The sequence below is a fragment of the Mustela lutreola genome, chromosome 1 (genome assembly GCF_030435805.1).
Source record: "Mustela lutreola isolate mMusLut2 chromosome 1, mMusLut2.pri, whole genome shotgun sequence".
In the NCBI taxonomy this organism is placed as follows: domain Eukaryota; kingdom Metazoa; phylum Chordata; class Mammalia; order Carnivora; family Mustelidae; genus Mustela; species Mustela lutreola.
In genome coordinates this window covers 251,487,726-251,776,083 of record NC_081290.1, presented here as the reverse complement: position 1 = coordinate 251,776,083, position 288,358 = coordinate 251,487,726, and the positions used below count along the sequence as shown (strand labels likewise).

Sequence of the window (288,358 nt, the reverse complement as noted above, 5' to 3'; positions counted from 1 at the left end):
TTTTGTGGTGTTGTTTTTATGGCTTTCAGAAATTATTTGTAGTTATTTCATATTAGTTATATCTTCCCCTGGATGCCTAATTCATCAGCATGTAGTAAAGAATTGGCCTTAGCAGAGAGAAATCAGTCTGGCCTTTGCCCTCAGCTTCTGGGAGACAACTGATATCAGACGTGATAGGAGTGTCTTTGTTTGGGTGGGGGCTGCTTACACTAGATCTTTAAGTGGAAGTGGCCATATCCCATCATCCTAGAATGGGTACTGGCCACGTAAGAAACACCAACCATGTGACTTAGGGTGGACGCCCTGGGTGAAGCAGTACCATTGGACCTGGATGTTGACATCAAGCATTTGGGCAATCAATCAATGATGTTTACACAGTAAGACCAAATAAAAACTGTGGACACTAATGCTCAGACGAGCTTCCCTGGGTAGCAATATTGCCCTTATACTATCACAGATCAATGACAGGAGGTCAACACAACAAAAAGCTTGTGTTTGTAAACTTCACAGACCCTACTCTCTGCATCTTCCCCTTTGGCTGATTTTGATACATATCCTTGCCCTGTAACACACCATGACTATAGAGATAACACCTTTCTTTCTTTATTTCTTTTTTAAAAATTGTATTCACTTATTTGAGAGAGAGAAAGAGAGAGCACAAGCAGGGGAAATGGCAGAGGGAGAGGGAGAAGAAAGCTCCCTACGGAGCAGGGAGCCTGATGCAGCGCTCAGTCCCAGGATCCTGGGATTATGACCTGAGCCAAGTGCAGACACTTAACTGACTGAGCCATCCAGGCATCCAGAGGATAACAGCTTTCACAGTGAGTTCTATAAGCCTATCTATTCAATTACTGAATGAATGGGTAGTCCTGGGAACACTCTGAATTTACAGTTGGTATCGAAAGTGAGGATAGTCTTGGGGACTAACAATAAGAAGTCATTTTGTGTATATATAATAATATTATCACTTAATCTTTCAGTTTTGAACATTTAGTTTGTTCCCAATTTTTTGCTATTAGAGATAATCCTGAAATGAATATTTCAATACTCATAATTTGGCTCTTCTTGGCTACAAATCTCTCTCTCTCTCTTATTTTTCATGAAACTAATTCTCACATGAAAATTTCTCTTATTGTAACACCAAATTTTCTCACCAGTTTTCAGGTTTTTTGTTTGTTTGGGGTTTTTTTGCTTTCATTGTCATGTGTCTTTATATATTTTTGGTCTGTACCAGTTGTTGTTTGTCATTTGTTAATAGCTTTATTGAAATATGTTATATGCCATAAATTTGGGGCACTTAAAATATACATGTCAATGGTTTTTAGTATATTTACAGAGTTCTGCTTTTATGTCAAAGGAGTTTCTAGTAATGTAAAATAAGGACAGAATTCCATCACTTAATTTTAATGATTATTGGATGCCAAAAGTGGTCAATTATAGCATTCACTCTACTCTGGCCATGCAACATTATAGAAAGTATGTCTTCTCTTCTTTCCATGGTTGCTCTGATTGTGTTAATGACTCTATCTTCTCTGTCTAGAATTTTTGGCTCCTCTTTTATAATTACATGATCTCATTCTTAGCTTTGTGTCTATCATTCTTACAAAGACCATCAGTAGCCTGGTAATGAGAAGTCTCCCTATGCAAAGGTTTCACTTGAACTCAAGAGAAAATGACCGGCTTATAAACAACTCTTGATCAACCTTTTCTTTGACATGTTTTTCTATGCCTTACAACAACTGCTTTTAGCTGTGTCCTACTCAGTAGTTCTTCACAGATACCTATGAGAACATCCTCTCAAGGAGCCATATATTTTAATTATTTAACTTGCATTTCCTTTTAGTTTGCTGTGGGTTTGTTGTCAGCTGGTGAAATTACAAGCACCAAACTTTGAAGTTCCTTTGCCTATAGTTACTTTGGTAGATTACTCCAAGACACAGAAGAGCTACAGCACTATTAGAAACTGGTGTGGCAGTGCAGCACATTTCCTAAACTAAAAGAAAAACAGCACCATGAATTTTTTGAAATACCCTCAAGTTTATATTTGACCTGTGCTTTCTAGAAGGTGATTCTTTTCTTTAAAAAAATATTTTTTTCCTCTGCAGTGGAAAAGAACCAGCAGTTTGTCGTAAATATATCACCAGCTATAATATAATTTATGGCTAAATTTACTTCTTCCTTTAATTTCCACTGGTTCTATTCTAACCTGAACATTATTTACAATCCCCTTAGTCACTGAATTAATTCTGTAAGCTCCTGAATTCAGTGTCTCCATTCAAAATCATGCATAATGTTGCCATACTAAGTTTTCTAAAATACAACTATTACCATGTTTTTCTTGGCTCAAAAATCTTTACTGGTTCCCCATTTTCTTTAGGATAAAAGTAAAGTAACTTAGGCATTATTTAATGGGAGAGTAATTTATAGAGACAAAAGTTTTGATCCCTATTCTGTTACTTTGCAATTTTGTGATTTGAAGGCTATTGCAAGTCATTTCCTTTGTTGACTAAGTTGACTATACCTTCAAAGTTACTGAGAAAATTAATTTAGTACATGCCCAGTTCTTGGAAAACAGTAAATGCAAAATAAATGCTTCCTGCATTTCTTTAGCCTTATTTTTTTTTTTTTTAGATTTTATTTATTTATTTATTTGAGAGAGAGAGAGCACAAGCAGTGGGAGTGGTAGGCAGAGAAAGAGGGAGAAGCAAGCTCCTTGTTATGCAGGGAACCTGATGTGGAGCTCGATCCCTGGACCCTGGGATCATGACCTGAGCCAAAGGCAGACGCTTAACTGACTGAGCCACCCAGGCATGCCAGCCTTAGCCTTATTTTTAATCCCTTCCTCTTTTTTTCCTAATATACATATTTTTAAATATATATATATTTTTTTTCCTGAACACCTACTGTTCACTATGTATACCATCAGTGTCTTTGAGGGATATGAAAAACAGACAATGTATTGTCCTCAAAGAGCTCAATGTAAAGAACATAAGGACAGGGCAATGGAAACTTACATAAGAAGATGTGGAAGGATTTATGAAATACATAGTTGCTTAAGTCGACAAGACTTGGTGATTGAATGGAGGTATAAGGATAGTTAAAGGAGAGGACAGAGTAATGGAAAATCCCAGGGTTTATAGATCAAATCAGTGGTTAGATGGCAAGTCTTCTCTTTTTTTCCCACAATCTCTCTCTTTTTCTGTTAGATGACCCCTTCCCTTGAATGGATTAGAAATTTCTTAAGCTCACAATATCATGGCATAGAACTGCTTAAATTTACCAAAGTGCTCTGTATATAAAATAGACACTCAATGAATGACTAATGGGGTAAATGTTTGTAGAGAAGAAAGCAATTTGGGTGTGAGTGAGGTCTGCCAGAGATCAGTGCCTCTCCTTGCTATTAGTTAATCAATCCAATCACATGAAGTGATACCAAGACTTAAGTACTCACTTCCATGGTGAATAGAGTTACTTTTAACAAACTTGGAAAGATTCACACATCATATGTTAATCATTTTAATTCTATCTCCTGGAGTTGTTAAAAAGCAAAAGTGGCTGACTTGGGTTTGTTTTTCTTTTTTTGCTTTTTTCTTAGTAGTGGCAAACTGAAAAAAAATGTATGCAGGTGAGAGGAAGAAGAAAATCCAAGAAACAGTTTATATAAAGGAAAATCACATTCCAAATTTACTAACATTTTACAATAGACTATAAATAAATGACTGTTTCACAAGGCCTTTTAATTCATATATATAAATGTATGCACACATTATATACATATATTAAATACATGCACATTATTTGAACTACCAATTAGTTTTTGTTTATTACTACTGTGTGGTATTTAAACCACTAATTAAGTTCTAAACTTATGTGATCTATTCGGGGTTTGAAGGAGTACTAGATCTCAAGTACTAGAATTATTTTATTTTCTGTAACATTTTACTGTGAGAGAAGCCAAAAGACTAGAAATATAGGTACATTAATTCTTTTTTGTTCAGCTATACATAATTTTTAAAACTTTAGTGTAGTTAACATACAGCTATATTAGTTTCAGGTATACAATATAGTGATTCAACAGTTCCATATATTACTCAGTTCTCATCAAAATAAGTGTTCTCAATCCCATTCACCTAGTTCACCCATCCCTCTACACACTTCCCCTGTGTTAATCATATTTGTTCTCTGTAGTTAAGAATCTGATTTTTGGTCTGTCTCTTTTCTTTTTTTTTTTCATTTGCTTTGTTTCTTAAATTTCATGGTTGAGTGAAATCATATGGTATTTGTCTTTCTCCAACTGGCTTTTTTTGTTGACATTATACTCTTTATTTTTTTTTTTTTTTTTTTTTTTTTTTTTTTTTTTTTTTTTTTTTTTTTTAAAGATTTTTTTATTTTTTATTTTATTTGACAGAGAGAGATCACAGGTAGGTAGAGAAGCTGGCAGAGAGAGAGAGAGGGAAGCAGGCTCCCTGCTGAGCAGAGAGCCCGATGTGGGACTCGATCCCAGGACCCTGAGATCATGACCTGAGCCGAAGGCAGCGGCTTAACCCACTGAGCCACCCAGGCGCCCCGACATTATACTCTTTAGACCCATCTATGTTGTTGCAGTTGACAACATTTCATTCTTTTTTATGGCTCAATGGGTATAGTAATTCTTTTGTTTGTTTGTTTGTTTGTTTGTTTGTTTTTGTTTTAGTGGGTTCCTTGCCCAGCATGGAGCTCAATACTCAGGACCCTGAGATCAAACTTGAGTTGAGAACAAGAGTTGGACCCTAAACTGACACCCAGGCACCACTGGGTATATCAATTCCTGGTAGGAATTTATAACAGCCATTTACAAAAATATGGAGCTGATGAAGAAATTGGGAATAGCCTTGATTTCCAGTCAGAGGCAAAATGTTGGATAGAGATGAACATGGCAGTGACTAGGAGTGGTATTCCAGGCATCATAATAAATCTTACCTTTTGAAGGAACAGAAATACACCCTAATTACTGCTTATAGCTCTTGACACTCTGTGATGCTATCCACTAGGTAGGAAACAAGAGTCATTCACCTTATATTAACTAGCAACTAGAAGCCAGGCACTGTGTTTGTAAATATGCAGCAAAGAATAAGGTATTATTTCTGTGTTGCAGAAGCTTGTACTTGTGCGGTGATAGATATGTAAACAAATGATTCTGAGATGCAGTCATGCTGATCCCAGGCCCACAGAAGACATCAGTCTTTCATGGGGCTCTTTTTTCTGCTGACTCAGGACCTGGTTTCTGATCTTTCTTAGCACTGTGGCCCAAGCTGCGCTTTTGCACCATTTCGAGCTGGCATGCAAAGTGAGGTTATAGGCAATGAATAAGAGTTTCTGATTGTATGAATGGAGAGAGTTGAGGAAGCAAAGATGCTCTGCCTGATCTTACTGAAGCAACCTATTTTAAACTAAGTGATTTTGACCCATGCTAGTTCAGTGAATTACAGGTAGAAGGCTGAGATACATATGGCAGCATAAATGCAAGCACCTTGAGGCCAGTCCTTAGGAAATGGAGTAAATCCTTTTGGAAATGCCAGTTTTCTGCTATGCAATTTGGAGCACAGGTGACTAAATGAGAAGCTACTTACTCTATTTTTAGGGGGGCATCTGTTATTTTACATTACCCATATCCTCATTTTTTTTTTCTTCGTCTTAGAAGCAATGCCAAGCTATTGGCAATGCTCTCCTCTCCAGTTAGCATCTCTGCATGTTTGGCCCAGAGATTCTGGATTTCCCTCACAGACTTTTTTTTTTTTTTTTTTAGATTTGTTTATTTATTTTAGAGAGAGTGTGTGTGTGAGAGCTGGGGGTAGGGGCAGAGAGGGAAAGAATCCTCAAGCAGACTCCACTGAGCACAGAGACTGATGCAGGGCTTGATCCCAGGACCCTGAGATCATGACCTGAGTTGAAATCAAGAGTCTGATGCTCAACTGACTGAGCCATCCAGGCAGCAACCCCCCAACTCCAACAACAAGAGCAACAAATGCTCTTAACAGTTAAGTATCCAGAATTCATTTTTGAAAATATATTAAAGAAAGGTAGATACCTTACTAAGTCAGGGCTGAGAGTGCCCACTGTCTCCGTTTCCTGTCTACTATGCAATGGCCCCTGGGGCTCAGGCCCCATGTGGCCCTCAAAGATGTCCCCAGAGAGGCAGAGTTCCTGCCTATGGGTAGGTTGTCCTCCTCACCCATATATTTTATTGTCATAAGAAATGGAGTTTTTGAGTCATAAGAGGTTTTTTTTTTTTTTTTTTTTTTTTTTTGCAGTGATCACCCCTTCCCTAAGCTGAGTGCCAGAAAAAGAAAAGAGTTTAGGAGAGTCTAGGAGCAAGAGGCAGAATTTATAGAGTAATGACTTGGGTATGAGGGAACAGAATAGAACAGTACTTGGCTCTTACTAGGTTTCCTATAATTTTATTGTGTGTGTGAATGAAAACATAGCTGCAGCCTGAACTCAAATTAAAAGTCTTGTCTTCCTGGTGGCTGGAAGCCAGATCACCTTTCCAGCACAGAAGATGCAAGACTGGAATGGAGAAACTATATTTTCATGTTAATCTTAATATAGGGAATTCTCTAAGTGATGTAACTGAAATTTTGTCTTAGTTTCTATTATTTTTTTTAATACAGTAATACAGGGATTTTTTTTGTATTTTTAACTTTTAAAAAAGTGGAAAAATCCTCTAATTTAGGTGTCTACCAATGTTGTTTATAGATGAATTTCACTGAAATCATCCAAAGAGATTTTTCATGATCCTAATATGGATCCCACTGTCTGTTATTCAGATTCACTACATTATAGAGTTATATGCATTTACTAAATATATTATGCGCTTGAAATCTCTTTGTAATATTATCAAAAGGATAAATACTTTTAAATGATTGAAAATTTTCAATCACTAGACCAAAATATTTGAATTGCCAAAATCAGTAACAGCTTATAAATTGAACCAAAATTTCTTATTTTTCTTCACATTTCTACTTGGCCTACAAAAATTGACACTTTTTCTTTTTTTTTTTCCTTTCTACCTCCCAAGCCCCCCGCCCTGCCTCTCAAATTCTTCCTATCAGAGAGATCATATGATAATTGTCTTTCTCTGATTGACTTATTTCACTCAGCATAATACCCTCTAGTTCCATCATGAAAAAATGAAATGGGATGGGTTCAGGAGGGAAACAAATGATAAGAGACTCCTAATCTCACAAAACAAACTGAGGGTTGCTGGGGGAAGGGGGTTAGGGAGAGGGTGGTTGGGTTATGGACATTGGGGAGGGTATGTGCTATGGTGAGTGCTGTGAAGTATGTAAGCCTAATGATTCACAGACCTGTGAATCATTTGCCCTGGGGCAAATACTACATTTCATTTTAATTAAAATAATTAATTTAAAAATTTGACATTTACAACTATTACAGAAAAAAATCCGATAGTTCTAGGAAATATTTGTGATTACTTTTGAAATGATTTGAGGAAATGGACACTTTTATGAATAAATATAAGCAATTTTATTTTCTGTTCATGAAAGAAGGAAAAATGAAGAATGTTTAAGGTTATGATGAGAATATAATTGGGACAAGTGATCTGTATTTTTTAAATGCTTACTAGTTGAATTCTAATGTGCTTCTTTTAGCTCAGACTTCCATACTACTCTTAAAGAGGTTCTTTGCCATATAGGCTTGAAATTTTTTTTTTTTTTTTAAGATTTATTTATCTTAGGGAGAGAGAGTGAGAGAGCATGTGGAGATGGGTAGAGGGAGAGAGAGAATCATCAAGCAGATGCCACGCACAGCACAGAAACTGATGCAGGCCTCCATCCCATGACCCTGAGATGAGTGAGAAGCTTAACCGGCTGAGCCACCCAGGCCCCCCATGTGCTTGATTCTTCAGGTGACTTACTACTCTGCAAAACAATATATGATTTTCATGGAAATAATTGTTTTACTAGTTCCAGATAATCAATGTGTATACATACTGCCAGAGAGCAAGAATATTTGTGACTTGAAATATTCCAAATATATTATAAAATGTTAAACATGTTTGAAACATCATCCTTAGCAGAATTAAAGAGAATAGAGTCAATCATGCAACAAGTGTTTCTGTCCATTTACTGAGCACCCCTATACTAAAAGTGAAAGGATCTTTACATTCATTTTTCATTGAATCTTGTGGCACCACTTAAATGAGAACAAACAGGCTATGCCTGCAGAGTTTGCTATTCAAGCCATGTCAACTGCATTTGGCAGAAACTCAAAGGAAGACAGAAGAATGAGAAAGTTTTAGAGTAAAACAAAGAAAAAGAAAAAAAAGGAAGGTTTCTGGTATGCTCTGATTGGAGGTCACTGGCATGGGGAAGCAGGAAGTGGGTTAATTAGAAGCAGTGATTTGTGTAAGGCATATATTTGGCTTTCTAAAGTTCCTGACTTGGAAACGGGCAAAAAAATAGGACAGCTGGCAATTATGGACCAAGTCCTGATCACCCTGGGCTGGTTGCTATAGACGTTGTTGGTCAGAGACCTGATATCATAGAAGATCTGGTCACTGTCCATTTGTATACACAGTCTCTCAATCTTTACCACTGCCAAGTACGCTTTATGGCACAGAAACAGAGGCAGAGAAAAACTAAATAACTTTCCCAGGATTACAAGTTCAGGTAAATTTGAGAAGCTGAGATTTGAAATAAGGTCCATCTGATTGAAAGTCCTTGCTTTTATCCACTACTTTACCTACTTCACACTAAAAAAGAGCTAATATTTTGAACATAATAATGCATTATATTTGTATCTGTCTGTGCCCAAGGTTTTTTGCTTTTGTTTTCATTTTTCAAAGGCCTGTATTCATTCCAATGTGTATTATGAGTTATGTAAGATCAAAAGGTCTCAAGTACAAAAAAATTCAAGATATGGAAAAATAATAAATCTCTTTAGAAGCTTATAAGGACTTTTAAAATATTTTAAGTATCTCTCAGAATTAAAGGTTTATTTTAAAAAATCTTAATTTTGTGTTATTTTGTCTGAGATTCAATTTGTCTAACTACAAAAAAAGTCTATAATGTTTTGAATAGGCAGACAGTTGTTTTCCCTTTGAAAGATTATACGGCACACCAGAGAGAAGGAGCCTACTGAAGAATTCTAGACAGCTGAGTAAGAAATTCTCAGTAATTGTAAATTACCTTACAAGCTCTTACTGATTTTGGCAACTCAAAAATATTAGTCTGGTGATTGAAAATTTTCAGTTGTTCAAAATATTTATCCTTTTGATAATACTACAAATAAAGATATATCAAGCAGATAATATATTTAAATACAGACTTTTTATCCTCTGCTTAAGCCATAGGTTCTATCATACGAGCTGGGTATGAGTTGAGAGTTAGAAGTAATGGGAATTTGGGAAGAAAGAAGGATGAGGATGAAATCGCAGGAGTATGTATTTTTTAAATGCACTCACAAAAAACAACCCCAAGTTCAAGAAAGTAATTTGCACTAGAATAAGGGAAGGACTAATGGTGAAGAGTCAAGAATGCACTGTTATTGTTTTGGTGTTGACATGAAGTTATCGTAGGTTGACATGAAGTTATCATAAGTTGAGCTTATGCAATTTTGTCTAATGCAGAGAGAAGCCGAGATATCCTTTGGACCCAAGAGCAAATCATTCTCTATGAAAATGTCATTACCAACAGAAAAGATTTTTAAAGGCGCCTATACAATACAATTCTCCCCCTAAAGTTTTATTTAAAAGTGTGCTATTTATTGTGAACTTAGCACAGAGAGGACACGATGAAATATGTAGTGGAAATAGATATTATCAGGGCACAGTTACACAGTTATGTCCTATATCAAGTACTATTGTTTGCAAATTATGGGCTTTGATACAAAGATGTATTTTGAGATAAAGTATTTTGAGAAAAATTAAAATTAATTAGGCTCAGTTGGGTTATGATCTTGATAGAAGAAAGCATGAGACTCTGAATTTCTCCTCTATTATTTACTAACTTGGGTAAAGCAGGAAGCATCTATGATCCTCAGAGTTCTGATAAAAGCATATCTGGAGATACACCACCCACTTTAGTGTCCTGCCTTGAAAGTACTCAGCCCTTTGCCTGACAAGATATGCCTAGCACAGTGTTCAGTATCAACAAAATATTATTTTTTCCATTCTTCATGGAAATTGGATATTGTGTTGGGCCTTCCAGAAGATATATACTTTTGAAAGGAGAAGTATTGAAGAAGAAAAACAACTGAGCCACTCTAGGCTTATAATCCAATCTGAGTTTAAATTAATAGACAATTTAGTTTCTATTTTTGCTGGCTGATATTTATTCATCTAAGAAAAAAACCTGCTCAAAGGCTGGCAAGGTTGGATGAATTATCTTCCCCTATAGATTTTGTCTTAGTCACCTTTCCCTGGACCAGGATCTCAATTTTGTGGGTAACATTAGTTTAAAGGTAAATTTCAAGAAAGTGTAATAGTACTAGAAGAACTAGAAGATCTTGTTCAATAGAAAAAAAGTTCTGAAAGTTAAAAATGCATGCTTTTAATTATTAAATACAAATTGTGGTAATTCTTTGTATTAGATGCTTAAATTTAACTTAATTTAACCCTTACTGTAGTTTAAATCCAAAACACATTTATCAAAAGCATGAAAATGCCCATTTCATTTTCCAAAATATTTACTTTGTATTTAAAAATTTAGAAGAAGAAAAATGAGTTACAGTACTCTATATTATTTCTGATAGTTTTGATATCCTTAAATTTCATGGAATTTACTGAAATGTGGATATCAACCATTCTGAAAGGTCCCCCAATAATGGGTCCATGATTAAAGGAGTGAGACTGATACAAAGCGAAGGTGAAGCAAAGCTTTATTTTGTGCCAAGCATCAAGAATCAAACCAACCGGGCACCTGGGTGGCTCAGTTGGTTAAGCAACTGCCTTCAGCTCAGGTCATGATCCTGGAGTCCCAGGATCAAGTCCCACATCAGGCGCTCTGCTCATCAGGGAGCCGGCTTCTCCCTCTGCCCCTCGCCCCTTTCATTCATGCTCGCTCTCCCTCTCTCAAATAAATAAAATCTTTTTTTTAAAAAAAAAAAAGAATCAAACCGGCCAGGGCCGCACCTCCTACACCTCTCTTACAGAGAGGGCGATCCCTCCCCGCTTTACAGACTAGCTTTTAAGGGCAAAGGCCATGTGGTTGGGCCTGGCCATGCACAGGTGGCCAATAAAATTGTAATACGCAGAGAAAGCTGCACAGTCATGCTAGGTCACATGTAAGTGACCAATTGAATTACAATTTACCCTAGTAGATATTTGAACCTGCCTATCACCCTGGTCAGAACTGGCGCCCAAAAGACGCCCAAAGGGCGGGGCCCATACTCCTTGGTAACTAGGAAGACAGTATGCACCCCCTTTCCCCCCCCCCCCCCACTGATTGGATATCTCCATCTGGCCTGACCCAGGTGTATTTGTATTTGTATTTGAGCTTTGTTACCTGGGACTGGTTTCTGGGACTTGTTTTTAAGTAAGTCCCCTGGGGGAAGGGGGGCAGGGACAGTTTAAGTGTTAAACAACAAAGTTATTTTTTAACCAGATGGAAGAATTCTGGCTAAATAGGTTCTTACACCTCAAAGGATAAAGTGAACACTAAACAGGGGAAGATGAGTGAAAACTATTTCAACATAATCTCTCTAAAGCAACTCATGCAATTAATAACATAAAACAAATTATGAAAGCAATTCTGTTAACCAGATATTAAAGACAATGAACTTTTATAACTTGGCCCTGCAAAGACTACTGGACATGTTGGAAAGAGTGCAGGTTTAGTAATATAGCACAAGAATTTATAAATCAGCCATATGAACACCATGATAATGTTAAAGATGATAAGAGTAATAGCTAACAAAAGCTTACAATGTACAAAGAGTTTAAATGCACCTAGCATTGTTCTAGGCATTTACATGTATTACTTCAAATTAAGTTATTTTGATTTCTATTTTGAGCTAGATAATTTTTTAAAAGATTTCATTTATTTATTTGACAGAGAGATCACAAGTAGGCAGAAAGGCAGGCAGAGAGAGGAGGAAGCAGGCTTCCCGCTGAGCAGAGAGCCTGTTGCAGAGCTCGATCCCAGGACCCAAGATCATGACTTGAGCTGAAGGCAGAGGCTTAACGCACTGAGCGACCCAGGCACCTCTTGAGCTAGATAATCTTTAACAATTTCCTGTTACTATTATAGGTTTGTACTGCTCCATGGGTGCAACTCTGGGTTTGTTTCCTCCATGCTTAACTCACTTTTTATGCTATCAGCATTCACATTCAGAGCTTTCTGAATATTGCACGAAACAGAAAGGCTGGAAGTGGGGTGAGGCAAGTGAAACACTCATCTCAGGCATAAATGTAAGGGAGCATAAAAAAACTCACTCGAGACAAATTGCATTTCAATGCACAATTTTTAAAAATAAAAATGAATGCGGGAGAGTTCGGAGCAAGATGGCTACAGCATGTCTGGGAGTCAAGGGCCTGGTTGCTCTAATAACGGGAGGAGCCTCTGGTCTAGGTCTGGCCACAGCAGAGTGACTGGTGGGGCAAGGGGCCACTGCTGTGCTTGTAGACCTGCCCAACTCAGATGGGGAGGTCCAAGCCAATAAGTTAGGGAAGAGCTGCGCCTTTGCCTGATGCGCCTTCTCTGATGTGACCTCAGAGAAGGACGTGCAAGCAGCCCTGACTCTAGCAAAAGAAAAATTTGGCCATGTGGATGTGGCAGTCAACTGTGCAGGCATTGCAGTGGCCATGAAGACATACAACTTAAAGAAGAATCAGGCCCATTCCTTGGAGGATTTCCAGCGAGTTCTTAATGTGAATCTCCTAGGCACTTTCAATGTGATCCGCCTGGTGGCCAGTGAGATGAGCCAGAACGAACCAGACCAGGGAGGCCAACGTGGGGTCATCATCAACACTGCCAGCGTGGCTGCCTTTGAGGGCCAGGTTGGACAAGCTGCATACTCTGCTTCCAAGGGGGGCATAGTGGGCATGACCCTGCCCATTGCTCGGGATCTGGCTCCCATGGGCATCTGAGTGATGACCATTGCTCCAGGCCTGTTTGGCACCCCGCTGCTCACCACCCTTCCAGAAAAAGTATGCAACTTCTTAGCCAGCCAGGTGCCCTTCCGCAGTCGACTGGGTGATCCTGCTGAGTATGCTCATCTGGTATAAGCTATCATTGAGAACCCATTCATCAATGGAGAGGTCATCCGGCTGGATGGGGCCATTCGCATGCAGCCTTGAAGGGAGAGGGCAGAGAAAACCCATGCTCTTCATTCCTTGCTTCCCTTGGAGTACTTTACAGCAACCTGGGAGGAAGTCCCACAGCCATCTTGTAACTGCCTAGCTATCACACCCCGTGCCTAATAAAGTCTCTATTTCTCACACACACACACACACACACACACACACACACACACAAAATGAATGCAAAGACTCCATAGATGAACAAAAATATAAAAATTTCAAATAGAGACAAGATCAGTAAGTGCTACATTACAGTTTGGAAGAAAAGAACAAATCAGAAATACTGATGTTCACCTTGGATGAATTGAGTAAAATATTATCTCAATTACTGAGTTTGGGGGCACCCCTTAAATCTTGTGTTTGAGGTAAGTGCCTCACTGGCCTCACCTAATGCCATCTCTGTTGGTCATTATTTTCATACATGGTTTTGTCACAGTTGGAGTGGCGTACATATTTCTCAAATGAAGCTTTTTGCCATAGAAGAGGAAAATGACTAATTTCCTACACAATACTATCTGGACAACCCTTACCCCAGAAATAAAACCGTGCAGTGTCTCTCCAATACACTGCTTCTCTAATTTAAGGTTGACCAGGAGAAAGAAAGTATAAAACAGAATTTTAACTCTTGACTCAATGCATATATATTAGTTATACCAGCATTACAGAAGATGATCAAGGGACTGCAACTTAGCGTACTGTTTCTAAATAGCAATTATTATTGCTCAATAAAATGTTATTGACTAAAATGCAAAGATAAAAAAAATTGCTAAAGAAATTTCCATTTAAATCTCTTTTACTTCTACCCAGTGATATACTCTCTAGTTTATTGGTGGCATGAACATTCTAAAAAAGACTTAAAAAAGGTATTTTTTTAACTTAGGGTTCAGAGTCTTGGTTTTATTTAAACTGAAGAAGAACAGAGACATTATAATTATTCTCAAAAGGCCAGTAATAGAGTCTAGGGATCATTTACTTTCAATCCCTAGTAGTTTTTGAATATAAAAGAAATCAGTAGGGAGTCATATATTCTTCCAGAAATATTTATTTAGGGAACAAAGGTGAATATCACATAGTTCCTACTCTTGAAGAGCTGAAACTTTGATATGCATATATGTCTTTTTTTTTTTTTTAGGAAAAATCAGAATATATTTCTATCTTTTACCTTGATGTGTTTGAAATTCATGTTACAAATAAATGTTTCAAAATACTCTCTTAGCACTGTGGTTTAATGGACACCTTGAATGTGGATTATTATTTGATGAAGACTAGCTGGAAAATTCTAATAGGCGTGAGATTAAAACTCCCATTGTTTCTTGGAATTCCACTGATGCTCTCCATGTTCCTACATTTTAATCTTTTTTTCTCTATTTCTTTGTTGCAGACTTTGCAGAAAATGTAGATCACCATGGCACATTTATAATGTGAACATAAAGAAGGAATTCACATTTTCTCGGTATCTACTAAGGGCCAGAAACTGTGGTAGGAAAAGACCACTTATTATGTATCTCATATAATTCTCACAGAAATCCCTAGAAATACATATGATTATTTCTGCTTGATATTAAAGGAAATTATGTTATAAAGCAGTGAAGGGATTTGTTCAAGATCACATAACTAATGGATTTCAAAGTTTCTATCTAGTCCAGTCCCAAAACTCATGCCTACCGTATTTTCATGCAGACACAGCCCAGGATATTCATGAGTGAACTGGGTCGCTCTAGGAAGTATCAGGGTGCACAGGGAAAGCCAAGTTGTCAAGGGGCAGGAAGTTACTCCCTGACTATCTAACACCAGCCACAGTGAAGAGGACAGTTGAGAAAGAAGAAAGAAAATAACAGTCAGAGAAACAACTTTACGTAAGTAAATTCATAAAATTTGTGTATATTCTCTATGTTTTTAAGGATTAGAGAGAAAAATAAAGGAAATGGGAAGATAAACAATGTTCAAGTCATGAATGGGAAGAAGAAGAGAACACAACGTTGACCCTTTGTTTGGTTGGAACATTAATGATAAGGAGACCTTGTCCCCAAAGACAAAAAAATACAAGTGGATGGTCATCTTTTAAGCAAGATACTAGCCTAAGGAAAAAGTCTTGCCAGTTTAATCTAGAAACCACTGAACCAATGTTGTTAAAAATTGTGTTTTATATTAATAAAATCCCAAATCTAGATCATGTCTCTCAAAAATGTTATGAAAGGGTGAAAAGATTTACCTAATTTACATTTAAAAAATTACATAAAGTTTACAAGATGTGAGGTAGATTTAACTTACCAGGGTTGATTCCCTGGATGCTGGCCTCTCAGAGGAGAAATTTCTCTTGCAGAGCTCTGGAGATAAGTGTTGAAAGCAATTGTGATGTTGGTCAACTCTAAGTCTTGAAAGTTGGCCTTTTTGCCCTCATTCCAAAAGAGCAGCTAGTGCTAAGAATAGCTATGAATGTGAGCTGGTTATGGACAGCTGGAGTCCAGGTTCTACCAGTAAAATTGCTACTTAATCCTTGCTCTAATTCCACAGGGAAGGGTCTAAACTTTGTCTTATCATGCAGTTTGAAAGCCACAGAGCTCAAAGGGTTAAGGTTTCTTATTACACCATAACATCTGGCCCTACTAGATATCTCTGTATGCCCTGAAAGGAAAGGGTGAGGTGCCCCCCAACAGACACATGCAACTGATGCCAGCATATGAGTTCTCCCTAGGAACATAGCTCCATCAGGCTGAATGTGTTTACCCCTTTGTCCTCATTTGCATTATATAAGTTTAACAATATCAAACAAAGATACAAATGTTCATACCATTCTTATTCTTAACCCTAGCTGGCAAGCAGTACGAGGATAAAGGTAATATTTATCCAAACAGCAAACACCACTATTTAAGTGACAGAACTTCAGAATCCTGAGCTGCGTATATTATTTTAAGTTTCCCAGGACTCCCAGGACAAAGTTGTACCACTGATTCCCCCCATTACTCAGTCAGGAGCTTTCCTGAATTCTGTCTCTCTCTGTCCCTCTTTCCCTATGTTTGATCTATCACTTCATTTATAGGCAATGTAGTTGCTATTATGTAATCTGGAACCCTCCATCTATTTAAGGCTTTTACTTCCTAGAAAGAATTGTTGCTAATCACAGCACTTTTTATAAAAATATTCTATAGCAAGTCATTAACGAAACAGTCTAAATTTCCCAGAGGAGCCCTTCTGTTTCTATAGAAGAAAATGTGCTCTTTTTTGTTATGGCTGTATTCTTTCTTGGGAAAATGATTTCTATACTGCTTTGCACATACTGCAGCTTTTTTTCTCACAGTACATTTGTAGAAGGTTATGAGGTCTTTCCCTTGACATTGAAGCACAGTAAAGGAAGCCTTACAACTCCCATATGAAAATTTAACATTGATCCCTGTCTGCACCTCCAATCCAATAAGTGTATGCCCACAGATGTGTAATTATTCACAACCCACTGTTGTTTCAGGTTCAACTACTGAAATGGGCAGGCCATACTTTGTGGCGTCATTTTCTCCAGATGCTATTTATGGTCTTTTTGAGGCATCAACTAATTGGATGCATGTATCCAGGGGAATTTATGAAAAATATGTTTATGAAGAAGCAATAAGCATTTGTTTTATCAATACATATTTGTTTGTGTAGGTTTGTATACTGGAGGCAATGACAGACTCTGCCTCTCTTCTCCCACTCCTCAACCCCACTGATCCATTTCTACTATTTCTTTTCCACTAGTAGTATGGAATTTAAAGATACGTTCTCATGTTTTGAGCCAGATCTGTTCTCCTTGGCTATAAGCAAGGAGATTCTGCTACTTTGTTCTGTGTTTACATATTTCTCCAGTCCAGAACAACAGCAGCAGCTGTAAAGGTAATGTCTCCTGACTCCTGTCCTTCCAAGGACATGACAGTAGCTGTGTGATAGCTTGGACATTCACTCACCACCCATCTGTGTCAGCTTTTTATAAATTTCATTTTCATACAGAACCTTTAGAAATTTTGATGAGTTTCTTATAGAGCTAAAATAAAGCACTTCTAGACAGACATAGCCACTGATGAAAAATGTTGGTTTCTTTTTAATCAGTCTTAGAGATTAATATAAAGTCCTGCTTTGTAAATCAATGAATCCCTACTTACACTAAACAAACTTGTTTGCTTTACGTATCAAAATAAAAAAGGGTAAGATAGAGGTTACACTTGCAATGTTACAATAAATAATTTTAAAAAAAATTTTTTTTTATTTATTTAACAGACAGAGATCACAAGTAGGCAGAGAGGCAGGCAGAGAGAGAGGGGGAAGCAGGCTCCCTGCTCAGCCGAGAGCCTGATGCGGGGCTCGATCCCAGGACCCTAGGACCATGACCTGAGCCAAAGGCAGAGGCTTAACCCACTGAGCCACCCAGGCGCCCCTACAATAAATAATTTAAAAGCTACACAATAAAGCATATTTATGATTGGTTTTAAATAAATAATGTGTTAAAAAGAGAACATCTCTCCATAAAACAAAGCACTGTGGAATGTCACTAGTAATGCTTCTTTTTCCTGGCATTTCAGGAAATTTTTCTCTAAGTAGTGGGTTATATGAGAGAGTTGAAGATCTCTGATTTACTGTTTTGGAATTGTTTTATATCCAGAAAAAAATCTCATTAAAATTTAGTTACTGTGAAACAATCTAACAATTTTTATTGTAAAACAAAATTTTTAGCTAGATTTGAGTTTCAAAAAACAAATAAATTGGGAACAGATTGGATAACACTTAAATCTAATCCAAAAACCTCTTTAAGTATAGAGTAATTACTTCTTTTTACTCTCTGTAATAGAAATACATAAAAGATCATGTAACTACAAAGAATATATGTAGCCTGAAGAACCCAAGATACAAATTTATTAAAATTTAAATGTTAATCAACAATGAACACAATCAACAATATAGAAAGAGCATCTATAACTCTAAAACAAAATGAATAGTATAAACAGTAAGAACTATGGCCTTAAAAAGGGATAAGTCCTCATGAGAAATATTCAACACCTGAATTCCTAGATTAAGAATATAGCTTACTAGATCAAATATCTTTCTTTTTCTTGGATTCTTTTTAAAAAGACATTTATTGATATTTAATTGGTATATTAAAAACTATACATATTTAATAAATACCATTTGATGAGCCTGGACATATGCAGGCACCCATGATACCATCACCACAATCAAGATAACAGACATATCCATCACCCTCAAAAGTCTCCTTATATCAATTTTTGTTTTTGTTTTTTTGTGATAAGAACACTAAACATTGATATTTACCCTCTTAACAAACTTATTTTTAAGTACATAATACAGTATTGTTGACTTAGGCTCCTTGTTGTACAGTAGATCTCCAAAATAAATTCATCTTTATACCAACTGAACAACTCCCATCTTTGCCCCCTTCCCCAACCTTTGGTAACTACCATCATATTCTCTGCTTCTTTGATTTTGAGTATTTTAGATAAATCACGTAAGTGGACTTCTATAATTTTCATATTGCTTATTTTGCTTAGCATAATGTCCTCCAGGTTCATCCATGTTGTTACAAATAACATAATTTCCTTCTTTTTAAAGGCAGAATAATATTCCACTCTTTGATACACCCCACATTTTCCTTATCTATTCATCAATGGATATATGGGTTGTTTACATAACCTGGCTATTAGGAATACTGCTGCAGTGAACATAAAAGCATAGATACTTTTTTAGGGATTGTGATTTCAATTCTTTTGAGCCTATACCCAGAAATGGGACTAATGGGTCAATGGTGGTTCTATTTTTAATTTCTTGACTGTTTCCTAAAGTGGTTATACCATTTTACATTCCCAATAGTATAGAAGTCATAGTTTCTCTACATCCTCATCAACACTGTTATCTTTTTGTCTTGTTTCTGTTTATTTGTTTTCTCTTGTATGAAGGGCAATGTTAAAAGAATTGAGAAGATAAGCCACAGATTAGGAGAAAATATTTGCAAAGACATATCTGATAAAGGACTATTATATAATATACACAAATAACTCTTAAATCTCAAAAATAAGAAACAAACTGATTAAGAGGAACCTGGGTGGCTCAGTTGGTTAAGCAACTGACTTTGGCTCAGGTCATGGTCCCAGAGTCCTGGGATCAAGTCCCACATTGGGCTCCCAGCTCCACGGGGAGTCTGCTTCACCCTCTGACCTCCCCTCTCATGCTCTCTCTCACTTTGTCTCTCTCTCTCAAAATAAATAAATAAAAATCTTAAAAAAAAAAAAAAGAAGCAAACTGATTAAAAAATGAAACAAAGATCTTAACAGACATCTCAGCATATAAAAAGATGATCCCCATTGTTTATCATCAGGGAACTGCAAAAAGCCAATATGGCACAACCATAAACCTGTTAGAGTGGTCAAAATCCAGAACACTGACAAACAACATCAAATGCTGACAAGGATGTGGAGCAACATGAACTTTCATACTTTGCTGATGGGAATGCAAAATGGTACAGCCAATTTGCAAAACAGTTTGGTAGTTTGTTATAAAACTAAACATTTCCTTACACATGATCCACCAAATGTGCTCCTTGATACCCAGAGGAACTGAAAACTAGGTCCACATAAAAACCAGTACCCAGATGTTTATAGCAGCCTTATTCAAAATTGCCAATTCTTGGAAGCAACAAAGATATCCATAGTTTAATTGATAAATACACTACAGTACATCTAGACAATGGAATATTATTCAGCACTAAAGAGAAATGAGCTATCAATCCATGAAAGGCATGGATAAAATGTAAATTCTTATTACTAAGTGACAGAAGTCAACCTGAAAAGTTTACAGACTCTATGATTCCAACTATATGATTCTGAAAAAGGTAAAACTATGGAGACAGTAAAAAATAAATAAATAAATAAATAAACCTGGTTTCTGGATTTGGATTGGGGAGGACAGAGATGAACATTCAGAGCACAAAAGACTTTTAGAGCAGTGAATTATCATATTAATGAATATAAATCACTGCATACTTGTTCAAACTCATAGAATATAGAATACAAAGAAACTCTAATATAAACTATGGGCTTTGGGTAATTATGGAGTGCCAGTGTAGGTTCATCAATTGAAACAAATGTACCACTCTGGAGAGGGATGTTGATAATGGGAAAAGCTATGCATACATGGGGATAGGGAGCATATAAGAAATTTCTGTATTTCAATTTTGCCTTGAACCCAAAAGTTCTCTAAAAATTAGTCTTTGTTTAAATGCTAGCTAAGCTTTTCTTCTGAGAAAGCAGTAGGGAAGTAAAAGAAAGGGAAGCACAAAATATATGTAGATTTTAGATACCAATGTATAACATATGAACATTAACATAATTAGATATCAGAATTGCTTCCTGCTTTTTTACTTCACATTTTAATTACTTCATTTCCATTCAGTTGTAGTTATTTTAACACATTCAAAATTAGCTTAGTTAATAAAGCTGTGACTAGTCTTAAATTTAGAGTGGGTAAAATATTTGAATATTTTTGCTATTGAATAAAGGAGTAACCTCAAATATAATAATTATTATATTTTGCTTTTAGAGTCCTTTTTTAGCAAATCTCAAATTTAGCATAATATTCCTGAAAAAAAATTACTGAAGTCTGTTTTATATTTCTACATCAGTATAATAAAGAAGCTCTAAAATATTAGTCCATTTTCAGGAGAAAAAAAAATTGATCTGATTGCACCCCATTCTACTTCTGATATCAATGGCATATATTATTCATAATATAGATAGCTTCCACTTTGAAGCAAAACACACATGCAGACCTCAGAGCATAGCCAGTAAAGCAGAGATGTGACTGAAACAAAAAGCCAAACAAAAATTGGTGTAAAAGTAATTGGCACTTTGGAGAAGAGGAAGGTTATCAGGAACCCTGGATGGAGAAAGAAAAGGAGACACAAAGATCCTGGCAACAGCTGAGGGTAAATGTGGATGCCCCGTGTCCAATTTCATATTCCCGACAGTGTTGCTGCCGGAAAGAGGAGAGCTACCTGAACCACAATTTTCTTTGCTTGAGCAAAACTTAACACTTCATTTTGTTAAACCAGTAAATACAGGGTGTACTTGTTAATGCAGCATAACTGCTCTACTTAAGGAATGCTGTACATGCCCTGGGGAATAGTGAGACTAAAGTGATATCTAGTGAAGACAAAGCAAGTAGAACAGCCAAAATACTTTTGAGATGACAAAACCATCCATAAACTTACCTCATTCGGTAGAATTTGTACCCTGGCATTCCAGTTGATGTCAATTCTTCCCAATACAAACTATAGATTCAAAAAAGTCTCAATCAAAACCCCAAAAAGCTATTTGTTATATATCAACAAACTTATTCTAAAACTTATCTGGGAATGTAAGACTCTAAAATACCCTAAAAATACTGCAGAAAACAACAAATTTGAAGGATTCATATTTTTAGAGCTACACAGAGTTTCAGTAATCAAGACAGAATGGTATCAACAAAAGAGTAGACACACAGAAAAATAGAACAGAATAAAGAGCCCAAGGATAGACCAAACAAATGTACTCAGCTGATTTTTGACAAAGGTACAAAGTCACTTTAATGGAGAAATGATCATCCTTTTTTTTTTTTAATGGTTCTGATACGATGGACATCCAAATGTAAAAATATGAACCTAGACACACAACTGACATCAATGACAAAAAATGAACTCAAAATGGATTCCAGGTTTAAATATAGGATATAAAACTCTAAAACTTCTAGAAGAATATATGGGATAAAATCTACATAAACTTAGATTTGGTAATGAGTTTTTGTATATAACACCAAAAGCATGATCCATGAAATAAAAAATCAGAATCTATTAAAATTTAAGGCATCTGCCTTATGAAAAAATAACTGTTAGAAGAATAAAAGGACCCCAAATGGATTGGGAGAAGCTATTTTCAAAATATACAGGTGATAAAAGACTTGAATCCATATTCACCACGACCAAGTGGGATTTATTCCAGGGCTGCAAGGTTGGTTCAACATCTTCAAATCAATCAATGTGATACAATACATTAGTAAAAGAAAGAAAAGGAACCATATGATATTCTCAATAGATGCTGAAAAGTACAGCATCCTTTCTTGATTGAAACTCTTCAAAGTATAGGGATAGAGGGTACATACATCAATATCATCAAAGCCATCTATGAAAAACCCACAGCAAATATCTTTCTCAATGGAAAAAAACTGAGAGCTTTTCTCATTAGGTCAGGAACACAGGAGGGATGTCCATTATCACCACTGCTATTGAACACAATACTAGAAGTTCTAGCCTCAACAATCAGACAACAAAAGGAAATTAAAGACATACAAATTGGCAAAGAAGAAGTCAAACTACCACTCTTTGCAGATGATATGATACTTTGTGTGGAAAACCCAAAAGACTCCACTCCAAATCTGCTAAAACTTGTACAGGAATTCAGTAAAGTGTCAGGATATAAAATCAATGCACAGAAATCAGTTGCATTTCTTTACACCAACAACAAGACAGAAGAAAGAGAAATTAAGGAGTGATCCCACTTACAACTGCACCCAAAACCATAAGATACCTAGGAATAAACCTAACCAAAGAGGCAAAGAATCTGTACTCAGAAAACTATACTGTACTCACAAAAAAAATTGAGGAAGACACAAAAAAATGTAAAAATGTTCCATGCTCATGGATTGAAAGAACAAATATTGTGAAAATGTATATGCTACCTAAAACAATCTACATGTTTAAAGCAATCTTTATCAAAATACCAATAGTTTTTTTTTTCAAAGAAATGGAATAAATAATCAAAAAAATTATATGGAACCAGAAAAGACCTCGAATAGCCAGAGGAATGTTGAAAAAGAAAGCCAAAGTTGGTGGCATCACAACCCCAGACTTCAAGCTCTATTACAAAGCTGTCATCATCAAGACAGTATGGTACTGGCACAAAAACAGACACATAGATTAATGAAACAGAATACAGAGTCCAGAAATTGACCCTCAACTCTACAGTCAACTAATCTTCGACAAAGCAGGAAAGAATGTCCAATGGAAAAAAGACAGTCTCTTCAACAAGTGGTGTTGGGAAAATTGGACAGCCAAATGCAGAAAAATGAAACTGGACCATTTCCTTACACCACACACAAAAATAGACTCAAAATTGATGAAAGACCTCAGTGCGATTCAGTAATCCATCAAAATCCTTGAGGAGAACACAGGCAGCAACCTCTTCGATCTTAGCTGCAGCAACTTCTTCTTAGAAGCATCACCAAAGGCAAGGAAACCAAGGGCAAAAATGAATTATTGGGACTTCATCAAGATCAAGGTCTTTTGCACAGCAAATGGAACAGTTAACAAAACCAAAAGACAGTCGAAACAATGGGAGAAGATATTTGCAAATGACATATCAGATAAAGGGCAAGAATCTAAAATCTAGAAAGAACTTATCAAACTCAACACCCAAAGAACAAATAATCCAATCAAGAAATGGACAGTGAACATAAACAGATATTTCTGCAAAGAAGACATCCAAATGGCCAATAGACAGATGAAGAAGTGCTCCACATCACTCGGCATCAGGGAAATACAAATCAAAACCACAATGAGATACCACCTCACACCAGTCAGAATGGCTAAAATTAACAAGTCAGGAAACGACAGATGCTAGTGAGTATTCGGAGAAAGGGGAACCCTCCTACACTGTTGGTGGGAATGCAAGCTGGTGCAGCCACTCTGGAAAACAGCATGGACATTCCTCAAAAAGTTGAAAATAGAGCTGCCCTATGACCAAGCAATCACACTACTGGGTATTTACCCTAAACATACAAATGTAGTGATCCGAAGGGGCATTTGCACAAGAATGTTTATAGCAACAATGTCCACAACAGCCAAACTATGAAAAGAACCTAGATGTCCATCAACAGATGAATGGATGAAGAAGATTTGGTGTATATATATACAATGGAATACTATGCAGCCATCCAAAGAAATGGATGTAACTAGAGGATATTATGCTGAGTGAAATAAGTGAACAAGTGAAATAAGTCATTCAGAGGAAGACAATTATCATATGATCTCCCTGATATGAAGAATTTTAGAGACAAAGTGGGGGATTTGGGGGATATGGAAGGAAAAAATGAAACAAGATGGGATCGGGAGGGAGACAAACCATCAGAGATTCTTAATCTCACAAAACAAACTGAGCGTTGCCAGGGGGAGGGGGGAGAGAGAGGGTGGTTGGGTTATGGACATTGGGGAGAGTATGTGCTATGGTGAGAGCCGTGAAGTATGTAAGTCTGACAATTCACCGACATGTACCTCTGGGGCTAATAATACATTATATGTTAATTTAAAATAAGAGAGGGGGGAAAAAAAGACTTGAATCCAAAACCAAAAAAAAAAAAAAAAGAGAGAGAGAGAGAGAGAGACCATTTAAAAACCAGTATTTGGAAAAAAAAACAACCAATATTTGAAATCAAACAACCCATTTTAAAATATAGGCAAAAGGTATGAAAAAAATCTCTCTCCAAAAGATACACATATAACAAATAAGCATATAAAAAGATAAAAAGATGTTCCACATCATTTGTCATTCAGGGAATCCAAGTTAAAACAATGAGACACCACAACAAAGCTATTAATGGCTAAATTCTCCAAAACTGACATTACCAACTGCTGGCAGGAATGCAGAGCAACAGGAACTCTCATTCATTCTGGTGGGAATGTGAACTGGTACAGCCACTTTGGAAGACAGTTTGGGAGTTTCTCACAATGCTAAACAGTCTCACAGTAAGACCCAGCAATTGTGCTCTTAAATATTTATCAGACTGATTAGAAAATTAATGTACACACAAAACCAGCACATGGATATTTACAGCAGCTTTATACATAATCACAAAAAACTGGAAACACCAAAGACAACCTTCAATATATGAACAGATAAAATATATTAAAATATATTAACATTCATAAATTAGAATATGTTCTATTTAATATTATTAAATTATAATTTAATAAATGAGATATTAAACCACGAAAAGACATGGAAGAATCTTCACTTATATTTTCAAATGAAAAGAGTTTGAAAATGCTGCATATCATAAGATTCCACTTATATGCATTTTTTATACAAAAAGAATAACCATAGAGATGATAAACAATTTAGTGACTATCAAGTAGACAGTCACTGGGTTGAATACAAAAAGAATAACCATAGAGATGATAAACAATTTAGTGACTATCAAGTAGACAGTCACTGAGTTGAATAGAGATATTTTAGGGTGGTGAAACCATTCTGTGTGACACTGTAATGATAACTATGACATTATACATTTATCAAAACCCATTCAACTTTACAGCTTAAAAGTGAATCTTCATGTACGCAAATCTAAAAAATCATCTGGGAAGGGTGCCTGGGTGGCTCAGTGAGTTAAAGCCTCTGCCTTTGTCTTGGGTCATGATCCCAGGCTCCTGGGATCCAGCCCCACTTTGGGCTCTCTGCTCAGCAGGGAGTCGGCTTCCTCCTCTCCCTCTCCCGGCCTGCCTCTCTGTCTACTTGTGATTTCCATCTGTCAAATAAATGAATAAAATATTTTTTTAAAAAATCATCTGGGAAATCCAGAGAGCCTTAGCTGAGATATATATTGTGAAAAAATACTGTAATTGTATTATAAACACTTGAAACAGCATTATTGAAGGGGGTGGGGAAAAGGTTCTTACCTAAGTAACTTTGGAAATACATAAAGTCTGTGAGAGTAAAAGAAAAAAAATGCACATAAGACACTATAATTGATGAGGTTGCTTCAAACTGAGGTGTGGATTAAACATTCTGAAATTACTACACACATAAATGAGAACTGAACATGTAACTTAGTGAATGCTCAGTGATGGAAACAAGTTTCTCATTGTGTTTCTCAAGTCAAGAGGAGCCTAGAAAGACATGAAGACTAAATATAATGTGAAATATAATGTCATATCCTAGATAGCATCCTGAGACATGAAATAGATATAGGTAAAATGTAAAGAAATGTAAATAATATATAGGTTTTAGTTAATAATTAAATATTAGGATCGGTCCATTAATTCCAGCAAATGTACCAGACTTATGGTACTTAGTATGTACCACATGCAAGGTGTTAATAATAGGAAAAACTGGGTGTGGTATATATGAGAACGCTCTGTACTATCTTTGTAATTCTTCTTTAAACACAGAACTTTTCTAAAATAAATTTTGTTTTTTAAAAATAAAGACTTTCAAAAAACAAAAATAAAAAAAATAAAAATGAAGTCTTTGAATCTATACTTCCAAAGTAATAACTTCATATTTCTTTTGTTTGAGTTTATTTTAAACCTATTTTGTTAGAGCTATCAATTCTAAGGAAAAAGGGTCTATCTTTATCAGTGTTTTTAATCCATCTGTTTAATTACAAGTTCAAGGTAAATGATATATTGATTTGGTATATTTTTATGTTGTGAAGTGATTACCACCATAGCATTAGTTAACTCCTCTCCCACCTCACATAATTACCATTTCTTTTTTGTAGTGAGAACATATGAGATCCACGCTTATAGCAACTTTCAAGTATGTAACACAATATTGTTAGCTCCAATACCATGCTATACATTAGATCCTCAGAACTTACTCATCTTATAACTAGAAGTCCTCTTTGACTAACATCTCCCCATTTCTCTCTACCACCCCCCAGCCTCTGGCAGCCACCATTCTACTCTATCAGAGTTTCTATTTAAAGCAGCTATGGGTGCTATTGGTGGATCTCTTAATCAGAACACCCACCATTTTTATCTTCAGATCTTAGTAATTACCATCTGGACTGTATATTGTTTTATATCAATCTAAAATATAACCAGAGCTTAACATTTTCTGAGAGCTTACAGTAATTGGCTATTCTTAGGTAACAGCTTTGCAAATATTATAATTGGTAAATTCATTAGTTCATTGACAGAAATGCCTTCTTTTTCTTTCTGAAAGATTATAAATGTTATAGCACTCCTCCATACGCAAACTGGTTCAAAAATACCAAATCAAAATCAAAACCGACTCCAGAAATATAACTATCTTCAACTCTGTTTTCAATCCAGGTGTCTTTAAAGCTCTATGTGTGTGTGTCTATCAATAATTAGTCAGCTTGGAAGAAGTAAACTGTTTCGTAAAATATTTTTTATAAACATATATTTTTTATATACATATATTTTTATCCCCAGGTCTGTGAATCACCAGGTTTACACACTTCACAGCACTCACCAAATCACATACCCTCCCCAATGTCCATAATCCCACCCCCTTCTCCCCAACCCCCTCCCCCCGGCAACCCTCAGTTTGTTTTGTGAGATTAAGAGTCACTTATGGTTTGTCTCCCTCCCAATCCCATCTTGTTTCATTTATTCTTCTACCCACTTAAGCCTCCATGTTGCATCACCACTTCCTCATATCAGGGAGATCATATGATAGTTGTCTTTCTCTGCTTGACTTATTTCGCTAAGCATGATACGCTCTAGTTCCATCCATGTTGTTGCAAATGGCAAGATTTCATTTCTTTTGATGGCTGCATAGTATTAGTTAAATAGAAGCTAATTGAACACTAACAAACATTAAAGTTCACTTTTTAAAAGTATTGATGTTAGGTGCAGTTCTTCCCTAAAGCTCACCATGTGCATTGATTTAACCAGGTTTCCTCTAAATTGCCAAGATGAAAAATTCCATAAGAATGATTAAAAATTATAATTTACATTAAAATTACTTCTTACATAAATGCTGTGAAATGATTGCCAAAGCCTGATTGTTTTCCGTGACTCTTTGGATAGGTTAGGAGAGTCAGAATGAATGGGTGAATTGATACTTTCCATTTCTGCCTCTGGTGTCTTACAACTGTTCTTTTCATTGACGAAAACACCATAGTAGGTAAAATGTGCAAATGAGCACGTGTTGTGATGAGCACTGAGTGTCATATGCAACTAATGAATTGTTGAACATGACATCATAATCTAATGATGGTCTATATGTTGGCTAACCGAACATAAAAAAAATGAAATGCAAAAAGAAAAAAAAAAGGAAAAGAAAAATAAAGAAACAAAACAAAACATGTGCAAATGAAATTATTCCTGGCTGGAACTGTACTCTCTTTTTAGTATGGAAAAAAAATTTAGTGTACTTAACTATAAGACAGTGAATATATGCCTAAGAGTCTTCAGCAGATCTATCACCTGTTTCAACAGATAACTTACAGCTGAAGGCCAATGCAAGAGACAAATTGGAAGCAATTTATCTACTTAATACATGAGAGAGCAAGATGAAGACTTCTAGTCTCTTACAGAAAATACGGTTCAGTGAAATTGAATGTATTTAGCCAACTTTTTCTTAAGTTGGAGAATTCATTGGTGCATACAGAATTGATCATTGTACATGTAAGCAGCTATTTTGTTCAGTGAACATCTGTTTGCAGATCCAAATGAGCTGGTTAATGGAAAGGGAGATAGCAGAGAAATGGTAACATCTGTCTCTTGAAGATTTGCCTTTGATGCTTACTACACAAAATGCAAACTTTGACTGCTACCCAAGCATAATTCCTGTGTACTAAAAGCATTCTCTGTTAAAAAAAAAAAAAAAAAACTGCAAAAGAATAATCAATCATATGCACTCATGAGCAGTTACTATATTCTGATCCCTCAAGAAGGTGTGTATGAATAACGCAAAAGTATGAGACACAATCCCTACTCTTGCCGGGTTTATAGTATTATTTAGAAAAATAAAACGAAATAGCTAAATTTTAAAAATGGACAGCTCAAAACATGGTTAAGGACAAAGGATATGGAACTTTAAATTAGGAGAGCGGGGTCTAAATGCCCAATATAATGTCAATGGCAAACTGAACATGGGCTCATGAACCTGAGTACACAGCTTCCTCTCTGATATAAAGAAGATCATATTATTACTACACACCTTATTGAATTCTATAATAAAATACCCATTGAGCATCAGAGTATTGGGCAGCAAGACAGTGAAATCGGTATCACCTACTCTTGTGACCTTCAGATACACAAATACCCTATTTATATCAATAGAGATCCTATTATATTCTTTAGGCAAGAAAGAAGTGTTGCTATTATGGAAACTGAGCACTCCAGGGAGAGTCACAGGTGGCTAAAGAGCCGCACCACCTTTAATGTCCAACAGGCACAGACCATTATCTGTCTTCTTCATTGAAAAATCCAAAAAGACTGACAACATTAGATGGTTGACAAATACTTCTTAAAGAATAAAAAGAAGTGTTTGTCACCAGAGGTTCAGTTACTTAGTTACTATCTAGTTACCATCTCAGGCAGATTTCGTAACAATGGATCATGGACCACAGCGCAACTCTATGTATTCAGAGTGTCATGTAACTGTAGTATTTTTTTTCTAAGTTTTGTGTAGTGATTTCCACATAAAGTAAAAACAAAAATCTTAGTCTGGGGATGCCTGGGTGGCTCAGTCAGTTAAGTGTCTGCCTTCAGCTCAGGTCATGATCCCAGGGTCCTCCTGGGTTCGAGCCCCCATATCGGGCTCCTTGCTCAGTGGAGAGTCTGCTTCTCCCTCTGTTCCTCCCCCTGCTTGTGCTCGCTCTCTCTTTGTCAAATAAATAACATTTTAAAAGAAAAAAAAAAAAAAAGCTTAGCCTGTTTAGGAAGACAGCAAGAAAAGTGGTAAGAGCTAGAGCTAGGGACAAGGGACACTGTCAAAATGTAGAGTGGCTGGAAAGAAGAGAAGAGGGAAGTATTTAAAACTGTTAAATGTTGAGTCCAGTGGTACAAACTGCAAGTCCTGCTTACTATTGAAGAGGAAGGAGCTCTAGGCAAGGAAAGTTGAAATTTTGAAATTGGCTCTAGGACAGAATATCAGTAGACTCTTAAAAAGGTGAGGAGAGTGGAGGAGGAAATGAACAAAAGCCTGGATGAAGACAAAGAGACAAGATTGGATAGCAGAAATGGATTCAGTTCCCATAGCTTCCTTCCTAGATTTGTGATGTTGTTTATTAGAGGTGCTTTTCAGATGCTGTGAGAGTCAAGCAGTCCTTTAGGAAGGGGATTCCTGCACAGAGACAGACTGGATGGAGCTTAAAACCAGCATTGCAGGAAGTAAGAGAATAATACGTGTTGCAGAGCAACTGGAAATAATACTGGTCAGGAACAAAAACATCAAAATTGTTTTGAAGGTGATACAGTTTGGAAGAGAAGCTAAGACAGAACTGGGAAGTGAAAGTAACCACCAGTTGGAGAAGCAGAATGATAAATATAAGTCCAAGGAAAGGTTAACTACAGTGGTTTACTAGAATATATTTGAGAAGAAGAGGCTAAAAGCCTAAATGTAGGAAGGGTGACCAATCCAAATAAAGGCAATTTTTCACAACGAGAGCAATGAGAGGGAAAAAAAGATAATTATGAGAAGATACACCTGAAAGGAAGTCTAAATATACTTAGTATTTATAAAATAACAGAAAGAAATTAAAGATGATGTCATGATACAGATCCTGAAAATATGTGTATATTTAATAAAGTTGTGGAAAAGGAATATTTTCATGTTTTTTTAAAGATTTTTACTAATTTATTTGAGAGAGAGAGAGAGAGAATGTGTGTAGGGGAGGGGCAGAGGGTGAGGGAAAGAGAGAATCTTAAGCAGACTCCCCCCTACGTGTGGAGCCCTACATGGGGCTCAGTCTCATGACCCTGAGATCATAACCTGAGCTGAAACCAAGAGTCAAATGCTTAACCAACTTAGCCACCTAGGTGCCCCTATTTTCATGTTTTTAGAGATATGTTCTATAATTTCCTATTCATTGGGCTGCAACAGACGTTTAATTTTTATATTGCAAATGTCATGTGGTTTCAAAATGTTTGCCTTTTATCAACTATTAAATACTCTTAGAAAAACTGCTGTTCTTGAACACAATCCCTTTTTTTTTAAAACTCTTCACTGAGAAGTGGGGCAGGGAGAAGAAAGAATTCTAAGAAATTATAATTATAATTAAAATATGGGATGGTTGGTTTCATTTGTGTACTTCCATTTCAAATATTCAAAGTTTATTAAAACTGATGGTTCATTTATTAATTTTGTTGACCAAGAAGAAGAGGCTGTAAAGCAATCCTAAGTGTTTATTTGGGATCTTAGAGCTCGCAATCAGGGAGACACAAAATGGACCGAAAGCGAAAGTGTGCTTTGAATTGTAAGCAGGGAATACAGGCTACCGAAGGCAAAACCTACAATATTACACAACTTGTGTTGAAGGAATTATGATTCCTTAGATAGACAGCTATGGCATCTAATACACAAATAGGTGTTTAGCTAATAGATGTTACATTATCCTACTTCAGTGTAAAGTGGAAAAATGTGTTCCGGAAGGGGCTGAGTTGCAACTGACAATTTGCGATTATCAAAAGTCAAAAGTCCATGGTGTTGCCAGGACGGAAACAGGAGAGAGTCCCCTTCTTCCTCAAGATCCTCCCAGCCTTATTTCATTTTATTTTTTGAATGACTCAGCTATGCTTACTTCACTTTATAATATTTCATAATTTCAAGATCCCAAGCATCTTTTTGACTAAGGTTGTCAGACTCAATAAAGAAAATAAAGGGTGCCCAGTTAAAGTAGAATTTCAGAAAAACAACAAATAATTTTTTACTGTAAGTCTGTCCCAAATGTTTCAAGTATTTGCCAACTCTAATCTGCCAACTCTGTTCTTGACATGTTATATTTTTTTCAGTTAAAGAAGAACAAAATAATTATTGAATATCTTCTTTGTTTTTGTCTATTCATAACCAGAGATTTGAATATACAAGACATTAGGTCTAGCTTTGATGTCCTGAGGTCATCAAGACAATGGATATTAGTAGAGTCATTCAAGCTCAAAAAAAAAAAAAAAAAAAAAAGATCTCTGGACTTGAATAAAGATTGTATAAAGACTGCATGACTAAAATACTCATATGTCTTTTAATTGTAGGAGGCAACATGCACACACTAACCCCATTATTTCCGATTTTATAAACTTCTGATAAGATTTGAACTTTAAATAGTTTGTATTAAAGGAAATAAATTACTGAGTCACCTAGACTTTTAGAAAGATTACAAAACAAATTTTAAATATTCCTCTGGCCAGGAAAAGTAAGTTTCCTTCAGTCCTAAACTGGGTGTTTTAAAAGTTTAAGACCTAAAGTGTTTGAAAATAAATGATGCTATAAATTAACTAAATGGTTAATATGACCAGAAGGTTTTGGTTAAACAAAACAAAGTACAAAAAAGAAAAGAATTTTTGTGTGTGTGTGTGTGTGTGAAAGAGAGAAACAGAGACAAAGAGAAAGAGATACGTAGAAAGAGAGAAAGAGAGGAGATAAGCCCTTGAATGCAGGTAAAGTAGGGGTAGGAAAATTGGATTAACAATTACCAAGCACTATATTATGTTTAGATGCTTTAATTTATTATATTATGTCCTCCTCTTTGAGGGTACATATTATTACAAATGAGAGCAGTGTTTTGCTTTGTCTTATTTTTTTATTTGGGCAATGCCAGATGTTATTGATTCCATTCTAGTCAGAAATGCTATGCAACACAAAACCAAAAATTTTGTTTTGTATTTTAAATTTTAAGATATCAAAAAGGTTAAAACTGAAAAGTTTATGTTAAAATGTCTTATGAATCTTTGAAAGATGAACTTTTCATATACCATAGGCTTTAGATTCAAGTCAACTCTTGATATGAAAAATAGATCCATTGTCCCAAATATATCTATCTTGACTTTATTGATCTTTGTAAATTTACATCTTTATTGTGCTCTGTATGTGATCTTTAGCTGATGGCATTTCAAAGAAATTGGAATTTAATTTGAAATATATAGACATTTGTGGTTTTGAGGACAGAAAGGGAATAATCTTCAGATCACAGTTGCCCCCAAGAGTATTAGGTTCAGAGGAGTTATAAAAAGTGAGTGTTTATTCTGGAAAACAGCATGGAAGTTCCTCAAAAAGTTGAAAATAGAGCTACCCTATGATACAGCAAGCACACTACCCTAAAGATACAAATGTGGTGTTCCAAAGGGGCACGTGCACCTGAATTTTATAGCAGCAATGCCCACAATAGCCAAACTATGAAAAGAACCTAGATGTCCATCAACAGATGAATTGATGAAGAAGATGTGGTATATATATACCATGGAATACTATGCAGCCATCCAAAGAAATTAAATCTTGCCATTTGCAATTACGAGGATGGAACTAGAGGGTATTATACTGAGTGAAATAAGTCAATCAGAGAAAGACAATTATCATACAATCTCCCTGATATGAAGAATTCGAGAGGCAACGTGGTGGGTTTGGGGGGTAGGGAAGGAAAAAATGAAACAATATGGGATGGGGAGGGAGACAAACCGTAAGAGACTATTAATCTCACAAAACAAACTGAGGGTTACCAGGGGGAGCGGGGAGGGAGAGGTTGGGTTATGGACATTGGGGAAGGTATGTGCTATGGTGAGTTCTGGGAAGTGTGTAAACCTGGCTATTCACAGACCTGTACCCTGGAGCTAATAATATATTATATGTTAATAAAAAGTTAAAAATTATAAAAAAGTGAGTACTTAAAGATACATATATGTATTATTTAAAGTAACCTTACTTATAGTTTATAAGGCTGAAGTCTTGACTCATTTAAACATGTCAGCATACATTTCAAATATGAATAATTCATTTCCACACTTGGTCTTTTCTCAAAAAATAGCTTTTTTAAAAGGTTTCATAACATTTCTTTCATCTAATAAATTATGGATGATATTTTGATTTAAACCTGTCAATAATAAAAGAACAGTATTTTCAAGGCTACAAATGACTTTATGAATTATCATATATATGCTTGATGTAAAGATATGGACAATGTTAGAAACTTGAGAAGGACAAATTTTCAGTTTTCATCATCTAAAATCAAGAATCACACCTGCCAATTCTGGGCATTAAGTACTTGTTAAATTATGTATTTTTTTAAAATTTTTTTATAAGAATATATAGTAGAATCAAGAAAATGTTAAGCTTTCAAGGTTCTTCTCTAAAACAACTTCCAGAAGAACAGAGAAGATATATATTCTCATGTACTCTTTTAATCCACTGACTCTTTTTCTCTAAGATAAAAGTAATGTCTTAGGATATTAGTTCTACTGGGTAAAGGGCTGTTTTGGAGACAATTAACATGGGTTCATGTATTTTATTAGCTCATTGCATTTTGCTATAAAGCCACATGCCCAATGTTTTCTCAGTATGTTGGACATAGAGCAAGTATCAATGGACTAAACAGATGGCTTTGTTCCCAATGACAAGAATAAAATGAGACTTTACAGCTATTAAGATTGTTGTTGACGAAAAATCCTATAAACCTTTAAAAGGAAATTCCATTTTTAAGCTTTTAAGCAAAACCAAACAAACTTGCCAACAATAGTATTGCTTGTCAGTGAAAAGACCATATATACAAATATAATACATAGTGAAAACTGACAATATTATAATTTTGATATCTTGATATGCTTCTGGAGCTATATTCTCATTAATTATAATGGATGTTATTTTTTAGAACAGTTTTAGGTTCAAAGAAAAAGGGAACATAAGATAGAGATTTCCCATATAACCCTTGCCCCACTCATGCCTAGCCTCCCCCAATATTAACACATCTCACAAGTGGTGCACTTGTTAAAACTGTAAACCTATAGTGACCCACCATTATCACTCGGTGATCAAGCCCCGCATCGGGCTCTCTGCTCGGCGGGGAGCCTGCCTCCTCCTCTCTCTCTCTCTCTGCCTGTTTCTTTGCCTACTTGTGATCTCTGTCTGTCAAATAAATAAATAAAATCTTAAATAAATAAATAAATAAATAAAATCCCCATCCCCTATTTCCCCAAATCCCTCACCCACCTGTCCTAACCATCAGTTTCTTCTCTATAGTTAAGAGTCAGTTTCTTGGGTTCTCTGTCTCTCTCTCTTTCCCTTCGCTTTATTTCTTAAATTCCACATATGAGTGAGGTCATATGATATTTGTCTTTCTCTGACTGACCTATTTTCGCTTCACATCCTGCTTACTAGCTCATCCACGTTGTTGTAAAGGGCATGATTTCATTATTTTTTATATGGCTGAATAATATTCCATTATACATATATCATCCCTTCTTTCTCCATTCCTCTGTCAATGGACAGTTGGTCTGCTTCCATAGTATGACTATGGCAAAGAGTGCTGAAAAAAAAAAATTTTGCACTAAACACAGGGGTGCATGTTCTCCTTTGAATTAGTGCAGTACCTAGTACTGCAATTGCTGGATCATAGCATAGTTCTATTTTTATTTTATTTAATTTTTAATATTTTGAGGAACCTCCATACCGTTTTCCTCAGTGCTGCTCCTGTTTATACTCCCGCCAATAGCAAAACAGTTCCATTTTCTCCACATCCTTGCCAAAATTGGTTGGTTTTTTTTTGTTGTTGTTTTTTTGTTGCATTTTTAAGAAATTATTTATTTGACAGAGAGATATTACAAGTAGGCAGAGAGGCAGGCTGAGAGAGGAGGGGCTGTTAGAGGGAAGTAGGCTCCCTGCTGAGCACAGAGCCAGATGAGGCCAGATGTGGGGCTCAATGCAAGGACTTGATCCCAGGACCCTGAGACCATGACCTGAGCCGAAGGCAGAGGCTTAACCCACTGAGCCACCCAGGTGCCCCCATTTGTCGTTTCTTGAGATTGCTTGTTCTCTTATCACCGTGTTTTAAGAGTTCTTTGTATACTTTGGATAGTAGTCCTTTATCACATGTATATTTTGCAAATACATTCTCCCAGTCTGTGACTTGTCTTTTCATTACCTTGACATTGCCTTCCAAGAGTGGAAGTTTTTAATTTTAACTAAATCTGGTTTATCAATTTGTGCTTTTATATATTAGTTTGTGTTGTATCTAAAATCTTATTGCCATGCCAATGATCAAGCTAAGATTTTTCTCCTATGTCATCTAGGAATTTTATAGTTTTGCCTTTTATATTTAGTTCTGTGACTCATTTTGAGTGATTATTTTTGAAATATGTAAAGTCTGTGTCTAGATTATTATTATTATTTTTTTTTGCATGTGGTTAACTAAGCGTTCCATTCTCTCTCCTTTTTCTTCTTATGTAACACTTTGGAACACATAGTATAACCAGATTCCAGACAAGATATGTTGTAGTTATTATCTCATTTAATCATGGCAATGACTCTTTGCATGATCATAGGCATATTTTTAGTTTTTAAAAATGAGGAAGTCATTTTACCTTTTCAACAATCATACAATGCTTATTAGTACTAGAAAGCAGACTAAACACTTTAGAAATATTAACTTTCTTTTTTTTTTTTTTATAAAGATTTTATTTATTTATTTGTCAGAGAGAGTGAACACAGGCAGACAGAGTGGCAGCAGAGGCAGAGAGAGAGGGAGAAGCAGGCTTCCTGCCAAGCTAGGAGCCCGATGTGGGACTCGATCCCAGGACACTGGGATCATGACCTGAGCCGAAGGCAGCCGCTTAACCAACTGAGCCACCCAGGCGTCCCAGAAATATTAACTTTCTTAACCTTCATATCAGCTCTCTGAGATAGGGACTTTGATTATCCTCAATTTTCAGATGAGGAAACTGAGAGGCAGAGAGGTTGATTATTTCACACAAGGTGATATGGCTAGTTACTGGTCAGAGAAGGAATTTATGGTTTTCTGATGCCAGACAAATACAGTGGTTCAGTGACTTGTCTAAGAATGTACAACTGAAAGTGGATGAACAAGATTTAAACCAAGCCTTAAGTGCGAGTATCACCATTAGACTCAAGTAAAAGAAGCTTCTATTCTGGGTCCCATACTTTAGAGGGCTTCCTCTCTGGTCCTCCTCTGACTAGGCTCCCATCGAAGCACCTTGATCCTACCCCATCTTTCAGAACCAAATTACTAGCAACTAGCACCCAGAATTTCCATTTCCAGTCCAAGCATGTCTACTCCTGCTTCGGTGTCTCCTAAGATCTTTCTGTACTATTAGAAGTGAACCCCTTGGTGTGAAAGAAATATAGGCACAGCTTAGATATGAATGCTCAGGAATTCCATGTATGTGTACAAGAGACACCTTGCAGTTCAGAACACCTTCAGGGATGAGAAGAAAAGGGGAGGAGCCATGGTCCACAAGCCAACAGCCTCCTCTCTCCCTGTCACCATGTTTCAGTGCAAAACTCAATAAAACTTGAGAATTCTAAATTCGATAATCTGGTCATCCAGGTCACTATGAGGAATAGTTATGTAAGCAAGAAAATAAAACACGTTTTATTAAATTCTTAAATTTGTACATTTACCTATTTGGATACATGACCTATGTTTGAATTCTTGCCTGGGCCCCACAAATTTTAGAAGTGGACCTATCTGTCTAATTCCAATAAACACACATTTCTAATCTTTATGCTCTTCTGCTCCTCTTTCACTGTTTCACAAAGTAGTATTTGGGAAGTCTGGCAACTGAAATGCCCTTCCTACAAATTTCTGTGATACTATGTTTTTTCTGGAAGGTATCAAAACTTTTCCTAGGTATCCCATGATGGTAGCAATCTATCTTATTCAAAATCTTTTAGTAATAGTAAAGAAATAGCATATAAGTTGATCTGAAAAATGCTTACAATTTGTAACAAAATAGAACTTCGGAGAAAAATCAATATTATATTAGCTCAGGGTTTAGCAGGACTACATGAAGGAGTCAAACATACTAAGATTGGCCACAAAAATTACAGAAGAAAAGACAATTATGCAAGGTCAAACTTTCTTATTAGAGACCAAACTCCCAATGAAAAAATTAGTCTTTCCATTATAAATTAATATACCTCCATTTTGAAAAATGGACTTTGAAAGGGTTGGTCACACATGAGTAAAACGATACTTATAGCCAACCCAGTAGATTAAAGTCATTCACTTTGGAAAAGAAAGAGTAATGATTTAAAAAGTTCAGAAACTTTAAGTACTCCATTAAAAAGTTTTCTATTTGATCATTTTTTAATAGCTTTTCTATTAGAAGACTTTTATTTTATGAAGGTGAAATGGAAGTGATGTTCATATCTAGTTCTTTAAAAACAATCCAGATTATACAGGGAGAGGGCCAACTAGAATGCTAAATCAGACTTCCACCCGTTCTCCCCTTACAGCCTGCTTTTTGGGCATGCTGCTGTCTTACGGTCCAGTTCAACTATCTAGTTAGACACAGATGCATTGATATTGAACAACATCTGTCCTCCTAAGTCTGGGTCTTTGTAACAAGACATCATCGCTCATCATTATTCTATTGCATTAAGTTCAGGTTATTGAGTTTGAAAAGCATCCTTGGACCTGGGCCCACTGATTCAAATTTTGCTTTTACTAAAGTTAACAGCTTTATCACAGTATCCAATATTCGTGCTCCACTAATGGATTCCAAAGCCACTTTAGAAGAAGCTTGAAACAAAGATCACAGAAGTAGACAGCAAGTTATGTTCATACCTCTATTATCTCAGTTTCTTTCTAGCCACCCAGGGGCATCCTCAACTCTAACTCCCTATTATATCTAAATTTGGATGCTGTGCTAATTCCTAATGTCTCAACTCACTACATTTTCTGCTAATGATAGTAGCTAACACTTACATAAAGCTTGCTATGTGCCCTGCACTGCTTAAGCATTTTAATTCCTTTAGGATATAAGAAACCTGTTAGGTAGGTAGTATGCTTCACTTTACAGATGGGCTCTTTGTTCTGTTGTCCTTGCTACTTCCTTCACATTTAATTCTATTATGTATTCATTCAGCCAATACTTGGGGAGCCTCTGCTCTGTGCAAGGCACTGTACTGGGAAATAAAGAAAAACAACAAATATGCATGCACATTCTTTTCCTTTGTAATCAAACTCAAGGGCTTCATTGGTCAGGGCGCCTTAAGTTGAATTCAACCCAAGAAAGTGTTAAAAGCAAATAATTGTATTACTTGTTCCAAGTAAGGAGATGGAGAAATAACTCTGGAAGCGCTGTCTCCCCTTGGGACTTTCATTCAGGGAGCTAGGGGGCAGGGGCATGGAGCTTACATATACATTAAGAAGCTTATACATATTCTATTATTTAGGTACTTAAGCTTAACCCTGCACACTTGGCATGTCAACATGCTACAGCATACCTCCTATGCTCAAAAAATGGCATTAAACCCTGCCCATAGGAGGAGATCTTAGTATTATAATAACCAAAAGGTAACTTTAGGGGCTTCAGCACAGGTCCTCAGCTCCATTCTGGCTCAAACCAGCTCACCCACAGAGATACCTGGTGAAACTCCTGGCCATCCCTCTCCTTGTTGTGAACTGCTCATTCTGCAGACACATTTTTCCCCCTTTGTCCCTTCCCCCTCCTACCTTTTGCTGCTGGCTTTCAACCCTCTGACCTGAGAACTCCCCGTTGCAACCTAGCTAACACCTTCATAGATAGTAAAATCTAGTGGGGGAGGCAGACAAATAACCCACCAGCCACAGGATAAATTCCAAAAGGGGACCATCTGAATCAGACCAGGAGAGTCTAGAAGGCTTTCTTGTATAAGGAACACTTAAAGGACCAAATGCTAGTTAACTGAAGAAAAGTGTTAGTGAGGGACAGAATTTGTGTGGGGGTGTGAGTATAGTACTTGGCATCCCAGGCAGAGGAAACAGTATGTGGAGCAATGATTTTGGCTATTTGTAAGAATAAGTTTGACCTGTGGCAAAATGTAATTCTGATGAGATGGAACTATTAAACAAAAAGCGGCAGGAGGTGCGGAGAGGTGGGGGGTGTATCAGTTACTTAGCTTGTGAGAGAGTCCAAGTTACTGCCCAAGAGCTATATCTCATATTATTTTTGGCCATACTTATCTATTTGATCATAAATATCCTTGTGAAAAAAAATACATTTTAGGAGTTTCAGATAAACATAATAAAAGTTATGATTATTGATTTTGTGACTATATTCCCTGGAAATATAACTCTTAAAGAACAAGAGGTGGAGAGACAGGGGAGATAGAAATAGATTCTGGAGAAAGACAGGAAGGTTTGCAACTATTTATGAATTAAGGATACATAAAGGTCTTCCAACCACTCATCTTGGAGGTTCTTGTTGAGAGTAAATTCTATTCTCTAATCTGTTAGCATCTAATTCCTCAAGTCTGAATAACTTCATTCTTTTACTAACTGTCTCTTCTTGTTACCTAGAACAGATATAGATATGCTTCCACTGTTAGGCAATATCTGTTACTTTGTATAATAATTTCCATTTATTTTAACCTAATCCAACTTCAAACAGTATTCTTTCACATGGAATTAAGTATTACTCTGTAGTATAGCACTCAGGATCACAAGTGTCGCAGTCAGAGACCTTGTCCCATTCATTCAGGCAGTTCAGGCTAATCTCAACACAGCACTCATTTCCATGACCCCACCACCACCACCACCACCACACTTGTCTTGCTGCTTCGCTTTCCCAGAAGAGGAAGTCAGATCAGGCTGGCTTCCACAAGTAGGAGTCAGGCATCCATTCTCTATGACTCCCACTGCAGGAAACATATTTTAAAGTTCTTCAAAAGGAACTTTTGATCAAATGTGGAGTCAGAAAACTTCCCACCCCTATCCACCACCATATGGACACTTGTAATATTCCCACAGCTCTCCAGAGAAAGCTTTTCACCAGTAACCTCTCCTCTCTTGATCTTTTTCAATCCTAGAATAGGGTGAAGGGTTTCACATGCTACAGAACAGCTTGGTTCCATTCCCTTTGTAAAAGATCTATGGGTGAAGAGGATGCCTTTGGTCTGACACTTACTTTTGTAACCTTAAAATATCTAAAACTGAGCCAAGAGGAATTCCTTTCAAGCACGGTATTGCATAAGAATTTGACATTAAATCCAAACAATACGAATTTAAACGTGTATTTCAGAAGTTTCTGACATTGTGAGATTATTCGAACACATTAAAGTTAAGAAAATAAAGTGTTTTGGGGCATCTGGGAGGCTCAGTGGGTTAAAGCCTCTGCCTTCGGCTCTGGTCATGATCCCAGGGTCCTGGGGTCGAGCCCCACATCGGGCTCTCTACTCAAGAGGGAGCCTGCTTCCTCCCTCTCTCTCTGCCTGCCTCTCTGCATACTTGTGATCTGTATGCCTGTCAGATAAATGAATAAAATCTTAAAAAAGAAAAGAAAAGAAAAGAATGCATTTTTCAGAGCTATCCTTTTAAATGGACATTCAACACTACTGTGAAACTGTACTTAGATATGCAAGAATTGTTTGCATAAATGCTATATTAGAGAAATAATTCAATAGATTAATTGATTTTCTTTTCTCTTAAGGAAGCTTTCCGCCTCTCAAATCATTCTTGCCCTCCAAAACAACATGTTCTTAATAGCAGCAGTAGCACAGTTATGTATCTTTAAAGCATGAAAGCTATAATCTTATTCCAGGAGCATAAGACAGATAACTTTTTTAAAAAATTTCTGTAGGACAGATGGTATTTCACAAGTGTCTGGTGTATGAACACCTCTTGCACCAACCTAAGGGTGCCTGTAAATTTTCTTTCACTGGATATTAGAGTCCTGCTGAACAGAATAATACTCTTTTTTTAACCAGGTCTGCACATTAAAGACCTTCTAGAATTCCTAAAACCAACCAACGCAATTACAGAGGCACCTCCAATCACCTGGGCAATCACATAGATTCCCAAATATTGCCTAAACATTCCCACTTGGTCTTACAGTCTGCATTGAAAAGTGCTGTCTCCTATAGTGAGCGAAGTTAGAGCTAAGCACTATTAAAATTTAGGGGTGCCTGGGTGGATCAATCAGTTAAGCATCTGACACTTGGTTTGGGCTCAGGTCATGATCTCAGTGTTGTGGGTTCAAGTGCTGAGCTGCGCTCCATGCTCAGTATGGAGTCTGCTTGAGATCTTTTCTACTTCCCCCACTGCTCTTCCTACTGCTCTGACTCTTGCTCTCAAATTAATTAATGATTAGGGCGCCTGGGTGGCTCAGTGGGTTGAGCCGCTGCCTTCAGCTCAGGTCATGATCTTGGGGTCCTGGGATCGAGTCCCGCATCGGGCTCTCTGCTCAGCAGGGAGCCTGCTTCCTCCATTCTCTCTCTCTGCCTGCCTCTCTGCCTGTTTGTGATCTCTCTCTGTCAAATAAATAATAAAATCTTTAAAAAAATAATTAATGATTAAATACATCTTTAAAAAATAAAATTTAAACACTAGCATTGATGTAGCTGCATTTAAACTTAAGCTAGTAAGATAAAATAATTGAGTTACACCTCTAAGAATGTCAGAAATAGTTATCAACACTTTTGCACAACAAAGGAGCTATTGGTGATCAGGGGATGCTTTCCTCTGACCAAGCAGAACTTTATTTTTAGTGGGATTACAAAGTATCAGTGATTCAGGGGCTCCTTGGCGGTATATTTGGCTAAGTGCCTGATTCTTGGTTTTGGCTCCAATCTGATCTCAGGGTCATGAGATCATCGACCCCAACCAGGGTCATGAGATTTCAGGGTTGTGGGATCGAGCCCTGCATCGGGTTTCCTACTCAGCATGGAGTCTGTTAAGTTTCTCTCTCCCTCCTTCTCTGCCCTTCACTGCCTCCCCACCCCACCCCCACACTCTCTCTCTAATAAATAAATATATCTTTAAAAAAAAAACAGAAAGTACAAATTAATCATTATTATTATTGCTTCACCAGTTTATGGATGTTGACTACCAGGAAGTCATGTAGATCCAAGAAGGCAAGAATGTGAAATACATATGCCACAACTCTCCTCATGGAAGATGTGAGAAACTGTTTAGTCCCAGCACACCTTCCTGCTAAGCAATATGGATCCTCCAGTTCTCAGACCCACAATCCAGGTAGCCACAATTAGGTGAGCTGAGTACAACATGAGAAGAAATTTGTTTGCCATCCCTCATATAGATAAAGATTAATGAGCTATTAATGAGACACTAATGTAAATAAAGAAGATTTTTATGTTCATTTGGTAAGTCTTGAATATCTCTGCAAGAAATGCTACTTCAGGTCCAGGCATTCTGGAATAGAACAACAGCACCAACAATTTTATTCTCTGGCAGGAAGAGAATACAATGTATCTGACAGGTATGAATTTAGTTAACCAGTCTACTCTAAAAATCTATTTCATAAAGATAATTTACATCAAAATTACTGAGATAACGGGTGCTCCTGTTCCAAGTCAAATGGAATAACATAACCCCCACTGTTACTGACACTGAGTTATAAAATAGGTACAGAACGTGTGGAACAGTTATTGGAGGACTCTGAAAAAGACACAGTAGCAGGTGGATTGAGGAAGAAGATCAGTATTTAAAGTACCATGGAAACTTGATGCAGTTTACTATTTATTCCCCCTTTGGTCTATCCCCAACCTAACCCATCAGAATCTTAAACATGGAACCCAGCAATGATGTGGATAGTGATAGCGATAGCTCCACAATGCACTCTCTGGGTATGACTCTGTGAGCTGGAACAGGGTTTTTTTCATGCTGCATGGGAAAAGGTGCTGTATAGGCAGAGGTATGGGTGTGGGTAAGAACCCCTTATTTGCTTTTTTTCCCCCCCGTTTGCTCCTTTTCTCATCCTTCAGTATCTCCCAACTCACAAGCAATCCTGCAACAACAGTGATGATGATGGGGCCCACAGGACTAAATCTTTAATGAAAGGGATATTTTCTCCCTGACTGGAGGTCCTAATGGGGTAGGATAAGCCCCCATTTTTCTCTATCTTCCTGTTGTTTGACCCTGAACAGAGGGTGTAGCTATGGAAAGAGTACAGCTTGAGTAATGTAAAGCCCAGATTTCTGGCCAGATGACAGAAAAGGGAAACCCAGAGAAATAGAAAACACTGGAGAGATTACTGAGATAGGGGAGTTCAGGAAAGCACCCCATAAACTTCTGTGGTGTGCATGCATGGATAAGATACTAAGTAACATGAAAAGATATCAAGAATTTAATTATACGATAGATCACTGCCAAGATTCCAACTAAGTGTTGGGTGGTGTGCATATAAGAGACAACTCAGAATGAGATCATTAAATCTTTTAAAATATAAGTGATCCTGACACTACAACTCACAGAATGCTGATTAGAACATGTAAAACATGGGATATAAACAAAAACCTAAGTTCCATGCCATATTTAAAATGTACAAGATACAACTCAAAATCACTTGCCATCCCAAGAGCCAGGAAAATTACACCAATGTCTGGATGACATCAATACTGAAATTATCACAAAAAGTCTTTAAGGTGGCTTTTATAAAATTCTCTAAGAATTAAAGGTAAAAGCCCTTGAAATAAATGGAAGAACAGAAAATATCAGCAATAACTGTAGGATATAAAAGGAGAAATGAAAATTTTAGAATACTAAGTACAATAACTGAAACAGAAACTCATTCAATGGTCTCAACAGCAGAATGGACATTACAGAGGAACTAGTGAACTTGAATACAGATGAATTAGGTGAGCTGAAAACAGGGAAGAAAAAAAAGAGAGTGAAAAAACAAAGAGACAGAGGAACCTGTGAGAAAATAGCATCCATGTTATTGGAGTCCCAGGAGACTGTACAGTGCAGAAAAATATATTATAAGAAATAATTTGTAAAAACTGCCCAAATCTGGCAATAGACAACAACTCAACAAATCCAAACAGGAAAGACAAAAAGAAAAACAAAAATTCATATCCAGACACATGGCAATCAAACATCCAAAAACTAAAGACAAAGAAAAAAATGTTTGAAAGTCACCAGAGATAAGTGGCATATCACTTAGTGGCAGTGGTTCTCTACTGGGGTGATTCTGTCCTCTCACCCACCCAGGGACCACTTACTTGGCCAACTCTAGAACCAGTTTTAATAGTCACTATGGAGGGGAGAAGTACTACTGATGTGTAGGGGTTAGAGGCAGGAGTTGCTGCTAGACTTCCTGGGATGCACAGGACAGTCTCCCAAAACAAAGAATAGTTTGGCCCCAAAGTATCAATAATGCTAAAGTTGAGAAACTCTGTTCAAGGGGAAACCTATTCAAATGACTGAGAATTTCTCATCAGAAACCATGGAGGCCAGAAGGAAGTGAAACAATTTTAAATGCTAAGAACTGTAAGCCCAGAATTCTATATTCAGTGAAAACATCCATTAGAACTGAAGATGAAATGAAGACAAACCTAAATGAGAAAATGATAAGAATTGTTCCCAGGAGAAGGAGGAGTCAAGATGGCGGAGAAGTAGCAGGCTGAGACTACTTCAGCTAGCCGGGGATCAGCTAGATAGCTTATCTAAAGATTGCAAACACCTACAAATCCATCGGCAGATCGAAGAGAAAAACAACAGCAATTCTGGAAACAGAAAAACAACCACTTTCTGAAAGGTAGGACTGGCGGAGACGTAAATCCAAAGCCCCGGGAAGATAGACCCCGGGGGGAGAGGCTGGCTCCCGGCAAGCGGCGGAGCAACGGAGCACAAAATCGGGACTTTTAAAAGTCTGTTCCACTGAGGGACATCGCTCCAGAGGCTAAACCGGGGCGAAGCCCATGCGGGGTCAACGTGGCTTCAGGTCCCGCAGGGTTACAGAAGGATCAGGGGTGTCTGAGTGTCGCAGAGCTTGCGGAAATTGGAACTGGAAAACTGGCTACAGAGACAGAGCCGACAGTAAGCTCACAGCTCGGTGTTACCTTGAACCAGCCACAGGCTCGGTGAGCTCGGAGCGCGGCCGGAGGTCAGGCAGACGGGAATAACTAGGCGCTGTTCTCTGAGGGCGCACTGAGGAGTGGGGCCCCGGGCTCTCGGCTCCTCTGGGACAGAGACCAGGAGGCCGCCATTTGTATTCCCGTCCTCCGGAACTCTACGGAAAGCGCACAGGGAACAAAAGCTCCTGAAAGCAAACCTGAGCAGATTACTCAGCCCGGCCGCTGGTAAGGGCAGTGCAATTCCGCCTTGGGCAAAGACACTTGAGAATCACTACACCAGGCCCCTCCCCCAGAAGATCAACAAGAAATCCAGCCAAGACCAAGTTCACCTACCAAGGAGTGCGGTTTCAATACCAAGGAGAGCAGCAGAATTCCAGAGGAGGAGAAAGCAAAGCACGAAACTCATGGCTTTCTCCCTGTGATTTTTTTTTTTTAGTCTTGCAGTTAATTTAATTTTTTTCTTTTTCTTTTTTTTTTTTCTTTTTTCTCGCCTTTGGGTAAATTTTTTTTTTTAATTTTTACCCTTTTTTAACGTTTTTTAACTAGTTTATCTAATATATATATTTTTTCTTTTTTATATTTTTCTTTATTCATTTTCTTTTTTTAAATTCTTTTCTCTTTTTTTCTTTTTTTTTCTCTTTTTTTTTCTTTCTTCCTTTTTGAACCTCTTTTTATCGCCTTTCTCCCCCCTCACGATTTGGGATCTCTTCTGATTTGGTTAAAGCATATTTTCCTGGGGTTGTTGCCACCCTTTTAGTATTTTACTTGCTCCTTCATATACCCTTATCTGGGCAAAATGACAAGACAGAAAAATTCACCACAAAAAAAAGAACAAGAGGCAGTACCAAAGGCTAGGGACCTAATCAATACAGACATTGGTAATATGTCAGATCTAGAGTTCAGAATGACAATTCTCAAGGTTCTAGCCAGGCTTGAAAAAGGCATGGAAGATATTAGAGAAACCCCCCTCGGGAGATATAAAAGCCCGTTCTAGAGAAATAAAAGAACTAAAATCTAACCAAGTTGAAATAAAAAAAGGTATTAATGAGGTGCAATCAAAAATGGAGGCTCTCACTGCTAGGATAAATGAGGCAGAAGAAAGAATTAGTGATATATAAGACCAAATGACAGAGAATAAAGAAGCTGAGCAAAAGAGGGACAAACAGCTACTGGACCACGAGGGGAGAATTCGAGAGATAAGTGACACCATAAGACGAAACAACATTAGAATAATTGGGATTCCAGAAGAAGAAGAAAGAGAGAGGGGAACAGAAGGTATACTGGAGAGAATTATTGGGGAGAATTTCCCCAATATGGCAAAGGGAACGAGCATCAAAATTCAGGAGGTTCAGAGAACGCCCCTCAAAATCAATAAGAATAAGCCCACACCCCGTCACCTAATAGTAAAATTCACAAGTCTCAGTGACAAAGAGAAAATCCTGAAAGCAGGCCGGGAAAAGAAGTTTGTAACATACAATGGTAAAAATATTAGATTGGCAGCTGACTTATCCATGGAGACCTGGCAGGCCAGAAAGAGCTGGCATGATATTTTCAGAGCACTAAACGAGAAAAACATGCAGCCAAGAATACTATATCCAGCTAGGCTATCATTGAAAATAGAAGGAGAGATTAAAAGCTTCCAGGACCAACAAAAACTGAAAGAATTTGCAAATACCAAACCAGCTCTACAGGAAATATTGAAAGGGGTCCTCTAAGCAAAGAGAGAGCCTACAAGTGGTAGATCAGAAAGGAACAGAGACCATATACAGTAAGAGTCACCTTACAGGCAATACAATGGCACTAAATTCAAATCTCTCAATAGTTACCCTGAATGTTAATGGGCTAAATGCCCCTGTCAAAAGACACAGGGTATCAGAATGGATAAAAAAACAAAACCCATCTATATGTTGCCTCCAAGAAACTTATTTTAAGCCCAAAGACACCTCCAGATTTAAAGTGAGGGGGTGGAAAAGAATTTACCATGCTAATGGACATCAGAAGAAAGCAAGAGTGGCAATCCTTATATCAGATCAATTAGATTTCAAGCCAAAGACTATAATAAGAGATGAGGAAGGACACTATATCATACTCAAAGGGTCTGTCCAACAAGAAAATCTAAAAATTTTAAATATCTATGCCCCCAACGTGGGAGCAGCCAACTATATAAACCAATTAATAACAAAATCAAAGAAACACATCAATAATAATAATACAATAATAGTAGGGGACTTTAACACTCCCCTCACTGGAATAGACAGATCATCCAAGCAAAAGATCAGCAAGGAAATAAAGGCCTTAAACAACACACTGGACCAGATGGACATCACAGATATATTCAGAACATTTCATCCCAAAGCAACAGAATACACATTCTTCTCTAGTGCACATGGAACATTTTCCAGAATAGATCACATCCTCGGTCCTAAATCAGGACTCAACTGGTATCAAAAGATTGGGATCATTCCCTGCATATTTTCAGACCACAATGCTCTAAAGGTAGAACTCAACCACAAAAGGAAGTTTGGAAAGAACCCAAATACATGGAGACTAAACAGCATCCTTCTAAAGAATGAATGGGTCAACCGGGAAATTAAAGAAGAATTGAAAAAAATCATGGAAACAAATGATAATGAAAATACAATGGTTCAAAATCTGTGGGACACAACAAAGGCAGTCCTGAGAGGAAAATATATAGTGGTACAAGCCTTTCTCAAGAAACAAGAAAGATCTCAGGTACACAACCTAACCCTACACCTAAAGGATCTGGAGAAAGAATAAGAAAGAAACCCTAAGCCCAGCAGGAGAAGAGAAATCATAAAGATCAGAGCAGAAATCAATGAAATAGAAACCAAAAAGACAATAGAGAAAATCAATGAAACTAGGAGCTGGTTCTTTGAAAGAATTAATAAAATTGATAAACCCCTGGCCCGACTTATCAAAAAGAAAAGAGAAAGGACCCAAATAAATAAAATCATGAATGAAAGAGGAGAGATCACAATTAACACCAAAGAAATACAAACTATTATAAGAACATACTATGAGCAACTCTACGCCAACAAATTTGACAATCTGGAAGAAATGGATGCATTCCTAGAAACATATAAACTACCACAACTGAACCAGGAAGAAATAGAAAGCCTGAACAGACCCATAACCAGTAAGGAGATTGAAACAGTCATTGAAAATCTCCAAACAAACAAAAGTCCAGGGCCAGACGGCTTCCCAGGGGAATTCTACCAAACATTTAAAGAACTAATTCCTATTCTCCTGAAACTGTTCCAAAAAATAGAAATGGAAGGAAAACTTCCAAACTCATTTTATGAGGCCAGCATCACCTTGATCCCAAAACCAGACAAGGATCCCATCAAAAAAGAGAGCTATAGACCAATATCTTGATGAACACAGATGCGAAAATTCTCACCAAAATACTATAGGATTCAACAGTACATTAAAAGGATTATTCACCACGACCAAGTGGGATTTATTCCAGGGCTGCAAGGTTGGGTCAACATCCGCAAATCAGTCAGTGTGATACAACACATCAATAAAAGAAAGAACAAGAACCATATGATACTCTCAATAGATGCTGAAAAAGCATTTGAGAAAGTACAGCATCCCTTCCTGATCAAAACTCTTCAAAGTGTAGGGCTAGAGGGCACATACCTCAATATCATCAAAGCCATCTATGAAAAACCCACCGCAAATATCCATTCTCAATGGAGAAAAACTGAAAGCTTTTCTGCTAAGGTCAGGAACACGGCAGGGATGTCCATTATCACCACTGCTATTCAACATAGTACTAGAAGTCCTAGCCTCAGCAATCAGACAACAAAAGGAAATTAAAGGCATTCAAATCGGCAAAGAAGAAGTCAAATTATCACTCTTCGCAGATGATATTATACTATATATGGAAAACCCAAAATACTCCACTCCAAAACTGCTAGAACTTATACAGGAATTCAGTAAAGTGTCAGGATATAAAATCAATGCACAGAAATCAGTTGCATTTCTCTACACCAACAACAAGACAGAAGAAAAAGAAATTAAGGAGTCAATCCCATTTACAATTGCACCCCAAACCATAAGATACCTGGGAATAAACCTAACCAAAGAGACACAGAACTATACTCAGAAAACTATAAAGTACTCATGAAAGAAATTGAGGAAGACACAAAGAAATGGAAAAATGTTCCATGCTCCTGGATTGGAAGAATAAATATTGTGAAAATGTCTATGCTACCTAAAGCAATCTACACATTTAATGCAATTCCTATCAAAGTACCATCCATCTTTTTCAAAGAAATGGAACAAATAATTCTAAAATTTATATGGAACCAGAAAAGACCTCGAATAGCCAAAGGGATATTGAAAAAGAAAGCCAAAGTTGGTGGCATCACAATTCCGGACTTCAAGCTCTATTACAAAGCTGTCATCATCAAGGCAGCATGGTACTGGCACAAAAACAGACACATAGATCAATGGAATAGAATAGAGAGCCCAGAAATAGACCCTCAACTCTATGGTCAACTAATCTTCGACAAAGCAGGAAAGAATGTCCAATGGAAAAAAGACAGCCTCTTCAATAAGTGGTGCTGGGAAAATTGGACAGCCACATGCAGAGAAATGAAATTGGACCATTTCCTTACACCACACACGAAAATAGACTCAAAATGGATGAAGGACCTCAATGTGTGAAAGGAATCCATCAAAATCCTTGAGGAGAACACAGGCAGCAACCTCTTCGACCTCAGCTGCAGCAACATCTTCCTAGGAACAACACCAAAGGCAAGGGAAGCAAGGGCAAAAATGAACTATTGGGATTTCATCAAGATCAAAAGCTTTTGCACAGCAAAGGAAACAGTTAACAAAATCAAAAGACAACTGACAGTATGGGAGAGGATATTTGCAAACGACATATCAGATAAAGGACTAGTGTCCAGAATCTATAAAGAACTTAGCAAACTCAACACCCAAAGAACAAATAATCCAATCAAGAAATGGGCAGAGGACATGAACAGACATTTCTGCAAAGAAGACATCCAGATGGCCAACAGACACATGAAAAAGTGCTCCATATCACTCGGCATCAGGGAAATACAAATCAAAACCACAATGCGATATCACCTCACACCAGTCAGAATGGCTAAAATCAACAAGTCAGGAAATGACAGATGCTGGCGAGGATGCGGAGAAAGGGGAACCCTCCTACACTGTTGGTGGGAATGCAAGCTGGTGCAGCCACTCTGGAAAACAGCATGGAGGTTCCTCAAAATGTTGAAAATAGAACTGCCCTATGACCCAGCAATTGCACTACTGGGTATTTACCCTAAAGATACAAACGTAGTGATCCAAAGGGGCACGTGCACCCGAATGTTTATAGCAGCAATGTCCACAATAGCCAAACTATGGAAAGAACCTAGATGTCCATCAACAGATGAATGGATCAAGAAGAGGTGGTATATATACACAATGGAATACTATGCAGCCATCAAAAGAAATGAAATCTTGCCATTTGCGACAACATGGATGAAACTATAGCGTATCATGTTTAGCGAAATAAGTCAAGCGGAGAAAGACAACTATCATATGATCTCCCTGATATGAGGAAGTGGTGATGCAACATGGGGGCTTAAGTGGGTAGAAGAGAATCAATGAAACAAGATGGAATTGGGAGGGAGACAAACCATAAGTGACTCTTAATCTCACAAAACAAACTGAGGGTTGCTGGTGGGAGAGAGGTTGGGAGAAGGGGGTGGGATTATGGACATTGGGGAGGGTATGTGCTTTGGTGAGTGCTGTGAAGTGTGTAAACCTGGTGATTCACAGACCTGTACCCCTGGGGATAAAAATATATGTTTATAAAAAATTAAAAATTAAAAAAAAAAAGAATTGTTCCCAGCAGACCTGCTCTTTTAAAAAGTTGTGTCCAGGGGCACCTGGGTGGCTCAGTCTGATGAGCATCTGACTGTTGATTTCAGCTCATATCATGACCTCAGGGTTGTGAGACTGAGTACAGCATAGGGCTCTGCCCCTGGTGTGGAGCCTGGGTAAGATTCTTTCTCTCTCTCCCTCTGCCCCTCCTCACCCCCCACCCCTGTGTGCTCTCTTCCTCTCTCTCTTTCAAATAAAAAAAGCTTTGTTGAAATATATATCAAATATAGTAATGACAAATTTAAATGTGATATTAAAGATGTTCAAATTGAAAGAAAAAGAAAGGGGATATAGACAAATGAAATAGAGAGGAAAAAAACAGGAAATCTAATGCTGAATAAAAGAAGTCAGTCTCAAAGGTTACATTTTATATAATTACATTTTTATGATATCCTTGAGCTAACAAAACTGCAGTGACAGAGAACACTTCAGACATCATCTGGAGTTAGAGTTGGCAGGAGAGTGTAAATAAAAAGCTATAGCATAAGGACACTTGGGGAGGTTATGGAATTTTCCTGTATCTTGGTAGTGGTTGTAGTTATACAAATATATGTATATATAGGGAAATTTCTAGAACTGTATGACCAAAAAAGAGCACTTTTACTGTATCTAAATTTCTAAAAATAAAATTAAAACCATTGAAAAAGGAGATAGTATAATCTATAATAATGTACTGAAAGCACTTCTTTTTAGACAAGGGAATTTTTTGTTCTCAAATTTGTGAATCAGTCCACAGAAATGTTGCCTAGCTACTGTGAATGCCTCCAGGACTTAAATCTTCTTTTAAATATTAAACTTAACAACAAAATAACAGTAACATTAACAACATGAATAAAAATTATGATAACATTCAGGTGCAAAGACCAGCATTTCTTGTGTTTCTTATTTACTGACACGTGAGCCAGACTAGCACATTAGATGTGAAAATCAAGACTATTTCTGTATGTTCACTGCCCTCTCAAAACTTAGAAGTTTTTCAAAAGCACTATTCCTAACTTAGAAAAAAAAAATACACAAAACACAGACAGAACGATGGAGGCATTCAAACTCTTTGATGCTGTAATTCCACTCATAAGACTTCTTCATGAGATGCAATAGATGGAATGTTCAAGTTCTCTCCCCAAATTCATATGTTGAAATCAAATCTCCAAGTGATGGCATTTGGAAATGGGGCCTTTTGGCGGGTAATTGGTTCTGAGAGTAGAGCTGTCATAAATGGGATTAATCCTTATAACAGAGACCCCAAAGAGCTAGCTCTCTTCATTCCCTTCCGCCATGTGAGGACACAGCAACAAGGGGGCATTTAGGAACCTAGAAGCCGGTCCTCAGCCAATAGGAACTCTGCCAGTGCCTTGATCTTAGACTTTCCAGCCTCCATAACCATGAGAAATAAATTTCTGTTGTTTATAAGCTTCACACTTTGTGGTATTCTGTTTAAACACTCTGAACTAAAGCTTATGGGAATAAAATAACATGAAGCATTTTAAAAAAGTACAAATATTTCATTTCTCCATGACTTCTAAAGGTATAAACTATAAAAATTAATTAATTAACTTGTTAATAGGTGGAAGGGAGGAAGAGGAGAGTGAGGAAGGGATAAACTAAAACAAAAAGCCACATAAATGTCTGATTCAAAAAAGAAAAAGTAGATATGCTTAATCAACAAAGTGTATTATAACATACTCATTCATAATTATGAAGTCTCTTAAGACTCAGGAGAAGGTATAATAAAATTTCGAAATCAGAAATGCTGCAGACATGATGACTGCAACTATTTAAAATGTGCCTATGTATGTGGATCGGAAATTGACTTTCTTTTGTGAAAGTGAGAATGTCATCAGGTGAGCAAAATTAGGGAAGCATTTTTCTTCTTTTCAAAAATATTTAACTTGCTATATTTCTATCTTCAGTGATAAAAGAAAGCACTCAGTTTAAAGTATACATGGATGACTAATTTATAAACTTGCATACACAGTTTATTTTGTCTTGAAAACCATGGTCATTACAATAATTTTCTTTAAAATAAATTCTTAAAAATGAGTGCCTTAATAGGATATCAATAGGCAAAATAGTCATTTTTAGTAAAAAGAAAATAAACTTAAATAATGTAATTTATACATAACTGACTTAGTTTTAGAAAACATTTGCCCATGATAGGATACAGTCGATAGCGTATCTAACAGCAAGATAGTAAGTAAAAGGCTATCGAGCCTGCGTAAATGAATGAATGAATGAATGAATGAATAGAACTCAATTTTAGCTACTTTTATTCACGCTCTATCTCAATATACAATAAACTGAGAGAAAAATGAGAGTATGCATCTCCAGGGCTTTGTGAAGTGACTTTCATACCTACATGTGAAAGTAAAAAGTGATATGTAAAGGTTAGCCAAACTCTGTGATATAAAAAGATTAAAACATAGAGCAGACAAGACCACAATTAAATATATGTGTGTATTCATGAAGACAGAACATGGAAACTCAAAATCCTCTCATACCTCCTCAGCATACCCAGTTATGCTCAATCTCCCTCTCTCTCTCATTATTATGCCTCAATCATGTATATTGCCAGAAATTGTATTAGTCAGGCAAACTAAAACATGGTAAAGCTTTAACAGAAATTTTAGGTCTAAAATAGAAATAGCCTCACAGTCTGAGCCTGCTTATGTGCTGCCTGGTGAAACAAGTGAACACTGGGTCACTTTCATTCCCCCTGAATATACCCCCTGTAGTTGAGGCAGCTGAAACCGAAGTAGGGTATAAGTATCTCCGCTTGTATGTGTTTTGGCCCCTCACAGAAGAGAGAAAGGAAGTGTTTGATTTTATAGTACCCATCGCAAGCCTCCTATCTTGAATACATGATAACCAATTTTTCTAAACAACCTCTCAGAGGTAAGTATGATATTCTCCATTTCTCAAATGAGGATAGCGAGGCTCCCTTTCTAACATTTCCCAAGTTCACTTGCTCATAAGGGAATAAATCTGTCTCTTTCCCTCCTAATTATTTCACTTTTCAGTCTGTCTTTTTCTCTTTCTGTCTCTCTCTCTCCCCCTTTGTTCTCCTACCTTACGTACAAAAAATGAAGAGACGAAAAACTAAATCCATTTGAAGGAATAAAATGATACTGTCACTCAAGCATTCAATTTCCATTAGGAATTGGTTACTAGAATCCCAATAAATACCAGAATGTTATACCTCTGTTTCTACTGGGCAAAATAAAAAAGGCAGCCTCATCGTACAGTTTTGGTAAACAACGGAGTAGGAAAGATGGCAAGGAGCCATAGCGTATCAGTCACAACATAGTCATTCTGTAGAAAAAGCACATCCAACTGTGGAGCATACTCATGTTTGGAGATAGAAGGCAAAATGAAAGGTATAAACTATACTTAAAGTCAAAGAGAATCATTTCTATCCCCATATTCTTGGCAGCTGCACCTGACTGAACAAAATGTCTTGGTTGCACACAACTGAGACTTCCTTGCAGAATAGGTCTGCTTTCCTTATCTGTTCATTATTAAATGAAAATGCAACAAAAGCTTGGAGAAATAATTTTAAGTACACTAATGACCAAAATAGTCTAATCGTTTATTTAATTCTTAATATATTGTTTGGGAAACAGTGCTTTTGTTATAAGCACAGGTCAATAGGATGTCGTAATTAAATTATCTACATTTATATCTGATTATATGAAGCCAAATCACTCAAATGACCATATAGTCCAATGAGTTTTAGTCCCTCATTTTATTACATATCACAGTGGCCAGGTGCATAACACATGGATATGCAAAAAGCAACCCTCAAATCAATTACCAGTATTAGGGATTTTTTTAGATTTTTCTCTCAATTCCTATATGCCTAGGGATTATATCTCTGTTCACTTCCTCATCAAGGATCAAACTTTTTCTTGGATATTTCTAACTTAGTCTTGATAAATTCTACAGTTATATTTATTACCATTTTTTTCATTCATAAAAGGGTACATATCAGTGAAATTTCTAAAATATGCCTGTGGAAAGACTTTTCTTGTAGTCATCTTTTATCAGTTAAAAGAGGTTCAGATAAGCTTCAACAGCAAAAACACTTTCTTAATGTAAATTGTCAATTGCATTGATATTTATCAATTAAATATTTCTTATAGTTAGTAGAAGTGACCATTTTGGGTGCACGATCACCTTTATGTGACCTTTTAAAGTAAAGAATTAGTGGTCTTGAGAGACTCAAGGAAAATTTAATCATTTAGCTATCAACAACTGAAACCTTAACAAATAATTACTTAACAGGTGTTTGATCTTGGCCTTCCAGCCTCTAGAACAGTGAGAAAGACATTTTTGTCACAGTTACTTCTCCCTGTTGTTTCTATGGTATTTTGTTATAGACTAAGAAAGCTGGTTCTAAGAAGTTGGGGTGCTGTTGTAACAAATACCTGGCTCTTCCATTTGAGCTCCTCTGATAGATCAGCTCCTCTAAGCCAAGAGTCCTTTTTCTGTTTCTGACCACATAGAGTGCCACTGGTTGTAATGAGTGGGGTTATGTCTTTCAGGGACTGGAGCCAGGTGAGATGTCCATATGACCTAAGAGCTGGGAGTCTGAGCTAGAAGGCAAATCTGAATATCCTTTAAGAACTTCCCTTGTACAGCCTCCCTCCAAAAGTTGACCAGGGAGGGCAGGGTTTCAGGAAAGCTGATAACCTACATTACTGTCACCACAATAAACAAGTCACCAAATTATCCCTGACAACTTCAAAGTCAGAGGCAAGGTTCTCTCACAACCCATTTAACAAGTTCCGTGCATATCCATTAAGGACCATGTTAAAAACTGGAAAATGTTAGAAGTTTCAGGGACTGTGAAGCTGAATGCACTGTTATTATGTAACTTTTAAAACTTAGGTCCCTTTAGCAGGAACTTTGAAAATCTCCTTCAGTGCAAACCTGCAGCAAAATATACATGATATCCAGAAAGGAACACATTTTTCCCAGCCTTAGGGACTATGTGCTTGAATTCCCTTGGAAGTGCATTTAAATTAGCTGGACTACTCCTCATGATAAAAATTCATTAGTTCACTATACAGCTAGACCCACTGCAGATCACTAAAGTTAGTATGTGGAATAAAAATGTACCCAATTTATGCAAAAGGTATAAGTCAGTCTGAAAAGCATCCATGCTGAAGCACTGGAGGGATAATGTATTTCTGATCATTTGCTCCAGTACCTGTGACTTCCAGCTTTAATTATGTTATTACAAAAATTGTCTCCTGGGAGACTACTGAGATTTTTGTTCTGCAATTGCATCTGATACAATTATTTGCAAACTTTGAGAAGTAAATTAGCTTACTTTTCAATTTTTCTACCTGGCTGATTTAGAGTTATAACTAATTGCAATGAAATGCCAAAAAAAACCTTTTGCCAAGGCCAGCTCCACTGATAATAAAAAAAATCCCTTTATTGTAGCCAAGGAGGGAGATCTGCACTAATAACTAGCATGAAGTGGATTTCCACTAAGTGTATATGCTGTTCATGTACCCACATTCCTTCATTCGGTCTACTTTTTACCCATCTTCTTGATTTCTGCCTTCAGAGGCTGACTTGCATGAGCTACATTGACAGCTTTTTGGTACTTTCTGGCTTCCACTTGGATTTAACCAAAGGGTATTCCCCAGGAGTTGGCAGAGGAGAGTAAGATCATGGCACTGATTCTACTAAAGCTACCTTCTTTCAAGTAACTTGTGTTTCTTAAAAGATCTTTTCTCCAATCATAATGAACAGCCTGTTTGACTCTGTCCATGGTCCTGTAACAGTTTCTTCCAACAATTTCTTCCAATTCTCCTTTTAGGCCTGGGTCACGGAAATAGGAGATGGTCATACACTTTGTAATCTTTATGATGCAGGAAATCTGGATTTTTTTTTTCATGCCACCTAAGTAGCAGAAGGAAGGAGGAATAAGGGAAAAACAGTACCTTCCCCTGACAGGTTTCCAGGTGTCAGTGGGAAAGAGAATACAAGATGGCAACACCTGAATAAGAGAGTCCCTTCTTGCTGAAGGATTCATTACAAAAAGGAGATAAATGATTATCAAGGGGACTACCATGAAAACATTTGCTTTGGGCAGGAGGTTGTCCATCACCAGATGTCACAAATGTTCTGGCTTTCAGACAAGTAGAAATGTCTCCACACACATGTTAGGTTCCTGTGATTTTTATGATGCTGAAAACTGACCCCCCCAAAACAAATTTTACTCCTGTAAACTGGACATTTTATTGCTTCTTTGTTAATTAGCTATCTTTTATAATCATGCATAGTGTTTGTTTGACTTCCATGTCTAATACTTATACTCATCCCAGTAGATCCAGCTTCTCTGGATTCATATCGCATATAATTTAATACTGTAGAGATTTCCAAACTTACATTAAAAAAAACAAGTGTTCTTCAAATAGATTCCTGGGTAAAATCCAGGAGTCCAACCAATATTTCATCATTGCAAGGCACAAGAATGACCCAATTCATCAAAGCACCGGTTTTAAAACCAGGCACCTGAGCTATAAGGGTAGGCAGTGCAATAAGATGGTTAAGAACATTTAATTCAGGGCCCTCAGGCAGATGTGGCTCCAGTCTTGACTTTGTCAGTTACTGGATGTGCAACTCTTGGCAGGTTACTGATATTCAAGAAGCCCCAGTTTCACCACCCCTCTACAAGCAAATCTGTATATGGGGACAATACCTACCCCACAGGGTCATTGTACTTGTATGTGAAAAAATACAAGCAAACTCTGCGCAGAACATAGTACCGAGTGACAGTTCGACAAATCCAAACTATTATCATCTACTGAACATGCCTTAAAGGAGACCTGAGACTGAGTGAAATGAGGACTCCCTCCCATCTTACCTCCCAAAGCAGGTCTGCTATTACTCAGTTTCCATTTGGGGCTTTCAGGGAAAATTCTATTTGAAGATAGATTTTCACAATGAAAACAAAAAACAAAAAAACAAAAAACAAAAAACAAAAACAAAAAAAAGGATGAAAATCATAACTTTAAGAAAATAATAATAATCAACATTCTTGGAGTATTTATCACATTCTAGACATTATTCTGCGGGCTTCTTATGCATTAATTAATTTAATTTTCAGAGCAAACTCCATGAAAGTAATAAGTATCTACACTTTATAGGTGAGCAAAAGGAGACACAAAGAAGATAGGTAATTTGATCAAGTCTACCTAGTTAATGACCTGAAAAGTCAGGATTTGAAACCGGTAATACTAGCACCAACACCAGAGCCTAGATAATTAGCAGGCTCTACCTTGGCTTAGACTCAGAAGTACAGAAGTATGCTTATGCTTTGTGAGTATCAGCCATTCTCTATAAACCCCAAGTGCTTCTTCTTTCCTATGTTTTAAGGTGAACAACTACATCGTTCACTTCACTGCATAAAACAGGACATAGACTGGCAGTGAAAGATCTGAGAAGCTAGCAATCCAGGAACAAACTATGGTAGCCAAAAATATTTCCAGCAGCTGAGGTACATGTAAAATATTATAAGCTGTTCCAGTGAAAAGTCATAAACTTTACAGTCAGGTAGACTTGGTTCAGATCCAAGTTGTGGCCAGTAGGTGCATATTCTCTATGGGACAAACACTTACTGGTGTATGAATTAAGAGATTGACTGGAAAAAATAGCAGATGCCTTACAAGCCAAAGCATAAACAATAAAAATAAAAGTGTCTTCAGCATTTTATTTTATCACTTGTTTAGGAGATCCCTCCCTAATTAGACAAATCCCACTTTCTATTATAACAAGATAAAATTTCAAATGGTTGTTTTCCCAGCCTTTCTTGCAACCGAGGCTCAAGGATGTAGCCCATTCTCCTCCAATCTCATAAGCACACCCTAGATTTTGAATCATGTATTAGCAGTGCAAAACAAACCGAGTAACTGCAGAGAGTCTATTCTGCAGAGGGTACCATCAGCAGAACAGTTCCATCACTGGTAAGCTACACTGCAGATCTAAAGACAGTGCCACGGACCAGTGTTGATGGTGTCTGCAGAGAAAACTCTGGTAACTATGACCAAGTCAGTGCTGCGGTATCTAGACCAGTTCTTCAGTGTCATTTGGGGAATTCTTGTTGGCTACATAGTTTCTAACTTTGGTTTTGTACCATTTTCAGAGATTCTGACAGCTGCCAATAAGCTTTCAATAAATCTTCTGCTTAGTTTTTACTGTTACTTGTATTTAACAGTCCTAATACCCCAGCTAATATATAAATTCAGATGTTTCAGGAAGCCTTGACAAATGACTAGGGAATATATATATTTTGTTTCCAGGTGAATGTTTTTGCTCTGTCCTCTAGAGAGACTCGCCAACCCTTACTGATATCTACTTGTTGGAAAAGAAACATCATAGATAGGTATTTGATGTTGTATGAGAGAAACAGATTCTTCTGATTCTAATAGATAAAGATTGCCTTGAAAGGGAAAGCTATCATGACAGAAAAAGAAAGTGTGCCCTTCGCTATATTTTGTTGTGAATTTTATAAGGTTCCTGTATAATATGGCGCTGATATCCTTGAAAGATGGTAACTGGTCCAGTGCCAAACTCAAAAAAGCCTCTTGGGAAATTCTTCTTAATTTGACTATATAAAGCACAGTATATGAACATTCCCTAATCATATTTTTACCAGTTTCTGAACAGAATGTTGCTTTGGCTGGTGATTTTAGAATAAGAGCTATTCTGCAGAAAATCACATAGCAGAACTTTTCATTCAGAAACCTACAAATCCACTTCTTAACACAAGATGCCTTCTGTAGTTCAGAGCTTAGGGAAAGGGGAATTGAAAAGATGCTGGGGTGTTAGAAAGAAGACTCATTTATCTCTCTGAAGTTATGCTTTTAAGCCAGGATCACACACTCCTTAAGGGGCAAGAAAGCATCCAATAACTACCAGCCTTGGGCATCCTATCTTTTCCATGGAAATACACTTAATTATCCCACTTGACCCATACTCTTACTTCTGCTGTCCCACCCAGGGACTTCTGATCTTTTGTGTTTTATGTCTTATTTTCAGCTTTGGGTATACTTGGATATTAGGATTTTCCTTGGCTTTGAATCTCTAAGCTTCTTGGAAATTCATTTGCACTCATGCAAACACTCTTTTCCTCATCTAGATGTCCATCCCTCCTGATTCAGTTTTATTCTACCACATCTGGGTACAAATTCAGGGAGATGATGACCCAGCCTGCTCCAAAAATCAAAAAGGGTATCAAATACCATGTTGATCAATGAGAAGGCCTGCCCCCGAAATATCCAACTAAAACCAGTTAAAACAGCACTGGCACTTTCTATCATACAAATCAGAAGTCTAGACGTAAGAGGTACTGGCACTGGAGCAGACATTCAGCATTGTTATCAAAGATCCAAACTTTTTCCAGATTTGTTCTCTGCCATTCCTGTGCTGGCCAACGAATCCCAACATGGCCGGGAGGCTGCTGCCACAGGTTGGGGCACAATAGCATTTGAAGCAGAAAAAAAGAAGCCTGGGTGAATTGGTGGCCAGGGAGATGATGGAGTAGGAGGACCCTAAGCCCGTATCATCCCAAGGATACAACTAGATAACACGTACATCAGTGTAAATTACCCAAAGACTAGCAGAACAAACCCTACAACTAAATTTAGGGAAGAGGCCACATCAAAGAGGGTAAGAAGGGAAGAGACACAGTGGGGAGCTAAACAGACCCTGGGACTGCCCTCTGGACCAGGGAGAGACCCAAAGGCATGGAGAAGGGAGAGAAAAAATCTTCACACTGTGGAGCTCACACACGGAAGAGGAATCTTAATAACGTTTGGCTTTGAAAACTAGTGGGGCTGAATTTCTTGAGTTCTTACAACCAGAGTGACTTAAAGTCTAGAATGTTAAAAATGATCAAGCTTGCATCTGGCAGAGCAGGGACAGCATAGGAACCTGAGTCCCTGCTCTTAAAGAGCACAACAAATAATCTATGGAGATATAGCATAGAAGCAGCAGTCTGAAGTAGGTCTGGGGCATATAGGAAGGAGAGTTATTTACTAATCTCAGAGCATGTCTCAGAGGGACAGAAATCCCTGGGAGACTCTTCAGGTTAAAAGGAGCTGGCAGGCAGTTACTCAGCATAAACACGCTGCAACCTATGAAATCCAGCCTGGTGGATCCACCCTTTCCACTCACACTTCCCTCAGTCCCAGCTCTGTGGGTCCCCTCCCTCAGAAGACTGACATAAACCTTGCAAACATCGTAACTTCCACCCCACACACTTTTCCAAACCTCGTTCTAGCTGCTGCAGCCATGGATGCCCTCCCATGAAGGACAGGCATGGAGGTTAAAATTGCATGCCCTGCCCACACACACTTTGTGAATCCAAACAGCTGGCCCTGATCTCAGCAATGGTGACAGATGCCCCCTTCCTGGTGCACAAACCCTTCAGTTCCTGTGTGCCCCACCCCCGCCCCCAGCACGTTTGGATCTGCCCCCTCCAATATGCCCTTGGCCAGAGCCCATTCAAACCAGGGCCACACTCCTGGAAACGTGCAGACAGCCCCAAAAAGGGCCAGCAGCATCCCAAAGTGACTCTTGCCCTGAGGAGAAGGAAGGACAACCACACACATCAGTCAGATGGTGGCTTTAGCAGTGGACTGGAGGACAACAGCTTTTCTGATTCTAGGCCCTGCCCACCAAAAGCTTCTCAGAGGACAACACAGGGAAAGCACCCTAAAGTATGGTGCTTCTACATCTCTGGTAAATGCCTAGTCTGCCTCAACTCAAGCCCAAGGCAACCCCAGTCTAGCCCACTAACACTTCAGGGGCCAAACAACAGGCAAAGAGAGCGACTACAGATGACTTGATGAAAGGCAAAAGTCAACGATGTTGACTGAAAATTAACAAAGAAACAATGGCTTTGAATAACACTCTGGACTGGATGAACTTAACAAATATGTTCTGAACATTCCATCCTAAAACAGCAGAATACATATTCCTTTTTTTAAATTTTTTTATTTTTTTTAATTAACATATAATGTATTATTAGCTCCAAGGTACAAGTCTGAGAATCGCCAGGTTTACACACATCACAGCACTCACCATAGCACATAACCTCCCCAGCGTCCATAACCCAACCACCCTTTCCCTACCCCCCTCCTCCGGCAACCCTCAGTTTGTTTTGTGAGATTAAGAGTCTCTTATGGTTTGTCTCCCTCCCAATCCCATCTTGTTTCATATTTTCCTTCCTTATCCTCCAAACCCCCCACATTGCCTCTCAACTTCCTCATATCAGGGAGATCATATGATAATTGTCTTTCTCTGATTGACTTATTTCGCTCAGCATAATACCCTCTAGTTCCATCCATGTCATTGCAAATGACAAGATTTCATTTCTTTTGATGGCTGCATAGTATTCCATCATATATATATATATATATATATATATGTATATATCTATCTATATACATATATAGCTATTATCTATATAGATAGATATATACATATATATGTTATTCTATATATGTATATAGATAGATATATACATATATATATACACATACCCCATCTTCTTTATCCATTGATCTGTTGATGAACATCTAGGTTCTTTCCATAGTTTGGCTATTGGGGACACTGCTGCTATAACATTCAGGTGCACATGCCCCTTCAGATCACTACATTAGAATACATATTCTTTTCAAGTGTACATGAAACTTTCTTCAGAATAGATCACATATTAGGCCACAAAATTAGTTTCAACAAATTCAAAAACACAGAAATTCACCATGCTTTTTTTTTCTGACCACAACTCTCTATGAAACTAGAAATCAACCACAAGGGAAAAACCTGGCAAGAGGACAAGTAAATGGAGGTTAAATAACATGCTACTAAATAATGAATTGATCAACCAAGAAATTAAAAAATACATAGAAACAAATGAAAATGAAAACATAACAGTCCAAAAACTTTGGGATGTGGCAAAGGCAGTTCTAAGAGAGAAGTATATAGCAATCTAGGCCTAACTCAAGAAGCAAGAAAATTCTCAGATAAACAACCTAACCTTTATTTACTAGAAAGAAAAACAAACGAAATCCAAAACCAGCAGAAGGATAGATATAATGAAGTTTAGAGCAGAAATAGATGATATAGAAACTAAAAACACAACAGCAACAACAAACCAACAGAGCAGACCAAAGAAACCAAGAGTTTGTTCTTTGAAAAGATCAACAAAATTGAAAAACCTGAAGCCAGAATCATTAAAAAAAAAAAAAAAAGGAAGAAAGGAAGAAAGAAGGTAAAGAAAAGGGCGGGGGAGGGGACTCAAACAAAATCAGAACTGAAAGAAATAATAATCAAACATCGTAGAATAACAAATGATTGTAAGGGAATATTATGAAAAATTATAAGCCAAAAAATTGGACAACCTAGAAGAAATGGATACACACACAAAAATAAACTGAAAATGGAGCAAAGACCTAATTGTGAGATCTGAAACCATGAAAACCCTAGAAGAGAGCACAGGGAGTAATTTCTCTGACATTGGTTATTATAATACCTTTCTAGATAATGTCTCCTGAGGTAAGGGAAATAAAAGCAAAAATAACCTATGAGACTCTACCAAAATAAGAAGCTTCTGCATAGTGAAGGATGCAACCAACAAAACTGAAATTCAACCTACAGAATGGGAGAAGATATTTGCAGATAACATATCACATAAAGAGTTATTATCTAAAATATATAAAGAACTTATACAATACAACACTCAAAACCCCCAATAATACAATTAAAAACTGGCAGAAGACATGAACAGACACTTCTCCAAAGACATATAGATGGCCGTGGATGCAAGAAAAGATGCTCAACGTCACTCATCATCAGGGTAATGCAAATCAAAATTACAATGAGATATCACCTCATATCTGCCAGAAAGGTTAAAATCAAAACAAAAGAAAGAACAGGTGTTTGTATGAATGTGGAGAAAAAGGAACCCTTATGCACTGTTTGGAATGCAAACTGGTCCAGCTGCTGTGGAAAACAGTATGGAGGTTCCTTAAACAGTGAAAAATAGAACTACCCTAAGATCCAGTAATTGAACTACTGGGTATTTACACAAAAATGAAAAATATTAATTTAAAAGGATATATGCCTCCCTGTGTTTACAGCAGCATTATTTACTGTAGCCAAATTATGTAAGCAGCCCAAGTGTCCATTGATAGATGAATCGATAAAGAAGAGATACACAAACACACACGGAATTGAATATTACTCAGCCATAAAAAGGAACAAAAGCTTGTCATTTATAACTAAATGGATTGACATAGAGTATATAATTCTAAGCAGAGTAAGTCAGTCAGAGAAAGACACATACCATATGATTTCACTCTTTGGTGGAATTTAAGAAAAAAAGAAAATTACCGAGGAAAATCAGGGAACAAACCAAAAAGATAGACTCAATTATGGCAAATAGAGAGGGGAGGTGGGTGGGGGAAATGGTCGAAATAGGCAAAGGGGCTTGACGGTGCCCTGAACTTGATGAGCAATAAGTAATATATCGAATTGTTGAATAATAGTATGTCATTGCCTGTTGACTATGCTGTAGTTAAAATTAATTTAAAAGAATGTTTTGGCCCTAACAAAAAAAGAAAAACAACAGCATGGACAAAATAGGTTTCTGCTTACATAGCGTTCCCCAGGAAGGCAAATTATTCCCAGGACCTCCCCCGCAGACTCACTGTTTTCTAGACTACATCTCATTGGCCTCCAACTCCCAGACCAAAAAATTTCACAATGCTGGGCACCCTACCAGCCAAGCCCACTCGGAATCTTGTTAGCAAGAAAGGAAGAGATGCACTGGGATACACAACCAAACCAGTCTGCCATCCCAGCACTGAGCAGGATTAGAGAAAGGCATGGTAGTGCACATGCTAGCCTTGTTCTTTCCTTTTTCTCAAAAAATTACCAGAGAAATCAGAAGTTTGGAAACCATCTGAGTCTAATCCAAAGGGGATAGTTAATATTCATACCTTTGCAAATTACAGTATGCAGCCTAAAATTATAATCTCCTGCTTATAGAAAGAGTTCTTTGGTTACTTTCCCATGAGAAATCATCTTTAGCTCCTATAAGCAACATGTCTGCTCTTACTTCCTCTCACCACATCTGGGCTGCACACAAGGTAGGGGTGACAAAGCAGCCGCAGGGCTGAGACACCCACAGGAAGGAGGAGAACACACCAGCGCTCTCTCTGCAGGATCCTGGAACACAGCGTGGCCCATTCTGGGGCAAGATGAGAGAAATGAGTCACAGACAGATGTAAACCTTGTTCCCTATGAGGTCTGCAACTCTGAGCAACCCATGGTGAGAAATGTGTAAGAAGAAAGAGGAACTCAGCTGAAAACGCATCGGACTGCACCACAAAAAAAAAAAAAAAAAAAAAAAAAAAATTAAATTAAAAAAAAAAATGCTGGGCTATCTGCTAAAATAGAAGGCTTTCAGACAGACCTCTAAAACAGCATTTATCACAGCACCGACACTGACAGTCCTCGGTCAATATCCATGCCCACATAACACACTTTGCCATTGTCTGTGTGAATGGAATAGGTCCTGCTGAAATCATCCCACATAATAGAAACTTCCCAGCAAAGCTTTACTTTTCTTGGGATCACCTACTCCAGCAAACTCCAGAAAACAACCTTGAACCTGAGTTGCCAGCTTTTTCTCATCTCAAATAAGTATATTTTATACATCCTGATGTTAAAAAAAACAAAAAACAAAAAACAGCTCAACACTGAGAGGAGCAAAAGCTCTTTGAAGACAGAACATGAGGGCGGTAGTAACACTATAATAATGTATAAGGAAAGCTTTCATTAATATTTTATTCATCAGATTGCAAAGAATGGATACTAATCATATTGATAATCTGTCTTTTGAATGTTAACCTCTCGCGTGCTAAACACCTTGCTTTTATAGATTCTCTGGTTGTAAAAATCCTTATGAATAGCTAAATGAGATTCATAGAGATCTTCCCAGGAGTTCCCATAACTAATAAGAGATGGGGCTGGTCTTCAAACCCAAGTTTGTCTGATTCCAAATCTTTTATATTTGCTATCTCCTAACACACTGTTTCAGATGTGCCGGTATTGCCCATAAAACCAATGATCCTTCAGGACATCAAAAATGCCACGCATGAGGACAAGGGAAAGAGGACAGAGCCACGAAGAAGGAGTTGAATCTTGTCCGGTGAGGGGCACAGAAAGGCGCAGGGGTAAAAGACTGTTAAAAAGTCCCCACAGTATGAGGACTAACTGTTGAAAGATGCTGTTTTAAATAGTGGGGGAAAGGAAATCAGTAAAATGAAAACAACATGTAATATTTTTGCTGCTGAATCTTAACATAGGCAATATTCATTAAGCAATGCCTATCATTACATTGAAGTTCTAGATTTTCCTCAGTCTAACTTAAGGACAGAAATATCTTAAGGGTATTTTTGGATGTATCTTCAGATGAGAATAGCATTTGAGTCAGGGGACTCAGTGAAGTAGACTGGCCTCCCCAGTAAGGATGGGCATCATGCAATCTGTTGAAGGTCTGGATGGAATAAAAGGTGGAGGAAGGAGGAATTCATTTCTTTTTGCTTCCTGCCATCCTGCTTGAGTTTGGGACATCTCATTTTAGCTTTTCTGGAACTCAGACTGGGATTTAAGCCATTGGACCCTAATTCCTAGACCTTCAGACTGGGACTGAATTGGAGCACCCACTCTCCCAGCTCTACAGTTTATAAACCACAGATCTAGGAAATTCTCTGCTTCCATCATCATGGGAGCCAATTCTTCATAATAAACCTTCCTTTATCTTTCCCCCCTTTCTTCTCTTTCTCTTCCCATATTTATACATGAAAAGCACAAGTTGCAAATTATGTCCTAATCAATGATCATATATATCACTCACACACACACACACACACATCACATCACACATCACACATCAATTGTCAGACACCACTTACTAGAACTAGTGAATAATGACTAGGAAAAAAAATGAACGTTTTGGTTCCTGTAATCTATAAATGGGACTCAGGGATGCTAGTGTTGGAGGCAGCAAGACTTGCTGGCCAGAAAAACATAGATGGGTTGAAGTAGAGTTTCTTAAAAGAAAAATGGATCCTGTTTTGATCTGAAGAAAGGAAGGAAGGTCTGCTGAACAAGCCAGAAAAATCATATCTAGTTCCAATTCAATAGATGAAATGGATAGATGACTAAATAAATAGGTAGATGAGCAAAAATGGAAAAAAAAAAAATAGTAGATATGGGACAGAATACTAACAGCTAGTCTATTTGGACACTGATTCTGTTGGTGACTTTTTTCTTTCTTGGAAGTTCTCTGTGGGTGGTGGATACTCTCTCAATCCCCATTCCACTCTTCTTCAGTCTGGAGGGTCTGGAAAGCAATCATCTAGATCCCCCATTATTCTCGCAGCTAGCATTCTGGATGCAAATTATGTGCCGTGAGTTCTTGGGAGAGATTTGGAAGGCAAAATAAAGAAACCACCATTTCCCTACCCCTCTTGGCTGTGGTTGCTGGTGACGTAGAAAATGGAGACTTTCCTGCAGCTGCACTCCTTTGCCTGTCCCACAATTGTGGGTATGAAAACACCAAGAGACCTCCCATTCTCACTTGCTAATATCTAGGTCACAGCTTCCACGGGCTGTTTCTCCAGCGTGAGAGTCAGCTGTCCCAGCATGTAGTAGTGGCTGCTGCAGAGATAGGATCTTTCCTTACAGATCAGCTCTGTATTACTCTGGAAACCATTCCAGGAAGTCTAGCCCAGAAACTGATATTTCAGCCCTTTCAACAATTGTGTAGGTCCCTAATATCTTGTATTAAATGCCTTCCTGCTTAAAATACTTAATTTCTGTTTCCTGCATGCTACCCTGCTGATTCATCTACATTTCACTGTACTCTGACTTTAAATATATACCTGTCTTGTGTAACAAAAGTATTTCTTTTCAATCTCATTCCATGCCTCTCCAAGACAAACCTCTCATTTAAAGTAAGTTGGTCTCTCTACCGAAGACCATACCAGAAATGTCCTTTGCTCATGCTTCTACGTATGCATTTGCATGGTCTGTGTCTTCCTTTGATCTGTTCCAGCTGAAAGAAACCATGACATGTCCTGTAGCAGCAAAGAGTTCTAACATTCCTGCCACTTCCCCCGACGCCCAGCAAAGCAACCACAGTCTATGCAGGGAAACTGTGGCGTCCAATCAGACAGGACAGCAACAGAGTGAGGTGCGGTAGGTAATCCCCTGAGCCCATAAAAAGTGGAGGTGGAAAGAGACTTTTCAGAAGTCCTGGGCTTCTCCTTGAGCGGATAAAAACAAGAGCAAGGATGATTCAGAAGCATGTGTTTGCATATTCTGATCTGTACATATGATTTCATTATTCTTCTTCTCCCAACAGAACTCTGAATTTTGACAGTGCACACTGGAAATGAAAATCATCGATGTCTATTTGGCTATGATTCATTTCCTCCCCTTTCTTCTGATAGAAGATGGTATTATTTTGTGTCCTACTTAAGTTTATTTTTTTAAAGGTAAATGCATGTAGGAAAAATGTGGTCCACCAGGAAGTATAGCAAATGCATAAAAAGGGAGCTTCTGACCCCTCAACTTTTTTAGCCTCCCCAGGAGATCCTTCCGCCCATGGATAACCACTGCTACCAGTCTGGGTAAAACTTTCGAGACCTTTTTTGGTGCAATTACATACATTAGTATTTTTTTTTTTTAATGTGAAAACACTGTACATACAGCTTGCCATTTTCTATTTTCTCTTTATAATATATCATGGACATATTTCCATGTCAGTATTAATTATACGACCTTGTTCTTTTAAAAGGCTGCATGTAAAAGTTAGATTAAAAATATAATTTGAAATAGACAACTTCAGTTATCAGAGGAAGTAATACACCTGAAACAAGTTCTAGTTATATTTCATTTGAAGTGTATGCCAAGAAAAGATTGAAAATAATTGTTTAAGCTGAAATTGGTGGTACAGACCGTGCTAGGAAATCCTTTATTCTTTAAAGTCCTAAATACAATGAAACTTAATCCCAAAAACTTTTAAGGAGAACTCTAATCCCCAACTCAGTCAATGCTGGTCTCAGAATGCCATCAGCGTGGGGAAAGACAAATCATCTTTATAACAAATGAGACCTCCATAGAATCTCAAAGCTCAAAGGGACTTTGAAGGCCACCAGACAGGTTGGCCTTGGAATTCCCTTTTCTGCTCCCGACCAAAGGACTACTAGCTTATGTTGCAGGCAGTTCCTTACCTATGGTAGAAATTGGTTCTATTTTCAGATACTCTATTTTTCAAATCTTGGATTTAGATCCTCCTGGAAGCTCTTGATTTTAGATCAACTTTGGAGTCCCTCCTTCATGGAATAGGCTTGTAGATATCTGAAAGATAGTAATCGCCTGCAACCTGTCAGTCTCTTAAGGATAAACATCTTGCCAATGGAAACTGTTCTGAACCCATCAAGCCAGTCACACTTTCCAAAAACCTCTGATTTTTATTGTTGGTCATTCATTCTATCTATCTACTAGTATTGCTTGAGAGCTTCCCCCGTGTCAAGTATGACACTCTTACTCTCTGGGAATACAATAGTGAGAAAAGAAAACATTCCTCTGTCTTCATGAGGCTTACATGAGAGTTAGGGCAAAAAAAGACATTGATCGAGGTATCTGCCATAAATCGTGTCCAGTTACAGAGGGGAGTGCCATAAAGGAGAGATATTCAGCGCTGTGGGAGCATGTAGGAGAAAGCCTTGACCTAGACCTCAGGGATCTGGGGGGTTTCCCAGAGAAAGTGATGTCTGAGTTCTGATCTAAAGAACACTTAAGAGACACATAGGTGGAGATGCATGAGAGTAGCTTTCCGGACTGAAAGAAGACTTGAATCCAATTTTTAGGAGGAGGGAGCATAGTCTGAGGGAAGTGGTATAGCAAGTGCATAGAAAACGACTGGAAAGAATGTAATACCCCTGGAGAAGTGCCTTTTGGGTATGGTTAAGGTTTGTCTGGGTGTTTGGGAGCCATGGAAAGTTCTCGAAAGGTTTTAAGAACAGGAATCAATAACCAAATTTGCATTTACAAATATGGCTCAGATCCCACAAGAGAAAAGAGATCTGAGGATGGCAGGAAGGAAGGAAGGAAAGTCAAGCATTAGCAGGCTACTTTAATGGTTCCATACCAAAGGCTAGAGGATAAAGGAGGTAGAATGGCTGGCAAAAAAAAACAATGCATTTAAGAGATATTTAGCAGAAAAGTGCTTAGAATGCCAAATGAACCAGTAACAATTTTTCGAAGTTCTTACTAATACAGAAGTGTAAAACAAAACAGTTTAATTTTAATTTCCTATTATTTTGGAGGATGAAAGACTTGAACACCGAATATACAAAGATATGAAAATAAAACCATAGTTTTTTAAAAGTCAACAAGGTATAACAAAAGAAACACTTCATCGAATTTGTTCTTTTCTAATTTGAACACATCAGAAAGTATATCTGCAAATTTTAATTTAGCATTTCATCTTGAAAGAATTTTAGAGGAAGAATAAAAGGAAAATGACAAGGAATTTAGAGGTGGATAAGTGTTTATATTTTTTTAAAAAGGTATAATCATGAAGCAAATGAAAATAGAACAGTAAAAAAAAAAAAAAAAAAGTCAACATTTTAAATACTATCTTCTTTCTTTGCAAAGAAGTGAGTGATAAAAAGAAGAGCCGGAAAGTATTCTTTTCATGAGCTGATTAGGGTTCTTTTATCGTAAAAGCAACACATTGGAAGTTTAAAGTTGAAGCTGCTGAAGAAAATACTGAAGAATCCCAAACAATGGTGTCAGTAATACCCTCATTATAAATCCTGGAAATCAGTAAAATTGAAGTTGCCTATTTTAAATGCAGACATTGTTGTTTTTTGTTTTTTGTTTTGTTTTGTTTTTTAAAGATTGATCACTTAGCACCATCTTCTGGCTACATGATAATTTTTATTTTCTCCCTTTCTTCAAGAAGTTACTGTGTAAATGTTATGATTGTGGCGCCACCTGCTGGATTTTTTTGGTCTAAAAACAAACGTAACACTGAAGAGTTGCTGAGACACTAAATAATTAGAGGCAAGGGCATGACTTCTACTCATCCTAGAAAAGAGTGATATTTGCAGATAACTAGACCTTCTGATTCTAAGAATTAGCATAAATTATCCACAGATAATATTCTAATATTCTAAACAACTATTATGTATTCTACTAATGGACAAAGAGGCTATATATTCCTTTGGTAACTCATTCTTTAGCTCTTCTTTTGCTGTCCCCACACAACCGTAAACCCATGCAAAATTACCCACCCATTGGTTAAGAGGAAAATAAAAGAATACTTGAGCACACCTGAGTACATTATTCCTTAAACTGTATAACTGTAATAGTATTAAACTCATTAGACCCCTGGAAAACAGAGATATAGTCTGTCCTTATCTATAATACCTTCTATCCAAATGAAACACACAGAGTTTTGAGCCAAGGCCTGCTTTTACCGAAGTCTCTGCTTTTTCTACCCCACCTGTTCTCACTGCTACTTAATGAAGTTCAGGTACATACAGACTGTCTATATATATGATTATATGTAAAGCCTACTAAAGGGTTTTCTAATCTCCCCTAACATGTTTCCTTGACAGAACTGTACGGCTTTCAGTCAAGATCATTTTATAGCCTTTTATTAACTTTTCCACAGTCTTAATAACACACTTTCTATTTGTTACCATTGGCTTCCTTCTGCCTGGGTATCTCCAAAACCAACCATGAATTCAAATCTTCCATATTGGTATTTGGACAGAAAATACAAAGAAAGAAAGAAAGAATAATTTGTCACTTTTTTTAGAGTGTTGATTAGATTCAACCTAAGAATAAGAATGCTAAAATTTCTAAAAAAGAAAACAAAACAAAACAAACAAACAAACAAAAAAAACAGATGCTCTATTACTTTGCTAACACTAGCCATATTTAATGTGATTTAACCTGAGCTTTTCATTACGCATTTCAAATGTTCTCTTGACTGATCATGTATGTCAATCAGAATCCTCCCCAAAAGCTGACAATACGGACTTTCTCACAGGTTGTGGATCTAACAGTAAAGGATGGTAGAGGTCCCCATTATCTGCAGAAAACCCCATTTGCAGCAAAACAAAGGCCAATCTACAGAGGGAAGCAATGCTAATAGAAATGAATAATTATTATTCAACTGAAGGAAGTATCCTTCTGTATTTCCCAGTCATGTAAACTGAAAAAGACTCCCTTTCACTTTGTTTCTGTTTTTGCAACTAAAGGAATACTAAATTATACAATGCTCCAGAAGTGCTTATTGACTTAATAAATGTTGAAAGGAATGACCTTCATTAGTTCTCCTAAGACTTCTGAGTTTCTTTTTTTTTTTTCTTTCTTTTTTTTTTTTTTTTCAAATTCAATTAAGGGGGTGCCTGAGTGGCTGTGTTTGAGCATCTAACTCTTGATTTCGGATCAGGTCTTGATCTCAGGGTGATGGGATGGAGACCAACATGGGGTTCTACACTGAGCATGGAGCCTACTGAAGATTCTCTCTCTCCCTCTCCCTCTGTTCCCATCCTTATAATCACATGCTCTCTTAAAAAATAAATAATAATAAATAAATAAATTCAAATCTAAAATAAGGGGATTCATCCATACTTTACTTTCCTCCCAAGGTTGATGGAGGTCAAATGAATGAATACCATATGAAATGAAAGAGTTCTAATTGAAAAACTTGGAAACTGATTATAAATGTGCTAGGTAAATATAAACCTGCCATACTGTTGAAGAAATCAATCCACGTGCCCAGGATACTGCTTCTTAAACATGGTATGTGTTCAATAAAGCTTAATCTGCTCACTGTGTCAGTTCTAACGTATGAAGATAGGCATGGGGAACTTGCCAAAGGACTTGTTATTTAATATAGCACTGTCACTCAATGTTATGAGAAAGTAAGTTGAATTAGTTAGTGTATCAGGATGGTCACTGGCATCTGTATCTGTCATACAATAAGCATTTGAAAGAAAATGCTTTCTAAGAAACGACATTGCATTTACATGTTTTTCTCCTTTGTAGAAAAGTCAAGTCATTGCATCTGTCAGTACAAAGTGAAGATCATTTCCCACACTGATTTTTCAGTTCCTGCTACCTGGAAAACTTCTATGAAATACTGACTCAACTCTTAATGTTCCTGTGATTGTATATAGAATTATAAGAGCAATTCATATGTATTCCTATGATGTTAAGTACCCAAGGCAGTTTCAGTAGACTAATTAAAGATCTATGATTAGATGAAATCAGATATTTTAAAAGAACTATATCTTCAGCATAACTTAAATAAGATTATATTTCTCTAGTTTAACAAATAGGTCTATGTTCTGTTTGAATCTCCAGTTGTATACTATGTATTTTTGTGTGTTCTCAAAATAGCAACTTAGTCTAGAAAATTGTATGACAGCCCAAACTAGAGAATACATGAAGAAGAGATTTATTATCTCGGCGAACTTGAATACAATGATCTCCTCTGACAGAGGACGATGGTGTTAGCATACTCACCTTTCCCATCCAACTTTTCCCACCATTGGAAATACTCTTTATCACTACAACCTAACTCTTAATTAATCTTTGTGCTAAAAAAAAAAATTGCTTGTGAAGTTGCTTGTGCTTTTCCCCAATAAGAATGACCTAAATAAACCGAAGACTGCAAAAGGAAAAAAGAACTGAATAAGAACAATCTTCAAATGAGTCTTTAACTTTTTCTTCCTGTAAACTCAAATAAAACAGTGGGAACACAGAGGAAATGGAGAGTAACAAGGAGCTATAACCTCCTATAAAAAACCATGAGTCTTGAACATTACTGACCCTCGCGTCGTTACCTTCAAAAGACAATTACTAGAAATACATTCTATCTAATAAAGATGGATCCAGTACCGCCATTTAAGGCATGCCCTGTAAGATTAAAAGTATTCAACAGTTAAAAAGTCTGACTATACATCATTCATTCTGCTTGATAATTGCCTAAAAACTAGTGTTAGATTCTTAAATTCAGGGTTGCTTTTCCCAATAGAGAGTTAACAGCCAATCCAGCTAAATAATCCACTAATAGGTCACCTTTATATTCATAACATTTCCAAGGAGAAAACATGAAAATATCTGCACTTTTAGAAGATTTCTCCAGTTAGAAATTAGGTCACAAGGGGATTTTCTGCCTCTCTCTGAAGATCATCCCTAGTAGAGAAAAAATCCTTTTAATTTTGCTGGGCAAGCTGATCTCCATTAGCATGGGGAGTCTTTTTTGAGTTGTTGATTCAGCATTGGGAAAATGCTGAAGATCAGCCTATTCTTGCACTTGAAGATCTGCCTTTCAGGGTGATGGAGGCAGGGACCAAGGATCTTATAACCCAGACTTCCATAAATCAGAGCAGAGATAAGAAGCCAAGCCCCTACATTTTTCTCTAGGCTGGCTGTATGTAATGAAAGGTAAGTCTGCTCCTAGACTTGACAGGTGAGAAAATGTTTTACATTCTGTTAAATTAATTAAACAAGGAGGCCATTAGACTGAGGTGACTCTAATGCCATTACAACCTACCTATGCAACCCAAAATCTAACCCTGTAAATGTCTCAGATTTACTAAGTCAAGACTCTAAGACAACCAATCACAAACTGCTAACATTTTAAGCTATAACCAAACAAGTAATTTCCTTTCTTTGCTTCTGCATTTGCTATATAGAACTCTTTCCCCTTACTCTTGCTCCTGTAAGATGGTATCCTGCTAACCTCTCCCTAACCACTGTCTCTTTTGCATTGATTCTTGCTCAAATAAGTTTTAAAATAAAATTTCAATATGCCTCAGTTTATCTTTTAACAGCATCATTCTTTGGAGAGAGAGAATGTGTCTGATGATCTAATAGTAAGATTGGGTTCCTTCTGATAACAAATTGTTTTGTCTTTTTCCAATATTTTGATTTATAATATAGGATTGATAAAAAGTTAAAATATTTCAAATAAGAGAAAGAGAAATTTTAGGAGGGCAAATAAACCCAAGTTTTTTTGGTTTTGTTTTTGGTTTGGTCAACTTAACTATTTAAATACTTATAGAGATGTAGCTATAATAGCTAAACATCTATTTATAATATTTAATTTGTTAATTTTCTTACACACCCATATTTGAAACCACATTATATAAACAATATATTCATTTAAAAATATTTTTATTTCCATACACATATTTCATTAAACAGTTTTATTCAACCAATTGATACGCATTTTGAATGGCACTGGCTTAATTGTTGCCAGAGCCACTTTTTGAGCAGTTTTCAAAGACATTAATTTTCATTCCATCTCAATGTCTCAAAAATACAGCCCTTTCTAAATTCTAGTTTGATCTGGTTACATTGTTAATGGAAATTTACCCAAAGTCTAAGGTCACCTTGATAACTGGCATTCATTAAGGTCATTCCCAACTAATACATTTTTCTGAAAAACTTTACATTTTCAAATTCAAGTAATTGAAAAAGAGCTCTAAAATACAGAGACTTCATAAAGGTTCTGGTATAAAGTGACTTACTCCTTTCTGAGGAATAATTTTGAGGAAAGAACTGGCTTTACTTTATATGGGTAAAGGATATATATATATATATATATATATATATATATATAGTCAGATAAATAGATGCAGAGTCAGCAAAGGTAAGGAGGAGGAAATGCAGATGAAATGCAAAACAACTTGGGGGAAAGTCTGTTTGTTTGTTTGTTTAAAGATTTTATTCATTTCTTTGATAGAGAGGGAGAGGGCACTCAGAGCAAGGAGAGTGGGAGAGGGAGAAGCAGTCTTCCCGCCAAAGACGGAGCCTGACACGGGGCTCCATCTGACCTGACAGAGCCACCCAGGAGCCCCGGGAGAAAGTTTAATTGAGGGCTCATGGCAGGGTTCATGGCAAATGACATGGAGGAGTTGTGCTATAAAGAAGAACAAAAAGTTCTCTTGACAGGAGGGAGTAAGTAGAATGTATTATAACAGGATGGCATAAGTTGAATCTACATGTAACTTACCATACAGCAAGATTTTAAGTCTCTAACCCAGATTTCACAATATAATTGCCCAAGCACAGAAAAAAGAAAATCTGTTAAAAACTCAGACATGGCAGTGACAGACTGACAGACAATTTCTCACAAACTTTGGAGGGTAGATTCAAGACCACTTATGTAATTTGCAGGTCCATAGTGCTGAATAAAAATGTAGAGCTACTTAAAAATCAAGAGGTTTAAGACAACAAGAATGAGCATTAATCTTTCTAAGAATGACTCTACAACAAAGACCGTACAACCATGAACTTGGCCCTTGCACTGGTATTCTTTTAAAGGAGACCCATTCACAGAAGACTCATCTCTGCCTGCTCAGTACAAAAACTGAGCACAAGGCAAAGATCCTGGAACAAAAGAGGGACTCAGTGGATACAGACATCAGTTGAATGAAAGAATGATCAAAAGAAAGAGTGGTGAATCTGTCCACATCCTACTTACAAAACAACAACAAAAAAATAGCATTTTATTGTGGAAAGGGAACAGACTTCAATCATAAGAAATATTTTCAGTGTTTAAGAATTCTTAGGACTTGAAAAGGATTTGCTCCCTCAAACTCTATTTAAAAATAAAAAATAAAGTCACAGGAAAACCCTAAATGCACATATTAGTCACACATGTCCCATTTACTTTGTAAAATATTTTCAAATCAAACGATAAATGGTTGCATTGAAATCAAAGTAAATACTTGAAGTTTCTCAATTCCCCCAAGTAGATTCCATGACCCTCTGGAAACCCAGAAAATGAACAAAACAGAAAATCTGTGAATAATGGTACAAAATAAACCGAAGTTGGTACTCCATTTGTATTTCTGCATAAGTTGTTTCATTTATGGGGGAAAGCCTACAAGTTAATTCTTTAAGAATTAAAGAATTGCACTGCACTGTTTTTGTACAAATTTAAAGAGATAAAATCTAATTATGGAAACATCAAACCAACAGGATGAGCTGCTTTTTCCTAAGATGTAAATGATATATTTAAATATTTCTATGAATTCTGTTGCTAAATACCCAAGTTTTAAAACACCGGGGATGGCAGAAGAAAAGCTGAATAGACATAAACCTCAAATGCTTTCATCAGCAAAAAATGAAAGAAAATACTTAATATTTAAACTAAGGAGGGGCACCTGGGTGGCTCAGTGGGTTAAAGCCTCTGCCTTCAGCTCAGGTCATGATCTCAGGGTCCTGGGATTGAGCCCCGCATCGGGCTCTCTGCTCAGCAGGGAGCCTGCCTCCCCCTCTCTCTCTGCCTGCCTCTCTGCCTACTTGTGATTTCTGTCTGTCAAATAAATAAATTAAAAAAAAAAAAAACCTTTAAACTAAGGAAAAATGTTTGACTATTCAGTTTCATAAATCCTGTCTTATTTATCTACCCAGGGCAGATACAGCCTCTATTAGCATCATGCAGCTTCAACTGATCTCATCTGTATATATCTATTTATCAAATACCCAGAGAAAGAGAATAAAAACACCAGCTACATTATGGGGACACTCCAACAACTAACTTGCATCATGAAACAGATATTTAAGAGCGAAAAAAAACAGCAAATATTCCTTAGTCAGAAAATGAGAAAAATAATTGGATGTGAAAAAAATTGTGATTTCAATAATGACCTCCAGAGGTGTCAGTGTAGTTTATGACATAATAAGGTGATGCTTAAAGGAATATGAAATAATACATAGTTATTCAGAAATAACTACTATCTTTAATCTAGAAGCCTCTCTATATGAGAGAGATTACAGATGGCACACTGTAAAAGAGGGTCCCACAAGCAAGTAAATTGGAGAAACACCATATAATATACACCCTTCTCGAAGTTCATAACCACTTTTGCATATTATAGGTTCTGAATTGTCTAGCAGTAAAGATAGGTGTGCAACTTCATTTAACCTAGAATGTCCCAAACTTATTTGAACTTGGTATCCTTTTTTTTTTTTTTTTTACATAAAAGGTGGTTTACTTGTTTTATTTTTCACATAAAATTATAAACATTTTGGAATGCTGGTGGTTTCTGGAGTTGACCTGGAGAAATGTAGCTCTATACCAATCAAACGTAAAACACAGGAATACTGACTATGCTTGCATTTAGTTTTCTTGAGTTCTCATAACTTATTTTATAGTTTTTTTTTGCAAAGACAATGTTTACGCAAATATATTCTTCAGACTTGGGAAGTTAATGCTCTCGCCCCTTCCCTCTTGGTCACATCACACTCTGAGCTTTGTGCCTGGTGCAGGACATTGCCTGACTGTAGTGTAACAGGCTGTCAGCCTGGATGGTGGGGAGATCCGAAACCATTCTGGAAGGCATCGAAGTGAAACACTGTGGGTGATCTGAGGCATGATGGTTGCTGGGCCACAGGAACCTGTTGACTTTCAGCTCTAAACCTGCTCTTCCCTGTTCTCCCTTGTAAAGCCAGAGCTGGAACTTTGTACATTTTATTTCTCTTTAGAAATAAAAAGTTGGAAATTTAGCCAATTCAGGTCCTGGTAGGTTTAGCCAATGGCAGGTGGCGGGGGGTGTTGAGGATGCTGGAGGAAGATGTGAAGATGAGTGGAGTGGAGAAGGGTCTTATTTGTACTGGTTTCCTTGCCCTCAGTGTCACCCCAGCACATCACGTCACTTGGTGAGAACATTTATCTCAGCAGCAGTTGTTCCCAGTTTCTATTTTTTTCTACACCCAGAGGTGGTTTTATTGCTCAAGCTTAATCACACAACACCTGCCAAAAGAGCGCCCCCTCCTAAGAGATCTCTGATCCCCTGCTCTGAAGGACTTACCCTGTCCAGTGTCCTGTGGTACCAGTCCAGCCTGACAAAATTCCCCTCTTCGGAGATCCAGTTCCCAACTTGTGGGGTCCCTTCTCCAAACCTGTAGATTCTGATGGTTTCGGCTTCTTCCCCAACCTTATCATCAGGTAGAAGAGAATGAGTTTCTTTTGTGAGGCCCGTGAGGATAGAACGGGAACTCACCGGTTGAAGTAACAGATTCCAACCATTAGAGATGCCAAAAAACGGAATGGACTGCACTGAATTTTCTACCCATTAATTTAATCAAAAGAAGAATCTGCCACAAAATTAACATATTGACAAGACTTAAAGTACAGGTGGGAGATGGGACTGGATGAAATACAAGGTTTTTTCCATTCGGTTGATTCTATGGTAAAATGTAACTATAACTACAATTACTGAGTAATTCCTCAGTTAGCAAGGAATTAACTCCCCAGTTCCTTACTTCTATTATTCTTAATGCTCATAAACAATGCTACTGTTGGAGGAGGTCACAGAAAGGATGTGACTGCAGACCCTGAAAACGTCAGAGGCTTCTCACCGCCCCCCCGCCTTGTCCTTGGAATGTATGTTCTGCCTACTGCTTCCACTGTGGGGGCCATTTTCGAGGACAGAGCCCTGGTAGACTGAGGTGTGTTGTTGAGACCGTATGGACTTAATAGGTAACTAAACCCAGTTAAGTCCTCTATTTAAACTTAGATTCAAGTTTATATAAACTTCACATTTACATAAAGTTTATAAAGTTTATGTAAACTTTATATAAACTTAGATTCAAACTTAAGATTCAAGTGGGCAGGTACAGAGATCTACTCCTCTTTTGAATGCCCAAGACAAGCCTCCTATGTAAGTTTTCTTGCATATTAAACCTGCCAACACCTACCAACATGGAGTGGTCTGCCTCTTTCATCTGTCTCGCCTTGGCCCCCATGAACAGAGGTCAGTTTCAGATTTCACCTGGGAAATTCCTGAGTTTCTGAACCAATACCTATGTTATTAGGTATTATCATTTCCATTTCATAAATTAGAAAGAAGAATGGTAGCTGATATAAGATCATTAACGGCCAGGATCACCCAGTTTTCAAGTGAAGGTCGTGAAGGCAGAATGTGGACTCTCGTGAGTCCCACCATCTGCTTCCTAAAAAGCCTCGAGCCGCACCACTCTGAAGCATTCTGTTATAGCAGTCTCAGGGTGCCTGAAGCCAGTGAATCATTGTTGAATCATTGTTTCATTTCAGCGTCAGTCCTTGTGGGTTGCTTTGCTTGTTTATATGTTTTGTTGAAAAAAGGAAGAGGAAAAGCATTGAATAGTGTTGAATGAAGAGTGATAACAACCTGACAATAGTTCCTTACTCATCAAACCCAGCAGTCCTACCCCCTGCCATGTGGACATGCTTGCTACCTCCTTACCTCCTTAGCTCCTTACCTCCTTAGCTACTGGATAACTCCTATCCACCCTTTAAAGTATAGCCCAGACACTTCCAGATGCACTTTCGGGTTCTGTCCTTAAGCTAATGTACCTGCTTTAGAGGTATTACATAAGCTAGGGGTGAATTACATAGCTAACAGGTGAATCCACTCGTGGAAGCATCATCCTGGGAAGGCAAAGGTAGATGAGAAAATCAGAAGAATGGAACCAATATTAGCAGCCAAGCTGGCTTCTCCACTGGTAAGGATCCTAGCATTACCTTGAAGGCTTCGTCCTTAAGACAGAATTTCTGCACAACATGTGGCCTATTACTACTCCCAACACACAGTTTTACTATTTCATCGTTTTTATATCTGGCTTTCCTTGAGTAATTCAGATTATTCATCTTTGTATTCCCAGGACCTAGCAAGATATAGAATAGTAAGTGTCCAAAACACATGTTCTTGAGGCAACAAGGGGTAGTGGAGAAGCCACAGGATTTCAAGTCAGTTCCTGGGCAGTGATCACGAGCAAGATTACATAATTTTTCTAAGTTCTGTTCTTCCCAGAGAGGAGAGTTTCAGGAAGGAAGTGGTCAGTGGTTTCCAACACTAGCGGTGGACAAGATTATCTAATTTTTCTAAGCCTAACTCTTCCAAGAGAACTGGCGGCAGTTACTAACACCATGCAAAAGTCACCTGATAAAAAGTGTCCATTGAATTTAGCAGGATGGTCCACCAGTGACCACTTTGAAACAAGTACCAATGGGGGTAGTAAGCATTCAAGCAGGTTGCAGTGAGCCAAATATTGCACTGGATATAAGGAAGAGGACACGGAAGCCACAGACAACGCTCAGGGTTATTTACTGTAAATACAGGGGATGGACAAGTTACATCTAGCTGCTGTTCAAAGGGCTTTAGTTTAATTAGGGGATGATTTGTAGCATAATGTATTTAACTGCTTAAAGAAAACAGAAAATATAGTGAGGTTAGCAAGGGGAGGGAACAATCTACAGCACGACCCCTGAGGAGGCTCCTAGGAGGAAAATAGCATGGGAACAAAAATGAACAGATTTATTGTAGACAGAAAGAGAGGCAACAACTTTTTCGGTTTAGCAGAATACAGGGAAAAGGATAATGTGGATACAAACGAGGCAACAGACTTAGAGATGGTAAGGAAGTGAGGTAGCTCCTGGCCGGGCTTCTCCAAGCAATTGGTGGCAGAGCAGAGAGATCAAAGAGCACGGGCCCTGGAAAAGGACTTTGTGGGTTTAAGTCCCAGAATACCTTCTAATTGTGGTCACCTCTGCAAGGTATTTAACATACTAATGCCTGATTTCCCCCATGATAATTGCCATGCTCTTATTCTCCTGGGTTGCTGTAAGGAGTTCATGACTTCATATATATACACACGGAGCCAACAGTGCAGACCTGCGCTCTCCTGAAGCGTGAGCCGCCCTCACTGTGTGAAGTAAGACTTGTGGGCTCAAAAGATTTCCACAGAGGAGACAGTTTGAAGGGAACACTGCGGGGTACAAAAACGAAAGAGCCAGGCAAACACTGAAGGGGTGGGAAGCAGTGGTGAAAAGTCAGTTGAGTTGGGAATTGTGTACATGTCATTGGGGCGGTTCCCAAACCCCCTTCCCCACCTTCAGCCCAGGTGTTGACAGGGGGAAGGTAGAGAGCTGGATGGATCCAACAGACAGCGGTGAAGGAAGAACCATGAAGGGATGGAGCTGAGAACCCTGAGGACAGGCTGCAGTGAAGGGCCATGGAATCAAGCAAGATGTCTTGAGAAGTGAGGGGTTTCCAGTGAAGGAAGCCAGAGAGTTGGGAACTTAAAGCGATGGAAATGTATTCTGTGCTTGTTGAAGAATTGTGGTAACCTGCCAGCCTTAGTTCTTCTACAGGTGAGCTCAGGACAGCAAGAACTTGACCTTTCCCTGCAGGGGACTGGAAGACAGGGACAGGGCGGGGCGCATGCGGGAAGAAAAAGAGAATTGTGATGGATGGGGCGGGGCTACGGGGCGGGGCTACTGGGCGGTGGGCAGTGACCCATCCAGTACCTGGTCTAGTCCCCCACTGCGTGCTGGGGGCACTCGGGGCCTCTGCATCTTAAGCAGCATGTGCCTGTGCTGTGCAGATGACGAAGCCATCCAAGTCAATCCCGTGAGTTTTCCAAGGCCCTAACCCTGCCTCGGAGGCCCCTACCCTGAGCCCTGCACTAGGATTACTGGGACACTTGGGATTACGGTCGTTTGTGATCGTGGCCAATGAGGGTGGTTTGGGTGCCGAGGGTTGGGAATCCTGGGTGAAGTAGACAGACTAGATTCTGGACTGCAACAGACCCACCCAGGAGGAGGAAAAGCCCCCCTACCCGCCCCCCGCATCCTCTAGAAGCCAGGCACAATCATCTGTTGACTGACCCATAAATCTGCCCCAGAGGTGGATGGGGTTTACAGAGGTGGGGGGCGCAGTTTAAGTTTCCCAATATCGGGAAAGACAGGGAGGAGACTGCTTCTGGGTCTTGGGGTTGAACAACTGAATCAAACTGAAGGCAGGGGAAGGTATTTAAGGTACAATTTAGGAATTGCAGGAAGCTGTGGGAACCCTACAAACCAAACAGCCAAGATCCCTGTGTCTCAGAAAACCATACCACTTGCTGGGGTTCCTCAAGCTCCCCAAACACCAGCAGAAACATAATTATTTGATTTCTTGTACACCTTTTCCTTCCATGATAAATCTCCGTTCTCTATATGTTTCTATAATGTGGTTCAAGCCTGGTTCTTTTTTCCTCAAACAATTGCCATCCTTCCCCGTGACTTTTACCTTAATGTTCTCATTCTCTCCTGCCTCCTGTAGTTGAGATAATATGCATATATTACATAAATAAAAAACAGTAGCATAGGCTTCCTATTACAATAACTGGTATTTCTGTTTGCTCATGGCTTTTTATGGTTTGTTTTGTTTTAATTTAATTTTACATATTATGTAGGAAGGGCCAAGATGGCAACATCCTTCAGATGTCACTGCAAGGCAGGTAATGTTTAAATAAATAATTCTGGGTATTTCAAAATTGTAACTTTGTCTTTTTTATGTGTCGTGGTCCCTATATGATAGAACTTTTATTAGCTAGAAATTTCTGTGTTATCTTTCATGGAAATCTAGGATCTTGTGACTACTATTAGAATAATGTGACTACTATTAAATGCTTTATATTCTTATTTTTTAATGTAATAGGAATTGAATGGCTAGATCATAGAGAAACCAATTTTTTCATAGTTATGAAGTAATACCACATAGTTCTCAAAGCAATTATACCATCTGCACTCCCACTGGAAGTGGATAAAAGTTTCTTTCATTCATATACTCTACACCCTAATACTCCATTATCTTCAAAGCATTCTAGTTTGAATCCTTAGGTCTCTTCCACTTATAGTTGCCATGTAATAGGGACATAAAAACCTCTGCTTCACATACGCAGCATTTAAGGGAACTAAAGAATGTGCACAAATTTTGTTTTCTTATTTCTACAAAGAAAATTCCTTTGGGTCTTTTAATTAACATTATTTTTTAATATTTATTTTAAAATAAAAGTAAACATATATATCCATGAGCCTTAGATCCCGCAGTTGGTAAAGTGAGTAAATAGTCTCATTAGAAAACTCTAGAGACGCTCCAATGTGTTTTCTTCATCTATGAACCACATATTTGAAGAAAGATTTTTCCTACTTTTATGTAGCTATGTAAACCATATCCACTGATTGTGTTTATGTTTTTTTATTGACACTAACCAAAAATATAATAAGCATGTTGAATTTTTATGGTTTAAAAAGTATGATTTGTTTTCCTTTTAATTTTCCAAAAGTCCCGAGATAAACGTATTGAGAATATGAAGAACCTAAGGAAGGAGAAGAGGAGATTTACTAAACGGTTTGCAAGACCTGCTCCTCTTCCAGAACCAGGACTCCTAGTAAGTACAATAGAGAGACTTCACTAAAATTAACAGGTCCTTAACTGCAAAAGACACCCTCATTTTTAATTTATGTAGTACTCTAAGTTTTGTTTTTCCTCTTTCCTTTGAAAAATCTGTAATTGTAGTCTGGGAAATTACCTTAAAAGTCCTCCAATCAAATTATCATTTATTATTAAAATCTTTCTCTCTCTCTCTTTTTTTGTCTGATAAACTGTACCTTATTGATGGTATGTGACAAGGTGGGTCTCTCTTCTTCAGAGAGTCAGAGATGGATTCCAGGCCAGGAGAGTCTCAATGTGTTGGCAAATGAGTTAGGGAAAGGACTCCCTAGCAGCTGAGGGCTCCTCTCTCCCTCTTGTGCTCTCTCTAGGTTTGGGGACTCCTGCTCTTTGGCAGGCATGTGGACCATAAAGTCCAACCACCCACATGGCTGTAGCCAATTCATTGTTATACCCAGAATTGAGCTTTACAAAGTGTTCACTGAGAGTAATGCCAGCCTCAGCATCAAAGATGGAAGAGTGAGTGTCACTGTTAAAGTTGCAGGAGACAACCTGGTCAGTGTAGCCCAGAGTTTCATTGAGGGGACCTTCTGATGCCTGCTTTACCACCTTCTCCCGAGAGCTTTCTCCAGGCAGCAGATCAGATCCATAACTAACACACTGGGGGTGTTGACATGGAAGACCATGCCAGTAAGCTTCCCGTTCAGCTCAGCAATGGCCTTGCCCATAGCCCTGGCAATACCAACAGAAGCAGGAATGATGTTCTGAGTAGCCCTTCGGCCATCATACTACAGCTTCCCAGAGAGCTCATCCACAGTCTTTTAGATGGCAGTGATGGCATGGAATGTGGTCTTAAGTCTCTCCACAATGTCAAAGTTGTCATGGATGACCTTGGCCAAAGGGGCCACGCAGTTGTGATGCAGAAGGCATTGATGATAATCTTCAGGAAGTTGTCATACTTCTCATGTTTCACACCCATCACAAACATGGGAGCATTAGCAAAAGGGATAGGGATAATTACCTTCTTCTCTCCACTCTTCAAGTGAGCCTCAGCCTTCTCCATGGTGGTGAAGACACCAATGTACTCCACAACATATTCAACAAGAACATCACCCCATTTGATGTCAGTGGGCTTTTGCTCCTGCAAGATGGAGATGACATGATGGGTTTCTAGGTCTAGGTCTCAGTCTTGACTGTGACATTGGATTTGTCAGGGTAGAATCATACTGGAACATGCAGACCATGTAGCTGTGATCAATGAAAGGGTCATGAGTGGTGACAATATCCAGTTTTTCAGAGTTAAAAGCAGCCCTGATGACCAGGAACCCATTATGTCCATCCATTTACTTTAACCTTTGCCATTGTGTCTCAGGGACCTGGGTGGCACTGAACAAAAAGATGTGGCTGGGTTTTGAATGGGGAGGATGGTAGAGCCTATTTAAATCTCCTTTCCAACAGTCTCCTGGAGATGATGTGGTTTAATGGAAAGAGCATGATCTGAGGAAACCACATTATTCTGGTTTCCAGTTTTTGCTTTACCATATATGATCTTGACTGCCCCAAATCATTATTTGAATCTTTTGGATTATATTACTTGGAAAATAAATCTCTTGGCAAATAGTTATTCAGCCTAGGCTTAATAACTTGCAACATCATGAAAGTCTACACCAATCACAGCTTATTGCCTCTCTGCACATCTTTTTTTATTATTATTTAAATTTTAGTTAACATACAGTGCAATATTGTTTTTAGGAATAGAACTCAGGGTTTCTCTACTTACATACAACACACAGTGCTCATCATAACAAGTGCCCTCTTTAATACCCATTGCCCATCTAGCCCCTCCCATACATTCATCTGTTTTGTTTCTTAAATTCCACATATGAGTGAAATCATATGGTATTTGTCTTTGACTAACTTATTTCGTTTAGCATAATACACTCTAGCTCCATCCACATCATTGCAAATAACAAGACTTTATTTTTTTGAATACACACACACACACACACACACACACACACACACCACATCATCTTTATCCATTTCTCTCTTGAGGGACATTGGGGCTCTCTCCGCATTTTGGCTATCATTAATAATGCTGCTGTGAACATTAGGGTGCATGTGCCCCTTTGAATCTATATTTTTATATCCTTTGGGTAAATACCTAATAGTGAAATTGCTGGATTATAAGGTAGCTCTATTTTGAATTTTTTGAGGAACCTCCATACTGTTCTATAGAGTGCTTGTACCAGTTTACATTCCCACCAACAGTCATCTTTGCATCTCTTTGGCATGGATTTAAAAAGTGCTTCCAAATAACCTGTCATATGGCCTCCATGAGACTTTTATATGTAGTGTTAATTATATTTCTTGTAGCCAAACATAAATCCAATGGTCCTCCCTTTTAAAGGCTTTCAGATATTTGAGGAAAACTACTATCTTCCTTCATATTCAGCTTTTCCTCAGGATGAAAATCCCCATTTTCCTCATCCATTCCTCTTTAACACTAGTAGTAAGTCCTGGCCTTATTTAGGCAATCTTCAGGATCAGAATTATATTTTATTATTAAAAGAGATTTGGAAAAAATTATATTTCCAGTAATCAAGATTTTTTTCTGTTGGTTTTGTTTTTGAAAGAAAATATTTTATAAGCACAATTAATGAACAGCTATGGCAGGCAGGAATTGTTAACTTTAGCTCCTTATCAGAGAATCTCAACTTTAGTGGCTTAACCAAATAGAAGTATATTTTTTCTCCAAAGAAAAGCTCCTGACCTAGACCTAAAGCTGATGTGATGGTTCCAAAAATCACTAAAGAAGTTCCAGGTTCCGGGGCGCCTGGGTGGTTCAGTGGGTTAAAGCCTCTGCCTTCAGCTCAGGTCATGATCCCAGGGTCCTGGTATTGAGCCCCGCATTGGGCTCTCTGCTCAACGGGAAGCCTGCTTCCTCCTCTCTCTCTACCTGCCTCTCAGCCTACTTGTAATTTCTGCCTGTCAAATAAATAAATAAAATCTTAAAAAAAAAAAAAAAAGTTCCAGGTTCCCTCCATCGTTATGATCTTTTCAAACTTTTCACATGACTTTCATCCTCATGGTCTCAAGAGGCTTCTACAATAGTAGATGTGTCTACATTCCAATAGAAAACAGTACAGAACTAAGGACAAAAAGTATATGCCAGCAGCTAAGTCAACACCCATTTTATCAGGAAAAGAGCCTCCTTCATATATGTATATATGAAATAAATATATAAAATATATTTATAAAGAAAGTCTTGGTTGTGGTAATGGTCTCAAGTTGTACACGTGCCAAAATACTTTAAAATGTTCACTTTATTGTTATTGTTTTAAAGATTTTATTTATTTATTTGAGAGAGAGAGAGAGAAAGTGGGGAGGGAGAGAGGGAGATGCAGGCTCCCTGCTGAGCAAGGAGCATGGAGCCCTGGGATCATGACCTGAGGCGAAGGTGGAAGTGTAACTGACTGAGACATCCAGGCACCCCTAAAATGTGCATGTTGAATATGCACAATTTATTGTATGTCAACTATACTTCAATAAAGCAGATAATATATATGTATTTATATGTTACATTGGGTTTACTCAGAGTTGTGTAATTCTGTTAGTTTTGACAAAGCATAATGTCCACGACAGTTACAGAATAGTTTCACTGCACAAACATTCTATGTGTTCCACCTATTCATCCCTCCTCCTTTCCTCCTCACCTGCCTCAAGCCACTAGCAATCACAATTTTTTTTTTAAGATTTTATTTATTTATTTGAGGGAGCACGTGCGAGTGTGAGCGAGCGTGTGCACAAGTGGGGGAGGGGTTCAAAGGGAGAAGCAGACTCCCTGCTGAGCCGGGAGCCTGCCCTGGGGCTCTATCCCAGGACCTGGAGATCATGACCTGAGCTGAAGGCAGACCCTTAGCCAACTGAGCCACCAAGGTGCAATCCCCCCCCGCCTTTTTTTTGCAATCATTTAAGTTTTTACTGTCTCTATAGTTTTACCTTTTCCAGAATGTCATATAGTTGGAATCTTACAGGATGTAACCTTTCAGATTGGCTTCTTCCACTCAGCAATATGCATTTCATGGCTTGATAACCCATTTTTTTTTTTATCACTGAATAATATTCCATTATATGGATGTATCACAGTTTATTCATGTACCTATTGAAAGACACCATCGTTGGTTCCAATTTTTAGTAATCATGAGTTAAGCTGCTATAAATATTGGTGCACAGGTTTTTGCATGAACATAAATTTTCAGCTAATTTGAGTAAATTAAATACAATTGCTGGATAATATGGTAAAATATGTTGAGTTTTATAAGAAACTGGAAAATTGTCTTCCAAAGTAGCTGTATAATTTTGGAGCCCCACCAACAATGAATGAGAGTTCCTGTTGTTCCATCTCCTTGCTAACCTTTGATATGATCAGTGTTTCGGATTTTAGCCATTTCGACAGGTGTATAGTGACAACTCATTGTTTTCATTTGCAATTCCATATTAACATATACTATTGAAAATATTTTCATATGTTCATCTGCTCTCTGTATAACTTCTTTGGCACAGTGTCTGTTTCAATATTTTGCCCACTTTTTAATTGAAGTCATTTTCTCATGAGTTTTAACAACCATTTGTATACTTTGTATACCAGTTCTTTATAAGATATGCATTTTTGTAAATATTTTCCCCTAGTCTCTGCCTTTTTTAATTCTTCTAAAAGTGTCTTTCCCAGAGTAGAGGTTTTTGATTTTAATGAAGTCTAATGTATTAACTATTTCTTTCATGGAACATGCCTTTGGTATTGTATCTAAAAACTCCCAAGATCACATAGACTTTTGTCTTGCGTTATCTTAAGAGTTTTACAGTTTTGCATTACATTATCCATCTGTTCTTGCATCTTGCCCACTTTTCCATTAGAGCCCTTAGCATACTGATAATTATTTTAAATTCCCAGTTTGATCATTCCCAAATCTCTGCCATAACTGAGTCTGAATCTGATGCTTCCTTTGTCTCTTCAGACTGTTTTTACTTTTTAGCATGTCTTCTGTTTTTGATGTTAAGAGCCAGACATGATATACTGAATAAGTTAGAAACTGAGATAGATAAACCTTTAGAGTAGGTTTTGTGTATACCTGGCTAGGATTTAGGCTGTGTTGTCTGTTTGTTGTAGCTGCGGCATACGAGATAAAAATTTACTCTGTATTTTTGTGTCTCTTCTTGTATTTTATTTCCCCTAGAGCCTCTTAAATAAGATCTGAGGCTTGTAGTTCTTTAAGCTAACTTCCCTGATGTTATATAGAAGCCTTATTCTTTGGTGGTAAGTTGTTGTGGAGGGGAGCATTTTATAGACCTGTGAATAGATCTCAGTCTTTTAGAGAGCCTGTGTCCCTAGGACATGATTTTCCCAACAACTACTTAGCTACCCTTACCCTTAAGTGAAACAGGAAGGCTACGGGGACTGGAGTTGCGTATTTCCCTCTGCTAGGTAGGAAGAGTCTGGATTTGGCTATTTTCCTTCCCTACATCAGTAAGGGATTAATAAAACCCAAATTGGTTGTGATAAAATAGTTTCCCTTGACGGCATGATCTGTTGGAGGAGAGAGAGCTCAGGAGACTTTCATAATAGCTACTCTTCCTCTCCCACTGCTGGAAGCAAAAGATTTTCCCCCTAATTATCACAATAAGACCTGGGGGTACTTCTAGAGGTAAAACTCAAGGAATATGCAGGCCTTGCTAAGACAGATTCCCCCACCCTAAATCTGGAACCTTTAAGCTAATCCACAGTGAGTTTCAGCAATTCATTCATTAAAGTTTGAGTGTTCTGTTGGAACAGTATTGGCTCCAACAACATCATTTGTGTCTTGTTTGTCCCATGACCTCAATTCTCCAATGGATCTAAGAAAAGTTGTTGATTTTTACTTCAGCTTTTTTCTTGTGAGGATGGGACTGATGATTCCCAAGTTCTTTTACATGTCAGACTGGAAACCCCCACTTATATGTCTTTGCTCAAAACTGAGTCACTAGCCACCCAAAGCTGCAATATGTTTAAGTGGTGAAAAGCTGACCTGGCTTCTTTGTTGCTCTGAAGAGAATTAAGGTTCCATTAGTGTGGATGAAAGTACTTTCTTTTCTCAGGCTGTGATGGTCCTCCTCCTATAATTCACTCTCCTCCTTTAGTTTTGGAACAAATACAGATTATGAGTAACAGTTCCACTCTTCAGCTTTTTTTTTTTTTTTTTCCCTTCTGTTTTTCTTTGCCTAGTCAAGGGAGCCTATGCATTGCCACCCAGAAACTCAGGATCCTCAACCTTATAGTTACTGCACTGCCTTAAATATCTACAAAGTTCTTCCCTTGCAGATATGCTAGTATTTGAAATATCACCCACATAATCATGGCCTCTGAGATATGCATTAAAATATGTCTGCACAACATATTTTACATCTATATAGTGATCCCTTAGTAAAGTATAATTATATGGGATGGGGGGAAGCAGTGATTCCCGAGACCACCCTTCTCTAAGGCAATTACCACCACTTCTGAGCCCTTTAAATTTTGAATCATTTCTACACATCAGTTTGGCTAATTTTGCTATCTCACTGCAAGTTCAGATATCTTGGGCCATCAATCTTCTCCCTTCATGACTTGCCCCTCAACACCAAACCATTTAGGATTCTTCCATTAAAAAGCTCCCCCCACCTTTTTCCTTGATTTACTAGATGGTTTTTATAGAAATGCCTACAGACTTGTTCTATATCAATGATCCAATGAACACACTTGAGCTTTCAGAGACAAAATATCTCCAAATAAATAAAAATATATAAAACAAAAGCATGATGTATGAGAAGCTGGAGTTCAGTCTAGTACTTAGTACCTTTTCTCCTTACTATAAGGATTCTTAGAATTGTCTTCAAAACAGCTAGATATTTTTGCCCTGGCAGTATTAGGCAGTCATGAGAGCTATGATATCCTATAAAAGAGAAAATAAACCCTTTGCCCAAGAAAGAACATCAAGGACTCAAAGCCTCAAAGTACACACTATGCTAACAGGCTTCTCAGGACTCACCAAAGAGTAATAATAGCAAGGAGCTACTGTGAAAATCTTATTCTAGTGTTTCTTCTATATATTGACCAAGATGTTTAGTGTATCATATTTAAGCTTGAACTCTCAGTGCTTCTCAAATGAGGTCAGGACCAATTTTGTGTGATTTGGTTTGGTTTGGTTCAGTTTAATTTTCAAACCACTGTGGACTGTCATTTTGTAACATATGATCAAAATGTCATAGCAGTATCAAATTATTATAAATAAACATAAATGTTCATTCTCAATTTGTCTAACTAATCTTGTTGTAAGGTGTAATGACTGTTAGGCTAGACTAAAACCAGACCACACAGAATAACATCTTTTTTTTTTTTTTTTTTTTTTTTTTTCAGAATAACATCTTTAAATTGTATTGGTCCTTTCACTTTCTTCCCCTTACATCTTTTGCAAATTGTTGGGTTATAAGCAGCGCCCCTACTAAATACCCTCTTCTCTTTTTCTTTCTTCTTAAATTGTTTTTTTGCCTCAGGAAAAAGTATAACAACAGTATTTGTACAACTTAAATGGCTTGAGATAAAGATAAAAACATGAGTCCATACATACAGGTAGTTTTCATATAGGAGTTGTGCCCGGTAGGACAGAGGATGTATGATTAGGCTAGAGCAACTAGTTGTAAAAATTTTGGAAAAGAATTTTTATTTTGATGTTTGTCGGCTTAAAGTCTCTATAACAAAGCTGTCTCCTAATTATTTTATTAATAATCATTATCATGGACATTAAAATAATCATGAAATATTATTTTATGGTTGAGTTCCTGCCAATACTGATATATATACCCTTTCTATATTTACTTAATTGTTGCTGTTGCTTACTTTTATTCAATATTAAAAAATTCTCAACAGATACACATAGCATGCTTTCTTGGCCCACCACAGACCATAAGACTGGAAAAGAAAACCCCTATGTTTAAAAATTCTATCACATCCACAATGGTTAGAAGTGACTTTAACCCTTTCTTCCCTGTTATTTTTGGTTTCTACAAATTCTTCCTGCTTGTGGTGTTTGTTATCTAACTCGGAGGAAAAAAAACACTTTATATCATATTCATATGAATTATTTCATAATATTGCTTTTCATATCTGGCTACTATCTGAATGTAATGTTGTGATAATTTAGAATAGCATTTTTAGCTCTTTATGAAATTCTTTTTGTGTAAGAAAGTCTATTCCCATTGATATCTTTCCCAGATAATTTATAACTTTGTATAAATTTTTCCTTATATACATTTCAATTGAACTTATTTTTCTTTATTACTTTAATTTTTTTCTAGTGGACATAAAGCTGGAGTCTGTGTGGAAGAAATCATGCCAGATGAAAATGTGCAGATTAATAACATCAAGTGGCATTTTTTAATTTGACTTCATTTGAAAAATAAAAGCCATACTCTGCCATTTCAACAAAATAAATGCAGTACAACCATCTAACATCCAAGCCAGAGGGTCTAGAATTTTCTTAAATAACTTAACTCATTATCACTTTCTTTTCTATGGTAAATTTGAGATCTGCTACTTTTCAACAAACAATTATACAGGCCTTTAAAAATTATATACTCCTCTTTAAATTTTTGCAATTAAATTTATGACTTATCTAAAAGTTTAGAATTATACTTTAATAATAGGGGAAGTGCCCCTAACTTGGGAGCAGCCAAATATATAAATCAGTTAATAACAAACTTAAAGAAATTCATTGATAATAATACAATAGTAGTAGGGAATTTTAACATCCCATTCACAGCAATGGACAGATCATCTAAGCAGAAGATCAATGAGGAAACAAGGGCTTTGAATGGCACACTGGGCTAAATGGACTTAATAAATATACTCATTACATTTCATCCTAAAGCAACATAATACTCATTCTCTTCCAGTGTACATGGAACATTCTCAATAATAGATCACATACTGGGTCACAAGTCAGGCCTAAATCTGTATGAAAAGACTGAGGTCATACCATGCATATTTTCAGGCCATAATGCTATGAAACTTGAAGTCAACTGCAAGAAAAAAATGGAAAGATTACAAATACATGGAGATTAAAGAAAATTCTACTAAAGAATGGATTAACCAGGATATTAAAGAAGAATTAAAAAAAATACATGGAGACAAATGAAATGAAAATATGACAGTCCAAAACCTTTGGGATGTGACAAAGGTGGATCCTAAGAAAGTAGTATATAGCCATACAGGCCTTCTTCAAGAAGCAAGAAAACCCTCAAATATACAATCTAGCTTTACACCTAAAGGAACTGGAAAAAGAACAGTAAATAAAACCTAAATCCAGGAGAAGGGAAATAATAAAGGCCAGAGGAGAAATAAATGATATACAAATTAAAAAAAAAAAAAAAAGTAGAACAGATCAACAAAACTAGGAGCTATTTCTTTGAACAAATAATGACAAACCCCTAACAAGACTTACCAAAAAGAGAAAGGACCCAAATAAAATCATGAATAAAAGAAAGGAGATCACAATCAACACAGAAACACAACTGTAAAAGAATGTCATGAGCATTATATGCCAACGAATCAGGCAATCTGGAAATGGATAAATTCCTAGAAACATAAACATAAACCAAAACTGAAACAGGAATAAATAAAAAACCTGAACAGACCCATAGATAGCAAAGTAACCAAAAATTTTCCAAAAAACAAGAGTCCAAGGCCTGATGGCTTCCCAGGGGAATTGTATCAAACATTTAAAGAAGAAATAATATGTATTCTTCTGAAACTCTTCCAAAAAACAGAACTGGAAGGAAAACTTCCAAATTCATTCTATGAGGCCAGCATTACTTGATCCCAAAACCAAAGACCCCACTATAAAAGAAAAATTACAGCTCAATATCCCTGGTGAATATGGATGCAAAAATTCTCAACAAGAAACTAGCTATTCAAATCCAATAGTACATTAAAAGGATTGTTTACCATGACCATGTGGGATTTATTCCTGGGCTGCAGGGGTGGTTCATATCCATAAATCAATCATTGTGATATACCACATTAATTCAAGAAAAGATAAGAATGATATGATCTTTTCAACAGATCAAAAAAAAAAAAAAGCATTTAACAAAATACAGCATCCTTTCTTGATAAAAACCCTTAAGATAGTAGGGATAAAAGGAAAATATCTGCACATCATAAAGGCAATATATGAAAGACCCACAGCTTATATCCTCTTCAATGGGGAAAAACTGAGAGGTTTTCCCATAAGGTCAGGAACATGACAGGGATATCCACCTATGCTCACTGTCATTCAGCATAGTACTGGAAGTCCTAGCCTCAGCAGTCAGAAAACAAAAAGAAATAGAGGGCATCCCAAACAGCAAGGAAGAAGTCAAACTTTCACTCTTTGCAGACAACATGATATTCTATGAAGAAACCTAAAAGACTCTGCCAAAAAATTGCTAGAACTTATACAGTAATTAAGCAAATTCACAGGCTATAAGATGCACAGAAGTCTGTTTCATTTTTACACATCAATAATGAAGCACCAGAAAGGAAAATTAAGGAATTGATCCTATTGACAGTTGCACCAAAAGCCAGAAGATACCTAGAAGATACCTCTTTTTAACCAAAGAGGTAAAAGATCTGTACTCTGAAAACAACAGAACACTTATGAAAGAAATTGAGAAAGGACAGAGAAATGAAAAAATATTCCATGCTCATAGATTGGAAGAACAAATACTGTTAAAATGTCTACACCACCCAAACAATCCACACATTCAATGTAATCCCTATGAAAATACCACCAGCATTTTTCACAGAACTAGAACAAAAAATTCTAAAATTTTTATGAAACCAGAATAGCCAAAGGAATTTTGAAAACGAAAACTGAAGCTAATGGCATCACAAAGCTGTAATCATCAGGACAGTATGGTACTGGCACAAAAACAGTTATGATCAATGGAACAAAATAGAGAATTCAGAAATGGACCCTCAACTATGTGGTCAACTAATCAAATAAGCAGAAAAGACTATCCAATGGAGAAAAGGTAGTCTCTATAATAAATGGTGTTGGTAAAATTGGACATCCCCATGCAGAAAAATGAAACTGGACCACTTCCTTATACCATACAGAAAAATAAACTCAAAATTAATGAAAGACCTAAGTGTAATACAGGAATCCATCAAAATCCTAGAGGGGAACACAAGCAGAAACCTCTTTGAACTCAGCCACAGCAACTTCTTACTAGACACGTCTCTGGAGACAAGGGAAACAAAAGCAAAATAAACTATTAGGACTTCCTCAAGATAAAAATGTTCTGCACAGCAAAGGAAACAATAAAACTAAAAGGCAACTTATGGAATGGGAGAAGATATTTGCAAATGACATATTCGATAAAGGGCTAGTATCCAAAATCTATAAAGAACTTATCAAATTCAACACTCCAAAAAATAAAAAAAATCCAGTTAAGAAATGGGCAGAAAACATGAACAGACATTTCTCCAAAGAAGAGATACAAATGGCTAGACACATGAAAAGATGTACATCATCACTTGGCTTCAAAGAAATACAAATCAAAACCACAATGAGATACCGCCTCACACCAGTCAAAATGACTAAAATTAAAAACTCTGGAAACAATAGATGTTGGCAAGAATGGGGAGAAAGGGGAAAACTCTTATACTGTTGGTGGGAATGCAAACTGGTATAACCCTCTGGAAAACATTATGGAGGTGCCTCAAAAAGTTAAAAATAGAACTACCCTATCACCCAGCAATTGCACTAGCAGGCATTTATCCAAAGGATACAAACATAGTGATTTGAAGGGACACATGCACGCCAGTATTTATAGCAGCATTATCAACAATAACCAAAATATGGAAAGAGTCCAGATGTCCATCAGCTAATGAAGGAAGATGTGGTGTGTATATATATATTATATTACATATAATGTGTAGTGTGTGTGTGTGTGTGTGTGTGTAACATCTGTGAGATTTATATCTATATAATGGAATATTACCATATATATATACAGTGCAATATTACTCAGCCATCAAAAAGAATGAAATCTTGCCATTTGTAATGACATGAATGGAGCTATAGTGTAGTATGCCAAGTGAAATAAGACAATCAGAGACAAATACCATACAATTTCACTCATATATGGAATTTAAGAAACAAAATCGATGAACACCATCAAGGAAGGGAAGGAAAAATAAGATAAAAACAGGGAGGGAGGGAAACCACGAGACACTTACCTATAGGAAACAAACAGAGCTGTTGGCGGGGAGGTGGGTGGGGGAATGGGGTAAATGGGTGATGGCATTATGGAGGGCACTTGTAATTAGTACTGAATGTTATATAAAAGAGATGAATCACTAAATTCTACCCATGAAACTAACAGTACACTATATGTTAACTAAAATTTAAATAAAATCTGAAAAAAAAACAAAAAATAATACAGGAAAAGAGATTTCCTTTGTTATATATTTATGACATATGTTTAAACAAAATGTTTAAAATCTTTACACAGTCCTAGGGAAGAGTTATAACTAAAGACTATGTTATATCTTATACTGCAAATAAGCTATAATGTAATTAAAATTTTCATTTAAGGTAAAATTTGAATATTGAATTAAATTTTACTTTTACATATAAAATGATAATCACATCTGTCTTTGTAAAATGCTTTCTTAATTCCATAAGTAATTTCTAACATGTAAATGCAAGTATCACAATTATTTTATATATTACTGACTACTGAATTAACAAAGATATTATATTCAGTGACTGATTTGAAGTTTCCAAAATAAAAGAAACAAAATGAACCCCATTTATTGTCTGGAGGAGTATTTCAGATCTGTACAGATCTGTTTACTCTTTGTTATCAATGTCTATTACCAAATCAAAATTCTTAGTCCTGCCAAGAAATAGAAAATTGTAACATATAATCAAAAGGAAATCAGGTCAATAGAAAGAGATCCAAAATGAAAAGAGATGACAGACTTAAACATCTATTATTCATATGTTGGTTATGCTCAGCAGTTTAAAGAAAAATGTGGCATAAATGAAAGATATTAAAAAGGACTAAATGGAACTTTTAGAACTGGAAAATACCTGAAAGTTTGAATTTCACCAAGTGACAGTATATTTGGTATAAAAAAAGAAGTCACTGAAATTTAAGATATAGTGACTATAGCAATAGAAATAGTACAAACTGAAGCAAAATGGAAAATGATTAGCTCCTTGCTGAATTGTGAGATAATATCAAGTGATCTAACATACGAATAATTAGAAATATCTGAATGTAGTAGGATGGGAGTAAAAAAAAAAAAATCCCAAAATGTTTCCAATTTGGTGAACATGAATCCCACAAATCCAGAAATTTTAATAAACACCAAGCAAGATAAAGACCAGAACTTACCAAAGTACCTGAGAGTCAAACTACTGAAAAACATCAAAAAGGGAAAGGAAACATCATGGGGGACTAGGGTATAATATCATCAGAAAACAAGTAAACCAGGATGATATCTTTAAAGGAAAAAAAAAAAAAAGTCAACTTATGTTTTATATGGAGCAAAGATATCTTTCAAAACTGAAAGGAAAAATGCAGAATATTTTCTCCAGAAAAGAAGAGCCAAAAAAAAAAGCATATCACTAGCAGACTTGCAGGATAAGTTTCTTTAGGCAGAAGGAAAATGATATCAGATAAATGTTTGGATCTTCATGAAACAATGAAGAGCTCTGGAAATGACACATATATGTGTAAATATGAAAGGATTCCAATTTTTCATTTATAAAATAATTGACTGTTTTAAGCAAAACTAACATTTTGGTGTTAATAACATGCGGTGATAAAAATATACGGCAACAATAAGGGGTGGGAGAGGGCTAATGGAAATACAATTCCTTGAAAGATTATATTTTACACAAAAAAGTATGTTGTTTGAAGGGAGACTCAGATTTTAAGGAATACATACTGTAAATACTAGAGAAACTGACTCATACACAAAGAGATATAGCTATTTGTGAAGATAAATATGGAATGCTGAAAATTCATCCAAAGAAGAAGAAGAAAAAACGGATTTGAAAATAAAACAAATGGCAAGACGATCGATCCCAAACTGATCAATAGCAACATTAAATGCAAATGGCCTAAACATTCCAACTAAAAGGAAGTAGCGAGAATTGTGAAGGATTTTCAATTTTATTTGTGCAATATAACAAGTTAGATTACCATACTTTCATAGACTCTAGCAGAAAACAAAGGATTTTGTCACTTCAAGTGCATGCTTACATTGGTTTCCTTTGACTCCCAAGTCCCATGGAGGGCAGGTAGGCCCAGGTGGATGCTGTGCATACAGTGGGTTTGTATCACAGCTAAGGAAGCCCCAATCTTCTATAAGAGGTTACTAGCAAACCTACCCAACTTTTTCTCTGGAGGAGACATAATCTCTATGATGCTAGACAGCAAACAAACCTGCTCCAGAGGAGAATATATCTTCCAAGTTTGCTTATTGTACAAACATCCTTGAAAAGACAGTCTAGGATAAAAAATATTAAAACCTTTGCTTACAAAACAGAAACATGAAAGACCCATAGAAAAATTTCTCCCAACAGACAGATACTGTCAAACTAAATTTTTGAAATGCAAAAAAGAACTACAAACTACACGAAACATATTTTGATATAAATGCTAATAGGTTTAAAAATTAAATATATAAAATGAAAACAAAAATCTTAAAACTAAAATGGCTATATTAAAAACATAAGTTGGTTGTCTGAACAAGTCATATTATTGGAGCTCGATGTACATTTTATAACGATAAAAGGTTCACACAAAATAATAATCATAAACATATGCACTCAATAACAGAGCATCAAAATATATTAAGCAAAAACTGGACTGGAAGAATTCAAAGAACAGACAAATCCACAATTATAACTGAAATATAAACATTCCTCTCTTTTTTTTTTTCTTTTTTCATTTTAAATCCTCTTTATTTCAGAACAAGCATGCATATATGTACAGAAGAGAATACTAGGGAGCCATCGCACACAGCACAGAGAGGAGAGCGCACACCCCAGTCTCACCACAGCCTGGAGGGGCCTCTACCTTGTCTACCCTGGGGCTTCCACTTCCTCCACAGAGAGCCTAGTTCTGGGCTGCCTGGGCTCCAAAGGGCAGGGAGAGAGAGAGAGTGGGGCCGGGGGGCGGGGGACAGGGCGGGTTGGCCTCTTCCTGGGACCCTGACCTAGAGGCAGCTTATTCCAGGACAGCACTAGGGCAAACTGCCTCTCTTAGGAGCTAAGGGGGGTGGGAAATGGCCCAGGGGCACATTCTGTTTCCCTTGGGTCTGTGGTACTATGCCAGCCAACCCTGCCATGTCCTCTCTGATCTATGGCTGAGGCCCCAGGCAGGGGAGCAGAGGCGTGGGCCCATGGGGGTGGGGGGTTGTGAGGGTGGCACTGGGGGGGCAGGAGTGGGCGTGGAGCTGATGACTCTCTGAGTCTCCCCTGATGGGACTGCTTTTTGCTCAGGATCATGGATCATACCCTAAGAGTCTGGGCCTAATCGTCTCCTCACAGTGCACACATTGGCATCTGAGGGTAGAATTTGAAACCTCCAAATGGAAATAGATCCTCTTCTAGAGGACCTGAGGGTTATTGCAATGTAGCTTAAAGGAGCCCGGACTGATATTAGTTTTAAAACGATCACCCCTGGAAAGATCCTGGTGTGGGCCTTCAGCCCATTGATAAAAATTACAAGACATAAAAATCATTTGATTGCCACATATGTCTCTAGATAGTGTTTAACTAACTCATAGTGTTTCTAACTCATCTTAGAAATAGATGAGAAAATTAAATGACATTACCAGCCAATTACCTTACTGATATTTAAAGAATACCCCAACATAAACAGAACACATATACTTTTAAAGTACACCATGAGACAATAAAATAGACCACCTACTGGGCCATAAAGTAACTCCAGGTGGATTTCATAGGATTGAAGTGATAATATGTACTTTGGTCACAGACACACACACACAATCAAAAAAAGGTTTTAGAACTAATTATAGAATATAAACTTTCCATAAAGTAAACAAAAGATATTAACTATTTCTAAAAAGATATTCAAATAGCCAAGATGTACATGAAAATGTGGTAAATTCAAATTAATACCACTCTACACCCATTTGAATTAGTGAAACTTAAAAAGCTGATGGTACCAAAAAAAAAAAAAAAAAAAAAAAAGCTGCCAGTACCAACTTTGGCTAGAATAAGAAGCAATTGGTACTTTCTTACTTACATCATTGCTATAGAAATGGCAAAAGCACCATAACTTACAAAAAAAAAAAAATTCCTAACAGTTTTCCATACATGTGAAATATGACCCAGTTATTCCACTCAGTTGTTCATTGAAGCGAAATAAACATGTTCAAAGAATTGTACATGACCATATAGAGCTTTGTTCATAACAGCCTGAAAGTGCAAACAGCCCATTAAGTCCACAGATAGAAAAACTGATTTTTCAAATGTTGTATATCAGCCACGTGGGTGGCTCAGTTGGTTAAGCACTGGCTTTTGATTTAGGCTTAGGTCATGATTTTGGAGTTATGGGATCCAGCCCCGCACTGAGCCCTGTGCTCAGCATGGAGTCTGCTTGGGATTCTCTCTCTTCCTCTCCCTCCCCCTACCTCTCCGCTCCCCCATCTCCCTACCCCCACCTCCCCGCTCCCATTCTCTCTCCCTCAAGTAAATTTAAAAAAAAAATCTTCAAAGAAAACTAAAAATAAAATGTATAGTTACTTATCTGATGAGCATGGAGTATTGTACAGAATTGCCAAATCACTATATTGTACATTATAGAAACCAATACTGTTTGTTAATACGCTGGCTTTAGGAACTTACACACAATTACACAGATGAACTTTAAAAACTTTATTTTAATGGAAAGATAAAGCACATATGATATTCCATTTATCTGGAACTCTAGAAATATAATCAACCTATAGAGATAGAAAGCAATCAATGTTTATGGAAAATGGGAATATATGGGGAAATAATGGGAAATAAATAAATGGGAAAATATCCCATGTTCAAAGATCAGCATTAATATTGTTAAAATGTCCATACGACCAAAAACAATCTACAGATACAATGCAATCCCTATCAAAATTTCAATGTCATTTTTCACAGAAATAGAAAAACATCCTAAAATTTGTATAGAACCACGAAGAATATGAATTGCCAATGCAATCTTAAGAACAAGGCTAGAATCATCACATTTTCTAATTTCAAACTATATTACCAAGCGTTTAGAATCAAAGCAGTTCCGTTTGGCATAAAAAACAGACATAAACATCAATGGAGCAGAATAGAAAGCCAGAGAGATAAATCCACATACATATGTCCAGTTAATTTTTGACAAAGGATCCTAGAAGACACAATGGGAAAAGAGTAGCCTCTTCAAGAAATGGTGTTGGAAAAACTTCACAGCCACATGCAAAAGAACAAAAATGGACTTCTTAACACCATACACAAAAATCAAGTCAAATGGATTGAAAACTTGAACATAAGTCCTGAAACCATAAAACTAGAAGAAAGCATAAGCAGTAAGCTCCTTGACATTGGTCTTAGTGATATTTTGGATTTGACAACAAGAGCAAAAATAAACAAGTGGGGCTATATCAAACTCAAAAACCTTCTGCACAGCAAAGGAAACTACAAACAAAATGAAAAGGCTACCGATGGAATGGGAGAAAATATTTGTAAATTACGTATCCAATAATGGGTTAATATCTAAAATATACAAGTAAATCCTACAACTCAAGAGTAAAAAAACAAATGACCAATTTTTAAAAATGGGCAAAGAACCAACATGTGAACGGCCAACAGGTCCATGAAATGGTGCTCAACATCAATTATCAGGGAAATGCAAATCAAAACCACAATGAGGTATCAGGTCACACCTGTTATGATGTCTATTTCCAAAAAGACGAGATAATTGCTGGCAAGGATGTGGAGAAAAGGGAACCCTATGCGCTCTTGCTGGAACTGTCAACTGGTAAAGCCACCATGGAAAATATGGGGAATCCTTAGAAACTAACATTAAATCTACCATATATATGATTCAGGAATTCCATTTTGGGGTATAAGGTCAAAAGGAAGAGATCATTATCATAATAAGATGTCTGTAACCCCATGTTCATTGCAGTTATTACAATAGCAACGTAGGAAAACAACTTAATGTGTCCACTGACAAATGAATATAAATACAATACGGTATATCGATTTCTCTCTCCCCATCTCTCTCTCTGCCCCAAAGCAGCAGGCTTTTCCTCACAGGGAGGCCTTTGCCTGCCTGGGACCGGCCAGGCGCTGTAGGGCTGGGCTGGGCAGGGCTGGATGTCCTGGGAAGTCTCCTCTTGAGGGAGGTGGTGCGAGGCAGGGGCGGGGCGGAGAGACGAAGGGGGCGGAGCCTCGGAAGGGGGTGGAGCGGGGAGGAGCCGGGGGCGGGGCGGGGCGTTGCCGCAGAGGGGCGGGGCGGAGCGGAGCCGACGCGCCTGTCCCGGGTGGGGGCGGGACGAGCGCTGCGAACCTGGGAAGCCTGTCTGACCGCGCAGTTGGCACTGCCGGGTCTGGGGCGGGCCCAGAAGAGGACCCCCAGCCGCGCTCCCGATGGGGCTGTGCTTTCCCTGTCCGGGGGAGACCGCGCCTCCCTCGCCGGACCTGGTGAGTAAGGCCCCGTCCCCATGTCCCTCGGTTCCCGTGGGGCCGACCCGCGCCGCGCGCACCTGTTCTCCCGAGAGGCGCGCCAGGAGGCCCCGAGCTGTGGGCACCGGGGCCGTTGGAAGCGGGGGCGCGGGCTGGAGAGCTGGCCGCGGGTGGGTGTCTGGTGGCGAAGACGTGTGTGGGGACGCGCTCCCAGGGACTTCGGGTCAGGCGGCGGGACCTGAGCCGCCGCCGCCGCCGCCTCCGAGCCGCTCTCTCCACTTCCGTTACAAAAAATTGCCCGCAGGCGGCACCGCGGTGTTTACCTTTCGCAGACTTGGGCAAAATCGGGAGCTCGTAAGACGCAGGCGTGCGCGGACCGTGCGGTGCGCGGGCCGTTCTTGGCGGTGCGGTGCGGTGCTGGAGTCGGGGTGCGGAAAGAGCTCTTCTCGTCGACTCCCGGCGTGCTTGATCTTCTAGGAGATGTGCGTTTTCCTCTGTCTGTACCAACTGTTCAAAGAAGGTGCTCAATAAAGGCTCTTACGCTCCTCCTGTGCTTCATTGGATATCGTAGTAATCGATGATTTCGCGTTACTATTTCTCTCTCTCTTTCAAGTTCTTCCTTTTAAAAGAATACGGATGTTACATGGTAAAGGGGGTACAATTTGTAATCCATGTTTGGCCAATAAAAGGGCCGGGTGCCCACTGTTTTTAAGTTACTTAAATTAGAATTTTTAGATAAATTTTAGATTAAAAAATACATTTTTAAAAAATAGATGTGCCTCATGTAATATTTGGGACGCACTTACACTAAAAATTAGTCATTGTCTAGATGAAATTCCTACTTAAGTAGGTGGTGAGTGGTACAATCCATATATACTTTTTGTAGCTTTCTATTTACAACAGTGTCTTTACATTAATAGTCCTTACAGGTTGTTGATAACAGAAAAGCTAAATTCCTCTGTTCTCCTATCTGAAAATTCTCTGAAGGAACTGAGTTGTTTAGGGAAGTACATGAACTCTTCAACCATTTGATTATGGGTACTGAAAATGACCTGGAAGTCGATGTGGGAAAATTTACCTGGTCGTTCTTGTATGGTTATTTTTAAATGTTGTTAACTTTGTTTATATGGCTGTTAGTAAAATACCAATATACTAGCATTTGTTAAGCCCTGCCCCTCGTCGCCACAGATAAACACATGGCTCACTACTTGAATGTCACTTTATCTTTGGAGCTTATTGGGGACCACCCTAACTAAAATAGATCCCCTACTACACCACCCACTCATCCTTCCATTTCTTATCCACCGTACTCATCTTTATATTTTCTGGAAGCACTTACTACTCTTTAACAGACATGTATTTACTTGATTATATTTACCTGAGTCCCCCTCATAGGAATGTAAGTTCCATGCCTATGGAAATGTTTGTCTGTGTTTTTTTCATTGCTGCAACCTCAGCACCTAAGAAAAGTTCCTGAGGCATGATAACTGCTCAGTAACTATTTGTCCAGTGGATGAATGAATGTATGTATTGTGGTATGAAAAACAAAGGAGCTATTAACACAGCTGCCAAGAGAATTGTTTACTGTCTTATGTATTTAAAGAATTTATAACTTATAATTGTTAATAGTAGCAATACGTGGTATAAAAGTAGTATCCACTGTTTCCCAACATGGAGCAGTACCTCTTACAAATTCCCTTCGGGGCTTCATGTCCTACACAATGAGATTAGCCCATTTCATTCATGAACATTTCCTGAAAATACCAGCCTACTTCAAACCACTTATTTCCTTCCTTCGCCTTATTAAATGTCATTTGTTGTATTATTGCCCTGACTAGCTTGTAAGACCTTTAAAAAAAAAAAAAAAAGCAAATGAATTATTTTATAGGCTAACCTGAATATATATATATATATATATATGCATATGTAATATATATTATGTATATGTGTCTTATCTTGTGCTTATTTGAAGACCTATCAATTAGAAGAATGAAATTCAGGAAGTTAAGTATTTCACAAACATTGTAAATAGTGGCAGTCTTAGTGGGACATTTTGAACAAATACTAAATATTTTTGTAAATCAGTTATATTATCTTTAAGATATAAATTATCCATGATAATGTTTCATTTTATTTTAAAACATTTTTTTGACATGTTTTCTTTAGGAAGAGAAAAGAGCAAAGCTCGCAGAGGCTGCAGAGAGAAGACAGAAAGAGGTAAGAGTAGAAATAAAATTCTGCTCATGTAGATAATTGGGTACTTCATTCTATTTATTACTAGCATTGCTAAAGAAAATGGTGTCTGATAACCTGTAAATTTACATGTAATCATTTTTCAAAATGATCTCTATATTTCTATAGGTCATATTAATGCATTTATATCATTTAATGCATGAAAATTATAGATGTCTTCCGTAATGTGAGATGCCCCTTTAATAACTTTCTTCCTTGGGATTATATGATGATGCCTTATAAAACACTGACACATGAGAAATTTAGGGAAAAAATACCCAATGAAGAAATGATAATATGTTTTATATAAAGCTGTTATAGAAATAGTCTTCTTCTTTATAACCAAAGATAAAACCCGTCACCTCCAAAGAAAAACCAAAAAAGCAACAAACACCTTTTGGATACTGAATACTGATTTTTGTTGTTTTTCTGTACCACTTAATACATTTTCTAAAGGCTGCATCTCGGGGCATTCTGGATGTTCGGTCTGTGGAAGAAAAGAGAAAGAAAAAGGAAAAACTAGAAAAACAAATGGCTGAATCCAGGCCCCCACCAGAAGGTGGACTTAGGGTAAGTATTAAAATTTACTAAAGGTTTAATTTACCTGGAGTTTTTAAAACCTTCAGTAATAGTCTATTGAGTAATTCCCTCTTGCAATAGATTATCAGGAAGTTTTGAATAAATTTAAAAGCATGAAAAGTAGAGATTGGGAGAAGTGCCAATTTATTTGGACATTCCAACATTTATTGTAATAGATTTGCCTTCTTTTTCCCAAAAGGAAAATAGATTGTTTTTCCAGATTATCTTGACACTACATCTTAGTACTTTATATTGATATAATTAATGCTAATATATCAGAAACTTAATATGAAGAGTATAACGAAGAACATAAAAATCACCTCAATTCTGTGTCATTTTGACAGACATCATTTCTAATATCCATTTATTCATTAATCTTATTAAATTGGATTACACTATGGATTCTCTTTTTTATATATAACCTATATTTTTTTACTCAGTGATTTGAGGTTTTTGAGTTTTCTATTATCAGTCATTATCATGGTTAAGTAAATTGGACAGTAGGGTGTACGGGAGGGTGGGGCATGTAATACATGTACCTCGTGCCTCCCAATGTAGCAATTGCAGTTCTTGACACTGGAAATATAATGATGGACAAGTTAAACAGGTCCCAGAACTTGGGGATCTTTATTGTCTGCCAAACTATTAAGTTTTATTTTACACACTAAAGTTCAAGAAAATATTTGTTCAGATATTAAGATTTTATTCCTTGATCCATTTTTAAAGAAAATAAATTTCTAAAGTATACTTGTGAAAATCAATATCCTGAATTTTAGTTGTTTATATTGAACTTGTCAATGATTTATTAGCACTTACTTTGCTGATTTACTATCTTCTCAATGGTTTGCTTTTTTTAAAATTTTATTTTATTTTTTTAAATCTAGTTAATATACAATGTTGCCTCAGTTTCAGGTGTACCGCATAGTAATGCAACTTCTCGATGCATTTTGCTATGCTCACTTCAAATGTAGCTACCCTATCACCATACAACCCTATGACAATACTACTGACTTTATTTTTTCTCCTAAAACTATATCTGTAAATACATACATGTATATATCCTCCTAACCTGTGGAGCAGGCCACTTAGGAGCCTCTTGATCAGAGGTGATTCTGGCTCAGTGCTATAACACAGAAATAAGATTTATCTGTGTGTGTTTCATCATTGTATATTCATCTAATTTTTTTAATAAGTTAAATTACTAGAAAACAAATTCCTTATCATTAACTTTTAACAATGTATAGATTAATTGGTTTCAGTGGTAAGGTAAATAACTGTGACCATTGTGCTTATATTTTTTAATATACTTCTACAATAGAGTAGAATAAATCCACCATAAAGTGAAATAGTTGGTTGATACAAAGTCAAATATTTATCAGAAGTATAGAAGTTTAATTATTCTACTGAGATATAGGTCTCTGCTACTAGGTTTACTTTATGGAAGTTTCTCAAAAACAAAAAAATTATGAAAAATTGTAGGACTGGAAATGATGCTGAGGTACTGAGCAGCAATTAAAATCACATACAGGGTTATAAGAAAACGATACTTACCTATAGCCAGAGTTAAGAAGGTACTTATTTGACATATTCTAACCTAACCAGTTTCACATCAGCTTTTAAACTCTGGGAAAGAAAGAACCTTTCTGAATTAAACTTGAAGCATAGCCTGAAACCTATACGTTAAAAATAAATTGGGCCATGTACTGCTTCTGGTCCCTTCAGAAGTGCTCAGAATTAGAATCATCCCAATTTTAAATTAAGTACCTGTTTTTCTTTGTGTACTGTTCTTACAAGAGAGCTCTTTGGTTCTGTTAATAAAAATCACCCTCAAGGCCATCAAAGTTGGACAGTCACTCATTCTGATAAACCACAACTGTTGCATACTGTGTCATTTTCCTTTAGAATATTCCTAAGCACTTCTACCATAAATACATTAGCTTTAAGGGACATACTCCTTTCTCCTTGACCATCTATGTAGATCATCAAAAGCATACAGTGAAGTTCAAAATCCATTTTTAGAGGCTCAGAACTAACAGAAGGGGGGACATAAGGCAGAGTATGACTTTAATTTTCAACCCTTCTTAGCCTAGTGTCCTGTAAAGACTGCTGCCAGGCCTGTTCTACGACTGGCCTGGAGTGTTGTATTATGTAGCTAGATTCTTCCTAACCAGACTCCATAGTATGAAGAAAACACTACATCTTCATCTCCTGACTAGCTCTGCCTAGGATAATTGGCATTGGCAATGCTCACTATCTTCTGGAAAGGCAGCTTTTTTTTTTACCTTTTTAATTTCTTTGTATTGATATACAGTACATTAGTTTCAGGTATACAACATAGTGATCAACAAATCCATACATTATGCTATACTCATAAGTGTAGCTCCATCTTTCATAACCCTGTTACAGTACCATTGACTGTATTCTCCAAGCTATACCCTCTTTCCTCATGACTTATTCATTCCATAAGTGGAAATCTGTATCTCCCACTACCCTTCACCCATTTTGCCCATCCTCCCACGAGCAACCATCAGTTTGTTCTCTGTATTTATGACTCTGCTTCTGCTTTTTAAAATTTTTTTTTTGTTTTTTAGATTCCACATGTAATTGAGATCATATGGTATTTTTATTTTTCTGACTTATTTCACTTAGCTTAATACCCTTTCATTCCAGCCATGTTGTTGCAAATGGCAAGACCTCATCCTTTTTTTAATGGCTGAGTAATACTCCCTATTGTGTGTGTGTGGGGGGGCACACACAGCACACCTTCTTTATCCATTCATCTATTGATGGCCACTTAGATTACTTCCATATCTTGGTTATTGTAAAGAATGTTGTGATAAACATACAGGTACATAGATCTCTTCAGATTAGTGTTTTCATTTTCTTTGGGTAAATAGCCAGTAGTGGAAATACCAGATCAAACAATATTTCTATTTTTAATTTTTGAGGATTGTGCCCCCATACTGTCTTCCATAGTGGCAACGCAGCCTTATTTTAAGAAGTGAGTGTGGTGCTGACATCTGGGTGCACACTAATCTCAGTACAGGATATAACAGTACAGGAGTAGTGCATGTGCTTTCATGCAGTGGCTTTCAACCCTAGCCGTGTGGTGGGAACTAAGGAGGAACTTTCTAAAAAGATTGACCCTTGGGTCCCACCTCATACCAATCAGAATCTCGGAAAGTGCGAGAGTAGAATTTAGTCATCAAGACGTTCTTAAGCTCCTCAACCTAATGCCAACTCTAGTGTTTTTAACACTAGTCTTCAGAGATACATTGTGGGAAATAAAGTCCCAGGCTAAAAATGAAACAAAAAAATTTAAATCCTGGATCCTATATTGTACACTGAATCCTTTTTTTAGAAATTAAAAAAAAAAGGCACAGTGTTCAAGTCTCTAAGAAGTCCTAAAATAAACAAAAGCATCTTTACTTGGATTAACCCTGAACTTTCAAAACTGAAATACAGATATTTAAAAGAATATGTAACACCCAGTAAAATTCCTTGGATGTACATGAAAACCACTCCTCAAGAGACTGGTAAATACCTGGTACCATCCCAGTAGCTTTTTCCAGAATTTACTACTGCAGATTTTATAGAGTTGCTTGAACAGAACAACAAAGTTTCTCAAGTCAAGCAAGGAAAGAACTTGGACAAACCATTACTTAATTTCTGCAAGTTCTTAGTTCCCCGCCTCAAACAGGAATTCCTCTGTTTTTATTGTATTGATTTCATTGTTTTTATTTTGTGATGTTTTATTTTTTTCTTGAACTAATTATTAGATATTTGGGATTTAACTACCCATTAATCTGCCCAGATATTTTGTTTCACTTCTTCGTGTTTTTAAACAATTATGTATCTTATTTTAGATGTTTGACCATAATGGAAAATTATACTTATCACTACTATGCACAGAAATCATTTTGCATTTGTATAGCCCACATTCCTATTTTTGTTCACAAGGATATTTTAACATAACTTTAAATAAAATTTACTTTTCTCCATATATTTTTCTTTTCTAGTGGACAGTTTCATAAGCATAACATGGGTGGAAAAGTCTATTGCCAATAACGAATATCTGCAATCAAGTGGACGTCCTCAGCTTACTTTCTTCTCTTTGAATAAATCAAGATTCAGACTTTGCAATTTTAGTGCCATTAAATGCAGTCAGTACTTTTCAATATTGATATACTGAAAATGCTTTTGATGTTCAAATTTAGAAAATGCCAGACCTTTCATTAAATACTTATTTTCTTATAATTGCTCTTCTGCAGACAGTAGGCGATTTGCCCTTATTTAGTAGTTAAAACAGGGACCTAAATAGTGAATAAATATATATCGCATGTAAAAAGTCTGCCTACACCTCAGACATTAAAGTTTGCTATTGTATTTTCTCTCCTTTATAAAATGACCTTGCAATCTATAGTTTTCTGCTTAATCTTGTATCTCTTTTTATTTCATTATTTATGAAGGCTTTTGCTTAAACATATGGACTTCGTGCCTTTAAACAGTTCATCAGGGAAAATTTTGAAAAATCATTTGAAGGGCTTATGTGAAGGAACACTATAAATTTTTATAACTTACTAAGTAATATTTGTAGAAAATTATGAATTTCTCCTAATTTATTTTCTATTTCTGTGGCTTATAAAATTAATATATGGTGTTTTACATTGCAATAAAGTGTTTTTTTGCTTGCTGAATTTAAAATTATATATTAGTAGTGCCATCAGAGGGCAGTGATGGACTATTCTGCAATATCAGATTCAGCTCTAAAGATCTTTGTGGTAACTGAGTGAGTTAAACTAAGAATCTGGATGGGCTATACTGAGTAGCAATATATTTTTCCAAATTTCACAGATGTTTTTATTCTTTAGTATTTATTAAAGAATGATCATAAGATTTGTACAGATGTGAAATTGCCAATACAAACATGAATGTATGAAATAGAAACATGTCAGTACTGTATTTTAAAAGGTCTACTTTAAGCATAAAATACTATGAGGTTAATTCTGTGGGATTCAGAGTCATAAAATTTTCACGTTTGTGTTTATTAGAAACATGAGTTTATAGTATTTCTGTTTTTTGAGTTTTCCTTCCTTGTGTATAATAAGCTAAAATACAAGAATTTCTCTATCTTTTAATTTGTTTGCTCTTTTGGATGACAGGGCCACAATCCGAGCCCTAAATTAAAATTCATATATAGTAAGTACCAATAGGGATTATAAATGAAATAGACCAGCTCATTGATCTACAGAAAGAATCTGAGCCGTTATTGTGCTCATCCCTCCCACAAGGCTCACATTATATAGCAGTATATTGTATATGTTAATTTTAAAGAGATCGAACTATGGTGTAAGTCTCTTGACTCTTGTTTGGAAAAATTACTTTTTCTATTATGTATAGAATAGTTTGTGAATATCCAGTCAAGACATATATTTAAACAGGCTCAATTTTCTTCATCCTTTAGAATATTAGTGGTACTTTTGTTCACAAAGGATAGTGAAATCATTAAACTTTATTTTAGAAATAAAATTCTTGACTTTATGAACATGATTGATTTTTCCAAGGCAGAAAGGAAGAAAGATCCTCAATAACTGAATATAGAACCAAATCATATTATCCTTGAACTGTGCAAATCCTTCATTCTGCTTTAATATATAAAGAACAATTTTATCTGTACTACCTTAAGAATTACAATTTGGGTTGGTGTAAACAAAGGTTTATATCCAGGGGATAATGCCCTATTTCTAATAGAGTTTATATCCAAATAGCATGTTTATTTACTTTTGAACCATGAATGTATGTTGGTGTTTTGCCTTCTGGGAACAATGGGATATGCTGCTCTAGCCAGTCATGCATGGCTTGCTTCCGTGGGTTTAATTCGCGTTCCCCAAAACCATAACGGAAGCATCGGCTAAGGCGTGATACTAAAATGCTAAGAATAGTTTTAGGAAGGGGAAGGGAAAAGAGGAGATGAGATGCTTGATAGAAAACCAGTAAGTGACTACTAAAAAAAAAAAAAATTGTACCTATACATCCAAGCATCTCCCTCATCAAGTTATGAATCAGTTCCTGATGGGAATCTTAACTTGGAGCCAATTTCCCATAAATCATCATTTAAATAGGAAAATATAGTAAAATGCTTAGTATGTGACCCAAACCCTCCAAAAAATTACTAAAATATAACTGAAACAGTAAAATGCATATATATTAACTATCATGTTCAGATGTAAAAAAGCTAAAACTATGGCTTCTTAATTCTGATCATCAAGCTAACAAGAGTGGTAACAAAAAGCTGTATATCATCACACAGCCCCTTTGTTGACATGCTGCATGTTGTTTTATTTTATTTTTTTTTTTTTTTAAAGATTTTATTTATTTATTTGACAGAGAGAGATCACAAGTAAGCAGAGAGGCAGGCAGAGAGAGAGAGAGAGAGAGGGAAGCAGGCTCCCTGCTGAGCAGAGAGCCCGATGCGGGACTCGATCCCAGGACCCTGAGATCATGACCTGAGCCGAAGGCAGCGGCTTAACCCACTGAGCCACCCAGGCGCCCCTGCATGTTGTTTTAAAACATCTATACGTGCTACTATAGTTCCACCGATTGTATTTGGGATGTAATTAATAGTTTTCACACACATGGTTTGTTATAAATTCTGTATTGCCTTATGCGGACACAAATATACATTTTTCCTATATAAAAATTGACTTTGTCCTTTAACAAGTTTTTTTTTTTAAGATTTTATTAATTTGACAGAGATCACAAGCTGGCAGAGAGGCAGGCAGAGATCCCAATGCAGGGCTCGATCCCAGGACCCTGGGATCATGACCTGAGCCGAAGGGAGAGGTTCTAACCCACTGAGCCACCCGGGTTCCCTCTTTAACAAGTTTCATCTTCACTACGTATTAAATAATTAGAAGTTAGGTGAATGGTTAGGGAAACCATAACCCTTTCATCTCTTTGGGATGAACGAGAACAACAGAGCTAATGGCTGTTTGGTATGTTCATAAAATCTCTGAATTTATAGCTAGGCATGGTTCTTTTTCTATACTCCAAAGGAGAGATGATATTGTTAGTTTCCTGTTTTCATAGAGAAATAGCAAAATAATACAAAGTGTCTAGCTTTCCTCCTTGGTACCCCAGGAGAATTGACATCAGCTTTGAATTTTCCTTTTCTCCTCCAACAGTTCAATGTGTTTATCTTTGCTAAGAATTATTCTACGCCCTTAGAAGAAAAAGTAACTTGTCAGTTTTTGTTTCGAGTAATATCTGAGTAAATAGGTCAGTAAGCCGAGAGGTAGGTAGCTAGGCATCTCTCTCTGTGTTGACATTTAAGGTGTGCGGTGTTTTTTTTTAACATTTTCAAACAAGCATCTCAAATCCCCATGACTATCGCATGTGCTTTAAGTTGACGCAAATGTGGCTCCATAGCCATTTTCTTTGATTTTCTCAAAAGCCACTTAGAAGGCATTTGTATATTTCACAAATTTTGAACAAGTTTTGGGTTGATTCAGAGAAGTTTGTTCCAACAACTCAGTTTAAATTTCTCATATGACATAACCTTTTTATTATCCTGTTCTCCTTGTTCTAGATATGTCTCATTTTGCAAATATTGCCTCTAAATAGGATTATTATGGCCTGAGAACTGAAAATTCATAAATTACTTGACCTGGATATTATACTTTATTATATCTTTGATCACACTGCCTATTCTTATAGCACCATACTTAAGTTTCAAATTAATCCCTTCTAGTTACATTTTTGCAAGTACTTCGAATATAATCTCAAATGGACCTAATTAGTTTTGCACACAGATTAACCCTTTCTAAGCTATTTTTCTGAAATCGGTTTTGTCACAAGTCAGAAGTCACGTTATCCTAACTCCTTACTCTATACCTACTTCCTAAGATGTATTTTCTCATTCTACATTTCTCAGATAGCTAGGGTATAAATAACAGACATACTTAAAATAGGTTAAATAGGTTAAAAAATACCAAGCATCTCATGCAGACAATCCTTAAATAGCTACACACAAATTTGTAGAACTAAGGAGTTTAGAAAGGTTCCAGAATACTAAACCAATATATGAAAATGTCATTACTATTTCTATGTGCAAATAATAAATAATCTGAAAATTAAGAAATAATTTCAATGATAGTATCATCACATAGAAGAAAATACTTGGGAAAAAGAAGTAAAAGATTTGAACTAAAACCTATAAAACACAGTTGAGAAGTTAGAAAAAAAATCTAAATGGTTGACACCATTGCATATTTATGGCAAAAGGTATCTTGCAAATGTAATTCAGTTAATGCCCTTAAAATGGGAGATTATATTGTATTATCTGGATGGATTAAATCTAATCACATGGATCCTTAAAAGCAGAAAATCTTTCCAACCTGTGGTTCCAAAGAGATGTGAATAAAGTAGTATCGTTGAGATACTATATTGCTGGCTTTGAAGACAGAGGAAAGACATGAGCCAAGGAAATCAGGCAGCCTCTGTAAAGCGGAAAAAGCAAAGGGATTCTCTCCTAGGCCCCTGCTGACACCTTGATTTTAGGCCAGCCACACCATCTCAAATTTCTGACCTATGAAACTATAACAATAAATTTGTGTTGTTTAAGCTACTAAGTTTCCGGTAATTTGGCACATTAGCATAGAAAACAAAATAAATGATTTTTTTTAACCTATACATTTTTAAACTAAATTAATGAAATTAATTTTAATTCTTAAAGATATAGATATAGGGGTGCCTGGGTGGCTCAGTGAATTAAAGCTTCTGCCTTCGGATCAGGTCATGATCCCAGGATCCTGGAATTGAGCCCTGCATCAGGCTCTCTGCTCAGAAGGGAGCTTGCTTTCCCCACCCCACACCCCACCCCTGCCTGCCTCTCTGCCTACCTGATCTCTGTCAAATAAATAAATAAAATCTAAACAAACAAACAAAAAAAGACATAGGTTTATTTATGGAAAAAGGTAAGCACTGGAGAAAGTTTTGTTGAAAACATTATTGTAGATACAGAGAAATTCAATGCTCATATTAGTTTAGGAACATAAAAATCAAATCAATGTATTTTAAAATATACTACAATTATTACTGTTCCAAGGGGATTTTATTTCTGACAAAACTTTTAATTTTTTTTTCCCCCAGAACAATTACCACCATTTCCAGTACCACCAAATTATACAATGCCTGTTGTTTAAAAACTTCACAAATAACAGGTTGTATACACTTTGACTAAATCAGTCATGTGACAAACGCTTCCTCCCTGACTTACTGGAGCAAGAAAGGTGGATTTTTTGTTGTTGTTGAAAAATGAAGGAATGACAAATTAATTCTGCCTATACTTAAGATACTCAAGATAGCACTTAAGGGATTACCTATGATAATATCTAGGTTATCTGCCCAGGGGAACAAACAATGCCATCACCCAGCTGCCCAAAGTGAAGAAGCACTAGCTAGCCCTAATTTGACCCTTCCTAGAACTCTCCGGGAAAGTCGCCACTTGAAGATAATCTTTATTTCGGAATGAAGCATCGATATAGAGACAGGTAATTTTTTTTTAATTTATCTTTTTAATTCTTGAATCAGTGAGGACAATAGTTTGCTGCTTATGGGTATGAAACAGCCCTGTCCTAGGTATACAAGGGTATACATGAGTCTGTAACAACATAAGCTACAGTATACTTACTTTACTAGACAGCATAGCAAAGTAGGATTAACTAAAGATATATTTTCATAAGAAAATGCTTTAAAATAACATGAAGTCAATGAACACTTGACTGTACAATTTACTGTCAAAATATAAACGTATGTCAGCTTATGTGTGTGAATTACACTAAGTCAGTCTCAACACCGCCATGTGCTTAGGAATGTATGAAATACTTCATAAGCGATCTTCTAAAGGGTGTACTGAAAACTTCCAAAAGTACCCCAGATATTTGGTCATAGATAAGGAATAAACTTTAAGGCATCTTCCAAGCGAATGTAAACTTTTCTAAAGTGGCCTTTCCAGTAAAGTATTACTGTTGTGAACGCTCTGCACTTATTCATGGTGTGATTGAAGATTTTTTAGTACGTATTATCACACTAATTGTCACCTTTTTAAAATTTGGCTTAAAAAGCCTGCAATTATAAAAGTGTCTGGGGTGCTTTTTGTAGACATAAGGCAGGCACTTCCTGTTGACTGATCTAGAAATCCTAAATATTTTCTTCTAAGAGCAGTTTTTATCTCTAGCTAGGATTGTATTTCTAACATGTACTAAATACTGTGTTCACATACTGAAAAATAATAATTTGCCTACAATTTTTCTAATTTAAATCTGAGTTTAGAATTTAATTGGTCATTTTCTACAGAAGCAACAAAATAAATAGTGCTACTCTGAACATTTTTCAATAGTAATGACATTTTTCTGTCTGTTACTCCTTTTTTCAAAGTAATTTTCAGAGCGTGTGGACTAAACTGACTACACTGGAGAAGTGGGTACAGGCCATTATGAGAGTCCCCTTATCGCGACCAACTAGTTTCATTTAATCTCCTTCTTAGCCTTATAATTGGCAGAGACCACCAGGTAATTATCTGGATTCATGTCCTTAAGGGTTGGAGATTTGCTCTGGATGGGGGATGTTTTGCCATCGACACGGGAGATCTGCAGCATCCGGCAGGGGTCATGTTTCAACAAATACCCTGCAAAAGTTTCCCATCCTCCTCCTACACGGACCATGACATGTTTGTTGTGCAGCATCTGAAATGAAAGAAGAGCAAAAGGATTACGTTCTGAGAATTCTTACAGTATCTCAAATCCACCTTCATTTCTACCCCTGTTACTGTTTTTTGTCTGTCTTGTTTTTCATGCCCCATTGTTTTCCTACTTGGTGCCCAGCCTCTGAGTTTACATAGTTTGTGAAAGAGGCTTTCTCTTTCCCATGTATGTGGATCACGGGCACACATGCCCAGGATCCAGCATCACCCTGCTATGGGAATCTAAGGGATCTATGTATAACCCCTTGTTTAGTTGAATGTGTCTGGAAAGTTCTCTCTGATGTTCCATTATAGACTCATCACTGCCCCCATTTTCTGCCCATTGCCTCAGTTAAGTGCTACATTCTTCTCACCATGTTATTCCCCTCTGAACCAGGACCCAAAAGACCATGGAAATGTCTGCCATTGACTATCCTGTGAATAGTCACACAAATACTCAATATGAAATAGAATGGAAAAGTACCCCCCAAACTGAAGTCTTCTCCAGGCACTGAGCCCTTCAAGGTCAGATGTTGTTGAATGGCCATTTGTTTCGCTTTACTTTTTTTTTTTTTTTTTTTTTAACCTAATTGCTTAAAAGAATAACTTACCTTCCAGGCCCATGGGCCATCTAGAGTTCCAGATTAACAAGGCTGCCGGTTAAAAAAGTGAAGAATATATGGTTCTTTTGATCTAGCAAAACCATGTCAGAGCTGCAGAGGTTTGGCGTGGAGAGCCAAAGAATTTGATCTTGGCTTCTTTCAAATATCAGAAAATGTAAGGTTAAGGGGAGCTGTTCCTCCATCATCAAAGAACCTGCTGACTCTGTTCCCTGCCCACAAAGCAATATAATCTTGGGAAGGACATATAGTGATGTGTGAGGGAATTTGAGGAATCATTTTCATCACAGAAGCTATCAAATCTACTTGAATTTCTCTTGCTGTGTCAGTTGAAGATCTGGAGTTTGTTTTTTTGTTTTTTTGTTTTTTTTCTCCCATCAAGTGGAAGATGATTTTTGCTTACTGCTTTCATTTACCTGCTGAGCATCTGATGGAAGTGCTGGACTCTTTTTGAATCCTTGTATCCACAAAAATCTGCATGTGTGTTTAGGGGCTTTGCAGACACCCAGAAATCCACCCATGGACTCAAGATAAATCCTGATGCAGGTGGTTGATGTGAAGTTTCAGATGTTGTACAAAGTAACAATGTGCTGGATATCAATAAAAATGGAGACTCGTGAAAAAAGATGAAGTTAAATTTTACTCTACTGGTTATTCTCATTGATAGAATAACAATTATAATTAGAATAGAATTAGAATAAAGGACCTTCAGAAACATTAGCTAGAAGTTTTTAAACTTATTTTGACATCAGGATCTACTCGTTAAAATCTCAACAGGAAGCCTTGTCATGTCATATGAAGCAGGCAAAAGGAGTCAGGATTTGGCTGTATCTCTTTCGCCTCCCCTGGTCCTGCCAATAATACCATGATCTTGTTTTCCAGATGAAGATCCTGAGGCCCAGATCTTTGGTGTAATTTGCTGAGACTAGCGCCCCGATTTCCTGACTCCAGTCTAATACTTGCCCCACAACTGTTCTTCTTTGTACGGCAGAATCCATCAAGGCTTTTTAAAATTGGACTGACCCATTTTCATTCCCACAAGCTTCTGGTGTGTCTCTACTGCTTGCTTCCAAAACTTGGAGTTACTGGGACAAAAACTGCAAAGGCGGGCATCCAAACAGTATTCTGACCCTTTCTCCCACTATTCTAGAAAACAGCTTTGCCTATTGTTGATGTTCTGTTTCTTCCTAGCCCTGCAAATTACATTTAAGAGCTGTCGTTAAGCTTCCTAGCTATGAATGCCTGGCAGAATGCCCAAATTCGCCTATGAGCAGACTATTTCAACCAGAAGGAACCACCAGTCCGTACAATTTTTAGATAATTAGCTAACTCTGGAAAACAGTGAAAAGAAATGTTTTTCTGCCTGGCATATATAATCATTGAAATACAAACCCTTCTTGCAGATTCTTTAATGAATCCACATGTGCAAAGTGGATCTAACATGAAACTGTTCTGCAGAATGTGAAGAACATAGGAATTAAATTTCTGCCCATCTCATCTTCCATATCCTTTCAACAGTTAAGCAGTAACCTATAATTCTCTAAGAAGGTCAGTGGTCAAACTGAACAACAGTTTCAAGCAGGGGATTAAGATTTCATGGCCATAAGCACTTACACCCTTGATGGCAGAGATTTAAATTCCATGTCTTATCTTAGTATGTGCTAAGTCTCAAGAAAAAAATAATAATAATAACGCCCATCCCAATGTCCACAAACTAAACCCCTACTATTTTAACCTAATAGCAAATTAACCTGCTATAAACCACACTACTCTCAACTCTTCCCTCCCACCCCCCACAGTGCTTACTCTAAAAACCCCAGCCTTGAATTAACTGTATAATCTTCTAAATCACAGTAGAGAAGTTGAACTCTTGCTGGAAGAACTCTTTTCATCTCGGGGATTAGTAACATTAGGCCAGTTGCAATTAATTGATCCTTTTGGTTTGGTTAGCTCAATTTCTTATTCCTCCCTATTATTCTCAAACACACTACTCATCTCTGTCCTTCTCATTCTACTGATGGCTTCACCATCATCAGGTATGGCTTCCTCTCTCAGCACCTCCACTGGCTAATTTACTCCAATCTATGTTTATCCTTTTCTCCACTTTCCTCATCACAGAAAGAAGTCTTCCTGTCCAAAGTCAATTCCTCCCCATATGTTTTAATTCCCATTACCACCATGCAGAAGATCCTGAATCAAACATCACATCTCTCTTCTCTCTCTCCAACTCACTGTACCCTTAGCTTTCAGGGCATAAACATACCCAAACCTCTCTCACTCTCAAAGCAAAACTCTGCTCCTTCCATACCAGTTTTCTTTGTTCTCATATGTTTTCCTTATAACTGAGCTTTCTGGTAAGCTTACACCTGATGTCTTTGCTTCCACCTTCCTGTTAATTAGTTAATTCTTCCCCCACCTGTTTACTGACTAAACTTTGAAGGGAATTGACTTCTCGAATTGTCAAATTCAACGGATGGTTCTTAATCCGTATCTTTCATGATCACTCAGGTAAGGTATCTGATTAGTACTGACCAATCCTTCCCTTCTGCTTTATTCTCTAGAGCAAGACTCTCTCTCCTGCACCTCCTCCTACCTCTCCCCTTGAACTTTCTCTGTCTCTTTCATAGGTGCTATTTCTTCTGCCTACTTTTAAGCTTTGTTGTTGCAAATGATTCTGAAGGATTCTGTCGTTTCTCCACTGCTTTTCCCATTCTGACCACTCTGTATCTGGAACCTCGCGGTTTTCTCTACTATCTACTTTTATCTCTCAAATTATAGTTCTGGACTTTGCCTCTTCCCCGAGCTTCCAAATGCAAGGGCATAACGAGCCCACCACCTTCCCGCTTCAATTAGAAGGCTCCACAGGCTTTTCCTAAAAGAATCAATAGGATGGGCATTCTCTGTAACTAGTCAGACTCCAAAACCATTCATTTATCCCCCAAATGATTCTCAGGGTCTATGTTATTGTTACTGTTATTCATTTCAGTACCTCATTCTTTTCAGTGGGCCACTGGAAGGATCTCACTGCCTCCAGCCTTGCTGAGTCTGGTTTAGTAAATCCATTTCCACCGAAGGGAGTTCCGCAAGTGCCTGGTGGATTGTCTCCTGCCTAAATGCCTTCACTAGCTCCCTCCCCGCCACAGGCTAATATTCAGTTCCCTTTACACCAAGACCTCTCCTGCTGGCCTCACCTGCCCTTCCCTGAGCTCTGGGGACCCATGAATTATTTTAGTTCTATGTTCCCTTATGGCACAGCCTTTCTTTCGTGCTTTTGCATGTTCGCCCCTAAATGTGGAGTGTCTTTTCTGTTTTGCCCTCCCTGCTTACCAGGACTACAAACATTAATTCAAATATCACCTCTACCTGAAAAATTCTTCACCATCTCCTTCCTTACCAGATAAGCGAATGCTTCCTTCCTTTATGCTCTTTAGGTTGCCCGTGATTCATTGTTTCCGTCTACGGTAACTGTCAATTTACCTGCGTGCCTCTTTTAATAATGTGTGCACTTGAGCGCCTGGGTGACTCAGTGGGTTAAGCTCAGGTCACGGTCTCAGGGTCCTGGAATCCAGGCCCGCATCAGGCTCTCTGCTCAACAGGGAGCCTGCTCCCCACCTTTGCCTGTCTCTATGCCTACATGTGATCTCTGTCTGTCAAATAAATAAAATCTTTAAAAATAATGTGTGAGCTCTCCAGAGAGAGTGATGATGCATCTCATTTCTTAAATTTCCCATATACAAGCTCGGAACAGTATCAATATTGTTATCGTATTAATACTCTTTTCCGTGTATGCTTCCACAGGCTCTATTTAACTTTGCTTAGCTGATGATGTCATTTTCAGAATTATTCCATTTTATAGATGGGAAAACTGATGCTTTTAGAAGAAGGACTAATGTCCTTGAGCCACCTGTGCATGATCACACCACAAATCAATGGCAGAGCTGAATAAGAATTATTTTCTCCCATTAGGTCACACCCACTGATTCTATAAAATATTTGCTTAGTTACTTGCTAGTGAAATTTAGCACAGGCAAGGAACTGTCAATGTCAGAAACAGTAATCAGTAGCTTTAGCAAATTAAATGTCCATGTAAAATGATTTATGGTGCTATGTTCTAATAAACCCCATATAAACATCGAATTTCATTTCAGAAGGTTATCTTGCAATGGTCCTATAATTACTTCAGAAATAAACTTGTGTCAGGTGCAGGTAATAGGATAGAATATATTTATAGCCAGATAGCTGTCAGTGTAAGTAGAACTAGGCTTTGATTATCTGTACAGTTACAGTGCCTTTATTTTCTGTGTTTCACAATACTGAGTAGTTTTGTGTTCTCCATTCCAAAAGACGACTCCTCTTGACTGGTAGCATACGTGCACATGACAATTGAGTATTTAGTATTGGTTTTCCTTGGTGTGTGTCTTCTCAAGGAGAGAAAAATAAGTTAGAATTGCTACAAATCTTCTCCAAGACTGCACGTTGCAAAGCGATAGTGTTTGCATGTTAAGCCTATTCTGGCTGATACTAGTTTTTCCAGGGGACCTCGCTCCTCACTGTGCCTTTGGTCCTACTGAAAGGAAGGAGATTCATTACTGACTTACCGACATCTTTCAATGTTGAAAGGGGGGAAAAAAAACCAACAATACCAAAAAATCTGTCCACGTTTCTCCCAATGGCCTCGAGAAATTCAGACAGATTTGGGCTGTTGGAGACATGCAAATATTTTCTTTTTTGGTAGCTGTGAGTAGTATACATTCCTTGCCCAAGAAGAGAACCATATGTCTCAAAGTTATGTTTTTTAATAATTCCTTTTGGTAATGGGAAAAAAATTCCCACCCTTATCAAGGGCATTTGCCTTATGCCTTGTTCTCTTATGATGTAATTATGTGTCATTTTCCAAGGAGGCCTCTTCGTATGTGCCAGCAGCAGGGAACCCCTTTTCCTTAGATGACACAGAGTCATAATATTAGAGCACCTACTAGGTATCTGGTGACCTACAAACACACCTTGTTAAAATGAGTAAAAAACAACACTCAAACCATTGGCAATGCTCTCATTTCACAGGTGTACAAATCAGTGAAGAGAGAGCCAGGCTAGAAATCGCATCTCCTTTATCTCTCATCTAGCACAGGGACTTACAACTAAAGAGCTGTAGTCTTCCAGAAACTATTATTCTAAAAATAAATCCAATATTTAAAGATGGATGAATCGCTTGATATATTGATCCAGCAGGGGTTCGTAACATGCCCAGTAAACTCTTTTACTGGATACAATGTACATTTTGTAAGGCTACAATGTGGAATCTAAGGCCGGCTTCCTTAGCACCACCTTTCAATCTTATCTTCCTAACATTATAAGGTAAAAAACTATCTCATAACCAACCAGTTCTGTAGCTCATCCAGACACTTAATTCAAAGGGGAAAAAAAAAAAATGGCTGAAAGGAAATAATTCTCCCATATCAAGTTAGAACACAACAGAAAATTTTAAAGTTGTAGAAATGATTCAACAACAGCTCCCTATAAATACTGGGGTCACTGGGGTCACTGTGGTATAGGGGTTCAGAGCTCTGGCTCTTATAATACAAAAGGATTTCAGAAAGGATATTTTTTCTCCCCTTAGTTTTGTAGCTTGGAGAGACAGACTTGAATTACATTATGTGTTGGTATTAAGGAGCTTAAAGCAAGGAAAATATGTATTTTTCTTCTTCTTGGGAACATCAACTCACTTTTTGTTAACAAGGCACAGCTGATATCTATGTAAACCATAGAAAATCTTATGTTTCACTAAGTGAAAAAAAAAGTCATGTAAGAGAAACCCACCCAAAATATTATGGGTTTATTGATGATGTATGTCTTTTTAAGATGACCAAGCTAACTAGAGCTATATTATACAAGAAATGAACAAAAAAGGCACCAACAAAAACAAACAATAAGTAAAAGAAGTGTCTTTGGATAAACATAATTTATATGCTTCATATTCATATTTGATAGCATTATTTTATCAATTCCCCAGGAAATATGTGTGAATATTTGCATCTGTCCTAAATCATAATTCTTATGAAACATTTCAGGTGTCACCTCCTTCTCAGCAAAACACTGATAAGTCTTTTTTATTCTGATTTGAATCTTAGGTCCTTGACCTTGAAAACAGAGAAACAGGAGTATCTGTCAAGTTCTCTGAAAACTGTTGTCAGTAGCCCCTTAAGACGTGAAAGCTTCCTAGCAGGAAGCCCTCATCCTCTCTGACTCTTCGCTACTCCACCCTCTACTCCAGAGCCAGATGGGTCTTTCTAAAAGGAAAATCTGGTCAGGCCACTGCCTTGCTTAAAAACCCGAGCATGGGTCTCCATTGTCTCCATTGTCTGTAGTGCTTCTTAGCCATTTTTAGCTCCCGCTCACCTGAGGAATATGACTCATTCCCATTAGCACAAGAAGCCTGTGGCAAAGATTGTGAAAGAGCAGTGGGGTGAACACACGTGAGCATCTGTGTACGTGTGCGGGGTCAGGGCAGAATCTGCATCTCGAGGGTGGGGAGAAGCACACGTAATTTGAAGAAACAACTTGCTAGTGATTCTGAAACCCCCTCTCCTATCTCACACAAAGCATTTCATGATTCTGCTACTATTCCTTCCCACCTTCTTCCTCGCTATGCCTTAATGATCACATACTGTTGTCCGAGTTACACATTACACAACGATGCAGCTATTGTGTGGCCCTGCCTGTCAGTGTCCATGCCTACACTCCAAATTACCTAACCCACAAATATTCTGGACTCCTTGGAATCCCCTAAAAGTTCATGATGATCTAGAGAGAAGGCAGAGAATTGTTCCATATTCACCAGGTAAATTAAAGTGAGTCATTTTCTTTGGACATTCAAAAAACATTTACTGAGTTTTTACTGAGTGCCAGGCAAAGCTATTCCTTAGTAAATTTCAGCCCCTGGCAGCCTACTACAGTTCCAAGTACACAATGGGCACTCAAGAAATGCTCCTTTAAATGAATGAAGAAACAATGTTAATGCCTACTAATGCTCCACCCAGCCATCACCACCTTTATAGAATATTTTCATACTCTCCAACCTTCAGATTATTGGGGGTGGGGGGTGGGGATTGAGATTTTCCTGCACAGACCTCTAGCACAGTATTTGTTATATTTTGTTCCCTCATTTTCTTGTCCATCTTTCTCTAATTTCCTGTGACCTCTTTAAAAGGTCAACATCCTATTCAGCTTTGTATACCTGACAACAATTATAATGTGTGATACGTAGAAGACATTATTATTTACAGAAAAGAAAAAGGAAAAGATGAAATGATTTGTCTTTATGAGGGAGAGTCTGAGAAAACCAGGATGTGAATGAAAATCCACATTACTGCTTAGAGAATTCCTTTTGTTGTTGTTGTTGTTATTGTTGTCGTTGTTTTTTAAGATTTTACTGATTTACTTGAGAGAGCACACGCACAGGGAGTGGCAGAGAGAGAGGGAGAAGTAGGCTCTCTGCTGAGCAAGGAGCCAGATGCGGGGCTTGATCCCAGGACCCTGAGATCATGACTTGAGCCAAAGGCAGACGCTTAACTGCCTGAACCACCCAGGTGCCTCCCCTGCCCCCCCTTTTAAGGTTTGATGTATTTATTAGAGAATTCCTTTGAGAGAAAGATACATTTGGGTCAAAGAATAACAGGAATCATACAGGAGAGAGGGAGGTTGAATTAAGAATCAGTAGAGCAATGGACAGGACAAGCAGAAAAGAGACAAAGGAGGGAGGAGAGAATAAGAAAATGTCCTGAATGGATCCAGAATCAAGTATATTGTTCTTTTTTTTTTTTCAAGTATATTATTCCTTTCATTATCTCTCTTCACAGATTCTCATTACATGTGGAATGCAGTTTTTAGACTATACCATTTATCATAGTAAAAAATTACTTAATAAAAATTTCACTCCCCCCAAATATACACCCTAACAGCAGAAGAAGGGAAATAATTAAGATCAGAGCAGAAATAAATGATACAGAAATTAAAAAAAAAAACAACACAATAGAACATATCAACAAAACTAGCAGCTCGTTCTTTGAAAGAATTAAGAAAATTGATAAACCCTTAGCCAGACTTACCAAAAAGAAAAGAAAGAACTCAAATTAAAGAGGAGAGATCACAACCTACAGCACAGAAATACAAACAATTATAAGAGAATATTATGAATACTTACATGCCCACAAATTGGGCAATCTGGAAGAAATGGATAAATTCCAGGAACCTATAAACTACCAAAACTGAAACAGGAAGAAATAGAAAATTTGAACAGACCCACAATCCTTTTTTCTCTTTTAATGCTTCAGTGTCTTGGGTCCCTCAGCATAACTCTGGGTCTCATTAATCCCTTCCCCACAACATTGACCACAATGGCTCCTATTTCTGCCCAATCCATGAACTGCTCTCCACCACAGCCATCGCTTTAAGAGACAACTGTCTCTGACACTGACTGCCTCGAGGAGCAAGCCACCTAAATTTAAATCAGTATAGCCTCCTGGGATATCATATGCTTCCTAACACCTCCTCATCAACCCCACTCGCTGTGTGTTTTTACAAGCTATCGTAACTTCAGTGAAAATATTGTTTTTAGAATGCAGTTATCTGCTCTCCAGAGAAAGAGTGTTAAATTAATTTATAGAACAACAGACTCTGTCATCAACTGATATTATCCTGAAATGGCATATGCTCAAAATCGGGCAGTAGGGAATTCAGCTGCCTGCCTAAGGTACGTGGACACATGGAGGCGTAAGGTGGCAGGTGTTTAGTTGCTAGTTTGCACGTTGAAACCTGCTCCCAGCATCTTCAAGGTAACTGAAAAGGTCACCTGTTAACAGGGCGAGTGAGGTTTTGCTGGCCACAGATGCCATGTGAAGGCTTCCTTGTCAAAGGTTGGAGATTCGACTCAGCCCCTCTAAATTGAAATTATGAATGGTTACATATTACCCCAATAGACAAGCTGGAATTATCACTTGGTTTGCAAAAACATTTTTCACGTTTATTGTTTCACTTTTGTCTTCCTAAAGTCCTGTCTGCCCTTTTCTTAGATGAAGCTTCAGAAATACATGCAACAGTCAGCAGAGAGAAGCTGCCATTTGCTTTGTCCTTAACCAGAATACCTGGTTACCTTTACCACTGATTATCTGGATGGCCCTAAGATACGATTTAATCTCTCTATGCCTCACTCTCTCATCTGCAGAATGTTTATTGTGGGAGGCTGCAATAAGGCTTGAGACGGGGACCAAACCAGGCCCTGACTTGCGCCTCCTTTAAAGTCCGAATAACCTGGGATGCCTGGGTGGCTCAGTTGGTTGGGCAGCTGCCTTCGGCTCAGGTCATGATCCTGGCGTCCTGGGATCGAGTCCCACATCAGGTTCCTTGCTCGGCCAGAGCCTGCTTCTCCCTCTGCCTCTGCTGCCACTCTGTCTGCCTGTGCTTGCTTGCGCACACTCTCTCTCTCCCTCTCTCTCTCTCTCTCTGGCAAATAAATAAATAAAATCTTTAAAAAAAAAAATGTCCGAATAACCTACCAAAAGTTTTAGGACAGGAAAAGTTGAGTAGCAATTCGGTTGGGGTCATAAGTTCGTGGCTGGTCCTTGCTGCCCTAGTACAGCCCATAAATTACTTTCAGGTTTGCTGTATCAATACAGAACAATGGTACTGGCATCAGCCATTTGGCATCACAAGGTCTGCTTATAGTTACTTGTGAAACTTATTATGGGAACTCGTGGTTGTTTAACTAGACACAGGTGTATTGCTTCTCCTATTGTAACATCACTATATATATGGCCTTAATGCTTTGAATCAACTTAGTACTGTTGGACATCCTCCTCAGTGCTCCTCCTTCCCCCATCTCTCTTCTTCTTGAGTTCTTTTCTTCATCCTCTTACCCTCACATTCCTGGTCGATTTGTCGCGCCAGCCGCGACAGTTTATACCATAGAATTTTTTGGACAAGAATGTGTAAGCATGTAGTAACATTGCCTAGTACATTGTATCCAACAGTCATCTGCTACTGTTTTTGTTTTTGTTATTATTATTATTATATTAATATTGTTATTGTGATGATGATAGGAAGCTTCTCACAGATTTTATTTCAGCAACTCTAGGTGGATTGCATTGTTATCTGCATTGACAGATAAGAAAATGGCAGTTCCAGAAAGAGGAAGTAAATCACTCAAAGTCACCTACCTGGGAAGTGACCAAGTTTAAAGTTGAACCTGAGTCTCCCCCACTTCAAAGACAATATTCATTATCACTTAACTATATACCCTAAAGGGGCTTTGCCAGGGGTTATGATTGTTTGCTTTCTTATCTAGACTATGTCCATGGACAATGCCTCTCTTTTTCAAGGAATACATGTTGACATTTTACGGCATCTCCCGGATGATCATATTGCTCAGCTCTAAATGTGTCCTGGACCCAAAAAAACAAAGTGTTTTTTAATTCATGCTTGGAAGAATGTAGTTGAATTTGAGCCTGATGTTTCACCCATACAGAAAAGTTGAAATTAGGTACACCCAGAGTGCTTAGCAATGGATCTCCCACTCTAATGGGAAACTGTAGAGGAGGGACCCCTGACAGTCTACAACATACCTTCTCTTCAATTATTTCATTTTGTTATCAATCTGCCCAGTCGTTCCTCAGGCTACTGTTACTGCTTTCATCGCACAAATGGAGAAATTGTGGCTCAGAAAGGTCTGGTAGGTGGCTCACAGACACACAGCAAGAATGTAGCCCTGGTGTTTTGATTCCCAGTTTTGTGATTTGTTGCCTTTGAAAATAAAATTGTACATTAGGGAGAATGTAATCCTCAAACCCTCGTGTGAAGGCTGAACTATCACTGTGCCCTTGATGGTGACAAACAATCCTCCAACAGGAACAGAGCCTTGAGTCAGAAATCTGGCTGTTGAGACTGGCCAGAAAAAAAATTCCTAGCCTGCTTTTGTTGGGAGAGGGGGAGGGAAGAGTTTTCTTCCCAGGCTCATTGTAGACAAACGACTCTCAGTAGCTGCTTTCTGGAAGCAAACGTGAGAAGAGCAGCCTGCAGATGAATGTAACGAGCGAATGGCAAAAAGTTCCATTTGCATCTGCTTGGAAATATGTGTAGGAGCACTTCATGCCAACTGCCTGTCAGTTCTTAGCGACTTGTTACATAAGGTCTCCGTTCTCCCAGCTCTGCACCAAATGAAATTAAGAAGCCTTAGCTGCAGTCTAATTACCAGTCTACAGCACCATTTCAGGCAGGAAAGGCACAGTTATGATAAATATTTCATAGAACACTCAGCAGAGTGAAAGCAATGAGGTGAAAATACTGGCGGCGGCAAGAGGAGAGCTGACTAGAAGAAGGATTTGTAGCTGGTATAGCTTGATTGAAACTAGGATTCATCCACCCCAAAGACATAACAACTTCAGCAAAGGGAGCTGGGCTCCAAGGGGCCATGAAAACCTGTTCCTTTCACTCATCAAATGGGGTCACCTTTGTCTGACTCAATCTGAGCTCCCATTCTATCAACTAAACACAGACACCAGACCCCAACAGCACTGAGACAGCCAAAGGGTAACTTTTCATGAGAATGATGCATACCAGTGGTTCCCAATCTGGTGTCTTCCTGGATCCTGAAAGATAACAACAGTGCCTATAATGCAGACACTGGAAAAACTATTAATTTGCTACTGTTTTTAATGTATCTTTAGCATATGGGTGGATCCATCAAAACGGAACAGAGTATGAATAAATACAGTTAGAGTTAAATCTTTTATATGGACAAAATATTTGAAAACATGAGTCTCTTTCTTCTCAAAGTCCCATTCAAGTGAAAGGCCAGGAATAAAAATGTTCTAAAATCACAGGACAAAGGGAAATTGAGAGGATGTGATGGTAGATCAGAAAGGTCAACACAGTTTTAGAAGATGGACAACAGAAGGATGAGTCGTGATCAAGGGTGGAGAGAGTTGAACCTCGAAGCCTGAAATGAAAGCTTGCTTAAAAAGAAGGAAGTCAAATCATGCCTTGAAATGATAGGAAATTCAGATTTTAGAATCAGCAGGTACTTCCATCAGGTGAGAAGAGCTGGGCAGCTGAAGAAAGGAGAACTGGTTGAAAGTCAGTCTATGGACTGGCTAGCCCCTCGGATTTCCTGTGCCCCACTCCCGATGTGCTCTGCCTGAGAGTATCCCACTATGCAAATGACTCTGTTATCCCAGCAAGACCCTGAAGCTTTATCTTTGCACGACTTGAATCAGAGACGCTCCAGACAAGGGGATGATACAGGAGCCGGATGGAGAGAAGGGTAAATACATGATAAAGCAAATACAGCAAAGTGTTCATTATACAGCCCAGATGGGAGTTCTGTGGGTGTTCTCCGCATGTTTGAAAGGTTTCACGAGAAAATGTTAGAGGAAAAATTCACCCTAAATCCCATCTGTTCTCCCCATCTCTACTCCTAGCTCCCTAAGTGCAAATTCCCTCCATTTTACCTGAATGACTATAATAATCCTGCAACTGCTCCTCATGCTTTCCCCTTGGCCCTTAGCAAATTCTCAACAGAGAAACTAGAGGGATCTTGTTAAAACAGAAGTTACCTCATGCTACAACTGCTCAAAACCCTGTGTGACTCCCCATTTCCCTAAGAGTAAACTACTACGCCCTTTAAAAAAAATATTTATTATTATTATTATTATTAACAACATATAATGTGTTATTTGTTTCAGGAGTACAGGCCTGTGATTCATCAGTCTTATGCAGTACACAACACTCACCACAGCACATGCCCTCCCCAACGTCCATCACCCAGCCTTCTAAAGGCTTCTGAGTTCCCAGATGATCTGGACTCCTGTTATCTCTCTGACTTCACGTCCTAGACCACTGCCTCTCCCATGCTCTGTACTAGCCATACTGGCCTTTATGCTATTTCTCAAACACACCAAGGCTACTTCAGCCATGCTCTTGACTTGGTGTTCCTCCCGTTTAGAAGACACTTTGCCCCACGACTGCCAAGTTAACCCCTCAACTCCCTGATGCCCTGACAATCTCCCACTTTCTTGAGGAGGCTCTGCTCTGGCACTCCCAACCTGCCTGACCCTGCCCTACTTTTCCTTTCCCAACCTATCAAGGGTTTTATCACTTTCTAGCCAAGTGTTTACATATTTATTATGTTCCTTGTCTGAACAATATAATCCCTCCAAATTAAGGTTGCCAGATTTATCATACAAAAATACAGGAAACCCAGTTAAGTTTGAAGGTCAGATGAACAACAAATATTCTCTTGGTTTAAGTATGTCCCCTGCAATATTTGGAACACGACATATGTATATGTATTTGTTGTTTACCTGAAATGATATACATTCTCTGTTTTTAGTCTGGCAACCTCCCACGCCAACACACAAAGAAACGCACAGAGGAACAAAAAGGTTCTCAAGGAAGTCAGGGTTCGTCTGTGTTTTTCTCTGATATATCTTTAGTTTTCAACCAGTGCTTATTTCATAATATATGTTCAGTCAGTGTATGTTGAACAAATGATCTCACATTTTCTCAGGATGACCCCTAAGAAAACAAGGGAGTAATCCACAAAAGACATGTGATCCAGGAAACAGGGGATCCAACATAAGAGCAAATTAAAGTCTCGGTTGACATTGTGAGGCTGACCTGAGGAAGGGGGAGACACGGAGGGACAGAAATGAAACCCCTAGATTGGCTGGTGTATCTGCCTATGACGGCATTGTGACAGGCTATACCATTCTCTAAGGAGATCTGGTAAAGGTTTCGCAGTCCTACTTAGGAAAAGAGAACTGGCAACAAAAAGGAAAAGTAATCATGGCACACTCCAATATTTACATGGTTGTTAGAAAGTAAACACTGAATACCTCTTTGACCAACATTGGTATCACCAACGATGCCGGACAAGCAAGAGGAAGGAAGTCGACGTGTGTGGTGTGGTGAGGTGGATGGGACCTTAGACCACTCACTCATCATCTTCCTACTCCTGCTATTCTGAGTTTATGAGTCTTCCATAGAAAAATGTCTAAAATGGAAGAAGTAAGATAGACTAGCATAATTATATTATTTGGAAACCTGGAGATAAATAGAAGAAACAGCTATAAAAGATGAAATGAGCTACTTCTGAGGGAACTCAAGAGAAGGAATGAGTAGGAGGAGGCAGGAGGAAGCAGGGCAGGCTTATAGTTTGGGATCATAAATCTTACAGCACCATTATGTTACCTGTGTACCTGTATTTCTATATAAAAATGAAAATTAAATTTAGGAAAACAAAATCCAAAAAAAGAATCAAGTTTCCGAAACAGGAAAAAATATATATTTAATCATCCAGAAAATTATTTTTTTGCGATGAAGACCTTCTTCCTCTTTGCAAACTAGCAGGCAGGCTCTCATATACTTCCTGATATAAGGATGCAATTTTACCTGAAATCACTGCAAAATTAATGATGGTCTTTTTTTTCCCCTTTGACATACTTCACAGAAGAACACTCAGACCTTAGGCACAACGTGGCTACCTAATATCAAATGTGTTCTAACATTTTAATTGTACTTTATGGTTTACAAAATCCTTTCTAACATCATTTCATGTTATCCTCTAAAGTCACTGTTCAAATTATTTTCAGATTACGCATATTTGGATTTCTCCCAACATCAAACAAAATCATCACAATATCCTCAGATAAGACTATGACATGAACTTAGGAATGCAAAGTTTTGTGATTTGCATGGTTTTCCTTTGTTTGTTTTATCTTTCCCTTTCCCACATTCCTGAGTCTTGAACAATGATAAATCTCAGCATTTCTCTTCCAGAAACTTTCTTTCTAAATCAGGATTGCTTGTTCTTCCTATTTCATTCTCCACTCTAATAAATTACCAGGCACCTTCCACGGCTCGGTCGCTGCATTCCTGTAATCCTAATTGGCTCCCCAAAACTTCTCTGAGGCACCAAAGTGCTTCTCTTCCATTAACTCAGTTTCTTCCCTTAATTAATTTTTTAAAAGATTTTTATTTATTCATTTGTCAGAAAGAGAGAGCACACAAGCAGGGGGAGCAGCAGGCAGGGGGAGAGGGAGAAACAGGCTCCCCACTGAGCAGGGGCTCCATCCTAGGACACTAGGATCATGACCTGAGCCGAAGGCAGACCCTTAACAGACTGAGCTACACAGGTGTCCCTCTAACTCTTATGCTACTTAAACCATTCAAGAAAATAGAAGAATAATATAAAAATGTTCATCTTTCATTTTTCAAAATGAGTAGGTGAAGTTTGGAGCTCATTTCTGATTATCCAGTCTTCTTTAAAACGAAGTCCAGAAGAACTGAACAATTCTTCACACACTGTCTATCCCTTCTTGCTTCAGGGATGAGTCACATGCTCACTTACAAAGGAGCCTATTGTTCCTTTGGGGCCACCCAGAGGTCCCACTAGGGAGGGTGACACAAATGGTCTTGATAAAAGCCACACACAACTCATTCCTTAAAAAATTATCACCAAACACTGCTTGCTCAGATTCACCGTTTCCAGGCATGAACGCTCCAAACTCCCAGGCTGACTTTTTTTGCTTTTAAATTGACTTTTGCCTCCCAGAAAGCTGGTACCTTTCATGTCAGAGTTTATACTGAAACTTTCACCAGATCATCTTTTACTTCTTTGTTTCTATAATTGTATAGCCCTATTCTCTCCTTTCTGTAGTTTTGATTTTTAAAGTCTTTCGTCAGTGCCTGTGTTGGGGGGTGGTGTGGGTGTGTTATATACACACATATAGTTAGAGAAATAACTTACATAAATTTATTCCATGCCATGTAAATGATACACATGCATCCATATCCCCACATATTTTTTTTTCCCTTCAACTATTAGAGGGGGTGTTGTTTGTCTAATGAGGACCTGGCTGGCCCAACGGAATGACTGTATATTTCTTTAGTCCTACTCTAATAAAAATGTACATTTCCTCATGACAAAATGCACAGAACACATCCTCAGCCATTTGGGTCTTCTGGCCACTTCCTTTCCTCTCAACAACCCACAGCATGTGCTGGCATGTTCCTGTTTTTACAAATGTCTTGATATACTTCAGGAACTTTCCAGCATCGCTCTATCTCTTCAAGTCGACAAGAAGCTATGATTTTTCTGATAAACACTTTCCTGTGTCCCTTTTATTCTAAGTTCAGTTATGATGGACAAACAGCACTATCTACTCACCGACAACTAGACTCCTCACCGACAACTAGAATCTATACTTCCTAACACCCTGCTTCAGATTCAGCTAAACCTCTAGTCAAATGCTCGTTTATGTCAGGACCTTGTACCCAGACCCCATCCTTACTTGTTAACAGAAATATCACCCTGGCTGACAGACTGAGGCCATCCCCGTCTCTAAAGTATGGGTCCAAGACAGCCGAGATGACAACAGTGTAATTCACTCTGGTTCTTTGTTTTCAGTGTCCTCTTTTGTTTGTTCTCATATCTTTGAAGGCCACCCAGAGCTCTTTCCTGTCACTCGGCCACTCATTTTCTCTAGCATCTAACAAACTTCTGTGGCAAGATGAAAACAAACTTTTCATAATTCATGTTAAAGTCCTAGGTAGCTATCAGATTTTAGATCTCTCCTTTCTCATTTGTACAGAATAGAATCCATACAAATAATTTAATGAAAGTGGATACTCCATATTTTGCTCATTAGCTTCTAAGGTACTTATTAAAAGCATGACTGTCTGAGGTCTGGAAGGGCACAGGACCTTCCGGCTGGGATGTACTATCCATCAACACCAAAATGCCAGGGTCTTCGAAGTGTGACATCAGGACCTAACCCTCTCCCCTTCCTGCCCTCCCTGCCCTTTTTGCCTAGTTCGTTTGGAGAATGTTCCTTCCTTATCTTTTCTAGCCTTTCACACAGTTTGACAAAACTCCGTTATCCAGCCTTCCAGACCCTTCACTGTTCATTTCTTTTTTTTTTTTTAAAGATTTTATTTATTTATTTGACAGAGAGAGATCACAAGTAGGCAGAGAGGCAGGCAGAGAGAAAGGAAGAGAAGCAGGCCCCCTGCTGAGCAGAGAGCCCGATGCGGGACTCGATCCCAGGACCCTGAGATCATGACCTGAGCCAAAGGCAGTGGCTTAACCCGCTGAGCCACCCAGGGGTTCACTGTTCATTTCATTCTTAAATCTCAAACGTACTCCATTTCTTCTCTGTCTCTCCCAAATCCTAAGAGGTATTCAGGAAGGGGACTTAATCTCACCTGATCTGTCTTTGCTTTTCATTCGGAGACTATTTGGTCTTGGATGGAAGCTATTCCTGTTACAGTGTCTTCACCTTTGTACGAATCTTGCTCTTGTCTATGCCCTCATTTTATTTTTATTTCTCCCCTGAGCTAAATTTTTATAGGCTGTTTTATTTCCATGTTCTTTGATGCTCTGGAGCAAAAGCAGGTCTTCTCTGTGTACACCATGTTTTAAATTTCTTTTTATTCTAACATAATTTGAGTCATCTCCCACATGTCTTCATCAAGTTTGCTCTGATAAAGGTTTGCAAAGGATGCTATGGAAGCCCTCTGGAAATACCTTGAGGAGTAAGGGTTCTCATTAATATTTCTTGGAGGAAGTCATCTGAAGCTCAAAGAGTGCCTTCTTGGGATCTTGCTGGATAAAGAAGCAATAGAAGGACATCCCAGTCTGTGGGAAAAGCATGTGCAAAGGGACAGAACATAATATAGTGCGGTCTATGTATAACAGTGAATGGTTCACTACTTCCACAGCTGAGATGCAAGAGGGATAGAGAGAGACATCTAAGAGATATGTCCAGTGAGTTAAAAAGTGACCAAGCGTAAGAAGACCATGAATCCCTTTCCATGCACATGAGAGAAAAAAGGTCCCTGACATATTTTAGGCAAGGGATTGGCATGACAAGATGTCTCCTGCACAGAGATCACCCAGAGACCCACAGAAGAGTCAAGACTTGCATGGAGCAAAAGAGATTAGATAAGAGACACAGTATGTAGGGAAGAGGTGAAAATGACCAAGATTTTGACTGAAATAAAGAGAAAGGGGTTGCTTGAGGTGAACTGTCTGTTGTACTTTCACTGGTAAGTAGCTTCATGAGCTATCCCTTCCAGCTCCTGACATTCATTCTGCTTTATGGGAGACAACAGAAGATGGTGAGCATTATGTTTCAACGCTTTATCTTGACATCTCTCCTGGCCCGAGGCTGGGCACCACATAGTTACAGGATCCCAGAAATGGAAAGAATTTGTTCACAGAGATGTTCTCAGGAGGAAAGGATGATTTAGGGAGTGCACCATGACACATGGCTCTGGATAGGGGATGGGTGGAACAGACTCAGAACAGAACCCATAAGCTGAAAAGCCAACCCACATTAAGCAGTCGCCAAGCCCAATAGGCTTGCATGTCTGATCTTTCTTAAATTGATTCCGCGATTAGTCCCACTGGCCATTGTCAAGACTTTATTCTCTTTCTTGAACAAGCAATGGTTCTGGTTAGACTTCCCAACACTGCTAGTTTTTATTTGGGGCCATTTGGATTGCATTTGATTAGATGTAACAACAACAACAACAAAAACATGTTGACAATGACTTCCAATTGCTCTGCCTTTCTTTCCAGGGCCCATGTACACACTGCTGCAAGGTTGAACTGACTCTTTACTTGAGAATCTTTGACATGTACATTTTAGGTTCTTACAAATTTGGTCCGAACCCAACTCTTTAGCTTTCTTCCCCTTAATACCTACCTTACTCAGTCATTTAACCAAACATTGCTGTTTCCTGAATGTTACCATTTTTTTGTAACAAAATGTTCTCCTTAATAACATATATAAATTTATCCTAAATCTGTTCCTTTCCTGGATGCTTTCATGGCTTTTATACCTTCCTATTTCCAAATCAGATGCCATTTTCCCCTCTTCTCAATCACTCTCTTGGAATACTTTTTATTGTAATTGTTTGTTTATTTCCTTCATCTCCTATAAAATGAAGAAGAGGGAAAAGAAATGCTTATTGTGAACATTGCGTCCCACCCAACATTTTATCCTCCACAGTGGCAACACTAGGTTCTTTGTCCTTTCTATTCTTTCTTCCATAAAATACTCACTAAGAAACTATCATATGGCAGATAATATATTAGCCACCGGGAATCTATCATATAGAATAAATCCAACATTTCCCTGCCTTCATGGAGCTTAGAGACTACTGAAGAAACAGACAATGAACCAAATAAATGCAAATGTGATGGGTGCCATAGAGGACAATTCCAGGGAGCTAAGGGATCAAAAAACATGTTCTGAAAGTCAGTCTAGATTAACGGACTCAGCCACCATTCTCAAATCCCTCTCTTTTTGCTTCTATGCTAGAGACTAATAAATCAAAATACTCACATTCTCTGCTTTCCTTGCAGTAGGGGTGGCTATAACTCTGTTGGCCAACAAGTGGTAAGGGGAACTCAAAAGAGGCCATGACTGGCACCACTCCTTCCACCTTCTTCCTGCCTTAAACTCAGACTCACTGTCTCCAGCTCACAGCAGCCATCTTAAAACCATGAGGGCAGAAAGGTGAACAAGGAAGTGGGTAACACTAAGGGCAGCAGACCTAAAGATGAAAGAAGCCCTTGTCCCTTGATGGGATCAGTGTGTTGGTTAATGAAAAGCAGGGGTAACCAATCTCTGAGCCTCACTCTTTGTGAAGTTCAAGCCATAGTCAACACAGTTTTTGTTACATCACATCAAAGGCAATCCAAATGGCCCCACGGGAAAACTGACAGTGTTGGGAAGTCCAAGAAAACTGCCTGAAGATGAGCCTTGAGGGATTTGTGTGTTCCTCTATCAAAGGAAGTTGGGGGCAACAGCAGGCAGAGAACATTCCAGCATAGGAATCAAGGTGGGCCCTGATGTGGAGTCCTCAGCTCACTGGAGATGCTGCAGAAGCATATGCGGTGATCATGGTGATGAAAACAAAGGGGAAGCATCAGTATGCCAGCCGGAAGTACCAGGCAGGAGTCCTATTGAGCCATTTAAGGACTCTGGTATCTAAATTCAATGCAAAACCTTTTAAGGACTCTGAGGGGGGAAATAATGTGTTTAAACTTTTATTAGCTCATTCTAGCTACATGGTGATCACTAGATAGAGTGGATCTAGTAGACCAGTCTGGAGGCCAGAGCGGTGGTCCCGGCTAAAGATGGTTGCCTGGGCAAGGTGATGGGTGGCTGCCAGAATATTTCTTACAGTGTCCCAATGACCTCATTCTCGCCTCACAGCACCCCCAGGGTTGACATGATTGTCTTCCTAGAATGTACTGCTGATGCACAGGTGGGAATCATGTCATCCTCTCTGACATGATGTGAGGAAGGTGGAGGGAGGAAGGTACACATTCCCCATTTGATGGAGAAAAGTGAGACACAGAAGGCAATATGCCTTACCAAACACTTCACGACTTTAGAGAAACTTCCAGAACAGGCACTCAGATCCAAGTCTGCATGTCATGTTAGAAAAACTTGGGTGTTTCAGTCAGTTAAGCCTCTGACTCTTGATTTGGGCTCAGGTCACGATCTAAGGGTCATGAGATCGAGCCCCACATCGGGCTCTGCCCTCAGTCTGCTTGAGATTCTCTTCCTCTCCCTCTGTTTCCCCTCCTGCCCTTGCTTGTGCTCTCTCTCTAAAATAAATACAACTTGGGACACCTGGGTGGCTCAGTGAGTTAAGGCCTCTGTCTTCAGTTCAGGTCATGATCCCAGGGTCCTGGGATCGAGCCCCGTGTACGTTGCTTCCTCCTCTCTCTCTGCCTGCTTCTCTGCCTACTTGTGATCTCTGTGTGTCAAATAAATAAATAAAATCTTTTAAAAAAATAAAATAAAATAAATACTACTTATTTATTTATTTTGTGGGACTCTATCCCAGGACACTGGGATCATGACCTGAGTGAGACAAAGGCAAACGCCTAACCAACAAAGACACCCAGGTGCCCCAACTGACCTTTACTTTAAATTGCTTCATATTTTATAACAGCCTATAACAAAGCTATAAACACAGATAAGACATATTTCAGAGGTAAAGCATATTTCTTTTTTGTTAATTAATTGTGTAAAGTGATATAATTTTCTTAAATCTAGGGGTCATAATACTGTTCCAGGCTATCAGATTTTTTTCTACTTCAGCTGATCAATTATTGACTAGCAGATGATTTTCTAAAAGTATCTCTGTCACGTTACTGGCAATCCCAAGACAAATGACACCTCATAAGGCCCTGTACTTCTTCCTCTATCACAATAGTAATCAAAATAATTATGTATACCTTTATTTAACTACTTTCTTCATCACAACTTCATCTATTTTAGAAAAATAGGTTAGCTAGAATTATCTCCCTAGTGATTGACACAATCCCCAGTATATAGCATTAATTACAAATATCTATTAAACAATAACAAATAATTATCATGTAATTACTAATTAGTAAACACTGTGCTAAAGACTTTAAATGCAACATCTCATTTAATTTTCACATTAATCTTATGAAGCAGATATAATTACCAGTTTAGAGTTGAGGAAAATGAAACTGAGAGATGTTATTTATTTAATCACAATAAATAGTAAATCACAGAGCTGGGATTCAAACTCAGAGCACTTATTTATATATGATACTGCCTCTCTTAAATATATGAATGAGTGAGTAAGCCAATGAATAGATTGATTGAATTTGTTGATGATTCATGAGGCATTATAAGTCTTTCCCCTATTAGTACAAACCCTAGACTAATGAACAAGTCTAAAAATCATGTGTTCATGAAGTTACCATCACATGCTTTTACATGAGTTTTTCTCAACTCAGGGGACATTTGGCAATTTCTGGAGACATTTTTGGGTTTCAGAAGTGGGAGGGGAAGTTGCCCTGGCCTCTAGTGGGTAGAGGTTATGGGGGCTGCTAACCTTCCTACCTGGCACAGGACACTCCCCACCCCCACCCATCAAGGAATTATCAGGCTTATAAGTCAATAGTGACAAATCTGAGAAACCTTGTTCTATAATATATGGCTGTTCCCATGAAGTCAAATCATACTGAAACCATTCCTATAAAACACACACACACACACACACACACGTTTTAATCATCTACCCAACCTCAGCCATTTCTCGTTTCTCCTGCTGTTTCACTCACATGAGATTAACATGCAAGATTCACAAAATAATACTGACTACAGGAATAATAGAAGAGATGATGGTGGTGGCAACATTCATTTCTCTTGCGGGGCAGCAGTGCCTTGCTACAACCAGACTCAAGGAGGCAATGTGCAGCATTTCCTATGGCAGAGGCACTAGGACACCTTAAAGACAGATGACCACGTGACAAGCAAGAAGTCAGGAAGCCATTCCACTTGGGCCAGCAGCTACGCCCTATTACATAATTGAAAAGGGGAGGGAAATGCATAAATTCCCACAGACACATCTCAACATTATTTAACATTTGTTTCAAAATGACTAGCAAGGCGGTGCCTGGGTGGCTCAGGTCACGATCTGGGGTTCTGGGATGGAGTCCCACATGGAGCGCATATCAGGGCTTCTCCCGCTCTCTCTCTCCCACTCCCCCAGCTTGTGTTCCCTCTCTAGCTGTGTCTCTCTCTCTCTCTGTCAAATAAATAAATAAAATCTTAAAAAAAAAAAAAGGACTAGCAAGGAACCAAGCTGTTTTCAACCTCGAATACCAGTCAATGTAACATGTAGCAGAATTGCAGTTATGAATCTGGGCACTAGGTGGCAGCAGCACACAAATGCGGGATCATCCCCACCTGAAAAATTAAGTGTTGCTCTTGTTTAAATCCATTTGAACAAGAGAGGTAAACGTGATTTTTTCCCAGTATTTCTCATCATTGCCTTTTATTTAATTTACTGGACTGAAAACTTTGCAGTTGCTTTTTCTTCCGAATAAATATACTTTTCAACTCTAGAATATTTGCTTATGTGAGAGTAACAAATGCTAGGTGTGCATGTGTACACACACTCTCTCTATACATACACTATATACATATAATTATATTCATGTACATAAGTTGTATATATATTGCTTGTAATTGAAAAAGTGATACACATTCATTCTATAACAATAATGATAGTGAACATGAAATGATAATGTCAGTTACTTTCTATTGAGCATTTTATCTCATTTAATACTTTTAACAACTTTATGCAAAGGTATTAGCTTTCTCCCTTTGCAGTTTAATTGCTAAAAATCACAGAGATCGAAAAACCTGACCAGACTCACGCAGTATAGTAGCTACGTAAGTGGGATTCATGTCATACACTTCAGTGAGCTCCAAGTCTGCAAGATTTTTGAGATCAAGAATCTCGTCTTTATTTTCCCTCACCAAACATGGGTATGTGCTACCAATGTAGTAGATCAGTTGTAAGAATAGCTTGTGACTATTTGATGGTGTTAAGGAAATATAATTCATGTGACAGAATGAAAGCAGTGCATGGATGCATGTTAAAATGCGGATTACCCAGGCACCCAAGTAGCACAGCAAGTTAGGCGCCCAAATTTGGTTTCAGTTCAGGTCTTGATTTTAGGGTTGTGAGATCAAGCCCCACGCAGGGCTCTGTGCTCAGTGCAGAGTCTGCTTGGGTTTCTGATCCCTCTCCCTCTGCTCCCTCCCAGCCCCCTCTTTTTTTAAAAAAAGATTTTATTTCTATTATACTTATATAACAGAAATTTATATTATCTATTTATGCATTATAATTTAAATGTAATATAAATATATTATTTTAAAAGATTTTATTTATTTATATGAAAGAGAGAGAGAGAACAGCAGGGAGCAGCAGAGGGAGAGGGAGAAGCAGGCTCCCTGCTGAGCCAGGATCCTGATGTGGGGCTCCATCCCAGGACCCTGGGATCATGACCTGAGTTGAAGGCAAACGCTTAATCAACTGAGCCCCCCAGGTGCCCCAATAAATAAAGTATTTTTTTTAATGCAGATTACCAAGCTCTGCCCCAGACTAATTAAACCAGAACTTCTTAAAGAGAGTAATTTTCTTAAAAGTCTTCAGTTGACTCTAATATGCAGCTATCATTGACACCCTATAGTTGTGACTATGAGAGTAAAGTTTTGAGTAGTTTTCTTGCTTCTTTTTGATGAGCCCTCAAATACAGAATGGAAAATGCGAGAAAGCATGGAGAAGGTTATGAAAATGATGTTTGGCCCTAAAGGAGAACCCACACTGAGAACATCACACCCACGTGTGTTCTGTTATGTAATCAATCTTGTGACTTCAGTGACAAAGACGGGAATCTTTTTTTGTCTATTTTCATTAACAACATATTCATGCAAGGCCAAACTTCACAGAAGTTAGTGGTGCCTACAGTTAGAATCTTCTTTGTCCTACACTACTGATGACCTTATAGGATTTCAGCAAGATGTTCAAGCTGTATCTTAAGATGTGATTTTTTATTAATACCAACTCTAAATCACAATTATTGAACACGATGGACAAGTGGTAACCGACTGCTATACGAGTACATGGGTGAGTGGAAGGAGAGTGACTTGCTAAGTGAGGAGAAGATTCATGGCTGGTCTTCTTGGTTAATCTTCAAAGCCCACTATAAGGGTTGCTTGGTCATCTTTACCAGCATCCCTATCTAGCCAATTGTTTAAAAAATAACGAAGACTGGGTGCCTGTGTGGCTCAGTCATTAAGCCTCTGCCTTCAGCTCAGGTCATGATCCCAGGGTCCTGGGACTGAGCCCCTCATGGGGCTCCATGCCCGCACGAAAACTGCTTCTCCCTCTCTCACTCCCCCTGCTTGTGTTCCCTCACTCACTGTCTCTCTCTCTGTCAAATAAATAAAATCTTTTAAAATAGTAATAAAGATTGATGCTGACACATTCAATAAGACTCTCCTTTCCGTATTTTTTTAAACAAACTGATTTAAATGCAGATCCATTTTCAGAAACAAGGGTCTGGCAAAGCTTTATGATGGTTCTAACCTAACTGTGAGATATAATCAGGACCACTTCATGCTGTTATGAAGTCACCACGGCCAAAGTGGTTTGCCTTTGGAAAGACAAAATAATAAGTGAGTGGGGCTTTTTTGATGTTGCTGTTTGCTTGGTTGGTTTGTGTTGCTTTGGTTTTTAACCAAAGCTTTCATGGAATAAACGAAGTCCTTTTGCAGGACTTACCCAAGCGGAGGTCTGCCTTGTTACGTATCGTCCTCCTCTGTGTTCAGAATCAATCAAGATCGCTATCTGTAACTCAGCGTAAAAGCAATTTGTGGATGTGCTGGCATGTTGGCAGCTTCCAGAATTACAATGCCAACTTCTCCATCAAAGTAAAATCATCTATGTTAATCGTTTGTTTTTGTATCTGTCTTCCTGTAGCCTCCATCCTGAGGAGCAGCACTCAGCACTTGGAGGCTAACATCCCTTCCCATGAAGGTAATAACATTATCCAGCTTTGAATGGCAGAAAGCTCAGAGCGAAAAATCTAAGTGCTGCGTGCTGGTGCGGTGACAAAAGTCAAGCTGGAAACACGCATGGCAAAGAGTGCCCAAAGAGGCTTGTGATCCATACAGATTGTCAAGGCGCAGCTGTGGAGGTGACTGGGGCATTCCCAGATTCCCAAGACGCCAGCAAAGTCCTGTAATCGGCACGTACGTTGTTCTGTTCTGTCTATACTATCGTTCTCGAATATTAAGCAGCTGGTGATTCAGTGCCATCTGGCACTTCCCTGGTAAGCACAGCTCTGATACAGTATGAGCGCGTCAGGAGTAAAGGAAGATAGTTTCCGATGCGGATGATGTGTCAGGATGAGTCAGGGAAACCGGGTGAGAGTGTGGGAGAAGCTGAAGACCCCCTCACTCAGAATGAATAGAAAAAGAGGAGGTGGTAGGCTACCAAATGCTCTGTGCCCCTGACCTTCTTTGTCCATGCAGCCTATAAGGAGGAACCTTCTGAGTGCTGTGGGCCCTTTCTTGTTTCCCTCAGCAATGACACTGGGAAGCATGGGCCTGTGGTACATAGTGGAGGCCGGACTTAGATGATGACACAGCAATAACCCGCACAAGTGAACCAAGCCATCCCCGGTGTAGAATGTGATAGAGGAACTTTGGAGTTGTCTTAATTTTTTCCTCCTTTTTGTACTTGAGGAGAGAGGATGTCCTTGCAATGGAACCACAGGCTTTTGCCTATGATAAGTTAACCAGAGCCTTCTGTGGCCGTGCCAGATGATGCAAAATGGTCTACAAGGGAATCTAACCCGTGACCTCTGACCTTCGAGAGTCAACCACCCGTTGATGAAACCAGGTAGAAAGAGTATCAAGAGAGATGTCTCAGAGATGAAGGTTAAATGTCCTCCTACAAGAGTAGAGTTAGAAGATGACTTGCAAGAACATGTGTGCAGGGCTGGGTTTGGTTTCCAGGCCCTGGAGGAAAGATATGGGTCATTGGCCTGCACCCAGAGAGCACGGCCAGGATGGTGAAGAACAGAACCCAGGACACCTTGCTGGTGGGAAGGGCTGAGTGAATTCTGTGAGTTATTGGCTGCCACTTCATCTAAGCAAATTTTATATATGCCATGATTTTCCTGTATACCCCAGAAAGTAGATATTTTTATCTCCATTTAATAGACAATAGGCTCACAGAAGAGCCATGATGTTCCAGACAACATTGTTCAAATATGGCAGAGCTGGGGAGGGGAGGTCTAGACTGGGTGGTGAGGAATATACACAATCTAGGCTAGAAAGTATGTCTTGAAGATGAGCAATCCAGTGCTTTCCCACTTTTTCCCACAGACGAGGAGCTCTGAAATGATATCATGGCTGGTGCAAGTCGGCTTTACCCAGATTGACTGAGTCTTAACTTTGCTGAGCCTTCAAACAGAGGCTACTGCGTGCCAGTTACATGGCCCAGTAGGATCTCTAGTTCTCCCAGCAAATCTGTCACAGATGCCACGAATCTCCTTTGTACAGAGAGAATTCCTTCTCACAGTAGTTGCAAGCCTTCCTCAAAGGGACATAGAAACACCAGGGCTGCAGCGTGTATTTTATTCTAAAACCTACATTCTTTACACATCTCGTGCTGAGAAAGTCTGTCTGCAAAACATATTAAGAAATAATGTATCCCATTCTAATTAATCAAAAACAAAGCTGTGCTCTACAGAACACAAACTGATTAGCATAAAGAAACAATTAGTATACTACTTTGACCTAAGCCCTGATATTTTGGTGAGCCCAGGCACCGCTGGTGAAGATACCTTTGGTGAAGATACAAGTTCCACTTTTCCTTTCTGAGATGCTAAAATTAGCCTATGGACCCCCATGTCTGCAAGCAAAGACCTGGAGATCAAGGTGGGAACTACTTTGTCATATTAATATAAAAAGAATCCCCATCCATATTGTATTATATTTTATAATATTTTATCCTGAGTCCAATAAACCTCAGGGAGTTTACACACACATCTTTAATTAAAAGCACAGACCAACCGTGATGATCGGCTTTCCATTAAGGTTCCCAGTGAAAATCTGTGAGTTGTTAAAGGGGTTATGAATCTCTTCCTACAGAAACACGGGCACCATAAACACACGAGGGGTAATGAGCGCCAAGCTTTTCTCTCTAAGGGAGAAAAATTACAAAAGAGAAATGATAGATGGTGCTTGCTAGAAATTTTAATTAAACCTGTGAGTGAAAAATTCTGAGTCAGGCCAAGTGGCAGCTGCACTCAGACGTGACCTGCTGTAAAAGCAGAGGCGGGACCCACGTCAGGAAATGGAGCTCCTGTGAGAACAGCCATAATATCCTTGAATTTCATTTAATCCAGCGCTCCATAAGGTCTAGCTCTGAAGGGCCTTCTGGGAGATTCCCCCCCCCCCACCTTGCCCCAGCTGAGTGAATAACTCCGATTACAAAGAAATCTGCTTTTGGTTGCTTAGTGACAGCAGAGTGTAGACCCCAGCATCTTCAGTGTGTGTGCAAGTGTGTGTGTGTGAGTGTGTGTACTGTCCCTTGTTGAAAGCAGTGTGCCTTGTGTGTGTGTGTGTGTGTGTGTGTGTGTGAGTGTGTGTGTACTGTCCCTTGTTGAAAGCAGTGTGCCTTGGCAGACTGCGCTGCTGCCTTTGCTGCAGTAATTAAGTAATGAAAAGCCCTGACCATGGAAGATTCCATAAAGAATTTCCCTAAGAACTATGATTAAAGGATAACCACGATCCATAAAAAGATCATAAAGAAAACGGTTCCTTCTCCTATTGCCCTGCTTTACCAAAAGGGCATTTAGGAGGTGGATCTTTTCTCATCCATACTTCCATTTCCTGTAAGTTGCCTGACACTGGCCTGGTCTGTTAACGTCTACGGTTCTTACCCACACAGCTCTCTTTCGCTTTGGGGGCTGTCAGGAGGTCAAATGTCCTTAATTCAAAGGGCTTTGTCAATCATCATGCATTAAATAAACATCAAGCATCATGACTCTTCTTTTTCCTTTGTCTCTAAACTTCACTTGCTCTCTTTCATCCCACTGTTTGAAACTCAAGAGACTTATGTGGTTGATTGAATGTAATCCTGAATCCAAGTGACAATTAAACTGCTTGCATGTCAACACATTTCATGAGAAAAGTGTGCTCTTTCTTTTTAAAAGCCTCCCTGGACATTGGGGAGGGTATGTGATTTGGTGAGTGCTGTGAAGTGTGTAAACCTGGTGATTCACAGACCTGGGGATAAAAATATATGTATATAAAAAATATATGTTTATAAAAAATAAAAAATAAAAAAAAAAAATAAAAAAAAAAAAAATAAAAAAAAAAAAAAATAAAAAAAAAATAAAAGCCTCCCTGGATGCGTACGTCTCCTGTATGGATTATAGCACAACAAAAACAAAAGCCGCTGCTCAGAAGAAGAGATGGTTTTAGTATCTGTGACTCTTGTGCCTTTCATTTTTATTGCAAATTACAGAACCAAAGCCTTAAATCCAAGGCTGCAATTAATGCGTGCTGATCAGCCTTGTGGTCACCGTGCTCACACCTGATCTCTGTGACATTTACTCTGATATCTGGTGAAAGACACAGTCCACTCACGGTAGCTCCTATCTTCCTTGAGAGTAGTAGAAACATAGTTGGCACACATCTGCCTAGTATAAAGGCCACTTACCTCGTCTCCCCTGCAGGGAGGTGAGTCAAGTGAGTCTGGAACTTTCCTTAAGTGCACAGGCACGGTGCCCCTTTCATCATCCTTTCTTCCATATTTCTGCCTGGGGCACAGAGACATCTTAGACCATGTGTTGGATGGCAGAGAGTTGAGCTGAGAAACCCTGAGTGCCTGAGGACTTGGAAGAACAGAGTCATCCGAGCAGCCCTGGACTTTGACAGTAGAGAAATACACATCTACCTTCTTTAAGCTGCCCATGTTGTGTTTGTGTCTATCACAGCCAACCAATGAAATTACTTTTCCACATCTTCGTTTTCAGAGTCCCTCAAGTTTCAAGAATTCTGCATTATGTCTTGACAATATCTCTTTATTTCAGGGCAATACAGTTGAAAATATTAGGTAACTCTCACATGCAAGACCAAGTACTGGGAGTCTGATGTACTGAGAGAAATCAGTGGGCACAACATGAGATGTACCCCTCCAGTCCCTATAGGGTGCTTGGGACCAGTGCACCTTAACATAGAAACTGAATGATCAGGGGCCAAACATGGGGAGGAAGGAAGTTTTGTTGGACAGCAGGACATTATGGAATAATGACTTAACAATGAGATGTTAGGCAATGGGCAGAGAGTGGAGGTGCATTTCAGAAAAAAGAACAATATTTCCAAAGACCTTTGAGGAAACAACACATGTGTTGAAAGAAGAGAAGTCCAGTGGTTAGAACAGAACAAGAAAGACACCAGAGGTAAGGTTAGAGGAAGTCAGGGTGCAGAACTTTCTACTTTATTCTCCATCATCTCCCCATCACTTTCTAAGATAGGGGGATGGACCAAAAAATGAGAAAGAGGACAAGAGTGCATCAGGAAGAAAATTCCAGGGCCCATTTTTTCAGAAATTTTCTCGTGGGTGAGGAGTTAGAATTTACACCTACACCAGAGAATCAAAGTAGTCCCAGATTCTCGTTCCCCCTCCCCAAAAGGAAAAATACTGAAGGGAGATAAGACAACGCTTAATGGGACCATTGTTTTGCCCTAGTTTATATAAGAATGAATAGACCAGACCAAAATATGCAAGTCATCTCTCTCAACAGAACAATTCTTGTTCCCCTCTGTCTCCAAGCCTTCTCATTTGCAAATATAAAGAAATAAATATAAATCTGCTCTTTGACAGAAGCTGGCTTCTCAGATTTTTTTCCCTTTGTTTCCTACATACATTAATGCCTTCCACTGAACCAGTGAATGCATAACCTCTTTCAACAACCCCTGCTGCACTGAGCTGGGAAAATGCTATAAAAAGGATTAAATAACCCGGGGAGGACACTAGAGGGCAGGTGTTACCTTTGCCTCTGCTGCGATTTCCGCCCACGGACTGACAACCCACCACTAGGACTGTAGGGATGCATGCTTTAATTGGTCTCATTTTCCAGAACTGTTCAAATATAAGGTAATAAATAAATAAATAAATAAATAAATAAATAAATCTGCTACATTTCTCCTCAAATACACTGAGCTTTGTACTTGATCTCCCTGTCATTCCTTCCCTGTTTTTCTCAAGTCGGACTCCTTCTCCTGGTCTAGGTCTTAATTCAAAGATCACCTCCTTGAAGAGGCCATCCTTCAGAGCTTTACCTAAGTCACTCCTCCTAAATCCCATTATTCTCTGCTGCATAAAATGTTTCCTTTGACATTGACCAGAACCCCCAATGACCTTGTGTATTTGCTTACTTGAAGATAATCTGTCTCTACTACAGAGCATTCTCCTCAAGGGCAGTGAGGGACTGTGTCCTACTCACCACTCCCCTCTCAGAAGCTAGAAGATGATTTATGTAATACCCACTAAATAAATGAAGAACCCTCAGTTCTTTGAAACGAGTACTATTATAATTCACATGACGGATGGCTTACAGAGATTTTTAAAAATTTGGCCAAAGTTATGCAGCAAGTTGATGGCAGAATCACACTGACCTCAGAGACTCTTGAAAACTGTATTTCTTTTTATGATTTTTTTTGGGGGGTGGGGGAGGTAACTTCCTATAAGAAAATCACCATTTCGGGGCGCCTGGGTGGCTCAGTGGGTTAAGCCTCTGCCTTCGGCGTAGGTCATGATCCCAGCATCCTGGGATCTAGCCCCGAATCGCATTGGGCTCTCTGCTCAGCAGGGAGCCTGCTTTCCCCTCTCTCTGCCTGCCTCTCTGCCTACTTGTGATCTCTCTCTGTGTCAAATAAATAAATAAAATCTTGAAAAAAAAAAAAAGGAAAATCACCATTTCAAAAATCTAGTTTCTTCTTTGCCTCTTTCTTCTGTTCTATTAATATCCAATGAAGCCCACCCTCAAATACTAGTCACATTTTTCTTTTTCCATTCTTTCTGTCACCGTTTTAATCGATGTTCATATCCTATGAGTAACCTCTTACTTAGTTGCATTTGCCTTGAGTTTCTTCCTGCGGCAATCAATAATTCTGTATATAAACCTCTCCCAAATTAATTGCCTTACATTTCAATTTTATCATGCTCTTGATCAACACCTTCAGTTGCTGTCTAATGTCAAAAAGAACAGTTTTTTACTTTGTTTTCAAGGCCCTCCACAGTTGCCCCCATTGTGCCTTTATCACCTTATTCCCTACTTAAACGCTCATGTGAGCTCCAGCTAACCTGGCCTTTTCACTGTTTAAACATCTCCTGAATTCCTCCTGTTCTTACACCACGCTGATCCTATTGTCCTCCAAAAATGCTCTCCCCCACCCAGATTTCATTCCTTTCTCAAAACACTGGTGAATTTCCACCTTCTCTTTGAAGGCTTTCCAGATAAATCCCACGCACGTGGATCCACCTGTCTCTAAATTTTTCAGTGCCTGGAATAGTGTCCAGCTCATTGTTGGTGCTCAGCAAATTTTTGTCAAATGAATGGCTGGATCTGTAGTTGAAATCATACCCTGTCTTATGGCAACCTTTATTTTTTCTTTTTAAATTTTATTTGTGTTATTAATTCTTGGATCCCTTCCCAACTGTAACTTTTGAGTTATGAGCCATAAATTCGATTCAACTCCTTATATCTTTTGTCTGACAGATTACTCCACATGCTTTAACTGTCAATAGTCTTATTGATAAACTTGTACTCTCTGATTTGTGGTATGGCTCAGAATTTAACAATAACTGCACAGAAAATGATAAATCCTACAGACCTTATCAGAGAGACCACTTGAGATTCAAAGTTAGGTCCCTCCTTCTTCTTTAATTAATGTCTTACCATCATTGACACATTGTGAAAGCAAATTATCAAGTGGGGCCCCTTGTTGTTGGAATACCTAGCTGTATTCCTTTTTAGCTTTTTCGAACCTCATGATATGATAACCTAATGGTTCATCATGTGCCAATGACATAAGGACACCAACTAGGCACTTAAGATAGAAACTAGTATAAAGCAGGGTTCATACACTTCAGAGCAGCAAAAGGCAACATCCACAAAAGACATACTGGCCAATGTTGTATTTTCTTGGTGTTTAGTTAGTACCATCATTCAATATATGCCATGGAAATTCAGAGACAATACAAATTGGTGATGACTGGGGCATTATGGGAAGATATCTGAAATTCTCTTGAGCAAGAGTACAACTATTATTAGGTCCCTGTGTGTGTCTAGCTAATCTATACAGTCTCGACCTTCTATACCTTTATGATCTGCCACTTCACTTGAATAGCTTTATATATACTTTAAGAGAAAGACAGATGACACCGTCAACTTGCTCTTTGATCATTTGGATACTGATTTCTTCCAGTCACAAAGAACCACTGATGTCAAAATAGCCACATCCAGTCCCTCTCTTCTATATTATCCTGTTCTGTCTTATTTCTTATTAGTACATGAGAACAGCCCACTTATTTATCGATCTATGTAGGGGCCGGCAAAATAGGGCCCATAGGACAAATCTAGCACTCATGTTACTTTTATAAATAAAGTTTTATTGGAATACAGCCATGCTTAATTCATTTTGCATTGTCTTAAATGGCGTTTGTGCTAAAACAATAGAGTTGAGTAGTTGTGACAGAAACTGTAGGACCCCCCAAAACCTAAGATACTTATATATGGCTTTTTACTATCTGACCCTTGTCCTACCTGCTTATAGTCTGTCTCCCCACAGCAGAATGTGAAGGGAGACAGTTTTGTTCACTGTTCTAACCAGGAAATTTGTATCTGGGACATAGTAGGTGCTTCATATCTGTTGCTGACCACTCACAGACTTAACCAGAGAGGATAAGTTGCATTAACATGTACCTCTAAGAGCTCTGAACTTGATCCCACATCTGGAATCACTGCTTTCTGGGCATAAACATAATGAACTCATGTAAAGAAATTTGTAAATGGCCAAAGAATACTCTGGGGATGATTCTTGGCCCAAGGAATAGTTTTCATTGAAAAGGACTTGGTCTCACTTCTGGGCTTACTGGGGGCAGAGCACTGTATTTTTTTTTTTTTTTTTTTTTTATAGCCCTGCTCTGCTAAATGAAATACACACTAAATCAGCAGGCAGACCTGGACTGAGAAACTAGGTAACATCTGGAAAATAAGAGCTTAGGGTAACAGATTTCTAAAAGCTTGTTGATAGGAACACCAACCTGTGCCTTTTTTATGAATTTACTTGACTCCTGTCGATTGATATTACCCAGAGGTTAAAACAAAAAAAAAAAAGGAAGGAAAAGAAAATTAAACATCACAGTTGTAAGATCTAAAAACACCATTTCCTGTCATTCTCTTTTAGTTTCTACAAGTAACTTACAATTTTATTCTATGTAAAATTCTCACCAAAGAAATAATACTAACTTAAAACTTAAAAAATTATTAACAAGCAGAAATTCTGACCTACTGAAACCCAGCCAAAATCAATGTGCTGCTTTTTAGATATTTTGTTTAAGGGACAGTGTTTCAATTCTGAGTAACCTATATACTAAGATAGCCCCACCCAGTATACCATAATATGCATTATATTTCAGGTTTTTATCAGATAGGTCTCCAGGCTGAGCTGCCAGAGTCATGACCAGCCCACTTCCCAAGCCAACATGGTTGGAGGGTGTTGGTCCAGTGTTACACCCTTTCTATTCCACCTCTGCACTAGAGCCTGCGTGATTTGCAATGTAGTCTATTCCTATCTCTCCCCACTGAAAAGTGCTTCACACCTCTGCACTGCCTTCAGGAGAAAGCCAAAGCTCTCATAACACAGGAGGGTCTTCATGAGATGGTTTTGGGTGTGTGCCTACCCCAACTCTCCCCTTGCCTACATGGCCCTCTTCACTCTCTCCTCCCCTTGTCTTCCGGTCTGAAGGCAGTGCTTCTAGGAATTCTGATAATGTCTCATTCTTCCTCTTTTTGTCCCTTTCTCTTCCCTCCGGTGCTTCTGAGCCTTTGTGCATGCTCTTCCCTTTCTGATTCTGCTTGAAACACTTTCCCTTCTACTCTTGTTCGCCAACATCAGTTGTACTCTGACTCTCATCGCAGATTTCTCTTTCCCCTGGTAGCCTTTCTGGATTCCCGAAGTCCGGGTTAACAGAAAAACTCCAAGATAGGTAACGCTCTATTGGGAACTCCAACTCCAAATCTAACCCCAAGAAACATATCAAATGAAAGATTAATGAAAAGTAGATTTCTAACTTATTTTGATGTCACCCCCAACATGCTCTAAATTCTTAAAGTCAAGGTACAAGTTCTGCTTGAAGCACTGTTCCAAAGCAATTCAACTGAGTCTCTTAGATAAATTTTCAAATGCTTTGCTACCAAACAAATCAACAGTCCAGAAATTGGTCTTCTAAAATATGGTAGCAGTGTACTGTTCAAAATGGCACACGAAATATATTTTAATCCAAGACATAACTCTTGTTTTGAAATCTTTCACATTAAAGAAGTCAGGGAGAGAACATGGATAAAGATAAGCTCCTTGTGGTAGCCTCAAAACTTGGCAATATGAGAACACACTGGGTTATTCTAGAGAGATACTGGTTACAAAGCAAATTGGTTCGAAGACCACTGAATATGAAAGTGAGCAAAAAATGAAAACGGAACTTCGATGTATTTAACGAGGAATGTCCAGACTGCAAACACTGGGTGGAGTTCTTTTAAGTGCCTCCAACACCTCCTGGGCTAGCCTCTGGTTGTGTGGAAAGTGCTGTGATCTAAATGGTTAAAATGATGTCTGCCATCTTTTTTATAACCTGCGGTGGCAAGTGACATTTTGGGAATAAAAAGAATTGATGTCGTAAGTGCTGATGACAGCAGGCAGAAAATATAATCTTGCTTGAGAGAGAACAATAGTTCAAACGGAATAAGTCCCAAGGTGGGTGGCCAATTTTAGGCCTATACAGACAGGGCCAGATTTGAAGGAGGTCTAAATTGGAGAGATAGGATTGAGGTACAGCCGTGGATATTAAGAGGGAAGAGGATTAGAATGTATGTTCCACCTGTGGAAAGGTGTTTGAAACGAGGTAGGGAAAACTGGAAATGGGTACTGAGTTGGCTAATGAGACTCAAGAAAGAACATAGCCTGACAGCCTCCCCTGCAGGAGTCAGAAAGCCCACAGCTTGAGCTTCCTCCAGGGAACAGTGTGAAAGCAAAGTGGAACCACAAGAGGCAGATTACAGCCTCCAGGAGGAGGAAGAATTAGGGGATTGGCCTCTGCTAGCCTCAGGGATGGTAGCCACCTTGGGTCCAAGGTGGAACAAAACTTCCTAAATCCTGTGTGGCACTGTCTAGAAAGCTCTTAGTACTCTCCCAGAACCTCCTGGGTTCAAGAGTCAAAGAAGAAATAACTCCTGGAAGAACCATGCTTACCAAATGATAAAGTTTAGCTCCAAACACTTTCTTTGGGCGTTATAGGATTTCTGAGAAATGCCTCCAGGAAGCAAGTCTAGATATTGATTTTAACTCCTTTCACTCCAATGAGGACAATGCCAGTGTTGTCATCCTATGTCTGTACTACAAAGAACAAGGGAACCAGGATAGGGATGTCACCTTAAAAAACTTGGCAAATTATACTCCTTTCCTTTTTGCATCTTCTCTGGGGAAAGACGGGAAGGCAGAGAAAATCAAGAAGAGAATTCTGCACAGGTTTTAGCCTCCCCAAAGGGAGATGTGAATTTGTCCCCAAAGAACTGGCATGCCAGCCTCAATACAAAACTCCCCTATAAAATGTACAGTGCCTTCTGAGATCACACTAACTTCAAAGATTTTCTATAGAGACTCACCCTTAAGTTATGAAGAATCATGGTGTGAACTGGCAGGTAATCAGGTTCTTGACTTTCTAGCGCAATCTATATGCTCCTTTAAAAATCTTTGAAGTTAGAGTGATCTCAGGAGGCATCACGGATTTTTTTTTAACTATTTAATTTTCAGGGAAGCATGGAGAGGTGCAATGATTTAAGTAGTAAAAGAAACATAGTCACTCATATTCTTCAAACAAAGAAAACCTGCAAGACAATGTCTCTTCTTTAACCAAGTGACATCTGAATAGTGACAAGGGAAAACTGCACCCAGACAGCAAGAGTGGTTCAGTCGTCTTTGGTAATAATAGATGGGAGTCAAGGCTGTCACAGCCAGATTAGCGCACCTGATTTAGATTTCACCTTCACTTAGTAATAACTTGCCTCACAAGGTCCCTACGCAACGTCTTCCAACAGGTCCAAGAAAAGTTCCACCCAGTGTTTCGGACCCCCAACTGGGTCCCACACTCTGATGTTCTGCAACTTTCCCAAGTTAATTGAGAAGACCTTAGAAGTGACTTTACGGGGGACACCTGGGTGGCTCAGTGGGTTAAAGCCTCTGCCTTCAGCTCGGGTCGTGATCCCAGGGTCCTGGGATCGAGCCCCACATTCAGCTCTCTGCTCAGCAGGGAGCCTGCTTCCTCCTCTCTCTCTCTCTCTCTTTGCCTGCCTGTCTGCCTACTTGTGATCTCTGTCAAATAAATAAATAAAATCTTAAAAAAAAAAAAAAAAAGAAGTGACTACGGGAACGCATCTCTGTCTCTTGTCAATTATCAGTATGGGTAACAAATTAAATTCTGTTTCATTGTCAGAATTATTAGCAGTATATGACCATTATTTACATTGTAAAATATGATCCTTACAATGAAACAGAGCTTACAGATCAAGGGCATCCTCAGGATTTCTGGTAGTTGTCAGATCAGAGAGCACCTTCATATATTTGGTAAATGAATCACGGGACAAATTATGGATAAAGAAATGTATTTAACAATCGAAGTATATTTAGAAATCTAGACTAATTCTCATAATTAGCTTCAAGATATAGTCATCGGGTATAAAGCTGAGTTTACAAAATGGGGCATTTCTAATAATCATTTTATAGTTATGTGGAATAGATGAGTTACTTGAATAAGCTGGTTTTTTTTCTAGATCATAATTGTTGATATTTGAAAACTAAAAAATGAGCCAACATTTCTGTTTACACTGGCAACCTCAAGGCATTAAATTCACACCCTATTCCATTCCCCACCTCTTTAACTTTTATTGTACTAAAGTGGTAAATCACATGTGTTTGTTAAAGCACTGCTAATACACGGGGAGGTTAGGTGTGGTGTCAGAAGACAAAATCTGGCAGGGGCCCTCAAGGTTCCATGTGTTAAACCACAAAGGGCAATTTGTGCAAAGTGAATAGTATGGAAATATAATGAAGTGATACTGTGTTTCATTTTTATCCCACAAGTACCTTCTTTTAAATATTTTTTTTTTAAAGATTTTTTTTTTTATTTATTTATTTGACAGAGAGAAATCACAAGTAGATGGAGAGGCAGGCAGAGAGAGAGAGAGGGAAGCAGGCTCTCGCTGAGCAGAGAGCCCGATGCGGGACTCGATCCCAGGACTCTGAGATCATGACCTGAGCCGAAGGTAGCGGCTTAACCCACTGAGCCACCCAGGCACCCTCTTTTAAATATTTTAAAGCAAAGACGAAGCTGATACGGGAGATAGAAGCCAAATCCAGGTTTATACTTTCAAATAATTCTAATAATCAGCTCAGGAAGGAACACACTGGAGCGTGGAAATTATACTAAGAAAAGACAGAAATCACTGGGTTACTGTCTGTGACCCATGCGCAGTAAGCCCCACGTTGCTATTTTTACAAAGTATTATGGGAAAACCAAAGAAGAAACAACATTTTAAGACCTTACTGGAAATTTGAAAGCAGGTACAATATTCACCCACGGATGCCCAACTACCCTCATTTAATCGAGGCCCAGGCTCCACAGTGAAAGCAAAGTGGTGAGGTTTCCCCCTTACTTATCTAAGTAATTACCTTAAATGTCTGCTTTGCTTTGGCTGTGGAGACATAGTAACAACCATGAAGACCCTACTGAAACAAGAAGATACAAAGTTCATAAAATGCTCTTCGTCTCCATTGCAGAGAAGCACAGGAACATCACCTGAAAATGCAAACTGGGATCTTTTGTGACAGGATTAGCGAAAACCTTTGTTCTCAAGCTGCAGTAAGAAGGGTTCCTCTACTGCCCTGGATCCTAGAGTGAAGGGAAGTTTTCTTGCCTAATAATCCACTGTCAGTGATAACGGAAGCGTACACAGTCTGGGAATTGTAGACTGTGCTGGCCATTGTCATTTTAAAACACACATGCTGGAGCGATATATTTCCTGGAGACTTTCGGTCTTCTGCTCCTTGCTCAGAGCTCTTGTTAAAATCATGTGATACATGCAAGGTAATTTTGCCGGAGAAGCAGACATTAAGTCTGTGTCTCGATTCCATCAGAAAAGCATATACACTCTAGGAAAGATCTAATGAAATACGAGAGAAAATTAAGTAAATGAAATGTTTATTTTCCGCATGAAACTTCCTATTTTAGGGGAAAATCCTGCCATCTTGTTTTGACTTCACTGGTGCCCATTCTCCTTATTCATTTGGACCTCTTGCTTTTATTACCAAGGCACTTGCTTTTACTATCAAGGCACTACCATTTTGTTCACGCTCAGAAAATTGTATGACACACAAGCTATGCTACATTTCCTTCTGTTGTAGTTTAAAATGTATGTAGAATTCTAATCTCACAATGTTCACAGACTCACAAGGAGACACCTAGTTTACCTGAAAAGTCATTTATTGAAAACTATTTAATCAGAATTGAAGGATGTATCCAGATTCTCTGCCTAAGCATCAGAGTTCCAAAGTGAAGTCATTCTTGGGAAATATTTGCTTCCCTTCCCATGATTGGATATTATCATGGCTGTAATTTTTTTATTATTCAAAGGGGAAACTATTCTATGTATAGAATATTCCAACCTTACCTTTCCTCTAGTTGATATATATGAGTGTGTTATCGATCAGATCTAAGGACGCTGTACATGAAGGAAGATCCTAGTCAATCTTTGGTGCCAAGATGTCAATTAAAATTCAAGTTTCTCTGGAGTTCTTTCAGTCCTCACTGGGAAATTTCTTTTTGTTTTAAGATATTGAGTTAATACAGGCGATAGATAAGATTTTCAAGGTTAATTTTGAGAGACATTCCTCTTTTTGCTTCCGAGAACACTTCTAATTCTTTGTCACGTTGACTGCAGATAGAGAGGGGGTAGAAAGGCATTTTGTGGACATCATGATGAAAAAGGAATTTGTTGACATATACTTTGCAGTTTAAAGTGCCTCTCTGTGCAAAGCTGAAGCCCACCTTAGTCCTATCAAGTTGGCAGGCAACAAGATATTAACAATTCCCGTAAGGTTCTGTGTGTCATATAAGTTTCCGTCATTTTTCTGTCAACCCAGGACTTCAAAACATCATGATTATTTAAAAACAAAGTCCCAGACTGAATAACGTAATCATGGCTAACACACTGGTGAATGATGACAAATCAATGGGTAACTATTTGTCTGGGTGTTGACATTTTAGACTGTGACTCTTGAAGATCTTATGCCTAATGCCAAAGTTGAAAGAGAGATTTGAAATCATCCCTGCCCTTCACATGCCTTCAAATGAGGCTTCAGACATACTACTTAATTATCTCTGCCTCACAGATTCTCTGAGGCTGGATTAAAAAAAATATATATGACAAATGACATGTTTAGAACAAAAGAGACTGTTAACCAAGGGAAACAATAGATCTAACATTGGATGGGTTGGTTTAAAAAGAGGAAGAAAAACTCCTTTAAAAGGAGCTATCTCAAGTAATTATAATTTTTTCCCATGGAGTTTATAGTAACCTAAAATTTTTCTATAACACAAAGTAGATTATAAGAACTCTGGGGTAAAATGTAGGCCTTTCTTTATAGTAGCCAAGAGCATTAGAAGAACAATATGAATGTAGTGTGGGGGTGGTTAGAAGTTGGTAAGATAAGAAAGTGTGTAGAAGAAATGACAATGTAAAAGAAAGCTACAACTAGAAGACTAATGTCATTAAGTAATGACTTCTTGCTGGTGTTCTTTTAGGGAAACAGGGTAAATATTGGTAAATAACTCACCAGGATTTGGATTTTTTTGGTAACATCAGGATTATTGCTATAAAGCAAATTGAGTATATATCCTAAGACCAATATTAAAATCAAATTCTTATACCTTGTTCCTCCTAAACCTACACAAAGATTTCCTCAAGATCTTAGTATGCTTCTAACAAGATGGCAGGAATTGGCAGAATATATTCTAAAATCACACACAACCCAGCTTCAAATGAAAATGTTAATACTAATAAAATGGGAACACACCATTCCGGTGAACTAAAATCTGAACGAGTAAGGTTCTTGCAATGAAAGTCTTGGCAGTTAGGTGATAATGGCACCTGCTGGGTCTAGGACTGAAAGTTTATGTTTTTACTGAAAAACTGAAATTCAAAAATGCCAAGTTTAGAGGAGAAATGCAAGCCAATCTAAAATGACTGAGTCATGCAGACAGTTAACCAATTGATTTTATGAAAAAGATAACACTAAATAAATGACTCCTAATTTATTATAGTCAATGTTGCAATAAAAAACTTCCACCATCTTGACTACATTCAGTCCAAACTCAAGATGGCCACATTTGCAAAGTGTCTCTTATGAACCTTGCTACAAACCATTTATGTCACTTGAACCCATGGGATATTTGTGTTTTAGGTATGTATGTATGTATGTATGTATGTATTTTGTTTTTATTAGGCTCCATGCCTAACATGAAGCTTGAATTTATGACACTGGGATTAAGAGTTCCATGCTCTACTGACTGACTGAGCCAGCCAGGCACCACAAATTATGTACAATTTACAATGATAGATAGTACGTTGGTTTGTTCTTTGGCTTCTAGAAGACTCATCAGTGATTCAAACATGACACATTGTGTATAACGAAACACAGTTTCATTCCTTTCCCTTTCGCAAAACATTTTATTGTATGGAACTTAAAATATACAAAATTTAATATATAAAAATATGATATTATTTAATCCTAGATCAACCACTTGCTAGCTGGATTACCTTGGGAAAGTTGTTAAATCTCTCTTATCTACAATTTCCCCCTCATCAGAGAGATATAAAAATTAACAATCATACTGATTTCTCTCACAAAGTAATGAAAATAAAATGAGATGATGTGTAGGTGAATGTACTTCACAAATCATACAAAACTAAGATACACTCTACCACCATGAAGTACCTGGATAAAAAGTTAGGGACAGATGTTATTTAAAAATCACTTGGCATCCATTTTTAGGGAAGTTGCTTTCAAAAACATAATTTGCTATGCCAAAAATGTTCAGATTATACTTCCTCTTAAGTTTACTGTAGACCCTTTAATAAAAATATAAAAATGTACAAAAGACAATTTCACCTCCCTACTCCACCATAGCATGTATAGGAAATCCTTTCATACATAATCAGGTTAAAGGGTCTTAATTTTAGCTGCATAAAAGCAAATTGTAAATGAAAATATGGAAATAAATAATTGCAGTAAATTGAAAATACCCCTTAGTATCCTCATTCCCATAATAAACTTTGGCTTCAGAAGACTTTTCAAATCTGGTCAATATATTGAAAAGAAAATCAATGAATATGTTGAACAGTGTGAAATCCATTCTGGCTAGTTTTTCTGATTTTTCTTTTTAGGGGGTGTTATTGACTTATAAGACTCTTTGCTTCCTGGGTACCCTTCACTGGGTACACTGCAACAGGGGTTAGCTATTCAATTCCATTTTTCAGAGCCCACCCACAAAAGTCTAAGCAAATTAGGAGCTGTACATGAAGTGTGAGTCACTTAACAATGGATGCTGAAAAGCTGAGCAGCAATACTCACAATATGACTTGCCAAAAGACTAGGTGGTCTGAAATAGAATGAATAATGTAGAGTTAAAACCATGGGCCTTCAAATCAGATCTATTGAATTCAAAGAAAGTTTGACTATTAGAGCTTTGTGACTTTTGAGAAGTAATTTGCTCACACATGCTTGGTTTCCTTACTGTTAAGGCAAAGATAATTATAGTGCCTATCTCAAACAGTTGTGAGGGCTAAATAAAAGAATTCAAGGCAAGTGCTTAGAAAAGCAACTGACACACAGCAAGCATTTAGTGAGTGGTAAATAGTATATGTAAAGAAATATAGACAAAATAAAACATTTACCTTTTTTTCACAAAACCCTTAACTGGAGATATTAGGCACACACACACACACAAAAAATCAATGTGAGAACTTTATAACAATCAAAATGCCAAATCACTGAATATTGATATTCAATATTCAATATTGATATTCAATATCTATATTGATATTCAATATCAATATTGTGCCTTTTCATTACATATACATAGATGTGTGAGTATATACACATATACACACACACATATTACTATATAAGACATACACACAGGCAAATTTATCTTAATGGCAGGAAGGCTATAGCAATACAGAAATTGGAAATGCAGATCACAGGATCTAGGCTTCTCTTCAATGAAGCCGCTTAATTTTCCAATGCTTCTGTAAGTTTAAATAATTTTGATTTGTGGCCAGTTTGGTGGTGGTGTCTATTTATTTAGCTGCAGTGCAATGGCAAAAGAAAATGATTCAAGGTGAAATAGAGTCACACATGTATTGTACAACTTAAAGGCATGGTAAATCCCATTGGAGATGAATAAATGGTAAATCCATGGTAAATCCCATTGGAGATGAATAAAAATGCTTATCATGTCAGCTGAAAAATACATGAAATTTTTAAAAACCTTCTCAATGCTAAGTGGCCAATAGTGACAAATTCTCATGGGAAAGGGATCTTTGGTTCTAAGTCTTCATTTATTTATTGTTCTTTCACACTTGATCTACCTTTTAACATTTCAATGAAGGGAACAGTGAATTCTCCAATAAGAACACAGAGAACTATCTCAATATATTAACTAATCTTTTCATTCTTGTAACATACCAGATCACTTTTTTTTTTTTCTTGCTTTCAAAAGTGGTGTCCAATGGTGTATTGGGTGCAATCTTGGACAAAGTCAAGTTTGAATTTCTCCATGTTTAAAGATTTTCAAATTCAAGAGATAAATCTCAGAAAGAGAGATCTCCATCAGGTAAATTTTTTTTACAGTAATGATTAATCACTATTTATTTTGCATTCAACCAAGATCTTTGCCTTTCCCAAGAAAAAAAGAGGTGAAGAGGACTTATTACCATTTGCAAAGTCCTTTGAGAGATGTGCTACCAAAGTGTAAATTATATCCCTGTTATTCACTCAGCCTCATTGCACATGAATAAATTACAAACCAATGAAAGTGTCTTTAATGGAGCAAAATAGTCCCCCCCCCCAAAAGAATTTAAAATCTGAAATTAAAGTGTTTGAATACATTTTAAATGTCATTGCTTGCTTTTCCTGAATTAGTGTTCAGTTTGGGGGCAGTTGGGCAAAGAAAGGGATCCAATTTGGGTTCTAATAACAGCCTCCCTTCTCTCACCATGGATTAGAACACTAAATGCTGCCTAAGATTTTACATACGTTAGAGGCAAACATGGCCATAGTTTTTCATAGAAAAGAAATATAAGCTATGAAATAGCTTTGAAATCATAATCACCGCTCACATAAATTTTTAAATTAGATAAAATGTTTAGAATCATGTCACTCACAAAATGAATTTTAACATCCAGCTGCTGATTAACGGCTGTTTCCACAATGATAAATGAAAGTTTTATTTTCCCTGCTACTTGTTTGAAACTCCTTTGCATTTTTATATGACAGGTCATTTTTCATTACCAGGAAAGGTATGCAATTGAACTATGCTACTTTTTACTCACAGTAAATCAATGTGTTGTAAGAGCAGAAAAGAAAGTAGTATCACTCCCTATCATTGGACCTTCCCTTACAGCCAGTCCCAGAAGACACGGCCAGGTTGGGTTGCTATGGCAACCAAGCTTGTGTGCCTCTCTTGCTTGGTTTGTTACAGAGAATTGATCTTTACCACACAGGTATAAACCTGAAGAATTTATATGGTAAATAAGAAATTATAAAGAATCAGTAACAAGGTGTTTGACCTTTCCATTGATCGGAGATGATCTAATTCAAACGTAGTAGAAAGAAGGTGACTCTGTAAGATTTCAAATTCCTTTGCTGACTTCCAACTAAATTATTCATTGTCTTTTCTTTAGGCTCCTTAAGTAGTCACATTTCTCAAAGTGTGGGGTAGGGAGTGGTGAAATATCTTGAACCATTAGCGTGTTAACATGGAACCTCAGATGAAGATTTTATCTAACTGTGAAGGTCTGATATAAAGAGGTCTTGAAATAGTATTAACCCACTTAAAAAAATATCTACAATTAGCAAAAAGATTCCACAAGACTCTACTGGTAACAGAAGAATTAAATTCTGATTTCTATGAAAAAGATATCAGGACAGATAATATATCTTATAGAAAATTCTGCTTAGTTTTGCCTATTAAACATATAAAGCCTTTTGGATAGCATCTGGCATACAAGTAAACATCTCATCCTAATAAATACTGTTATAATTTTATCACTATTGTAATACAGTCAGGCAAACACCTTATATTCTTTTCTTTATAGCAGGCACTATTGATTATGCAATTGTAATGACATCTGCATTTGGAGTATATTTAAAGTAAAAATGATAAAAGGAATACACTCCTGTGTAGCTGAGACTTAAATATATTGTGAAAGGTGCATGTCCTTCTTAGAGACCTAGCCTTGTGAATAACATATTTGCATTCAATGGACATGCCCCAGGGAGGCAGCGTGGAGTGGAGTGTCTGGCAGTTGGGACTTCAGTTTGTTCATCAACTGCTTCCTTGAAACCTTAAACCCTCTAAGACTTTGTATTTTCATTTGTAACAGAAAGATAAAAGTAATTTCAAAACCAGCTGTGAGATGGAGAGAATCCAGAGAAACAATGTATAGAAAGATCCCCACTGAAAGGCATGTTAGGAATGATACTTATTACATTTTAGGTGTTTTTCCTTTTAAGGATTTTCCAGTCATTTTCTTGAATCATAGTTTCCAAATGTAACTTGAAGGTAAAAATGACTACAAATTCAATAATTCTTAGCAGTACTTTAAGATAGATGGGTTTTAACTCTGGCAAAAGGTAGAAAACTTTCAATATAGTTCTATGTTACTTTTTTCACTTGCTTCAATTGATAATATTTTTCCCAAAGTATGTTTTCATGGCCTCCTAGCCCAGGATGATGCTGGGGGGGGGGGGGAGGAGTGGGGAAGCCAGGAGAGGGAACATTTCTATGGTCACATACATCAAGAAAATGCTACATAGTACATCTCACTCTAGGAGTTAGTAGATCACATGAACATATTCAACCGTCCAAGAAATCTCAGATAATCTCCAATAAAGAAATCAATATTGCTTTGTGGTCCATAGCATTGAGTGGGAGTTAGGCCTGTGAATGCCACTTCAGCTGCTCATTAGCTTATCACTTTGGGAAGTTATTCCACCTCCATGTTTCAGCTTCCTCATCTGTAAAGTGGGAACAGCAACAGTATCTACCACACCAGGATGAGAGGTTAAAATGAGATCTACCATGTGCTCATACAGAGGCTAATAGAGTCCATTCAATAACAAGAGTTCTTAAAGACACCTGTTTAAACTCTTTATCTTGATAACCGTTCTTTACAGATAATATCTCTGAACACCTTTCCTTGGGTGTTCAAACTCTTTTGGCGTAGCACTAGGAAACATATACACAGCTGGATAACGCCCCTTCTCTTTGCAGACCCATCAGTGAACCTTATACTCTGTTTTCTCTCTCCTAGTCATTAAAGCCTTAATCCATTGATATCTCTTTCCTTTATGGCTCAATTTTCAGTGACATGCAAATGGCCCAACATGACATACTGATCTCTCTTAATGCATGAAGTAGATGTAAATGGATCTAATGAATAGAACATCCATGGGGCAGGATCTTCACACATAACAGAGTTGCTCTAATGTCTGGTAGTAGGACATCCTGACAAGAGATAGAAAGCCAGTGGGATCTATCGCGAGGTAGCTGGCTTTCTGTGGTGCTTGATTTGGGCACTATTTGCTGAATAGTCTTTTACTTAACTAGAATTTGTCACTACCCTAACATTGCACTTGAGCATGGTTCAAGGAAAGGTGTTCATCCAAGGAGACAATAGGCCACAAGTTTACAAGACGCAAAGTCCCCCCTAATCTAAATAACACCATGATTCCAATAAACCTCCTTGCCCTTTTCCAGAACGTGGGAAGCTTAGACAATGATCAGAAAAAGGAGCAGTCAGCTGATTAATCTGACACTCTTTAGACGTCCCCTCCTTTATTTCTTTTCAAATCTGCAATTGTATCATGTTGCTGACTTAGCTTCTTTTAAAGAGTTCATATTTTTAATGTCATCATTAGGAATAAAAGCAGAACAAAAATTAGTTCATTCAAAATTCTATGCCCTCAAAAATTAAAAACTGTTTAATAATTATTTCTGTTCCATTCAAGTCTTAATTATAATTATATATAATTTCCACAGGGAGATATTTCATATGTAAATACCGTTTAAAAATCTAATTTTTCTACTTAACATCATATCTTCAGTATTTCCTCACAGTGATACATAGACGTCTTCAAAATGATCATTTCTAGCATCTGAATGGTTATATTTTTCCATGATCAGACATGCAAATTATTTCTAATTGTACTGTGTTACAACAATCTCTTCCTTCCCATCTTTTAGATGAGTGGTTTCAAACTTCAGCACACAGCACAATTACTTCAATGGCTTGTTAAAATGGAGGTGTCTGGGACCCATCTCAGGTGAGACCCAAGAATTTGCAATTCCACTGAGTTCCCAGATAAGGCAAATGCTGATTATCTGGGAGATCTTTTTTTTTTTTTTTTTTTTTTTTTACTGTAATTTTTCTTTCTTTTTTTTTTTCCTTTTCTTTCTTTTTTTTTAAAGTAAGCTCTATACCCAACATGGGGCTTGAACTCATGACCCTAAGTCTAGAGTCACATGCTCTGCCAAGTGAGCCAGCCAGGCACTCCTCAGAGAGATCACTTTAAATAATTACTTATTATTTATACAGAACATTATCATCATTGAGTTCAGATTGAGAAATTAAATAGTATATTTTTATGGCATCTATGACATATTTCTGAAAACCTTTCCTACAAGTTTGTACAGATTTATGTTGCCACCTGACTTCTTGATACTTGAAGTGTGGGTAGAAACCAACTAACTGTAAGAACTAAGACAATGGAAAATTCACGCTTTTTCCCTCAAAATCACAACTTGAAGCCTCAGATTCATTTATTTATATTTCAAAGATACAGATCATGGCTAAATGGTAAGATCCAAACATCTGTTACCACAGAAATTAACAAAGAGCATTTATCATCTTTGTCCAATTTCAAAATCACTGAAAACCAACTGAAATATTTATATCTTGGAGCAGAGTAAATGTGTATCTTCACTACGCAGATACATATTAGTTACACTTAGCTTGCTTGCCCAGCAGATAGTTCAGAAACCACGTCACTCACTGGAAGATGTAGGGCAAAAATCTGGCTTCAAATTGTTTTTGATAAGTTAGAAACAAGAACATTCTGACTTTAGCAGGGGATTATTAGCATGTTTGCCTAAAAGCCACAATCAAAAACCTCAGAGGTTCTCCCTTGTACTAAAGGATTCTTTATATTTGGGTAAAGACAATCCCTTACTATTAAATGGAGACACGCACATATAAATAAACAAGCCCACGTAAGCATATAGATGTGTGTATATAAATAAATATTAGATAGCCAGCAATGCAAAGTAGCTATTCATACACTGGTTTCTAGAAGCCAACAGATAAGACATATGCTTAGCAAAAATATCTGCTGCAGAAAATGTCTTCCTGGCTCTTTCTTTGTAATCTGCAAACATTCTTGTATTTTTCATTCTTATTTGTTGTTATTGTATCTCTTTGAGTGTGTAAGGAGAAGTTGTGTTCAGATACATAGTAATTTTAAAACCATACGTAAGTAAAGTGATTGGGTGTTGTCAACAAATCTTGAAATCTAGTTGACAATTAACTTGTTAGTTCTGGCTTATATGGAGAAGAGTAGATGAAGAGTAAAAATAAAAGAATCTTTTAAGATTAAGAAAATCTTATACTTATGACTTTCTAAGGGATGATTTTTTCTGAGTTAGTGTTTTAGTAACTGTGATATCTTTAAGTAAGAGCTAAGTTAACAGTCCTAACAAGCCTTAAATGACTCAAAATTGTTCTTTGTGTGGACAGGTTCATTACGGCCATATGAAAACACTGCTGCTCTCAGAATGGACAGAAAACTAGGGGATAATAAACACTAATGTACTGTACCATGTATATTTCACTGTATGTGTGTTTTATATAATAATATGCAGAAACGCATCTACTTATATTATGTAGTAAATATGGCCACACCCTGTAGCCTAAAAAGAGATATGGCAAATTCTAAAATATGCCAATGTTAAAAATGCAAGCATAAGAAACACAGGACGGCAATGCAGAGACAGTAAGGCAATCACTCCCCTAGTATGTTTGAGATTCTGACTATAAGCACTTAGTACTTAATCCAGGTGTTTAGAGCAAACTAAAGATATTAGCAGCAACAACCATAAGATCCCTTGAAAACTATGGTCTCTAAGTATTTTTGAGTCATAACTGTCAGTTCCTTACAGTGAATGAGTGCAGAATGACAATTAATTATAGTCCAAGCCACAAATCAAAAAGTACTAGTAAAAATGTATACTCATCAATAAGACTTTGTTTTAGCTTTTCCATTCAGTTTAGAAGAAGAAATAGGGAGATAACATGTAATGAAAGGTGCATATGGTCTTCGTGTGACATTTCAGCTCCTAAACTTGGTAGAATGGGTGGTGAAGTCCTCTAGGGAAAACAGAGACAAGGAGAGGGGCCTTTTTAAAATCAGTTTACTCCATCATGGTGGGAATGGACCCCTAGCAAGCCAAAGGATAAGAATTTCAATGAATACACGTTAATGGATATTTTCCTTTTTTGACAAATGCTTTTAGTTTCCAATTTATGCAGTGATAGCAAGTTTCGTTTCAAAAGGATTTGAAAAAAAAAATGGATCACTTTCAAAGTCAAATCTGTTATATGCAATTAATGAATCATTGAATATGACATCAAAAACTAATGAGGTACTACATGCTGGTAATTGAACATAATGATAAAAGTAAACTAAAATCAAAAATAAAGTAAAACCTGTTGTAAAAATAAAACCAGTGTAAATTACCTGTGAACAGTGTAAAAAGAGAAGGGGATTAGTACAGGTAATCACAACACTGTTCTACAGCACCTGGCATGGCCGAGTGATGCCATAACTTGCTGGGCCAATCAGGAAAACCATATTCCAGTTAATTCTCTTGCAGGCTCCCTTGTGACACCAGAAGCATGAAACAGAATGTGTGCAACATGAAACAGAATGTGTGCAATATGTGTATTCTGTGGGAACTGATATTAAATTCAAATGCTCTCACTCAGGACCTCAATGAAATTTTTTTCAGTAAAGCAAATCTCATTTACTCTATAAACAATACATGAAAAGAATTTCACCAAAAGGAAACCATTTTCTGAATAGAAAAACAGAACATCAAAAAATACCTTAAATGTCCAATGTGATGTAAACTTATCATATTCCTAAATATGGATATCAAATTCTCTGACCATTGACTAAATATGGAAGACCTGACACAAATAGACATATGTGATACATATTTGTACTTAAATATATTAGGCTACATTATAGGGAAAAGTATCTAATTTATTAATCATGTGTTTGTTAACACTTCTGAAATAGGAAGCAATAATTATGTAGATAAATGAAGCCCTAGGTTTTGATTCTAGGCTTTAGGGCCTAACATTCTCAAGAAGTCTTGAGTCTCAAGAAAGGTTGACCTGAGAAAAGTCAACCTAGTAAAACTTAAGCACATCTGTAGAGATGCTAAATTATTATTTTTTAATGTACTAAAGCAAAAGAAGGCAGTTTGGCAAAAATAAACACAAATGCTATTTTTCTAATAAAAACCAAGAGAACAATAAGCAAATACTAGGGCAACCATTTATCTTAATGAGGGCATTCTTCAGATTTTTCTCAAACCCTTAATCATCATATATCATTATATTTTTCTCATCGTCATTACAATGCAAAAATAGCAATTATTACCTGGAATTTTTTTAAAAAATCAATAAACATGACCCTAAAGTTGGATTAAAAAATGAAATGATGAACACTTTTTTAAAGGCTAATCACGATCAAGGTTTTCTTCAAATAACATGTTGTAGAGCCTTAAAAATTTGTCTTATGAATAACTTTCAGTCAAAAGTTGTAGTTAAGAAAACTTTACACTGACAAAATTTATACTGGGTCATCACTGATTTTGAGCTTTGTTAAGAATTTTCATTGATGGTACTTGCCGCACACATTTATTTTGTTCCACAAAACAGATTAACCAGCAAGATATTTTAACTTATTCAAATGAGAGAATACAGTTCCTTTGAATCCTAACCCCCGTTCTTTAGGAAATGACTAAAAGATATGGGGAGGGATAGTTATTAATTTCTAGGAATAGCTGAGTGCTGTATTTTCACCTTTTTAATTTTGAAAAGAAGAATCTTGGTCTTAGAAAATGTCACAAATTTATTTTGAGATGAAATTATCTTGATTATTCACCAAAAAAGATCACAAGTAAAAAGCATGAGACATTACTTGGAGCCACTAATAATAACCTAAAACTTCTCATGGTATTTAGTCTGATTTTTCATTAGTGAAGTGGACATTAATGATTGTAAATGATTGTAAAATGGACAAAGACCACCAGAAAATTCATTAGCACCCAACCATGCTTCTTTATTCTAACCCAGAAAACAGTAAGAAATGACAGTCACTAGTTAACCATGCCATCATAATGAGTTTGCATTTTCATTCTGGTTCATGACCCAAACATCTTGAAAAAAATCATGTTCAAATCATTTGAAAAGTTACCAGGACCAATAGGATGATCATGTCCCAAACTTGGGATATGGAAGACCAGGGCAAGAGACTATTTCTGTTTCCTATGAGGTGTGGGGTCTGGGGAGTGGAGGGGGGGGTTAAGTTCCTTTGAAATGAAATGTGTGAACAAAAAAAGGAATTTGATTTTTCTTTTCTCATTGTGTTTGGTCTCTATGATCTAGTTGATGTGTGTATTTGTATGTATATAAAAAGAGCAAGATAGTTCTATTTATTTAGCCCTCAGTAGTAATTATGTATAATATATTAACAAATGTTCATACCTCCTATCTTCAAATCCAACTCTATGTAGCATCAGGAAAGCTCCTGCTTAGTTATGGGTCACATGTCCCCTGTAATTCCCAACTCAGGTCCTGAATAGCCTCAGAAAGGACAAGATATCAAGTGAAAAGTAAAACTTTACCCTAATGAAGAGGATCTTTTCTCCCACTCGGTATCTTCCTTGAGAGAGCCTCTCCACACAGAATTTGTTTGGGCATTTGCAAGGAGGATCTTCGGAAATTCGCTTCACCTGAAAAAGAAGAGCAGGCAAAGTTCAATTTTCCTTAATCAGGTTCCATTTAGATTAATTTGTTCTGTGGGTTCAAAGGCCCCCAGACCATTAATGCTTTTAGATTTGTTCTATATCAAACTATGGACACAATATGAGCACAGCAATATCACATTAAATCCTAACTATATAAAAGTCAGGCCCTGAAGGCATTTTCCAAAGGCCAGTAACCGCACAAAGGAATAAGCTGGATGATGACAATAAAGATGATGCCGGAGGATAATGATGAGCAAATCAATTGGCAGTGTAGAAATAACGAGCTAGGTTCTCACTGGGGGAGTACCGACGAGATCCTGTACGTTGGGTTGCCAAGATAAATACATTGAAAGCTAGAATAGAATGTGTGTTAACAGGGTAAAATTTCCTCATTATGATCTTAATGATATTAATTTTACCATTTTCAAAATAAATGAGAATTAATTTTTTTTTTTTTTAACGAGCCTACTGTTTCCATATTATTTTGAATTCTAAGATTTCCTTTAGGAAATCATTTCTACTTCACCCAGAGTCAACCAGCAATTCACTCCAGGTCAGTAATTCTCACCTACCAAAACCTATTTTTGTGGCAGTGTCTCACAATTTACATGTCATATAGAATCCCTGTCTGAATATCAGATTTTATCTCTATTTTAACGATCTCCCTACTTTAAAAAAAAATACATAATCTAAGTGATATGAACCACATTCTGGGGTAGGGTGGGGTCAGTGAATATGTTCTCAGAGTTCCTCTATGTGTATTTCTTTCTAAGTGTATTTGTAAAAGTGTTTTTGAAGTAAAAGTGCATATACATATACACACATGTTTTTAAAGTAAAAGTATATATATAAATAATGTAATATATAATATATATAATATATTTATATATAATATAAATATATATTTCTATTTTATAATATATTTATATATAATATAAATATATAAATATAGATATCAATTATGTTCCCTTTATACTATTGCTAATTTATACATGTCTTTTCACCACAATAAGGGCTTCCATGAAAAAGGAAGGCTGGAAGGAAGGGAGGGACCGAGAAAGGACTGGCCATCTAGCAGAAAATCAGACAGTCAGCAACATAAAGACACATGGTCCGAACTTTAAAAGAGCCATGCTTGGCACAGCTTCAATGCTGCATAGGAACTGGGCAAAGCAATAAATTGGTGTTCAAGTGGTTCCTCTAAGACAAGACAATCACGATTATGCGTGGAAAGTGTTTCCATCTTGAAGGGTTCCTAGATGAAACACAGAAACTATTGGTTTCTAAAGAAAGAAAGGACAAGAAACATATTCTCAAGTGACCTGCCCTTCTCCATTGCCTTCCTAGCTTTGAAAATGGACTGGCTTTTTAAAATCAAGGGCTTTTTTGTAGTTGTGTGAGAGGTGGAGGCAGAAATGGAAGAGACAAGGCCAGACTGTGGGTAGTGGAAATACATCGTGAAGTCAACAGTGACTGATGACATCTGTGCTTCTTACATTACCTTGGGACAAGTCAGTCTGGCAGGTGTTCTGTTTTTGGCCAGGAACTCAGCCAATTTTCTGCTAAAATAGGATTTCAAGAGGAGCCTGATTACTCAGAATTATACTATCTCCCATCCCCAGACTGAGACGTTGATGGAGAAGAGGAAGAACGTTAAGAATGGTTTCTTAGAACAGAATTCAATTCATTGTGTGGGAACTCGCTCACAGTGAGCAAAGGCCAACCGAGAACTCAACACAACCCGATCTTTATTTACTTATTTATTTTGGTTACAGTTGATTCCTTCTATCAGGACATCTGGAGAATGTATTAATCTGAATGAACTCCACATTCAGTGGGTTTCTCTAAAGATATCTTGATAAAGAAGGTGGCATGGATTATCCGCATAAAGGATTATCTTTTTTTTTTTTTTTTTTCCAGTTTTCCACAATTCCCCTAAGGAAATTGGAGGATACAAGAAGTTTCAAACTGGTAGTTATTTTTGAAACTGTTCATGGAATATGATATCTTAGGACAACGTTTCTTTTTTTATTCTTTTTCCTTTTCCCCCTTCTTCTTTTTTGCTCCCCTTCTTTATTCTCCTTCTTTTCCCTTCCTTTCTTTTCTTTTTCTTTTTTCTTTTTTTTTTTTTTTTTTTTGGTAAAATAATAACTTCACCAGAGTAAAAATAGCCAATATTATTAACAAAACACAGGGACTTTGCAAGCAATCTCTATCTCTCTCTCTAATACCCCTATTCTGTAGCACACACCGCGGCTCGAGAATTTCAACTCCCCTATGGCTGGTAAGGCCTCACACACAGCAGAGCAGTTGCCATAGGAACTCTTTCCTTTTTATATTTGACATATGAAGCTCTGATTTAAACCGTGGGTGAGGCCCAAATTATTTTTCTCTTTGTTCCACTGTCCCTGAAACAAAACACACCAGTAAAAAATGACCCCTTAGCCAGAATGTGAATATTTCAATGCAATTTCCCCAATGTAGAGGGAAAAAGCCTGTAAAAGATGGCTGTGTCCAAGTAAGTCTGGAAAACTCCAGATGAAACAAGACTCTCTCAGAGAACTCACTACTGCTTTTGATCTGTCAATGCATGCATTGCCAAACTCTAGATAGGGACTATATAGTAAGCTGTATTTCTCAAAGGAACATAACCATGGAATTCGTTTCCCCATGGGGCCTCTGGCAGTATGTCTGATTAAACATTATTTGAGAAATGTTGGTTTAAAGGCTTTCAGAACAGAGTACAATAGTACAGAAACATCCACGTGACACATTTCCTACATTCAATTAAAACCCCTTAACTAAACAGACAGTTATGTTCCCAAACTTCAGGTAAACGTCCAGGGGGTTAAAAGCTCTTCTGAAATCCCCTTCATGGTCTGCAGCTGAGAGAAAAGAACTTGGAGTAGGGAGAACAACCCCAGAGCAATAGGCCACTTTCAAGAGAGTACCTGTCTCGTTCTACTGCTCAATGGGAGTCTTGGCAAGACTTTTCCAAAATCCCTTCCATGCTTTTTGCTCCACCTTCTCTCTCCTGTCCTTTTACTCCCCCTACCCAAGGGATGGCCACACATGGGACAAGATGGTGAAGGAAAGGAACCTTCTAGCTACTTCTCCCAGGTTCATGTAAATGGCTTCAAGGGGCAACATCTCCACCATCTGCAAAGCTACAGCAAGGCTGAGTAAGTACAACTATTTCCAGAGCACATGGCTTTGCTTGATAAACAGAAGAAGGCAGAAGCTTTTTTAAACTTTTAGAACCTACACTGGTCATTTATCCCTCATGCATGCCACTGGATAGAGGCAGATGAATAAAATAGGATACTGTCGTGGAGACCAGGAGCCGCACCTTGAGAATGGGCATTTATGTCCAATAAGGCACATACTTTATTAAATATACACAAAGCTTTGGGGCATCAAGAACTAACTTGCCAGTTTTTCCTAAGATAAGAGATGCTGACAAAAACTTTATATAGGAGGCTGTGCCATCTGAATTTTATAAGATGAAAAAGTGCTTATATGAATATTCAAAGATTGAGTAAGCAGAAGTCTGAAGAGGAAAGCAAGTGAGGAAAAACACAGGATATAAAATGACCTTGGAAATTTCGGATTAGCAGGCATGTTTACAATGGATACATCAGAATGCAAGAATAAGTCCACAGGGTAAAAAGTCCAGGAAAGGCAAAATGGGCCAGATCCTGGAGCGCTTATATGGTGTGTCAATGAGTTTGGGCATTATCCTGGAATGTGACAGGGAACCCCTATATTATATTAATCAAATCTGAGTTGCATTTTTTGCTGATCATTCCTGTAGCAATAATGTTCAGGAAGATAATTTCAAGAACAGAATAGTAAATAGTTATTAAACACCAGAAAGTGTTCTCTTAATTTGCAAACTAAAAAAAGTTCATTTGAGAGGCTACTTCGGTGGCTCAGTTGGTAGAGCAGCCTGACTCTTGATCTCTGGTCAGGTCATGATCTCAAGGTCTTGAGATCCAGCGTAGTCTGGGTCTCCAGGATCAACACAGGCTCTGTTTGTCCCTCTCCATCCCCTTCCTTACTCTCCCCTGCGAGCACTCTCTCTCTCTCTCTCTCTCCATCCCCTCCATCTAAAATAAATTAAAAAAGATAAAACATTTTAAAGAAATTCATTTGATTCGGTGATCCATTCACTGAAAGGCTTAGGGTGATGTTGGCCAGAACTCTGCCTCTGATGGAGAAAATAAACAGAGGTGACAGCTAAGAGGAAAGGAACAAAAATCAAGTGAAGTAGCCCCAGAGAAACACATTTATAAGAAAAACCAAAGGGCTTGTGACCAATCCTAAAAACTGTCCTGTGATTTAAAAATTTTTTTAGATAGCATTGGATACCAATGTCCTTCCTAGTCTTTAATTCCTGAGCAACTCGAGCAAAAGAAACTAAATTAAACTGGTATTGGCTAAGATACCTTGACAAGCTAAGTTTTAAGTCTGCTGCCTTTAGAAATGGAAATTCTCAATCTGTCAAATTGTGGTACTTCTGGTTCTGTGACTCTGCAATATAGGCCGTAATGTTACGCAGGGAAAAGCAAAAGGCAAGCAATCTTTCCTCCACATCCTACAGGGTCAGTCAGCCCTTACCCCAGCTCTTCACAGCTCAGACCCTAGAGAAGGAAACTCAACTATGGGCCAGCATGGCTTTTCAGTCCTGCCTGTTCCACAAAATGGCATTATGTTTGGTGCTGGTTTCTAAGTACCTTCCCCATGTATGAGACATACTTTAATCTAACATCCCTGAGGTAACTATTTTTTTGAAAAACTGCCCCCTTTTTTTTTTTGCACTCAAAGTTTATGGGCTGGGAGGTGAATGCATGCACACAACCAAACACACTTCTTATAACCAAGAACTACTTTTAACAGACAACAGAGGAGCCCAAGAATTTTGATTCATCCAGGTTGCTGATCCTCCTGAATCTGTTCTCTGTGATTATGAGGGTCTATGAAAACATTCCCTACTCTACCAAAGACCACGACTCAAAGACTCTGCTAGTGAGAGGGGTGGGGACCACAGACAGCAAAACTGGGTTGGAGTCTTAGCTCCTCTCCCCTCAGCAGGCATCTTAAGTTCTGCTTCAGTTTCTTCAACAAGAAAGGAGCCCCATGATAACAAAAGCACTTGAAAAACAATTCTGGCCCATAGCAGGCAGGTAGCAAAGGCAGTTCTGTTCCCTGTGGTATGTTGGTGTTCTCTTCTCCTACCTCAGGCTTCTTATCTGTGAAACAAAAAAACCATACCCCAAAACATCAAGGTTGAACTGTTTGCAAAGATAATTTTTAGGAAGTTAGCTTATCCTAAAATTTCAGATACTACTCAGTAGAAATCAGATCACTTTATTTTAAACGACTGGCTCAGTTTGGAATCTCAAAATGACTACTTCCACTGTTGTAGGACTACAAACTTTTTCATAGGATGTAAAAATGAATTTGAATGAAATTGAAATAGGTGAAGGTTAGATTGACAAGAGATTGTACAGAATGAATTTTGAAGTTCACAAAAGAGTAAGGGCTGGTAAGAAATCCAATCAATTTTACTTACGGCATCATCCAGTAAGTTCCCCGTACTCTTTTTTCCAGAAGACTTCGATGAAGGAGAAGGTGAAGGAGAGGGAGCAGAAAGTGTTTCTTCTTGTTCAATCTCTTTTTCCAATTTTATCAAACCAGGAGGCTCCACACCATACCTTTTAAAAGACACCACATCAGTACACATGCATAACTTCTAATGATTTACTTACCATATGTTATATTTGATCACAACCACCATAGGACCAAATTGCTGACTTTTTAAAACTAACTTTCTCTGGCACTGAAATGGTAAGTTCTAAAATTGGCCTCCCTTAAAGCAGGAAAAAGCACATATATCTGATTTTGATATAGATATATACATATACACTTATGTTTAGATATGTATATAGACACATAAATAGACAACTGGCATATTAAGAATAAAAATACTCCATGTAATACATTGAGGCAATAACATGAGTTATCATGTAAACTTTAGTCTTCAGCTTTTAGATTTATTAGATTTGAGATTTGTAAATGAATTCCTATTTTGAAGACAAGCTTGTTAAAGATGAAAATAGCAATCCCCAAAATGAACATCCTTAAAGGATTTAACAGAGAAGAAATGACTGTTAATTGTATATACCTCCTTTGAGTCCAGAACAATGTTGTGTGGGATTATACTGTGTCCTAGATTATACACTTAAAAACAATGTAATGAAAGTAGGTATGGGGTCCAGTGAAAGAAAATGAACAAAATCAAATAGAGAAATAATTTAGAATAACAATGTTAAAAATTATGTTATAAATTATTAATACCCTAGAAGTTCAAAAAGAGAGATGTAATAGTTGTTATTGGCATTCTTATTTCCCATAAATGTAATTTTCTTTAGCTAAATTTAAAATTGGTTTGGTTTCTTAGATGCTTATCTAGTATACCTGGGTGAAGAAGACCAAAGATAATTCCAGAATGTGAAAGTTGTTAAGGATCTTTGGGATCATCTAGTTATATTTTACATTTTTACAAAATAAAGAATAAAGATCCAGAAAGGAAACAGAATCAGCTGGGAGCAAGACAAAGACGCAAATTCAGATTTTTTTCAGTGTAGGGCTTAGGTTCTTTTTCTCTGACATTTTAATCAGGTGATTACATGTTAGAAAGGAGAGGAATGAGTCATTTGGGAAGTTAAAAAATAGGTGATGGATAATCTACAAAGAAAATAATCTACATAGAATAAATACGTAGATGGTATGTCTACTACCTTAGAGTTAATAATATATTCAAAAGATCATTGAATACAAAAGCTTAGATTATTGTTCTGTTCTAATGGCTTGTTACTTTAACTCACATCATCACACATGTGTTCAGGATACACTTCCAGAGGAAGCAACTTCCCCACTCTTGATGTTTTTGTTCTTGTCGAGGGTACTCAATTAGTTTAATTCCTGGCCTCTCTCTTTCATTACTCACACTTTTCCAGCAAGACGGAGGGATTTATCAAACTGTAAAATCTAAGAATCAGTTAAACTTGCTTGACTCAGTTCACCTTTCTGAACAAGCTTTCTGAACTCAGCTCACACTTTCAGCTACAGGGAAGTAGTTGTCCCCAGAAAGGCCTCCATAGAAAACTCCATCTTTGTTTGTAATTAGGTAGTTAATTGCCCTATTTCTGGAGGTCAAAGACACTAAGCGTGTCTGCCAACTTGGATCTTTTTTTTTTATTTCTTAATTTTTTAAATTAACCTATAATATATTATTTGTTTCAGGGGTACAGGTCTGTGATTCATCAGGCTTACAAAATTCACAGCACTCACCAGAGCACACACCCTCCCCACTGTCCATCGCTCAGCTACTCCATCCCTCCTCCACCCTCCTCCACTCCAGCGACCCTCAGTTTGTTTCCTGAGATTAAGGGTCTCTTATGGTTTGTCTCCCTCCCTGGCTTCATCAACTTGGATCTTATCAGTAGTAAAAGTGATATTTAAGGTTCCATCTGTAACTCTTTTATTCCATTCTCTAATATTTTTTTCCCAGAATTTACAGGGTAAGGATGCATGCTATGTCAGAAGCTCTTTGAGAACTGAAAACTGGGAATTTAGTACAAAACAGTCTAGCTCCACAGAACAACTGCTTTCTTGAGAACCATCTCTAATGAACTGAATAATTTTTAGTTAAATAAATCGTTAGCTAAAAGACCTAGGCACTATTCATCATATATCTAATGTTTTATATATATTATCCAGTTAGTGGGACATAATAGAAATAGGCACTAGACTGCAAATCTGTATCAGTGGAGACTAGTGTCTAATTCACAGCACCCTCCAGAGCCAGCATAGGTCCTGGCACACAGCAGGTACTTAAGGGCTGCCACATGAATGAAAAAAAAAAAATCCCGTTGTATCATACAACAATAATTTTGAGATCCAAATATGAATTTAGTTTCATTGTCCTGGATCTTTAATTGCGTATCATTTTATCTTTTTTGAAGGTTTTATTTATTTATTTGATAGAGCGCATGAGTGGGGGGAGGGGGTAGAGGGAGAGGAAGACGGAGGGAGAATCTTAAGCAGACTCCCCGGATGAGGGCCGAGCTGGTGGTGGGCCTTGATCTCACGACCCTGGGATCCTGATGTGAGCTAAAACCAGGAGTCCAACAACTTAACTGAGCCATCTAGGTGCCTCAATTGCATATATCACTTTAATAAAACATGTCAATATTAAGTGCATACAAATGCTTTACCAAAAAATTTTCCAGCAGATTTTAAACCCTATCCAAAACTAAACCAATTACATTATTTTTCTTTCCAGTACTTCATTAGTTACACTGAAGTCAACCCAGCATCTCATTACTGATGACAAGTACCAACAACACTCACATGGAGATTTGTGTATCCTTCTTCCCTGAGGTAGACTTGAGCTCACTGTGCCATTAACCTACTCTTAAAATTTAGCAAGTCGCTTGACCTCGAGAAGTCTGTTTTCTTTCAGGAAAGTAGACATGAAACTGGCCTGCCCCAGAGGTCTGATGTCATGGTGTGGGGAGAGAGGGAGGGAGGATGCTGGAACAGCAGCTGCTATTGAACATCTTCAGGGTCCCCCACACATTCGGGCATCCTGACATACATTCTTTCTGAGGCTCCTTGTAAGTTCAATATAAAATGGAAATTCTAACTCCTGTTTTAATGTGGTTAGGAGAAATGAAAAGAGTATCCATCACAGGGGTGCCTGGGTGCATCAGAAGGTTAAGCATCTGCCTTTGGCTCAGGTCATGATCTCCAGGTCCTGAGATTACACCTCCTATTGGGCTCCCTGCTCAGCAGGAAGTCTGCTTCTTCCTCTCCCTCTGCCTCTCCCCCTGCTTGTGCGCAGGTGTGCACTCGCATGCTTGCAAGCTCTCTCTCTCTCTCAAATGAATAAAATCTTAAAAAAAAAAAGAAAGAAAGAGTATTCATTATATGTTCAGGACAGTGTCTAACACATGGCACAGCCTCTGAAATTGTGTTGATAATTGATGAATCAAAGTTTTACCATTAGGAAACTACAGCACTAAAGAGTTTTTGACGAAGCTTTTTGAGTGAAAAATGTATTATACCACCAGATGAAATAAAGTAGGGGCCTGAAAATTAAGATGTAATGGAGTATTATTACTACGGTTTATATTATTACTCCCGTTTGTATCCTTTACAAAGCCTTTCTTTATACTCATTTTCCTAGAATTATAGAGCAGCAGAAATTTCTTAGTGCAGGATATAGCCAAACGAGTTAGAAATTCAGCTTTGTTCCTAACTCGTTGGATGAACTTCAGCAGGCAACTCTTTTTCATCTCCCCAGACTTCTTTGAATTCTTAGTTTATCAAGGTATAAAATTTTGTTATATTTAATGTTCTTAAGAGAATAACACAAACTGGGCAGAGAACCTAGAGGAATTTAATGCACTAGAATTCACAGCCAAAATTAAAAGTCAATCACAAGTAAAAACATCATATTTGAACGTATAAATTAAGCCAGTTGGAAAATATGATTTCATTTGTAATTGTTGGTGGATTCAGGCCACCTTTCAGGAACAGGCTGAATAATTTTTTTTACTTTTCTTCTCTCTCTCTCTCTCTCTCTGCTTTTTACAATTAAAATAATAATGTATTACTAGAGGAACAATAGGCTTCACCATGTCTGATCCAAAGTTAGCCTAAGTTTGAATGAAGTTGGTAACAAAGTCATACATGGAAAGCCTTGCCCTGGAGATTTTTCTTTATCTGGGAATGCTGAAAATTAGCTCTGCCACTGAACATAGAGAATCAACACTAAGCTCCAAATCTCTGCTTATATTGGCTTTTAAATACTTCAAGCTGCCTAGGGTAGAGTCAGCCAGTCCCAAAATGCACACTTAAATACGATTCATTGGCTTCCTGTCTGTCTGGAGATGTCAACAGGCTGTAAATCATGACATTCCCCTGAGGCTGGGGGCTCACACCTGCAAGCCAACTTGGTCACCAAATAGGTCTTTTTTTCTGCTCTCCAAAAGGTTGCTTTTACTGGTTTGCATGATTAATTCTATACCACCTCACATTTCTACTCTATGAGGTTGTCACAAATCTATACTGTTTTCTACTCCTTTCCAGCTATGAGATTTTTTGAATTTTGGGAGAGAGAATTTATTGTCTTCACACTAAATAAGGGTCCAACTAAAGAGAGTAAGAAGGTTGAATCCACTAAAACCAAACCCTCACATCTGTATACCCCAGTGAGGAATCTGGTTTTGTCTCATTGGAAAAAAAAAAAAAAAAAAAAAAAAAAAAAAAACGCAAACTGCTAGAGACAGGATCTTCTGGTTAATAACTTTCTGAAGAGGTACTAGGAATGGCTTTTTCATTTTTCTGGCACATGACATGATTTTTGAGATTGGTCTAGATGACATAATTGAGCTTTCAAACTGAGCCCTGAACTAAGAGAATTTATAAACTTTTTAGTAGACTAGAGTTTTCAAACAAAGGACATCTGGGACCTATTTCAGTAGAGTAAGGGGGACACATTTTAGAAACTCCCCCTTTTTAAGGCAGATAAGTTTATAGATAAACAGATGAGTTTATAGTTGACAGTTTATAGATTCTTGCAAGATAGTTTTGCCCTATTTTTATACTGTTTTGAAGTAATTTAAAGATAAATTTACATTTGGAAGGAAATTTCACTCACGTGAGCACATGTGATATTCTTAGCAGAGTCAAATGTTTTAAATAGGACGTGTTAATTAATAAACCTTGTATAAGAATATTTTTATTTTAAGCAACACTTCATTAGGCCATGCATTGAAATAGGAGACTAACAAAAATGTTCACCAAGTATATTTCTTTCAAATGGTCATAAGTGTTATTCAAAATTAAAGAAACACTCAAAAATAATAATATAAAAAGCTCCACTAAGATATTAATTATTGATTATGGCCCCAGACCAAAATATCAAAAGTTTTTAACTTACAGCATAAAGGTAATCTTAGTTCTGTAGTCTGTAAAATGTCAACTTCATAGGGACATTTTTCAGCAATGAATATCAAAGCATTGTCATTAAAAAGATCTTTCAGGTTTTATTGACCTGCTTTTGCTGAGTGTTTTACTTTTTAAAAGGAAAACATGCATATTTTACACACAGAAACTGACATGGTTTCTGAAATATTAACAGTGGGATTTCACTCTCCAGTGATGATAGCTCTATTCAGTCGACAATAAAAGGAAGTTTTACCCATGAGAACAAAAATAAGTGGTCTCATTCTCCCATCTCAGAACTCCGAGAAGCCCACAGCTCTCAAAGGAGTGTCACTGAGTGTTCCCAGTCAGGAGAAGATGGCAGAGAATCAGAAACGTCTTGAGAATCATATCTGAAGTGATGTGGATACTTTTAAGATGACATTTATGTAATTTCAAGGAGTTAATGTTTAGAATCAAATATTAAAAACATCAACTGTCAGTGATTATTAGAAAAATGTTCACAATTCATAAGATTGTACTGGGGACTTCATTATAGTAAAAAACTCATCAAGTGTGTGTACAAATTAATGTACTGATTCATAAGAGCTTTCCCCAAATCACTTCTAGTTTTGGCTAATGATGTCTTAACTCAGTAATTTCTGTAATCCTCTAATGGAGGCACTAGGAGAGGAGGAAGCAGAAGGTAAGGATGCAGACATAGTTTCAATATGTTCAAAGAAAATTTTAGGAATAAAATGAGGTCAGGTGGATGAATTTTCCTTTTTTTCCCCCTTTAACTAATATGCTCCAACATACAGCTTAGGGAGTGAAATTTGGGTTTACTGGTTTCTGTCTGTAAAGCACAATTGAACTTCCATTCAAATAATAATAATAAAAAAAAAGATAAGATCTTCAAATGTGTACAGATAGAAACTTAAGCAGACATGCATACTTAAATGTTCAATCTATCCGATTGATATTCAACTGTTTTACCTTATGCTACACACAACAAAAGTAACACCCTAAATGATCTCAGCATGTTTTCTGGGTTTCAGTGTAAGTACAGTATTTCATGTCACTCAAGTAAGTGAAGAAAATAAAAGAAAGGTTTATAAATAGAGCATTGTAACATAAGGGTTATCTTAATCCTTAGATAATTCCTTTTTGAAATTAGTAATATCTTTGTAATATGAATAATTACTGCCTTCACCAGCTTACATGGTTGTTAAGTATGGTCAGAAATGGAGCAACCCGGGACGCCTGGGTGGCTCAGTTGGTTAAGCAGCTGCCTTTGGCTCAGGTCATGGGATTGAGTCCTGGGATTGAGTCCCACATCGGGTTCCTTGCTCAGCAGGGAGCCTGCTTCTCCCTCTGCCTCTGCCTGTGCTCGCTCTCTCCCCCTCTCTCTCTCTGATAAATAAATAAAATCTTAAAAAAAAATGGAGCAACCCATTCGTATCATAAATAACAATGACGATGGTGATAATCCTAATACTAGCAGGATGAAAATGTGGGGGGTAATGGATCGACTAATGGCATAGACTGCGGTGTGGTTGCACAGATATACACTCATCTCCAAGCTCATCAACTCGTATACATTAAATATGGACACCTTTCTGTATGTCACCCAATAAACTGGTTTTCTTAAAAAAGAATGATAAAGAAATGGAGCAACTCAGACTATCAGTTTCAAACTGGGGAAAAAAAAACACATAAAACTTGACATGATCCATCACCATGAAATTGACCAGGCCCTTATGATTCTCTGTCATTAAAATTAAAATCTTAATTTGTTTTATGTACTATGGCAAGGGGTAATTTATGCCAGACTTGGAACTGAAGGAAAGGGGATTTCTAAAGGGATTTGTCATTGGGTAGCATGTCTTCTCCTTTGATGAATCCGTCATAGTTATAAAGTCTGGTCCAGGGGCGCCTGCATGGCTCAGTGGGTTAAGCCGCTGCCTTCAGCTCAGGTCATGATCTCAGGGTCCTGGGATCAAGTCCCGCATTGGGCTCTCTGCTCAGCAGGGAGCCTGCTTCTTCCTCTCTCTCTCTCTCTGCCTTCCTCTCTGCCTACTTGTGATCTCTCTCTGCCAAATAAATAAATAAAATCTTAAAAAAAAAAAAAAAGTCTGGTCCAGCAGGATTCCTAATCTGAGTGCCCCAGTAATAAAAAGCATAATCAAAAAAATAAAATAAACCCAGAAAATAAGCAAATATTATAAACTAACAAGAGAATAATGACATCGCGTGACTAATTCTGCAGATGGTACACCACCTTCTCTCTACCTGTATATCATGGCTTTCAGAATCACGATGCTGACTTGATTCATGTATTTAGATTATCAAAACAACAAAATGGAATCTGGTCCTTTAGAATATTCTAGCAGTATAATTAAAATTTAAATAATTGAACAAAGAATGTTCTGCCTTATCTCTTAAGTAGAAACCATCCATGTTTCTCTCACTCTAACATTTCAGTGGCAGCCGCTCATTTATTGAAATTTTACTTTGTGTGTTTTTCTTCCCCTTGTATTTTTCACTTTCCCCCTTTTAGGGCATATCTGTAGAGTTCAAAGGATACCATTCCTTTGACTCAAGGTTGTTTGCCCTACAGATCAGAAGCCCCAAGACTGGGTGGCTTAGCAGAGTCCTAGAAGCAACTGATGCCGTTGTCTTGCTCCCTCATAGAACCCAAGAAGGTGACAGTTCTGTAGGGGGGGTGGGGTCCAAAGAAAGAGTGGGACACTCCAAGCTCAAACTAAGCCCCAGTAGTAGAGGCCTTAGAGAACAGAGGACCGGGGACCCTTTCCCATGGTCTTCACACAGTATCTGGGAACAGTATGGGAGAGAATAGGGAAAGCTCCAACTGTCTCAAATTGGCTTTTTCATTTTGAGTGGAGCCTCAGTCATACTTAATTTGATTTTTTTAAATTAAAGACTCTTCCTCATACCCACGTACTGTGGTAAAGTAAAATTCATACTTGATATACAATTTGTTGAGATCATGTTGTCGATCATGTTTTATGGAACCTGGAGTTACTTCTGATTGCAGGTTAATTTCCCATTGGATCAAAACCAAAAATAAAAACAAACAAAAAAGCCCAGGTCTATTCACTGGCAGCAAGCTTTCTACCCATTGCTGTAATTTGCTGATGGATATGCCTCGTATTTTCTTTACCCCGATTTTCTTTATAAATTTTTCTTTGAGAATTTTCACCCAGAGCTAGCTCTCACTTTATCTTATTGGCTCATCTGATCTCTATCCTAACAGTATACCCAGATTTTGATGAGAAACATCTAAATAATTCGAATTTTTATTTTGAATCAAGTCTTCTTTGACCACTTACATCTTTATTTCTAATTCTTTGGGTTTCATAGAACTGTCAGAAGTTCTGTTTGGTCATTTGCGAGAAAATGAAAGATAAGACACGAAACCAAAGCAAGTCACCTGAGGTAATAAAGTCCTTTTCTCTGTCTATTTAGCTATGATTTTTACTTTTACAATTACTTTTTTTTTCCTAGAAGAAAATGATTCCAAACGTATCTTCACATATGAAGGAAAATATTCTATGCCTTTCTCTAATGAAAATACGGAGAATAACTGAAAAATTATCCCCCCCAACTTAGCAGTAGAAGCTAAAAGACCTGAGACATGGGATGCTGAATGAGGGAAAATGAAAAAAAAAAAAAGAAATTTATTTAATAATAAACATCAAATATTAGTAGATGGTATTAGGGATTACATTAAGAACTAAATTATAAAGAATAAACAGAAAGAGAGGACGTGAGGAGTTGGGAGAGAGAGACATAACAGGAATAGACTTTAGCAGAAAGAGTAATTGTCACACACAACTTGATGTACAAGACCCTCCCCCACCCCCCAAGAAAAGACTGGAAGGCAAATGTATTAGATGAGAGGATATCTAATAAATTCTTATTAGATATAGTGGCTTTGACAAGATTGTAGGGCTAGGAATATTGGTGTCATGCTTTAAGTTTGAACAATTGCTCTTGAGATGTTTGTACAAATTATATTTGGAAAAAATAACTTCTCAATGTGCGGGTTAAATTAGCAATGAAAAGCCAGCAAGCTTCTCAGTTGCTTCAATGCGGAGATGGTCCACGTCTTGAAATAGTGGCAGCAGTTTGACCTACCTGGCTGCAATCCGGCCAAGCTCCAGCAAACAGAGACACACTTCTCTGGGTTGCTTGTGGAGGACTGAAAGACAAGACAGAGGTGGACACCTTTACAATAGAAGGGATTGTAAAGCCGCTCAATAGCGAACAGGCTTGCCAATGATCTCTCGTTCCTCATGCTTCCCGTCAATGAGCTCGTCTTCTTTCCCACATTCACAGAAGCCATCCCAGCCCACGGTACACTGAGCTCTACCGAAGTCTTAAACCAGCTTTCAAAACTCTCTGCCTCACCTCTCTTCTCAAAGTCATGAGTCTCAGGAAATATTACCCTGAGTTAATTTCATCCTGAAAGTGTTTTCTTTTATTACACAATATTAGTAAGTTGATCTTGGAAATATATGTAGTTGTCATTATGATATAAATAGTTGAAATTTAAAAATACCCAGCACGTGGAAGACCATGGAACAAAGCTGGACTCTGCAAAATCCTAAGTCTACCTCATTAATGATTTGAGCAGAAATAATGCAATGAATAAGGATAAAAGTGATACACCACAGTCCTTCATTATCCTCCAAGCAGTGACATCAAGTGAGACTCTGAAACTTGATGTTCTCTGCTAATCAAATCTGATTAAATGATACTTTAGAAAGATATTCTTTCAACTGAATGGATTTGTAAATATGTATCAATATATACCAATAATCAACTTTGTCCATAAAATGAGCAAATTAGAAGACTGTTCTTTGTATTGATCAGATTCTAATATATTCTGATTGCTTAATAAATCTTGCTTTACTAATTGGTTTGGATGCATTCAGTAATGCTGACAAATCATAGTTGCATTCGTTGAGTCTACCAAAAGTGTATGTCCTGCTTATATTGCTCTCTTTTTAACAAGCTAGAGCATTTTAAATACATTGTTATGTACTGCACCTAATAAAGCCAACAGATATTTAAAAAATAATAATTCATTGAGAATGGTCTTTATAGAGACAATATTCTGATAAAAGAAAATACTAGCTTATTGATCAATTTTAAGAAAAACAGTAATATTGCTTTAATTCTTAAACATAGAATTTTATAATAATTCCAGAATTATTCTATTCCTTTAACTTAAATGTCTAATTCTTTTACTCCACAGATTATGGTACTGGCAATATTTGGTCCACTGACATCAAAATGGAATTTATTGGGAGTTTGTGGTGAAGAGAAAGAGAACATTTACTTGGATTGTAAAAGTACATAATTGGCTTTAAACAGACACAATTTTATTATCTTGTTATAAAATGTCATTTTGAAGCTCACAAAATAAATTCTATTTCCATCAATAATTTTCATTAAAAAAGAATTATGGAAAAATCTCGACTATAGAATATTCCAATTCTTGGTAATATAAAGTTTGGTGTTAGGTGACCCTGAGTGAATTCCCCTCATCAGGAGGACTAAAGTTATTTCTAATTAAAGGATCTAAAAATAAGGATAGCTAATAACTCCAATTTCAAAGGCACCACTGGTTGACTCAGGCTGGAATGATACAAACTTCACAACTTCATTGAATCAACTGCAGTGCCATTTAACATATGGACTGTAATACCACAAAGGCATCAATTTCAAAAAGAGAACAATCACAAACATCACAACACAGAAGCAGACAATGTAAATCAATCTTTCTGTCTAGATAACAAATTCTTTCTGATTTAGGCCTTTAAAAAACCCCATCTATGGAACAAAGCAATAAACATCAGTTCTGAATGGAAAAAAGAATACATAAAAACTTAGGAGAGGAAGATTTTTTTTTAGGCCCTGTTAATACCCTCATCTTCAGTGAATGCAATGCAAAGTAAGTGGCTATAGCTCTGGAAGTCCTGGACACAATTTCCTGTATTTCTTGATGGAAATAGGGTCAAAATATAAAAATTATTACTAATCTGACCAAATTGTGTCAATGTGCAGTCAATAACCAGTTACAAAAAGTAATACCTGACCCACCTATAAAGATTCCTTAACCAACTCATTATCTGTAGTTTGAGGACTATGTAAGTATTGGAATAGATACATTTTATAGAAAATAAAATTCATCCTGAAGAAAAACAATAATGTGAGTAACAAAGACATATGTGAAACACGTTACTATTGTGTATTTCTTTGCTTCCTCAACTGAGCTAGCAACTTAAAACAGCTTTGGCATGCCCAACTCACATGCTGAATCTACCATTAGACTCATTAGAAAATCAGTTTTGGCAAACGAAGAAGTAACTGCATGATTCTTCATTTTACATCCTTAAAAGAATATTTTATATATATATATATATATATATATATATATATATGTGTGTGTGTGTGTGTGTGTGTGTGTGTGTGTGTGTATGTGTGTGTACGTATATATGTAAATCTCATAAATAAATTTTTTTCGTATCCTTAAAATAAGACAAATGAACCTCTCCCTCAGCATAATTTCTTAGGAAAAACTAGTAGGATGATTATTGTACTTCCCAATTTTCTTAGAAATGTTATTTTTCATAAAGAAAATAAATTGCCTCAAAAAAAACCCCTGTGTTATTGTCTCACATAGTAATGCCTTTTTAAAAAGCAGGTATATTATGCCTGGCCTATAAAGACCAAAAAACCCCACAAAAATGAAACAAAACAAAACAAAAAACAACGTCTGTTGACTAGTGAGTGATGAATGAGATGAAGCTGTAGAGGTGCATAATTTAGCACAAAATAGTAACTACCCAGTAGGCATTTACAACTCAAAAATCGAGGTTGATGGACAATCATCCAGTGATGATCATGGTTTCGACAAGGAACAAGCTAAATAAAGACTAACATCTTAACCTCGTGTCTTGAGAAAGTGCCAATGATGTCAATGTTCACTTAATTGTAAAAGCAAATACTCTTGCTTTATGGGTATATAATTAAATTCAAGAGTCTTTAAATAGTATCTAAATTTCCCAAGGAGGTGACTTTGTTTGGTTTGTGCACTCAAGCAAGTTTCTAAAGTAAGTTGATAGAGTATAGTGGCCATGGGATTCAAACCACAAAGATCTGGGTGTGAGTATCAACTCTAAGGCTTACTGGTTGCATTATCTTGGGAGGTTATTCTATAATATCTCATTTTTCTGAGGATAAACAAAATTGCATATCTTGGAAGGTTTTGGTGAGGATCAAACAAGGTAATATTTATTTTTATTCTTTTTTTTTAAAGATTTTTATTTATTTATTTGACAGATCACATGTAGGCATAGAGGCAGGCATAGAGAGAGAGGAAGAAGCAGGCTCCCCACTGAGCAGAGAGCCCAAAGCGGGGCTCGATCCCAGGACCCTGGGATCATGACCTGAGCCGAAGGCAGAGGTTTTAACCCACTGAGCCACCCAGGTGTCCCTTTATTTTTATTCTTGACACAGTGTGTGGCACATAGGAAAGACTTGCCCAATGCTAGCTTATTAGTTTTTAAAATTTTTGTTATTATAAATTGTTTAAAGATTGTCTTCATTTGGCTTAGTCAACAATAATTCACTTATTTTTTTCTCTAAAAACATTTTTGTGTGTGTGCACCAATCGGGAAAAATTCACTATGCTAGGCATGATAAAAACTTTGGAATAAAAAAATTACTATTGGTATAATATGTATAATCTTAAGTGGTCTATTATAATGAGTATATATTGAATATTTTATCATTTATATCAGAGACCACTAATTATAAATCAATCTAAATCAAATCCCAGGTTAAGTAGGTCAGTTTGGTCAGCATATACAAAAATATAAAGCAGATAACCGATAGTTATTACAAGTTTGTGCTAAGTATAAAGCTTAAGAAAAATGTGTCAGTTTGTGAAACAGCAAACACCTTTCCATTAATTTTTCTGTCTCTGAGAATAAAATAATTTATATGAGTCCATTTTTAGTAAATTACCTAAGTTGATTATAAAAGACAAATTTTGTATATTGCATTTAAACAAAAGCTTTTGTATTGAGTCATAAGGATACTCATCTTAAATCATTTTAATGATTCCCCTTTTTGAAAAAACAATAAAACTTCTCCTTATACTAAAGTTTACACTAGAAAACATTTTTTTCACTCTATCATTGAAATATTCATATGGTTTTTTGCTTTGAGTTAGGAGAAGAGGGAATCACTATTGTTTTCTTTCATCTAAAATATTGTTTTTTAAAAAATAGAAAGCTCTCCAGCCAATGGTCATTATTATGTGAAGGATTTTATCATTGGATTTTTTTAAAATAATCAAAACCACCTCAAAGAAAATCATAATGCAGAACAGCTCTGAGAAAAGTAAGACAGATCCCTATTCAAAAATATGTGGCAAGAGACTCAGTCTTATAACCTAGATTCTATAAAAATCTCAAGGGCATCAAATGTCAAATGGAGTGCTGCTGGCTCCAGGAATAGAAAATGAGGTCTTCCACTAAAGCAAAGGATAGAGTTTCAATGTCACAAAATCTGCAAGGATAAAATGCATTTGACCATAAATGTAATTTATCTAAATATATTAAATTTTAACACATGGGCAAAGAAATGGAAACACGAAAAAGTGTGTTGTCTGCTTGGTGTGTGTACAATAAAGACTACAATATTAACACTGGTTTTAAAGGAGACTGGGCTAATTTAGATTTAAATTTAGGAAGGAAACTTGAAAAAATACACTTTGGCTGATTATTATTTAATTGTGAAAATACCATAAATTAATAGTTGTCCACCTTCCCAGAGTATAGAACAAGTTCTAGTACTCAGAAAGAGAGGTGTGATAGAAAATACAATACACTTGAAGTCAGCAGGATTGGGATCTAGTCTAGACAGCATCACTTTTTCATTTCCCAAACAGGCATCTTGCCTTCTACTTGCTCCCCCTTACGAGGGGATTTATGGTTAAAAGTACTTGGTACATATGGCAAGTGCTCAATAAATATTACTCCCTTGCTACTTAAGTGGGGTCCACAGACCAGCAGCTTTGGCATCAGCTGGGAGCTGGAAAAAAATACAAAGTATTCGGTCCCACCCCAGACTTATTGATAAGAACTTATATTTAAACAAGTTCTCCAGGTGATGGTTATGCACTTTAATGTTGGAGAAGCACTGTATTAACCAATGTTGTGTATTATAGTAAACATCAGTTATAATTCCTGTGTTTTGTTAAAAACATTCAAATGTGCTTTGGGAGATTTATCTATATATCTCTCTATATATAGATATATATTCTCAAAACACTCTACAAATGTTTCACATAACAGTGATGACGATGATGATTGGAAGAAAAATAATTCATGCTTTGGATTAGCCCTTAGTGGTGATTATGAGCATTTCTCTTCTGCCAGGATTAATAAAGCACAAAAGTTGCTTCCCAAAAAGTGAAGGGCTAGTCACAAACCTCTCCCTTTGTCATGTCACTCCTGGTAAGACCCATGCAGAAACCTTTGAGTTTGAAGGTAAGAGGCAATTAGGAGTAGCACAGAAATTTAGGTACCTTTAAATTTGAAACTGATCTCAGGGAGGCCAAAGAAAAGACAAAGCAAAGATTTTCACCAGCTCATGAATGCTGAGTCTGTGTGTATCCAGATTTCTCAGAATCACTGCTCACTTTTCAAATAGGCTACGACATCCACATATTCATGCAAACCAAGATAATTTGTTCAAAATTTCAACAATTATGTATGATATATAGAAGAAAATCTATGGGGGTCTCATTCAGTTAAGCATCTGCCTTCAGCTCAAGTCATGATCTCAGGATCTTGGGATCGAGTCCCTCATCAAGCTCCCTGCTCAGTGGGGAGGGCCTCTCTCTCTCCCTCTTCCCCTCCACTTGCTTGTTTCGCTCTCTCTCTCTCTATGACAAATAAATAAATAAAATATTAAAAAAAAATCTAGTTAATTGCCCTTGCCACTAAGTTGAGAAATGTCCTAGAATGAATAGTGCCCTTCCTTTCCTCAGTACCCGAACCTTATGAGAAATTAATAGATTACATCACTAACACTCAGAACAGCAACAAGAGGCAAGAATTTTTCTAATTCAGTCTACATTTATGTTTTATTTTTCCTCTTACTTGAAATAATCATATGACCTTCTAAAATTATTCAAACAGAGTATCTCTTTCTGTAACACAGGGACATGATCTCTGATAAAGCTGAATTCTGATTCTGGCTGGGCGGCTGAGAAGTGTACTTGGGGCAAGTTATTTAATTCTCTGGGTCATTCTCATTTATAAAACGTTGGTTGTTGGAGGATTAGATATGGTAACATGTGCACTACCTAACCAACAGTAAGGAGCACATGGTTATTATTACTGAATATGGTGCAGCAAAAATTTGATTCTGGGAAAGCTAGAAAGCCATTTGCTTCCCTAATTCAACACTGACTCAGCTGAATCCTGACTTAATACTCATTCCAGGGAGACATTTAGTTCTCCCAATCAGATTCTTTACTGTTTTTTCTTACATTTGCTCTGGCATAGGGCAAATGGTTAAATTTGGAAAGACTATCTGAATTCAAAAGGAAAAAACAGAATTGAGATGCTAACCAAGTAAGTATAAGAACAAGTTTTAAAAAACCAAAAGCCTAAAATAAATTGTCCCTGGCAAAGAAACTAAATATAAATGACTCATAGTGCTGAATGGCTACCTTGAAATTGTTGTCTATACTAGTAATAGTAATTATAACCTTTTTCCCACAGAAATACTTTTCAAGTCCTCAATACAGACGACAAGCGATGACTTATCAAACACTGGAAGGTAGACAAAGATTTTTTTTCTGATGTAACAGATGACTTCCAAGTATAAAATGGAAAACAATGTTTACAAATCCACACACAATCCTTTTTAATTTTCCACAGAAGCATCAAACTCATACTGCATATAGACCGGTGCTTGACCAACATTCAGATAACAAAGGATTTTGTAAAACTACTTATCAGAGTCATGCATCAACAGAAAATAGTGCCACACAGCAAACACAAACACAGAAAAGAAAAACAGAAAAAAATCACACATATTTGCATGCTAGCACAGCAGAGAGCAAACCCTTTTCTCGCTGAGTAGATTCTTTCTCTGAGAAATAGATGAAGAATTGTCACTGGCTTCCAAATCCTACAATCATCCAATAACATAATGATATTGACACAATTACAGCAAACAAAAATTATGCATTTTTAAAGTATTCTCCCCCCAACCTTCTTCCCCCCCCCATCTCCCAGCTCGGCAGAATGCTTACAAATTAAGCAACATCAACAAGACTCTGGAAAAATAATGACACTTGGCAATTTCTAAGTTACTATACTAAAGTAAATTACAAATTATAAATCCCTACACAAGTATATCACTAATGGAAGGAAATAGTTTCTTACTTAAAGTCTCATATAAGAGCATCAATTTTCGGATTCATAACCTAAAACTTTTTAAGATTGAGAATAAATCATAGATTTTTGGTCTTAATTTAAATGATAAAAATGTGCCATATCAAAATATTCAGCCTTATGTTGGAAAAGGTTATTAAAATATTTAAGCCTGGAAAAATCATTATATTTACTATTAAGAGACTATTAATACATTCTATTAACTTTTATACCTCTGTCAAACTGAAAACAGATATTGCTTTCACACTAGAAATCTTCTAAATGTTTTTTTTTTTTTTTTACTCCACTATTAAAAGTAAAGTTCATTTCTTTTAAAAAATTTATCGGAAGAATATTTTGTCTTTAGGCTGATAAACTATATACTATTAAATTCAAGGAAACATTCATGTTCATTTTTTTAAACTGATCAAACAATCGGGATTTACAATTAGGATGGTAATTGTTAATTTACAATTAATAATCTTAAATATTTTTAAGGAATCCAATGAAATCAATTATGAAACATGATAAAAACCAATTTCTAGTCATTGGTCTACATATCAACCTGATTTGAACAGTGGGGGTTATCACTGAGCATAAAGTGTAGACCCACAGTGATAAAGCATGTTCCACAGAGCACAAAAGATGTGTATCATCTGTTCTTACAGCAGTGTAAAAGTCTACAGTCACTTGAAATGTCTGTTTAACCTCAATAATGCAAAATTGCCATTATAATTCTCAATGTGTAAGATTTTAAGTCAACAAATAATGCTCTATACAAAATGGTTCAAATTGTATCTTAATATAAAGAAAATTAATTGTTCACACTTTAGATTACATGTCATACCTGTTTGCTCTCTCAATTTTGTTAACAGGTAATGGAAAAAGAAAATGACATCATTGACAAGTAATTACTATCTATCTTTCCTTCAAATTCTGAGAATATATTTTATTGTTGTTTACTAGATATAAATGGGTGGCCTCATGTTCATAACATTTTGTGAGTTTTCTGTATTCTTAAATAGTCTCAAGAATATTATTTTTGGTTGGTATCTGTGGATAATGACTCGAGTTGGTTTAAGATATCACTAAATGTTATAGATTCCTTTCATTTCCATTTGTTTTACTGTTAGAAAAAAAATTCAGTGGACATTCTGATGCCTATCATTACTTACTGTCTTTGGATAAAATTTTAGAAACTAATTTGACAAAAGAACATAAATACCTGTAAGGTCTTTGATACACAATGTCAAATTGCCCTCTAAAGAAGGCATACCAATTTCTAGTTTTCTTCAGCAATGTATAGAAGATCCTATTTTCCCTACATACTCAACACTAAGCATATAATTTTCTCAATCTTTGCTAATTTTTCATAGCTTATATGTGCATTTACCTTATTGCTAAGCTGTCCAACATTTTTATATTTTTATTAGTTTTTTTTTTCATTTAAATTCAATTAGCTAATACAGAGTACATCCCTGGCGTCAGTTGCAGAGTTCAATAAGTCATCAGTTGTGTACCACTCCCGGGGCACATCATGTGCCCTCCTAGGTTTTTTTATGTCTTCTACGACAAGGCTGCTCATGACCTTTGTTCGTCTTTCTATCTCTTTTTTGAAACACTATTCGAGATATGGTGAATTTACGATCTGAGAATTGACATTTCTCAGAGAAAAAATTATCAAGAATTTCACAGAAGATAAACTACAGGTTATACTCTGTATGTGATTGTGTCGTGTGGCATCGAAAGTTATCTGCCAAGAATCCAAAAGGCAAGAAACAGGAGGGAAGCATATGGGATAAGCTGCTAGCCATGCTCCGCAGTTCCTCCCTGGCATACCTTCCCCACCATGGAGATTTCTTGTCATTAGCTGTTGAAAGAGAACAGATTGAGCGAGTTGTGAATCAAGATCCCCTTGCAAATAACTACAAAAGAGCTCTGCAACAGAGGGTAGCCTATCAGTTGCCACAAAGATAAGAATGCTCTATGCTGGCAAAGACCTTTGAACAGCTAAAGACAGAAGCCTCTTGATACACACTGGGGACAGTGATCTGCTTTATCATTCATTCAAATAGATTTTCCCCCTTCATCAGGGCATCTTTTCATTTTATTTGCTGTTCAAAACACTGGGACACAAAGGATGCACTTCATCTTGTGCGCTACTGAAATGAAATCTTGAGGTAGGAAAAAAAAGAAAAACCCTTGCCCTAAATTCCCTTTCAAAAGTAAAGTGTGAAAAGACATCAAGCAGAGTACACAGTGTTATTGTTGTGAGAAAGTCAATTCTGCAACACAGAGACCAACGCCATCAGCCCTGGCTCAATCGCTTCCTTACCCACAGTGAATCATACGAAAAATCAAAGAAGAAAGGGTTCCACTTGGAGAAATGGAATTTCTCATTGTCCTTCCTCTTGATTATGATTAACATCTACGGGCACAGCTGTTTTCTTTCTCCAAATAATCCTGAAGTCAATGCTATAATATTGGCTCCCTTCTTCTGTCTCCATGGGGGTATTAAACCTCACCTCACCTCATGTCCTATTCTGAGCAGCAGAAATTTCAAATTTGTCTTTTCATTGAGCAACAAACCAGAAAGCCTAACTATCTGCTTTTGTTTGGTGCTGAGAGGATTAAAAATTCCTTGAAAACTTGGTTTCTTTGCAAGTTATAAGCCAAGATATAATAAAGAAGATGATCAAAATGAAAGATGTTTAAACTAAATACTCAGTAGCTATTATGTATAAATGTTCTAGGACTTTCTTTCTTTAAAGTCAGGTGTTTTTTATTTTTTTCAAACAGAGTGAAGAACTAGGCCATCTCAACATTCATCTTGACATAATTTTATATTCTGCAGACTATGTATTTATATATCAGGACCATTATTATACAGTGGCTTTAGGCTTTATTGTTTCAAGATAAAATGTACTACTTATCTGAATGGGGTTTTAAAAAGCCACCCAAGCTTTTTGGTTTCCAACTGAAAGCTTTATTAGTTTAACTAACAAAAGAACTCAGAGGCAATGAGAAAACTGATCTAAGATTTTTTTCACATTGACAGCTTCTAGTCATCCATGGTGGTCTATGGTAGTTACTGGAAAAGATGCTTATTTTTTTCCTTTTTCAAATTTTTATTTAAATTCTAGTTAGTTAATATATAATGTGGTATTGGTTAGAGGAGTAGAACTTAGTGATTATCACTTACATATAACTCCCAGTATTCAACACAAGTGCCCTCCTAAATGCTCATCACCCACTAAAGCCCAACCCCCACCCAACCCCCCTCCAGCAACCCTCAGTTTGTTCTCTATGGTAAAAAGTCTCTTATGCTTCCCTCTCTCTTTTTTTCCCCTTCCCCTGTGTTCATCTGTTTTGTTTCTCAAAAGATGCTTCTTAAATGAAAACCTGTTCAATCAGCAAACTCACAGACAATAAGGCAGTTTCCCCGTGTGGCAGTTCCTTAAGGGATGCAGGGGACTGGAGATTTTTAAATCATGATGTTGTCTGTCCACACATGAAGAGTATACGCCTTGTGACTAATCTAGTTCTGAAATTGCCATCAGACTGAAAGAGGGCTATCTCCATATACACACCTCTTCCACCAAGTTTGGTTTACTTAAATGTGAGGAAATAGTAGGAGCTGTCAAAGTCCATGTACATTACGATCAGTGGAGGGGCACCCTACTGTACTCTGGAGGCTCCTGGGCAATTACTCTAGTTTATTTTTCCCTTCAGGTATAAAATATTCTCCTAGTCTAAATTCACATAATTTTCTTCTCTGTTGAGAGAATTCTCAGAAATCTGATGGCAATCTTTTCCATATCACATTCACTGCTCTTAGCAGAAATACAAATTTCCATAAGCATATAAAAGGAGTAAGATTTTAGCTGTTACCATCCATTTCCTAGGTTCAGCTGGGAAATGTTGTTTTGTGAGGCCTAGGGGCAAGGGTATTCTGTTTAGAAGGCAATTTGTATACTTGTTCTCTCTGAAGGATGCTCAGCTTTCTTTGATGCTAATATTTGGTATTATGTGATTTTGTGAATTGATTTTTTAAAGCCTCAAGCAAAAGAACCAAGCTCCCCTCCTTCCCACACAGAGGTCTCCTTTCTTCACTCAGTCCTATTTCATTAGAATAGGACTTTAATTCCAATACTTTCCGTATGAGAGCTGTTCTTGGCAGAACTGATACAGGAGCACTGAACATTTAACAGTAGCATATCAAATAATGTTGAAACACTGAACAACGTATGTTTTGTCCCAAGGAAATACAAAAGCTTGTTCTATGGTCTGGAAGTGGATTTGCCAATATTCAATCATAAGGCAAAACAAGACAAGAACCCCACAATTATGTGGGTAGCGTTAGACACTAAGGTATCTATCTTTTATTTCTCCATCTTCAATTATTCCAATTTCCTGCTTGCTTACCTGATTTTGAATTCACTAAAAATAGATACATAAATAAACTTCTCTTTCAACTCAGCTAGACTTTACAGGAAATGGTGTTTCAGCCTTTGGTAGAGGTAAAAAACAATAGTGCCTTTATGGCTGGAGCATATACAGCTCCCTTTCCAGTGCAGGCCAGAGCCTGGCAGTAAAATGTAAAACTCCATTTTCCAAGTAGCCCCCATTTTGCATTATATATTCTTGATTTTAGCTTAGAATTGTGCTACTTGTATCCCTACACTTTCATGCACAAAATGACCAACCGTAAAAGGACTTGCATTTTTCTACCTTCAAAGATTCCAGTTTACAACAAACCTGCAAGCTGACAACACTTTGAATTTTTTAAAGTTAACAATCTATGAAGTGACATCACATAAAAAAAGTTTAAGTAGTTTTACTGACAAAGACACGTAACAATTTGATCAGCTAAAATTCTGAAGGAAATACATACCCAAACCTTCCGATTCAAATAGACACGTTTCATCTACCCCTAAATCTCGGCACCAGGATAAGAAATTTGCTGTATTGTCTCTGGCAAAAAAGGAGCCTGAGGGTGCAGTGGCTTTGCACGGAATCTTCTTCAAGGGCAGATTCTGAAAAACAAAGAAATCTCACTCTGGTAGTTATATCTGACAAAGTCATCACAAGGACACATAAATAGACAGTTGTTTTCAGCAAAATGTTTTGGAATGACCTCATGTCAATAAATAGATTAGTGAAGAGGTATAGAAAAGGAAGTGAAATGTACATGAAATTCAGTTGTCACTAAGAAACTATAAAAAAATCTGTGCATATAAACAAATCCTGGATTTTTTTTTTTTCTTACCATCTAGTAGTAATACAAGCAAGTCCCTTCCCTGGCTCATGTTACTCTTTTCTTTCTCTTCTATTTTGGGTGTGTCTTTGGTATGTTTTGTCTTTTGTTTGTTTGTTTTGGGACTTATATTCCATCCAAGAATTTTACCATTATTTCTCAAAATTTATTTAAAAATGTATTTTCCATTTGTGAAAGAAGAATGAAACATAAATACAGTACATGAATATAAACAATATGTAAGACACAAACCTGTATTATGTGCACACATAAGCACACATTAATATATTATATTATTAATACTTTACGTTATAATATAAAACAATTCTGTTGGATTTCTGCTATCTGACCCTGAAAGATATTGACATTATGCATCATTTTTCTTCTGGGATAAGAATATGGTTAAGGGGCACCTGGGTGGCTCAGTTGGTTAAGCAGCTGCCTTCAGATGAGGTCATGATCTCAGGGTCCTGAGATGGAGCCTCTCCCTATGGCTCCTTGCTCGGCAGGAAGTCTACTTCTCCCTCCGCCCCTCCTCCTGCTCATGCTGTCTCTCAAATAAATAAACAATAACTTAAAAAAGAAGAAAAGGAAATGTTTAAGATATAGGAGGGCCTGAACCTGGACAGACTTTCTTATTAACAGTCTCTTATAAAATTTTAGATAGGAAATCTCCACTGGCACCATACCAAGAGTTAGAGAGTTGTGTGGTCTTATTTTCTTTAATAGAACATGATCAGTTTCCATGCCATTCCAAGAAATCACAGAATGCAATTCTCTGTGATGTGAAAGACTAAACAATGGTTTTGGTTGCTGTGGGCTGTGTAGAGCTTCACTTTAAAGAGAGAAAAAATTAAGGGAGAAACACTTTGTGATTTAAGTTCATAAATAGAATATTTCCTTCATTCCCTGGGAGCCAAAACCCAGAAGAAAACATTGTTGATTGTTGAACTCACTGTCAAGAATGGTTATAAAAAATGAGATAGTTGTCTTAGAGTACTGGTGAAGTTCTGCTAACATCATAATATTAGTAGAGTTCTTCATGTCTGAGGATTTTATGGCCCCATAGCTAAAACATTCAGTTATTATACCACTTAAAGTCTATGTCTGCCCTATCTCAAAGGTTTCTCTTTCTTGCTGACTTACTTTAAAAAAAAAAAAAAAGATTTTATTTATTTATTTGATAGAGAGAGATCACAAGTAAGCAGAGAGACAGGAAGAGAGAGAGGGCGAAGCAGGCTCCCTTAAGCAGAGAGCCTGATGCTCGATCGCCGGACACTGACATAATTCTAAAATAAGAGCAGGATTTTATTTTATTTTATTTTGTTTTTATTTTTTAATTTTTCTTAAAGATTTTGTTTATTCATTTGAGAGAGAAAGAGAGAGAGAACACAAGCAGGGGAGAGGCAGAGGGAGAGGGAGAAGCAGACTCCCCGCTGAGCTGGAAGCTGGACATGGAGCTGGATCCCAGGACCTGGAGATCATGACCTGAGCTGAAGGCAGACACTTAACCACCCAAGCCACTCAGGCACCCCATGTAGGAGGATTTTTAATGACTTTTATATCCTATCAATATTTTCAGATTAAATAATCAAAATTGGTAAACTGTGTCAGCCAAAACATAAAAGAGGATTTGCTGGAAACAAAAATCTCCAAGAGATGACCATAAGCTTTTTTATGATGAGGTCATCATAAAAGCAAAGGTCATCTCTAAGAAAATAACATAAATACATTCAAATACTGAGCCACGTTAAGATTGCCACCTTTATCCCTGAGTGTGAAAGAATAAAATGTGGAAAACCACTTAAAACCCAGAAATGAGTTTGCATATATGAAGTATGACTTAGAGATTATAAACTATTTGACGATGCTAAGGGCACCTTAGGACAAAAGTTTCAAGGCTTGCGTAGAGGAAAGAAATACAATATCTCTATTGTACTTGAAGAAGCTAGAGATTGATGTGACACTTAATCTACCAAGGGACACATTTTGAGAAAATACCCACAAGCAACAAGCCCTCAGAAATCATTCAGCCTACTCTTTAAGAACTTACAAGGACAAGCACTGAGCATAGAAGTAAAAACAGCATTTTCCCCCGACAAGCTTCTGGTCTTTATGAAGTCATTTACATAACATATACTTGAGGATAAGTATTTAAAATTCATTCCTATTCAAAGACATAAAAGTTATTATAGGACAAGTAAAATGAAAGCTGGCTACTGATCTTTTGTAACTTGGGATACCTAGTGCAGTGGAATTCAGTAATAACAGCAGTTGAACAAGGCAGTAGTTAAGTGATTTATGGGATATCTGTTTCTGCTCTGGACCTGTCAGATTTACTGCTTCCATGTCACTTAAAGACTTAGGACACTGTAAACTGAGTGAATGAAAACTTCCAGTCCTCATCCAGATGAAATGTTTTATTTGATGATTTTAAAAAGTCATCCTCATTAATTCAGAAGACTAACGAACTAAGCCCTCACACATAGTACTTACAAAGGTCATCACGCATAACCAGGAGTAAGGATCTCTCTGCATTGGCTAAGGAGCGGTAGCGTGTTGTGGGATCTAATATTCTTCCTTCCCGGTTGAACACCGACCCCAAATCAAAGGTCTTTCCAGGGCAACCTTGCCATTTATAATGAAGAGTCTTAGGGCATAAATTTGATTTCATTTGAATTAAAGAACAAATGATTCAAGAATATCAGCCCTCAGTAACTTTAGAACTTAAAAGTATTTCTGACATCTTTTACACAAAAGTGTTCTTAAAGTTCTGAAAGCCTTGGCAATTAGACCACTTCCAGTTCTGTTATTTTTTTTTTTAATTGTTAATTTCTCTAGGTTCTTATGAAAATCCTGGGAGGTGAAGAGCCCAGCTCTGCATCTCTTCTTTCCTATCACTAAATATAATAAAAACAATAGATTGAATAACAACTATTTCCTTGCTGATTTCCTTGCCAAGGATATCCTGAAGAAGAGTTTTAGAATAGAGAACTGCCTTAATGGATGTATATACTGGAAAAGCTGGAAATTGACCACAGATATGAAGAGGAAGACTTCTGATCTAAAGAACTGGAGATGCAAAAGGGAACTTCCCCACATGACTCATCTAAGATATATCTTCCATATCAGTTTTCCCTTTACTGCTCACCTCTTCAAACAACTCCTACAGCATTTAAATTATAGACCATCTTCAGTTATTTACTATGTAACTTTTTCCAGACAGTGCTTTTACACATTAAGGCTTCAAAACCTGACTGAGGAATGTATACACGAATGGTAAGACTCGACCCCTCAAACTAGTTTGTAATCAGCATGGGACAGACATAAACATTGTATCAAAGTTTTCACATTCCGAGGAGATACATTTCCAGGGCCTTCAGAATTCATGAAATTCATAGCATAATTTTTACATTAAATGATTTCTATAAATTAAGAAATGTTTAATGATTTTCATTAATCAAGACATTAAAAATTTACATGACATCTTTGAGCTATTTTTGAAAGTTACTGGAGAGAGAATGATGAATAGAGAATAACTGCTAAGCTGAGTTGAGATTGGGTAGAAATTTAGGTACGCTTGCTCCCAAGCGTACACCACTGAACCCTCCTACACTGTTGGTGGGAATGCTAATCTGTCAATTTTACTTAATTTTAATCTATGTGAGACAATGGATGTTCATTGAACTATTGTGGGATTCATTTCACAATATATGTGAATCAAACCATCATGCTGTATGCCTTAAATTTATACAGTGATGTATGTCAAGTATTTCTCACTAAAATAGGGAAAAAATCCATTTAAATTTAAATAACTACACGTGGCTTGCGGCCATTGTATTAGCACATGGAAATCCATTATTTGGGGTTTGTGAGTCCAATATTTGACCCCTTGACTAGTTTCCCTTGAACTAATACCATCACTATGTGTTCAAACTACCCTCAAATTCAGTAATTCTCCTGGATATAGTTACTGGGACAAAAAACTATGTTGGTCACTTACAAAGAGTTTACTTATATGCTGCAGAGTTCAACCTGTGTATGTCCTAGTTAAGGTCGTGAGTGTTACAGCTTCAAAAGGGCAGTAGTGATTATTTATAGTACTTACAGATCTATTTATAATTTTTATAATAGCCTACACCTAGGGAGCCAGGATCTTATTTAACCATTATATTGCCATAGCAGCAAGTATACTATTTTATCTATAAGAAGCACTGACTTTTTTTTTTGATCATACGGTGGGTGGGAAAAAAAGGGAATTAACACTGTAAATGTAAATCATGCTTACTTTCACGTAAATTATCCTACTTAATTATCAAAAAATGATGCCCCGAATTAGGCCCGTGATACTTTCTCCATTTTCCAAGACAAACAAATTGAGCTCATACACAGTTTAAATCAAATCATTCAATCTCTTATACCAATATACTTCTAACTGTTCTTTGATAGCTCACCAATGCCTGGAAGTTAATATATTTCAGCAGTTGATTTATTCCCTCATTTTTTGGCCAGGTAACATTAAAATAAAAATATGTACTCTCTTTCCCCTACTCAAACTACAAAAAAAATTGAGAGAATGCCCTCTCTACTTTTCTACATGCAGCGAACTGAAAATTTAATACTAGTAGTTTAAATAATCCATTCTTCACAAAAGTTTGAGACAAACTACTCCCTTTGATTACATTGAGTAGACATTTCAGATATAAAACAGAAGAGATACATAAAAGAAGATGTGGAAATTGCCAAGAACTAATATCTTTCTTTTTCCAAAGGGTATATAGAATGTACTGTTCAAATACGCAGGCAATAAAGTCACTCTTTCCATGATGGAAAGAATGTTTCCACTTGCATCCCTTTGCTGCTTTTAGTTTCACTATATATTTTTCCTAAAGAAAACCTCTCAATAAAATTATTTGAACACTCACAGTAACAAGGTATCTAACGATGACTACCAAGTGGCTTTAGAAAGGATGAAAATGTATTTTTAAGATCAAAATGATTAAAATGAAAAATTGGGGGAAAATTCCTTCTGGTACCACCAGCCTCTCCTGGGGATTCTGCAATAGGACCTCAGGCCTCTGACAGAGCGAGCTGTGATTTAGTACAGTAGCAGTTGAATTCACTGGATTGAATTCAAAATGGACCTCGCCTCTCCTTTCTTTCTCCAGATATATCCCACTCTAGAGAGAACAGGTCTTATAGCAAAATTTAGTGTAATGTTCATGCTGTAACACCATACAAACAGTCACATAAATTTTAAAAATATGGGGGGAAAAGGTTCCTCATATCACAATTCTGGTATACCTGGTAAAATCATGAGGAACTCACTTGAATAATAAAGATGGAAAAATACGTTAAGATTTTCAATCATCTGAAATTATCTCTGGCATAATGTAAAATGATGCTGGCAATGAAGGTTGAGCTTGGTGCTCAAACTTCAGGCTTAAAGGATGAGCTGGTATGTAAAAGAGCTGAAAATTTACATTCACATGAAAACCTGAACATGGATATTCATAGCATCCTTTATTATTTAAACTATGTATTTATTTAAACAAGCTTCATTTATAATTGCCAAAACTTGGAAGCAAGCAAGATGCCCTCAATAGGTGAATGAAACAGTCACACACCCAGACAATGGAATATACTCAACACTAAAAAGAATGAGCTATCAAGCTATAAAAGACGTGTTGGAACCTTAAATGTAGATTAGTAAGTGAAAGAAGCCAATCTGAAAAAGCTATATATTACATGATTCTAACTATATGACATTCTAGAAAAGGTAAACCATTAGAGACAGTAAAATAATTACAGGTTAGGGAGAAAGGAGGGAGGTTCATCACGAGATTCATCACATGGGATTTTTAGGGCAGTGAAACCATTCTATAGGAGACTATCATGGTGGATATACGTCATTATGCATTTATGAAAACCCACAGAGTGCATATGCCCAAGACTGAATCTTAACATCACCATGGACTTTGAGTGATGGTGATGTGACAACATAGGTTCATCGTCTGTAACAAATGTACCATTCTGTTGTACTTCCTGCTCTTTGTGCTATGAACTTAAAACTGATCTAAAAATTAAAGCATAGTAGAGCATTATTATGTTATTGATAGTTGTTTAAAAGTACCAAATGCTTCACAAAGGAGTTAAAAATGCTGTTAAACAGATAATGCATTCTGTTGCATTTTCATGTACATGTTATGTACATTGTGCTTAATTTTACATATACACCCATATGGTAATCATTATATAAATGCTACACTACTATGGAAAGCTTCTGTTCTCCCAACTAATTATTCACATATGACAAGACAGAGATTAGCGTCTCAAAAATTTCAAAATTCTAGTCCTACACTGTAAAATTCAGTCAACTGGTGATTTTAAAAAGAAATCATTTAATCTGAATCAATTCAAACAATCATTATTATATCACAACTCCGTATCAGTGCGACACTTGGCACTGCAGATTGAAATACAAAAAGGAGAAGACCAAGTTTCCTTTCAGGAGCCCCTCAGTGTCTTTGAGAAAAAGACTTTATTATTTATTTATTTTTGATTGTGTTATGTTCATTACCATAGAGTAAATAAAGGCTTTAAAATCATCATTTCATATGGTGAGAAATACAATGGAAGCTTAAGTATTTAAATAGAAGTTAAAGTTTAGCTCTTGGGGAAATTTCAGGGTATGCATTTAACTTTGGGGAGAGGTTGAGTGGACTTCATTATAGGAAGGCTTTACAGAGGAGCAGCAATGTACAGAACTGAAGGATCTGAAATGTTCAACAGGCATAGAAAAGAAGGGCAGTACATTCCATAAAGTGGAACATCTGACAAGACTTGAACAGGCATTGGGTGTTACAGATGGTGCAGATTGTATGTAGAAGAGAAAACGAGATCAGAAAAGTCAACTGGGCCAGAGTCACAAAGGGTATCTTATACGTAACAAGAATTACCAATATTGGAATCCCAATCAGGGTTCTAAACTCAGAAGCCCAGAAGTGACCAGGCAAATTAAATAAAAGAATGAAATGGCTAGCTCCAGAGGACTATAAGGAGTGGTGGGGATTGTGGAAAACTGAAGCACTCGTGCCATGTCCCGGAAAGGTAGCCATATTTATTTAATTCTAAGTCATTACCATAAAAAAAATATAGTCTCAATGTTGTTAGACCTTCCATTTTTTTTTAGATGAATTTGGAAATTCAGATATTTTCATATGAAAATTCCTTGACTTTAAACAATTGAATGTGTAGACAGATGCATGTGGTTGTCTGCTTGTAATCTCACTGTTCCTACTAGGGAGCATGAAAAGATTTTTAACAATTTAAACTAAGAAGGAATCCAACTATATGTGTCCTCTGAAAAAAGAATTATGTTATTTATTCTCAAGGGTGAATTGAAAGAATAAAGAAAAAGATGTGGATAATTCTATGGAAGTAAAAAAACAAGTGATTTCTTTGTGTTCTACCACCTCTATCTTCATAGTAAGAGTAGCAAGATTCCAAGAGTAAGGCTTCCATGGGAATAAGAGAAACTTACTTTGTGAATATGAAAGATTTCTCAGATAAAGGGATGTTGGATATCAGGCACAGAAGTCCCTCAGATTCTCAGCAAAATTAATGGTAATTATCAATTATTAATTAATTATAGTGACTCAAACAAAATGATGATAGTTTTAAGGACATTCTTGAGAATATATGTTAGTTTTCTGGGTCCCTTCTAAAGTTAAGGTATCACATTAAGGAAACAAGCTAGAATATTCCTTTAAAATGTGTCTCGAATTTTTTCCTTCCCCACAAATATTTTGTACATTTTAAGACATAATAATTTATAATTATTGGCAGCAAATTTTGAGTTCACAGAGTCACCGATTCTAATATTTTAGTTAAGGCAACTTTTTGGTAGGCATGTGTAAAATATCCAACAAAGAAAAGCATTATCAGAAGTCCTAAGATTGTTTCCTGAATGGATTCCAGGAAACCTAATTTGTTTTAGTGGCTAATGTACTTCCAAACACCTTTTGAACAAAGACTTTCTCTCTCTCTCTCTCTCTTTTGTTTTGTTTTAATAACTTCACTGCACTGCAGATTTCAGGTACACTGCAAGTGTTCATCTATAGGGATATCTCCCTAGACTCTCAGTATATTTGAAAGATGGGAATGTTAAACTTATAGTAAATCAAAGAGGCAAGGTTTATGCCTTGAAACTGCAACTGACCAGCAATAAGATTCAGCCTTCAGAAATAGTTACTTCATCTATTTAAGCTTTTGGAACTTCAGATCTATCATTCGTGACATCTTTTGAGAATTAAATAAAATGTTTTGGAAAGTGCCTAATACCAATTCTAGACGATTGCTTATCTTCCATTAATGTTAATTTTTTCAAATACATGTCTCCTTTTGGTCTATTTGCAAAGAAGGCTCCAGGAGAGCTTAAAAATAGAGACAAGTTACATAGTCACATCTGTAATTACTGTAATAAGCCCACATGCATTTAGGGGGAAAAATTTAAAACAGATGCTCCATATTTTCATGGTGATTTAATTACAATTTGTTTTTTATACCTTCTAATTTTTTTCGTTATTATGCCATGCGTTCATATCTGTTCTCCACACTCTAATTAGAGTGGATTTTTCAAAAGGCAAATTTAACTTCCCAGCGCTTTTAGGATAAAGACAAAGCTTATAATTCAACTTCTACAGTTTGTCTTAGTCTTGATCCCCCCTGCTGACCTAGCTAGCACGTGACCTCTCAATCTCCCCTATCGTCCCACCAGCTTCTGCTGCCACTCTTGCCTGCTCCCCATGCTCCCTTCCACTGCAGAGCCCAACATTTAAGAGTTCTCCTGACTTTCCCTTACCTCTTTGCCCAACTAAGTTTGCTTATATTTTTTCTTGAGCAGAAATGTTAGGAGTGGTGTAAGAGGGAACCCACAGGGCTCATAATCCTTGGGTAACCATGGGGATATACCGCATAGAAACCCATGATTTTTCCCCCAATTTTCTACTCTTCTCCTGTCTTTCCAGTTGTAAAATAAAGCACCACCATCCATTTCTTCATATATGAAACCCCGGCCCAATCTCCCTCATTTTTCCCCTCCAATTCATCCCCATGCCCACAAAGTCAACAAAAGGGGAGAAGATATGCCACCCCAACATATGCTACTTTGACACACTGATTATTTTGAATTAAAAGTACTTGAAAACAGACAGAAGAAAAAGGACACATCCTACTTTGTCTCTCAGAAAGCAGGAGATCAATCTCCCATGTAAAATGTAAAAAGATGGAGATCTTGTCATTTCCAACAACATAGATGGATCTGGAGAGTGTGATTCTAAGTAAAATAAGCCAGTTAGAGAAAGACAAATACCCTAAGATTTCACTCTTATGTGGAATTTAAGGAACAAAACAAATGAACAAGGCAGGAGAAAAAAAAAAAAAAAAGGAGACAAACCAAACCAAAAAACAGACACTTAACTGTAGTGAAAAAACAAAAGATTACCAGAGGGGAGGTGGGGCGGGGTTGGGTGAAACGGTAAAGAGTTACCTTGAGCACAGAGTAATGTATAGAGCTGTTGAATCGCTATATTGTACACCTGAAGCTGATATAGCGCTGTATGTTAATTATACTAGAATTCAAGTAAAAAAATTTTAAACTACAATACTTGTAAAACCGATGCCAGATTAATAAAATAAGCAAATATGTTGCTTATTTTTTTAAGTTGTGCTTTAATATTTATTTTTAATACTGTAGTAACTGTATTTCAATAAAACGGATTCTCTCTATTTTGTGTTTTATATTCTTAAAGGTTTTATTTCAGGTATTTAAAGACATCATTGTGAAAAAGGATTGGCAGGCTTCAGCCAATGGTTAAAGGAGGCATGGCAGAGAAACAAGTATTCCTGATCTAGAAGGAAGAGTCTAGAACGTATTTGCCTCCACGTCCCACATAACATCTAGTACAAAACGGACTCTCCACAGAGTTCCTGCACACTCAACAGAGTTCATACTCAGAAGTTAGTTCACTCCCACTTCAAGATTCCTTTCTTTCTTTTTACTTCAGACGGTTTAATTCTTTTGACCAACTGTTGATAGAGGTAAGTTTTTTTTTTTTTTGTTTCGTTTTGATTTTAGCTTTGGCTTCTAGTTACAGGAATTGGTGCATTATTTATTTCTTACATGGCATAGCGATATACTAACAAGGTATCCATTAGATGAACCGTCTACACTGTGTGAAATTAGACATGACTAGCAAAGCAATATATACACAAAATACACACTAGACTGCTTCATGCATGATATGTAAAGCATTTTCAAACCACTAAGCAGAACAAAAGCAGGTATTCATGTAGTCAGCCCCTAAAAGCTTAAGACACAGTTGAAGAGCTCCATATAGTACAAAGTCAATTACCTCATCTAAAAACCGTTATGCCATTACTCTGTAATGTGCCAATACCACATACTTTGGACCACACACACATACTTATGATGAGAACTTACATTTTATGTCATCTAGCAATCCTCAGACATTTTCAAGTTGAAAAAGAAACATTTTCCCTCAAATTTCCAGTCCCTTAAAAAAGGTCCTTGTTATAAAAATCTGTAAGTGTTCTACTTTAAGAAATGGCATGCGTGTTCATAATTGATTTCTTTAAATGATCTGAATTTCTCCAAAGCATGGAGTAACAGCTCACTTTAAAGTAATTAATTCTCTATTCTCCATATGGTGAGAATGACTTTTCGTGACACGGAATTCCATATCCAGAGCGCTTCGACACAGCAGTGGCCACAGTCAGTGCTATCAAATATCAGGAAAGCAGTTCCCCAGTTACACTCCTTGCCCGTGTGCCTGCATGTGGTTAAATGCAGGATGTGAGCCTGTAAGTGGGAGAGATGATGTCACTGTGGAAAAATTCCATCAGGTTTACTTTTTCGCTCGGGGGCAATGTTCTGCTGATGCTTTGAAATTATGTAAATGAAAAATGTGTGAGTGTGTGTGTGTGTTCCTCCTTCTTCTAATCCAGAATTTAATGTTTTCATGCTTTCAGAATTTCAGTTCAACATGTTTTATTTTTAGTCCTATGCTTCGTATGCTTCTAACGCAACCATTATTTACACTACCCAACAACAGCTTACATTTTTAATTTTGAAAGGAAAGAACTGCTGAGTAATTTTGAAGCAAGGTCCTTTATCAGCAGACTCCCATACATTTGTAGCCTCTGACGCTTGGTAAATGTCTAGGTTAGATGCTGCCACCCAGTCTTTCTCCTCTCCCCCTCACTCCGGAATGCGGGGATTCTTAGCAGACTACCGAGTGGGGATTGAGATGCCCTCCTGCACTGCCTCGCTCATCAGAAGCAAGCTCTGATATGAAAAGATCAATAGAATGTGGGAAAATGGGGCGCCTGGGTGGCTCAGGGGGTTAAAGCCTCTGCTTTCAGCTCAGGTCATGGTCTCAGGGTCCTGGGATCAAGTCCCACATCAGGATCTCTGCTCAGCAGGGATCCGGTTTCCTCTCTCTGCCTGCCTCTCTGCCTACTTGTGATCTGTCTCTGTCAAAGAAATAAATAAAATCTTACAAAAAAAAAAAAAAAGAATGTGGGAAAACGACCTCCTTTTACTCATATAAGAGGGTGGACAACTACTAGTCTTTAACAGGTAAGGAGCCAAACATGATAATGGGTGATGATATTTTATTCTCTTGTAATTTGAGGGACATTCTATAACAATTCCGATTCTTTTCATTTGGGTCTTTATGCATAAACAGAAAACCATCTCAAACATGAGGGCTTTTCGCAAAGGTTAATTCTGTGCTTTGCACCTGGTTATAATCCATTTAGCTAGAATCTGTACACTTGTTCAAATAATTTTAAGTATGCAAATCCTGAGCCCACCTTCTTAGACAGTGGCTATCTCGGCCACTCACTGAAAGAGTTATCTACGAGGGACTGTGGCAATTCTTCTATGATTTACTGAGGATGACCAAATGAGAATAATTGAATTAAAATTTTGACTTTGTGATAATAAAAAAGGAAAAAGATGAAATAATAATGTATGGGTAGTAGGAATTAATATGCTGAAACCCACTTAAATCATTCCAACAGCCTCATAAATAAGCATAGTGGGCACTGAGATGTGTGCACAGCCATTGTATTTTATGAAGTAGGTATTATTATTTTTAATTGGTGTGCCTTTTGGTTTAGGAAGTAGATGACACACACTCAAAATAAAAAATTTTAAACAACTATGTTTATAAAAACTTTTCCATATACTACTGTATATTTTAAGTTCCGTTCTAAATTCAACCACATGATAAAATATTGCCTCTCTTTTACTTAACCTGTGACTGTTTAAAATTAATTTTTTCAGATCATTTTGTGACTTTCATCTCCACACCTATGTAATACCACATCCATCTTATTTCTCCCCAGTAGAGAGTAAATTCCTTGAGGAGACTTTGCATCCCTACCTTTCTTACCAACAAAACATATGCATATAAATATTCACAGTGAATAGCATCATCTCTTGTTCCTAATATATACTCATCAATCATCTTTCAAACTTTAAAATAACATATGTAAGAAAAGACTCAGTTGTCATAAAATATTTGTAATTCATAATATTCTATATTAAAGGTTGTTGAAATGATGAACCTGCTATACTCCATGATCATTTTCATCTCCTTTTTGAGTTATCCCTTAGTTAATAAAGTAACACATTTTTGGAAAGCCAGTAGCAGCATTTATTGCTCCTTGTTCCTACACACTGGAATTCTCTGATTCCCTCCTGCAGTTTTATAGAAACTGTATTTTTTCCTTGGTTGTTAAAGAGTGTTTGGGTAGATGGCTAATTAGGGGCTCTGAGAAAAAACAATGGTTCTTATACTCCCATTTCACTCACCAACTATTTTATTGGACAAAAGGGGCAGTTATTGAGGAAAAGATGCAAAGAAAACACCCTCCACAGTGATTTCATCTTTACAACTCCTTCAGTAATTGAAAGACAGAACCCTTAATTATTGTAGTAAAACCTCGTTTCAAGTCCAAGGTATCTATTGAGAACTTATTCCACGAAAAGGCCTACAATTATCCTTTTTCTTAATTATCTATGATGAACAAATTCATAGAACCACTAGTTATCACTTATCCAGTTTTTATTTTATTGGAACCATGGTAAACACTATAAACAGGTCGTGAAAAATAATCCTCAAATGGAATGAAACATTTGGATATTAATATGCTCATTTTTGTCACCATTTTTACCTTTAGAGAACACTCTGAACTCAAGTAATAACATATCATGTGACTATATAATTACATTTACAATTGACTAAATGACCAACCTGCAGAATTCTCTTACTAATTTAGACCTCCATGGTTTATTACTTTGCCAATCTCTTGTCAGCACTTCAAACGTCCTCAGATTCTTTTTCTTTCCCTGAACCACCCCCAAATTCCATTTTCCTTATTACCTAAAAGTCAGCTTTGTTCTTTATGTTTGGAACATCCAAGACTTTTGAGTTAAGAAAAACCAGCACTGAGGGAGAAATTTCAAACTTGGTGAGAATAAAAGTCTTCATGATTCCTAATCAAGAATTGCTAAAATTCACTAACAACAGCATTCTGGATCTGAAAGTAAGTATCTACATTGGGCCATTCATTCATTCATCCAAAAACATATCTACTGAGCTCCCATACCCCTGATTTTATGATAGACTTATATACAAATAAAATATTAACCATGTTCTCGAAGATCTTAGCTTCTAGTAAAGGGATAAAAGCAAGCAAACTTAGTATAACAAAATGGTTCAGGTGCTCGGATAGATGGAGAAACCATCAAGATGGAGGCCAGTACTACCTACAAGGTATAATCACTGAAAACTTCACTACTCTTCCAAGATCCCTCATCCTTTTCCTGAGAAAATGATCTCTCTTTCTCATTTTATTCAGTCTTAGAACATGTCAGTCAAGGTGAGGCCATGACCTGGCCAGAGAGTCGGCTGTTAATCACACTAATCAGATTCCCTCTTGCTAAAATCTGAAACTTGAGAGAAATGATAAATGGATTTAATAGCTTCATGTTAATGAGCTCCACACAGACTAGGTATTACTCAGTGCTTATGTAGATTAAATCTGGCCTCTATAACAACTGGTAAGTTAGGTACTAGCATTACCTACATGTTACAAATGAGGAAATTAAGGCACAGAGAAATTAAGTAATTTTCCCAAGCTAATTAAAAGTTCAGTCATTATTTAAACCCAGGAAGTGCGGTTGTTGAGTCCACACGATGAACCACTCTGCTTTGCTAAGCTCTCTAAAGGTGTTCAAACGATTCATTCTGACAGTGGCACTCTGAAGGGACTCCCCAGGTATCTGTGTTTTATAACCTTGGGATTTGGTATAAATTCTTGGTCTTCCAAAGTTATTATTTTTTTTTATTTCTTTAGCATCAGAGAGTAAAGTTCAGGCATTGGGCATTAGAAAACTATGAGATATTTGGAATTGGTGTTAAGGCTGATACTGGAACAAAACCAAAATGGGAAACTAACATTCTTTTTTTGGAGAATAAGCTGTTTTTGTGGGCTTTTAAGCTTACACTATTTTGGCATCGTTTTTATGAAAACGAATACAAGATTATGAATATAAAATTAGATAAGGAATTAAGCATAATAAATAAATAAATAAACGGAATAAATAAAATAAATGAAATAAATAAAAGATGAGAAACACTAGAACCACTAAAAGTGCACAAAAGGAACATAATATTTTATGTTAATTTTAGTTAATTAACTACCTGACAGATCACTATTTTGCTTTTCTATATGGATTTTGGCTTTATACTTTCTGACTGCCTCTTCATAAAGAATAACTTAGAAATATTTTCATAGGGAGAATAGAAAGATAACCCAATCTTTCTTTTAGCATGATTAAGCCAAACAAATCTTTTTAATAGTTTAGGATATTCTCTTTCAGCCTTATAGCTCATCATTAATAAATACCATGAATTTTGAAATCTACAATAATTCTGTTACCTTATTTAGAGAAATCGATCAAGTTTCTTTTACATGTGAGCTTTTGGATGCAGAAGAATGTTCCACAGAATTGTTGTGATATAAAGAATTCAAATAACATGATTTGCATTTGGTGTTGGCTCCTGTCCTTTGCTTAATTCCTGTCCCCTGATCAGTTTCTGTTTCCAAATGAGAAGGGCTAAATTCTTATCTTGGGGGGAGGGGCAGGGATATGAAGAGGGGAGGAGAGGCTGGGACTCCCTCTCAGGAAATAGGGAAGGTACAGAGTAGATTCCGCTACCCCTGGTCTTCTCCTGGACCAGACTAAGAAAGGAGTATCAATTAACCTGGACATTCCTGGAACCAATGCTCTGTGCTTAAAATCTCAGCTAGCCATAGTCAGAGCTGATGATCTCCACATGGTACCACAATATTGCAGCCTGGGCCAGGGGATTTAGATCTATCTAACAGCATAACTCCTCGCCAAGCCAGGAATTCCCGGCTGACTGGTTACACTGTCTCTACACATGTTTAAAATCTTGAGTGTCACTCAGTGTATTATGGCCGGGCTTTTCTCTATTTGTGTAATAGACTTTAAGGGTGTTGGTTTGAGGAGAGCAGGATGTAATTTTAGATTTGGCAGAATTAATGTACTTTAATTGTACTAACTAGAATTCAGTGTGTTAACACAGATAGCTACAGATGATCCTGTTAATAGTCTGCTAGATTTGTTAACACAAACGTAGATGCTAAGCTAGCGCACACTAAATGCCACTAAAAGGCCAGAAACCACTTGATAAAATATAGAGGAAGGAATTAAAACTTGGAAAAGAAATGTTGCATGCGATTGATAACGTGCACTTCACCTAAGCCTACTTTTTACAGGGTCCCTCGGCAGGGCCCAAAGAGGCTCTATTTTTTTTTTTTTTTTTTAAACTAAGATATGGAGAACAGGTTGGTTAGGAATGTTCCAGAATTTCCTAATGTGACTTTTCACTCCAGAAAAAGGATGCTGGTGACAGGAGTTTTCTCTTGTTAATGTGAATGAGGATTCCAGGGTGGCGGGAATACATGGTTACCCTTAACATTCATAGGCAAGGTGGACATGGTTGCCAGAATCAAAGTAGGCTAATCAAATCTCTTAGAATAATCAGCCCCACAGGAGATCTGACTATGGTTTATTAATAGCTATAAATTGAAAGGCAACGGCCCAAGTTCTTGATTTGTATACTATAAACAGCCACAGCAACAAAAGGAGAGGAAAATCTTTCTGATCACCCTGTTCTTAGACTACAGCCGATTTATAGACCCAAGGCTCAATGAATGAAAGGAGTATAGATCTCAAGCTTTTCCTATAAAGCTTCCTTCTAATCTTTAAAGGGATCTAAATAGTTCGCTATGCATTAGGGAGAGGGAAGTGCCTTATAGAGATCGAGACAGATGGAGTTTTGACCTAAGCCTAAATTACACTGACTATTGTGCCTTTGTACATATAGAAGTTATTTTTATATTTTTCCCTGAATGAGTAATTGGCAAGAGTAATATCAGCAACTGTCGTAACTTTTATTCCCGAACATATGGGATAAAATATCACAACTCAGAAAATATCAGAGGTTCATGCTATCGTCAATGACCTCAACATTGCAAGAAAAGTGATTTCTATCACATCTCCATTCAGTTCAAGCCTATGGAGAAGATGGATAAGACGTGGGCAACAGCAGGGAAATTATAATGAAGTAACAGTTTCAGTTAGAGCTTCTGTTCCAGATGTGGTGTTTCCACTGAAGAATATGTATTAAAAAATATCCTAATGGTGCCTGTATGGCTCAGTAGGTGAAGCGCCTGACTCCTGATTGAGGCTTAGGTCATCATCTCTCCTGAGATCAAGCCCTATGCCAGGCTCCATGCTCAGCCTGTCGTCTACTTGAAATCCTCTTCCTCCCTCTGCCCCTACCCCTCTCCCTCCCCCTGCGTATGCATGCTGCATGCTTTCTCTCTCTCTCAAAATACATACATCAGACCTTGAAAAAAAAAAGGATAAAGGAAAATATCCTACCACTTAACATGCATCTATTGGTCTGAAAAATGCAGTTTTCTTAATCCTAATAAATAGAAAATTCCAGAAGTTGTTTGCATATACTTGACAAAAATAACCCAAGTGTGTTACTATCCTGCTCAGGCTCTGCGACATAACCTATAGGAACATGTCAACATCACACAACACACTTTTCTGTTAGATCATGGTATTTTGCTGACTTGATGTTACAGAGCAGGAAAAGTGGGCACACCAGACAGCTTTATGGGTCCAGTAATAGGAACCCTGTAGGAGCACTGCCTTCATTGTAAAGGACACCATGCAATTGTTCCTAGCTTGCTATTGTCTGATGGAGATTGAATCTCCATCTTGGGACATGAGGGACCGTGGAACTTGAAATGTTCATTACAAAATTAGAACCAAATGATCAAATTTGCCACATTTTCAGTTGTGCCTAGCAATACACTATCATCTATAGAGCTCTTCTCTCACATTTGGCACTAGTTCAATTAGGCCTTAAGATCCAGGTAAATTCCATAAGTCCATCATTCACTCCCTATTATACTTACTTTTTCATCCTGCTGCTTTTGTGCTCCTTAGCACACACATAACAGCAACCCAGTCAAGCCCCATCTCAAGTCTCCTACAACTAGTTGATTATGGATAGAGAGAAAAAGTCAAACTCCTTTTCATATCATTCTATATGATACATCAACATTTATTGTTATGTATTAAAACCCTCCTTAGGCATAACTTTGTAAGACGGACAGAAGAGAAACACTCCCCATGAGGAAAAAAAAAAAAAAAAGATTTTCCCAGTGGTCAAGAACTTAGAGAAATGGTGACAGGGGAATTAATTTTATACTGGGAAATACTTTACTTTTATATATTTAAAACTTGAAGATATCTGTACTTTTTAAATCCTGAAGGATTGGACGTTATTACTAACTTTTCTTTTTTTTTTTTTCTTTTCCTCTCAGTCCCAGGCAGCAAAATAACCCATAAAAAATCATTTATTTCCACATCATTACACCTGTATTCTCTCCATTTATTATGACTCACTCTGTTGGCTTAGTCCTAACATTATATTTGCATTTAAAAACTATAAATTTCTTAAGGAATACACAATTATTTTAGTTGCATAGCCAGATACAGATGACTCTAATCACAGTTGAGATTTTCTTTTCAAGAAAAACCTTTTGTCCTTTCTACCACACTTTCTTGTTCTGTCAGAGGTATCAGCAGTAAACACACATTTCTGGATTTCTCTGAAATCAATCTTGATAAGATGTTCTCTAAACAAAACGTGTTATTGATTTCTGAGGGGAAAAACTCTAATCTCTATGTTTTATTTAATTCCTGGATGGTAAAATATCCTGAGGTAGCATTATCTTGCAGCTCAGAGAACTAGATATTCTTGATGGGCAAATGTCCTATGGACATTCTATCTGACTAGGGTGTTCTTTCCCCAAACAAGGACTGGATTCTACATTTAGATGGTGAATGTTCAGTTCCTTCCTTAGAGCATAATGTAGCATTCTACTAGGTAACAGAACTTCTTTTTTGGCTTTTCCCTTCATGTGCTTCAAAACTGATCTAACCACCCAGGGCTCTTTGAACTCAAAGGAAGCTCTGAACCCAGGGAAACTCTGATGTCTGGGACAGGGACTCTCAAGATAAATGAGACAAACAGAAAGGAATGTTAGGAGAAAAATAGAGTTGAACCCTTTGAATGTCGTGCACCACGTTGATGCCCCCATCCTTGAGAGTATCTTGTACACAAATCAGCAAGTCATGACTGGTAGAAAAAGAAGAGAGTAAATAGTAACAAGGGGTTCACAGAGTGGAATTCTGTCTGGACCAGGAAGTGAAAGGTCATACATCAATGTAACGATTATTCTGTTTTGACTGGAGATGCCAACATTGAGTCAGGTGACTAAGGGTCAAAAAGCATAAAATCTAACCTTGGATTTATCACTTATTTTGGTTTTCCCACCCCAATAGGATATCGGAAAGATTAGTTTGGGTTAGCTTTTTGCCTGTTAAGGTCCTGAGCTCCAGGAATATTAACATTTGTAGTTAGAGTGAATTGATCATATTATGGGACATTTAAACTAATCAAAATCAGATTATACATTAAACTGCTGTATACTAGGCTCAAAAGCATATATCTAACTATTGCCTAATTCCTTGAAAATTCTGCATTGTTTCCATGTAAAGTAAAAAAATACATAGGTTAGGATTAACTACTAATAGCTAAAAACATAGAGAGTCTATTTCTATTATCTGTTGAAACCTAGAAAAAAAGAATCACAGGATATCATCTATTTTCATTCACAGCATTTTATCAAGCCATAATAAGATATGACTCATGGATTTATAACTAAAAAATTAAATACATAAACTATCTAACGTCTTTATTAAATACACTTGCAAATATTAGGAGTGTTCAAGTCACTCTTAACATGGACATACTTCACACATACCAGGCATAACTTCCTTGATCAAATGTGTTTACACAGCTGTAAATTCTCCAAATTAAAGATCAATCAGGAAGAGTAAAAATATTACTGTGAGAACAAGTGGGTGAAATGTAAGTGCTAGGAGAAAATTACAAAGGGCTTCCTGTGATATGACTTCTTTAGGTGGGATCAAGTTTGTGGTTGATTTTCTTTTTTTTTTTTTTTTTTAAGATTTGATTTATTTATTTGACAGAGGAATAAGAGCAGAAGTAGGCAGAGAGGCACGTAGAGGGAGAGGGAGAAGCAGACTCTCCACCCAGCACGGAGCCTGGTGTGGGACTCGATCCCAGGACCCAGGGATCATGACCCAAGCCGAAGGCAGCCGCCAAACCAACTGAGCCACCCAGGCACCCCATAGTTGATTTTATTTTATTTTCTTTTCTTTTCTTTTCTTTTCTTTTCTTTTCTTTTCTTTTCTTTTCTTTTCTTTTTTTATTTAACAAACAGAGATCACTAGTGGGCAGACAGATAGGCAGAGAGAGAGGAAGAGAAGCAGGCTCCCTGCTGAGCAGAAAGCCCAACGTGGAGCTCGATCCCAGGACCCCGAGATCATAACCTGAGCTGAAGGGAGAAGCTTAAACCACTGAGCCACCCAGGTGCCCCCATAGTTGATTTTCTTAATAGTAATTCTGTTTTAACATCTCCCTAACTGTAACAGTTTCTCTAATTCATCGAAGGTATTGACCAAGTTATCTGTCTCTACCACTATTGTTCCTAGATTTTAAAATGCCCAGCTGGATAATAATTACCTACATGCCCGTGTGTGCGCACGCGCGCGCACACACACACACACACACACACACACCATACTGTAGCCTACAGGTTATTTATACCTGTTTGAAACTTGAAAGCCTCCTTTTTTTCTATTGGAAATGTTCAATGTACACCTAACTATCTGGGTTTTAGCGAATTTATTCTTGTTTAAAAGTTCAATTTAATAATAGCAAAATGTGCAATTTCATATAATGTCTATTCCTGCTTTAGACGAAAGATGGATTGAAGACAAAATTATATTGGACTTATGAAAATTTTTGTGTCAAACCTGAATGGATTGACAAAACTATATTTATGACCCATAATAGCTGTGAAGTATTAGCCATTTGGCTTCTCATCTATTGAAAATTTCTCATAAAATGTAAAAAAGAAAAACTAGTCTTCTTTGAATTTTTTTCATATAGTAAGACACATGCTATTTTGATTTAAGCTGCATATTGTTGGAAGTAAGTTGTGAAATATATAATTCTGCCAAGGACACAGGAGGTAATTCAGTCAAGAGTAATTGTGTCAACTTCTAACTCAGATTAAATTTGATTTTTTGAGCACTGAAAGTGAGGTCATAAAGAGTGTAGAACAAATCTACACTTGTTCAATTACCACAGTTGAGTTTTTATACTAAAATATATTTATCATAATCAGAATAAATTTAAACGTTATATTTAATTAAACAAATGGCTTAGGGTCAAGGAAATATTTTGAGTTTAATAAAACTTTGCTGCATTTTTACTCACTTTGAAAGGAAAGCTTAAATTGTTTCTTTTTATGTTTTATAGTTTTATTATTAAAATGATATAATTTGAAATGAATGTTTCAAAGGAAAAACAGCTATCAAAATCTTGATCTATAACTATTCTCAATATTACATATTATCATACAGAGATTTAGGGCAAAGTTTCAACCTATTTGTATATATCATGTTAACTTTGAACATTCGCAAAGTACCTAACTTTTTCTTCTAGTTTCGTCTAGCAAATCAAAAATTCTCATCAGGAGCTCTTAAATCTTTCACATTGGGAAGGGAAATAATATGTATCTAGAGTCTTTTTCATGCAATGCTTTCTGGAAAGTATATATGCAAAATCATTACTCCTACTTTATGGGCACGGAAATTAAGGATAAATGTGTCTAATTAGTAAATAACACAACTGGAACCCAAGCAAAATGTGCTCAAGACACCTAAGCATTTGAATTACAGACTAATGCTTTGGGGGGTTGGCTTGCTCTTGACAGTTTTAGGATTACAATTCTATTTGGGGATCTCAGCTTCTGTGTGTTGGGGGGAGTTATTTGTTTGCTTGTTTTTAGGATTTGATTTATTTATGTGACAGAGAGGGAGTGAGCACAAACAGGGGGAGGAGCAAGCAGAGGGAGAGGGAGGAGCAGACTTCCTGCTGAGCAGAGAGCCTGACATGGGGCTCCATCCCAGGACCCTGGGATTATGACCTGAGACAAAGGCAGATGCTTAACTGACTGAGCCACCCCGGGGCCCCTCAGCCTCTGTTTTATCAAGCAAAATCTTGCAAAACAAAACCAGAAAACCTTACACTAGCCTTTGTAGAGTTGTTTATTCTCTGTTACTATGAAGGATTTAAGACCTTAACTGAGGCAATGGTCTCTATTTTTTTTTTTTAAGATTTGATTTATTTATTTGACAGACAGAGATCACAAGTAGGCAGAGAGGCAGGCAGAGAGAGAGAGAGAGAGAGGAGGAAGCAGGCTTCCCACTAAGCAGATAGCTCGATGTGGGTCTCGATCCCAGGACCCTGGGATCATGACCTGAGCCGAAGGCAAAGGCTTTAACCCACTAAGCCCACCCAGGCACCCCAGTGGTCACTATTCTTAACAATAAGCAAATCAAATGGAAGTTTTAGGACCAATGTAAATTAACATAATGCTCTCCAAAGAATCTGGGCCCAGCAATTTTATCCCTTTACGAATAATTTCACAGTGAACCTTCTATATACATTGTCCTCCTCTTCGGTGTTATTTCCTCCTTGGTAAGTTGAAGTAGAGGCCAGTTTCTTTCTTTCTACTTTTTTTTTTCCTAGATTTTTAAAATTTATTTATTTTCCAGAGAGGGAGAGAGAACACAAGCAGTGGAAGCAGCATGTTTTCACTCTTTTTTATTTTTACTTTTTTTTTTTACTCATTAACTCAGTTCATTCATTTCAATTTTCTTGTTCGTTTTATTTAAAGCTGTTTTCAACATTATTTTAACCTGATTTTTTTCTTACCTTTTTCCTTCTCTATCAAAACTTAGGAAAAGTGTCAACTATCTCTTTCCTTCAAAAAGCGTCAAGCACCATACTGTCATTATGTGCTTATAATAATCATGAAAGAATATATGGGACTATTTGCATGGCTCAGTCAGTTAAGGGTCCACACTTGATTCAGACTCAGGTCATGATCTCAGCGTCCTGGGACTGAGCCCCAGCTTGGTCTCTGAACTCAGTAGGGAGTCTGGTTGAGATTCTTTCCCTCTCTCTCTGTCTGTCACTGCCCTCTTCCAGCCCAGAGCGAATGTGCACAGCACATGCTCTCTCTCTCTCTCTCTCTGTATCTCTCTTTCGTTCCTCTTAAATAAATTTTTAAAAAGAAAGAAAAAAAGAATATATGCAGAAAAGAAATTTGAGCACTCAAAAAAAAAAAAAAACTGTCCAAAGGACTTAGTTCAATGCTACAACTTATTTAAAACAAAAAAATTATACACTGTAGACACTTTATTCTAATAAACTGCCATAAGGATCTATTTGGAAACAAAGATTTATTTAGTAAACCATTCCTGGCCAGATTTTTTTTTTCATCTCCTGATGACATAAATATTTCTGTGCTAAATTTGTAATCAATACATCAGACTAAACCAGTTTATACACAGTCCTTGTTTTGTATCAATATCATCAATTTCCATAACCTTCTAGTTAATTAGACTTACTGAAAGGATTATGTAATTTACGTAATCAGAGTACAAATAATATGTTGTCTAATTAAAATGCACCCCCTGTGTTTTGTTAACAGACATATTAATACACCCATTGACAACAAAATACTAAAATTAAAATCTGTTCATTTCATAAATGAAATCCACTCCCTGAATGATTTTTGCCTGGGGATCTTTTACCTTTGGAGGCTTGTTAGCATCCATGCCCTCTCTGAATTTCTCCTGAACAGTTTCTGCAAGTTGACAGAGCAAGGCACCATTATCCAATTTTTCCATAAAAGTTTCTGCTGTAATCTCCTTCCCTGCAGTAACAAAGAGAAGCATTATAGAAACACAATCATTCCCCAGTGCAAATGTGACATTCCTGCCAGCATATTTGACACAGTTTTTATCACCAAAATTTCTATTTCAGTTCAGTTACAAATATTTAGGATGGGAACCCAAGGAAAACAATGGTTTCTTTAGAATTTTATGCTTTCCTTTGGCAGCAAGAATCTCAACATTTTATATTTTCATAACATAATTTCAACTGCATTAAAGTTTTATTTCATGGTAAAAGTGGCAAAATGATATCTACGTGAGAGTCCCACCACTTGGCAATCAAGAGGACTAAAAAACAACCAGTCAATGAAACCCAGACAGTTTTGTCAATGATTGTACAATTTGACCTCTGATATTCATTTGGTTCTCATCCTCAATAGCCCGTTCAGTTACTCTGGGCAGCAAGGCAAAGACAAAAGCAGAACAGGCATTCTGTGTTTTGCTTATGTCTTTGGTTATAAGACACCAAAGCTCTCTTCTCTTTAATTTGAAATAGAGGAAGGTACATCAAAATTCAGCCACCACTGGCAACTGCACTAGCATGGCCAATGCATAAACCGCACTTCTAAGTTCTATTGAGTTTGTTTCCCTGATTAAGATATTACAGGTAGGTTCCTCAAAATATTGTAAATAGAACTACCCTATGACCCAGCAATTGCACTACTGGGTATTTACCCCAAAGATACAAACATAGTGATCCAAAGGGGCACGTGCACCCGAATGTTTATAGCAGCAATGTCTACAATAGCCAAACTATGGAAAGAACCTAGATGTCCATCAACAGATGAATGGATCAAGAAGATGTGGTATATATACACAATGGAATACTATGCAGCCATCAAAAGAAATGAAATCTTGTCATTTGCGACGACATGGATGGAACTAGAGGGTATCATGCTTAGCGAAATAAGTCAATCGGAGAAAGACAACTATCATATCATCTCCCTGATATGAGGAAGTGGAGATGCAACATGGGGGATTAAGGGGGTAGGAAAAGAATAAATGAAAGAAGATGAGATTGGGAGGGAGACAAACCATAAGTGACTCTTTTTTTTTTTTTTAAAGATTTTATTTATTTATTTAACAGACAGAGATCACAAGCAGGCAGAGAGGCAGGTAGAGAGAGAGAGACAGGAGGAAGCAGGCTCCCCATGGAGCAGAGAGCCCGATGCGGGGCTCGATCCCAGGACTCTGGGATCATGACCCGAGCCGAAGGCAGAGGCTTTAACCCACTGAGCCACCCAGGCGCCCCCCATAAGTGACTCTTAATCTCACAAAACAAACTGAGGGTTGCTGGGGGGAGGGGGGTTGGGAGAAGGGAGGTGGGGTTATGGTCATTGGGGAGGGTATGTGCTATGGTGAGTGCTGTGAAGTGTATAAACCTGGCGATTCACAGACCTGTACCCCTGGGGATAAAAATATATTATATGTTTATAAAAAATAAAAAATTTTAAAAAAAGATATTACAGGTAAAACCAATACAAGAGATAAACTCTCAAAGAAAGTCTACCTCTCTTACCATTCGTCTTCTTACTACCATCTTTGAACTATGGATTATCAGCTTCATCTCTGCTCTTCTCTCTTCTCCAAACCACTCAGCTTCTACTACTGCTCATTTGAACATTAGTCACAATTGTCTATCCCTGACATTTAACCAGTTAAAGGTTGTCTTCTTTCTTATATTCTCCCAAAACATATTTTGTTTCTCTTTTTTTCCCTTTAATTTTATAATGGCTTTATTGTGATATAATTCACCTGCCTTACAATTCACCCATTTGAAGTGTATAATTCAGTGGCTTTTAGTAGATTTGGAGTTGTGCAGTCATCACCACAAACAATTTCTGGACATTTTTATCAGCCCCAAAAGAAACCCTCTACCCTATACCTGTCACTCCTGATTCCTTTTTTCCATCAGCCTTATAAACAAACTAATTTTTTTCTTATATGCTTCTTAAATTCATTTCCTCCAAAGTTCTCTCCTTTTCCTGGTACTCTAATTTTCTAAGTTTTGGCATATTTTGTTTTCCTGGCTTAATTTCCTATAACATATTAGTCACAAGTCCTGTAGATTCATGATTCTTTCTGTTTCTGGTACCATAATCTTAATAAAAATTTTCATGATTTGATACCTAAACCTCTAACAACAAAAACAATGGCTCTTCACTGTACCCTCAACTTCTCTCTCCAATACACATCATACTCATGGCTAAAATTATGATTGCTAAACACCAGCCTCATTGGGTCATTATTCTTCTTCATTGCATAGTCCCTAGTCTTCTCTGCCACCAAAAATATGAAATATAACCACTTGAACGTATCAAAAGACTGACCCTTATGCTTCTAATTCACCTTTCTAATTTAACATCCTTATACTCACCCCTGATTCTTGGTCTGCACCCTGGCTTCAGAGTTCCTCCAGCAAGACTTCCCAATCCTACTGCCATGCCTTTCTTCCTGGCATGGCCCCTGCCTATTATGTCTTCCTCCCTTGTATCTACCTGACCAAGTTCTCTCTTTCCTTTAATCAGAAATCCAGAAAGAGGTTTTCCTAGTGGATACTGATCTCTTTTCTATGTGGTCGCACCCAAGGTCATCACTCATTTTGGCAACTTATCAAACCTCTTCTATTGCTAGTAATATGTTTTGTGTAAAGTTTTGTCTTCCTCAAACCTCCTTGGGACATATTGTGTCTGTGTGTCTGTGTGTCTGTGTGTATCTGTGTGTTCCTACAGACTTAAGTATGTTGTTATCTTGGTAGGCACCTAGAAAATGTGTTCAGTGAGCATGTAAAGTTACAAATGAAGAAATAAACTACTGGAAAACTTTGAGAAAATGTTGGGTACTATTTTTGGAAAAAGCAGTTAAGTTCAAGCAAATAAAAAAAGTTTTAGACAGAGAATCTCATAGGATTAGCTTTTATCTTAAGAAAAAAATGCATGCAGCTCAAACCCATGAACGTTTAAGTATAATCCAACTGGAAAACAGATAAACTATTGGCTTAAAGTTCAACTTACAATACGTAATATATTTGGATTTCAAGAAATATCTGTTTGAAATTTTTTTTGACCGTTTTGGGGGGAAGGGCAGGTAAAGAAGGAAAGAAAATTACCTTTTTAAAAATGTTCTTTTTCCCCCACTGGATACTTCGCATTTGAGCCCCCAGTTAAGATAATGACTTCTGCAGGTGGTAAAACATAGTAGCTCTAACTACTCACCACAGAGGTAGCCTATACAAAACTACTATTATTTTTAAATTGTGTACAGCACAACTTAATTCAGGAATGAAAATAATATTTTCAGGATACAAAAAGTCAGCACAACAAAATTTGTATTATGCATTCACCATATTGGCCTACATTCCCTAGTAAGAAAGTTATTTTGGAAATAAGTATGAAAAGTAAATATTGGAAATACTTTCAAAATTACCAATTAGATTTCAAGGTAAGAAAGGTAGATTTTACTTCAAATTGCTGAATGATTCCTTTATAAATTACTTATAAAATTCTCTATATTTGAAAAAGACCTTAGGTATTTGTATTCCATAATGTTCCATGGCAATTTAAAGATTCTATTCATAATGTTAAGTGACAAGATGATTACAATGAATTTGAAAGAACTTGTAAAGTATAAAAAGAAAAATGCCTTTCATTAAAAAGTTATTAGCAATTTACCAAAAGGTATGATTTTTGCTTTTTGCATTATACCTGACAATTTTTAGTTATTCTGATTTTTATGACTACTTGAAGAATTCACATTAAACATCTGTATCTAATGAAACATATATTAGGAGTCAGCTTTCAATTCTGTATATTTTATAGCTACAAAAGGTGGATTTTTTTTGCTAAAACAGACGGTGTTACATTAAAGTTGAAACATACTGACTCAAATGAAGGGAAAATGCAAGATGGAGAATGTTTTTTAACCTTCATATGTAACATATTTTCCATCCAAAGAATCATAAATTATTTTAAACATACTTTATAATTGTAAGAGATCAGTATAATTTTTATATAGAATTATATATTCTCACTCTTATTACATTAATATTACCAAAATTTTTTTAAAATCATTACATAAAGTTAACTCAATTTAACCATGACAAGTCCATTAGAGCAAGTTATATGAAGCACTAATTACAATTTCTTGAGTAAACATTATAAAAAGCTAAATATCTCTGTTAGGCAAAACCAGATCTTCTTTAATCAGAATTATGTAGCTCTTTGAACACATTAGATTAAAACCACTAGATGCAGTAGGATTCTAGAATTGTAGGACCACTTCTTCCCTAGCTCTGTCCTTCCATGTTATTGGTATGTTTCAGAAAACATAGGGCAACGACTAGACACAATTAAGTAGTCATAGAGTACCAACTGACCCACACTGGAGTGTAAAGACTATTAACTTGAAGGTTAATCTAAAATAGCCTAGTCTAAGGGTGCTGGGGTGGCTCAGTTGGTTGAGCCTCTGACTCTTGATCTCAGCATAGGTCTTGATCTCAGGGTCGTGAGTTCAAGTCCTGTGCTGGGTTCCATGTTGGGCATGGAGCCTACTTAAAAAAAAAAAAAAAAAAATCGCCCAGTCTAGTAGTAATATCTTTACTTCTTGAGTTCATAATTGTGGACTTTCATCTTCATATCACCAATTTAGTCACGATTGACAGCTTGCCAATAGACAAAGATCAGGGAATTTGGTTAAAGATTGTGGTTAGTCACTTTCTCATAAAATGTTGGGGCCCAATCATATGAAACAAAGATCTGCCTGAAATTTTTTGTCAAGTAACTAAATCAGCACACATGCTTATACACATCATTCCTCCCAGAAGTATGCACTTGCCATAATTTCCATAATGATTAAGTATCAATCAGTAGTGTTTTAGACTGCATCCACCTGGAAAAAGAATTCTTCTTATCTTCTACTTTGCTGAGAAAGAAAGTTTTCCTCCCAGTAAGTTAGAAGTACTAAACAGGTTCCTAAAGGTACAGTAACATCTAATAATGCTGTTTAACATTCGAGGTTTAACTGTATGCCAGGAGCTTTACATATATTCATGTTTTTAATCTCCTCACCAAAATCTGTGAAGTGGGTGCCATTATGGTACCCATTATACAGATGATGAAACTGAGGTATTAGATTAAGTAATTTGTTTAAAATTACTCAGTAAATCTGGATCTTTAACCCATGATATCTAGGTTTAGAGCCTAATGCTCTTAGCCACTATGCTTGGCTACTTAAACAAATACTTGCTAAATACACCAATGACTGTTTTCTATGATAAAGTAGTCTCCCTAATTCTGCGGTCTTTTTCTTTGTAGAACTCCAACGAAACCTTTCTGAAACAACAACAAAAACCACTTGGGGATAAAGATACTGTTGCTAAAGACTGAAGAGCAGTCTACTGTGTACATCAGAGAATGGCTGAAGAAGTCATTCAGGATACTTTGATGGGAGTCCTGATTCCCTGCAGAAGAAAACTGGTGCATATTATCTCTTAAGCTGATGCAGACAGGACCCAACTCTACTGCAGACTCAAGTGCCCTTCTCGATCCCAGTATATTTCTCTAATTGGAGAACTCAAAGCAACTCATCTGCTGTCTTAACTTAGATTATTCAGGGTTTTGAAGATAGGGAGATAGAAAATAATTCATTATATCCAGAAGCCCTAGATCAATACCTGCTCTCTCCTGATTCAAAGTATCTATCTGGCATTAATGTCAAGAAAAGACAAAGCTGTTTCTGTTGGAAGAGTTGGGTTAAAAAAAAAAAAAAGGAATTATCATCTCTGAAAGGTGTCAATTTGTGAACATAAATTTGATGCTTTAAACTTTTGAACTAGCATAAGATACTATCATTCCTAAGGAATTTTTATTGTCTATATCAATTTTTATCATCTATATCTATATTGTCTATATTGAGAATTCGGTTGGCTAAGGATCTGGTAAATGGCTTTAGGAAAAAGAAGTAAGAAAAGTTGTTCTGAACTTATTAGAAAGCAGTTGCATTGGACAGCAGCAACTCCAGTAAACAGGCACTTAACTGGTTAATGTTGAAATATGATTAATTTTAAAAAAAAACAGAAATTTTTGAAATACTATTTATTGATTATATTAAGCATATCACAAATGGATTTTCTTTTCTGTGCATATGGAAAAGTCAGACAAAGGGTAAATCACCATAATATCAATTACCATGTTGCATTTCTAAATTTAAGTGAAATCAATTGAACATTAAGTAATTTGTAATATATTTTATGATTTACTCAAAGTCCATATATCCAAATTCATATATACTTACATTCTAAACATCTATAATCTTTAAAAACAATGTCAATTCCTTTGATGCTTAGTAACTAAAATCTTTTCTCAAAAATATATTGCCATATGGTTCACATAGTGTTATTCAGCAAATACTAATTGAAAATAAAGGTAGACCATTATTTTCAAATGTTAAAGAAACAACAGGTGAAATAAACAATTTGAGATCATTTACATTAGTATATTCATTTCAAAGTCAAGTCAACAACAATCTTCAATACTCCATCAGTAACCATGAAGTTCATAATGTGTCTCATGATGGACTATATAATCTAGGACTGTTAATTTAAGAACATGCCATTTTTTCAAAATAACAATTAAATGTCTCCCCAAGACTTATTTGTATAATCATTTGATACTCAAATATGTCCTAAGGACACAGTTAAATAATAAATGGGCAATAGCCTTCATGAACAAAAATAACAAAACAGAAGACTGAAAATAAAGTAGAAATGTATACATTTAATGTAGCAGGGGACAATGGCCAGAGAAATGTTTCTTAGGTAGCAATAAAGGGGTCTTTGGGATTCACTTGTTGTCTTTTCTGAAAGTTGGTCATAAAATGCACCATGGTTCTAGCCACCAGAAAACGTACTTGGACTAGAAAGATTATTTTCAACAAGATTAGTAGATATCTCCAAGGATATGTGAGTAGACAGTAAACATTATGTGATGATCTTCTCATGAATCAAGTATGTATGTTATTTCATAGACAAATCCCAACTATCATAACTATTTATTCATCTTAACTAGTTAATTTATCACAACATAGCTGGAATTTAATATTCTAATATATGAATTTTAATTTAAAAAATTGCCATTGTTGCCTTAATTCTATACCTAAGAATGTAAAATGGTGTTTATTATTGTTACTGATTAAACATATAGCACCTGAAAATTATGTATTATACCTCCATATATGGCATGAATGTGAATATTGGTCTATGAACTAATGAAATAATTTCTTCTCTATCAAACATTTTTATCTATCAAAAAAATCTGAATACACATTGAGTGTTCCTTAAGAAACTACATCTTCCAGTTGACATTTTATGTATAGGACCAGAAATACATGAATTTAGAAAACCATTAATACTCCTTTTAAAAGACATAAAAGGAAAAAAGTTATATTCCAATCAAGTATTACTAAAAAGAGACAGAAAGCCATTCCACAAGTAGGTCCACATCATTACCTAATTAAAAGCTTTAATTTAGTATATAAATTTCTACTATCCAAAAAATGCAGATACTTTACATAGAGACAGTATCAACATTGAAACTATTTTCAAAACATCTCTAACTTTCAAGTAGATGAAAAACAAGACTTGAAAGAGAGCTACACAATGTACATTTGCAAATATTTAAAGTGATAAAATGGTCAATAATAAATAATTTAAAAATTTACTTTCATGGTTCCATTTCTAAATTATGTGTATTCTAAAAGTATCTATTATGTATAATAAAAATATCTACTCTCATAACCATACATTTTTTTCTTCCCTTCCTTATTTTCACCATTCTAGTACATAGTGTATTTTCTTAACTCCCTATGTTTTACCACTTTAAAATAATCTCAAGTTATTGGTCTACTTTCTAAGTTACCATGAGGATATTCACTTGAAAGCTATTATCTATCTACTTTTATGAATTTAAGTCAATGCAAGGTTGTACTTGACTATATCTTGAAGATTCCTTTTCTGAGAAAAATTCACAAGCCATCAGTTGCATTTTTGTCACCAACTACCAGCATCAAAAAAAAATTATTCTTCTTACTCTTTAAAAGAAAGAGTATTCACTTATGTAAATTACTTGCTCCTTGTTTATGCATATTGATGATCTCAAACTGGGTCTGAAGAGATGGATTTCTTGGAAACCTAAACTTTTGGAACTGGAAAGGACATTAGAGATCATCCACTCCAAGTCCTTCATTTTATGTTTGAGGACACAGAGCCCAAAAAAGATAGCTGAGTGACTCTGGGCAAATTTCCTACTGAGTGGCAAAGCCAGAATCAGAAGCCAGGTCTCCTGACACCCAGTTAGGAGCCAGGTCTCCTGGCTTTTGGTCCAAGGATCTTTCCATTACACACACACACTGACTCTCTATTCTTTGAGGATGTCCTGGGCTGCTTACCCTGATCAAACTGCTCTGTAAATGATCACATTCACCAACTGAAATGCCTTTGATGACAAGTCATAGGACACTGGAACATGCCTACACAATCAGGGTATACTCTAATCACAATCTTTCCCACAATCTCAAAGGCTCCTCCTTGATCATACAATAAATTATAAAGCTCCTTAACACTGTCTTCAAAGCAATATGCAACCAGCCCCCAAACATCACATGAAATCCTGCCCCCTCTTGATCACTGCTGTTATTACCAGTCTTCATTAAGTTTCAAGGTACCCAACTCCTTCCTATCTCAGCATATGACATTCCTTCCACTTGGGCTCTTCTCCCATGCTTTGTCCGGCTAGCTATTAATTATTCTTCAGTTTTCAATTAAATATAAGATTTTTTAAAAGGGATCCCCCCCACCCCAAACCCTCTGAGGTTTTAATCCATTCTTATTTCCTTCTTTTTACATTCTTATTGCAACCTATATCTTTTAAAGTTTAAAACAAGTCCAGTTAGGGGCATCTGGGTGGCTCAGTCGTTAAGCATCTGCCTTCAGCTCAGGTCATGATCCCAGGGTCCTGGGATTGAGCCTCACATCGGGCTCCCTGCTCAGTGCGGAGCCTGCTTCTCTCTCCCCCACTCCCTCTGCTTGTATTATTTTTCTCGCTGTGTCTCTACCAAATAAATAAATAAAATCTTTTTAAAAAATAAAATAAAAAAACAAGTCTAATTAGTGAATTATTTATTCACTTCCTTATTTAAAATGTTTCTTTTTCAATCTATCCCAAGCCCTATAAGAACTGGTACTGTATTCGCAATCACTATTTTACTCTCCAGTACTTAGCGGACTGTGTCTGAAACAGTTAATTGAAATAGTTAGTACTTACCAGCCAGTTAATTATAATGTGCTAGATCTTGTTCTAGAGCTGGGGATCTCGTTCAAATTTCAAACAATGAGGTTGCTATTAGTATTATACTTGTTTTACGGATAACAACACTGAGGCACATTGCGTTACGACGCCTAGTATAAGAGGGGTAACGGTAGAACTGAGATTTGAATTCAAGTGTTCTAATTCCAGAGTCCATTTTTTTTTGAAGATTTTATTTATTTATTTGACAGATCAGAAGTAGGCAGAGAGGCAGGCAGAGAGAGAGAAGGAAGCAGGCTCCCCGCTGAGCAGATAGCCCGATGTAGGGCTCCATCCCAGGACCCCGGGATCATGACCTGAGCCAAAAGCAGAGGCTTTAACCCACTGAGCCACCCAGGTGTCCCACCAGAGTCCATTTTTTAAACGAATATATTATGTTGCAGCATGCTCAAACGTTTGTTGAATATACAAACTTACCCGCACAATCAAATTAACAGTATCACTGAACTCTGTAAATGGAATAACAATGAAGAACTGTATAGTATTTACAATATGCCCAGCACTGAGATACACCTAATGTAATCACTTAGCCCCACAGCAACCCTACAAAGGAGACACTAACATTATTTCCACTTTACAGAAAAGGAGACTGAGGCCCCGACAGGTCAAGTAACTTGCCCAAGGTCATATTGCTAGTAAGTGGCAGATCTGGGTTCATACACAGCAGGAGGTCTATTTCATGTCTGTGTTTGTAACTCCCACTCTATGCTGCTGTACTTGCGGTAGAACACAGCTGAAGACAGCTCAAAGTTCATAATAAATTACTCACATACATAACAAACATTAGTGAAACCTCGAGAGACAAAAAAATAAAAAATGAAATAAAAAAGGAGAGGAAGAGGAAAAAAAATTCATCTGTCTAGACAAATTTGACTCCCTGTATGTGATGAAGATAAAAGCTCCTCCTTTTTTAAAAAAAAAAGATTTTATTTATTTATCAGAGAGAGGGAGAGAGAGCGAGCATAGGCAGGCAGAATGGCAGGCAGAGGCAGAGGGAGAAGCAGGCTCCCTGCCAAGCAAGGAGCTCGATGTGGGACTCGATCCCAGGACGCTGAGATCATGACCTGAGCCGAAGGCAACTGCTTAACCAACTGAGCCACCCAGGTGTCCCAAAAGCTCCTCCTTTATACAGATGTCTTACTAAGAGGGGTAGCCCCTTCCTTCTAGCGGATATAGTGCCATAGCATAGTGCAGGGTCTTCCCGGGAATGTCTTCTGCATTTCTGTCCTTACCCTATGGCAGGAACCCTGCACAGCCATAGGCAGTAGCTTTGGCTGCACTACACAGAGTCATCAAAATGGTGTACACACTGTGGAAAAAGGAGACATCTACCCTCACAATGAAGGCTTAAAAAAATGTCACGGGGGCACCTGGGTGGCTCAGTGGGTTAAGCCTCTGCCTTTGGCTCAGGTCATGATCCCAGGGTTCTAGGATCGAGCCCCGCATCAGGCTTTCTGCTCAGCAGGGAGTCTGCTTCCCCCTCTCTCTCTGCCTACTTGTGATCTCTCTCTCTCTCTCTGTCAAATAAATAAATAAAATCTTTAAAAAAAAAATGCAGTGGCCACACAAAACGCCAGAGCCGTGGTGAGCAAAGGGAACATCTTGCTGAAATGTGCCAAAATCTTGCCAAATCTTGTTAAAACCTTGCTAGGACTTTAGATAAACAGGGTGCTCCTCACTAAGCTCCTTAGTTCCATCAGCTAGAAAGTGGGGAGAAAAAAAATACTTGCCTTGAAGGAGTTTTTAAATAAGAAAATGATGTTAGTGAAATCCTTTCTGCAAATAATAAAGCACCATATAAATTCTATGTTTACTCAATATTCAAATCTTCTATCTTATATGTCCATAAGGGTCTTTCCCTCAGGTTTTCATCCTGTTCTCTGGGAAAATCTACTAATGAAAACAGCACTGCTCTAGATGATGATTCTTTAAATGCATGACTCCATTTTGCACAGGGTTGAAATTATATCCTATGAATATGCTGGCACTATAGAAATGGAATAAAAAAAGAAAGAAAGAAAGAAAAGAAAAGAAAAAGAAAGAAAGTAAAAGAGGCAGCCTTAATGTGAAGTAGCATGTTTCTCAGAGACAGCTTTTGGAAGAGTACTTAAAAACAAAAGTGAAATGAGAAGAAAAATTTCAGTTCAAGGTTGGGGGACTCCAGTTAGCTCTTTTAGACAGAGGATAGATGTTTTTGTTCTCAAGCCTGGGCATTCAGCAATTTCAGAAGGTGCGCTACAAAAGTAGGGCAAAGAAATCTAGTTTTAGAAGTCTGATTTCACAGGCTGTGGCCTGTGTACAATGTCAAAAGAACAGGCCAAAGTGGTCAGCTGCATGAAAGAGAAATCCAAGATCAATCAGATCAGCGTATAGATGAAACAAGCGATTTGGCCACACATTTCCACCTTTCAGTGCATGACACTGGAATTGCTAAGCACAGTTCTTGTGAGAGATATTGAGAAAATCCTTTAAATTTTCCACATTCTTCAGGTTTCCCAGACATAAAATCCAAATAATGAAATCTTTCTTCCCAAGTTGCTGTCACGTGCCTAGGTGAAGGACATGACATGAAGGGGGAAAAAAAAAACCCTGTTATCTTTGCTCCCCAAATGAGATCTTATAACCTTACCTAATAGATTGGTTAACCACAAGGCCAGATCTTCTTTCATCGGTAGCAAATTAGCCTCATGTCTGCTGGCCAGCCATTGGCTATACTGATGCATATCAGACAGGCCGGGTCCACTGCGCACTTTTGGGCTCAGAGCAGTGCACATTATTTATGCACTCGTAAAACCTGTTTTGGAAACAAAAGAGCAGTTGCTTTTTATATAGACGTCTCTTGTTAAAATCTTCCTGCCAAGGACATAGGAAGGAACCAGGTCCATGGACGTTTTGATGACAGGTCAGGTTATTAATTATTAAACCCCATGAGACACTGTTTGCTTTTTCTGTACGGCCTATCCCTTTTGACCAACCACCTGGTAGGGAACAGCAGCAATCTGAGGTCAAATAGAAAAATCAAACACTAAGCTCATGTAAAACATCACACTGGAAAAAGCTTCTAAGGCAAGAAATTCCACTTATTCAAAAGTAACAAAAAGGGCTTGATTAAAATTTTAGTATCCAAATTATAAACTCCCAACATTTGGGTTAATGTCTGAACCAATTAATTTTCCATAGAATTTTTAGTACTGAGTACAAGCAATGACATAATTTGCACTATTTACTGTGAACCTAGGGCCACTACTTTTCTTTTTTTTCTTTTTTTTTTTTTTTAAGATTTTACTGATTTATTTGACAGAGAAATAGAGAGCACAAGTACGCAGAGCTGCAGGCAGAGGGAGAGGGAGGAGCAGACTCACCACCTGATGAGGGGCTGGATCCCAGGACTCTGGGATCATGACCTGAGCGGAAGGCAGAGGCTTAACTGACTGAGCCACCCATGCACCCCTACTCTTTTTTTTTTTTTAATTTAAATTTTTTTTTTAATTTTTAAAAGATTTTGTTATGTTTTTAACTTATTTTCAGTGTTCCAGAATTCATTGTTTATGCACCACACCCAGGGCTCCATGCAATACGTGCTTTTCATAATACCCAACACCAGGCTCACCCAAACTCCCATCCCCCGCCCCTCCAAAACCCTCAGATTGTTTTTCAGAGGCACCCCTACTCTTAAAACTATTACCTAGAAGATTAAGCAGAGCACTTGGTTCTTTGCATATGAGTAAGCTATCATGGACTCATAGTTTAGTGAACTGGTGGGGAGAAAGGAAAGGAAATGCTTTCAAAGAATACCTACTTATTCCCATCTTAGAATTAATGAAAAAAATAAACAACTACAAAAACCAAAAAATAAAATAAAATAAAATAAAAAACAAGAGAGGATAAGTGACTTAAGCAAGATCATATATACTAGATCATGACAGAGTCAGGCTTGATACTGGGTCTTCATACTCTAAGACCAATATTCTTTCCAGAATGATATATTTTACAAAACAGATTCATCAAGAACCCATACTATAACACAAGAATTACACACAATCCTAATAAATACTGCCATAAGATTTTCTTTTATCTTACTTTTTCTTCCCACTTTATACATTTTACAGACTAGTTTTGCTTGCAGTCATCTTTAGAGTAGAAGTAATGAAATGTCTTAAGTCTATAAAATAAAAGATGATTTCATTAACCCAACCACCTTATAGATGGCACAGTCCCCTGCGTGGGTTATAGAAAGGATGTTTGAATATATACTTGGTCTTGAATGTAGCACTTTGCATGCATCATTTATAGGACCTAAGACTACAGGAGTAATATTAAAGTCACTAAGGTAAACAAACTCATCAGTTTAACAATGTGTAGGACTGTATTCTGTATACAAATAGTGCATATGAAATAACCAAGTATAGTATGACTAATGAAAATGAAAATATTTGCACCTGGCAAGGAGCACAGTAGATATAATGGGGCTTTCAGCTATATTTCAAGATTTATGGTATTTTAAATTTACCAACATAAATTGTATATACTTCTGTCAGTTTTATTCTTTACGTAATATTTGTTTCTACTTATTATACTCTAATTCTCTTAGCATAGGTTAATTTTTTGCCTTTTGAGTCTGCTTTTGGAAAAAAAAAATAAGACAACATTATTTGTTCAGAAAATTGCAAGATGTGACAGTTTCCCAAACATTTTGGTGTAATATTAGAAAAGACTGGTAACATGAGTCAATACCTAAAAAGTGTCATAAATGTATAATCTTAAAACATAGGCAATTTCATTTCCAAAACAATTATGCTTTCGAATAACTTTTTGAAAAAAATATCAATAATTGTCTTTAAAAACATTTTTTATAAATCTGTATATATCTAATTATCTAAAATGAACCAGTGCAAAAGTGAAAGATTTTTAGTACATTTTGTTGTAGGTTACTAAATCATCATTACAGGAGCCAGAATGTCATCATTGCCTATTTTTTTGCAGTTAATCATCATATTTTTCATATCATGTCCTGAAGCTTTGTCCAAACCCTGTGATTAAATACCAGAAATCTAAAAATTTTTGCTCCAGTTCTTTTAAAAATAGGTCCAGTCCCAGGAAAACAAGACATCTCCCTGTGGCTGGTTAGGATTCCTATAGGCTAGCTAGTCTCAGAAACAAACATTTAAGTAATAATACATTTAAGCACATGATTCATACATTTCAATAACTAATTGAAATCTTAAAAGGGTTACCTCCAAAATGCCTTTCTTCTCAAGACACAATCTCTCCCACTACTTTCCTGAAAGTGAGATGTGGTAGTTCAGTAACTTTACCTACATCCTATTATGTGCTCTGCAAACTTCCATTTAAGCACCAGAATCCTACTTTGCACTGTAAAAGCAAGAAGACACCTCAGATACTTAAGCTCATTGTCTAGCAAAGAATTCATCAAGGGATAGTTTACAGTAAGCTAATGGCATGTAACAGTTTCAATGAGCCAGAGGGACACAATCCTTCCCCTCAGTTCTTCCAACAGTGAAGTTTTTCTTTTCCTTGACAGTGGCACATTTATTTCTCATGTAGTGTGTCCTGTATTTTGCCAGAAATGTAATTCAAACTATCTTCTGATCTTTATAGATGATTAGTAAGAAAAACAATCAGAGTAATTAGGCAAATTTTGTTATGCTGCTTTGGACATAATCAAAATTATATACAAAGGGAAAAAATAATAAGATTATATTTCCCCAGGAAGCAAAAGTGGGAGAAAGAAGGTTTAGTGGTTAATTAGCAGGTGATAGAAGTTAGACAATTAAACACATGCCAAATACGGGGGCCTAGAGTCACTGTCATAGACAGGGCCTCTTCTGTTTACGTGCCTTGGGAAAAAATCAGGATTTCAACCCAAGTTCCACTGATCCATTTTTCATATTTCAAATCACCGTCAAACCTAGCATGACTTTGTGGTTTAGCTGAAAGTCACTGCCTGAAAGTCTTCAATTTAAATATGGCAGAGACATGAGTAATGACATGGAAATGAATCCAGCTAGGATCAAAATCTGGAGTGTGGAAGAATTATCCTATGGTGAAGTAGTTTCTAACAGAAATGATTAAACATGATAACATTAATATTCATTAAGCATGAATAACAATCAAATAAATTTGTATTACTCAGACAAAAGATCAGCACAAGATTGTAACCTTTTTAGAATTTTCAGCATTAACCAAGTGGATGAGTTGAATTAGGTCACAAAGAACAAACTATAACAGAAAGATCATTTCTGGTCCTTTGAATTATTCAAAAGTTTTCAAAAACCAAAAGAGATGCCAAGGAGTAGCTTTTAAAAATGGGAAATAAAATGATTAAGGATCTATTAGAATTGAAGAAAAAATGTTAGGTTTGGGGGAAAGAAAAACATTTTATATATCTAAATACTGAAAGATATGACCATGAAAGTTCAGATAATCTAAATATTTTAAAAGCTTGATAAGTGACTTTGATAAGTACTAAGCAAAGCCAATTGTTTTGGAGACAGAAGGACTGAAATGCTTCTACGACCCTCTGAACTATGGCTTCTCCACGCTGTATGGGTCTCTCTAAAAACGAATAACTCAACCATCGGGATTTGGAATTCAGAAAAATAAAACTTAAAGGGAAAAACATGCAGAAACTTAATACGGAAATCTTCAAAGAATGTGTGTGTGTATTATTTTTTCTTTCTTTCCATAGTAGAACTGATTCTGGAATAACCATTATGAATATGATGAGACTGAACTAGCCCAGGGGAAGAAGAAAAAAAATTAATGACTCCATAAGTAAAATATCACATGTTTAAAGACTGTTTAGTCTGTTGCTCCAGAATCCCGGTTGAAGACATCATAGTTTTGACTCTGAAAAAAAAGTATGCTTTCACGCCACCTAGAGGTGTGCTTTGATTACAATCAAGATGGTTTCCAGTCTCTCTCTAGACTTTGCTGACATGTTATCAAAAATGTACCGCATGGAAAATAAATGGAAAGAAAGAAAAAGAGTAAAATTATAAATATTATATCACTACTGTCTACTATGAGATCCACTGAGAAGCCTGCTTAATGGATAGAATATTAAATTGGGAATCAGAAGTGGTGGGGTCAAATATTTCTACTACCTAGCTATTTAATAGCTGTTCTATTCCAGTAGGATGAATTTTTCTTTGTACTGGAGTTCTCCAGCGTGTAAAATGGAGGCTAATACCTCAAATATAATTGTGAAGATTAAGTATTTGTTCTACTTTTTGGTTTATATTTTATACCCTGTAATAGCTAAACCCAAATCATCCTCATAGAAAATGTACCAAAATAAAACTACTATTGACATATTTTAAAAAGAAAGTTCTGTAACAAAATAGAAATATTTTATTGAACTATAAATCACTAAAAAAAGTCAAAAAAGGAGAAATGAAAACAAGTGTTAAGTAAAACTATAATTAATGGAAAATCCAAAGTTTTCTTCATATTGACGCGAATGAAACCCCAAGCGATGAAGGAAATGTTAAGCTCTAAAATGAGATGTTTACATGTGTTTTAAAAGTAAAGTTTGGTAACAAATTATACCTCATTTTTGACACCAGTTAAAGATAGGGGAACGCCGTACCTTCAAAGTAAATGAGAAAGGATGTCACTACACAACCCCCTACCCAACACACACACACACACACATACACACACACAGACTCCTTAATAGTAGCCATTTAAAACAGAAAGCTAATGAACCCGAAGTCAAGGGCCCCATCCTTAAAGGTCAATTTTGTTCTGATCTATAGCACCGACCTCATCCTTATTCAATTCTGTGTGTTATGAATGTGAAACAATGAAGAAAGAAAATTTATAGGCCAATAACACCATTTTAAAAAATTAAACTAACAAAGAACACCACACGCCAAACACCCTTTCAAAATTTGGAAGGATAAAATGCTATCTTTCAACTGAAATTCAAAGAACCAATAACCAAGGACTACTCTAGATGGCTTTTCCATCATTCTGAGTTCTTTCATCCTTTGTGATTCATTTTGGCTAACCAATAACATCTCTACAAAGCTACCTATTCTCAACCAATGTCATGAATGCCAAATCTTATCCTAAGGCCCTAATTAGAAAATAAAAACTAACATTTAATCAGAAAGATTATTCTAGATCTTTAAAGTGGACCTACAGGTTGACTAAGAGGCACAACTTGTCCACAAATTTAAAAAAAAAAAAAAAAGCACCAAGAATAATGGCAAATGACACTCATTATCAATTTTTCTAAGTCTGTAGTAAAATCTTTAAACTCAAAAGGGCCTTAGAAGATATGGCAGTCAAATTCCTGATTCTATTTTTTTAATGATTTTATTTATTTATTTATTTGTCAGAGAGAGAGAGCACACAAGCAGGTAAAACAGAAGGCAGAGGCAGAAGCAGGACCCTGCTAAGCAAGGAGCCTGATATGGGGCTCAATTCCAGGACCCTTAGATCATACATAACCTGAGCCGAAGGCAGACGCTTAACTGACTGAGCCACCCAGGCGTCCCAAATTCCTTGTTTTTAATAAGAGACTAGAGGCCTAAGATATTTTGCCCAAAGTAACAAGGTTATTTACTCACAGAGTCATTAAAAATATCCTACTCAACTTTCCTGGCCTCCAATTTAGAATAATGCTATTTTCCCCCAGAAAATCTTTCTCTTCTTGCAGCCCCGTGATGATATGTCTTGAACTAAATGATGGTATAATTGTAATAATTCCTTCTCAAATCATGACCCAAAAGTTAACACTGAGTGGGGATTGAGTCTTATATTTTCATGGCATTTTCTTTCACGTTTTTAAAATCCTACTAATTCATTCTTCCAAAGGATTTAGCACTGGTTTTTGGACCCCTACCAGATTAACTTGAAACACAATTTGAATAGAAAACCATCTGAAAGTCATGAATCAATTAGGCTAAGGACTTACCTCAAAATTTCATCTAAGTTGATTAAGTGAACCTTAATTCATGAGAACATTTGGGGGGTTTTGATGTTGTTTATGATACAAAGATTTCTGTTTTACTTAACTATAATGCGGTTGAGAGCTAGCAGAGTTCTACACCATCTTGAATATGTATCTGTTGCATATAGTCTCATATAAGGAGAGAACAGTAGTAAAAACCCAACTGACCCTGAAAACATTTAGGACAGAAAAACTACACAAGCCTTACTCATTTTGACAGCAGGTATTTTCTCCCTTCTCTCCAGTCTTTTCTTAAGTCTAAAAACACTAAGTGGAAAATCTTGATTGTTGCTAGGAAAAAATGAAAAGAAATAGTGGGATCCTGTTTGTGCCTCTGTATCAAAACCACAAAGATACCAAGAGAGCCTTACCATCAGCTGCAGTTTAAAAAAAAAACTTGGCAAAGAAATCGTCAGAGCCTCATTGTTTTCAACCAAGGTAACTTTGGCCTTCCAAAGTCTCCAAAAGTCAATAATACAGACTTGCAGCCTTGAATCAAAATTCTAAAATTACACATAAGGTACTTGCGATTAATCTAAGACCTGCTATTTCATCTATCATACCTGTAAGCTGAAGCTTTAACTAAGATTTCTTACCAAGATTCTAGAAAACTCAGTGGCAATCACATGACCTTTTTGCACCGGGTGAAAGAAATTGTGCCATATGACTGTATCTCCAGTAAAGCACAGTCCGTCCACACCACAAATGCAGGGCGTTTAGCACTAAAGTGAAGAAATAAGCCCAAAGTTTAGTTAGCACACAGGCTGAAATTCAAGCTACCTTCCCCTTCCAGAGCCCATCCAGGCAGCCTTGTGAGAAGGCCCTTATGTGCTTGCAAAGGCTGTCTGTCCCATGCCTCAGACATCTGTCCCTTACCTTCTCTTAGGCGGTCAGAACCAGGACGCCCATGTTGGAGAAGGCCACCACAGCCACCACCCCCTCCTCCGCAGTTAGGGGGGAGCATTCCTCGAGAAGGAACCCATTGATCGATTTCAAAGGCCGGGCTAACTAGACCCCAGCTGCAGCTAATCAGCCTCCCCGCGTCTAAGAGGTTGGGGGAAGGAAGCAAGGAGCCACAAGGGCTCCTTCCCAGCCTGGCGTCTGCGAACCTCCGCGCTAGGTGAGGGGGAAAGGTGGACTTCCCCCGCCTGGCTGGCACATCCGACTTGTCTGAGCCTTTATTTTAACACTAGGAGGCCAAATAGGTGTTCCTGTGCACATGCAGATCTTATTTCCCCCCACAAAAGATCTCCTATAAACAACTGACTTAGCTTTGTTTGGAGAGGGTGCTTGGGGAGAGGGAGGAGTTTACAAGAGGGACGGTAAAGTCTTGCAGACTCTTAACTAGAAGTGGATGAAGGGAAAGGAGCTTGAGAGAATGAAGATGAAGAAAGCGGGAAAGGAAAGGCTTTGATTTCAGAAAAGGTTAACGGGAGGGAAGTACTGCACAGCCCACCCCCACCCCAATTGTACTGGAATGTCGAAGAAAACAGAGTCTGTTAACCCCTGCTTTTGCTCCCTCTCTAGTCAAGACGGTAAAAACTTCGGAGGACTGGGCTAGGTTAGGCAATTCACCTTCCTGGGCTGACAGAAGTTAATTTTGCTGCGATACCTAATGCCTCCAAAGCAAAGTTGGCTCCTCGGGGCTCCCCCACACTGTTTAGGATTCCAAAACCCTGCTCTTCGGATGAAAAGAACAATACCACTACGCAAAATCTTCCCAAAGGGGGTTGATTCATTCGTTTGTTTATTCACGTTAAAAAAAAAAAAATCAAATTCTGTGAAACTCATCAGTCGAAAACAGAGAGGATCTCCCCAAATCCTAAGGGTCGTGTTCTTTGCTCCCATTCCGGGCTCCTCCACTCTCGTAGAGCATTCAGGATCAATCCGGGAAGACCGCCCCGGCTCGGCCCCCCTCTCCCCAGCCACCGACCACGCCGAGCATGCATCACAGAGACCCCCGCGCACGAACGCCCAAGTGTGCGTTTCGAATCCATGCGCTAATTACAAGTCCTCACTTCCGTCCCTGGTTGGCTGAGCCGCCCCAGCGGGCTCTCGGTGCGGCAGTCATTTGGGCTGTTCCACCACAGGGATGAGGAACACACGGTCGCGTCCAGGGCACACGAGTCACCCACTGCAGTGCCCACCCACGGAGCGCCGCACCCGGTCCAGCGGTCTGCGGCTCCTCGCCGGTCCCAGCCGCGCCCCCGAGGTCACCCGACCGAGCGCCCCTCCCCCGCCGCCCCCCGCGCACCCGCAGGCAGGGCTCCCGCTGCCCCGGAGGCTGAGCGCGCGCTGCGGCTGCGGCTGCGGCGACGCTGGCGGGAACCCCGGGCTGGCGGCCCGCCTCGCTCACCCCGCGTCTGGAGCTGGCTGCCGGCGGCTCTCAGAGGCGCGGGGGCTCCCGGCTCGGCTCCCGCAGCGTCTCGGAGCCGGCCCCCTCCCGGCGCAGGTCCTGCAGCAGCCGCGCTCCGCACCCCAGCAGCCCGGCGGCAGCGGCAGCAGCTTCAGCCGCACTGCCCCTCTTCATACTTCTCTGATGGCTCCTCTCGGTGCTGTTTGGGAAAACGATTTTTCCCCCCTGCCAGAAACAGATTTCCTACATTTCATCAGTCCACATAGACCGAGCGGAAGTAAAATGCTTACTTTTTCTGGTGGACGGCAAACGCAATTGACACTGATTTACCCTTCAAATGGGGAGAGATTGTATTACAAGCCCTTGGCAGCAGTTCCGAGGTTGGGGCCAAGCTCCAGCCCCCTTGTCCCCCAAACACTAACCTAAGAGAGAAAGGGGGGGGGGTTGCAGTGGGGAGGGAATCATATTTAACTCCAGGGTTTTAACGGAGTCAATGGCTTTAGCACAATATTAAAATTGGGTGTTGGAAAAGTTTTGCTCTCCTGGCCAGTGATTTTGCAGACTCAGAGGCATGAGCTTTCCAGTAACTTCGGTCGCTCTTCGTTCCAAATTGAACAATTTGATTTCTTACAATTCTTTTTAAACATTAGGTTTTAGAAGAAACAGCACTCACGGCTGTTTTCGCTTTGCAAAAGGAAATACAATTCCACCCTTCCTTCTCTCAGCTAAAGCTCAGCTTTATGTTGAATGTCATGGACAATTTTCTCCAACTGTTGTTTATTAGTACATGTATTCTAGGATGAAAAGTCTTCCCATGAAGTGGACAGATGTTCAAGTGTCTGCTTCACCTCCATGGCACATGTTGACTCTTGCTGAGTGTCCTAATGGCGGCAGGTTACCACTTTCCGCGGAAAGTACATGAAAAATTTATTTATTTATTTGTCCGAGAGAGAGCGAGCGAGAACGGGCACAGGCAGACACAGTGGAAGGCAGAGTCAGAGGGAGAAGCAGGCTCCCTGCGGGGCAAGGAGCCCGATGTGGGACTCGATCCCAGGACGCTGGGATTATGACCTGAGCCGAAGGCAGCTGCTTAACCAACTGAGCCACCCAGGCGTCCCAAAAAATTTAAACACTTTTGTGTTGTGATTTTGTTTACATCCTCATCACTTCCCTGTGCTTCTCCATCCGATGCCTATGGTTGCGACGACACAGGTACTCTGATCCTCTCTTGGATACCGTTTTTGTTTATATGGTGAATAACTTACCCTACCCATCTCCGCAAAAGAAAATCTACCTGTAGATCCACATAGCTAAGTGATGTGGCTAATTTTAGATATCATTGAAAAAAGGCATTTTGCATGTATTACGCTTTCATCTGGAAATGTTATTTGCTCTAAAACATCTAGAAACGGCATCAGTTCTTTGCTTGTATCAGAACAAATAATGAAGAAAGGGAGAAGGATGGAAAAGTTTGGTGGCATTGAACTCCAAGATTTTTATTTTAGTTTGATTTGATGTTTCAGCTGTCAGCTCTATAGTCCCCCTTGGCTTCCCACAAGGCAGTGAAAAGAGCCATTCCTCATTTTAAAGAGAAATAGCATTATAAAAAGTCTATATTACTGTATAGATACACATAAACAACAACAACAAAATACACAGGGCAGGTTACTGATGAATTTGAGTAAATGATGCTGAATAATAAAATTTATCAGAATTTAACCAGATCTGAATATTCTAAGAGCCCCAATAAAATATCTTGAGTTTCTGAATCGGTGTTAGGCAAAAGGCCAAACATCTTTGATAATTTTTCATGATCAAAATATCATTGGCCAATAGATGTTAAGTATTATCAGCATATAATAAGAGTTCAAAGACCCTAACGCTAGAAAATCTCATATACTATCTCTCTACAGATATAAATAATTTTGTCAAATTGTTCAACGTTGATAATATAAAAAGCAAAGGAGCATGCTCAACACAAATAAGGAAGCTTACAGAAGCGCTGGGAAGGTGTAGTCATCCAAATTACTCCCTCAAGGCCCTTCCTCCCACGTATTTTTAGTTTTAGTATCTGCATTATAGCAGATCCTCTGTCCTTTTAGCAAGAACCACAAGGAAAATTGTAGGAGAAATAAATATTTTCTCCCTTAACATCCTAGAATTGTGCTGGATATTCCTTTGGTGACAAAAGAGAAGTGATACAGGACACCTGGGTGGCTCAGTCAGTTAAGCATCTGACTCTTGATTTCAGCTCAGGTCATGATCTCAAGGTTGTGGGATGGAGCCCTGCATCAGGCACTTGCCATGGAGTCTGCTTGAGATTCTCTCCTTCCCTTTGCCTCTGTCCCTCCCCCTACTTCCACTTTCTCTCTCTCAGAATAAATAAATAAAATATTTTAAAAAGAGATAATACAAAAGATTTCTGAAGAAACATCAAAATGTTTTCAATTAACATTTGTCCTGCATTTTTAACAACTTCTGTTGGATTTTTATTTTGTGATTTTCGGAATCAAAATTTTATTTATGTATTCCAGTTGGCCGCTGATACATATGTCAGACCCTCTCTTTGTCCAAGAATGTTCTTGCCTTAGTCTCAACCTAAACATGTTCATCTTAGAAAACCATGGCCCAATAGACTCAACTATAACATACTCTCCAGTGTGAAGGTGAAGGAAATAAATTCCTCATCTAACAAGGTGAAAAAAAAAGTCTAAATCCATGCTTGCAGTTTGACAGCATAAAGAAGAAAAGTTAAGCCAGAGTTAGAGAAAACATGGTTTAGTTTTCCTTTTTAAGTTATCACAGCTTTGAGGATTCTCATATTGAAAGTTTGGGCGTTAATATGTGTTTCAGGAATTCTAAATTTTCAATATTGTCTCATATATGAACAGGACCTTTTCTCTTAAAAATATACATATACATATATTTCTATATATAGATATAGAAAATGAGCAATAGAATTCTTTTTTCCTCATCTATAGGTTAGCATCTCCTCTTCCCTTTTCCCCTCCCTCTTCTCTCTCCCCCAGAGAAATAATAAATACTCACTTATTCTGGAAAGTGGGGCAAACCTTCACTGCATGATGGGCATCAGACGGTGGATTGAAAGACATTAAATCATGTGGAAAGAGACACTGGGTAAGATACATTTGCAAAGGAGACCAAGTCATTCTTATATTCCTAAATGAGTGCGAACAGGACTTAAAGATGGCAAGTGATCGCTGGAAAAGCGGGTGAGAGTGATGATACAGAAAGCAGCCTGAAGACACGCACCGGCGCTGCAGAAGCATGTGGAACAATGGGACCCGTGGAAGTACTTATGTTTTACCAAAATACTTTATCAGTGATGTCAAATATCCTTGTATTTCTCTACCTAGCATCTCGGCCCCTAGGATAAACCTTCAATCGATACATACTGAAATACAATTTTTGGAAATGTCAAAGGGCAGACCAAAGTCCTTGTATGGTAATTACAAACACTGTTAAGGATAACAAGTAAAGGCTGTGACTTTTCATCACCATTCATGTATAAAACGACAAAGAATAAATGAGAGAAATTTCCTGGGAAAAGTTCAAGGTTTACTCAGTTTGACATGCAACTTTAAAAAAAAAAAAAAAATCTATTGCTTTACTCTCAATGGAGAACTTTAAACTTTATAAGCAAAATACTCCAGTAGCGTTGATATTCGTTCCCTACTGTTCAAGGCTCATATTTTTGCACAATGTGTTCTATATGTAAGCTGATGTCTTCTCATTTTTACACGGGGGATAGATTAACATCATTTCATGAATGATGCCATTTGTCTCATCTAGTTTTAAGTACTCTATACAATGTATCCTGTGTGTGATTTTCTTCATCCGAGTTGGAGGTTTTGGGGTTTTTTTTTCCTCTTCATTAAATATTTTTGTGGCTTGTTCCTAAAACTTTTGTTAAAAAGTTTTTGCAATTCATGTCGTCTGAATTGCAAGAAGCTTTAATTTAATAATGAGTGTTTAATATACAATATTTCTATTTCAATAATCTTGTCTGTCTTTGATACCATTGCTATCTCCATCATCTAGAATGCCAATGGGTATATAGTAGGCACTTGATAAATAATTGTTGAATGAATAAATGATTATTACAGTAAAAGCCAGTCTCTTAAGAAACTTACTACTAATTGGTTAGGTTTTATATATTGTATTTAATTTAGTAGTTTGGAACTCAGAATAGAAAATAATGTTAAAATAACATTATAAATGATGGTTTCATTCCCAAGCTACAATCATTTCATCTGGTAAAATGTAACTAGTGTTCAGTAAAACAGATGGTTGCCTGTGTGCCAGGCTTATAAATGAGGTCAGTCTGTGTCACTTGTCACTTCATTAAAAACCAAGGTTGATTTGGACTCAAGGTTTAATCATAACCAATATAATATGAGTACAGTGAAAAGTAATAGAAAAAAAATTACTACTTCAGTGGCTTTCAAACTTTTTTTATTGTGACCCATAATAAAAAATACATTATGGAACAGACACATAGACACACACTCAGACACACAGGACCAAAACAAATTTCACATAACAGTATTTAACTTTCCTCCATTAATGCACTCTGATATTTTTCTTTCCTTTTTATTTTTTTTCTGGTATTTTTCTACTTGGCTTTATTCTAGTCTTTCAATGCCATTCAGTTGAAAAGAAATGCTGTTGAAGAAATGCTAAATATATTTCACAACCCACAGTTTGAAAAAAAAAATCTGACCCAGAAACTAAACTAAGGAGAAAATCAGTCAAAATGGAGATAGGGTATCAGTGAACAGATGGTTTCATTATAAACTAAAACAGATGTGCATATATATTGTTAGTGGTAGATTTGACATAAAGTCATGTCACAATATCCCAAACAATATCCCAAGTCTCATACACCCTCACACCTCCATGTCTTAGCTCATGTTGACTAGAATGATCTTTTACCTTTTACTTTCTCCCTTGAAAGAAAGCAGATTCACTCTTCCAAGACCAACTTAATAGTCATCTTCTTTGTGGTTCTCTTGATCTTTCTGGTAGAAATATTGCTATGTCTCTCTGTCTGATGCTCTGAGAATTTTTCCATTTCTAATATATCTCATTTATAACATAGCATCACAGTGATTTTCTTCTGCATCAACCTCCCTCCCCCCACACACACATACACAGACTAAACTGTGGGTCCCTTGAGAGTAGGAACCAGGTTATCCATCTTTGCATATCAAGTACTCAACACCAATTGATGTTGAATGATTGAATGAATGAATAAATGGACCATAAACCATGGAATATCTGAGAGAGAAAAATGGATGGTCTCTGGATGATGAAACAGATACTAGATGGGAAGAAGTGTGCGCATCAAAAGAGAGCTAAATGGAGATTCTTCTGCTGAGATGGCATCAGCTGTTGGTTTTACTTCATTGTGGATGGAAGAATTTACATTATAAGTGACATTTTACTGTCACATTTCTTGTGACTCTCTCACAGGTAAGCCTTGGTCCAGGTAGCCATTATTTTTTATAAACACTGATAGTAACAAACTTAGGATTACTTTGTTGAAGGATGAGAAAACTTGCTGAAATTTCCATTGTTGTAACTAGAATGTAGTTTACAAACATGGAACCTTTGCCAGCCTCTGATTTACACTAAACTTAGAGAAATGGCTCTTAAACTTATCTCATCGAATGACTTTCTTAGACTGGGCAACATGCCATGAAAGGTGGCACACTTAGCCAAGTGAGAGAGCAGCTCAGGAAAGTCTCAGGGGCTTCTCTTGGCAGAAAGAAATACTGTTGCTGTCATAGTGGTCCCTAGGACTCAAGAGATCTGCAAAGAGATTTCACCAGCCATTGTCCTCACCAAAGCTGTCAAGGAGTAGACATATTAAATTGTAAAAATAATAGTCATTACAACTAGCATAATAATTAAGAGTCCACACTAGAGCCAAACAAAACCAAGGTCAAGTTCTAGTGTCTTTGCTTAGTTCCTAAAAATTATAGGCAAATTACTTCACCTTACCAATTATCAGTTCCCACGTCTATGAAAAGAGGATAACCAACAGCTCCTCTCTCACCGGCATGACTCAAGTTTTAGAGAACACCTATGAAACACTTAGTTTACTGTCTGACATACAGCAAGTGTGAAATGAATGTTAGGCATTTTATGACTAATCAAACACCCAAATCATCTCATTGACTCATTGCAACAATCCATTCCCCCATCCCAGGATAAGGATGTCACCATCATTAAATTTAAGAAGATCAGAGAATGTTATGCATCCTTTCTCAGAATCTTTCTCTCCTCCTCACTTTATGGCATTCCATTTTATACCACTTTATACCAATGACCTCATGGTTCCTTCCTTCCTTCCTTCCTTCAACCTTTCTTCCTTCCCTTTCTTTTCTTCTTACCTTCCTTATGACCTTGCTTTCTTTTTTCTTTCTTTTTAAGGAGAGGGAAGAGCCTATACATTAACAGTTTTTACTTCTGAGATAAAATTTAAATGAATTTATGTTCAAATCTTAAAATATGATAATATAATACTCTGAAAAATAATCGAACCAGTTTTGAAAAGAGGAAACCTGGTGTCACGTATCCTAACTCAAGGCCAGATGAACTGCCTTGGTGCCGAGGGTTCCATGTCCCATTGAATTAAGTCAAATACGTTATAGTAGTCTGAAGAACTCACAGAACAAACACAGCAGAAGGTATTGTGATAACATGTCTGACCAAGAAAAGTCAAGAGAAGCCTTCAAAATGTTCCTTCCTTTTGACTTTGGCTGCAGGAGAGGATAGCTGGAAGTCAGGGAAGTCTTCATGTTAATTAGCTCCCACAGCATAAGCAGGCTAAATAGCCCAGAGACCAAAAGAGATTATTGTAAGAAATTGGCTCTTATGGTTATGGAGGTTGACAGATCACAAGATGTGCAAGTTGAGTTGGCAAACTGAAGGCTCAGAAAAGTGGATGGTGTAGTTCCCATACAAGGTCCAGCAGGCTCAAGACCCAGGGAGAACCAGTGTTTCAGTTTGAGTCTGAAGGCAGAAAAAAAAGGCCATGTTCTAGTTCAGAATCCATTAAGAATTCTGTCTTACTCAACAGTCAGCCTTTTTAGTCAAGCAGACCTTCAACTGATTAGATGAGGCCCATCTACACTATGGAGGTCAGTATACCAATTTAAATGTTAAAACTTCAAAAATGTCTTAAAACATTCTCACAGAAACACTCAGAGCAATGTTAGATCAAATATTTGGGCCCAGTCAGGCTGACACATAAAATTAACCACCACAGGAGAAAGAGACAAGGAAATATTCAAATTATCCAGTCCCCAGGGAGGTCTGACAAACTTTGTAAACCCACTGAGCTTGCCATGCAGAAACCATCCCCCACTGTTCCAGTTTGCTACCCTGTCCCAGGGAGCAAGCCCTGGAGTGGCTCTGCCTGGCACCCTCCTCTCCTTTGGAGCTGTAACAAAGAGTTCTGACTTTCATCTCCTAGCGTCACCATGTTGATGTGTCCTGCCATGAAAAGAAACTTCAAGTGTATAAAACAGGAAGGAAAAGATAGAGAACTCTGTTTTCATCCCATTTCCCTTTCTTCACCTTAATCACATTTCCAGAATTATTCTTCTTACGTGATCACCAGATTCTTTCTGCTTCATTGTCCTTCTCTCTTAGATGTTCCTTCCTTCTCATGATCTCCTTTCTATAGGAATATACTAATCATACTTCTCTGTGCTTTTATAAGTTATCTCTAAATACTTCGAAAGAGTGAAAACTAAAGAACAAAAATATTAAACTTTAAGGGAGTAAAAATGAAAACATCCAGTATAGAGTAAAAAAGCATGTAAGTGCTATAAGTAACACACACAAACACACACACACACACACTCATGACAGACATGACCAGTAGGAAAGTAATAAGCAATAACTCTGCATGATATCCACTGGAACTTGAACTGCCTTTGACTTTTTCCACTGTCAGCAATTTTCTTTAGCTCATATATCTTACAGCTCATGAATAAAGTATGGGGATGATTTTCATTTGTTAATATTGCTTTACCACTTGGTTGTGGATTTGTCAAAGCATAAGCTTTACTTCTTGGTAAACTTTTAAAAAATTTATTTTTATTTAAATTTTTAAATTCTATTTATTTATTTCTAAATAAGAAAAAAATAAAATTTTATTTATTTATTTTTTAATTCTAGTAATTTTTTATAGTTTACCTGGATTATACACTATTGGGTTTTTTTTTTCTTCCTCCAACATGTGAACATTCTCTTCACATTCATTTTATTTCTCCTTTGCACAATTCTGTTCTATTTTTTTCTTTTTCTCACATCATCCTCTTTGCTTCAACAGGTATTTATTTTCAACATTCTATGCCTTAGGCAGATCTCCCTAATTGGCGGTTGGTGTCTGTCATGTGCTGAATTAAGAACAATAGCGGGGAGGTTACCCAACTCCCTTCATTAATGACATATGTTGCTGCAACTCATAAGGAGATGAGGGAAGCTTCAAGTTTCAGTAAATATCGCCAAGTTTAAGACCCAAATTCTATGTCAAGAATCAGAAGCGATATCAATAACTAGTCTATACTCTGGCTAAGGTTTGTAGAAATTATGAACGTGAATGAAATAAATTTCCAATTTATTTTGAAACATTTTTCATTCCTTGTTTATGAATAACTTTGGTCTGCAGTTTTATTCAGACAATATGACACCACATAAAGATATTTTTATTTTTTACTGCATGATATTTCTATGAAATAACAGGGGAAAAGCATGATCCAAGAGGTACAGAAAGTAAAAAAGCATGCTATAGACAAAAAGGTTATTTAAGACTTGTCCTTGGAGTTATTAAGTAACTTATGAAATCTCACATACTTGCCCTTACTTACTGCACTAATTTTGCTAATTAAAACTTAATATTTAACATTTGTGCCAGACACAGAGAAGGTCAGGTAATACAGCTAGGCTCTGTACCAAGAAAGAATATTATTTACATTTTATGGTTTGGTTTAATTTTTTTTTTCTGCTGAGTGAGCAGATGAGGCATTTATGAGGCCTGCCAAATCATACATTAATTTTTTTCATTGAGGCAGAGTTTATAAGTGGAACCAAATTATGTATGGGAATTATACAGATGTCAGATGTCTTTATGAATAGAGACACTATTTTTTTTTTTCCAAGACAAATTGGCAATTTCTACAGTTTGGGGTTTATGATTCCAACAAAGTACAGTAATTTTGTTGTTGTTGCTGTTCTTGTGTTTTGAGTTTCTTGAACAAATTCTGGAATTAAATAATAGGTAGCGATTCTGACATGTTTTTGGAAGGTTTCTTGCTGTATTACAAACTTCCCTCAGAGTGCTTTTTGTATTTTTTCTTATGATGTAAGTACCTAAGATAGATCCTATGGGAATGCAAAGATGAGTTAGACACAATTGTTCCCTTGAAAAATCTTCCATTGGTGAAGGAAATGGACACTAAGAATTAGCCTAACACAGAATGAAATAACTGCTAAATATTGAGACAAATGACCGTCTAGAGAAAAGCAAAGTGATATAAGGTCAGTATGTCTCTGGGAATCAGGGCAGGTGGCTCAGTGGGGTGACCTTTACAGGGTAACATAGGGGACTTGAGCCCAGGAGTGGGGGTATAAAAATATACGGTCTGTGGGGAATGAGATGAAGTCTGGAGAGTCTAGTTGTTCAGATCAAAGAAGCTAGCAGTGGAGATGTGGATCTGACCAGATTTTAGATAATGTTGGATAAGAAATTAAGAAGTGTGGGCTCTTGAGTAGTATAACTCAAGTTTCAATTTAATGAATTCTCTAACAGATTTGGTTATTAATCAGATGTATGGATCACACAGTATATTTTTTTCTTTAATGAAAATTTTTATTTTCTAACCATGAAGAATAGTTCTACAGTTAATTATTTAATTCTTTATCATGTATTTGTTATCTTCATAATAAAGATTCAGGGAGCCACTACATATTGGGAAAGAATGTCTCTTTACCAGAAAAAAAAATGGGTAACTTTTACATTATTTATTATTTATTTCCTATCACTTGGACCTATGAATTACTTTATAAGTTATTTTACACTTACTTAGGAAGGAAAGTATTTAAATAATTCTAACTGGAGGGGTTTTAAAATATTATTGGACCATTAAGTGATAATGACCTCATAGCCTTTATTTAGCCTAGTTTTGAATTAAGCACTTTCGTACAGGTACAACCTCATGCTCTAGTGTCTATTGCTGTGTAACAAACCACCCCAGATTTAATGGTGTAAAACAACAACCACATGATGTTATTAACAAACCCTATGGAAAATATCAAACAGAGCACTGCAGGGATGGCTTATCTCTGTTCCAAAATGCCTGGGGGTCTCAGGTGGGAAAACTCAGGAACTGGAATAATCTATAGATTTTGCCCCTCCTACACATGTGGTGTCTGGGCTTGGATGACTGAAGCTTCTTCAGGGAACTGACCTTCTCACAGCATGGTGACCGGATTCCCAGAGGAATTGTTGCTAGAGGAATGTCCTGAGATCAGGCAGTCTGAGGGAACCCATGGAAGCCAGCCGTGTGACCTTTTCAGCTCGAGCCTTAGGAGTCACATTGCCTTTCCTTTGTCGTGCAATACCGGTCTATCCTTTCCATAGGAGGAGTGTCAAATATTTCTGGGACCCTGTTTTAAATGGCCATATCCAGTATCCCAATCATAACTCTAACTATTGACTATTTGAAGTTTTCTTCTCTCTTAGACTGCGTCTCACTTATGCAGAATCTATTATATTCATCATTATGTCCATAGGACATAATACGGTACATGATATGGGTTCAAAAAGTATTAGTTGAAAAAATGAATACACTATTTCTCAAACGTATCTTGCTCATCTTATTTTTTTTTTTTCCATTCTGACAGTCCTCATAGCTAGAATATCCTTTTCAATTCCCTGTCGAAGCATTCTCTAATAGGGAATTATATATCGATAGTGGACCAGTGACTGTGTGCTATAGGTGCTTTGCAAACATGATCTCATTGAGTCCTCATAACAACATTAGGACACATATTATCTTTTCTTTACAGGTGAAGGAACAGACTCAGAAAAGTTAAGTAACTTGTCCAGAGTAGACATAAAAGCAACACTGATGTTAATCCCAGGTCTGTCTGATTCTAAAATTTGGTTGAGCTCAATACCCAGTTACTAAATACCAACTATGTAACAGTGATTATGCTAAGAACCAAAGGTACAATGCCTTAGTCCCTCCCCTTTAGAAGCTCAATGTCTGTTGAAGTCTTACCATCTAAGCAAATGGATATCCTGGGTGCCTGGGTGGCACAGTGGGTTAAAGCCTCTGCCTTCGGCTCAGGTCATGATCTCAGGGTCCTGGGATCGAGCCCTGAATCAGGCTCTCAGCTCAGCAGGGAGCCTGCTTCCTCTTCTCTCTCTGCCTGCCTCTCTGCCTACTTGTGATCTCTGTCTGTCAAATAAATAAATAAAATCTTCAAAAAAAAGAAAAAGAAAATGGATATGCCTTCCAGTCCATCATCTTGCATTCCTATATCCTGTAAGAATTACTGCAGACTTTAGGGGCACCTGGGTGGTTCAGTGGGTTAAGCTTCTGCCTTTGGCTCAGGTCATGATCTCAGAGTCCTGGGATCAAGCCCTGCATCAGGCTCTCTGCTCAGCAGGGAGCCTGCTTCCCCCTCTCTCTCTGCCTACTTGTGATCTCTCTCTCTGTCAAATAAATAAAATCTTAAAAAAAAATAAAAAAACAAAAGAATTACTGCAGACTTTAAAAATACCCTTAAGACACAGTCATCCCATTCAAAAAGGTGAGGTTAGAGCTAAAATGCACACATCCATTTGAAAATTTAATTAGCTTGTGTATTCATGCCTTTTTTGTGGAGGAGAGACCCTGTACAATGAACCTGGACTATTGAATCCTTGTAGTAGCAACATACCTGGATTGGTAATGGACCCAGTAGGTTCATGTTATTAATGATTATGCAGTTCGCATCATAAATAAGAACCTAACCTGTAGTAAAGACAGTAAATAGTAAATGACATATTAACAGTCCAACCACAAGTGTTATAGGAATCTGGAAGCACAACAGATTACTTTTAGCTGGAGTTATCAGAAAAGACTCATGAAAGGTAGGATTTAACTTGGGTTTTGTAGCATGGTAGGAAGTGTTTTACTCAAAGCAGAAGGGAAGACAACAATTCCAGGTGCAAGAAACATTCGTCCTAAAGTGGTTGAGTAAAGAAAGAACAAGACTGTTCTGGAATAGGAATAAGACTGCTTTCGTCAAGTTAAAGGTAAGGTGCATTTTTTTTTTTTTTTTTAGAAAATACCATAAAAAAAGCCTGCATATATTCCTCACTACTTTTTTTTTTTTAGCTCCTATATAAACAAAATAATATTACTTCCCTTTTCTGAGTAGTTTGTATTCTGCAAAACTGGTGAGTTTTATTCGGGCCATATATAAAAGCAAAGGAGTGAACAGAAAGAAAAGAAAAAATATACAAAGAAAAGAAGGGAGGCAGGGGAAAAGAGGGAGGAAAGTTTAGAAAGAGAAAACAAACTTGGCGCTGTGCTAATACTACATCACTAAGCTAGTGTATGGAGGGGGGTTTTGATTTCTGGATTACCTTCTAAAAGAGATACCATACAAAAACAGTTTAACACGGTTAGTCAAATGTCCTATGACTGTTTCCCAAACACCCCGCCTTTCTCAAAACAGACTTTTCTTTTGGCAGTTCCAATCCCTTATTTCCTTTAATGCTGTGTGGGGAGTCCTTCTAATTTCCTATTATCTAGGTATCAGTTTAATTTTCATAGTTTATATTCCTCAAGGACATACCTAACAAGATTACAAAATTCGGGAACACATAGATGAATTTAAAGTTGAAAATCTGAGCCTCCCAGGTGGCTCAGTGGGTTAAGCCTCTGCCTTCAGCTCAGGTCATGATCTTAGGGTCCTGGGATCAAGTCCCACATCAGGCTCTCTGCTCAGCAGGGAGCCTGTTTCCTCCTCTCTCTCTCTGCCTGCCTCTCTGCCTACTTGTGATCTCTCTGTCAAATATATATATATATAATCTTTAAATTAAAAAAATAAAGTAGAAAATCCTTGAACTGCTAGAACTTGCATGCTAGATTTAATGTACTTTAAGTTTGAAAAAGTAGAGGACAGTAAAGGAAAATCTGGCATAGGAAATAAAAGGTAAAATCCATCCTAATGCACACTGTAGAGATATTCAGTCATCCTGTTTAAATTAAGCTATTTTTCCCTTTTTACTAAAATCTACTTAAAAAGCTAATTAAAATCATCACATTGCAAAGCTAGAGGAGAACACAGAGTTCACTTAAATCATTTCTCATCAAACAATTGCAAATATATTCTGATATTCTCCTGGTTGGGCACCAAGTCCTTTTTTTTTCTCACTTAAAGGAATAAAATCAAGTGTATTTTGTATTTTTACAACCGAGATCACCACCAACAGAAAATTTTAATTGAACTAGAAAGAGTTAAGAACATTACACTGGTGAAAGAATTTCAACCCACAATTCAACCAGGAAAGAGGAAATGGGGAATCTCATGAGTGCACTGTCAGAAGAACCGAACTTAAGAACTGAGAAACTGATTTCCCATAAATTCCTGCTTTACAGAAGAGGGAGATTTATCTCCTGACCAGCTAACATCCACGAAGAATCCCTCCCCATCCTCAAGTCAATGAATTTAATGCTTGGGCTATGGGTGAACTCCCCACTCTTTGCACTCCTGGGCCATAAATGCAGCCCACCCAAAAACTTCAATGGACTCCTCTACATGTAGATCGCTACAGTACGCATTTCCTAAATTGCAATCCTCTGCTATTCCTGAACACACTCAATTTCTGGTAATTTGAGCTTGCCTCAGTTTACCTCTTTATTTAGGTTGACATGTTTTAAAATTACAATTTTAATAGACAAAAAAATTTTTACTATAAAATTTGACATTTTCAATTTTTTTAAATTATATTATTGATTACAAGTCCTAAATTTGTAATATCTCAATAACAATATTGCTCAGGCAAATATCTCTCTGGAAAAAAAAAAAAGTTTCTCAGTGTGTCCCATTATACAGTCAAATTTAACTTGTTACATACATATTTTTAAACCTTGCTTTTATGATTATGACTACTTTTTTCCTTCTACCCTACAGTTCCCTCAGTAATTTTGTCTTGTTCTGAACTCTTGACATTTTTTTTAAAGATTTTATTTATTTATTTGACAGAGAGAGAGAGAGATCACAAGTAGGCAGGGGGGGGGAAGGAGGCTCCTCACTGAGAGAGCCCAATGCGGGGCTCGATCCCAGAACCCCGGGATCATGACCTGAGCCAAAGTCAGAGAGGCTTAACCCACTGAGCCACCCAGGCTCCCCTCTTGGCATTTTCTGGCATGTTGAATTGTCAACCAAATACTGAAATGTCTTCAAATGGATCCACGACTATGGATATCCTGGAAAAAGAGACGTTGCTCCGTTGTATACATCCTCTCCTCTATGTCAGTATCAATAAGACAGATGAATACCAAAATACACCAACTAGTGGAAAGGTGAAGACTCATCATTTTCTAAGAAAACAAGAAATAGGGGCCTTTACTCACTGCATCTGTTTGAGTAAAGATACACAAACTGGTAGAAAATTACAACTTTCATTAGTCCATTTAAAAGAATAAAGAAAAAAAGAAATATTAGCTATGACATTTTTTGCTTCAAACACCCCCTCTCTCCCCTCAAATGGACTGTTTCCCTCAAATCTGACAGTGGAATATTCCCTTTAAAGCCTCCCTTTATATTTAAAATTTTATAACTAACTGATAAAAACATTACCAGAAAGAATTTTTACATTCCAATAAAATGTCTCTGTGATACTTTGAATTTCGTTTTAATCACCTATTTGGCTTATTTCAACCAGTTTATTTTTCAGTGTTAGGAATCTTTGGGGAAAACACTTCTTGACATTAATGATATTAACAGACTAGCCCAATCTAAGAACTAAGATTAGGTCTGGAAGTTATTAAAAGCAAGAAAGTTTCTTGATAACTTTTCTACCATATTTACTACTTGGTTGAGAGACTGCTAATAAGGAAAATTAGATTTATCTATTGCTTTCTCAAGGAAAATTTAAAATGAATTTATGTATCTATACACATGTATTATATATGCATACTTTGCTTTCCATTTCCTTAGCTTTATTTTTTTTACATATTAATTCTCTCAGGACACTTCAGGTTATATGTCTGGAAACTTCAGCCATCCAGAAAAAAAAGAAGGTTGGGAAATAATGAAAAAAATGTGCTGAAAGAATTCACATAAAAGTTTTGGAGACTTGAAAATGAGAACAACAGACACTTAAAAAGTTATTGAACCAGAAAAGAGAAAAAAAAAAGCCCTTCCTGGCAGGTAGTCATATAGCAATATACTGATAACTGTGGGATAAAAATAAAGGCACCAGACATTATTACAGAACTCTCCCGCATGGAAAGCAAACTTCTAATTCGAAGGTAAAGAGAAAAACTGATTCATACATTTTTTTTTTTCTCTCTCTGGTTTGGACCTTAGAGAAAAAGTCACCAACTGTAAAAGAAAAAAGAAATCCTAAATATAAATATAGTTCAATTATTTGGCTCAAGTATCTTCTTATTAGAAATTTCATCTTATTTACTTCTATACAAATATCCACAAATACATAGAGAAGGGTACATAATCTATGTATTGAGATGTAGTGATAATACATTCGACCAAGGTCAACATGAATTTCATCGTTGTACCTTACACATAGAATTTCTTTTCAAAACATGTGCCAAGCAAAAACACAACAGCAAAACAAAACAAAACCCCAAAACATGTCCCAGGCAGGAGAAAAAATACCAAAATGAAAAAAAAGTCAGGAGAGTTTCTTCCAGTGTGATTAATTCAATGTTAATTTAAGTAGTTCCTGAACATTAGCAATCCAAGAGTTAAAGCTAAATATTCAGATTTCGGAAATTGCATTAGAGATTATTTAAGGAAGGGGAGATATTTTTATTTAAATTCTTCCTTTTTCATAATTCAATTTATGTTTTTAATAACTCAATCCTCTTGCAACCAAGATATCTTTTGGAGTTATCATACTATTCACTACTTATTTATTCTGTTACCTAATATGCTAACCCAGGGAATCCTAAAGAGTGTAAGGAATGACAGTAGTCTAGGATTAAACAACAGGTTCATAAAAATTTCTGCTTAACCATGCTTTGCTATGAGTTTTTATTTTCTTCTCTTTTTCTCAAAACTATATCTGTCTAAATTAATACCAATCCAAGCATTCCATTCCAAAGGTAAAGAGACGTCACTGATCACTTACAAGAGAATATGCCAGGTAATTTTAGTTCTCCTCTCCATTAAGAATTGATGCTTCTTCACAAAGAATTTTCAAATCTACTTACTACCCTCTCCCCACGACTCCTTAAGGTTTCCTTTGCTACTTCCTTAATGAAACTGTCATTTTATACACTTTTGCTCTATTTTTCTTTTTTTAATTCTTTTTTTTTTTTTGTGAAGAGTTTATTTATTTATTTGAGAGAGAGTAAGCAGGAGTGAGAGAGAGAGAGAGAGAGGAGCAGGGGGAGGGTCAGAGGGAGAAGGAGAAGCAGATTCCCCACTGAACAGGGAGTCCTATGTGGGACTCAAACCCCGGGACCATGATCTGAGCCAAAGGCAGACACCCTACTGACTGAGTCATCCAGGCACCCAGAGCAGTATTTTTCTACTGGACCTCCATTTCTAGCCATTTGCCCCAGCTGGCTACAACCAATTGTCTACATTGTGTTACAGCAGATACGATCATGACAATCTTGTGCCCCAAAACTGTCAATAACATTTGATTGTCAAATGAACACAGACCCCATTACTTAGTATAATATTTCAATGTCTTCATGAACACTACTACAATTTCCTACACTAGACAGGAGATTTTCAGAGTTATGGATTTCACAGATTTATAATTTATATAGCTAGATATAAACATATATCTATTCATATACGCACATATATTCTAAACTAGGTGTCTAAGATAATAGTAGCAAACTTTAATCTTTCCAAATAAAGAAAAAACAAAATTGCCATTTAATAAAATTAAATTGCCATTTAATTTAATCATTGCTTTATAAAGAAATGTTTCTTCCCTTTGCTTAAATTAATTATGCTTATGAAAACATTTCACATTGTTCTGTCATATGTCATGTATCACTGTAATAATGATGACTTTGTCATAGATGGGCATCAGTGTGTGGCAATGAAAGGTATTTGGGAATCATTGTGCTAGGCCACTCAGCATTCCCTAAACATATACTGATTGATAATATTATGACTCACAAACTTATGTTTATTATAGGAATGGCTCAGAATTCAAATAACTGTTGTCAGTCAAGCTCTTGGCAAGAAACAGGCACAGTCAGCAGGGATTTTAAAAATAATTTACCAGAGCATTACTTACAAAGGTATGGCCAGGGTTAAGGGCATCAATAAGGTATGTGAAGGCATCCAGGGATTAGCAACAGCAGGAAGTCTCCAGGGCCTCCAGGAAGCGTAGTTGCTGTCAAAAGCTCAGGGGAGCCTTCTAGAACTCTTAGAGGAAGGAACAAAAATCCCGAGGCCTTAGCAGACAGCAGAGAAAGAAAAACGCTACGAGTCTCTCCTCCTTTGGATTGCTTACTAATGCTTCTCACTGGTCAATTTAGCAGCCAAAAGAGGGGGAAGAAAAGAGGGTGACCCCGTCAAGGATCAGACCAGTCCCTCTGTGCAGAGCAGGGAAAAGGAGGAGGAAAACAGATGAAGTGAAATGGGAAGCACAAAAGGAGAGAGCCAACTAACTCCTTCCCCAGCACATTTACAAGAACAGAAGGCAGGCTGATTTGAATTGCAATGCCCTTTATTTTGTCCCCTTTCCTTAGCTATCTGGGTTTAGAAAACCTATGTTAGAGCCCTGTTTTCCACCCTTTCCACATTGTGGCACCTGGCTGTCAACAAAGAGAATTTGGAAGCCGTGTATAAAAGACTGGGTGAAAAAAACTTTTTTTTTTTTTTTTGCACTTTTTTAGAATGCTAGTATGAATAGAGATGATTCTACATATCAAATTTATGTGGACCTTCTTACTGACATTTAAAACTCTGAAATCTTTTAGACAGAAAATCTTGATTCCATGATTTTTTTGGACATTGGTTTTATGTTTGGCAGTCACAATTCTTGATCAAGACCTTAAGTTTTCTTCATATTCTTGAGAATCGCCACTGACTAAAAATATCAATAAACAGATAAAACCATTTTTATAGTCAATCAAAATTTTAAAGAAATGAGATTTTATTTAGTCTTTTTTTTTTTTAACTAGGCCCCACAGCCAGCATGGAGCCCCACACAGGGCTTAAACTCATGGCCCTGAGATCAAGACCTCAGCTGAGATCAATAGTTGCTTGCTTAACAGTCTGAGCCACCTCAGGCATCCCCAAATGAGATTATATTTAAAGAAAAGCTCTTCTTTCCTTATAAAGGCAACATAATGTTAAACTTTATTATAATGATGCAAATGAATTTTGAATCCAAAAATTTCTAGTATCAAGTATTTCAAAGTTTTCATGCAAGTTCTGATTTTCAGAATACATATGCATTGTGAGAGCAGTCTTTTTACTGTTAGCTTTGAGGCTACTTACATTCACATACAGTACAAATGAAAAGGAGTGTCTCAAATTTGTGAAAAAAGAGATTTGGAGCAGACATCTATACCTATGTGTACAATGAGATTCCTACCTTTTAATCCCTTCTCCAACACCTTCCTGAATCCACCAGGGCAATGCTGTGTCTTTCTTGGACATCTGGAACTCTTCCACTAATTTCCTGGGCCCTTTACCCAAGACAGGTTTCTCAGAAAGATAGATTGCATTGTTGGGAAAAAAATGATAAATGCGTCTGCCAAGTTTTTATGAGAAATATCTCTTCAAAAGTTGTGCCAACTTGACAGATGGTAACTATACTTGTTGTGGTGAGCACTGCTTAATGTATGGAATTGTCAAACCTCTGTGTTGTACATCTGAAACTAATATAACATTATATGTCAATTATATTTCAATAATAATTTTTTTTTAAAAGTGTGCCAGCTTGTTATTTATTGTTGTTACTAAAGAATACAGAGAGACCTACTCTTGCCTCTGTTTTGAATGAGGTAATGAAGCCAGGATCAGGTGTAATCATTGCCCATAGTATTTGCCCCCTGAGGGGCTGTAAAAAGGTCAAAACACTTTCCTTCCATGAAGCAGCTTCTTGGATGAAGGAAAAAACCCTGTGTCTGTTTTGCCTGAAGATGCGGCATCCAGGTCTACCTATTCATATAGAAAATATTATTTCAACAACCCAATAGCTGAAATTAATGTGGTGACATATGATTATGACATTGTTTAGACTGGAAAAAAGAGATATCAGAGTATTTTGGTTTTGTTGGTCTCTCAGCTTCATAGTGTCCTATAATTTCCAGCTGATTGTATATCTTAAAGGGACCAAAGATTAAGATCTAATCTAGAGAATAAAACCAATTTGATTTTTCTAATCTTTATAGTCCATTGAACAAGACTGTATTAAAAAAAACTTGCAGGACCAAGAGTGAATATTGCAACAGCAACCTCCATCTTTCTTCAGTAAACTGTTCTTCACCACTGCCCATAACACTGTTAGTGGTTGATCTTTTACCTTTGGGAAGAGTGGAGTTTAACAAACTGGGCAGATGTATACTTTGGAGGCTTATATAATAACAATGGCAGGGGTGCCTGGGTGGTTCAGTGGGTTAAAGCCTCTGCCTTCGGCTCAGGTCACGCACGGACTCAGGGTCCTGGGATGAAGTCCCACATCGGGCTCCCTTCTGGGCGGGAAGCCTGCTTCCTCCTCTCTCTCTCTCTCTGCCTGCCTGCTTGTGATCTTTCTCTGTCAAATAAATACATTTAAAAATAATAATAACAATGGCAACAGCCAATGTTTATTGTTTATCTATGTCATACAGTCCCACAGTGCTTGTAGTAGTTGGGTGCATTTAGCCGAAAGTGACAAAAATGAAAGGAAAACTGGTACACATGCCAAAAAAAAACCCAAACCAAAAAAACCAAAACCAAAACCAAAAGCAACCAAACACACCCACACCCACACAACTGGGAACATACAGGGCTATAATCCTAAACATGGTTAGTTTGAGGGTTGTCTTAATCCAATGTATTCTGTGTGATTCTGAGATTCTCTTGGCTCTGGGAAGGAGATGGCTGTGGCAGATTTGGGCTTCCTATAAATACATAACAATATCAAGAGGAAGAGAGAAACTAATTCTTAAGCATGCTTGTCCTTCAGATTGTATACACGCAGCTGGTCTACTACCACTTCCTCTTCATCTTAGTCAATGTTCATGCTCCACCAACTCTCAAGAGGAAGAAAGTATTCTCTGAATCATCCAAGATAAGATATTGCAAATGATTCACCTGGTTATTTTTAAACCTGGTTATTTTTAAATTTCTCTCATCAGGAAACACTCACTGACAATTTTCAGATGGGGTTCCTAACTTAGTTACTGAATTAAGAGGGGTAGATTAAAATGAATGAATCAAAATTACCAGGCACTACTCCTTGAGGTGAGCTGAGTCTCTATCCCAAATTGCAGTTATCATTCAAAGTGGGTGAAAGTGATGAAAGAATGGATGTTAAAAGATAGTCATGATATCAAGTACAGCATCTTACATTTATTATCTCATTTCATCCTCCCCAAGACTCGGTGAGGTAGGTTTTTCATGAAAGCCTTTCTTTTCTGAACCTTAGTTGTTTATGTTTCTTAACAGCCATGTTTTGAATAATTATCATGTTTTAACAAAAAATGTCCTGAGATTTGGCCTTCCATTCACTGTCCTAATTTACTGTAGCCAAGACCTTAGGGATCATAACCAACAAGTGGGAGATTGCTCATGGAGCCCACACTGTACACATTCATGTTATTTCTCTCATTTGAATTTTCCCTTATTCCATGATTGCTCAAACAATTTAAGGCCTAAATGAAGTACTGGTTCTTTATAAAAACTTCCCTAGAACCTTCCAGTTTATAACGGGTGTCTCAGAGAATCATTGTTGCAATTTTTAAAACAAGTAACATCTGATTTGCATTATAATGGATTTTTCTTTTGCCCCTCCCCACCCCTGCCTCAAGATTGTAGGTTTCTTGAAGCAAAAGCCCTGTTGTAATCACCTTTCAATCCCTAAGACATTAATATAGTAGTAGCTTGATAAATGCTCAATGAATTTTGTTGAATGAAATGGAACATTGAAGAGAGGCTCCAAACCCTAGGCTTTTCTTTCTTCTAAAGGGGTAGTCAGAGTTCATAGACATTGTTTACTGACAAGAGGCTAATATGAACTATGTATGAATTTATATATTATAATTCTCGTTAGGATTTAAAATACAATCGTATTTTAAAGAGATAAGTGAAAGATCTGAAGATGCAAAAGTTAAGATGAACAATTCTTGCCATAAGGTCTCACTCCATCCTGAACTACAGGCATCTTTATTGGATTTCTTTCACCTCCTTGAATGGATTAGACTTCTTAACTCAGGTATCTGCAACTTAACTCTTTCCTTGGCCATGAAAACAATTCTCAGCACTCACCTTTGAGCTATGAGGTGAAAAGCCAGTTTCCTAAAGAGGTCTTCCTGTTATCTAAGTCTTCCTGACCTACCTCTATTATATCCTCCTATCACATCAGAGGTTATTTGTATAATGTCTCTCTTCAATGTCAGGAGATAAACTCCTCCACTTGGACAAGGGCTACATTTATTTTATTTATTCATATTATTTATTTATTTTATTTATCACTAAATCCCTAGTATCTACATGATGTGACATAATAAATTCTCAATAAAAGAATACATAAATGAATGAATTAGTGAAGCCTGTACATTTCCCAAAGCCAGGCTGCACACTGGGCTCAAAGTGTCTAGCAGCCAATAAAAAGAATTTCGGGATAGAGTATTCCTGGCATAAAATCTAGTAATACTTCAGGACCAAAGAGTGTGGGCTGATAAATATCAAACAGTAAAACTGAATTAACAGAATAAGCATCTCTGCTTTATTTTTTTTTAAAGATCTGGGAATGCTCATTTTAACAAATGAAACATGACTCTTCCCCCTTTTAAATGTTTCTCTTTCCCATTTGTTTGAACAAAAGATCAATTCTGCCCACTAGAATTAAAATTAGTTTTGGCTAGTGTCTTTAGGACTCTAAAGAAATTCACCTCAAATGAGCTGTGTCATCAGTATCAGTTAAGTTAAAAACTGTGGGTATTATGAGAGACTGTGGACTCTGAGGAACTAACTGAGGATTTGGAGGGAAGAGGGAAGAGGGTGGGAGGTTGAGTATTGTGGAGGGCACTTATTGCATGGAGCACTGGGTGTGGTGCATAAACAATGAATTCTGGAACACTGAAAAGAAATTAAAAAATTTTTTTTTAAAAAATCGAGGGCATTTAACAATGCAACCTCTAGTAGTTGGTAAATAAATATTTGTTGAATGCATAAATGAGTGAATAATCCAGATGACATTCCAGAAATAGATCCTTCTTTCTCTCTCCTCCCTCTTCCCACAATCATAGTCAAATATTTGCTTTTCGTATAGGCTCTTAACTGTGATTTTTGTTCAATTAGTTGTTTGTGTGAAATAAAATTCAGCTGAGCTCTTTTTCCATGAAAAAAAAAAATGAAAACACAAATAGTGCAATATTAAATGAAAATTTAAGTTCCTTTAACATCTTTAATGAAGTATTAATATTGAAGTTTTTGTTTGCTCCAATTAATCTGGGCTTCAGTTCTAATAATGAAAGAACAACATGAAGGCCCGGATTTAAGAGTGCCCGGCATTAATTAATTAGAGGCCAGTGCATTTTCTATTAAACTGAGTTAACTAAAGCCTTCATTTAATATTTAACACCGTGTCTGGCATCGCCCAATTATGATAAACTTCAGCACAGACTATCTCAGGCAAAGCTCAGGAAATTTCCACGAGGGAGTATTTCCAAAGTCAAAGGAAGCATGGAGACTTTCGGGCCTAACAGCATCTTACACGTGGCTCTGAGAACTTTCCCTAGGACGCCCCACATTTATTCTCCTCCAGCCCTAAGGGCCTCCTTAACATTGGCGGGCGAAAGTAAAACCGATGGGCTTTTTCTCCGGTTTAAATTTCCCGGGATCAAAAATACCCGGATTAAAGCCGCCGTCAGATTGATAGGGAAGTTATCCAATAGCCTTGTAGAGAGGCGTATCCTTACACGGGCGCTCCAATCGGCACGCAGAGAGTCGGCGTCTCCAAGGTGAACGCGGAAGTAAGCACGCCCCCATGGAATCGCTCGTGGAGCACCTTCAGCGCTTCTCCGAGCTTCTGGCCGTCTCCCGCACGACCCACGTCAGCACCTGGGACCCCGCAACCGTGCGCAGGGCCTTGCAGTGGGCTCGCTACCTGCGCCACGTCCATAGGCGCTTTGGCCGCCATGTTCGCATTCGCAGGGCTCTGGAGCGGCGGCTGCAAAACCAGTGGAGACAGGAGGGCGCGCCTGGGTCCGCTCCAGTCCCCGGGCTGACGAACTTCCAGGCCCTGGGGCGCGGTGACCTCCTGCTGTCTCTGCGTCTGCTGGAGAACCGGGCCCTCGGGGATGCCGCCTATCACTACCTGCTGCAGCAGCTCTTTCCGGGCCCGGGCGTCCCGGATCCCGACGAGGAGGCGCTCCAAGGCAGCCTGGCCCGCCTCGCCCGCTGCCGCTCCGCCGTCCAGTTGCTGCGTTTCAGCGGCCCCGGGGAGAAGTCGGCGCTCGAGGACCCAGTGCTGAAGACCCAGGCGGAGCTGCTGCTGGGGCGTCTGCGGGAGGTGCCGAAGGCCGAGGCCGAGAGCCCCAGCAGGTTTCTCAGCACTCTGTGGGACCGCTTGCCGCAGAACAACTTTCTGAAGGTCCTAGCGGCCGCGCTGTTGCTTCCCCCGTCGTCTCCCCGGCCCCAGGGAGAAGAGTTGGAGCCGGGCACCCCCCAAACGCCCGGAGACGGGGCTCAGGAGCTGGTCCGTTGGCTTTTGGCGAAGTCGGATGCCCTGGCCGCCTTTTGCCGCAGCCTCCCGGTCGGGCTTCTAACTTCGGTGGCAGGCCGCCACCCCGCGCTCTGCCGGGCCTATCTGGGCCTGCTTACAGACTGGGGTCGGCGTCTGCACTACGACCTCCCGAAGGGCACTTGGGTTGGAGCTGAGCCCCAACACGTGTCCTGGGAGGAGCTGTACGGCCGGTTTCAAAGCCTCTGCCGGGCCCCTCCGCCTCTGAAAGACGAAGTTCTAACTGCCCTGGAGGCCTGTAAGGCGCAGGATGGAGATTTCCAAGTTCCGGGTGTCAGCATCTGGACAGACCTGTTGCTAGCCCTTGGGAGTGGGTCATGATCTTGCTTTTGGGGGGCGGGGCGGGGGAGTTTTCGGTCCCAGCCCAGGCCCCAGTTCACTATGGGCAGTGTTGTGTCATTATTTATATGTATGGTTTACAAAATTAAAATTCCAGTGCTTGCACCAGATCCCTACCGTCTTGTGTCCAAAATATTATTTTGGGTGCTAATTTATACTAGGCGGAATTATAACTTACAATTATAATTTGTGAAGGAACTGGTTTGTACTGTCATGGCTTTTGTGGGTAGAGGAGGGATGTTGGAAGTATCCTGCTTAAAACCATGAGATTAACAATAGTTTGCTTATTAGAAGGCCCCTTTCTAAGAATGCTGGAAAGATGTGTACTTTTCAAAGTGACAAAACACCTTTTTTTCCTGTCAGTATGGCTTAGGTTTTCCCCCACCCACCCCTGAGTGGTGAAGAGTTTTCTTTAACCAACAACCTGTGTTGTTGTCAAAAAACCTGTAGAGTTGAAAAGCTAACTGGCCTATTTGGAGTTTAAGCCCTGGACTTTGGCCTTTTTAATCTAATATCCTAATCAATTCACCAGCCTCAATCTGTATTAAAATTCTGTTGTTCAACAAGTTTGTTTTTATTTCTGCAAATCACTACTCTCAAATTCAGAGACCAAACTTTTATTTTTTTAACCAAAAAGTACTTTAAAGCAGTGACTTAAGAATGAGAAAAAAAATTGCTCAAAGTGTAGTAAATACAAATACATACACTTGGATTTAGCATTTGATGGTAAAAGAAACCAAATGTGAATTAGAAGACCCAGGTTTTACTGTTTCAGCCTTTGACTAGATCAATAAATCACAATCTTGGTGCTACAGTTGCCTCATATGTTAAACAAAGTGCTTTAATAGTTAAGTTTCCTCATTTTTTCCTTAGTGGCTGCCCAATGAGGACTGTTAAGAATATTTGTCTCCTGTGTGCAGGAACCTAATTTTGTGAGTTTACCAGATGCTCCACAACTGGCAGAGTGATTCCCAATCACCAAATTTAAGAGTGTTTTATTAGGGGGATATAACTTGGCATTCATTAAGATTTTTTTTGTCCCTACCCAAGTAGGTTGGTAGCAAGATTTTTTGGAAAACATAGGGATATTCAGAAAGTTAATTTCTAACTTCAGAAATGGAGTTAGAATGAGTTGAATTATGCAGAATTTTTAACTCTAAAGTAGAACTGGGAGTAAGCTACTGTTCTACTAGCATGTACACTTTTTTTTTTTTTCATAGATAATCCTGGGTTAACAGTAGCAAGTTCTTTTTTCCTGTGGTCTGATTCCTTTTTCTACCTCTAATCCATGTAGACCTGTCTTTTTTAGATTGCCTGCCATTAATGCAGGAAGAAAGGCAGTTCCTTCTGTCAGTTACATGAACTGTTTTAGGAAACAACCTATTGAAGTTCTATAGGGGAAAGTCCTAATATTGACCCATAATCCTAAATCCCATAACTCTAAACTTTAGCTTTGGAGATTGGCAGTTTGTAAACTTATTTCCATGTTTCTGTAGCTATATTACGCACTCTTACTTAAAATGATAAAAATTGATAGAGACTAAAGAAAATTTTTAAATCCATTTTTATGCTTAAACATATCTTATTTTAGGCTCTGTGCTATGTTCATTACATAGATACTCTTGTTTAATCTTCATACCACAACTGTATTCTTATAAATCAGCATAGGCTAAAAGAGATCAGGTAAAATACCCAAGGGTACACAGAAAATAAGCAACATGAGAGTAGAAGCCTTATCTGGTTTGATTTGGTTTGGTTTGGTTTGGTTTGGTTTTCCCCCAGAGCCTAGCACAGTGCCTGGCATGTGGTAGGTACTCCAAATGTTTGAATAAATGAAACCAGGACTAGAACCTTATTCTGTATTCTTCATCTTATTTTAAACAATTAAGTATAAAATATGCTACTGATCATAGCAATCTTACTTCTCTAGAATCTATAAAAAAAGTGAGGGAGAAATGGGAAATTGAGTAAAAAACGTCAAGCTTCTCATGAGTTAGCAAATAAAATGACTTTATGTCTTTTATTTCTGTTGTTATTTGAGGACACACACCTCAATGTTCTCTTTAGCACTTCTTTTGGGCTAGTTGTATATCTATTGAGTATATTAGAACATTTCAAATCTAAATGTTGTGTATGTTCTGGCTACTTACAATGTTCTGATTCCAATGGAAAATACCTAAGATTTGGTTTTTGGAGAACAAGTAAGGCACATGTATGGTATCATATAGTTTACAAAGTTTTACAATTAAATCATCTAGCAGAACCTCTGTAAGGGCAATATGCTATGAGCTTCCAATTTATTAATTGAGACTCGAGAATTAGTCTCAGGGTAGCAATTTGCCCAACATTGTATGGCTCTTATGTGGTAAGCCAATCTAGATCTGGATCTTTTCTAACTTAAATTGCTCCACAAACTAGGTGATTTTAAGTAATTAGTTATTTGAAAACCAATATTTAGTTAAAAGGTCTGTAGTGTCATCGTAAATTCCAAACTAACACAGGGTCTGGCAGATGGGGGAAATATATATATATATTTATATATATAAATATATATAATACAGCTGTGTTGGGGCTTAAGGTTTCAATATATGAATTTAGGGGAGATACAATTCATATTTTATAAAAGGTACCCGGTATTCTATTTCATTTTTCACTCTCCCTACATGCCACTCTGTCTCTTTTCCAGGAAGGAGTATTACAGACCCATATCCATTACTTGTAAACATGCAAACATCTGTTGATGGGTTAGACACATTCAAGTTGGATGTGAAGCCTCAGGCCAATGGAGGAAGTCAAGTCTCCACCAACAGACAAAGTCATAGAGCTAAGGACAGAACTGGAGTTGGAAGTCCCCAGGCTATGAGGATTAGAAAGTATGTACCACACTTGCGTGATAAGAGATTATACTTTTTAAGTCCAGAGTTGGAAAAGTAAAGAAAGTTTCTCTCTTCTCTGTCATCCATTTAACACTTTCTATACACAAAAATATCAAGAAGACAATTGAAGAGAAACACCCTTTTCTTTTTTTTTTTTTTTTTAAAGATTACCGTTGTAATCATTTTTTTTTTTTTTAAGATTTTATTTATTCGACAGAGAGAGATCACAAGTAGGCAGAGAGGCAGGCAGAGAGAGAGGAGGAAGCAGACTCCCTGCTGAGCAGAGAGCCCGATGCGGGGCTCGATCCCAGGACCCTGGGATCATGACCTGAGCCAAAGGCAGAGGCTTTAACCCACTGAGCCACCCAGGCGCCCCGAGAAACAGCCTTTTCTTATTCCCAGGTCTCCCTGAGTTGCTCACTGGTGGTCAGAATACACAGGTATAGAGCATTTCTCAGAGTACAATTTGGGCTTCTTTTTTTAGGAGGGTATCTCTGAAACCCTAGAAACCAATCCCAGTGGTCTGGTATTGGGCAGAGGGGGTGTTGCCTGAGTGTTTCTAGCGGGCCACAGCATTACCCCATCACCGCAGGCTCATCCTGTGGACCCAACATTCCATCAGAGGCTGGTGTCGACCAGTTGCCCAGGCTGTTGTAGCACCTGCTTCCCTCTGTTTATGGCATTAAGAACTTTCTTCCTGGGACCAAACTGCATTTGTATACTCTGAACGTCCTCATCAGAGCTAAGCAACAGAGCTTCTAGATCAATCTGCTCTCTCATGAAAATGGGAAGGAATTCTTACAGATGATGGGACTGCAAAAATACTTCCAGAGGAGTAGCATCAACCACATCTTCCTCCCACTCCACTTCATTCTCATCCCAAGGCAGATCGTCTTCATGGATGTAGTCCTCTTCCTCTCTACCAGCCTCGGCTTCATCAGCCTCTGCTGCTCCTTGTCTCTGCAGCAATTCGCTGCTCATTTTAAACCCTAACTCCCTCTTGCTGTCTGAGATGTCTTCGGCACTTGATAGTTTGTTCCTTCTAAAAACAATATTTCCTAGATCTGGATGGTTGAGAATGGATTCATGTTGGAATAGATTCATATATTTAAATATAAATGTAAATAAATAAATATATATATATATATAATTTAAAATCCCTTTTTGTTCCCTGTATTTTTTCAATATTCTTTAAGTTTGGCTTATTACCACCTGCTGTAACATTTACCAAGTTATTTCACTCTCTAAATGAGAGTTTATTCATCTGTTAAATGGAAAAATGCCACCTTTCCTACTACTTAGCATAATTAAGAGAAAATGAAAATGTATGTGCAAATGATGTCAGAAGTTATAAATAGGCATATTCAATAGAATAACTAAGAATGAAACTTGCTAGATTTGACCATTAAAAAAAAATAAGTTTAAAAATAAAATGAGGTTAAGATGAGCTTGAGAGTTTAATGTAGTAAATACATTTTGTTGTATAAGTAACATAATAACAATATTAAAGGACTATCCTGTCACCTTGGCACTATTTTAATGTCTATGTATTTCTTTCTGTCTTTTGGTCATATGTCCACTATTTCTATACCTATAACATGTACATACCATTTCTAGATTTTATAAAATTATCAAACATTTTCATGTTTAGTCTTTCAAAATTAAACAAGGAAAATCTGTACTAAGTCCTGAATAAATATTAGTTAAATGCTTTTCCTAAATTTAATGAGTTGAAAATGTTGAGGTCTATTTCCACCTTTATTATCTTAACTTTTCTAATGGTAATTTGACATTGTATTTCTGGGATATTCAACTTAATCAAATGTATTTTTAATATTCTGTTCAATTCCATGTATATTTTGTTTAGATTTTTTATTCTCAGTTCACAAGTAAAGCTGGCCGGTAATTTTTTATTCTTACTTTTATTTGAAATTAAGATTATGGTGTTCATACTGTTAGAATTATGGACTATTTCTATTTTTCTTGTTGAATGGAAGGGTTTTACAAAATTGGAATGACCGATTGAGAGTTTTGTAGAATTATTCTCTAATACAATCTGAGCTTGATTTTTTTTATTACTTAACTAAAATTTAAATTTGTAAGTGGTTATAAGTGCTATTCATACTTCAATTCCTTCTTAAGTCAGTTTCAGTAAGTTACATTTATCTAAAAATTCATTTCATCTAACTTTTCAAATTTATTGGAACAAAGTGATTTTTTTTTTTTTTAAATCAATGGTATTTTCTTAGCTTTTTCATCAGTAGTGTATCTGTAGTTCTGGGTTTTTGTTGTTGTTGTTGTTATTCTTTTTTTTAAATTTAACCTGTCTTTGTTTTTTGTTTTTTTTGTTTTTTTTTTTGATTAGTCCCTTCAGATGTTAAATGTTACATAATGTTACCAGAAAACTAATCCTTTATGCTCTTATTTTTGTCCATTTTCTTTGTTTTATTCTGTTCTTTCCTTACTTCTTAAGCAAGAACATTTAGCTTATTTGTAACTTTTGTTTTTGTATTATTACGTAACATTTAAATTGTCTTCTGGATTCTGCTTTCACTGCATGTGTCATGTTTTGGCATATATCTTTTTGATATATAGTAATACCTCAGCCCTCATTTTATCTAGAAATGGCCACCCAATTAGAGAGTAAATTTCCAGTTTCTCTTACAGTTAGGTATGACCCTCACACTAGGTTTTGACCAGCTGTGGGTAAGCAGAATTAATACGCACAGTTTAGGGTTCACCCTCTATGAATATGAAATTATTTGCCCTTATGTCCTGTTCCTCCCTTCCAATGAACTGGAACGTCAGTATGGTTCTAGGGAGCTACTCTGAATCGTATGGTTGAGGCAACAGGAACAATAGCTGTAGGCTCAAAGATGAAGCCGCATGTTTGCAGTCTTCTCATGTCTATGCCTTTGGAGGTACGCGTTTGGCAGGGGGTTGGAGAGGTAGGGTGAGAGAGGTGGCTTGGAAATTTCCTTTATTTCCTAAAATTCCAAGAAAGCTTTGGAAGTATGTTTTGTTGAGAATCTAAATGTTTATAGCCGTTGAGTCCTATCGAACATACAATTATGGCTTTGCCAGAAGTAGAAGTCTTCGGTTTTCCTTTAACCCATAGCAACTTAACTTCTGCCCTCAACACTTGATGCCAAGTTCAAAGGATAATTTTCTGGTATCAAGTTATTTGTCCTCTCCACAACATTAAACATACTGGCCTATTAAGTAATTGGTAACTATGAATGCATGGTAATGGAGTAAAAAATAAAATAGGAATAGGAATGGAGTAAACATTTCTTTCGAGTGTTATCCTTTGGGTCTTATCTTTAAGAAACATAAATAATTTTCCCAGTGGCTATGAGGAGGACAAATCCAAACAAAAAGAGTGCAGACCTCAATATGTGGTAGCATTTTCAAACTGTTATCCAACAATCTGAAAAATCTTCTGAAGCTACTTCTTTGCATTTGATATGGGTCAGCCTTCATCGATGTCAAGATTTAGTTGCTGTGATTAAATTGCGCAATTGCGCTTGGTTTTTATAACTCTTTTACACACTTTTGGAGCTCTGAAACAGAACACTGATGCTCTAAAGTAGTAGCCAGTTATAAATAGAATGACCCATTTTCCCTAGATAATGGTGGATATAGGATATTTATATTAACATAAATTAGTTAACATAAATGGTGTAGGAAGGAAGCATTGATTTCTCTTAGGAATTAATTGGAAGTGATCAATCACTATCTTAGAAGTGTGGCAGTAACATCATTTATCAGGTGCTAATTGTCATAGTGGGCTAAGAATGCCCTTTCGGCTTAGAAATCTGGTGGCCCTAAGGGAAAGCAGCTTGAACAATTACAATAATTAATGTGTATACAACTGGTTCTTGAAGCTCCATTACTCTTAATATTGGGGTAAAGATTTGAGTTCAAAAGAGCTTACAGTGTTTTAAAGTCTCATTGTGGTTTTATCTTTTTATCTCATCAATGATCAGGACTTTAATCTCAGAAAAATGTTATATAAGGTAATTCAGAAGTGTAAGCATAGGGATATAAAAAATGAATAATCAGGTGTAGTTTACATTTATACAAGTACTACAGATAGGATTATCAAGTTCTGAACAAGGTCTATTATAATCTCAATGTTAGAGACATATCTGAAATTTGTTCTGAAATTTGGGTTTTAAACATCAATATTTAAAATAGATTTATCCTGGAGGCATATTTATTTGTTTATCACTACAAAGCCTCCTCACTATATCCTTCAATTTCATATTTGCATTGCAAATTTTTACTCATTTATTTGTTCAAATAGCATTTGATCACCTTCTTACATGTCAGTCTGTGATTTAATGCACTAAAATAAACCAATTTATTTAGCTTACATATTTTTATGTTATGAACCAAATTTTTTATTTCTTAAAAGAAAGTACATCTGATGGGATTGGGAGGGAGACAAACCATATATGTTTTAAAAAATATATGTTTAAAAAATTAAAAAAAAAAGAAAGTACATCTGGAAAGCAATATATAAGGTATGGATATATGTGTAAATCAATATTGGATATTTTACCTTCCATAATTGTTCAAAGCTCTATGGGATAGCTGTTGAAATATTCATTACTATACCAAGCATCTGTCATGTTATCAATACTTATTTTGTAAGATATTCTGTTTGAGACTATGCATGCATTTATGAGCATTGACAATATGCCAAAATGGAATGAGAAAACAGAACGCTGTTGGCCTTCACTGAATATAGATGCGCCATGGACAAGATTTGGTAAAAGGTGTTTGCTAGTCTTAGATACATTGGGTACCTTAAAAATATTAAATGAATTTCAATGTGCAATGGATGTTAAGATAAAATATCAAATAATCTATTACTAGTATATTGACTGTCAAAAAGAAGAACAGGAAAAACAATGAAGACTATAAATTATTTTATAGTTTCCTTTAGAGATAAAGCGATCACATAGTTTTGCAATAAATATTCTGGGCCAAGAAGGCAGTGAGTATGTTTTCTATCTTGCATTTTAAAAAAATATGTTCACAACCTTCGATGATTTTCAAGAATAATCAATAGTTTGCATAGAAATTGATAGCCAAGAGTGGGGATGAGGTTGGAGGTGCACATTGTCTGGCCTGTTTTTCTAATAATTGCAAAAACATGTGTTCCTGACATTGCTGGTTTGAAATTGTTGTTGGAAACATAAAATAAATTACAAGTGACTAACAAGAGCAATTTACAAAAGATACACGATCTAGTTCACTAGTCAGCAGGCATATGTTGCATATGGAATTACTATAGTAACCGAAACTAATCGAGAGCTGGCGCCATTTTCTAATTATAGCTGGAAGCCCTGGACGTTGTGCGCTGCACCAGTAAATTGGCCCCAGTAGATTCAAAATGATTTCACTGTTTGTCATTATAGAGTTAGCTAAGGCAGGATATTTGAAGAATATGGCCTCTGTAATTTGTTAAAGGTATTATACCCATTTTTATAGTCTAGTTCTATGAATGGAATATTACACTTCATATTAACAATTAAAAAGGCATTTATAATTCCATTTAAGAGTTTTAAAGATTAAAGAAAACAATGATTTTTTTTTTATGGTGAGGGAACTAAAGCACAACTAAGGACACAAAAAGGGGGAAATAAAAACCTCATTAAATGGCTTTTGCTTTATGACTGATTTTTATCATAAAACACTATCTCTGGACAACTTTGGATAAAATTCTTTCATTGCTCTAAGCTTCCAACTTTTCATTTATACAATCTTGATAAGAATAATTACATCTTCCTTCAGCAAAACAACCAAGTGCATGAATATTAAAGAACTTCTTTTAGGAATTCTTTTAGGGTAGATCTATTGGTGATACATTCCCTTCATTCTTCTTCATCTGAGAATGTCTTGATTTCCCCTTAATTCTTGAAGGATGATTTGGACCAGCTATAGAATTTGACATGGCTTTTCTTTCAGCATTTGAAAATGCGCCCTTCCTTTTTGGTATTTGTGGTTTATGATGATAAATCTGTCATTTAAATTATTTTACCTCTATAAATAAAATGTCATTTTTCTCTTTCTGCTTTAAGATTTTTTTTTCTTTGACTATAGTTGATGGAAGTATCTTGGTGGATTTCTTTGGCTTTATCCCAATTTGCTTAGCTTTTCTAAACATAATTATTTTTAGTGTAGTGGACACACAATATTACATCAATTTCAGATGTACAACATAGTAATTCAACTCTATATATTATACAATGCTTGCCACAATTGTAGCTACAATCTGTCATTATACAATGCTATTGCAGTATCATTAACTATATTCCCTATACTTTGTCTTTTATTCTCATGACTCGTACATGGCGTAACTGGAAGCCTCTATCTCCCAATCTCCCTTTCACACATTTTGCCCATTCCCCAACCCCCTTCCTCTGGAAACTGTGTGTGTTCTCTGTATTTATAAATCTGATTCTGCTTTTTGTTTGTTCATTTACTTGTTTTGTTTTTTTAGATTCCACATATGAGTGAAATCACATGATATTTGTCTCTCTTGGTCTGACTTATTTCACTTAGCCTAATACATTTGAGTTCCAACCATGTTTGAATCTATAGACTTATGTCTTTTGCCAAATTTGGAAAAATTTCAGCCATTATTCCTAAAAATGTTTTTCAGCCCCACACTCTTTCTCCTCCTTTTCCATAAGTCCAATGACATAATGTTAAAGATTTCATTATACTTTAACAAGTCACTGAGTTCTGCTCATAAATTCTTCCCCTGCAATCTGTTTTCTCTCTTTTCTTCTTGGGGGGTAATATCTGTAATTCTATCTTTGAATTCACTAATTCTTTCCTCTGTTCCCTCAACACTGTTATTGGGTCCTTCCATTGAATTTTTAATTAGGTTGTATTTTTTAGCTCTAAGATTTTCACATGGCTCTTCTTTATATCTTTTATTTCTTTACTGAGACACTTCCTTTTCCCCCATTTGTTTTAAGTATTTGTAATTGCTTATTGAATCACTTATATAATTGTTGCTTTAAAATCCTTGTCAGATAATTCCAACACTTGTGTCGTTTTGGTGGTAGTGTCTGCTGATTGTATTATCTCATTTTTCAAGAATATATTTTGATGAGACAAGTTTATTTTTTTTATCTAAAGGAAAGAAAAATGTAGCTCCTTGAAAGTTAGGTGTCCTAGTAGAAGATATTATTTGCAATGTTAAGATCAGGGTCTTTCTGCATAGGGTCCATTAACTTTTTCTGTTGAATTCCATTTTTGTAATGTTATTTTTTTGTATGTTATATTATATGTCAAATATAATTCAATTAAAAAATCACTTAATCAAAATATTTACTTGCTCGCTTATACCTACCTATTCGTACATAGTAGATATTGCCTATTATTTATCTGCTTCCTTATTTACTGTCTATTTACCTGACTCCCTATCTATACATCTGTATACATATGTATACAGGTATCAACATGGATATAGACATAGATCTATCCATAAAAAAGGATCTGGCAGTTTAGTTGAATTTAATGACTGTTATTGGTTAGTAGTAGGATAAGAAAGATTTTTACCTTTTTTTTGTGCTTTTGTTGAATTAAAGTCGTAAGCATATAAAATTTTCACAGACAATGAGAGTGCCAAATATTTTTTCTAAAAACAATCTTTATAAATACAATTAAGGAAATATGTCAATATAGCCACCATTTAATTGATTTGGTAACCATTGCCAAGATGACTAGACACATTAGTTTTATACTCATCAGTGGGGCATTGATTTGAAGAATTTTAAATAGATCTGGAGACTCTATGGACCTGATTTACATCTTCTTTGAGAGCAATTGTGCAGCAATCAGGTATGTTTTCTCCCTGGATTACTAATACATAACATAATAACAGAAGGTACAAAGAAAAGTCAGAGAAAAGAGACAATTGGATAAATGATAAAACAAAATGTATGTGTATGTTGCTATATACAATTATACATAATATATAATTAACAACCAAACTTATTTATTCATTTATTTATTATTAATTTATTTATTTTGCTAGAAGTTATTTTTCTTTTTAAAAAGTTAAGAGGGGTGACAGACTTCGTTTATAATTAGAAGATCTGTTAATTGAAAATGATTTGTCTCTAACTTTGAGATGGAGGTACCAAACCAGTTCCTCTCAAACTTTCTTTTGAGTCAGAAAAGACTGATTTCTGCAACTGGAAGTTGCAAACTCTTGGCATGTCTTAAAAGAGAACACATTGGTTGACAATGTTTATTAAGTAAATCTCTACCTTTTCTGATACCCTAATTATGGGTAAATACATAAAGATACACAGTGTTAAGATTAGAGGAAAGAAAGAAAAGAGAGAATATAATAATTACTCAAATATCCTACTTTACATTAACTGAATACATTGAAATTTGTTCATTATGCCTTAAATATTCTATGAAATTTCTGTGTGAGGAAACAATAAATGCTTTGCAATAGCTCTTTGAAGGTATAATTATGCATGGTGACTAATTTAAACAAAAACAGAGTTATAAAATAACTTTCAAAAAAATGGGCCCTCATAACATTTTGAACACAGGGTATTATTTGTTTGTCCCATAGTGATTTCTTCAGCCTATTCCAAAGGATGGAAGTTGCTAAGCTTTAATGAAGTCCAGAAAGAGTTAAGAAAGGACAATAATGCTCTTCATTCAGTTCATAGCCAGCTATCATTCAATGGGATTCATTTCTTTAAAGGATTTTATTTATCTGCCAGAGAGAGAGAGCATGCGTGAGCAAGTGAGCACAAGCAGGGGGAGTGGCAGGCAAGGCAGAAGCAGGTTCCCCGCTAAGCAAGGAGCCTGATGCAGACTCCATCCTAGGACTCTGAGATCATGACCCGAGCCAAAGGCAGATGCTTAACCCACTGAGCCACCCAGCTGTCCCTCCTTTTGTTTTTAATTTCCAACCCATATTAGGTCATAGAGAAATTCACTAAAATGGGTAATTTCAAGTTGGCAAACACTCTCTCCTCAACTAAATTTTAGTTAGGCTCCTCTGAACCCTCTTTCAACCAATCTTTATACTTGACCCCTGTCCAGGTCTGTCTTTGGCCAGCTCAGCTCAGTCTTAGCAAATAATCCCGCAAAGTAATCTCACCTTTGGTATTTGATCACCTTTGATAACTGATAAAGTTCTTCATCCCCCACTTTAAATGTCTAGGTCCTTGGCCTGTCTTTACCAAGAATGCTGTATGGCCAGTTTAGCAAGCATCGCCTTGTGTCTGATGTCTCCTCTTAGTAATTTTCTACCTGTTGCTCCCTCACCCTACTATTCTTCTGTAGATATCAGGCCATCTTTGATCCTGATATCTCCCCTACTGCAATAGTATTGAATAAAATATTCCTTACCAAGTATCAGAATAATGTTTTGCATTATTAAATGTAAATAGTTAATATTTAAATGTAAATATTAAATTAAATTTAAATTTAATTAACTTAAATTTAAATATTAATGTAAAACATATCTTACATTATTAAATGTAAAACATAATCTGATACCTTACAAGTATCAGAATGATGTTTTCTTTAATAGAGTCACAATAGCCAGATAAATCAAACTTAAAGATGTGGTTTTCTGTGATTTTCTATACAGTCTGAGCATAGGTAAGAAGATACAGAAACAAGTATAATGCTTTTTGCTTTAAAATTCATAGCCAGTCACTGAGCAGATGATTGGATGAGCACTGGCAAAAGAAGAAAGTAACTAGCAGCAGCTGGCCAAGATTCACTAAGAACAAGTTATGAAAACAAAAATTTTTTCACTTAGTGAAGTTTACTAGGCTAGTATCCTTGGAAATGCCATAGGCAAAACTTACCATGATTTGGGCAAGGTATTTGGCAAAATATTCCAGGGAAGCTTTGTGTCCTCAGATGGAAGAATATGAGCTGGGTGGCTGTTGGTTGGGTCCATTGATTGTATGAAGTAGAACCTCGCTCTCCCACCCACCCTCTGCACACTTGACTGACTCTGTTACACAAGTCTGTTTTATGTTTGTTATAGCACTTATCACTGTTTGGAATTCCTTGTTCATTTATTTGATTAGTCATTTATTTCTTCACAGCACCATGTAAGGTGATCTCATTATCTTCTTCCTTTTGCAGATAAGGAAACTGAGGAATAGAAAATTAAATTACAAAGCTTTATATATATATTTATATGTATATAAATATATTTATATAAAACATATAAATAACTTTATACATATTATATATATATATTATGCAGCAGTCTCATATATGTATACATGTACATATATGCACATATACATACATGTATGTGCATATACATGTATGTACACATATGTATATATGCACATACATGTGTGTGTATATAGACATATTTGAGACTGCTGCATAATACCACCTTCCTTAGCAGGGATTGAAGATGTTGAGTTTTATGGACTCATTTGTGGATGTTCATGACTCAGAAAGGCATAGCAGATACTGAGTATATGAGCACTAGAATCCCTTCTAAGCTCTGTTCCATGGTGAGGATTAGCCAGCGAAGGGAGCAGAGTGGTGTATGCTATTTAGATGTTTTGGGTTCTGGAGATCAAAGTGACTGGGAAAAATATAAGACTAATATTAATGAAGCAATCATCATTCCAGCATCTGAAAGGCAAGTTCAGTGATCTATGCAAAAATCCTAAAATGATTTAGATAGTTGGCAATATTTAGTAGTCTAATGGTGTTAATACAGAAATAGAGCTGTTCCAAAAGATGGTCAGTTAAAATACATTTTATAAATAAGTGTGAAAGTCTACTGGCCCACTGACAACTGCAAATATAAAAGTAGAATTTAAAGAGTTAGAAATTGGTATACAGCATTTGACATTAAATGGCTTTGAGAAATGATGGTTGTAAGATTTGATTTGGTATCCAAGAAACTTAGCATTAAAGTTCTGTCCTTAGTTGAAAATAGAGCTACCCTATGACCCAGCAATTGCACTACTGGGTATTTATCCTAAAGATACAGATGTAGTGATCCAAAGGGGAACATGCACCTGAACGTTTATAGCAGCAATGTCCACAATAGCCCAACTATGGAAAAAATCTACATGTCCATCAACCAATGAATGGATGAAGAAGATGTGGTATGTATCTACAATGGAATACTATGCTGTCATCAAAAGGAGTGAAATCTTGTCATTTGCAATGATGTGGATGGAACTAGAGGGTATCATGCTTAGTGAAATAAGTCAATCGGAGAAAGACAATTATCATATGATCTCCCAGATTTATGAAGAGGCAACATGGGAGGATTTCAGGGATAGGAAAAGAGTAAATGAAACGAGATGGGATCGGGAGGGAGACAAACCGTAAGAGACTCTTAATCTCACAAAAGAAACAGGATTGCCAGGGTGAGGGTGTAGGGAGAGGGTGGTTGGGTTATGGACATTGGGGAGGGTATGGGCTATGGTGAGTGCTGTGAAGTGTGTAAACCTGGCAATTCACAGACCTGTACCCCTGGGGCTAATAATACATTATATGTTAATTTAAGAAAAAAAAAAAGGTCTGTCCTTTGCCTTGGCTTTTTTCTTTGACACTTATGTCTTATACACTGAGAAAGTCACTCAGTTATGGTGCAAAAGGAGGAAGAACAATGCTCAGAGATAATCTTCAGGAAGATGAGAGGAGGACAAGAGGAACGTTATGTCACAAAAACTGAAGGACAACATTTTAAGAGGAGGATGGTCCATGGTGTCATCTGGAAACAGAAGGCTGAGAGGAACTGAAATAGTCTTACATTTGACTAAAAGAAGATTTTTGATAAATTGAGAATAAGTAGTTTCTTAAGGTTTGAAAGAAAAACAAGACAGTTTTTAGAAGACTAAAGGAAGCTATCAATGCAAGAAAAACACAGAAAACAGACCCCCTGACTGACTTGGAAAACTCAATGCAAATAGAAGTATTCCAGCGTATTTACTCAGAATACAATATTTAAGATGTAAGTTAGACCCTATTGACCAACAGAATTGGTTTCTTCAGGAAGAAATGTGGATCAAAGAGCACCTACCGATGGAGTCCTTGTAAAGATAAATAACAGTGTATGAAAATTATATTGAGAGTAATGTTTGCAATATGGTAAATGCTCAATTAATGGCTACATTATTATGGAATGATAATTGTAAGAGGCCAAAGGTATAATATTTTAGGGTGTGCATTTGTGCGTACATATGTGTCTAAAGTGGTTTTGTGCATGTTTGAAAGGGAAGTATAGTGAAGATTTGTAGTGTATGCCTTCTAGCATGCAGTGCCTCAGATAACAACACCTTGCTTTTGCTTTAGGAAAACTATACTGACCCTTTGTATATAGCCTAGTGGCACTCTGGTTAAGGTCCTCTGCTCTCCCCTAGACCAAAACATGAAAGAAGTGGTTGGAGTCCATTCACCTTAATCATGGTGTCCTGCCCGCCCGACTTGAGCTCATTGTCTGGATCCTTCGAGCTTCTCTAGTTTCTGGACCTTTCCTCTTTTTTCCAGTGACTCCTGTAAATCTGTGAGGAATTTATATACTTCCAATAAATTTTCTTTCTCATAGGTTGGCTAGGGATAATTCCTGTTGTTTGCGACCGTATAATCTCATCTGATATAAAGAGGAACCAGGAAGGAGTTAGAGATTTAAGACATTAGGGAAAAGACAAGAGTGGGTAGAGTTCAAAGACAATGAATGGAAAAGTTATTTTGGAGCAGAGGTAGGCTCTGTTTCCCAGAGCATTACAACGTCCTGGAGGAGAGAGAGCAGAACTGTAGACAAGAGTGTGTGGAAGCGAAGCGTATGAGAAAACTCACATATAAAAAAATAAAAACACAAGGAGATAGCCTTGATCTCCATAAAGAAAATATTACACAGTCGCTCACTCTAAGTGAGGACAGAAGGAAGGAAGTAGGATATTAAGAAGAAAGAAGGTATGAAATAACCATAATGAGGTGTCTTTTGGAAAGAGAGAACTCATAAAACTAGAAGGAATTTCAGGCCTTGACAGGGAAAGTTCACATTAAATCATAGGGGAGAGAGCACCGAGTATGTTATTGTTTTCTTCTCACGATAAAGCCATCCAGTATAAGTAAACCTCAAATAATCCAGATTCTTTGGCAGCAAGTGATGGTGAAGAATAATTACTTTACATCAGCCAAGTTAAAAAAATTAGATTTTCAGTCACAGTAAAATGTTTGAGTAAAAGAATAATGAAATCCTGGGAATTAGTACTATGGTGAACTCCAAGCATGACATGCCCTAAGGAAACAGAAAAATAATCACTTCCATGTCACATCGGTGAGAAAGGTGCAGGAAACATTACTTAACTGGCTGCCTCTGTCACTGAAATATTGAGGAGATTAAAAGGGGAATCTTGAATTATTTATATGTAAGGCTATGACTTCAGAAAAAATACCTTCTAGTTCTTACAGATAATTTGATCTCAATTCACGAAGCCAGAGCAGAGCCATAGAATTTCTGTGAGAATGAGATGTTCTGTAATAGCAAAGATAATTTTAGCATGTATAATCTGTGCTGTCTAATTTGGCAGCTTCCTGGGTCTCCTGAGTACTTGAAGGATGCTAGCATGACTGAGGAACTGAAGTTTTAATTTTGTTAAGGTTAATTTTAATAAAGTAAAATTTGAAGAGTCATATGTGACTAGTGGCTAGTATATTGGACAGTAAAACTCTAGGCCATAAATATTTTATTCATCTAGTGATATTCTAAAATTATACATGCAATATCCAAGATAATCCAAATGGATGGTAGAGACAATCTAAGAACAGGTAAAATAGTTAGGATTCAATTATAGTTACAATTTGTTTGCAAAGGTACATTAATTTTTGTTACATAGGCTAATGCTTCCATATATTTCCAGTTTAAGTTAAAATGATAAGCCTCTAAATTCTCGAGTAAAGGAGACAATTATTATCAAAACCAATGTAATTACTAATGATAATTTAACATCTATAATATACTTTCAACTGTGTAGTATGTATTGTTGTTTAAGAAACAGTTTCAGTGTAAAATATCAGAGAACTGGGGAGAGTCAGAGAAAAAATAATTCAGATAGTTCTCTCCTGGTTCATATACCTATCAATGCAGCTGTAATGTTTGAGATTTTCTTCCTTCCAGAAACACTTAATCAAATGAGGAAAATAGCATAAGTAATTTTAAGGTAGAATAGTAAAAAGCATATAAAAAAGTATGGAAAACTGATACACACTGATAAAATTTTAGGCAGTAAACAGAAAGATATATTCCTGACCATGAATTATTATACAGATGATCATTCTAGAAATATAAACATGAAAAGATAATAATTCATATCTTCTGAGACTCTTTTGTATAAGGAATATTTAAATAATCCATTAACAACCTTTTTTAAGACTTGCGCAAAAAGAGTCAAAGATGTAATTTCTTATGAGAGACTTCATAATGCAGAAATAAGTAGCTTATTTTTATTAAGATAGAGACTATACATTTTCTGCATCTATAATATTTTTTATGCAAGTGGGAAAATATGATATTATTTCTTAAAGGTGCAGATAATTATGATTAAGTTTTTCTTAATTGACACAGATTTTGGGGGGGAAATGATTCATTCTTTTTTTTTTTTTTAAAGATTTTATTTATTTATTTGACAGAGAGAAATCACAAGTAGATGGAGAGGCAGGCAGAGAGAGAGAGAGGGAAGCAGGCTCCCTGCTGAGCAGAGAGCCCGATGCGGGACTCGATCCCAAGACCCTGAGATCATGACCTGAGCCGAAGGCAGCGGCTTAACCCACTGAGCCACCCAGGCGCCCAAATGATTCATTCTTATCTTTGAAGGATTTACTTATTTGACTGAGAGACCCACTGATAGATTCTGCTGAAATACTGAAACAATATTTTGCATTATCTTTCAGAATTTTGCTCCTGGAATTTATACTTTAAGCAATAGAAATAAATAAACTTATTACTATTAGGAGTTTAGGCTTTAAATAGAAAAATATGTAAAAGGTACCTCTAGGTGTAGAAGATTAAAAGGCAAAAGATTACATATACATTATAATGTGTATATATGTATATTTACATCTGTGATTGTATGCATAATTTATTTATTTATTTATTTGACAGAAGAGATCACAAGTAGGCAGAGAGGCAGGCAGAGAGAGAGAGGAGGAAGTAGGCTCCCCACAGAGCAGAGAGCCTGATGTGGGGCTCGATCCCAGGACCCTGGGATCATGACCTGAGCCGAAGGCAGAGGCTTTAACCCACTGAGCCACACAGGCGCCCCTGCATAATTTATTTTAAATGGCTTTATCTCTTAGTCTAGAAGATTAAGACTGTGGCTGAATCTACATAAAAATAAGCTGTTCAAATGAAAAGTATAACTTCCAGTCAGTAATACAGGTGTGTTAACTTCATCAAGAAAGTTATTATCATGCTTACTTATCAATTATCATGTAGGTGCTACTAATACTGCAGGAGAGTGCCGTACTTAATGTAGCTCATTTTGTAGAATTTAGATATATATTGTTAACTTATGCATGGCAAAAATATATAAGTAAAGATGGTATTAAGGCAGTAACTTGCCTATGTATACATAGCAATGTGTATATGGGATTCAAATAATGAAAAACCAAGTTAAATCCATGGAACATAATAATTATATTCAGCACAGCTTGTTTAATGCCCAAATAGCTTGCAATATGAGTTCTGCCTTAAAGATACGTCTTGATTTGGATATCTATCCTCATAGCCATTTTTTTCTTATTTTATCTTTATATTTTATTTCTACTACATTACATGCCAGGGTTGGAAAGCTACCATTAGCTTAGCATTTCAATTTCCCAAAATGAATTCCAGAACACTGATTTCAAAAGATGTCAACAACTTGAAATACAGAAATTTAAAAATTAAAGTTTCCTTTACTGAAGAGTCCATTAGAACTTTGAATATGCTAGTACACATCATTGATTTCCAACTGAGAGACACTTTTATTTTATTTAAAAAATTTAAAAGATATCCTCATGGGCCTACACTCTGTTATGTTAAGGAAAAAATTATTCATGCCTCTTGTTAAAGGCAGTGAGGCCAACTTTCTTCAGCACCATTTCAATAGGTGTAGGGACCACAGCAATGGACTTTGGTAGTAGGGGAAGGTGTTGGGGAGAACTCCAACTGACAACAAGGAAGAGTAAGTATTTTACAGACAAGCAGCAGGGTGGGGGAGGGGATCAGTGGATGGATAATTGCTAAAAGGAAACATCAGGGGTGAGGGGGACTCTGGATTAACCAATGGATTAGCAGGCTTTCTACTGAAGTCAGGCCAGTGTGATCAGCCATCTTCCGAGGGATTTTCAAAGATGAGCAAGCAGATCAGATTTGAGTGTAATCAGACATCGATCAAGGGTGGGGAATTCTGGTTAAATTTACTCAACAGCATTCTTGTTAAAATTGGACTATGCAGAGACGAACAAGGAAACCCAAGAGTCAGGGTCCAGTTGAGAAGTGAGCTCAGAGGAGCCTGCTTAAAGCTTGGTCAAGGGCAGAGTCTTTGTCCGTTAGGCTGAATGTAATAACCGTGAATCCCGCCGTCGTGGAACTTGTGGACTTATGGGGAAGACAGATATGAAATAAGAATACAAACACACACATCTAAGGAGGCAAACATTTATAGAAGAGAAAATCATTAAAATGAAGCTGTTATGTTTACGTTGATTTTAATGTGGAAAATATTCTAGATGACGTATGAAGCACACTTTCATAGATTGGTTTATCATCTTTCAGGGGCATCTGGGTGGCTCAGTCAGTTAAGTGCCTGCTTTCAGCTAAGGTCATGATCCCAGGACCCTGGGATCCAGCCCCGTGTTGGGAATCGCTGCTTAGTGGAGAGTTTGCTTCTCCCTCTTCCTGTCACACTACCTCACTTCCTGCCCATGCTTTCTCTCTCTTTCTCTCTCATAGATAAAAAAATAAATAAATCTTTTTTAAAAAGATATTATCTTTTAAACTTTATCCTTTACAACATTTTTACTTAAATTAATGGCAGTGAATTCCCATGGCAATGATTTAATGGTGCTCCTAACATACCTATCAGTCTGGAATAGATTACCAAGTTATTTTAACAACGTAAATAATAACACTTAAAGTGAAGCTTGAGTGCCTATTAAAATATATCCAACATAATAGATCATCTGGACAAATGTCATAATTTTTAAGGATACCGTTAAGAAAACTTATTTCTCTATTATATACATATTTTGCTTTTGAATCATTTTTCTGGTTAATATGCCTATTTTTTAGGAAAAAACAATGATTACATGAGCTATGATGTATTTCTATTGAGTATATATGAGTAATACAGGGTGTAGAATTTGAGAAAACTTTCTGGACCCAAATTTCTAGTGATGAATGCCACTTGCCAAGTTTCTTCATATTTTAACTGCTAGAAGAGCTCTTTGGTAAAGCCACTCAAACCATTCATCACTGATTCAATGTTGAGTGTGAGTGTTGTTTACACATAATTCTGGACACATTTATATGGCTCTAAGATAAAGAGGTGGCTAAAGACGAGTATTTGAAGTACTGTAAGGTAGAGAGAGGTTCTGTAGCTAATCTCTTTACTGACCTACATAAGCCATTAATGGAAAGCTCACCACATTGCACATGGGAAACATGTGACTTTAAATCAAGGAAGCATAGTTAGCACTTCTTAGAATTTATTTATGATTAACTTTATTTAGTAGTATTTATTTCATTGACAAAACAGTTAAGACTCTCTCAATTGCTGAGTGTCCATGTTGGCAACAAAGAATGAAAGGTGTGACTCGTCATCAATATGCATAATATGTACACACATTTTAAACGTTTTATAAATCACGTAAAATATGCTAAACTGAATCTTCCTTTACATAGCACCTACTTATCCAAGGAATCCCGTTTTCCTTATTTATTTTCTCATTCATGCACTTGATTCTTCACTCAGTTAGTGGACACCTTACCAGAACTCCTGCTAGGTAAGGTTCTGGTTGTGATAAGAAATGAGCCTAAGATAAACACCTCCATTGTATATTTTGGGACTTGTTCACTTACAAAAACTATGTTAAAGCTTAGATTACCCTAAATTCCAACGTGAGTATTAAATCATGAAATTCAGAGTTGCTTGTTACAAAAAGTTATAAAAAGCTATTTTGTCCACTCCCAGCCCACTTAAAACTAAGAGGGTTAACAGAATTTAATGAATGATTAGTTTTGACAATGGAAATGCAACCAGGACTCTAAGTTTTATATTAGCTCAGTGTTAAGTTTTATATCAAGTAAGTTTGACTTATTTGATCTATTCCTTTTCTTTTACTTTTTCTTATTTAAACTTTTTTTTTAAAGATTTTATTTATTTATTTGACAGAGAGAGACACTGACAGAGGGAACACAAGAGGTGAG

At 37.2% G+C, this 288,358-nt stretch overlaps 4 protein-coding genes and 1 pseudogene across 8 annotated transcripts; 4 read left to right on the top strand and 1 right to left on the bottom strand.

Moving 5' to 3' along the window:
• The first annotated feature begins 12,489 nt into the window (after window positions 1-12,489).
• On the top strand, window positions 12,490-13,440 carry LOC131822063 (3-hydroxyacyl-CoA dehydrogenase type-2-like; annotated as a pseudogene).
• A 69,965-nt stretch (window positions 13,441-83,405) lies between these two features.
• On the top strand, window positions 83,406-93,894 carry CCDC179 (coiled-coil domain containing 179). Its single transcript, XM_059158449.1, has 4 exons — window positions 83,406-83,540; window positions 84,367-84,411; window positions 85,240-85,344; window positions 93,717-93,894. Exons 1-4 carry the CDS (start codon window positions 83,496-83,498, stop codon window positions 93,723-93,725), a joined length of 204 nt encoding a protein of 67 aa, XP_059014432.1. The 5' UTR covers window positions 83,406-83,495; the 3' UTR covers window positions 93,726-93,894.
• Window positions 93,895-103,935: 10,041 nt separating this feature from the next.
• On the top strand, window positions 103,936-112,710 carry SVIP (small VCP interacting protein). Its single transcript, XM_059138501.1, has 4 exons — window positions 103,936-104,122; window positions 106,271-106,321; window positions 106,793-106,906; window positions 110,935-112,710. Exons 1-4 carry the CDS (start codon window positions 104,069-104,071, stop codon window positions 110,947-110,949), a joined length of 234 nt encoding a protein of 77 aa, XP_058994484.1. The 5' UTR covers window positions 103,936-104,068; the 3' UTR covers window positions 110,950-112,710.
• Window positions 112,711-115,855: 3,145 nt separating this feature from the next.
• Window positions 115,856-242,732, bottom strand: GAS2 (growth arrest specific 2). 5 transcript variants are annotated; one of them, XM_059138478.1, is made up of 10 exons: window positions 240,987-241,324; window positions 240,707-240,832; window positions 233,757-233,921; window positions 221,628-221,749; window positions 197,798-197,939; window positions 185,576-185,639; window positions 175,992-176,133; window positions 170,294-170,401; window positions 156,709-156,762; window positions 115,856-117,660 (listed from the first exon to the last, which is right to left on the bottom strand). In XM_059138478.1, exons 3-10 carry the CDS (start codon window positions 233,899-233,901, stop codon window positions 117,442-117,444), a joined length of 996 nt encoding a protein of 331 aa, XP_058994461.1. In that variant the 5' UTR covers window positions 233,902-233,921; window positions 240,707-240,832; window positions 240,987-241,324; the 3' UTR covers window positions 115,856-117,441. The 5 variants fall into 5 exon arrangements, with proteins under 5 accessions (XP_058994461.1, XP_058994451.1, XP_058994441.1 ...); XM_059138468.1 differs by lacking the exons at window positions 240,707-240,832; window positions 240,987-241,324 and adding an exon at window positions 242,467-242,732; XM_059138458.1 differs by lacking the exon at window positions 240,707-240,832 and having other exon boundaries at window positions 240,987-241,323.
• A 23,140-nt stretch (window positions 242,733-265,872) lies between these two features.
• Window positions 265,873-267,126, top strand: FANCF (FA complementation group F). Its single transcript, XM_059138446.1, has one exon. The coding sequence runs from the start codon at window positions 265,922-265,924 to the stop codon at window positions 266,996-266,998; it is 1,077 nt and encodes a 358-aa protein (XP_058994429.1). The 5' UTR covers window positions 265,873-265,921; the 3' UTR covers window positions 266,999-267,126.
• The last annotated feature ends 21,232 nt before the right edge of the window (window positions 267,127-288,358 follow it).

Bases quoted from the DNA above. Each gene is read 5' to 3' on its own strand.
- CCDC179 (XM_059158449.1), top strand. From the start codon at position 83,496: ATGTGCCTGTGCTGTGCAGATGACGAAGCCATCCAAGTCAATCCC. The intron at 83,541-84,366 runs GTGAGTTTTCCA...CATATTATGTAG, and splicing joins AAGCCATCCAAGTCAATCCC to GAAGGGCCAAGATGGCAACA. The intron at 84,412-85,239 runs GTAATGTTTAAA...ATTTTCCAAAAG, and splicing joins CAGATGTCACTGCAAGGCAG to TCCCGAGATAAACGTATTGA.
- SVIP (XM_059138501.1), top strand. From the start codon at position 104,069: ATGGGGCTGTGCTTTCCCTGTCCGGGGGAGACCGCGCCTCCCTCGCCG. The intron at 104,123-106,270 runs GTGAGTAAGGCC...TGTTTTCTTTAG, and splicing joins CGCCTCCCTCGCCGGACCTG to GAAGAGAAAAGAGCAAAGCT. The intron at 106,322-106,792 runs GTAAGAGTAGAA...CATTTTCTAAAG, and splicing joins CAGAGAGAAGACAGAAAGAG to GCTGCATCTCGGGGCATTCT.
- GAS2 (XM_059138468.1), bottom strand. From the start codon at position 233,901: ATGTGCACTGCTCTGAGCCCAAAAGTGCGCAGTGGACCCGGCCTGTCT. The intron at 170,402-175,991 runs GTAAGTAAAATT...CTTCTTTTTCAG, and splicing joins GGAACTTACTGGATGATGCC to GTGAAGCGAATTTCCGAAGA. The intron at 156,763-170,293 runs GTAAAGTTTTAC...TTGTTTCAGTAG, and splicing joins AAAAGATCCTCTTCATTAGG to GGTCTTCATGGTTGTTACTA.
- FANCF (XM_059138446.1), top strand. From the start codon at position 265,922: ATGGAATCGCTCGTGGAGCACCTTCAGCGCTTCTCCGAGCTTCTGGCC.